Below are 288358 nucleotides of genomic sequence, written 5' to 3'. Positions count from 1 at the left end.
ATTACATGCTTTCTTCCATCAGAACTTGAAGTCTTTATTGGATACAAACAGGAGATCTTAGTTTAACACCCCTAAAGATCCTGACCATGGTCTCCTTAACCACCCCCAATTTTTTTTTTTTTTTTAAATACAATGAAACCAAATGATATTTAAAAAGAGAACGTTTATATTGTGCAATCAATTATAAACAAAGATGAAAGAAAAGTGCTAGGTGATATAAATGGTCCAAAAGAAATCTTGTGTGACCACTTCCCATGACAAGAAAAAACTGTGCTGTATACTCTTCACTAAATATTGCACACTGCACTCATTAGAAGTTACTGACCCCCTAAATTAAAAAGTAGGTTTCATGCCCTTTGTTTTACAAACTGATGAACTTGATCATCAACCAAGTAATGCGTACAGGAAGAGATAAGGAAGACTCATTTTTTTTTTTTTTTTTGGCTAACCTCCACAAAGGGAAAGGTCAAACAGCGCTTTTCTGGGTAACAATCCTCTAATGCAGTGGTCTCCAAACTGCGGCCTAGGGGCCAGATCTGGCCCTTGGGGCTCTTGGGGCACTATTCCTCCAACTGACACCAATGATGGACCATCATTCATTCCACTGACACCAATGATGGGGCACTATTCCTCCCACTGACACAAATGATGGGGCACCATTCCTCCCACTGACACCAATGATGGGGCACTATTCCTCCCACTGACACCAATGATAAGGCACTATTCTTCCCACAGAAACCAACAATGGGGCACAATTCCTCCCATGGGAGAAAACTATGACACAGGGTTTACTCCCACTGGCCACAGTCTGCCCCCCTAAAGCCTGAAGGACAGTAAAATGTCCCTTTGCTTAAAAAGTTTGAAGACCCCTGCTCTAATGCATCCAGAAATCTGCCTGCATACCATTCTGTCACTCTGTCTGGATCCAACCCACTCACCAGAAAAGAAGAAATGTACCTCTCATGGTATAGTATTAAAACAAACTTAGCTTTTATTAAAAAAGGAAGAACTTTACAATCCAGTTCACAAAATAGTATCGCCTTTTTAAGGTATAAAACACATTAGGAAAAGACACCAGTGTAAGCAAGAGCAAAGATGGCCTGAAAGCACAAAACCCCCTTCTTTGTGGGACTTTAAAGGTAACGGTGAAAAATCTCTTATAGGAGAAAGTTTTAAAAAAAGTGAAATTTATTTGAATTTAAATATAAATAGTGAAAACATCATCATATCATTAGTTATTGCATAGATTCATTGACTAGTTAACTACCATAAAGTAATAAAATACAATCAATGGTGCGTGTTATACAAAATACTGTTGGAGGGATATTTAGCAGAATCCAACGCGTTTCAAAGGTTGTCAAGTACAAAATTCTTCCTCAGGGAATCTGCATACACTCCTGAAAAGCATAATTTAGTATAAATTATAAGTCCCAAAGAAGGACATACAAATATACATACTACAATAGTATTTACATCAATTCAGATCAAGACAATATGCATCTGCGACCGTTTCGTCCCAGGATGTTTTTGGAAGTCTCCCATTTCCCACCAGTACATATCTCTCCCAAAATCACCCCCAAAAGAAACTCCCCCCCCTCCCCTCCCTCCACCCCCCCCTCCCACAACAAAGAAAGGAAGGCCCATAGGGCCCCCTGATGGAAAATCCAGTGTACCAGAGCCACATACCTGCAGAAACAGCACCCCATAAGATTGCCCTCCAGGGGATGAAACTAATCTCCCAGATCCAAAAGCTAGAGTCAGGTGTATTAAATTATGGATATTTCTTTAACCTGAATGCAGTGAGTATATCATGTGATCATTGTAAGAAACAAGATTGACATGTTCAGTTACTGATTAAGTAGGTGAGTCAAAAAGGTTCACCTGTTGCGATGATTTTCAATGGTGTAAGAGGAAAGTAGTGAGGATTCAAAGAGGTTGCCCTCCAATTGTATATCTTCCGATACTTTTTTATTGTTAATCTGTTGAGGTGAAAAAATAAAACCGTCTGAAAAAAACTAGATAAGGGAAAATAGAGGAAATGAGTCTGATTCCCTCTTGCTTTAATATATCTTACCTTGCCATCCAGTCGACAAAGCAAGGGATGCCATATCAGCCTCTATATGTATATTATCAAGGAACTTTGGTCATAATATCAGGGATTTGGGATGATCTATGGCCAATCAGGGCATGGATCCTATAGCTCCACTGCTGCCTAAAATATATCAAAAAATGGATTTATATAGCCCAACTGTTCTATTGAAAATGGTTATTTCTATGAAAATATAATTCATTATATACCGTTTAGTCTGTAGTTACTTGCAATGAAGTTACACTCTTTACCAAGATGACTGATGTGCATTTGCTTGGAGTGGACGGATAATTGGGTCAAAATACGTTCCCCCTATGAAACAGGGAAGGAAGGAAACAACCCCTCTATTGAAGGCTTCAGTCTCTAAGGGATAGGAATCCAACTAGTCCCCATAATATTTCCAATACTCACTGTTATTGCAGGTCTTAAGCATTTGGATGGACGGACCGTCCTGTCGTGACTCGGAGAGATAACTCTCCTTGCTGACTCTCGGCGTCCCCTTATAAGCAGACAAGTGACGTGTGTTCCCGCGAGAACTTACGCGGGATACATGTTTTCATCACTTCCGCCCTTGCTGTTATCGTGACATCATTTCCGCCTATGCTTTCCCGTGGGAAATCCCGCGAGGCTGGCGGTGACATCACTTCCGCCCTTACTTCTAAAGGGCGTAAATGTATTTCCGCCCAAGGTTCCCAATGGAGATACCAATACAGGGGGGCGGTACGATGGTTGTGACATTTCTTTGTAGGTTTAAAGAAAGAGACTTATTACAAGAGTGGTTAAATTATTTCTTACTTATAAATCCACATATTCAACTAGAATGTGGCGATTCGGTACATGTCATATTAGAAGTTTAGTAACTATGATATGTGGCGATTCAATACATACTATATTAACTGTTTAGAGGCTCTATGTCTATGACATGACTGATAGTCATTTGAATAGCCGAATAGGGGGAAAAAAGATAAACACTCCAGGCACAGGTGATGTGTGTACCCCTAAATAGATAGGGATTCAGAGGTGATATCACTGGGGCAAGATTGCATCCAGGTATCACCCTTCTGAAAACGCTCGATTCTCCAGGTGGTTGGGGGCTTGAAGCAATTTGGCCCCCATTGGAGATATCTTACCTGTGCCGGGCTTTCGACTGGGCAGGACCCCCAAGAGGGAAAAGACCCTGCATCTGGAGGGATGCACGGTCAGGGGTGCATGTAGTGCCGGAGGGCGAACCCTGGATAGTGGGGGAAGGGGGGAGGGAAGGAGGCAATGGGGGACGGGAGCAGGGAAAGGTGCACAGGGGGGGGGGGTGGCCCTCATAACACTCGAAGGGGCCTGCTGGAAAAGTCCACACCCAAGATTTCAATTCAACCGGGAGGAGATAGGTCGCAGGATGCATTTACATAATATTCTCAAAATAGTTTTACAATTACATGTGTATTCACTTGCAAACGTGAGATCATAATACAAATGTTCTTATTTGACCCATCATGAGATGTACTAGTAATACATTTCAAAATAGTTTAACATATACAAATTCTATCCATCAAAATTGGAGATGTAGATTTCCAGGGCCCAAGAAAAATTCCGGGACCAATATTGGGAAAAGGGGAAAAAAGGGAGGAAGACGAGGATGAAGATGGGGATATGGATAACCTCGTTATCCATACCTCGTATGGGGCATCGGCCCCTCACAATGTCTGGTAATTTGAAAGGGATAATAATCCGTCCATGGATTAACAGGGAAATCCCCCATATCCAATAGCGGTGAAGATAAAAGAATGGATAGTTCCATTCTAGCCTAAACCATTAATTTCAGAGAGGAAAGGGAGTTTATTAATCCGTCTTGCCCGACGAGAATCCCTCCAGAAAGGGTCTGTAACTTTTCGTTTCATTCAGGCCAGGGGGGGTGGTTGCCCCAAGTCTAGCAATCCAACGCATTTCGCGCTGGTGTAGCTGCTTGTTCCAATCACCCCCCCTGGCCGGAACGTGCACCCGTTCCAGGGCATAAAATGTCACCCTGGGGGTTCTGTATTTGTGGGTAATGGCCATGTGCCTGCCCAGGGGTAAATAAAGATCCCCAATGTTTAAGCTTTGCATGTGCTTGTTAATGCGTTTACCCAGTTCTTGTTTTGTTTTGCCGATGTAAAATGCGTTGCACTCACATCACATTAAATATACGACCACCTTGGTTTTGCAGTTCACTAAATGTTTTGGGTGAAATAGTTCACCATTGGGTAGTGTGGTCGTTTTGCACCTAACTATTACTTTGCACTGATCACATTTACCGCAGGGGAATGTGCCCCTTTCACGACAAGGGTCCTCTCTGTTGGAACCCCTGTACTCACTCTGTACTAGATTATCTTTCATGGAGGTCGCCCTCCGGTAGGTAATAGCTGGAGAGGGTGTCACTATATGTTTAAGGATAGGATCCTCTTTAAGTATTTCCCAATGTTTTTTGAGTATTTTGTAAATGCTTTCATGCTCAGTAGAGTAGTTTAAAATGACCCTGGGTGGGTTTTTAGATGGTAATTCTGCCTGTTTCTGGGTTTTAAAGAGTAAATCCTGTCTCTTGAGGATTTTTACTCTCTTGTAATTTTTTCTAAGGCAGGTTTTGGAATACCCTCTTTCTAAAAAGTCTGTTAGTTCGTTCGCTTTGGTTCTAAAGTCACTTTCTGAAGAACAGTTTCTTTTGATTCTTAGATATTGGGAGTAGGGGATGGACCTTTTAAGGGGTTCTGGATGGAAACTTCCTGCATGAAGCAGTGTATTCCCTGCTGTAGTTTTTCTAAAAAGAGTCGTTGAAAGTTGTCCGTCACTGGTTTTTGTGATGGTAATGTCCAAAAAATCCACTGAATTGAAATCATATTTCATGGTAAAAAATAGATTCATGTTATTCCGGTTGAGCCTTTGGAGGCAGTCCTCCAAAAGTTCCACCGGGCCGTCCCACACCAGTAAGATGTCGTCGATGTACCTCTGCCACATGAGAAAGTGGCAGGAGTACATCGACAAGTCTTCACTGGTGATTATTTTTTGCTCCCACTCCCCCAGGTACAAGTTAGTGTAGGATGGGGCACAACATGTCCCCATCGCTACTCCCTGTACCTGGAGGTAGTGGGAGCCTTGAAAGGAAAACACATTATGTTGGAGGATAAACTCCAAGATGTCCAGAATGAACTTATTATAATTTTGTTCATGTAAACCTCTTTGTTGAAGGATATTTTTTTAGCAAGTAAGCCTTTATCATGCGGTATTGAGTTGTATAGACATTCTGCGTCTATAGTTACGAGGAGGGCGTCTTTGGGTATAATGACATTCTCCAGAATTTGGAGCATAGTGTTTTTTGTATAAGACGATAAACTTATAACGTGGGGTCTCAAATGAGCATCCACTACACGGCTAGCTGTTTCCGTGATGCTTCCGTTCCCTGAAACAATGGTACGACCCGGTGGATTTCTAGAATCCTTATGGATTTTCGGCAAACAGTAAAATGTGGGGATACGGGGATGTGGTGTCAAGTATTCCCACATTTCTATAGTAATGGTTCCTGTCTCCCTAGCTCCATCAATGATGGCATAGTATTCTTCATTGAATTGGTGGACTGTTGCGACTGGTATTTTTTGGTAACAGGTTTTGTTTTTTAGAAGTTTATAACACATATCTTCATAATCTGAGTTATTCATTAACACAATGTTCCCACCCTTATCACTTGGTTTTATAGTGATATCATGATTTTTTTGAAGAGATTTTAAAGCTTTTCGTTGATTGGGGAGGAGTTTATCAGAAGTTGAGTCTATATTTAATTTTTTAATATCCTTGGTGACTTCTCTAACAAAGAGAGCTATTGTGGGGTTTTGGCCCAATTGAGGGAATTTAGGTGATTTTTTACGAAATTGTTTGATGGAAGTTTGATCCTTATTTTTTGTTTGTTTAGATTCCTCATCAGATGAGCTACTAAGATTCTCCCATATCTCTTGATCGTCATATCCACTCTCTTGTAAGAGTATATTTAAGTCGCGGAGTGCTCTATATTCTGCCGCTTTAAGTTTAGAATCAGGTTTCGGGGTTTTCTCTGTTTGTTTGAAAAACTTACTTTTAAAGAAAATATCTCTTGCGAAAAGATTGATGTCTTTAATGACACCGAATCTGTTCGTTTGCTGACTCGGGCAGAAGGAAAGACCCAACTTGAGTAATTCCTCCTCCTCTTTTGTCAATTTGTGGGATGAAAGGTTAATGATAGTTAATCCGTTTTCTCTGTTACTCTTACTGCAAAGGAATCCATGCTTACTTGTGTTTTCACTGTTTGCCGCGTGTTCGGCCGTCCGATTCTAAACTTAAAGCGGCAGAATATAGAGCACTCCGCGACTTAAATATACTCTTACAAGAGAGTGGATATGACGATCAAGACCCCCCCCCGTGTGCACCTTTCCCTGCTCCCGTCCCCCATTGCCTCCTTCCCTCCCCCCTTCCCCCACTATCCAGGGTTCGCCCTCCGGCACTACATGCACCCCTGACCGTGCATCCCTCCAGATGCAGGGTCTTTTCCCTCTTGGGGGTCCTACCCAGTCGAAAGCCCGGCACAGGTAAGATATCTCCAATGGGGGCCAAATTGCTTCAAGCCCCCAACCACCTGGAGAATCGAGCGTTTTCAGAAGGGTGATACCTGGATGCAATCTTGCCCCAGTGATATCACCTTTGAATCCCTATCTATTTAGGGGTACACGCTTCACCTGTGCCTGGGGCGTTTATCTTTTTTCTCCCTATTCGGCTATTCAAATGACTATCAGTCATGTCATAGACATAGAGTCTCTAAACAGTTAATATAGTATGTATTGAATTGCCACATATCATAGAGTTACTAAACTTCTAATATGACATGTACCGAATCGCCACATTCTAGTTGAATATGTGGATTTATAAGTAAGAAATAATTTAACCACTCTTGTTATAAGTCTCTTTCTTTAAACCTACAAAGAAATGTCACAACCATCGTACTGCCCCCCTGTATTGGTATGTCCATTGGGAACCTTGGGCGGAAATACATTTACGCCCTTCAGAAGTAAGGGCGGAAGTGATGTCACCGCCAGCCTCGCGGGATTTCCCACGGGAGAGCATAGGCGGAAATGATGTCACGATAACAGCAAGGGCGGAAATGATGAAAACACGTATCCCGCGTAAGTTCTCGCGGGAACACACGTCACTAGTCTGCTTATAAGTGGACGCAGAGAGTCAGCAAGGAGAGTTATCTCTCCGAGTCACAACAGGACGGTCCGTCCATCCAAATGCTTAAGACCTGCAATAACAATGAGTATTGGAAATATTATGGGGACTAGTTGGATTCCTATCCCTTAGAGACTGAAGCCTTCAATAGAGGGGTTGTTTCCTTCCTTCCCTGTTTCATAGGGGGAACGTATTTTGACCCAATTATCCGTCCACTCCAAGCAAATGCACATCAGTCATCTTGGTAAAGAGTGTAACTTCATTGCAAGTAACTACAGACTAAACGGTATATAATGAATTATATTTTCATAGAAATAACCATTTTCAATAGAACAGTTGGGCTATATAAATCCCTTTTTTGATATATTTTAGGCAGCAGTGGAGCTATAGGATCCATGCCCTGATTGGCCATAGATCATCCCAAATCCCTGATATTATGACCAAAGTTCCTTGATAATATACATATAGAGGCTGATATGGCATCCCTTGCTTTGTCGACTGGATGGCAAGGTAAGATATATTAAAGCAAGAGGGAATCAGACTCATTTCCTCTATTTTCCCTTATCTAGTTTTTTCAGACGGTTTTATTGTTTCACCTCAACAGATTAACAATAAAAAAGTCTCGGAAGATATACAATTGGAGGGCAACCTCTTTTAATCCTCACTACTTTCCTCTTACACCATTGAAAATCATTGCAAATCATTCTTTAACCTGCTTTCAGGTTAAAGAAATATCCATAATTTAATACACCTGACTCTGACTAGCTTTTGGATCTGGGAGATTAGTTTCATCCCCTGGAGGGCAATCTTATGGGGTGCTGTTTCTGCAGGTATGTGGCTCTGGTACACTGGATTTTCCATCAGGGGGCCCTATGGGCCTTCCTTTCTTTGTTGTGGGAGGGGGGATGGAGGGAGGGGAGGGGGGAGTTTCTTTTGGGGGTGATTTTGGGAGAGATATGTACTGGTGGGAAATCGGAGACTTCCAAAAACATCCTGGGACGAAACGGTCACAGATGCATATTGTCTTGATCTGAATTGATGTAAATACTATTGTAGTATGTATATTTGTATGTCCTTCTTTGGGACTTATAATTTATACTAAATTATGATTTTCAGGAGTGTATGCAGATTCCCTGAGGAAGAATTTTGTACTTGACAACCTTTGAAACGCGTTGGATTCTGCTAAATATCCCTCCAACAGTATTTTGTATAACACGCACCATTGATTGTATTTTTTTACTTTATGGTAGTTAACTAGTCAATGATTCTATGCAATAACTAATGATACAATTATGTTTCCACTATTTATATTTAAATTCAAATAAATTTCACTTTTTTTAAAACTTTCTCCTATAAGAGATTTTTCACCGTTAACTTTAAAGTCCCACAAAGAAGGGGGTTTTTTTCTTTTGAATTTATCACGGGATTATGGTAACACATTACCTTGAAGCTATCTACATACATTTGCAGAGCAAAGATGGCCTACTTCCTGAAATGTTTCATCACGTGATTAGTGACTTCCTTGTAGGAGTCTTTATTGAAGCCTTGGCCTGTTGATAAGTGACCTGGCCTCTCATAACCACCCTGCCGTGGTTGGTACAGCAAGCCCCCAGGAACCCTTCTCCCCTTTCCACCCCCTCTTTTCCCTTTCTTTAATGTATCATGACTGGTTCTGCCTCATTAGAGTCCCAGCCTACTAGGGTTGAGGCACTTGATATTACTGAACATTTGTATTTTTATTTTGGCAGTGTTCACTGATTATAGCTGTACCTTTTGTTATTGTGTTTGCTGCTTTGTAAAAATTCTATGAAAATTATTGATCCAAAATTCAGGTGGTTAAGAGACGCCTCCCAGCCTCTTGTGAACTGGGGGCTAAAAAGTAATGCACTACAGATTGCTTTTCATACTGTAGGTGTGACAAGAGCTGCTGCTAGTGTCATACAGTTTATTATTTTACCATGCCTAAAAGTCTGTAAATTATTGTTTGCATTAGGAATTTACAGTAATTTATTATGACATGTCAATAATAAGACTAGAATTCTGTGATATATCTAACTAATTTTAAAAATGTCCTCTCTCCAGTGATGTCATCCATAGGCTTACTATGGCCCCTCCTCTCCCCTGCATCTGCCACTGGATGACACAAGGAAGCTGAATCAAGTGACTAGACCGGAGTGGCCTGAAAATAGGTAACTGTACAGATCTTTTTTACATACTGTAAGTTAGTCAGCACAGGTAGTTAGGTATATACCAGACTTATACTTTAAGGCAAATATAAGTCTGTATAGAGGGGTTCAGGTAAATTTGAGTTCCCAGTGATCTGCTGATCTTTTAAAGGTAAGTATAAACTATAGATATGTAGCAATGTTTCCAGGCCTTGGGCCTGAGGTGGGTCTGCCATTAGCACCGGTAACACTTCCAACACATTTAAGTTGTGAACCTAGGTGTGAGAACTGAGACAATGACCATTTCAGCATCTTTGGTTTGTTTTGTTTATTGTATAATGGGGATGGGAGAAGGGAATGAGTGGGGTACTCCTCTGGCTCTTCTAGGCTTAACTGGGACTTTGTACAAAAAAAATGCCCGCTAGCGCTGTCTTGATGCCAGCTGAATGCCGACCAGCACTTCCTGACACTTGCAAATACCACTTGACTGAATTAGTGCTGGAACCTCGACATTAATTTGTTTGTTAACTCAGAAGATCCAGGACTGTAGAACTCTTGACTCCTGACACTCGATCTAGCTCAAAAAGCTCCCACCAACCCTTCACTGGCTGAGGTAGCTCCTTGTCACTGCTTGTGCTGCTGCATCTCTTAACTCTGCACACTGCACACTGTACACTGACTCTTCAGGGCCCAACCACGGGTGCCTCCTTTACACTTTGGGGTCCTCTGACTAGGTACCCCCTCTAACACTTCAGGGTCCTCTGACTAGGCACCCTCTTTACAGCTAGCTGACTCCTGGATCCCTGGTACTTTCTCTGGAGTGGTCCCCTCTACACTTGGCAGACCCCTAGGGGCAGTTCACAGTACTCACGACCTTGGCAGGCTTTCCTGGAACTGGACCCCTCTTCCTCCACTGGTCCTCGGCATACCGGATCCCCTCTGCAGCGCAACTCCCCACTCTCTGGATTCCCAGGCAGCCACCCGGAACACCCGATCCTTCTGACAGGAGGAGAGACAGCCATACTCTCCTTCCTGGGACTCTGCTTCCTGCCAAAGACGCTGCGTCATGCGTTCCCTCAGAACTTATACCCACTCCCAGAATCCTCTGCAGCAGAATCTGCCTTCTGGGGTAGATACAGGCCTGAGTGTGTCCCTGATTGGGTTTTCTCCACTGCCCAATGAGAACCCTCTCATGGAGCCAGTGGGGAGACTCCCCTCTCAGCAGACACACCTGGGAGACATGACAGCCAGCTGAAATCATGGCCCTGCTGTTAGGCAGCCAAGGCCCACTATACTTTTACCTAGCACCTACCTGTACGGTGCTACAGATAATTTATTTTTGATTACAATATTGACAGGGCTGAACCTTGCCATTAGGTCCTTAAAGCGGAGTTCCAACAAAAAGTGGAACTTCCGCTTATATGCTTCCTTCCCCCTCCGGTGCCACATTTGCCACCTTTCAGGGGGGAGAGGGGAACAGGTACCTGTTTTTGACAGGTACCCTTCCCCACTTCCAGGAGACAGCGCCGCGGCGCTGTCCCTTGGAAGTTCGGCCCTCCTCCTTCCTCTGCCACCTGACCAATTAGAAAGCATGGGCAGTAGGGAACCAGCTGTGAAGCCCAAAGGCTTCACTGCTGGGTTCCCTTACCCTGAATGGCGGCGGCAGCACCCGAGAGCCGATACGAAAATTGGCTTTGGGTGCTGACATCGCGGGAACCCTGGACAGGTAAGGTATAATATTTAAAAGTCAGCAGCTACAGTATTTGTAGCTGCTGACTTTTAATTTTTTTCCTGGGGGGCGGAACTCATTTTTAACAACCCACCTGTTAAGTCGTGACATTTGCAATAAGAGGCAGCCTCACTGGATGGGCAGTATGGCACAAAGGCATTTCTTAGTCCAAAAGTCAAGCCAGTGGAAGCAGAACTCCACCCAAAAATAACAAGGTTAAATGAATTTCCTATTAAAAATAAAATTAGAAAAACAGCTTGTACTGCAAAATTCACCTTCAAAACTTTTCTCCGCAGTCCTTTTTTCTCCTCTAGTTTTCGGCACTTTGATGGCCAACATCATTCAACCTACTGCCTCTAAGTCCAAGTTGATCTGGGCCTGCCTAGCTTGTGACTGGACAGTGAAAGTAGAAGCAGAACAGTGATCATCTCTTTGTCACTCTGCTCTCTCCTCCTACCACCATGCTTCTTGCCAGCACATTACCTAAATGGCTCCTTATACTGCTATTCCTCTCTTACTCCAGCCCTGCTATACAGAGACCGTGACTTCAAATTTAGGTACATACACTGCATGCATTTTAAAATAAATGTATTAATGTATTAATGATTACAGGGCTGCATTTATTGATGTCTTAGATCTCTGCCTAGAGCTTTAAAACTGAATTCCAGGCATATAATTAAATGTGTGTCAGTGTAGCTACATGTAAGACATACCTTCATCTGGAGTCTGTTATTTATGCTTGTAATAGGAGGAAAAAGCAGGGCTGGATATTGCCAGCAGCAAGTCATATCTTGTTATCAGTCACCTCTGCAGGCTGTCTAGGCATGGTCAACCAGTCATATCGCTGGCTTTGGAACCCCGGTGCCAAACCTGCTGCCCATGGATATTTTGGCACTTTGCAAGGCAGAGACCCCGCAGAGGGTTTGATTCCATTAACTGCTTTAGTAGTGGAAAAATTGCTGAAGAAAAGTATTTTGTATTGTTTTTTTTTAAATTGTTTTATTTAAATTTCTAAAGTAAAGTTACAACCGTATACACATTCAGCACTACAATGCATCAGCACAGGAGAACAATGCAGCTCCCATACAATAATTTCATCTAAAGAAGTGAATATAAATCACATATTCAAGCACTTAATGTTTTAAATATTACCACAAAAAAAAAAAAAAACATTCCCCTCTGGGTGATCTCTGTACATTGCAAGGATTTTAACAAACTTTGTTGCAGATTTCTACCTTTTGTTATTCTGAAGAAATCATTGTTTGTCCCTCTGTGCTGAGTGGGTCAAATGGGAGTGGTTTCATAATTATCTATTAACTGTGGCAGCTGCAGGGCTCTAATGAGGAAAGCTGTGGTTCAGAGCAGACCAAAGAACTGAGCGATCAGAGATCTTTGCTCAATTCTCAGTGTAGATAGAGTCGGAAAGGGACATCTGCACTGCAGCTCAGATCGATGCTGCAGCCTTCTAGGCGAGTATGAATGATTATTATTTTAAATTCCTGTACTTCTCTTTTAACTTATGAAGAACTAGAGATGCTGGTATGCCTGTCATGCATGAGTAATGACAGGGGAGTTTTCACCTTCCTTTTCCCCACCCACAGCACAGCCAAGTACACTCCCCAGAGCCAGATGCATGGATGCAAAGGGAAAATGTAATCTTACAGGGCGTGCCTACAGGACACCAAGCCGGGCAGACCCCTCTCTCAGCTGGTGCTGTGGGGAGGAAGTTACGGGAATTTTCTGAATGAAAGTTTTCCCTATATTCAAGAAAGTTCAGCACATTAAGGCTCGGTTCACATTTATGCGATGCGGGAAGGCTGCGAATTCGCAGCCTGTTCCCGCATCGCACACGCACCCCCGGCAGTTCACACTGCCATATGCGATACGCTGGGGGTGTCAATGTAATGTTAACGACACCCCCAGTTTGATCGCATATCGCAGTGCGATCGTGCAGTTCGCACAGGAGCGGATCGCACAAGTGTGAACCGCTGTGCGATCCGATCCTGATGCGGCTGCAAAAATGCCTCCTGTGCGTGTTTGCTCCGGGTGCGATGCGAATTTAGCCATACAAACTGTATGGCTAAACTCGCACCGCACAGCTGATCGCATGTAATGTCGGAGCAGTGCGCTCCGATATTACATGCGAACCCGGCACTCGCAGAAGTGTGAACCGGGGCTAAGAGAGAGCTGCCGAGAGTTCAGCTTTAAGCCATTGGCAACAAAAGTAAACCAGCAACAAAGCAGTGTAAGGAACTGTATTTTCTGGCTTACACAGTCAACAGCTGGCAGCTTGTGATATCTGTGTAAATAATAAGTCGCGCTAAATGACAAAAACACATGAATGTCCAAACATAAATTGAATCAAAAAAGTCCAAATTTTGAGTAGATATAATGATCAAAAAGTCTCTTGTATAATCAAACAGTGACGTAAAGTAATTGTGCTTCAGCCCAGTAAGGATCCAAGACACCCTTTGGAAATGCGCTTACCGGATAAATATAAATGTGAACAGTTAATTATTCAAAACCTTGATTGAAGATATCCCTGAAGTGCTCCCGGGAATGAATGGCACGGAGTCACATATGAAAAGAAAAAGGCGCCATAGCATAAAACCCCACAAACTAATAAAAACACCCTAGGTGCAATATCTTGAGACTGAAAAGTGTTCACCACCAAATTCAGTGACTGCTTGCCAGAGCTAATGACAACCAGATGGATAGGAGTCACCACTGAGAGAGACTGTGCTAAATAAGTGCCAAAAAGGCTAATAAGTGATAAGTTCCACCACCAAATTAGGAGACCCTTACCAGATGGAATAGGAAATAAGCAGTGTATTGCAATCCCTCAGGAAGATCAAATGGCCTCCACCGATACCACAAGTCTCATACCAGATATAAAATGACACGTTTGCAGATAGTCAAGGGTTAACCACTGGATAACTTTCCTACACCATAAACCAGGACAGGACTCTCAGGATGACAGGTCCGGACCAAATCGCCAATCCACCAAAAGGGCAGTGATGTCCCAAATAAAGAGAGAGGCGCCAATAGTGTAAAAACCTTATGACTTTAATCTTAAAAAAAGTAATAAATTCACATGAACAGGAAAAACGAATGCAGTAAAAGCCGCCGGACGGACAGCTGGGCACATCCGCACTGGAGGACGCTTCTGGAGATGACGTCAACACGCCAAGCTTGTGATATCTGTTCTTGTGCAGGGCTTTTCCTTTTAAAAGTTTGAAATGGGAGACAGGTTCCCCTGCCTACCGCTTGCCGACCAGCCACCCTAGTTGTACTGGGGCAGGTCGGCTCTCACCTGCGAAAAAGCGTACCTGTATGTCGCTTCACAGGACCGCTAGTGGGGGCACACGTGCACCCACTGGCCACAGGGGGAGCTAATCAGCGGGTCCGCTGGCTGCGTTTGCCACCGGGAACAACGATCGCTTCTTGTGGAGACAGAACGGTGGTCTGCCATTGTAAAAATGCAGACCGCTGTTTTGTCAGTTCTGTTCCACTTATTTAGGAACACAGGTCTCTGTGTTCATGCAGCCAACCCAACTCGACACAGTAAGAAAGCTCCCCCTGGGGACACATTTTACCCTTTGATCGCCCCCTGGTGTTAACCCCTTCCCTGCCAATGTCATTATTACAGTAACAGTGTATATTTTTAGCATTGATTACTGTAGTAATGTCACTGGTCCCGCCAAAAGTGTCAAAAATGTCAGGTGTCCGATCTGTCCGCCACAATGTCGCAGTCCCGCTAAAAATCGCAGATCGCCGCCATTACAAGTAAAAAATAAATAAATAAATAAAAAGGACATAAATCTTTCCCCTAGTTTGCAGGCGCAATAACTTTTGCGCAAACCAATCAATACATACACTTATTATGTATTCACTTATTGGGATTTTTTTTTAGCAAAAATATATAGAGGAATACAAATTGGCCTAAAATTATGAAAACATTTGATTTTTAATTTTATTTTTATTGGGAATGTTATATAGCAGAATATAAAAAATATTGTTTTTTTTTTTTTTTTTTCAGAATTGTTGCTCTTTTTTTGTTTAGAGCACAAAATATAAAAACCGCAGAGGTGATCAAATACCACCAAAAGAAAACTCTATTTGTGGGAAAAAAAGGACATCAATTTTATTTGGGTACAGCGTCGCATGACCACGCAATTGTAATTTAAAATATCGCAGTGCCGTATCGCAAAAATGGCCTGGTCATTAAGGGGGTAAATCCTTCCGGTCCAGAAATGGTTAACATATACCACTTCCCTTCACAATGTAGAAAAAAACCCAGTGATGTTTATGATACTCTTCAATGAGTCTTGAATATTCTACTTACATAAGCTCTTTTCTTGGTGGTTCTTACACTTTATGAAATGGGGAGAATGGCAAATGAAGGATCAACTTCATACGTTTTTCTATTGACTTGCTTTTCTATTTAGGCAACTGTATGCAACCAAGAAAGAAAAAAGAATACGTGATCTAACATAAATGCCAAAGCACCCATTCCCTACTGCGCCACGTAAAAATTAGATAAACAGTGTAATTAGAATTACAAAAAATTGTGTAAAAAAAAAACTACCAAATATATTGGTGATAAATGTGTAGCTTTAAACTTTATATACTTAAATGAAATGCATGTGAGAACGCTTAAACCAAATTATAAGTGAACAGCGACGCTCAAATATATAAAAAAAATACATCAGTGAAAATATTAATAAAATCTTATCACTACCTACTGTGAATAAATCCCAAATACATAAAATAAAATGTAAAGTGTAAAATCACCCTGTTTGAAATGATTAAACACACACATGTATATGTAGGTGTAAACTCACCAAAGTTAATTGCCTTACACTCTCGTGTTCGGCAATGAAGCTGTTTACCAACGGGGGGGGGGGGGGTTAATGGATCCAACTAAGTGATCTCCGCCTCTGCTGTTTCAAGTTTGATCAGTTCATATACATAGGGTCAAAGGAAAGCTCCTCTAGTGTATTATGTTCAACATCTGTATAAAATTTATTTAAAACCTTCACACATTGCACTTACATAAAATACTTTAAAAACAAGCATGGGACAAAACTCCTAGAGTGTTGCAGCTATACAGTCTAAACATCAAGGTGATATCTCACCACTCTCGGGACCTCGCTCTGCTCCTCCCTAACACATCCTACTGGGTACCGTACAGCCACGTTCCGACGCGTTTCATCATCACAATTTTGTTCAGGGATTGGGCGTACGGCACAGCAACCCTCCTTATATTGCTAACATCATGGATCTTAATTTGTTTCTGTACACTCTCACCCTATTATATTGGAGAACTAGAGACTACGGTCATGAGCACAGAGCAGCGCCAATTTGCATCTAATTTGTAATTTTTCACAGAGAGAAACGAAGTGGATTTATTAATAAATACTTTAACACCTAAGGGGTTAGATGTTTATTTGGATTTGAATTGTTTTATTAGTAATTATTAAGTCAGTGTTTAGATTTGCAAGACAAAACCAGAAAAATTTTGCAAGACAAAACCAGAAAAAATTCCAACTCAACTCACCAACCAGTTTGCTTACCAACCGAATTAAACTGTCTAACAGTATGCATTAAAAACAGGGTTTTAGTTAGAACACATTTGCAAATCTCATACAGAATATGCTAATGAAACCTAGGTAATCCCAGCATTAGCAGCACTCTCAAAATAAACATAAGAAATAAAGCTAGGTCCTTCAATGTTCGCATAAAGAACATCCACATAAACACCCGGTGCGTCTTAATTCCTTGCAGAAGGTAGGCAAAGGATACAGGTTCAGATGATCTATATGTTATCTTTTTTCTTCACAGATGATCTATATACCCATCCCCACACCTCGTGGAATACCGCTCCTCGTGAATATTACACTCACCAGAACTCTAATCAGATACGCTGTAAATAGAGTCTGCCTCTCTCCATCACAATCTCATGCCACAAGTTTTTAAGATGTCACCAAAAACATGATCTCAAGACCTTCAGGAAAAAGATGGACCTATTGCTAAAAACAATGACAGCGCCCAGCTTCAGTCACAGCCTGATAGTCGCACCCGGATCTCACCAACCAGCAAACTGGTATATATGGACTTTGTTGCACATTGGATATTGGTATACATGTGTGTTTAACCATTTCACACAGGGGGAATTTACACTTTTTATTTTATTGTATGTATTTGAGATATATTTATTCACAGGAGGTAGTGATAAGATTTTAAAGAATTTTTTCACTGATGTATTTGATGCCCCTGATGATGTCATATGATGACAAAACATGCAGGGAGGAGCCAATGACATACAACGCTGTTACACACTGGGACATGGAGGCCATCTTGTTGGCTTGAAACGTTGAACTGTTATATGTGGAGATGCTGGAAGCTTTTAACTTTCACCTAGATTTTTACTTATAATAAAACAGTCTGTGACATCCACACTATGAGAAGTGTCATGTTTATCTTCACATGACACCAAGATTATGGAGACTATGGAGAGGAGTATTGAGGAGGAACGATGAAAGGATTCTATTATCACCTGTACCTATTATACTATTTACATTTTCATAGACCTTTGTAGTGAGGGTAAGAGGCTGTGTGATTGGGTGTCGGTAGTCGTCCTTGCAATATTGATCGAAGATTTAATTTATGTTCTCTCCATGGATGTGGAATCTTTGAGAATTTATTAGCGCTGCACATTCTTTTACTTTTTATGATTAATCTTTTGCATAATTCATGATTTTGTGTCACCTGCTTTTGTATTTTAACATATAAGGTTTCATGTTAACACCGGGAGCAGCATATTATTATTTATATTTGTTTATATACAGTATTTAAACGCCGCTGTTCACTTATAATTTGGTGTTCTCACATGCAACTGTATGCAACTGATTTCTGTTGGCAAGTTGTGCAACAAACAAAAGGGCAGTTTGGAAGGTATTTGAGATCTACTAAAAAACAGGGACATATTTTTTCCCAAAGCTGGTTTAGTAACTTTAACCAAAATGCACACTTGCACATGAAAGCTATACCCTAACTGTATTTCATCAGTAGGTGGCAGTATTGTTACAGAAATGTATCTATTATACCTGTTTAGCAAGTTTCTATGCATATATTTTAATTAGTAAAACAAATACGGTTAATTTGAACCTACAAAATGTATGATTTAATTCAAACTATTAAATGGGGTCATGTGACTATGTCTTAATACAAGTATATCTCACTTTTATTTAATTACTTTAACTAGTGGAACATTCATGAGGAAAGCTTTGTGATGCATACTAAACCAGTGAAAATAATGACCTAAATTGTAGTGTGTATAATATTCATAAACAAGCATAATGAAGGCAGGGGATCAGTGGTGGCACTTTAAAGCACTGGCTCTAAACACCAAATCTACAGAAATAATCATCTAAATAATGTGTGGTTGGTATTTATAAAGCTATTTGTGTGGGAGGTATCTTCAAAGACTTCTACAAGTCCAGACCTCACTCATACCAGAAGTTTTAATAGGCAGGTTGGCAAAATGGGGCAAAGGAATATATTTTACGTGTAGACAGACAAAGAGTTGTTACTTCAGTTGGCAGACTCCAAAATATATACCTCAATACCAAATGACTCAGCAGCTCAATACAAACGTATCATTGACTCTCTTATTTAAAAATGCTCATTTGCATGGTTGCATTACATGCAATGAATTGAAGTTTTTGACCTCTGGCTTTTCCTACTGTCCTAAAAAATATACACTTTCAAAAATCCATAAGTATACCTTTGGGCTAGCAGGGCAACCAACTATTTCTAGGGTTGGGTAGAGTTTGCTCCAAGATATTTTGTGATTCGGCACTGAGTGAGTTTAACAGAGAATTGCGCGGTCCAAACGAAATTGACGTCCTTTTTTTCCCACAAATAGAGCTTTCTTTTGGTGGTATTTGAATACCTGTGCGATTTTTATTTTTTGCGCTATAAACAAAAAAAGAGCGCAAATTTTGAAAAAATACCAATATTTTTCACATTTTTTTATATGAAATTCTCAAAAAAAAAAATGTAAAAATAAAAGTTTTTTAACATTTTAGGCCAATTTGTTTTCTGCTACATATTTTTGGTAAAAAAAATCGCAATAAGCGTATTTTGATTGGTTTGCGCAAAAGTTATAGCATTTACTAAATACGGGAAAGATTTATGTAATTTTTATTGTTTTTTTTTTTACTAGTAATGGCGGCGATCTGCGATTTTTTGAGGGACTGCGACATTGCGGTGGACAGATCGGACCCCTAACTGACATTTTTTACACTTTTGGGGGTACCAGTGACATTACTACAGTAATCAGTGCTATACATATGCACTGTTACTGTAAAAATTACACTAGCAGGGAAGGGGTTAACAGTATGGGTGATCAAGGGGTTAAATGTGTCCCTAGGGGCGTGATTCTAACTGTCAGGGGGCGTGGCTTGTGAAGTCATCACAGAATCATGCGATCCTATATAGTAGGATCACATAGCCTCTGTGATCACTTCAGGGAGAATGACAGACGGCTGTGTTTACATCAGCCGTCTGTCCTTCTCTCTCAGCTGCGTGAGTTCGCGAGTGGCCGACGGCCATCGGAACCGCCTGTCACACGCGCTGGCTCCCCGGCTGACGAGTGGGGCAGGAGCGTGCCGGCGGTGGCGCGCGCTTGCCCTCTAGAGTCTCCAGAGCGAGTGACGTAGTACTACCTCTGTTCGCCCAGGAGCGGCTGTCTGCTGCAGTAAGTAGTTAAGTGGTTAATAAAGCTTGGTTTTGATGATATTACACTGAGGAGACCTTTGGTTTTTCTGGGTATACGAAAGATTTGAAGAGACGCTGTCAACCACTCAGTGATGTTGTACCATTAACCACTTGCCGACTACCCGCCGTGTAACTGGCGGCAGGTCGGCAGGTTCCTGCCAATCGCCGTACCTGTACGGCGGTTCGCAGAAGAGATCCTGGGGGGCGAGAGCGCGCCAGCAGGAAGCCAAGCCATGGGGCTGGCAGCTGCGATTGCCCCTGGGCACCCACGTTCGCTCCCCGAACTTCAGAACGGCAGTCTACTGTTGTAAACACAGCAGACCGTTGTTCTCTCCGGAATCAATGCAGAGCTCCTGTGTTCCTCCCATTTAGGAACACAGGTCTCTGTATTGATTTTACAAGCCCCTCCAACACACAGTTAGAAAACACCACCTAGATTTACACTTAACCCTTTGATCGCCCCTGGGTTAACCCCTTCCCTGCCATTGTCATTATTACAGTAACCATGCATATTTTTAGCACTGATTACTGTAGTAATGTCACTGGTCCCCCCAAAAGTATCAAAAATGTCAGTTAGGGGTCCGATCTGTCTCCCGCAATGTTGCAGTCTTGCTAAAAATCACAGGTCGCTGCCATTACTAGAAAAAAAAATGACATAAATCTTTCCTCTAGTTTGTAGACGCCCAATCCAATCAAAATACACTTATTGGGATTTTTTTTTTTACCAAAAATATGTAGCAGAATACAAATTGGCCTAAAATGATGAAAAATTTGATTGTTAAATTTTTTTTGGGAATGTTCTATAGCAGAATGTGAAAAATATTTGTTTTTTTTTTTGTTTTTTTCAGAATTGTCACTCTTTTTTTGTTTATAGCACAAAAAATAAAAATCGCACACATGGTCAAATACCCTCAAAATGTATTTGGGTACAGTGTCGCAGAACCGCGCAATTGTCTGTTAAAGTAACGCAGTGCCAAATCGCAAAAAATGGCCTGGTCATTAAGGGGGGGAAATCTTCCGGTCAAGAAGTGGTTAGGCTTATAGCCTTCTGCCTGTATGACTCATTTCTATCGGCAGTAGAGTCTACGATTTCTGGTAAGCGCTCCTGACTTCCCTTTATGGTGATGGTCACATTTGCAGTGATATTCTTCTATCTCTGGACACAGAACGCCCCTTGGTTTTGGGTATGGACTTTAATTTTGATTTCAACACTATTTAAACATAATTCAAGGACTTAGCACTTCTATTGTATGTATATATATATATATATATATATATATATATATATATATATATATATAATGGAAAATTGTTACCAATACTTACCGTAATTTTCCTTTCCTGGCTCTGCGTCATGCCATCATACTACGGGTCAACTCCGCCCCTCTGACCCCCATAGGACATCCCTGAAATAGCATAAAAGGCAGGCAGTACCTGGTGGAGGTGTTCTGTATGAGCTTGTGACGGACCAGGGAGGGTTTGTGCTGGCATGACGCAGAGCCAGGAAAGGAAAATTAGGGTAAGTATTGGTAACAATTTTCCATTTTCCTGGCTCTGCGTCATGCCATCATACTACGGGACTTTACTAGCCAAAACACAAGGTGGGAAGAATAAATTACAAACACCAGGTACTGCTGCAAGAAAAAAATTTTAATATCTTGATAAAGCAGAAGACAATACTGAAGCTCTCATCTGAGCATACTGGGATGACATCACATCCAGCTTATAGTGTTTTATGCAGGTATTAGATCTCCAACCTGCTGCTTTACAGACCATGTCTGCCGATACTTTGGACCAATCTGCCCAGGAGGATGACACCGCTCTTGTGGAATGTGTTCGGATCTCCTGAGGAGGGGGGAGGCCTTCCAGGGAGTAAGCTGTTTGGATTGCTTTAACTATCCCTGTCAAGAGGACTCTTGGAGGGGCCGGCGTACCCATCCTGGGACCCTTTGGGAATACAAAAAAAGAGCGTCTGTTTTCCGCAATGAGACCGTTCTGGGCAGCTATGTCTGTGGGAGAGACTTCATATCCAGATCATACCATCTAGGCTCCTCCAAGGCTGATTGAGAAGGTGAAAAGGCCGGGAGAACAGATTCCCAATTAAAATGAAATTCCGACGAGACTTTAGGAAGGGACTTCGGAGAAGGTCGTAACACCACGCTGTCCTGAAGGAAGGTGCAGAACGGCTCTTTGTAGGAGAAGGCCACAGTGTCTGAGACTCGTCTGGCTGAGACCAAAACTGTCAAAAAAAACGTCTTTAATGTCAGGTACCATAAAGGACTGTCTAAATCTGGGGGAAAAAAAGGGGCTTTTTAGCAACCCCGTTAATACTAACGGTAAATCCCACTTTGGAAAGAAAAGGACGAATAGGCGGGTATATCTTGATTGCTGCACGGAGGAATCCAACTACTAGAGACTCCTTTGACCATGAGGTATTGGTAAGGGCCGAAAGTGCTGAAATTTGTACTTTAAGCATGTTGAAGCTTAGTCCTGAGGTCGAGGCCGTACTGCAGAAAATCCGATATATTCGCCACTGAGGGGAAACGGAAAGAAAATCCCTGTTGGACTGAGAAAGCCTCGAACCCCGGCCACAATCTATAATAAGTGGCCTTAGTAGATTATTTCCTGGATGACAGAATGGTGGACATTACTGAGTCAGAGAGATTCAGGTTCTGGAGCTTGCTCCTTTCAAATTCCATGCAGTCAAGGCCAGATGGGCTGATTTGGGGGGAGTGTGGCCGTTGCAGATGAGAAGGTCCCTGACCTGAGGGAGCCTTATTGGAGGACACGCTGCCAGACGGCCAAGAAGGGGAAACCATGGCCTCCTCGGCCAGAATGGAGCTATCACAATAGCGGGTACTCCCTCCTCCATGATCTTCACCAATGATTTTCAGGATCAGAGTAAATTGGTGTTAATAGGTAGACCTGCTTGAAGCCCCACTTCTGATAGAGAGCATTCTGGGCCAGAGCTTACGGGCAAAATAAGTGGGGAAAAAACTTGACAGTTGAAATGTGTTGCCATTAAGTCTTTCTCGGGAACTCCCCATTCTGTGAAAATTCGACAAATATTTTGGATTTAGCATCCATCCTTTGTAGTTGACGAAGTTCCTGCTCAACTGGTCTGCTAGGGTATTCTGAGGGCCCGGGAGACACGATGCTGAACAGTCCAGCAAGTGGGCTTCAGCCAAGGAGAAGACCTCCGCAGTTACCTGGAGAAGTTGCAGACTTCTTGTCCCCCCTTGTTTCACAATGTACGATACTGCCGTCGTATTGTCCATGAGAAGTCTGACTCTCCTGCCTTGGATTACGGGCCGAAGCGTCTTCAGCGCCTCCCTGGCCGCTGTTAGTTCTAGGAGATTCGAGGAACATGGCAAACTCTGGTCCCACACTCCCTGCAATTTCAGTTGTAGGCAATGTGCCTCCCAACTCTGGAGACTGGCATCCGAAGTAATTGTGCTCCAGTCTCCAGGGCTGACGGGCCCGCCCAGGGAGAGGTTGCTCCTCTTGGTCTACCACAGAAGGTTGTTGGAAACTAAGCGAGGAACCTGGAACCTCTGGCTGAGAGAACTGCAGCGCCACTGGCTTAGAAGGCAGAACTGAAACCTTCTCCTGTGCCACTGTGCCCAAGGCACTGCTGGGATACAGGCCGTCAGGAGAGCTAAAAAAAAACTCATCCCCAGACGAACCGTGATTTCCTTTGAGGACCTAATCCCCTTTGTTTCCGCACAGACTCGATTGATCTCCTCTCTTCACAGGAAAATCTTGTATTGGACTGTACTGAAACCCCTGCCCAGGTAGGTTAGGCATTGGTACGAACAAGTTGGCTCTTCTGCACATTCACCATCCACCCAAATTCTGATAGGGTCTGTAACGGAGCTCCAATACCCAGCCTAGGTATCTCCGCTGTATAATCCTTGGAGCTGAGGAAGTACTAAAATATCCAAGGCAAAACCCCCCCCAGTAACTGGACAACACACAGCTCTGGAAGTCAAACTAGACTAAGTTTGTTTATTGAAAAGACAAGGGATCTACAATCTAGGAAAACCCCTCCCTCTTCGAGCCATCCCACACACACAGCTGAACATCCCATAATAACCTTACTCACAGGAACAATAGAACAATAGACTGCAGGTATTTAACAATAACAAACCCCCACCCATCTCCTGAGGGACACTGCTCCCTCACTCTTTCAACAAAAAAACACACTCTCAGTGTCCATTCCGCTACACTCCTCCCCCTTGACCACAAGCCGGCATACACAGTCTGATCCATAATGGATCGGCTTGGGGATGTCCGGGGAGTACTCACAGATCATTTTTCCAGTTCAGTTTGTCGCTATAACCCGTCAGCATTGCCATTCTGTTTTCCCGGGCGGTAGTGAATAGTAAAGTCATACGGTTGTAACGCCAAACTCCAGCGCAACAATCGGGCATTGTCCCCTGCCACTCGGTTTAGCCATACCAACGGGTTGTGATCTGTGAGTAGGGTGAACAGTTGTCCATACAAGTAGGGCTGAAGCTTCTTTAGGGCCCACACCATAGCCAGGCATTCTTTTTCTATGGCGGCGTAGCTCACTTCCCTGGGGAGAAGCTTCCTGCTCAAGTAAGCTACAGGGTGTTCTCCGCCATCTTCTCCGACCTGGCTCAATACCGCGCCCAATCCAAACATTGACGCATCTGTGTGAACAAGGAATCGTTTAGATGGATTGGGAGCCGCTAGTACAGGACTATTAACAAGGGCCTGTTTGAGCTGTTGGAATGCCTGTTCACACTCTGGGGCCCATACTACTTGGCGGGGTAGGTTCTTTCTAGTCAGGTCAGTGAGGGGTTTTGCCAGGGTGCTGTAGTTCGGGACGAATTTGCGGTAGTAGCCAGCCATCCCTAGGAGTGCTAAAACCTGGGTTTTGGTACGGGGGGTTGGCCACTTGGCCACTGCCTCAACTTTGGCGGGTTCAGGCATTTGTTTCCCACACCCCACCCGGTGTCCCAAGTACTGCACTTCCGCCATACCAATATGACATTTGCTTGGTTTGAGGGTTAGACCGGCCTCTCTGATCCGGTCTATCACCGCTCCTATGTGTCGCAGATGCTCCTCCCAAGTCTCACTAAAAATCGCGATATCATCCAAGTATGCACATGCATAATCTTGGAAGCCATCAAGCAGCTGATCCACCATCCGTTGGAACGTGGCTGGGGCGTTTTTCATCCCGAATGGCATGACCTTGAATTGGAACAACCCAAAGGGGGTGACAAAGGCCGACTTGGGAATGGCATCTGGGGCTAGGGGGATTTGCCAATATCCCTTACATAGATCGATGGTCGTGAGGTATCGACCTCTGGCTATTCGATCTAAGAGCTCGTCTATCCTGGGCATGGGGTAAGCATCTGATACTGTTTTGTCATAGAGTCTCCGGTAGTCAAAACAGAAGCGGGTAGTTCCATCCCTCTTTGGTACCAAGACCACCGGAGAAGCCCAAGGACTATCTGAGGGTTCTATGACTCCGAGACGGAGCATCTCTTGTATCTCCCGTCTCATGTGTTCTTTGACAGCCTCAGGTATTCTGTAGGGAGTCTGTCTGAGGGGTGGCTGTTCCAAAGTGTCTACTCGGTGCATCACTAGTGGAGTGTATCCAGGTACATTTGAGAATGTTGCTCCCTTAGTGGTTAGCAATTGCCGTGCCTGGATGCGTTCTTGGGGGTTTAACCTTACCCCCAGCTGAACCTCATCTAAGGTGCCAATCATATCATCCTCCCCCAGAAGGTCTGGTAAGGAAAGATTCTCAAACTCGTCGAAGGCGGGTGCACAGATTGCAGCCACATCCTCCGTTCTCTCATAGTAGGGTTTGAGCATGTTCACGTGGAGCATGCGTCTCCCCCCACTCCCAGAGCAAGGACCAATCACGTAAGTGGTGTCGCACCTCTTCTCCACTACTTGGTATGGGCCCTGCCAGGCGGCCTGTAGCTTGTCGTGGCGAACAGGTTTTAAAATCAAAACCTTTTGGCCAGTCTGAAAGCTACGTCCTCTGGCGCCTCTGTCATACCATTGGCGCTGGCGAGTCTGCGCCGCCTGGAGGTTAGTACGCACATTCTGAGTCAGTTCCTCGAAGCGGTCACAAAACTCCAACACATAGGGTATAACAGGGGTACCATCCTCACCTACTGCTCCTTCCCAGTGTTCCCGGATTAAATCAAGGGGTCCCCTTACTCTCCGTCCGAACAGTAGTTCAAAGGGGGAGAATCCTGTAGATTCCTGTGGCACCTCCCTGTAAGTAAATAGCAGGTGCGGCAGGAATCTCTCCCAGTCCCGACTCGTGGCTGTGAAAGTTCGGAGCATTTGTTTCAATGTACCATTGAACCTTTCACATAGACCATTTGTCTGGGGGTGGTAGGAAGAACTAATGATTGGCTTGATGCCACACAGTCTCCAAAGCTGTTGGGTGGCTTCCGCAGTGAACTGAGTGCCCCGATCCAAAACTATCTCCCTGGGAAAGCCCATCCGGGAGAAGACCCGCATCAGCGCCTCAGCCACTGTCTCCGCGTGTATATTTGTTAGAGCCACAGCCTCCGGATAGCGGGTTGTATAGTCCACTATTGTGAGGATGTTCCTTTTGCCGGACGGGCTGGGTTTGGCAAGGGGTCCTACAATATCTACCGCTACCTGTCCGAATGGCTCCTCTATGATGGGTAGGGGTTGTAATTTGGCCTTGTGGCGATCCCCCCGTTTCCCTACCCGTTGACAGGTGTCACACGTTTGACAGTACTGTCTCACATCTTTGGAGATGCCAGGCCAAAAGAAGGTGTGGGTAAGCCGGTATCTAGTGCGGCTGACCCCTAAGTGGCCCGACAGGGGGATATCATGGGCTATCTGCATTAATTCTCTCCTGTATTTCTGGGGGACCACTAATTGTCGGGTGGGGACTGGTAGGGACCCCGCTGCGACCCTCTCTGAGTCGCGGTACAATAACCCCTGGTGCCAGGAATATTTCTCTCCCTCTAATCCTGCCTGTGACTGGGCTACTTTATCCCTATAGACCTGTAACGTGGGGTCACTAAGGGTTTCCTGCCCAAATGCTGTGGGAGTATCCCAGGGAATGAGGTAACACTTTGGGGAAATAGTCTTACCGGGCCCTCAGAGGGCGTGCTGTTTTCCGTGGTGTGGGCCTGGGACCGGGTGGTAACCGGGTATGCCTCGTTGGTGACCTGGGCTGGTACAAAAGATGAAGTCAACTGGCCGAGATCATTCCCCAGCAGGACATCAGCGGGCAGTTCCTGGATCAACCCCACATGAATTAATCCGGATCCAGCACCCCAGTTCAGGTGTACTCTTGCCGTGGGTAGCCTGTGTATTGCTCCCCCTGCAACCTGTACGGCTACGGAACCCCCGGTGCGGTCGGCATCTGGAACCAGGTGACGTTTGACCAGTGTGAGGGTGGCGCCAGAATCTCGTAGACCTTTAGCAGTCTTTCCGTTCAGCTGTACTGACTGGCGATGGTGTTGCCTGTTGTCGGTAGCAGCCTGTACAGGGTCAGCCTCATGTAGGATACTCCAGTGTTCTTCCAATTCTTCAGCTCTGAGGTTGTCTGGGGCAGCCTCAGCTTGATAACAATGAGCGGCAGCCCGTGCTGGAGGAGGTGGCCCTGGTCGGATTCCACGCTGCTTGTTCCCGGTTCTTTGCGCAGTCTCTCTGATAGTGGCCAAATTTCTTGCACAAATGGCACTGCACTCCGTTGCGCCCGGGGTATCAATTTGCCGGAGGGTTAGGGATTAGTCCTGGTCGTTGTGGTGCTGGCAACCCTGGGTTATTGTTCAGTGGTCTGGGGTTTGGTCTGAAGCTACTCCGTGATTGCCTGCGGGCATCTTGATATTCATCGGCCTGCCTGGCCGCTTCAGGGAGAGTGGTAGGTTTGCGGTCCCTTACCCACTCCTGTACCTCTGGATTTAGTCCGTTATAGAATTGTTCCAGTAAAATCAGCTGGGTGATCGCTTCTGCTGTGGTTACCTGACTGGCTTGTAGCCAGGCTTGGGCTGCCCTCTGCATATGGCAAGCCCATTCGGTGTGGGAGTCCTTCTCCTGTTTCTTGGTTTCCCTGAAGCGTCTCCTGTATGCTTCTGGGGTGATGGCATATCTTGCCAAAATCACTTCCTTTACCCGGCTATAGCTTGAGATTTCCTCCTCTGGCACGGCTCTGTAGGCTTCTGCTGCACGGCCTGACAGTTTACCAGCTAGGATCCGTACCCAGTCTGTCAGTGGTACTTGGTACAGCCTGCATTGCCGTTCAAAATCTTGCAGGAAGCCATCAATCTCTTCCTCTGCTTCCACAAACTTTTTAAAGGCATCATGTGGTACCTTTAATCTTGTCTCTGGTGCCTGTGTAGTAGTTGGCCGACTCTCCAAGGCACGCTGCTCTGCCAGCCGCAGTTGGTTCTCCCGATCCTCTCTTGCTGTGATGAAGGCATCCACTTGGGCTAACGTTGCCTGTACCAGCTCTGTTGAGGGGTTTTCTCCATAAAACGCTAGCCTGCGTTTCACTTCTTTGTCAAATTCTGTATCTATGGCTTCTGTAGCCATACTGCGTGCCTGATCCTCCTCGGTCAGCTCTGCAATCAGCGTGGCTTTGGTTTTATTGCTGGCTATCTTCCCTCTCGCTTCCAGCAAATCCTTTAACGTGGCTCGTTTTAATCCAGCATAGTTCGTCTCCATTCACACTTCCATTCGTGTAACCGAATTTGTACAAACTGCTTCCTCCTGCTGCAAGGCTTGTATCCCACCGCTTGCCACCAAATGTAACGGAGCTCCAATACCCAGCCTAGGTATCTCCGCTGTATAATCCTTGGAGCTGAGGAAGTACTAAAATATCCAAGGCAAAACCCCCCCAGTAACTGGACAACACACAGCTCTGGAAGTCAAACTAGACTAAGTTTGTTTATTGAAAAGACAAGGGATCTACAATCTAGGAAAACCCCTCCCTCTTCGAGCCATCCCACACACACAGCTGAACATCCCATAATAACCTTACTCACAGGAACAATAGAATAGACTGCAGGTATTTAACAATAACAAACCCCCACCCATCTCCTGAGGGACACTGCTCCCTCACTCTTTCAACAAAAAAAACACACTCTCAGTGTCCATTCCGCTACAGGGTCTGCAAGACTTGATCCCGGTGGTCTATGAGAAAATCCCTGGAGTGAGCCAACACCAGGATATAGTCCAGATAATGCTTAGGATCCCAGGCCCCAGAAAGATGGGCATGACCTTAACTAGCACTGAACAGCGATCTAGGAGTAAGTAGACTGAATTCAATTCTACTAAAACTTGACAAGATGAAAGCTCTTGAGAGTCCTGCAGGCTAAGGCGTTAACTATCAGCAGTGCTCCTAAGTCGCTCTAAGCAGGATATCACTGAGGAAACGAATGCCCTAAGGATTGATAGTACCTCCAGAAGGGTTCTGGGGTGGGTGCCGTGACCAAAAACATACCCGGACCCAGAACGATGGACATAACCTTTGCTTGCAATGAACAGCAATCCAGGACTTAAGTAGACTGAATTTGAATCTACTAAAAATTGACAAGATTCTCAAAGATCTAGAGGGTCCTGCAGGCTAAAATGTTACTTAGCTTCAGCACCCCTACTTCGCTATCAGCAAGATATCACTTGAGGAAATAAATGCCATAAAGATTGATAGTACCCTCAAGAGGGTTCTGGGGAGAATGCCAACCAAAAAACATACCATGACCTAGGTCAAGTCATCGTCTGCTAGAAAACCTGAGAAGTGCTGGCGAACCCAGACTATAGGAATATGTAGACTAGCGTTTGCTAAGTCCAGAAAAGGGCACCAGCCTTCCTTCCTTACCACCAGAATAATGGTTTTCCAGGATTCTGTCATAAAGATAGGACCCTTCATAATACCTGCACGTGCTTAGTACTAAGATAAATCCAAAGGCCATCTGATATTTGCGACCCAAGAGAGGGAATGAATATTCATGCTCCACCTCTGCATCTGTCTTGAAAGAATGCACTGAGCCACAAATCACTCCTTAAAACTGTTGACAGATTGGTGGAGCATGGGAGCTATGGTGAGGAAGCAGGAAACTGCTGCCGGGATGAGAACATTAGCGATCATTGATCCTCAAACATTTAAAAAGGTCTTCCAGGGTATGGGAGGTAATGCAAACATTGTACACTGCTTTCTTTTTAAAACCTGCACCTGACCATAGCTCTAGAGCAGTGATGGCGAACCTCGGCACCCCAGAACCACACCTCCCACAATGCCCAACTACACTTCAGAGTGCATGAGCATCATGGGAAATGCAGCCCCAAAACATCCGGGGCGCCAAGGCTTCCGAAACCACAACCCCCCTGTTGCCTCTGCTTTGAGGAGGCATGCCTATGGCTGTTAGACTTTGCAAAGCCTCAGAATGCAGAACATGTAAGGGCCCACATGGACCTAGAGTGGTGAACTGTCCTCCACAGCACTTGGGCAGCTTGACTCAGAAACCTAGAGAAGCTAAGTGCACAATTATCAGTATTACTGCCCTCTTCTGGTTAAGAGGTATATGCGCTGCTGTACAGAACCCAGTGTTCCCCTGTGGTCCCCCATTCATCCACTAACCAGGTCTAAACCTGCTTAGCTTCTGAGATCAAGCACATACAGGGTGGTGTGGTGTGGCCATAGGCTATCTCCACTAAGGCAACTCTGATGCTGTAGTCCTGGGCCATCTCCAAGAACCAGGCAAACAAGCCTTTACCTTAACTGAGAAAACTTTACTCAAGCTTCCCAACCAGAGCCCTTTCTCCTCCACATGGAGAACCTTATCTGCTCTAAGCAATAAGGACTAATAGGATAGCCACAGGCTGCACATAAAGTGCCAGCTTATGCTGTTGTCCGTCGCCTACAAACAGAAGTAACCTTGTTTTTGTCTCTGCAGCAGGTAGCAACAGTATTGTAAAGCAGCGAAAGCTATATGCAAACACTTGGGAATGGTACCTGCATCCAGTGTTCACAGTAACTTTGTGGCTACAAATAGTGGACAGGAGAGCCTCTGACTACCCCATCAAGGCATAGACACATTCTCCTTCCTGGCAACGTATCCTCCCAGCACCTCATTGTGCGAAGCATAATGAGAGGAACATCCTTGGACTACCTCCTTAAGGTATTGCTGACATATCCCCCAAATTAGTGATAAGATGATGTGAAGCATTCGCCAAGTGACAGCATTCACAGCCGTGTCAATATTTCAGTCTGTGATCTCCTGGGGAATTAAAATCAAGGTTGCTGTATAATCCTTGGAGCTGAGGAAGTACTAAAATATCCAAGGCAAAACCCCCCCAGTAACTGGACAACACACAGCTCTGGAAGTCAAACTAGACTAAGTTTGTTTATTGAAAAGACAAGGGATCTACAATCTAGGAAAACCCCTCCCTCTTCGAGCCATCCCACACACACAGCTGAACATCCCATAATAACCTTACTCACAGGAACAATAGAATAGACTGCAGGTATTTAACAATAACAAACCCCCACCCATCTCCTGAGGGACACTGCTCCCTCACTCTTTCAACAAAAAAAACACACTCTCAGTGTCCATTCCGCTACAGGGTCTGCAAGACTTGATCCCGGTGGTCTATGAGAAAATCCCTGGAGTGAGCCAACACCAGGATATAGTCCAGATAATGCTTAGGATCCCAGGCCCCAGAAAGATGGGCATGACCTTAACTAGCACTGAACAGCGATCTAGGAGTAAGTAGACTGAATTCAATTCTACTAAAACTTGACAAGATGAAAGCTCTTGAGAGTCCTGCAGGCTAAGGCGTTAACTATCAGCAGTGCTCCTAAGTCGCTCTAAGCAGGATATCACTGAGGAAACGAATGCCCTAAGGATTGATAGTACCTCCAGAAGAGTTCTGGGGTGGGTGCCGTGACCAAAAACATACCCGGACCCAGAACGATGGACATAACCTTTGCTTGCAATGAACAGCAATCCAGGACTTAAGTAGACTGAATTTGAATCTACTAAAAATTGACAAGATTCTCAAAGATCTAGAGGGTCCTGCAGGCTAAAATGTTACTTAGCTTCAGCACCCCTACTTCGCTATCAGCAAGATATCACTTGAGGAAATAAATGCCATAAAGATTGATAGTACCCTCAAGAGGGTTCTGGGGAGAATGCCAACCAAAAAACATACCATGACCTAGGTCAAGTCATCGTCTGCTAGAAAACCTGAGAAGTGCTGGCGAACCCAGACTATAGGAATATGTAGACTAGCGTTTGCTAAGTCCAGAAAAGAGCACCAGCCTTCCTTCCTTACCACCAGAATAATGGTTTTCCAGGATTCTGTCATAAAGATAGGACCCTTCATAATACCTGCACGTGCTTAGTACTAAGATAAATCCAAAGGCCATCTGATATTTGCGACCCAAGAGAGGGAATGAATATTCATGCTCCACCTCTGCATCTGTCTTGAAAGAATGCACTGAGCCACAAATCACTCCTTAAAACTGTTGACAGATTGGTGGAGCATGGGAGCTATGGTGAGGAAGCAGGAAACTGCTGCCGGGATGAGAACATTAGCGATCATTGATCCTCAAACATTTAAAAAGGTCTTCCAGGGTATGGGAGGTAATGCAAACATTGTACACTGCTTTCTTTTTAAAACCTGCACCTGACCATAGCTCTAGAGCAGTGATGGCGAACCTCGGCACCCCAGAACCACACCTCCCACAATGCCCAACTACACTTCAGAGTGCATGAGCATCATGGGAAATGCAGCCCCAAAACATCCGGGGCGCCAAGGCTTCCGAAACCACAACCCCCCTGTTGCCTCTGCTTTGAGGAGGCATGCCTATGGCTGTTAGACTTTGCAAAGCCTCAGAATGCAGAACATGTAAGGGCCCACATGGACCTAGAGTGGTGAACTGTCCTCCACAGCACTTGGGCAGCTTGACTCAGAAACCTAGAGAAGCTAAGTGCACAATTATCAGTATTACTGCCCTCTTCTGGTTAAGAGGTATATGCGCTGCTGTACAGAACCCAGTGTTCCCCTGTGGTCCCCCATTCATCCACTAACCAGGTCTAAACCTGCTTAGCTTCTGAGATCAAGCACATACAGGGTGGTGTGGTGTGGCCATAGGCTATCTCCACTAAGGCAACTCTGATGCTGTAGTCCTGGGCCATCTCCAAGAACCAGGCAAACAAGCCTTTACCTTAACTGAGAAAACTTTACTCAAGCTTCCCAACCAGAGCCCTTTCTCCTCCACATGGAGAACCTTATCTGCTCTAAGCAATAAGGACTAATAGGATAGCCACAGGCTGCACATAAAGTGCCAGCTTATGCTGTTGTCCATCGCCTACAAACAGAAGTAACCTTGTTTTTGTCTCTGCAGCAGGTAGCAACAGTATTGTAAAGCAGCGAAAGCTATATGCAAACACTTGGGAATGGTACCTGCATCCAGTGTTCACAGTAACTTTGTGGCTACAAATAGTGGACAGGAGAGCCTCTGACTACCCCATCAAGGCATAGACACATTCTCCTTCCTGGCAACGTATCCTCCCAGCACCTCATTGTGCGAAGCATAATGAGAGGAACATCCTTGGACTACCTCCTTAAGGTATTGCTGACATATCCCCCAAATTAGTGATAAGATGATGTGAAGCATTCGCCAAGTGACAGCATTCACAGCCGTGTCAATATTTCAGTCTGTGATCTCCTGGGGAATTAAAATCAAGGTTGCTGTATAATCCTTGGAGCTGAGGAAGTACTAAAATATCCAAGGCAAAACCCCCCCAGTAACTGGACAACACACAGCTCTGGAAGTCAAACTAGACTAAGTTTGTTTATTGAAAAGACAAGGGATCTACAATCTAGGAAAACCCCTCCCTCTTCGAGCCATCCCACACACACAGCTGAACATCCCATAATAACCTTACTCACAGGAACAATAGAATAGACTGCAGGTATTTAACAATAACAAACCCCCACCCATCTCCTGAGGGACACTGCTCCCTCACTCTTTCAACAAAAAAAACACACTCTCAGTGTCCATTCCGCTACAGGGTCTGCAAGACTTGATCCCGGTGGTCTATGAGAAAATCCCTGGAGTGAGCCAACACCAGGATATAGTCCAGATAATGCTTAGGATCCCAGGCCCCAGAAAGATGGGCATGACCTTAACTAGCACTGAACAGCGATCTAGGAGTAAGTAGACTGAATTCAATTCTACTAAAACTTGACAAGATGAAAGCTCTTGAGAGTCCTGCAGGCTAAGGCGTTAACTATCAGCAGTGCTCCTAAGTCGCTCTAAGCAGGATATCACTGAGGAAACGAATGCCCTAAGGATTGATAGTACCTCCAGAAGGGTTCTGGGGTGGGTGCCGTGACCAAAAACATACCCGGACCCAGAACGATGGACATAACCTTTGCTTGCAATGAACAGCAATCCAGGACTTAAGTAGACTGAATTTGAATCTACTAAAAATTGACAAGATTCTCAAAGATCTAGAGGGTCCTGCAGGCTAAAATGTTACTTAGCTTCAGCACCCCTACTTCGCTATCAGCAAGATATCACTTGAGGAAATAAATGCCATAAAGATTGATAGTACCCTCAAGAGGGTTCTGGGGAGAATGCCAACCAAAAAACATACCATGACCTAGGTCAAGTCATCGTCTGCTAGAAAACCTGAGAAGTGCTGGCGAACCCAGACTATAGGAATATGTAGACTAGCGTTTGCTAAGTCCAGAAAAGGGCACCAGCCTTCCTTCCTTACCACCAGAATAATGGTTTTCCAGGATTCTGTCATAAAGATAGGACCCTTCATAATACCTGCACGTGCTTAGTACTAAGATAAATCCAAAGGCCATCTGATATTTGCGACCCAAGAGAGGGAATGAATATTCATGCTCCACCTCTGCATCTGTCTTGAAAGAATGCACTGAGCCACAAATCACTCCTTAAAACTGTTGACAGATTGGTGGAGCATGGGAGCTATGGTGAGGAAGCAGGAAACTGCTGCCGGGATGAGAACATTAGCGATCACTGATCCTCAAACATTTAAAAAGGTCTTCCAGGGTATGGGAGGTAATGCAAACATTGTACACTGCTTTCTTTTTAAAACCTGCACCTGACCATAGCTCTAGAGCAGTGATGGCGAACCTCGGCACCCCAGAACCACACCTCCCACAATGCCCAACTACACTTCAGAGTGCATGAGCATCATGGGAAATGCAGCCCCAAAACATCCGGGTCGCCAAGGCTTCCGAAACCACAACCCCCCTGTTGCCTCTGCTTTGAGGAGGCATGCCTATGGCTGTTAGACTTTGCAAAGCCTCAGAATGCAGAACATGTAAGGGCCCACATGGACCTAGAGTGGTGAACTGTCCTCCACAGCACTTGGGCAGCTTGACTCAGAAACCTAGAGAAGCTAAGTGCACAATTATCAGTATTACTGCCCTCTTCTGGTTAAGAGGCATATGTGCTGCTGTACAGAACCTAGTGTTCCCCTGTGGTCCCCCATTCATCCACTAACCAGGTCTAAACCTGCTTAGCTTCTGAGATCAAGCACATACAGGGTGGTGTGGTGTGGCCATAGGTTATCTCCACTAAGGCAACTCTGATGCTGTAGTCCTGGGCCATCTCCAAGAACCAGGCAAACAAGCCTTTACCTTACCTGAGAAAACTTTACTCAAGCTTCCCAACCAGAGCCCTTTCTCCTCCACATGGAGAACCTTATCTGCTCTAAGCAATAAGGACTAATAGGATAGCCACAGGCTGCACATAAAGTGCCAGCTTATGCTGTTGTCCGTCGCCTACAAACAGAAGTAACCTTGTTTTTGTCTCTGCAGCAGGTAGCAACAGTATTGTAAAGCAGCGAAAGCTATATGCAAACACTTGGGAATGGTACCTGCATCCAGTGTTCACAGTAACTTTGTGGCTACAAATAGTGGACAGGAGAGCCTCTGACTACCCCATCAAGGCATAGACACATTCTCCTTCCTGGCAACGTATCCTCCCAGCACCTCATTGTGCGAAGCATAATGAGAGGAACATCCTTGGACTACCTCCTTAAGGTATTGCTGACATATCCTCCAAATTAGTGATAAGATGATGTGAAGCATTCGCCAAGTGACAGCATTCACAGCCGTGTCAATATTTCAGTCTGTGATCTCCTGGGGAATTAAAATCAAGGTTGCAGGGTGCTTAGTTCACATTCATCCCCACTACACACTCCATCAGGTCCATTCGGAGTGACCAACTGACTAAAATGTATTCCGTCCTTGCCACCTATATTGCTCTCTTTTTTTTTTCCAAAAAAGATAAAGAAAAACAAAAACGCATTCCTTCCCAAAAAATCTTCAGTGCTTTGAGGCTGGCGGCAGCTTTAGACAAAAATACCCCAAGCTTCAACACAGGCAAAGTAGACCAGGATGTGCATGTACTCACAGTGAGAGCAGCAGAAACCCAGTTACACAGAGGAAAAGGAAGCCAGCTGCACCTGCAGACTGCCTCAACTGATTAAAAGCAACCTAGTGATCAGAGGAAGCCTGGGCTGGCACCCCTCCCCCCACACTGGAGCATGCAAAACCACCATCTCCAGTGAACTACAAGAGCCAGCAAGCATGTTTAAGGGGAGAAAAATACAGCAAAAAAAAAAAAAAATCAGCAGCCAGCTTCATCATTCATACTGTAACCAAAGCGAGGAAATAACCTCCGGAATTAAAAAGTGGAATACGGCATCTGTGGCAGTTTTTGCTGTCAAGTAATGGTATCAGTATGAAATGCAGCAATTTATACTGCAATGTAATTTACCCCCGGCACCAAGGGGAACCCACCATCGAGGGAGATTTACAGCCCATAAGAGGGGGTCTTCTTACCCAGGAGAGGCTGAACCTGGGAAGGCCACAAGGAAGGATAACATATTTTTTTTTTTTTTTTTCAAGGTGTCCGGAGCGAGGACGAAAAAAAAAAACACCTCCACCAGGTACTGCCTGCCTTTTATGCTATTTCAGGGATGTCCTATGGGGGTCAGAGGGGCGGAGTTGACCCGTAGTATGATGGCATGAAGCAGAGCCAGGAAATATATATTTGATATCACTTTGTGATATATATGAGTAACACACTCTATTTATTTTTGCACATATAGCACTTTACACTTAGTTTGATTTTTCACAGATATATATATTTATTATATGTCTACACATAGCACTTTATATGTTATAGCATTCTGACATTTTCCATGTTCATAGTACGGCACTTGTTCTTGATTTTCTAGTTGTTTAACAATATTGTTGTATTGTAGTGTCAGCAGTTGCTTCTGCAGACATTGGCGCAGTAATTTTATATACATTTAACAAATTATTTCTGCCAAAGGTTCCTGGCTACAAACCCTTTTTTTTTTGCAGCACATTGTTATTAGAACACCATCAATTATAAAGTATTTGACCAATGTTATGGATATATCACGTCAGTTTGGCACAAATGCATCACAATTCTAGCTAAAATGGACGTTAATAGCTTGTATACAGTGATTTCTCTCAAAAAAGGGAATCCAACCTGTCCACGTAGCCTTAGAGAAAGCTGTTCATTTAGCTCCTTCAATCTCTTTATGATTACTCTTTTATGGAATTGTGAGTAGGTTCAGTGTTGTGTGGCATGCAGTGAACATACACGGAGTCCAAGTTTGGCAGTAACTATTTTTTGTAGAAAACTTCAGCAAATACAATAGGCCCAGCGAGGAGCTCTTCCGTCCGGGGCCACTTACAACAGAGACAGCAGTAAACCAGTGATATGCAGATTGGAAGATGCCCACAGCATCTGCCATGAGAAGCGGAATGCGGCCTGGCCAGTCCACACCAAAAAGAAAAAGGCTTCCTGAGAGGTAGACATAGGCCCTGCACTGTCCCTTCTCCTCCGGAACCTTTCCCTATCTCTAAGTATTGTCCCTGTGAGATGGGGATCCTTTCCCTATGATAGCATAAAGCGCACCAAGCCTGGGAGCCAGAATCTTAAATAGACTCTGCCTAACCCAAGATAGCTTCCAAAGTCACATGGGGCACCAGCAGCCAATCAGATAGCTGCCTCCCTGTGATTAAGGAAACCAAATTCCCCTCGTCTTCTTCCCCTATCTGCATTGCTGCTGTAGTTAAGCACCACCTACAGTGCAGAGTACAAGCTGCACCTTCCCACAGGTTATCTTAACTCTTGATTACTTCAGATTCGAAAGTAATTTTTACAAACATTTGGGAAAACTATTTTGTTTCTGTTTCTTAGGCCAAATGTCTTACTTTATTATTAGTACATCGACAACCAGATCTTGTAGACAGGTAGCGCCACTGAACTTTCAACCAAAGTTGGAATGATTAACAAAATTGATACTTCTATTAGGTTCCGATCATAGAAATACAGAAAAGTGCATCAGAACAAAATAAGCTAATAGTCCAAAATCATTTTAATTGTTGGTATAAAAAAAAAAGTCAGATAAAAACTGCCAATGAGTTTTGGTGCAACACCACTTTCCCTTCATCAGGGCTACAAGAATGAGCAAAAAACATAGTTATAATGATGACAAATTATGAATTGATATGCACAGATGTATACACCACAAAATCTAGAACACTGACTAATAATAACAAACTTGTTAGTTAAGAACTGCAGTTCATGTAACAAATTTGTTGTTATTATGTAAAGTTCTGGATTTTGTGGTTTATACTAATATGCATATCTAGACAGTTTTTCATCATTTTAACATGATGTTTTTTGCATATTCTGGTTGCCCTAAAGAAGGAGGAGCGGTGCTGCTCCAAAACACATTCCTCTTTTGTATATGACCTTTTTTATTAACAATTAAAACAGTTTTGTATGCTTTGGTCTGACGCTCTTTTCTGCATTTCTTTGGTCTAAGCCACCACTGGGTGCCCATCAAGGGAAGCCTTGCTGTGTGGGAGCTACCTCACAGGAGCTATTGAGCTTGTTTGAAGTTTTCCTTCATGTGACTTCACATGCAAGTCTAATAGTTCCCAGGGACTCTTTCAGCATATTGTTCCTAGATTTCTGTTAAAGCGGTAGTAAATATAAAAATTTTGGCCTGAGGCAGTTTAAGTAATAATGTATTAGTATGCACTGTCTACTAGCACATTATGACAGACTTACCACTGTAGGCGCTTCCATCTTCACCCAGTCTTCCTTCCGGGTTTGTGGGCTTTGGCGGTAAGAATGGGCAAGCTGCGATGAAGTCACTCCCACATATGCGCACAGGAGTCACTGTTTACGGCACAGGGCACTGAAGGGATTGTACGGATATGCCGATCCTTCAGAGTGCATGCGCCCATGACATTACTGGCTGCATCTAAAGAAAAGATTTCCTAAACAGGGCATGTTTACAGATATTTACTGTACCTATAGGTAAATATAGTGAAAAAACTATCAGCGCAAGACTAAGTGAAATTCAAATGTCTATAAAATGTGCTAGAATAAATCAATATATAAATCCGGCTGCATACACAAATTGTGTCCACACCTCACAACAAAAACATAAAAATCAAAAAACGTGCTGCGCCAGAAGTGCACAAAAATAATTAGTGATTACATGAATCAACAAGTGTTATCAACAAAATATGGTGTCCATCATATGTGCTCTGATGAAACATAAATGTTCATATAAAGTGCTCCAAAGTAATGATTAGTATATCCAGGTGATGACAGGACAGCCTCAATCCCTTGTGAATCAAGCAGGAACCACCAGTGTGTGAACTCCCTCCACCAGTAAGATTGGCCTCTCACCTTGATACCAGACCCAAACGGGCCAGCATGAGCATATCAGGGGATAAACAGACTATCACAGGTAACCTCTCCAGCCTTCACCTCCGGGGGTCGCCAGGACATAAAATAAAGATAAAGCAAAGATCTAGTGCTCTCTGAATGTAAATAATGAGCTTTTATTGAGCATAAAGGGGTAACTCACATTTGTTGGGCACTCAGCCGTGCCTGCTATTATGGCATTCAGTGTTGGAGAGTAGCACCCGAGCGATCGGCGTCAGGCACGCAGGCTCCGCCTCCCTATACGCGTTACGCCTGGAGCGTGGGCTCCGTTTGGCTTCTTCGGTACCGAAGGCTGGAGAGGTTACCTGTGATAGTCTGTTTATCCCCTGATATGCTCATGCTGGCCCGTTTGGGTCTGGTATCAAGGTGAGAGGCCAATCTTACTGGTGGAGGGAGTTCACACACTGGTGGTTCCTGCTTGATTCACAAGGGATTGAGGCTGTCCTGTCATCACCTGGATATACTAATCATTACTTTGGAGCACTTTATATGAACATTTATGTTTCATCAGAGCACATATGATGGACACCATATTTTGTTGATAACACTTGTTGATTCATGTAATCACTAATTATTTTTGTGCACTTCTGGCGCAGCACGTTTTTTGATTTTTATGTACCTATAGGTAAGCCTTATTATAGGTAAAAATCAACCAAGGGAGTTTATTCCCAGTTTAAGGAGACATTATTACATTCTGAAAACGACATCAGTTTCCGTGACCTCAATATTCCAAACTCTCTACGTCTGATTGTACCAGTCTGGGAAATAGATTGTTCTACAAAACACAATACCTGATTACATGCAGGATAATGCCCATCATCCTTATCTGCTTTAGGGCATTCCATGTGCATAATGTTTACATGTAAAGCATTCTGATCCTATAGAATTGCTTCATTAAAATTGATGACAAAACTCCACGTCAGACCTTACTCCATGCAACAAGTCAAAAAATGTATCATTCTTTTCTACGTCTTTGAGCACAACCAGCCAGATGGTTAAAAAGCCATCTCTAATTGCTGGCTGATTGTCTCTAGTTATCAAATCTGGTAATAGAAAATAATCTCATAATGAGTTACCGTAAATTCTGAACCCTTTGTGATATGCTGGTCCATAAATTCCTACCAGTACCATCTCGTATGGCCATATGGCTTTCTAATCTGGGTTGCTTTAATATAACTGCCCCACTTGTAACCACCTTCTAACTGGGGTTTATTTTTTGCATCCTCATAAAAATAAAGAGACATCAGGTGGCCTGGTACTCTGAATTTGTGATATATAACCTCCACTGCCATTGCAGCCTGTATTATGTGGGGGAAATGATCACCAAATTTCAAAAGAAATTAGGACATCATAAATCTGCAATACACTAAGCATTGACCTTGGGAACTTTATATCAACCCGACACAAGGTATTTTGAATCACATTAACACTCATTACAGAGTCTAAAATGCATGATTCTGGACCATGTTCCACTGCTCCCTAGAGGAGAGACTGACATTGCCTGCTACTACGAATGGAATCTAAATGGATCTTTGAACTTTAGCACTTAGGGGCTTGAATAAACATCTCAGCTAAACTTGTTTTTGTGATGGATTCTAATCATGTTACCTACATACTGGTTTAAATGGTGGTGAAAATGGGTAGAGTGGACTCCACTACTCATTCCCTATTTGCTTTGTGTTTGTTTTCCACCTCAAATCAATTCTTTAAGGCCCATGAGTGGTATTCTACATATAGTGTATATTCTCCTTTAACTTTGAGGGCCGTGATTCCTAGTGCCATCTAGCCCTGATCATCACCCTTACCTAAAATATTGTATTTTGCTGTCTTCACAGTGTATTAATACTTAGAACAAACACCCGTGGAGGTTGGCCCATGCCCCAAAATATATGCAATAACAAAGTACAGAGAAAGTAGGGGTTTTATGGCCACTTGGGAGAAGGAAGACCAGGAAACAAACACTTAAAATTAAATCAATTTATTAGTATATATAAAATAATTTTGTGTATAAATGAGGGATACACAAAAAGGAAAAAAATCCCTCATATATTCATCAGTATATTAAAAGACAGCAGCACAGAAATATATCCCTAATAGGGAACAATACATGCTTCAAGCTGATGTTGGCGCAAGAAGTCTTTGATGATATTCGGTTTGAAGGTCCCAAAGATTCAACGCGTTTCGCATCAGGCTTCGTCAGGGCCAGAAAGACCGAGCAATAAAGACCATTCCAAGCCATGATATCCATTCATGACCTTAGGGGTAGCCTTAGTGTAGGTGGTCCTCCATAAGTCCTGCCTAGGTAGGACTTATGGAGGACCACCTACACTAAGGCTACCCCTCTTTAACCTGAACCATTCACTATCCTGCCTCTATACCCCTTTGGACTATATTGAAGTATATTCCTGCACCGTTTGGCATACCCTCTACCCCTTAATAAGGTGAACTCTAAATATGGGTTGGATGATTGTGTCCTAGGGCAACAAAATGGGCTATAAGGTGAATGAGCCCAATTACCGTGTCCCCTTGGCTTCTTGAGTCCGGGAAAAAAGGAGAAACCTCTATAGAGGTATACACTCTAGCAATTGCCATTACGAGACGGTGGGTCCATATCATCCATCTGAGGAAATATTATGGATATTGCTCTACATTCACAGCCGTCACCACAATCATATACTCTGTAATAGGGACTTGGTTTTCCTGCCTGCTATTAATATCTCCACACGCAGCGAGAAATATCGGTATTGCTCGGTCTCTCTGGCCCTGACGAAGCCTGATGTGAAACGCATTGGCTCATTGGGACCTTCAAACCGAATATCATCAAAGACTTCTTGCGCCAACATCAGCTTGAAGCATGTATTGTTCCCTATTAGGGATATATTTCTGTGCTGCTGTCTTTTAATATACTGGTGAATATATGAGGGATTTTTTCCTTTTTGTGTATCCCTCATTTATACACAAAATTCTTTTATATATACTAATAAATTGATTTAATTTTAAGTGTTTGTTTCCTGGTCTTCCTTCTCCCAAGTGGCCATAAAACCCCTACTTTCTCTGTACTTTGTTAGTGTATTAATTCTGTTTTTTTTTTTTTTTTTGTTTGGACTGTATTATTAATTTCCTTTTTTCCATTCTTGTTTTTCTTATTTTTTTTTATTTTTTTTTCTCTGGTTTTCTTTGTAACATTATATTGTCTGTTAGATCAAAATAAAATTGATACCATTTGAATGCCCCAATCTGTTATCCCACCCGAATGGCCAAAATGTTTGCAGGTACTGGTCGGGCTGAATACTGGCTCATCAAACACATTAAGAACTACCACAAAATGGAGTCTGTCCGCACACTGCTTCGGCATAGAGAGGCCTCTACGATTAAGCCACGACTGGGCAAAACATGTTGGAGGGGTTTTTCCATGGGTAGGAGATCAAGCTGAAGCCATTGTTTCTAAGAGGAGCTCACTATGCCTGAAGCAGTTTGCAGACAGGTGCCATTTTGTACTCATTGTATTTTTTGTGTCACTCTTGCCATCATGCTATTCTAGCTGTCCCTGACAGCACCCACACAGCAATCCTTGAGCTTTGGGTTGCCTGAAATACTTTTGCTAGATGTGTCAGGATCATGCATGTGTCAGGTGCCTGTAACCACGCATGTGCTAGGTGCCCTACCACCTTTGTCTCTTCTAGTAACCTTGACAACATAGCAGTGCCACAATATGGCATGGAAGCCACCTTCTCAAGGCAAACAGCGTACTTTTGCTCACTGGCTTTGCCTTTTCCTTTTGTTGGTATGTACTGTTTTAACGTTTGTACGTACATAACATTTATTGATATTTTTGTTAAAACCCGAAGTTTCAGCTCCCTCTATACATTTTCTATAGGATTAAGGTCTGGAGAATGGCTAAACCACTCAATGACCCTAATGTGAAAACATGATGCTTTGAGGCTGTTTCTCTGCTAAATATATAGGCCGACTTTGCCACATTGAAGGGCCAATTGACGTGGCCATGTATTGTAAAATCTTGGATGAGAAGCTTCTTCCCTCAGCCAGAACACTGAAGATGGGTCGTGAATGGGTCTACCAACATGACAATGACCCAAATCATACCACCAAGGCAACAAAGGAGTTGCCCAAGAAGAAGCACATTAGGTTATGGAGTGGTCTAGTCAGTTTTCAGACCTAGTCCTATAGAAAATTTATGGAGGGATCTGAAACTTCGAGTTGCCAAGAGACAGCCAAGAAAAAGATTAAGTGAGGATCGGTAAAGAGTGGACCTAAATCCCTCCTGAGATGTGTGCAAACTTGGTCACCGACTACAAGAAACGTGTTACCTCTGTGTATGCCAACAAGGGTTTCTCCACCAAGAACTAAGTACTAAGGTTTGGCTTGGAGATCAAATACTTATTTTACTCACTAAACTGCAACTTAATTTATAACATTTGTTTCATGTGTTTTTTCTGGATTATTGGTTGATAATATGTCTCATTTAAAATACACCTATGATAAAAATGATAGGCCCTTCATTTCTTTGTAAGTGGGCAAACTTACAAGATCTGCAGGGAATCAAATAACATTTTTCTCTGCTACATGTTGTAAAAGTAAATAAATTCCATAGATGTACTCCCTTCATTTTCCACATGAATGTAAATATACATTTTTATGTACATACAGTACATTACTTGTTTTGCACATAGACAGTAAATAACAAAGGATTTCCAGGGCATATGGGTTTCTAAAGGAAGAACAGTTATCTCTAAGTGTTTGTAAAGGCTGAAGGTTTTTTACCTAAATGCGTTCTATGCATGAAGGTAAAATACTTACCTGAGCCTTTCCTCCAGAGATGTGCAGGAGAGCCTCGGCTCTCCAGGGACTCTCCCTTCTCATTGGTTAAGACAGCAGCGGGAGCCATTGTCAATCACAGCCAGTGAGCCAAAGAGGAGAGAGAGATGGGGCGGGCAGAGCTGCAGAGCTGTGGCTTGGGAACAAGCCTTGTGGTGTGCCCCCATTGCATGCTGCCTGCTCTGGGGGCACTTAGCAGGAGGGAGGGATCAGAAGTGCCGGCGAGGGACCTGAGAACAGGAGGATTGGGGCTGTTCTGTGCAAAACCACTGCACAGAGCAGGTAAATATGACATGTTTATTTCTTATTATTTTATGTGACTTTCAATATCACTTTAAGCTAACTATCTCTCATTCAAACCTTGGATTCTGCCATCCAATAGGGATGAGTCACCTCTCTAACGCATTCATGTGTGGAAATGTCTGCATGACCTACTGAGCTCTGTAAACAATAGGCTTATCAAGGCAATTGTGTTAAGGAGACAGGGAAACCATGTAAAAAGCATCCTAAAGCTCCACCAGTTGGATGGATATTAGTACCTAATCACATTCAATATTTCAATGTTTATCTGGCAACATTAAAGAACTAAAATCCATTTAATTTCAAAAGGTTCACATTCAATAAAAAAAGATCTATTGGCAGGTGGTTTGCGACACCACAAACGTGCATCTCGAACTTTCAACTTTGATACAAGGGTATTCGTTAAAAATACAATATGTTGTCTCTAACAAATGGTAAGCACCGTTCAGAACTGTATCATAAATTTCCAACTTTAGAAATAAACAGAAAGGCCTACAAATCTAAAAACACATAAAAATGCATTACTTGAAAATACTATATATTCATGGGAAAAAAGGTCTACTTTGAGCATGAGGCCTCACTAAAGGAAAGTATATTGGAGTTCCTGTTGTGGAAAACAGGCAGAGAAGACCACAAATGTAGATGCACAAGAAAAAAAAAAAAACAATTATGTAAAAAGGTCAATTGTTGAACCAACAGTGTGCCTATAGCACTGGAAACTTTTATGGACTTTGACCTTCAAATGTTGAAAGCTTTAGGCCTAGTACACATGGGCCGAGTGTCGGCCGGCATCAGCCAGTTCAATAGAAACAGACATTCCACCCGTGTGTACTGCAGCCGGTCTAACGAAAGCCAGCCGTTCGGCTGGCTTCTGTCAAAGGCTCGTGACCGAAAAAAGTCTGCCAACTGGCTCCCAATTGTCACTCTCAGCCAATGGCTAAGAAAAGAACACAATAGCTCAGCAGGGGAGATCCAATGTTAGTACAGCAGCTCCGATCTGAGCTGTCAGGTTTTTTTCATTTAACCTGGTTGGTTGAACGAAAGAAAACTGGTGGTGTGTACCAAGCTTAAAAGATAGGCTAACAAATTTGGAAATACACAAGAAGAAATGTATTTACCGAACAACCTGTACATTATTCAACAGACAGCATGCTGCTAAACCTCAGAAAAATGATTGGTCCCAAGAGTGTTTGTTGCTTGTTTACCTTGTTAAAATTTCCTCCCCTCCAGGCTGAAGGAGACGTTTGGGGTTAAAGAAAAAAGAAACCATACATACTCACCTCTAGACTGATGCTACAGCATGGAGGTGAGTATGTGTGTTTTTGTTTTTGTTATTTTACCCCAAACTTCTTCTTTACATACACTAAGCCTTTCCATATAAATATTTATTGTGTACAGCTAATACTTTTTGCAAAAAAGAAAAAAAAAAATACAGGCATTTTATTATACTCAATAGCAGAATAATACTCGTTTTTACTTATTTTACTGCCATTTTACTAGAGTGATTTTTATTCTACATTTGTTTAAAACTGTGTGTGTACTTAGGGTGGTCTAAATATCAGTCACTGGTAAGTACAAAGCTTTTATATTTCAGCAAAGCTAATATTTTGTCCTAAAAATGGTAACACAGAGAAAGCACAGCTTGCTTTTCCTGCCCAAAATCAACAGGATAGTGGTATACAGTGCCTTGCGAAAGTATTCGGCCCCCTTGAACTTTGCGACCTTTTGCCACATTTCAGGCTTCAAACATAAAGATATAAAACAGTAATTTTTTTTGAAGAATCAACAACAAGTGGGACAAAATCATGAAGTGGAACGAAATTTATTGGATATTTCAAACTTTTTTAACAAATAAAAAACTGAAAAAGTGGGCGTGCAAAATTATTCAGCCCCCTTAAGTTAATACTTTGTAGCACCACCTTTTGCTGCGATTACAGCTGTAAGTCGCTTGGGGTATGTCTCTATCAGTTTTGCACATCGAGAGACTGAAATTTTTGCCCATTCCTCCTTGCAAAACAGCTCGAGCTCAGTGAGGTTGGACGGAGAGCGTTTGTGAACAGCAGTTTTCAGTTCTTTCCACAGATTCTCGATTGGATTCAGGTCTGGACTTTGACTTGGCCATTCTAACACCTGGATATGTTTATTTGTGAACCATTCCATTGTAGATTTTGCTTTATATTTTGGATCATTGTCTTGTTGGAAGACAAATCTCCATCCCAGTCTCAGGTCTTTTGCAGACTCCATCAGGTTTTCTTCCAGAATGGTCCTGTATTTGGCTCCATCCATCTTCCCATCAATTTTAACCATCTTCCCTGTCCCTGCTGAAGAAAAGCAGGCCCAAACCATGATGCTGCCACCACCATGTTTGACAGTGGGGATGGTGTGTTCAGGGTGATGAGCTGTGTTGCTTTTACGCCAAACATAACGTTTTGCATTGTTGCCAAAAAGTTTGATTTTGGTTTCATCTGACCAGAGCACCTTCTTCCACATGTTTGGTGTGTCTCCCAGGTGGCTTGTGGCAAACGGCACTTTTTATGGATATCTTTAAGAAAGGGCTTTCTTCTTGCCACTCTTCCATAAAGGCCAGATTTGTGCAGTATACGACTGATTGTTGTCCTATGGACAGAGTCTACCACTTCAGCTGTATATCTCTGCAGTTCATCCAGAGTGATCATGGGCCTCTTGGCTGCATCTCTGATCAGTCTTCTCCTTGTATGAGCTGAAAGTTTAGAGGGACGGCCAGGTCTTCGTAGATTTGCAGTGGTCTGATACTCCTTCCATTTCAATATTATCGCTTGCACAGTGCTCCTTGGGATGTTTAAAGCTTGGGAAATCTTTTTGTATCCAAATCCAGCTTTAAACTGCTCCACAACAGTATCTCGGACCTGCCTGGTGTGTTCCTTGTTCTTCATGATGCTCTCTGCGCTTTCAAACGACCTCTGAGACTATCACAGTGCAGGTGCATTTATACGGACACTTGATTACACATAGGTGGATTCTATTTATCATCATTAGTCATTTAGGTCAACATTGGGTCATTCAGAGATCCTCACTGAACTTCTGGAGAGAGTTTGCTGCACTGAAAGTAAAGGGGCTGAATAATTTTGCACGCCCAATTTTTCAGTTTTTTATTTGTTAACAAAGTTTGAAATATCCAATAAATTTCGTTCCACTTCATGATTTTGTCCCACTTGTTGATTCTTCACAAAAAATTACAGTTTTATATCTTTATGTTTGAAGCCTGAAATGTGGCAAAAGGGCGCAAAGTTCAAGGGGGCCGAATACTTTCGCAAGGCACTGTACTTGTTTTAATTTTCACTGCATATACACTGCTTTCTTTTCTGTGCGGCATAAATACTAGATATTAATTACCATCCTTTAACTTAAACAGGTTTACTTTCACCTAAACAAACGTCTTTTATTCCATCCCAGTAACACATAATACAGTAGAATATTTCCTTCAGAAGAATTAATTTCTAATCTAAAAGCCCCAAATACTTACCTGAATCCATGGTCTTGTGACACGCCAGGTCCTGAGCCTTCTCTCTTCCTAACTGCAGATTGAAAATGTCCTTCCTTCGATGCTCACATGACTGTCTGAATAATGTAAAAATGTCCACTGTATAGTGGTGGGGTCATTCTAGTCTTCAAAATACTGCAGCAGCATCATAATGTCATAGCAAGGGGACCAGTTAGCAGCAAGCGCAGACTGCAGCAATTACATAGTTCCCTACAGTCCGTATTTGCCCGGGACATTCCTGGAAATCAGACCAATGTCCTAGTCTGAGCCTGTCCTGGGCCAACTCCCAAAAATCAGGCGCTGTCACGGACATCTGGACTTTTGGACACCAGATGATTCTCCCTCTTACCTCCACTGATTAGTCAATACTAAGTAACAAGGGCGTGGCGCATCATTCTTACAAGCATGAGCACATGGAGAGGAAGCCGATGTCAGCGTGGGAGCTGCCATGCACTGATGAGCCCAAAGATGGTGAGCGGAGCTCGGCTGGTGTAGCCAGGACTGGGTAGGCCCTTCCCTGAGACTGCTCTGATAAGACTGCTCTGATAGACTGCACTGATGGGACTGCATTGATGGGCACTGATGAGACTGCACTGATGAGACTGCATTGATGAGTCTGCTCTGATGAGAGTGCACTCATGAGACTGCATTGATGTCACTGCACTGATGAGACTTCTCTGATGAGACTGCACTGATGGACACTGATGAGACTGCACTAATGGGTACTGATAGGCTGCACTGATTGGCACTGATAGACTGCACTAATGGCCACTGATGAGACTGCACTGATGGGCACTGATGAGGCTGCACTGATGGTAAAGGAGGGCTCTGATGGTAAAGGTGGCTCTGATGGTAAAGAGGGGCTCTGACGTTACAGGGGGACTTTAAAGGTAAAGGGTTTTTTTTTATCCAGCAGTCAATGGACTGTGAGAAATTGGGTTTAAAAGTGCACTGGCCAATTTCACACAGTCAGGACAGCGCTACATGTCAGCTAACAGCACTCTTTAACTTCTATCTTTTAGACTTTTAGATAGAAGTAAAAAAATGTTGTTAGCTGATAAAGATGGAATCTCCATTTTTAATGTAGCACTGTCCTGACTGTGAGAAATTAGGCAATTAGGCAATTTCTCACAGTCACTGCTTGCTGACACCATCACTAAGGCCCCTTTTACACATGGGAAGGTCTATGCATCCCTATGGACAGGCGGATGTAAACAGACTCTATTTAACCACACCCCCTTTAATCCACTCCCCATATTTAGCGTCATTTAAACCGCGCCCATTTCAGCAAAACAATGATCCCAAACACAAAGCCAAGAAAACTCTTAATTGGTTTCAAAGAAAGAAAATAAAGCTGCTAGAATGGCCCAGCCAACCACCTGACTTGAATCCAATAGAAAATCTATTGAAAGAACTAAAGATCATAGTTCATAGAAGATGCCCACAGAACCTTCAGGATTTGAAGAATGTTTGTGTGGAAGAATGGGCCAAAATCACACCTGAGCACAGCATGTGACTAGTTTCTCCATACAGGAGGTGTCTTGAAGCGGTTATTACCAACAAAGGATTTTGTACCAAGTATTACATAAATTTCAGTTAGCGTGTTCAATACTTTTTCCGTGTGTCATTCCATTTTATTACACTTAGCTTTGTTTCTGAGCTTACAGTATTTGTTTTAATTTCAATGTATGGCTTGCATTTTTTGTTACAGACATGTGGTAAAAATGTAATGTCAATAGAACCTTTAGAAATAAATTTAGCTAGAGAAATGGTAACGTGTTCAAGACTTATTTTACCTGCTGTATGTCTGAACCCAGGGTGTCAGAGGTGTCGGGTGGCTTGCAAGGTCAGGGCAACCCTTGGGGACAGTCATCTTTCAGCGGCTCTTAGGGGGGTGGTGGTACATGAGTATTTGTTATTACATTGCGTGTATTTTTTAAATATATACAGTATAAGATATGCCTTTGACCTGGTATCAACCTCTTGCAATCCCTGTACAGCAGAGTTTAGACTGGGAGAGAGTGCACAAAGAGCCATTTAGTTGAGCTCCAGAACCTAAGGCCTCATGCACACAGGACGTTTTTACAGCTGCTTTTAGGTGCATCAGACGGTTTTTTTTTTTGCAGCTTAAAAATGCCCCTCCGTGTTATTCTATAGCCTCATGCACACACAGGCATTTAGGAGCTGTAAGTGGCATAGGGGTTTTTAAGCTGAAAAAAACCCAGGGACAGTGCGTTCTGGAGCAGCAGCGTTAAGCTGTAAAAACGCCTGATGCTGCTAAAGGCTGCTAAACACGGCATACAGCGTTCAGCCACATCAGACATTTTTAAGCTGTAGTAGTTGGATTTGAGGTTGGAAAACAGAAGAGGGCAGAGAAAGGCTGCTAAATGTTAACGCTGCTAAACGTGGCTAAAATGCGCATTAACGCCAATACAAAACGCTTCTAAAAGCACGTTTTTACAGCTGCTTTTTTCTGGCTTCAGAACTGGTTTTGCAGCTCATTTTTTTAAACGCCCTGTGTGCATGAGGACTATGTGTTAACAAGCAGCGTACAGATACTGTATGTGGAGAGAGTAGAGGGATGCAATTTTTTAAAATTTCCAGTCACAGGGCGGATGCAGGAGCTAGATCTGTGTTACTACAGCAGGAAAAAAATCAGGTCTCCTGCCCTGCCAGACAGGACTGTGCTGTGTGTCAGAGCCGTGTAAATCTTGAAAATGGATGCACAGAAATACAATGGTGCCATAGTCGGAACATCAAAATAAATAAAACCAATTTTTTAAAACAAAAATTACGCTAATGACTACTGACTTGTATTGGTACAATTGGCCGTGGCCATTTATTAATATTACATAACATAACATTATATATACTTTAATGTTATGTTATGTAATATTAATAAATGGCCACGGCCGTATATAACATATATACGTATATAAGTATATAACATATATACTTTAGTTCAGCCATAAAGCTCGAACTAACAAAGTACACATACATTAACTTATATACTGAAAATTATGTAATTCGGCCAAAAGGCCAGAATTACCCAAAATTTTACAATATAATAATCCCACAATCCTAGCTCATATCTATGAGCAAGGCACCACCACCAAGCCTACGGCTCTTTCAATACAAGTCTGAAAATTTAAATTGCATATGTCATTAGCCACATCAGAAAGATGAACTAAATCAGATCTATAAAAACCCATTAAACCACCCTCTAAATCAGTATGGCGATAAGAGAAGCGACCCAAAGAAGGCATAAACTTTGACAGCGCCCTATTAACTCTCTTTCTGTTTTTTCCAAAAACAGTCTGAAAAGCCAACCCAAGCGGGGGGATGATTTCAGAAAAAACGAACAAACAATTCAGAAAAATAGACTTAAAAAATATTAAATCAGACTTAACACTAAGAATAATATCAATAGTTTTCCGGAAACCGATGTCATTGCCACCCAAGTGAATGACAATGACATCAGGGTTTGGCCAATGAATGCTAAGTTCCTGAAAAATGGATAAGATGTCACTCCAACGCATACTCTTCCTTCCATACCAAAAAATCTAGACCAAGGACAGGGAAATTACCAGGTTCACTCCATAAGTCCTAAGTTCTGCTCGTCTGTGGGCCCAAAATATGAAAGAGTGCCCAATAATCCAAATAATTTTAGGCGAACCTGAAATTAAATGTAAACAGTAGGTCTAATATAAGATCTAAAAGCATTAGAATGCCATCTGCCTATAGCTTTAATATAGGAATCTGAAAATCCACATTTAGCCGCAGTAGTAGCGGCACCTATCCTAAATGAATGGGACGATATAGGCAGATGGCTTAAATTTAGGAAAGACAAGCATTGTTTTAACACAGCACTAAATTGAAAGATAGTCAACGGGGAACCATTTTGATGTATAAAAATTTGAAGAAAAGGCAGGGGCCAAAGACCTATATATCTCTCAGCCAGAGCAACAGCGCAAACATTAACATCCAAATTATGCCCAATAGTAATCCAATAATCCCAGCCAAAAGTTTAACAAAATGCGAGTAAGAAAAACTAAATCCAAATAAGGCATCCAGAAATGCTAAAACATTAGTCTCAGAAAAAGAAAAAATTGGCAAATCCCTGCCTCGTAAAAATGAAGCCCATAAGCACCACGCTGATTGATAAGATTTCCAGGTAGCTGGTGCTACCGAATTCTTGATAGCAGCTGTGACATGAGTCATACCAAGGCCCAAAGATGAGGAGGGCCGGATAGGCCTGAAGCATCCGCTCCTAGCGCAAAACTGTGGAAACGATCTATCTGCAAACGAGACAGAGAGTCTGCAATGTAATTTCTGTGTCCTGGCACATAATTAGCCTTTAACCAAACATAGAGTCTTAAACATTTCAGCAATAGATATCTCAATAAAAAGATAACCGGAAGGGAACGCGAAGACAAACAGTTAACCGCAAACACTACCCCTTTGTTATCTGAATGTAACAATATCCTCTTATTAATAAAATGAGGGCCCCACAACTCTAAAGCTACAACAACTGGGAACAATTCCAAAAGAACAATGCACTTATTCAGTCCCTTATCAATCCAAAGTTGATGCCATACACCCGCTGACCAATGGCCATCCCAAAAAGCACCATAGACATGGGTGCCAGACGCATCAGTATACAAATTCAACGCGGTGGCCGAGAAAAAACAATCCTGCCACACAGAAGAACCATTAAAAGAATCTAAAAATTTAAGCCACACTACCAAATCAGCTTTAATTTCAGTAGATAAACAAACAGAACCTGAAACCGAAGGCACACCAGAAATGGCCCTGTACAACCTTTTTGTGAAAGCCCTGCCCATAGGCATAACTTTAGAGGCAAAATTCGAAAGGCCAAACAAAGATTGTACACATTTCAACTGAGCCTTCTTTTTAATGTAAAAGAACAGTCAACAAGAATTTCATATTAGGAATTTTGTCAGCTGGCAAGCGAAATTCCATAGCAACAGTGTCAATCTGTATGCCCAAAATTTCCAAACAGGTGGTTGGGTAAACAGTTTTCTCAATAGCTCATGACAAACAATCTTGAATTCTGTCAACAAAAATAAGCAATCCAGAGAACCAGGCTGCCCTACAAACAAAAAATCATCCAGATAGTGCAGTAAGTTATCATTACGCACTCTGTAGGCAACCACCCATTCTAAAAAACTGGAAAATAATTCAAAATAAGAACAAGAAATCGAACAGCCCATAGGCAGGCATTTGTCGAAGAAAAAGGCACCCTCAAAAAAGAAACCCAATGAATTAAACGCCTCAGGATGAATAGGCAGTAGCCTAAACACAGACTTTACATCAGCTTTAGCAAGTAGAGCAGCATCACCCACATTCCTGATTTTTTGTAATGCATCATCAAAAGTGGCATAAGAGACAGAACATAAAGAAGGATCAATGTCATCATTCAATGACAAACCTTCAGGATAGGAAAGATGATGAATCAACATAAATTCACCAGGTTCTGTCTTAGCAATGATGCCCAAAGGTGAAACTCTAAAATCATCAAAAGGACAACAAGAAAAAGGACCAGCTACCCTGCCACTCACAACCTCCTTTGCTATTTTAGCACGAACAACATCACAAACAACCAGTGCCACGGAATGAAGGCAATTTAAAACCAAATTGAAAACTGTGAAAAAGCATATCAGCCTTAACCTCATCTGGGTAAGCCAACAGCCAAGGAAGCATTCTTTCCAATCTCACCAGAGTTACCGCTTTTAAGAAAAAGTTGTTCCTTCGAATTTTGTGCAGTAAGAGCAACATTTTTCTTCAAACACTTGGTAGCAGGGTGAGTCCCAGCACAATGAGAACATTTGTGCTTAAATTAACAAGTTTGAGGCCATTTACATTGCCCATCATTAAAACCAAAACATACCCCCTTTCTATGCTGCCCCAAACTGGCAGGTTTTGGTAAATAAACAGACCTTTGTGGCAACAATAAATTTAGCCAGAGGCCTACACCCCATTTAAGGGATTTGTGAACGGAAAGCTTCTGACAAAAAGATTCATCATAAGCAAACCATCCCATCCCTGGAAAATTTTTGTAAGCTTCCAGTACAAAGTCCAAGTGCTGGAACAGCCCACTACACAATTCTGGGTGTCTTTCACCCAGGACACTGGAAAATATACAGAAGCCTTGCAACCAATTTTTAAATGAACAAGGGGGCAATCTACTTCTGTCGTTAACATTTTTAACTCCATCAAATCTAGAAAGTCTGTTTCCAGGCAAAAGAGAAAGCATATCAATATACTGCCCATTCCATATCTTCTCCTTAATGAAATCCCTTAAATGAAAACCTAAAGGCGATATAGCACAAGGTAGAGCTTCTTTCAAAGAAATTTCCGGTACAGAGCCAGAAGACACGGGCACATCAACAACAGGCATAGACAATGAATTACATAAATTAGTATTGAAATTAACATCAGCACAAGTAGAATCTGTAGCCCAAACATTACAGGCAGGAGGAATGACCCCAGACCCAGTAATATCAGACATACAACAATTAGCATTTTAAATAGCATTACCAAAACTATCAACAGTATGCATACTAACAGCATGAGGAAGTACAGTAGTACAAAAGGAAGATAGTAACCGACAAAATTCAATCAAATTAACATTTGACGGTTGCTCACCTCCATTTACTGCGTCATGAGTGACCACAGTAACGTCAGCAGAGACGGTTGAAGAAGCCGCTGCTGCAGCCGGCACCAAACCGGTTCTTCCAGGAACGCTGATCGACCGCCGAAAACTTCCCTCTGCTGAAAAGGAAAAAGTTATCCGGAGGGGCCACCGGAGGTCTGGCACTAGAAGTACCTTTATTAATCCTCCCCTTCTTAGCAGCGCCGGTCGGAAAAGAAGCAGGAGCCGGGCCGAATCTTCCGGGCCGCTTGGAGACCCTCAGTGATCTTCTTCCATCTTGACTGGAAAGCGCAGTCGACTGTAAATGACGATTCCGGAAGCCGTCACCGGGGTCAAGCTCCGATACCGCCGTGATAGGTTGACCTCGACGAGCGGAAGACACGTCAGCGGGAAGGTCGTCAGGAACCGGAACTCCATCAGCAGAAAGGGCCAAAGATGGCGGATGAGGCTGCAAAGAAACCGGGACTTCATGCGGCAATGAGAGGCACTTCAACATCCAAGCTTCACCATCAGCACCCCTGGCCCGCTCCATCAGCTTCCTCAGCAGCGACTCCATGCCAGGTAAGAAACAAAACTCCTTCTTCTGCTCCCGCTGATTGAAATTCCTAACAGATTTCACTTCTTTTTATAGTGAATGAAACGGACTCAAGGTGGCTTAATTTGTTATTTTCAGCCAATTAAAGGTAAGTGTACCTTAACTGACCAATCAATTTTGCTCCCTTAACTGACCAATCAACAAGCTTTGTTAATGACCAATCAAAAGAACAAACTTTTTTCTGTCCTGCCATGGCCCTATACATGCAGAGCGGTTACTATGACCCACTCTGCATTTTTAATCCTTTGGCTGGTAAAACAGCTCTCATATACTGTATGTATGTGTATTTAGCTGTTTGCCTGGAGCTCAGCCCTAAATTATTTTTATTTAGAAGACTGCATAAGAGTCTTTAAAAAAATAGAGTTTGGGATTTTTTTTCTTAACCTCCCTGGCGGTATGATTATGTCAGGAATTACATACCAAAAGCGGTACAATTGTTTTCATGGAAATTTGGCGTAATTGTATTATAGGCCTACAATTCTTAGTAATTACTGACTTAAACCTGACCAAAACAAGACTCTAGTAGACATCCCAGATGTGATAAATTATAATCGAATCAATAATATTATTTTATTATTTAATATATAATATATATAATAAAATTATATTATTGATTAGATTATAATTCATGCATTATATATTATATATAGATATATGTGTGTATATATATATATATATATATATATATATATATATATATATATATATATATATATATATATATAATATATAACGCATTAATTATAATTGAATCAATAATATAATTTTATATATATATATATATATGTGTGTGTGTGCATATATATATATACATATATATATATGCATATATATATATATATATACCGGTATATATATATATATATATGCGCATATATATATATATATATATATATATATATATATATATATATATATGCATATATATATATATATATATATATATATATATATATATATATATATATGCGCATATATATATATATATATATGCATATATATATATATATATATATATATATATATATATATATAATATAAAATGTGTTTTGTGCAACGTGTTTTTTTTTTTTTTTTTTGAATTTCCCTCCCTAGTTCCGCTCCCATGCAGCATTGCTGCTGCAGGGAACGGAACTAGGAAGTGATCAGACCGACGGAGGACGGAGGAGCGGCGGGACTCTCGGCTGGCGATCTCAGCAATGAGAGATCATCGCTGGATCGCCAGGATAAGGTAAGAGAACACCGCTGCGTGACTCGGGGTTACCGATCCTGCAATGAAAAATCAACCCCGAGTCACGCTCGGGATTACCGCCTAGGAGGTTAAGAGACTCTCAGTAGCTAACAGATCACATAGCTGCATACTTCCCAACTTTCAAACTTCAGAATGGAGGGACATTTGATGGAGCCAGAGACCTGCAGTAAGCATAGCGCACAAAACTGGAAAAAAAAACTGGGTGCACCCAAAATGTAAAGTGGGAGAGGCTTAAGGGGCATGGTTAACCCCTTAACGACCGTCAACCGCAGATTTACTGCGGCAGGCAGCCACTCCTGGGCAAACCGACGTTGTACTATGTCGCTCCCTCAGGACACTCTAGGGGGAGAACATGCGCCACCGGCAGCACGCTCCCGCCCCCGCTTGTCCGCTGGCGAGCCAGTGCGTGTGGCCGGCACCTCCGATGGCCGCCGGCCACTCGCGATCTCCCGCAGCTGAGAGAGAAGGACAGACGGCTGATGTAAACACAGCCGTCTGTCATTCTCCCTGAAGTGATCACAGAGGCTATGTGATCCTTCTATATAGGATTGCATGTCTCTGTGATGACTTCACAAGCCACGTCCCTGACAGTTAGAATCACGCCCCTAGGGGCACATTTAACCCCTTGATCACCCATACTGTTAACCCCTTCCCTGCCAGTGTCATTTTTACAGTAACTGTGCATATTTTTAGCACTGATTACTGTTGAAATGTCACTAGTATCCCCAAAACTGTCAAAAATGTCAGTTAGGGGTCTGTCTGTCCGTCGCAATGTCGCTGTCCCGCAAAAAAATTGCAGATCGCCGCCATTACTAGTAAAAAAACAATAAAAATGACATAAATCTTTCCCATAGTTAGTAAATGTAATAACTTTTGCGCAAACCAATCAAAATACACTTATTGCAATTTTTTTTACCAAAAATATGTAGCAGAAAACAAATTGGCCTAAAATGTTAAAAGATTTTGATTTTTACATTTTTTTTTGAGAATTTCATATAAAAGAATGTGAAAAATATTGTTATTTTTACAAAATTGTCGCTTTTTTTTTGTTTATAGCGCAAAAAATAAAAATCGCACAGGTGATCAAATACCACAAAAAAAAATCTCTATTTGTGGGAAAAAAATGACGTCAATTTCGTTTGGGTACAGTGTCCGAATGCCCCCGTCTTAAAGTGGTTAAAAAAAAACAGATATGTGCTGGGGGGGGGGGGGGGGGGCAGAGGACTTTGGCTAGAAAGTGCGGTGGAATGGTGGGAAGGTTCAAATATGTGCTGGAGGGGGCTCTGGGAGAGAAAAAGACTTGTGTTAGAAGGTGAAGTGAAGGGAAGTTCGGATATGTACTAGGGAGGTGCTTTGGGAGGGGAGTGGTTGACTTGTGCTAGAAGGTGGGGTGAGGAGGGGGTCAGATATGTGCTGGGGGTGCTTTGTCCTTTGGGAGGGGAGAGGACCTGTATTATAAGATGGAGTGCGGTTTCATATCCAACCCCCCATCCTTCTAGCACAAGTCCTCTCCTCTTCGAAAGCACCCCGCCAGCACATATCCTCTTTCCCCCCTGCCCCCCCCCCCCCCAGATCCCAGAGAGCACAAGACTGGAGAGAATACTTAAGTAGTGAAATGGCGCAGCCCAGATTCAAACAATATGGCACATTTAGCCCCATTCTCAGAACACTCCTCAACTTATTCTCATCTTGCTGCAGAGTCCTGTACAGTTAAAGCAGACAGGAGAGCAAGCGGTGCACTGTGATTGGAGCCTGAACCCAGCTTCTGGCTGACAATGAAGGATCAGTCAGAGTCTGGCCACAGATTTCACCTGAAAACATTCTGCCAGGACACTGCAACAATATCACCTCACTCATCAGTTCTCCTACATTAGAGCATCCTGGGCTTCTGATCGGGATCAGACCCCAACCCAACAGTACAAAGAGTGAGTGGCTAGTTCAAGGATAATTGCTTTGCTTTGAGCTTTAGCCAATCGCCATGAAGCAAAGTCAGAGGAGAATTTCTCACACAGCAGAGAATACCAGGCTCTGGGATTCTGCCTGCATCTGCTGGACAGCTTTCAGTTTGCGGGTAGGTCCTGGTGGTTCCGGGACTATTGGGAGGTATTTGACCCGCTTAAAACCTGCTACATGTAACAATGCCCCAATCATAATCAACCACATAAAAAAAGCAAAATGCTGTGGTCACTATATGAAGACAAAATATTACATACATAGTTTAAAAAAATAATGATAAAAGGTAAGCTAATGTAAGCAATATTGTAGACCGTGGCAAAAACTACTGCAACAGCAAGGCTGAAGATAATGAGGATTCAGAAAATTAAATATAAAAGGTTTAAAAAAAAAAAAAAATCATAGGGAAGCCTCTCTACGGCAGTAATTGTGTTGTGAGCTTTGAGCTTTGAGGGTGTTAATGAGTATGAGGGACAAGCAAGTGATTGAAATGAGAAGGCCCTGTTCTTCTCAGAAGACTTTTCAGCAATGTGTGTATGCAGCCACTAATGACCATGTGTTGCTGCAATGCTTTTGTATGTGAGGGTTGTGTTGTAGAACGGTTGAACCCCTCTGACTAGCTGTGAGACAGGGTGGGAATGATACAGGGAAGGCTGGGAGTGCTACAAGGCACCATGAAAGAAGCAGTTAAGTGCCATCCCAATGCTTTAATAATGTGCCAAATGCCACAAGGGCTTCCAGATAATTCTGGATCTTGTAAAGAAAATCTATCATAATAAACATGGACTCTGTCATTTCTGATCTCTACTAACCATTAACACCACGACTACTTGTGAGAGGAGATTCTAAAATTTCGAGCTGCCAACAGAACAGCAATAAAGAAAAAAGCTTCTAATGGGGACTTTCATTGAAACAAATGAGTGAATTTTTCCCACTTTGGAGAGATTTTTTTTCCCGTTGTGTCTACTCTAGAGGAGAGGAAGTAAAGTAAAATATGCCTAAAAAATACCCTGATGGGTTTCATTATTCCCACTTTCCAAAAATTTTAAAAGATATATGTAATTCAGAAATACCTATGGAATCTAAAATGTCAAACCTAATGAACTGATTCATCAGTTCTTGATGCAGTGATTCTCTGGCATAACTGAAGATAAAAATATCCTTCATATAAACAATTTTTGGAGGTGTTTCTACAAAAGATTCTTCATTTAAAAGTATGCAAGGCAAATATATTAACATTTACATTTTCTCTCAGATAGAGTTTCTATTTACTATTCTAGTTACTTAGGCTAAGTATGTGAAGAGACCCTAAAGCAAGACAGAATGATCCAGAGAGCACAATGAGCCACCACTCAAATGCTAATACCTACTGCCTCTGATGCTCCAGATGGACCAGTTATAAATGTTGCTTCTAGGGCTAGTCAACAAAGGCTCTTTCTTTGCAAATCTTGGTCTCAGTGAACTTTCTAAAGCATATAAACTTTTGACTTTTTTCTAATATCCAGGCCAGAATTCTTCAGACAGTACATTTTCAATGAGCCCACAACTCCAGCCATAAACATTTATTATTCGTGTTCCATTCATTTGTGCTCTCAACGCTGTTATCTGCACTCCACTTTGCATGACTTGCTAGAAGTTAGCAGTCTGTTAAAAATTCTTGTATATACATGTATAGCACTGCCCCCTAGAGGGTTGCTTGTAGTTGCATGTTCTCGTGTGCTGCCTTGACCCTGTGAACTTTCCAGCCCTCCTGACACTCTAGGTTCAGACATGTTGTTTATACCTTTAAATAACTTGCTTTAAATCTCTCAAATTTACTTAATCAAAAGAAGAGATTTAAAAAGGGTATTAGTTAGCCAAGTCCTGGATAAACAGCCAAGACTCGGTTGAAATAGCTCTTAAAGCAGTAAAAATGACAATTAGAAATGACAAGTAAACGATACCAATGTACACAATAACAGACAGCAAGTAAATGGATCTCTCAAGAAGGCTCTTGGTTAATGTACATAATACTACTGTTAAAGAAGAACACCAGGCCGGCCTATAATACCTTTATCCTAATGAGAGATGATGTAATATAGATAAAAGTAGTGTGTCTCCCTTAAGAGCAATAAAATAGCAGTGTACAGAATGCAAGGCCTTGCAATTATCTTCACCGGCAGTTGGAGCTCAAAGAAACAAAGAATTCCTAGGAATGGCACAGTGATAAGCAATCAATGCAGGGCAGCTTGTTCTGATTAATGGCAATCCTCTTAACAATCCAGGTATAAGATGTCTGCATGTGTTCAGAGTGATTTATTAGTGGCTGATAACTGGATTTTGGGCAGTGCCCTCTCAGCAATCCTGAGGACCTTTAATGACTTCTTTAAGAATGGTCAAAGTCAACTCTCTGTACTGCAAGCGGCCTGAGATGGCTGTAGTCTGCTGATTCAGTGAGTATGCTGGGGTACCCCTGGTGTAGCGAGCGATGTCTGTCCCATTTAGGCTGGAGTTGCAGAGGGCTGTGTGTCGTGTGGTAGGCCGCGATCCTCTCAAACAGCGGCAAACTGCTGCACACTCAATGAATTCCGGGAAGCAAGAGAGCGTGGGCCTGGTCAACAGATCCCTTTATAGTCTCACCCACAATTCTCCCCTGGAGCAGATGGCTTGCTGGGAGCTGAAGTTCAAGGATAGTTCTGCAGTTCAGTGATGTCTGTTCAGGAGACTACAGTTCCCACAATGCTCTCTTCTAGGCTCAGGAGTATGATGTATGTAATCCGAGCCTAGCACTAGGAGAATATGTAGACAGTCTGGAAAGGCAGAGGACAAGTATGCAGTGTCAAATAACTGTAGTCTGCTCAAAAGTACACATGAAATTAAAAAAAAAAACACAAACAGGATACTTCTTGTCTTTGGATGCTAGGCGTTGCTGCATTTAAAGTGGCTGTAAAGGCTAAAGTTTTTCCTACTGCATTTCTCTGCATTTTGAGCATTAGGGTTAAATACCTCTTACGTGCAGCTCTTTCTAAATACTTGCTTGAGCCCAATCCCGATCAACTCTGTGCCCAAGAGCAGCAGCACTGCTCTTTCTCTCTCCCTCCCCACTGGACTCAGTGAGAGCAGTGGGAGCCATTGGCGAGGGCCAAACCGCACTGTATGTGTCAATAGATGCACACAATGTGGCTCGGGTTTCAGCCCACACAAGTGCCCCCATGGAAAGCAGTTTGCTATGGAGGCACTCAGCAGGAGGATTTGAGGCTGCTTTATGCAAAACCACTGCACATGTAGGCAGGTGCAGTCTGCTGTGTACACTGCAGGTAGCGCAAAACTGCAGGGGCAATGCATAGGGAAAGGAAGTCTTGGGGTTTCCTATTTAAGACCCTGGCCCTGGGTTTGGCACCCTATATGTAAATGGGTAAAGTAGGGTAAGGTACACTGTCTGCAAAGGACAGTACGAGTGACGGAGAAAGGTTCCAGACCAGGAGGAAACGCGTAGGATCGCATCCATCTGGATACCTTCCTGATTGGGCATGAGGCAGCCAGGCTGCATTCTGTCCCCTCTCAATAGACACTGTTGGTTTAGCTGGAACCTGTTTCTTCACGTTATTGGAACTGGGAGTGTGACTGGCTAGGCAGCTGTCCCACCAGGTTTGTTGTGAACTGTTGCTACCGTATGTTACTACAAGTTTTCCACCAAACTGTGTGAATTATTGCCGTAGCACCATGCTGCATCCCACCTCCACACCCAGTAGGTAAGTATAACATGTTTGAAAAGGTTTTTTTTTTTCTTTTACTATAACAATCACTTTAAGAATTACATTTAATGATATATGTTAATTCTTAATTGGATAAGATTGAGTGACTTAAAGGGCTCATCCACACTGGGCTTACATAAACATGTTTTTTAAAAGCCTGTAAACGCACCTCTATGTTGCCCTTTGTGCCCATGCACAGCATAGGCGTTTACAGGCATATTAGAAGAGGAGCATTTACAAGCAGAAAAAAAACCACATTTAGCGCTTGGGGCGATCATTCATTTCAGTGGCCAGAATAACGGAAAATTTATATCAAATACTTACCGTAATTTTCCTTTCCTGATGGACTCCATGGCAGCATACGTATCGGGTTTGGCTCCGCCTCCAAACCTACCCATAGGACCTCACTCCCATAAATCTTTGCTCCTGTTCAGCACACGTGTTCTGTAACTATCCTCCACAGAAATCCGGGAGGGAACTCCTGCTGCCATGGAGTCCATCAGGAAAGGAAAATTACGGTAAGTATTTGATATAAATTTTCCGTTTTCCTGACAGACTCCATGGCAGCATACGTATCGGGAAATAACTCGCCGTACACACAGGGTGGGCAGGTGCTGAACAGAAAAAATTTTAATGCATTTTGTCAAACAGACAGGACTTGCAAACCAAAATTCACAGACGAAAGAGCCGCTGGCTCAACACAGTAATGGGACAGGAACGTGTTAATAGAGGACCACGACGCTGCTCTGCAGATGACTTCAGGAGCCACATGTCTGGATACTGCCCAGGAGGTAGAGATGCTCCGCGTCGAATGAGCTGTAACTACTGCTGGAGGGGTCAAGCCCTTAGCCCTATAAGCCCACTGGATGGTCTGGATGATCCAGGAGGAAATGGATCTCGTCGAGGCTCTTGAACCTTTGTTTTTTCCATAGAAGGTAACAAAAAGATGTTCTGATTTTCTGAAAGAGGAAGTGGCATCTAAATATTTCTTAATACATTTTCCAACATCCAGAGGATGAACCAAAGATTCTTCCTCTTCCTGTCTAAAGGTTGGTAACACTGTTTCTATGTTTTCATGGAAGACAGAAGTCCTTTTTGGTCTCGCATCCAGCATGGGAATGAGCACCACTCTGTCAGGAAAAAATGTTAAGAAAGGCTCTTGTGTCCCAAAGGACCCAATTTCCGACACTCTTTTTGCTGAGGTTACAGCTACCAGAAACACTGTTATCAGTGTAAGCTCTCTTATGGTTAAAGAATCAGACCTGTCTTGAATCTGACCCGCCAGGAAATCCAGAACTAGTGGCAGATCCCACTTGGGAAACCTGGGTTTTCTCTGAGGTCTGATTCTCACTGCCCCTTGGAAGAACTGACGAATTAGGGCGTGAGTGGCCCAGGAGATCCCTGTAAAAGCGGAAATAGCCGAGACCTGGACTCTGAGCGAACTCACTGATAGAGGCAAGTCCAGTCCTGATTGGAGAAAGCTCAACACATCCTGGATCTTAATTGAAGATTGAGGATCAGACCTTGTAGTCAGCTGTGCAGAAAATTTTTCCCAGATTCTCTGATAAACCCTGTTCGTTGAGCTTCTTCTAGCACTAAGCAATGTCGAGATTGCCGTTTCTGGACAGCCTAAAGCCTGTAACCTCCTCCTCTCAACATCCAGACCCTAAGATGTAGACGGTCTGGGCACGGATGGAGTACAGACCCCTGGGACAACAGATCCGGTCTGAAGGGTAGCGGGATTGGGTCTCGGACACTGAGTAGCGTCAGAAGGGGAAACCATGGCCTGTTCGGCCAGAAGGGAATCACCGCCACTACCTCCACTGGCTCCGACCTGAGTCTCCGAAGAAACTGTAACACAATCGGAATTGGTGGGAAGGCGTATGCCCTGTGGAATCTCCACTGATCCGAGAGTGCATCTATCCCTGATGCTTGTGGATCTCTGAATCTTGAATAGTACCTCGGCAGTTTGTGATTGCAGGGGGAGGCGAAGAGGTCTACCTCTGGAGAGAGCCCCAATGTTAGTATCCAGTCGAACGTTTCCTTGTGAAGGGACCACTCGTTGTTGTCCAGATCCACTCTGGACAAGAAGTCTGCTTTGACATTCTGGACTCCTGGAACATAAACCGCTGAAAGATTCGAGAGATTTCTCTGTGCCCAGGACATAATCGGCTCCACTTCCCTCAATAGGGACCAGCTGCGTGTTCCCCCTTGTTTCCTGATGTATGCCACTGCTGAGGTGTTGTCCAGACGCAGCATGACAGGTTGGTCTTTTGTCAGGTGAGAAAATGCCCGAAGAGCTTGGAATGCTGCTCGGAGTTCCAGTATGTTGGATACTAATCCTCGAGTGGAAAACTCCCACCTGCCCTGTGCCACCTCCGACAGACAGTGGGCACCCCAGCCTATGTTGCTGGCGTCCGAGGTAACCACTACCCACGGAGCTGGCTTCAGAGAGTGGCAGTTCAGCAGGTGGTCTCTGCACAACCACCAGGGGAGACTCGCTCTCATTGAAGGGGTTAAGAAGATGCGTTGATCCAGATGCCACGTATCCCATTGCTGAAGGAATCCCTTCTGAAAGGGTCATTGACGTGCCTGAAGATGAGAGGATGAGAGGGCAAAGCGAATCCTGTCTCGAAGTGTCCCTATTTTTTCCTCTGGAAGAGAGATAGTCGCCTTCTCTGTGTTGAACAGAGCGCCCAAGTAGATCAGGGACTGAGTTGGAATCAGGTGACTCTTCTCCTTGTTGAGTAACCAACCAAACTTCTGGAGAGTGGACACGACCTGCTCCAGATGGACTAATAGTTGGTCTCTGTCTTGGGACAACAGGAGGAGATCGTCCAAATAGTGGTGAAGACGGATACCTTTCAATCTCAGTAGGGCTACCACGGCCAATAAGATTTTTGAAAAGGTCCGTGGAGATGTTGAGAGCCCGAATGGGAGACAGATAAACTGAAGATGTAATCCTCCCACTTCGAACCGGAGAAACCTTTGAAAATCTTCGTCCACAGGGACATGAAAGTAGGCGTCTTTCAAGTCGATGGACACCATCCAATCTGCCGGCTGGACTGACTGCTGTATGGACAACAGGGTCTCCATTTTGAACCTTTCTTTTTTTATGAATTTGTTCAAGAAGGTCAAATCTATTACTGGTCTCCATGATCCGTTCTTCTTTTGGACCAGAAAGAGCGGAGAATATATTCCTTGGCCTCGCTCGGACTCTGGAACGGAGATGACAGCCCCTTGAGCAATGAGAGCTTCGACGTAAGAAAACAAAATCTGACGCCTTTCTTCTAGGCATGGTATGGCAGTAGGCAGGAACCTTGAGCCTGGCCTCTCCTTGAAGACCCACTTGTGGCCTGAGGACACCGTCCTGACGGCCCAGGGGTCCTGAATCGAAGCCGCCCAGACATGCCGGAAGGAGCGTAGACGCGCACCCACCCGACATGTCTGAGCGGGCCCACCTTCAAAAGGACTTAGTGGGCTCACGGTCCCCCGAGGAGACATTCTTTGTCGTCTTCCTAGAAGACTGTCTGGATCTCCAGTTCCGGTTGAACTCCCGACCAGGTCTATAAGAACGAGCTTCCCTGGCCCGGTCAGGAACAAAGTTTCTGGTAGGCTGTCCTTTCTTGACGTTGAACTGGCGCCGATCCTGGGGAAGAAACCCAGACTTACCGCCTGTAGCCCGGGTTATGGCCTCGTCAAGTTTATTCCCGAAAAGGGAGGACCCCTCAAAGGGAATACGGCACCAAACCTGCTTTGATGCCGGATCCGCAACCCAAGGGCGGAGCCAAAGAGCTCTCTTAGCTGTGACCGAGGACAGCATAACTCTTGCTAATAGACGGATCAGGTCTATGGAAGCCTCCCCAAGGAACGACGCGCCCAGCCTAAGCTCCTGGATTGGAGCGCTTCTGGCCACCTCCTCCGAAACCGATCTGACCGATTCGTCTACCACATCGGCCCAAGACTCCATGGCTTTGGATAGAGCGGCTAAAGCCAGGACTGGCTTACAGGCCATACCTGCTGTAAGGTAGATTCTTTTCAAATCAGAGTCCATCCTTCGGTCCAACGGGTCTTTAAATGAGACCGTATCCTCTAAGGGAAGGGTCACGTGCTTGACCAGTCTCATGACTGCTGCGTCAACTAGAGGAGGAGACTCAAGATGTTTCACATCATCCTCTTTGAAGGGGTAAAGTTTAGCCATCTTGGATACTAAGGAATTCTTTCGTTCCACCTTTCTCCACTCTTCCAAGATAATTTCACCCAACTCTCCCAGGAAGGGAAAATTAACACGCTCCTTATTGAGCTGTTTAAAGTACTTCTTCTGCTTGGGAGGGGGAACAGCTGACTCTTCCCAATTTAAGGTCTCTCTGACCGCTTTAACCAGGGAAGGCACCAAGGTATATTCAAAACCCAGGCAGGGATCCTCATCTTCAGAGTCGCTACCTGACAAGAGCATCGACTGATGGCTTGTGTGGGCCGACTCAAAATCTTCCTGTACCTGGAGTGCTACAGGGGAAGGGCTTGGGGAAGCCGTTGCAGTGTCTTGAGAACGACTGACACCCAACTCTGCCAAAGAGTCCTTTACCACTCTCTTGACCAAAGCCTCAATGCGTTGATCGGAAGTATCCCTTTCTCCCACAGCCTGGGAGAAACATCTGTCACAGAAAAGCTTCCTCTCCGGGACACTAGCGCCACAGCCCCTGCAACCTGCTTTGTCAGGTCTCCGTGCATGGCTGGCTGAAGTAGACGCTTTACGATGATGTGAGCCCGAACGGGACTTTCCAGTAGAGTGCCGGTGGCGAGAGCTTGAGCGCCTTTCACTTCTTTGAGAAGAGTGCCTAGTCTCTGAACGAGGAGGGCTGTGAACAAGAGAAAAAACAGAAAAAACAGACAGGAAGCTAGGAACACTTGAGTTCCTACCCCCACCCCCTATAACCCACAACCCCACCAAGAAGCCCCAAATACCTGTTAGGGGCGGGCTGACCACCGGAGGGCAAAGTAGCTTCCATTCTGATGCTGACCTACAAGAATGAGCCGGACAGCATGTCAGAAAAACCAGCAAAGCGGGGGGGGGGGGGGGGTTGCTCCCAAACTGGGGCCAGTACTCACCAGGAACCAAGGTTAGCAGGCAGAGCGGCAGCGCACAGCAAAACGACCACAAAACGAACAATTTTCGTATGTGTAACACCCAGTATCAGCAGTGTGTACAAACACAACACTGCTGACAGCTCTGGGGTTTAAATATGGCGCCTGGTGACGTCATCAGCGATCGCCACCGACGCCAGCTTACTGCGCATGCGCCGTGCTTACACTGCGCATGCGCGAGAACCAAGCCTCGTTCTTGAGGCGCCGCACATGCGCAGTAGCGCGCACCGGAGGCCGGTCAGGAAGTGAATCGCTGACCGGCCCCGGACCACTAGCCACCAGGGAAGGCAGGAGAAAACCAGGTAAGACATAAAGGCACGAGCAAGCAATAACATAAACAAAATAGCTGCCATGGAGGACTTTGTACTCACGGACCGCAGATCACCAGGGATGGATGCACACACCGGACTTATCTCATTCTTAGGGTACCGGCCACCCGCAGCAGCTGGGCTTTTTGGCCAAGGCTGCATACATCTTCGCCCCTACTCCATACCCCGCAGCAGCTGGGGCTTATTGGAGAGCTCCATACCCGACTGGTAGAGCCATCCATCACCCGGAATCCATCTTCAGGTAGGATATCAGGTAATCCTTTGGAGGACAAAAAAAGAACACGTGTGCTGAACAGGAGCAAAGATTTATGGGAGTGAGGTCCTATGGGTAGGTTTGGAGGCGGAGCCAAACCCGATACGTATGCTGCCATGGAGTCTGTCAGGAAAAATGAATTATCTGGCCAATGAAATATATTAATTCTTAAACACATGACGCATCTAAATGAGTGTGCAAAATGCAGCTGTATTGTAATTGTGTTTATTAAGCAGCTTTTCTCCTGCCAGGAGAAAAGGCGTTCAGGGGAGCTTGGCAAACTCTGGATGAAGGAGAAGAGATTCTAGGACTGATGCAGTTGAAAGGTCAGGGATCCAGCTGGATAGAACAAACTTTGTTGAAATAGTCAGCATGGGCGTCCACAGGTAGGGGCAAGAGGGGGCAAATGCCTCCCGCTGGAATCTCAACTTCCCCTTTCAAGTGGTTGTTAAGCCACTTTATACCATCCTGTCTGGTCTGTTTAATAATTATGTGTGTCTATGTTTTAAAAAAATAAGCGGTTCTTTACCAGTTTTCAGAGGGCCGAACACCGCTCACTTGACCCATCAGCTCTCTCCTGTCCCCGTCTGACAGCTGTCTGCAGCAGGTGGGGCTGAGGATTCCTTACTGATGTCAGTCAGGAGGGGAGGAGGAGGGGAGAGGAGGGGAGAGGCGGTGGGTCACGTGAGCGGTGAGTGGCACTTTGAAAACTTGTAAAGAATGGCTTATTTTTATAAAACACAGACACAGGGGCACACAGGATTATTAAACAGGATATGAAACTTTAAATGGAACTACAGCAGCAGGAGGAGAGGGGGCGGGCACTGACACAGGAGCAGACAGGCAGGGAGATGGGGGGGGGGAGAGGACAGAGAAGGACAGGAGGGCTGTGGATGATGGAGGCAGGTAATCTGACCACGGTGTCAGGGCTCAGTAGCCATGGTATACCGTGGTCAGTTTACAGAGGGGAGAACATAGGCAGGCAGGATGAGCCAGGTATTTTAGGTGATAAATGGGGCCAAATTACACAGCAAAGCACTGTGCTGTATAACATGCTTTTAACCCCTTGCCGACCGCCGCACAACTATATACTGCGTCGGTCAGCCCCTCCTGGGCAAAGTGACGTATCGGTATGTCACTTACCCACGCGCCGCCGGAGGCGCGCTCCCGCCCCCACTCGTTCCCTGACATCCCTGTGCGAGTGACCGGCGGCTCCGATGTCCGCCGGCCACTCGCGATCTCCTGCTGGAGAACTTTTGCACAAACCAATCAAAATATGCTTATTGTGATTTTTTCCACCAAAAATATGTAGCAGAAAACAAATTGGCCTAAAATGTAAAAAAATTTAGATTTTTACATTTTTTTTGGGGGGGGGGATTCATATAAAAAAAATTTGAAAAATATTGTTATTTTTTCTAAATTGTCGCTCTTTTTTTGTTTATAGCGCAAAAAGTAAAAATCGCACAGGTGATCAAATACCACCAAAAGAAAGCTCTGTTTGTGGGAAAAAAAGGACGTCAATTTCATTTGGGTCGCACGACCACGCAATTGTCCGCTAAAGTCACGCAGTGCCGAATTGCAAAATAGGCCCTGGTCTTTGAGCAGCCAAATCCTCCGGGGCTTAAGTGGTTAAAACCAAAAAAAAAAAGAAAAAAATTTCATTTTTTTTGAGCAAGAAAAAAAAATGGACCCTTTAAGGCCATTGGACGAAAGCGATGTTTGGATTCGCTCTGGTCCTCCAAAGCCATAGAATGGAGTGGGGGCCATCTTGCTCTCACTCAGCTTCCTGCACAGCACCTCAGAGGACCCGATCATTTTGCCCGCTACCGACGGCTCCGGTAAGCGTGGAAAACGACCAGGAAGCGGCAGGAGGAGTTCACCTTTCCCGCCACCCATAAAAGTGATCCTGCGACGAATCGCAGGGATCACTTTTATGTGAATGAGGACCCGCCCGCCCTGTAAAAAAATAGATAGCTGCCATAAACCCGGTATTTAACGTCAAAGTACCAATGTAAAACTGCAGCGGGCGGTCCGTAAGTGGTTAAAACGTCAACTTCGACTTATCCTTTTTTCCTCCGTTTGAGTTAGAGCCAAGTGTTTTTCTTTTTTTTTTTTTTTTTTTTTTTGTTTGCACCTCCCTTTAGTACCGAGGGAAAACTGTGGCGGGCGGTCCGGAAGTGGTTAACATGTGCGCTGTGGCCACTTTCATGTTTTCTGCAAACCGTTAAAACACAGTGAATCAACACAGTAACAATACAGTACAGTCAAATACCCTTTAAAGTGTGGCCACCCATCTCCTGCTGGACCAAAAGCATAAACCAGGGACTTGCGGTGAGGTCAGTGGCTGGGGAGGCACTGGCTAGTATCAGAGCCAGATACACACAGGTTACATATTCACAAGTTACGTATTCGATGATCATTATGTAGGCGATTGCAGTTCTACTAGTTCTACTCATTTAATAAAAATATTTACAAACGCTGTCTTTATAAGATGCTTTTCAGTGATCTTTTTTTTTTTTGATGCTGGAAACAATATTACTAGCAAAGATGACAAAAAAAATTGTAGAAAAAATAAAACGTCTCTTTATTTTCTGAAGCCAGAAATATAACAGTAATATTCAGTAATAAACAAGTAAACAATAAAGGGTTCAGGGTTATTTACTAAAAGGGGAAATGCAGAAAAATATAAAACAAACAGTAAAACAGTCCAACTAAATAAATAAATATATATATAAATATATATATATATATATATATATATATATATATATATATATACCGTATATATATAATGTTTGGGGGTTTTGAGTAATTTTCTAGCAAAAAAAATGATGATTTTTACATGTAGGAGAGAAATGTCAGATTTGGCCTGGGTGACAAGTGGTTAATTACCACAAGTAAGTAATGTACAAATAATTATTATATAATGCTTTTAAGGAAATGTACTATATTTTATAAAATTGTACTCAAGAAGGTGGCTTAATGGACAAATTACTGAAGTTTAGAGTTATAACTTCAAACCAGTAATTTCACAGTAAATGGATAAATAATACATTTTTATGTTATAACATATAGCATAATAATAAATTATTTTGCTTGATTAAAAAAGTACCTTTCCAGCAGCAGCAGCAGATTCTCCCTCTTAACTGTAAGAAAATAATGGGATTATGGGTAAACCTTATACCCATGAACCCATGTTTTTCCCTTGTAGTTAAGGGCTGGGCTGGAAGGGAGCATGTGTCTTATTAGACACATGCTCGCTTCTATGACACTGCAGTGAGAGGAGAGCCTCCACTGCAGCAATTTTATGGAACAGCTTGGACCAATGGTGCTTTACCATTGGTCCAAGGCTCCAAGCTGTCCATTGAGCTCAGTGCCTCTGACAAGAAGTCAGAGGCACTGTGAGCTCATCCTCTCAGTCTGCTGCAAATAGCATGTGTCAGCCTGTATTTAAACTGGCCCCGTATCTCCAGAACCATAGGTACTAGGAGCTCCAAATTTTGACCAGTGGTTGGGTAGAATTTCAGTTACATACCCCATTTGGGGTCTCTGTGACCCCATTTCGTCGCTACGATCCTCGAACTTGATCTTTATTTTTTGATCTTATTTTTTTTATGCTCCTGGCATGTTAATGGCTCTGCCTCAACTGACTGCATGTCCCTGGCACAAACAATAGCCCTCTGACTAGGAGATCTCCTCAAGTGACACTTATGAGGATAGCAAGTAATAAAACTTGATAGCTCACTTGTAGACCCTCAGTCAGGAGAGTCTAGATTTAAGTCTGAAAAATTAATTAGACCTCCTGCACACCGGTACTTCAAAAAGGATAGACCCTAAGTGTAAAATCGTCTGAAGGTTGGTTTTTCTGCCAGATTCGTTGGGACCCTTATGTTGGTGGGTGCGCAATGAAAGGTGCTGTCCCTTTAAGATGTGGAGCTAATAGGACAATTTCCTTTAAGATTCAGAGTTACTGGCATGGTTCCCTTTAAGATGTGAAGGTGTTGGCACTGTTTGCTTTAAAATATGAAGTTGTTGGCCGGGGTCACTTTAAGATAGTGGAATTGTAAGGGTAGTTTAGGTTACAAGGTAAGTTCAAGCTTAACCACTTTAGCCCCAGCCCTATTTCGGACACTTTTTGTTCACAAGTTAAAACCAGTATTTTTTCCTAGAAAACTACTTAGAACCCCCAAACATTATATATATTTTTTTAGCAAAGACTCTGGAGAATAAAATGTCGGTCATTGCAAAATTTTTTGTCACGCGGTATTTGCGCAGCGGTCTTTAAAACGCCATTTTTTTGGAAAAAATTTGAAAAATCACATTTCACTGCATTTAAAAAATACTAAACAGTAAAGTTAGCCCATTTTTTTTGTATATTGTGAAAGATGATGTCACGCCGAGTAAATAGATACCAAACATGTTACGGTTTAAAATTGCGCCCCCCCGTGGGATGGCGACAAACTACGGTCAATAGAGATCTCAATCTGCGACGCTTTAAATTTATTTAACGGTTACCAGTTTAGAGTTAGTGTGTAGCTCTTTTTTTTTAATTATTGCCCACGCTCTGGCGATCGCGGCGATACCTCACATGTGTGGTTTGAACAGTGATTTCATTTGCGGCTCGACTTGCGTATACGTTTTTTTTTGTGCGCGAGCTAACGGTGACGGGGACGGCTAAATTTTTTTTTTTTTTTTTTTCCTATTTATTTTTTCTTTTTTTTTAAACTTTATTACAGGTTTTTAAAAAAAAAAAAAATCTGATCACTTTTATTGCTGTCACAAGCAATGTAAACATCCCTGGTGACAGCAATATGTCGTGACAGGTACACTTTATGGAGGGATCGAGGGTCTAAAAGACCCTAGACCCCTCCACTACACTTCCCTGTATGCAAAACGCCGAAAACGGCATTTTTGCATACAGCCGTTTTTCAAATCTGCCGCCTTTTGCAGCACAGTAACCCGGAAGTGACGTCATGGACGCCGCCTCCGGGTTACGTCATCGGAGACCCGATCGATGCCGTTTCCGGCATTCATCGGGACTCCATCCAGCCGGCGGACGTGCCGGCTGGGTGCTCGAGGCTCCCGGTGGGACGGTAGCCCCGAGCAAAGCCGCGGAAGGCGGCGGGAGGGGGGGGGCGTCCCCTCCCGCCCCCCCGGGTAACGATCGAGCGGCTCCCGAGCCGCATCGATCGTTACCGACGGAAAGCCGACCGTCGGCTTCAAACAACGGTACCGGGATGATGCCTCTAGCTAGAGGCATCATCCCGGTATAACCACTCAAAGTCAGCCGACGTAGAGGTTACGTGACTGGTAGTAAAGTGGTTAATCAGTGAAAGCACTCACTCAACTCACTCACCACTTAAAGCGGTAGTATACCGCTTTTTTCCACTTTTAAATACAGGTAAGCCTTTAATAAGGCTTACCTGTAGATACAATTAATATCTCCTAAACCGGCACGGTTTAGGAGATATTTGCACTGCATGCAGCCGCTCACGCGAGCGGCGCATGTGCTCTGAAGGTCATGCGGACCTTCAGCTTTCCTTGCTTTCCTTCCCGCGCGAATGCGTCATCAAACGTCATCGCGGCTCTGGCCACTCACAGCGCCGGAGCCGCCGAACCCGGAAGAGACGCCGAGGGATCATGTCAGCTCCCACAGCGGTGTCCAGGGGTCCGTGTCGGGGCTTCCTTCTAAGGTAAGTAATTCATAATGAGCTAGTATGCGATGCATACTAGCTCATTATGCCTTTGTCTTGCAGGGTTTTTTTTAGGTTTCCAACCGCTTTAAGCCCCGGAAGATTTGGCTGCTAAAAGACCAGGCCTTATTTTGCGATTCGGCACTGCGTGAATGTAACGGACAATTGCGCGGTCGTGCGACACTGTACCCAAACAAAATTCACGTCCTTTTTTTCCCCACAAATAGAGCTTTCTTTTGGTGGTATTTGATCACCTGTGCGATTTTTATTTTTTTGCGCTATAAACAAAAAAAGAGCAACAATTTTGAAAAAATACCAAAAATTTACACATTTTTTTATATGAAATACTCAAAAAAAATGTAAAAATCAAAATTTTTTAACATTTTAGGCCAATTTGTTTTCTGCTACATATGTTTGGTAAAAAAAAATCGCAATAAGCGTATTTTGATTGGTTTGTACAAAAGTTATTGCGTTTACTAACTACGGGAAAGATTTATGTCATTTTTATTGTTTTTTTTTTTTTACTTGTAATGGCGGCGATCTGTGACTTTTTTTGCGGGACTGCGACATTGCGGCGGACAGATCGGACCCCTAACTGACATTTTTGACACTTTTGGGATTACCAGTGACATTACTACAGTAATCAGTGCTATAAATATGCACTGTTACTGTCAAAATGACACTGGCAGGGAAGGGGTTAACTTTATTGGTGATCAAGGGGTTAAGTGTGCCCCTAGGGGCGTGATTCTAACTGTGGGGGGGTGTGGCTTGTGATGTAACCACAGAGACATACGATCCTACATAGCAGAATCGTATAGTCTCTGCACTTACATCAGGGAGAATGACAGATGGCTGTGTTTACATCAGCCGCCTGCCTTTCTCCCTATCCTGCGGGAGATCGCGAGTGACCGGCGGACATCGGAGCCGCCGGTCACTCGTTTGGGGATGCCTGTGAACGAGCGGGGGTGGGAGCGTGCCTCCGGCGGTGCTCGCTTGCCCCCTACAGGCGGCTGATCGAGTGACTTACCCCTACGTCACTTTGCCCAGCAGCAGCTGCCTGGCGCAGTTTATCTGCGGTGGGCGGTCGTTATGTGGTTAAATAGCTTGGTCTGAAGTAGATGCAGCTACAGGGACAAATTCTGCCTAGCAGTGAGCAAAGGGTTGACTCAGTCCAGCAACCTACAGGCAGAGGCCATGATAACAATCAAGGAGTGGCAACTTGCAGCAATAAGGGGAAAAAATGTTTGCCTCTTCTATAGGTCAACGTTGAAGGATGTGTTGGCTTCGGCAAGCCTGACTGGCAAATAAAGTCTAATGGTGACTAGTAGCTTAAATGCGTGGGTCAGTGACCCTCTCACCCAATCTTTCTGCAAGAACTCAGTGAAGTAACAGTCCGGCAGGGGTGGGTACGACGGCTGCAACTCCTGCACTGCTGCAGCTGGACGATCTTCCATGAGCAGCGTTCTCCATGCACTGTTTGGCTTAACAGTTTCATTCTCAGCTTCCCCAGCTATACTGGACACTCTGGAACAACCAGGCCTGGTCCGGAACAGCATGGCTCAGGATAGCCTTTCACACCCTCCTTGCCTCTGCAAAGTCTCTCTCCAACTCCCCTTGTGTCCTCACTGACTTTTTCTTTTATATCTTGGCAATTGCCTATGTGCTATTGTGCTCTATAGTTCAACTTCAGCTTAACTGTGAGGAAAGTTCTGCTTTCAGCCTACAACTCCCAGAAGTCTCTGAACACCTGTATTTTGGCTATGGCCAGTAAAAGTACCTGGATAAATAAAGTTCTGCATTCTCAGCAACAATGCATAGTGTTACATAAGAAAAGATAGAAGTCCTTGCTGCTACTCTGTAAAACAAGTTGTAGATATACTTTTTGATTTATGATACATGATATACTTACTTTACAAAGAGTTCTAAATGAAAAGCTATTCATTTAGAAAAGATATTTGGTTTTAAAGGCTTTTTTTTTTTTCTTAAAATAACAACCATGTTATACCTACCTTCTCTGTGAAATGGAATTGCACAGAGCGGCCCTGAACTTCCTCTTCTAGGGTCCCCCACCAGTGATCTTGGCAACTCCACTTCGGTGTCTGTCACCACAGCAATCCACTTGCTATGGGGACAGGCATGCGGGCTCAGTCCCGAGCCAGGCTGTAAGCGTGGCTCAGCCTTGGCCCCAGCTTTTAGGCTCCGTTCACATGTCAGCGCATGGATCGCGGGCAGAACCGCCGCGGTTCCGCCCGCGATCCGGAGATTATTGCAAATCGCGGGACGCCTGTGCGTTGCCCGTTGATTTGCAATAGACCCCCAAACGCTGAGCGATGTTGCCGCGATTTCCGCCTGCCGAATCGCGGTAACATCGCGCAAAAAAAAATCGCGGGACGCATTACGCCCAAAAAAGTACAAGAGCTTCTTTGGAGCGTATTGCGTCCCGTGATTTTTTTTGCGCGATGTTACCGCGATTCGGCAGGCGGAAATCGCGGCAACATTGCTCAGCGTTTGGGGGGCTATTGCAAATCAACGGGCAACGCACAGGCGTCCCGCGATTTGCAATAATCTCCGGATCGCGGGCGGAACCGCGGCGGTTCTGCCCGCAATCCATACGCTGACATGTGAACGGAGCCTTAGCTGCCAGGTTCCTAGCAACTGATGATTCATCTCTAGCCCCATTCATCTGGCCAAGTCGAGAGATTACCCAGCAGACACCTGAAGGTAAAAAAAGGAGGCAGGGATACTGGCAACATCATTATCCAAGTATGGCCGTGTCCAAATATGACTATGGCAATAGCCATATTTGAACAACAATGTCACCAACATCCCAAATTTTGTTTGCTGCTGGCCAAGGAAACTAAGCAATTTGCTGAATGGAGATTGTAAAGTGTCAGCCTGCACTCAATAGCTAGCTCATGCAGTGATGAGTCATTTCTTTGGTATGGTCCTGTCTACACAACCAACATTGTCCTAGCTAACAAGGTCTGATCATGCACTGAGGATGAAGTGCCCATGGTGTGGACACTTCAGCCTTGGTGCCACTCCAAAAAGACACAGAAATAGAATCCAACTCAATTTTACGTTATGTAATTGCAGTACAGGGGATGTTTTTCCAGTCTTCAAAAGTTTAAGAAGACAGTGGCTCTTCTAAGCCCTGTCTCTTTGAAATACTATCACTGACTGTAGGAGAAGGTGACCAGATTTTTAAAATGAAATCCGGGGACTTTTTTTATGTAGCAGGATTTTCAGGCATTGGGCCTGATGTGGGTCTGCCATGTTTACCGGAAACGCCAGCAGCCCCTTTAAGCTGAATACCCAAGTGTGAGATTTGAGTCAAAGACCAGTCTGGCATCTTTGGTTTGTTTTGTTTATTATATATTGGGGATGGGAGATGGGAATGAGTGGGATACTCCTCTGGCTCAACTAGGTACAAATCGGACACTTTGAAGAAAAATTCCTTTCAGCGTTGTCTTGACGTCGGCTGGATGCCAACCAACGCTTGCTGGCGCTTGAAAAACACTGACTTGCTGAACTGTACTTGAACTTGACTTCTGACACTCTGGTTAGCTCAAAAGTCCCGAACACTGCTCCCTCCAGTCTTTGCTGACTGAGGTAGCCTCTGTATACTGCTTCCGCAACTGTCAACACTGCACACCGCACGCTGTACACTTTAACACTTCAGGGCCCAAGCGCTGGCGCCCCCTCTGTACATCAGGGTCCTCTCATTAGGCACCCCCTCTACTCTTCAGGGTCCTCTCACTAGGCACCCCCTCTACATTTCAGGGTTCTCTCATTAGGCACCCCCTCTACACTACAGGGTCCTCTAACTAGGCACCCCCTCTACACGTCAGGGTCCTCACACTGGCACCCTCTTTGCTCTACAGGGTCAACACTGGCACCCCTTTACACTTGCTCCTGCACCAGCTAGCTAGATCCTGGATCCCCACGACCTTCACCAGAGTGGTCCCCTCTCTCTAGGCAGACCCCCAGGGGGCAGTTTGCAGTACTCACAAACTGGGAATGCTTTCCTGAAACTGGACCCCTCTCAGCTCCGCTGATCCTCCGCACCGGATCCTCTCTGCAGCTCAGCTCAGCCTTCTGTCCCCTCTCACTAGGCCAGCCACCTGGGACACCTGATTCCTCTGATAGGAGGAGAGACAGCCATACTCTCCCTCCTGGGACTCTGCTTCCTGCCAAAGACGCTGCGTCATGTGCTCCCCTCAAACTTATACCCACTCTCAGAATGCTGTGCGGCAGAATCTGCCTTTCTGGGGTAGATACAAGCCTGAGTGTGCCATTGGCTGGGTTTCCTCCACTGCCCAATAAGAACCCTCTCATAGAGCACAGTGGGGAGACTTCCCAGTCTCAACAGCCACACCTGGGAGGCATGACAGCCCAGCTGAAAATCATGGCCCTGCTGTTAAGCAGACAAGACCCACTATACTTTACCTAGCACCTTGTAGGGTGCTACATCTAATTTCCTGGTAATAGCTGCAATCAGCGACCTATAGCGGGACTGCAATATTGCGGCGGACAAATCGGACACTAAGTGACACTTTTGACACTGTGGGAACACAGTGACAGTAATACAGTGATCAATGATAAAAATGTGCTGTCACTCTACTAATGACACTGGCTGGGAAGGGGTTAATATCTAGGCCAATCAAAGGGTTAAATGTGTGCCTAACAAGTGCTTTCTCACAGTGGGGGAGGTGCTTTTACAAAGGGAAGGCATAGATCCTGCTTTGCAGGAACACAAGATCAATGTCTTCCATACTGGCAGAACGGCTATCTGCCTTGTTTACATAGTCTTTCGTTCTGCCTGTGTACAAAAGGATTGGCAGGTACAGGCGCACATCGAGTCCGCCGGACCTGCTGATCGGCTCTAATACCCAGAAATGCAGGATCACGTATTTACAGTGGCAGAACTACCAGGGTTGCAGCAGTCGCACTTGCGACTTGGCCCCGGAGTTCCGCCACCGTGGGATGGGGGGGGGGGGGCTTCGGCCATCGCTTGCCTGCTGTCTATTCTACTTAGAGCCGAGAAAGTAGTACACTCCACGGCTAAGGGGAGGGTCGGGCTGAGCACTGTCACTACGGACCGCCCATCCTCTCCGCCCGTCCTCTCCGCCCGCCTATCTACCCCACCTATACTCTCCGCCCATAACTTTAGAGAGAGAAGGCATGTTGGGAGGGAAACTAAAAGGAGAAAACCAGCTGATAGCTGACAGCTAATAGAGTGCGGGGGAGCTTTCCGCTCTTCGAGGAGACCCCAGAGGTATCCCTGGGGCACATGAAGGAAGGAATCAACTGACAGTGAGCAAGCAAGTAATTACCAGTGCCTTTGGTCCTATCCTTCCCACCACCACTGCTTACTGATAGGGATGAGATCAGTGGTGATTGGGGGAGGGGGATAGGGATGAGATCAGTGACACAGGCTCTGCCACTGATATTATTCCTATACCCCTCCCCCAATCACCAATGATCCCATCCCTATCCCCCCACCACTGCCACTGGTCTTATCTCTACCAAACCACCACTGATCTCATCCCTATCCCCACCACCACCACTGCCACTGATCTCATCCCTATCCCCACCACCACCACTGCCACTGATCTCGTCCCTATTCCCCCTACAATCACCACCATTAATCTCATCCCTATCCCCCCACCACCACCGCCACTGATCTCGTCCCTAACCCCCCCCCACCACCATCACCCCAGCCACTGATCTCATCCCTATTCCACCCACCACCACTGCCACTGATCTCGTCCCTATCCGTGTCCCACCACCCCCACTGATCTCGTCCCTATCCCCTCCCCCACCACCGCCACTAATCTCGACCCTATCCTCCCCACCACCATCACCACCACTGATCTCATCCCTATACCCCCCCACCACCGCCACTGATCTCGTCCCTATCCCCCCCCACAACCACCACTACTGATCTCATCCCTATCCCCACCACTGCCACTGATCTCGTCCCTATCCCCCCCCCACCACCACCACCACCACTGATGTCGTCCCTATCCCCCCCACCACTGCCACTGATCTCAGCCCTCTCCCCCCTCATCACCACTGCCACTGATCTCGTCCCTATCCCCCCACCGCCACTGATCTCATCCCTATCCTCCCCCACCACCACCGTCACTGATATCATCCCTATCCTCCCCCACCACCACCGTCACTATTCTAATCCCTATCCCCCCCTCCACCACCGCCACTGATATCATCCCAATCTCCAGCACCCCCACAGCCACTGATCTCATCCCTATCTCCCCCACCACCACCGCCACTGGTCTAATCCCTATCCCCCCCACCACCACCACCACTAACTGATCTTGTCCCTATCCCCCCCACCACCACCGCCACTGATATCATCCCAATCTCCAGCACCCCCACAGCCACTGATCTCATCCCTATCTCCCCCACCACCACCACCACTGGTCTAATCCCTATCCCCCCCACCACCACCACCACTAACTGATCTTGTCCCTATCCCCCCCACCACCACCGCCACTGATCTTATTCCTATCCACCCACAACCACCACTGCCACTGATCTCATCTCTATCCCCCCCCACAACCACTGCCACAGATCTCATCGCTACCCCCCCCACCACCGCCACTGATCTCATACCTATCCCCCACCACCACCACTGCCACTGATCTCATCCCCTATCCCCCCCCCCAACCACCCCCACTGATCTTGTCCCTACCTCCCCTACCACCACCCCCACTGATGTCATCCCTATCCCCCCACCGCCACTGATGTCATCCCTATCCAACCACCACTGATATCATCCCTATCCCAACAACACCGCTGCCACTGATGTCTTTTCTAGCCCACCACTGCCACTGATGTCACCCCTATCCCACCACCACTGATGTCATCCCTATCCCCCCACCAACCACCACCACCACTGTCATCCCTATCCCACCACCACCACCGTCATCCCTATCCCACTGCCACTGATATCATCCCTATCCCACCACCACTGATGTTATCCCTATCCTACCACCAACCACTGCCACTGATGTCATCCCTATCCCAGCTGAACTTGCATGATATTTGAAGCTGCCGTTCCTGCACAGATGTCTATGGAAATGCCCCCCCCAAATCGCCAAAAGTAGAACAGAAACTACTTTTGGGAATCAATGCAGCATCAAACCGATTCGGACAGTGACTTTGCTGGCAATTGCCTCTGATTTTACATGTCAAATCGAACCAATGTGAACGTAGGCTAAGTGATCCTAGCATGAATCCACCTGAGCGAGCCCTCCCAAAGAACCTGTCACTGTACAGGGCCAAACATCTTCTTCCAGGGTATTCCCTGCCCCATAGCCACACAGTGGAAATGTATACACGCTGTGGGCTGAGGCATGATTTGGCTGCTTTTGATTGGCCCAGTACAGTGACAGCTTCCTGGGGGGCTTGCCTTGCTTAGGTAAGTTTGGACTAGGATCTGAGCAAGTCTGAGCTCGTCACTAGCTGGTGTCCTAAATGATCACACGTTCAGCACCATGGCAAATACAGATTGCCAAGGCTATTATTGCAGCTTTCTTGGCTGTAAATGAGTAGCCACCTCTTTCCTTTAGACCGGGTTCACACATGCTGCGGCCACGGCTTACAGCAGGGAAACCGGTGTGTCCCTGTTTACTGATTCAGGTGCGAATCAGGTCCGAATTTCTGCCTGAACTCGCACCCGATTCAAAGCCAAAGACACACAGGACCTTTTTTAAAAGTGGACCGTGGTCGCCCCGTAGCTGTGTGAGCCGGTTCCATTGAGATCCGGTCAAACTCTCCTGTCATGCGAATCGGATGTGTGGAAAACCACATCCAATTCGCATAAGTGTGAACCTAATGTTAATTCCAAACACATATGAATTACACAGGTTCTATGGCTGATGAAGGTGGTAATTAAACTCACAAATTGCCTCCCATGGCTTTTAAAATCATCTCTACACTGATGACACCCAAATCTATCTCTCCACCCCTCAGCTCACTCCATCAGTCTCCTCATGCATTACCAACTTACTTACAGACACAGGGCCGCTGATAGGGGGGGGGGGGCACCAGCCCTCTTGTAGGGGGCCCGAGCACACAGGGGGGCCCACACAGAGAGGGGGATTAGTGATGAACAACAAATACAGAAATCTTCCTCTAGCACCTGAATCTGATCTGTCCCTCTCCCTGCTATCAGCTTTTATCTGCTGAGGAAGAAACAGTTGTCCCTCACTAATCCCCCTCCCAGCACTGGCTCTAATGTTATCCCTGCTCAGGAGTTTATTTGTAACTTTGTTTCTCTCCCTCTGTCTCTCTGATCACGATGGAGCTCCAACTGCCCAGCCTGTATATCTTTTGCATCTCATCTTCATTTTTATTTATTAACATAGTTTTTTTTTTTTTAGATTTAGCAGGAATTATGTGAGTTATGTTATATTTGTGTCTACAAATAGTGATTTTGTTGTAATTTTAGCAAAATATATCTTTAATATTTTCTTGGGGGGGCCCTGCCAGGTAGTCTGTACGGGGCCCCGCGATTTCTAACAGCAGCCCTGAACAGACATATCAGCCTGGATGTCACATCACTTCCTCAAACTCAACCTATCCAAAACTGAGCTCATGATATTTCCTCCCCTACTCTCCTCTTCCCCCTGATTTCTCTGCCAAAATCAACGACTCAACTATTAACCCATCCCCCCATGCCAAGGTCCTAGGTGTAATCCTGGACTCTGAACTATCCTTTCGGCCACACATCCAGTCACTGTCCAAAGCTTTCCGCCTCAACCTCCGCAACATCTCCAAGATATGCCTCTTCCTAACCAACGACACTACAAAGTTTTTAATCCACTCCCTGGTCATCTCTCATCTCAATTACTGCATTTCCTTTCTCATTGGCCTACTTTTAAATAGGCCATGCCCCCTTCAGTCCATCATGAACGCTGCTGCCAGGCTCATCCACCTTACAAACCACTCGGTGTCTGTTACCCCTCTTTGCCAATCCCTCCATTGGCTGCCACTCAACCTACGAATTAAATTCAAGTTACTAACCATAACTTACAATGCCATCCATAACTTGGCACCAAGCTACATCACTAACCTGGTCTCAAAATACCAACCAACTCGTTCTCTTCGTTCCTCCCAGGACCTCCTGCTCTCTAGCTCCCTTGAAACCTCTTCCCATGCTCGCCTCCAGGACTTCTCCCGAGCCTCTCCCAGACATCTCAAGTCTCTCGCAAGTCACAGGAGACTCCCGCTTTCCGCCCTGGGCTCACGGACACCCGCAAGCTCAGGGCAATATCCCGGCTCTGTGTGTTCATGATGATGACTCGATGCAGAGTGTGTCAGCAGGCCTGCACAGAGAAATGCTGGAGCCGCTGTAGGTCCGGCTCACAGGCGGAGTGATATGATCACATGCACTCCGCCTGTAGGAGGAGCGGAAGCAGCGGCTGTGCTCTCTACTACAGCCGCATGCTTCCACTCCAGGAGGCATTTTGGCACGAGGGATCACCAGCAACTCGGAGACTGACCTAACATGAGAGCAGCACCAGAGAGCCAGCACCTGATCAGTGCCAGCACCAGTGATCAGACCAGTGACCAGGCCAGTACCAGCCTAGAGAGCCAGCACCTGACCAGTACCAGCACCAGTGATCAGTACCAGCACCAGAGAGCCAGCACCAGTGATCAGTACCAGCACCAGAGAGCCAGTACCAGCACCAGAGACCAGGCCAGTACCAGCACCAGTGACCAGTATCAGCACCAGTGACCAGGCCAGTACCAGCACCAGAGAGCCAGCACCTGACCAGTACCAGCACCAGTGACCAGGCCAGTACCAGCACCAGTGACCGGTACCAGCACCAGTGACCAGGCCAGTACCAGTGACCAGTACCAGTGACCAGTACCACTGACCAGGCCAGTACCAGCACCAGTGACCAGTACCAGCACCAGTGACCAGTACCAGTGACCAGGCCAGTACCAGCACCAGTGACCAGGCCAGTACCAGCACCAGTGACCAGGCCAGCACCAGAGGCCAGCACCAGTGACCAGTACCAGCACCAGTGACCAGTACCAGCACCAGTGACCAGGCCAGTACCAGCACCAATGACCAGTACCAGCACCAGTGACCAGTACCAGCATCAGTGTCCAGTACCAGCATCAATGTCCAGCACCAGCATCAGTGTCCAGCACCCGCACCAGTTACCAGACCAGTACAGTACCAGCACCAGTGAACAGTACCAGCATCAGTGACCAGTACCAGCACCAGTGACCAGCACCAGTGACCAGGTATACTGATTACATTTCATTTCATTATTCTCTGGTTGTGTTAAATTGGAAAGGGGGGGTGCGGCGCAGGCGTGCGTGGGGGGGGGGGGCGTTAGCGTGTGTGTGTGGGGGGTCGGGGGGCGCACCTCCCTGAAATGACTTTGACACCTCCCTGAAATGACTTTGCCACCTCCCTGAAATGAGTTTTGGCAGGTTGGGATGTCTGCTCTCCCATCCCCTGGAATCCTCTACCCTGTCCGACTATCTCCTACTTTGTCCACTTACGGACCACCATCCGCAGTTTTACGTCGGTACATTGACATTAAATACCGGGGTTATGGCAGCAGATAGCTGCCACAATCCCAGTATTTTCTTACAGGGCGGGCAGTCCTCTTTCACATAAAAGTGGTCCCAGGGGCGAGTTCCCTGTGGGATCACTTTTATGGGCGGTGGGAGAGGTGCCCCCTCCTGCTGCTTCCCGGTTGTTTTCCCCGCTTACCGGAGCGGTCGGTAGGGGGGAAAACAATCCGGTCTTTTCGGGTCCTAGGCAAGAAGTCAAGTGAGGGGAATATGGCCCCCACTCGACTCCATGGCCTTGGAGGACCGGAGCTATGTTATACGTCGCTTCCTCCCAACGGCCTTAAGATGCACATTTTTTTTTTCATGCTGAAAAAAAAATGAAATTTTTTTTTTTTTGCTTTTAATTTTAGATGTGAGATTTGAAGTCTTTTTGACCCCTGATCTCGCATTAAAGAGTACTTGTCCTGCTTATTTCTATTACAAGGAGTGTTTGCAATCCTTGTAATAGGAATAAAAGTTAAAAAAAAATAAAAAATTATTTGAAAGGGACAGTGTAAAAAAATAAAAATAAATAAAAGGTAAAATAAATAAGAAAAAATAAAGTTTTTAAGCACCCTGTCCCTCTGAGCTTGCGCGCAGAATGCATGCGCCAGTGGTGCCCACATTTGTAAATGGTGTTGAATGTTTGTCGCCATTCCACGAGTGTGCGCAATTTTGAAGCATGACATGTTGGGTATCTATTTACTTGCCGTAGCATTATCTTTCACATTATAAAAAAAAAGTGGGCTAACTTTTCTGTTTTCTTATTTTTTAATTCAAAAAAGTGTATTTTTTCCCAAAAAATTGTGTTTGTAAGACCGCTGCGCAAATATGGTGCGACACAAAGTATTACAACGATCTCCATTTTATTCTCTAGGGTCTCTGCTAAAATATATATATATATATATATAATGTTTGGGGGTTCTAAGTAATTTTCTAGCAAAAAATACTGATTTTAACTTGTAAACAACAAGTGTCAGAAATAGGCCTGGTCCTTAAGTGGTTAAAGTATATTGTAGTTGTACTGTCTATCCTCAAGTAATAAAGCGCTTCCTAACTTATATAAATCCTGTATAATAATTTCCCCACATCACGAGGCATAGCAATCACACAACGTCCATGCAATCTGTTGCAAGTGTCATTGTTAGATTAAGAACACCCCAGAACAGAACCCAAAGCGCAGTGCGACTGCCAGAATCTCATTGCATGGGTGTGAATACCCATGCAGTGCAATTCAGGTGTGGAAAAAAAGGGTCCTGCATCATTTAGGTGCAGATGCAATGCAATGCGATTTAAGCCATACAAAATGTATGGCTCAAATCGCACCGCACAGACATTGCATGTGATGTGCACAGGAATGCGATGCGATTCCTGTGCAAACCACATGTGGTGTTCCGCATGCACCAGTGTGAACCCAGGCTGAGTTCCCCTATAACTGAACAATCTGAAGTTAGAAGCTGATTGGTTACTATGCACAGCTGCTCCAGTTTTAGTAAATTCCCCCTATGTAGCTTGCTGCATGCTACCAGTGGATGAATAAAATTACTTCCAAAAACAAGGCTAAGGCCGCTTTCACATGGCTCTGTTCCGTTGACGGAGCCGTGCTGCTCAGTGGGGGATCGATCCGCCGATCCCCCGTTGAGCAGGCGGGTGACAGCTCCGTCTCCGCTCTGTGTGCAGAGATGGAAGTGTCAGATCCCCGCTCTCCTCTATGGGGGAATCGGATGAGAACGGACCGCCTGTCCATTCTCATCAGATCCGATCCGCCAGACGGATGGAAAATAGGCTTTCCATTCCTCCGGATTTGACGGACAGGATCGGATCAGATGTCAGCGGACATGTCTCCGCTGACATCAGATGCCCCATAGAGATGAATGTCAGTTTTTCAGGCGGATCTGAACGGTCCACAAGTGTGAAAGGGGCCTTAGGGTCCTTTTACTCAGGCTTTCCGCCCAGCGAACTCTGTTTTGCTCAGCGGGGATCGATCCGCCGATCCCCGCTGAGCAGGCAGATGAAAACTCCGTCTCCACTTACTTTGCAGAGACAGACCTGTCAGATCCCCACTCTCCTCTATGGGAGATCGGATGAAAAAGGACCACCTTTCTGTTTTTCTATCCAATCTGATCCTCCAGACGAATGGAAAATAGGGTTTCCATGTGTCCGGATTTCACGGACAGGATGGGATCAGATAGCAGCGGATGTCTCCGTTGACACCCGCTGCCCCATAGGGATGCATGGAGTGTCTAATCAGGTCCGCCCCGGGCCTATTGCTAAAAAAAAAAAAAAAAAAAAAAGGTCCGCAGCCGGCTGACATGCACACTGCGCATGCGCCGCCGCCGCTCGGGAAAGCCCGTAAACGTTCGGCTATTTCCGGGAATAGCCGAACATGTGCGGGCTTTCCCGAGCGGCGGCGGCACATTGCGCGGTGACGTGTTGGTGCCGGGCGGCGCCATTTTTAAATCCTAAGGCGCCTTTAGAAACAGGTAAGTGAGACTGCTCCACAGCCACACTACCTGCCATTATGCAGGGTACATACCCACAGCACTGCATCTCCTGTAGTATGCCTGCAGCCCCGCATTCTCTTGTACCATGCCCGCAGACCCGCATTCTCCTCTACCATGCCCGCAGCACTGCGTTCTCTTGCACCATGCCCGCAGACCCGCATTCTCCTCTACCATGCCCGCAGCACTGCATTCTCTTGCACCATGCCCGCAGCACTGCATTCTCTTGCACTATGCCCGCAGACCCGCATTCTCCTCTACCATGCCCGCAGACCAGCATTCTCCTCTAACATGCCCGCAGCACTGCATTCTCTTGCACCATGCCTGCAGACCCGCATTCTCCTCTACCATGCCCGCAGCACTGCATTCTCTTGCACCATGCCCACAGCCCTGCATTCTAATGCACCATGCCCGCAGCCCTGCATTCTCATGCACCATGCCCACAGCCCTGCATTCTCCTGCACCATGCCCGCAGCCCCGCATTCTCCTGCACCATGCCCGCAGCCCTGCATTCTCATGCACTATGCCCGCAGCCCCGCATTCTCCTGTACCATGCCCACAGCCCCGCATTCTCCTGTACCATGCCCGCAGCCACGCATTCTCCTGTACCATGCCGGCAGCCCCGCATTCTCCTGTACCATGCCCGCAGCCCCGCATTCTCCTGTACCATACCCACAGACCCGTATTCTCCTGTAGCATGCCCGCAGCCCCGCATTTTCCTGTACTATGCCCGCAGCCCTGCATTCTCCTGTACCATGCCCGCAGCCCTTCAGGGCACTGTGGCACTATAGACAGTAGAAAGCCTGGTGTGCTCATCTGCCCAGTGTTTACTGCTCTGTCCTGCTCCTGCTGTCACTCCATACACACTCACACCCCTCTGACTGCTTTCATAGTCCTATAGAATGTGGGGGCCTCTTGGAGGGCATGAATGTTTTTTTTTTTTGGGAGGGGGGGCAACATTTCATTCTCGGACCCAGGCAGCACAATGTCTTGGGCCAGCCCTGGGTCCGCCTGAAAAACTGACAGACGGACCGGATCAGAAAGCCCGTGTGAAAGGGGCCTCAGGTTAGTCCACTGAAGCGCTTGGCTGCTGTTTGCTAAATATCAATAATGCTGGCCATACACTAGCCGAAAAATCATTCGAAAATCTGTCATTTAGTCCGTTCGTTTGTTTTTCATCAAGTTAATTTGCACAAATAGAAAATCAGTTCAGAGCTGAAAAATTGAAGGAACAGTTTGGATAGATTGAAAGGTTAATGTGTTTCTCGCCCAAACTGTTTGCACTAGGCATATGTGACAAAACAAAGGAAAAACTGATTCATTTATGTCCATTGAACGATTTATCAATCAAAATTCGGTCATTACATGATGGCACGATCGTCTGCTCTCACAGCCGAGTGTTCGTTTTTGGAAAATGAGTTTGAACGATTTTTCATATAGTGTATGGCCAGCATAAGTGCTAGCATGTAGCTGAAGAAAATCTCATAAAAATGATCACAAGTCATTTCAGAAAAGCCAGCAGATGGCAGCAAACCAGAGCTTTGCGCAGCATGTTAATAAGGCACGGACATAAAAGCAAACAAGACACGCATCACTTCCGGCGAAGTGGGGGTCACATTCCTGTTTTGACTGTTTCTCCTCTCCCTCAACACATGCTCCAGACAGGTGATCAAACGCATCCTGGCACTGGTTAACACAAGCCAACCACACCTACCTCAAGTATTTGCACACAACAATATACTCCCATGGAGGAAGAGGACCTACTTTAAAAGAAAGCAATCCACTCACTATTGTTATTATCCCTGACGTTAGCTTTATTGTACATCGTAGCAAATAATTATAGGCGCCCTTGGTTGCCTGAGTTCCAGTATTCGCATGACTGAGCCAATCCTAAACAAATATTAATGCTGAATAATCATTGCTGTAACATAAAGAGTTGGCAGAACTGCACTTCCTGGCACCAGCATGGCAGCATACATATTGTCCTGGCTCTAAACCCCCCCCCCCCCCCCTCCATGTGTTTCTTAACCAGAGATGAACTTAGGAAGGCCTGCCATGGTATTTCACTGTGGCACTAAGCACTTTCCCCACCTTTTTTGTTTGTGTGTTGTTTTCTTTGTTGTAGTGTCACTTCACTTTCACCTCTTTTCCACATGATGAGTAGGGTGTGGGTCCTCGGGCCTACCTTGAAAGTCTTGGGAGGGGGCGGATATGGCCTTTTGGCTTAGTTTGCCTTCTCTCATGGGGTCTCCCTTCGGGGGAGCCCCACCTAGTACTTGGGGTGGGCTGTTTCGGTAGTCCTCCCAGAGAACGGGGTTTGCCTGGTTTTGGCCGGTCAGACCATGGAAGTACCTCAGTTCCTGTCAGGAGTCTTGCACCCCGGTGGATCAAGGTCAGGGTCCGTCCTCTTCGGAGGTGGATCATTTTGCACACCCTGTGCACTTTTTGTGTTCTTCACGTTTGCGTGTGTGCACTTTTTTATGCACCGGGTGTTAGTTTGAGTGTGTTCACACACCGCAGGCTTAAAAAAAAATATATGCACCGGGTGTTAGTTTGAGTGTGTTCACACACCGCAGGCTTAAAAAAAAATAAAAAAAGAGATGAAATTAGGCGTGTTTGAACATCCAAACCCATGTGTGCAGGCACACCAGGAAGTGGCGATGAGCTCAGGCGTGTTCGGATTGTGGTCCCACCTGAGCAATACCGTCAGGAAGCCGTCACTGCACACCGCCAATCATAGGCAGTGTGTATGTGCAGCTGGGGGCCGGGAAATGCCTCATTGCCTGTGATTGGCGGTGGGCAGTGATGGCTTCCTGGTGGGATTGCTCAGGTGGGTTGGGACTACAATCCCGAACACGCCTGAGCCCATCCCTACCAGGAAACCGTCACCTGAACAGGGCAATCATCATCTGCGGCCAGGGCATTTTTAGCCACATGCATACAAGAAGCATGTATACACGCAGCTGCGGGGACGAGAAACGGCTTGGCCACAGATGACTGTCCTTCCCAAGTGACAGCTTCCTGGTGGATTCAGATCTATGAACACACCAAAGCTCATCAGTTCTAAGTGTCAGTTTACACGATTGTTCTCCCTGTGAAGAGCAATCCGTTGTGAATCGCTTTTTAGAAGGTGTTTAACAGGCCAGGAGAAGGTGTTATATTGCCTCTACACCGCTTGTTTTAATTCTTGAAAGCCAGCACAACCACATTGTGACTACATGCATTGCATTTCTTTCCGGAAGATGAAATGGAATGTGTTGTTGTCTGGATATATATCAGCAGACAGTACTGTAACTCCTTTTAATAATTGGTCTCTTATGCCTCGTACACACGATCAGATAATTGGATGACTTATCGTTTGCATTTTGTTGCATACTAATATTGAATTCAACAATGCGTACCAAACGTATGATTTTTTTTTCCGTACAATTCTGGAAAAGCTTCCTGATTGCGTTGCTACGTATCGGATAGTAAAAAACAAAAACAATGGCAGCCAGGCTTTTTCCTGGGTTATTTTCGTGTTTCTGATCACGCTTGGTCTTTGTCTATCGATTTTTAGGGAATGCATACTGTTCTGATTAACCACTTTAGCCCCGGAGGATTTGGCTGCTCAATGACCAGGCCCTATTTTGTGATTCGGCACTGCATGAATTTAACGGACAATTGCGCGGTCGTGCGATGCTGTATCCAAACAAAATTGACGTCTTTTTTTACCCAGAAACAGAGCTTTCTTTTGGCAGTATTTCATCACCTGTGCGGTTTTTATTTTTTTGCGCTATAAACAAAAAAATGCGACAATTTTGAAAAAATAACAATATTTTTCACATTTTTTATATGAAATTCTCAAAAAAAATGTAAAAATCAAAATTTTTAAAAAAATTAGGCCAATTTGTTTTCTGCTACATAGTTTTGGTAAAAAAAATCGCAATGAGTGTATTTTGATTGGTTTGCGCGAAAGTTATTGCGTTTACTAACTACGGGAAAGATTTATGTCATTTTTATTGTTTTTTTTTTTTTACTAGTAATGGCGGCGATCTGCGATTTTTTTTGTGGGGCTGCGACATTGCGGCGGACAGATCAGACCCCTAACTGACATTTTTTACACTTTTGGGGGTACCAGTGACATTACTACAGTAATCAGTGCTATAAATATGCACTGTTACTGTAAAAATTACACTGGCAGGGAAGGGTTTAACTGTACTGGTGATCAAGGGTTTAAATGTGTCCCTAGGGGCGTGATTCTAACTGTCAGGGGGCGTGGCTTGTGAAGTAATCACAGAGACATGCGATCCTATTTAGCAGGATCACATAGCCTCTGTGATCACTTCAGGGAGAATGACAGACGGCTGTGGTTACATCAGCCGTCTGTCCTTCTCTGCTGCGGGAGATCGTGAGTGGCTGGTGGCCATCGGAGCCGCCGGTCAAACGCACTGGCTCCCCAGCTAACGAGCGGGGGCTGGAGCGTGCCACCGTCACCGCGCGCTCGCCCCTAGAGTCTCCTGAGCAAGCGACGTAGTACTACGTCACTTTGCCGCAGTAAATGTGCGGTGGGCGGGGCGGAAGTGGTTAAACTATTGTCGTTCGCTAGGCTATCATACGACCAAACTTTTCGTGCTTGTCCCTTTGGATTTTGGTTGACGAAATGTCGTGATCGGCTGTCAAAAGCTGTGTACTAACAATCAGATTATCGTGTGATCAATTAGAAAGTGATTTATCATGCGGTTATCTGATCGTGTGTACGAGGCATTGGCCATTGTACAGTCTGCTATGCTTATAGTAAATCCCTTGACCTTATACTTAGCAGTCATATTGTTAGGTATACCTATGTACCAGAGATGAGATCTGAACAAACTCCTCTCTAGCCAGACTCTAAACTTGCATTCCTTATTTTTTTTTACTCCAGTGAGATACAGGCCGGGTCAAAAAAAGAGGGCAAGTTCGGAGTTTGGCTAGAGTCTGGAGGACACCTGAGCTCGTTTTTACTACTGTATCTACCAGGTAGGACCCCTTCAAATCAACCCTTCTATATAGGCATACTTGCCAACTGTCCCGTTTTTTGCCGGGACAGTCCCCGCAAATAGGAGCCTGTCCCGGGTAATTTACTCTGCCGGGACTTTCCCCGACAAATGCGCTTTTTCGCCAAAGCACTTCCATGTCACGTGATCGAAGGGTCGCGTGACGTCATCGCTCGGGGGTCTGTATGAGCTCTCACTCACATCCTTTCCCCAGCCCTAGCCCTGTCACACGCGCCTGCCGTCTGGGAGCAGCTGCTGTTGGGAAAGGTACTGACTCTGTCTGATTTCTTTTAGACCGCATTCACACTAGTCCGACTTGGACCGCGACTTGTCAGCCTGACAAGTCGCGGTCAGTCACGCTCCCATTGTGCGGTACAGGAGCCGTTCTAATAGGAGGGACACAAGTCGCTCCGACTTAGAAAAAGGGTCCTGTACTACTTCGGGGCGACCTGGAGGCGACTTGGATAGACATTCATTTTATGAAGTCCGTGCAAGTCGCGCTGCACGCGACTTCACAGGTCGCCCCCTAAGTCGGAGAGACGTAGTGTGAACCGGCACTTAAACATACATTTAATGCTTCAATTAGTCAAAATAAGGGCTTTTATTCACATCTAAAATAAGAAAAGAGCTTTCTGTGTCTTTCTGTGTCTGTGATCCAGCAGCTGATAGATTCCACTGTGCTGAGAATCATTTAATTATAAAGGCCTACTCAATAAAGAGAGAATTGCAGGGAATTGTGATGAGAATTTTAAACTTTAGACAGAAGTAGTGCAGCTGAATGGGAGAATTATTCCAACTCTGCCTTAAAGTGGAGTTCCACCCTAAAATTATACTTACCTCCATCTTCTCGCTCCGGGTCACCTGAAAAACAAATGGATAATCGCAATTTTCTTTTTTTTTTACTTACCTCGTTTAGAAGAAAATATACTTACCTTACTTCCTCTTCCTCCCCTTGGCGGCCACAGCGATTCGTCACTTCCTGGCTTGCAATGATTCCTGAGAGCTGAACGTCATCGCTCCCAGGAATCAATGCGCCTGCACCGGCCACGACGTAAGTGCAGGCGCCGTCATACCTTGCAAAACAGCTTCTGGGCATGCCCAGAAGCTGTGCAGGGATGACGCTGCGGCACCGGAAGTGACGGCGGGGCCGGTGCAGTGCATCGTGGGACCGAAGAAGACGGAAGAGGACACAGAAGAGGATCGCGCTGGCTTCAAGCTGCCCACACCTGAGATGGCAGCCCAGGAGAATACATTTTCAAGGTAAGTATTTCTTCTAAAAGGTAAGTGCAACCCGGGACAGATCAGAGACAAGCCATTGTGGAATGCACTAGCCCTGACTGTCCCGGGGGTATTTTTATTAAAAAAAACGTTCACTGGGTGGAACTCCGCTTTAAGTTTGAAATTCCCATTTAAATTTCCTGTAATTCTCTCTTCATTGAGTAGACCCTATAATCTGATGATAAGTAGGCGGAGATTAATTATGCTGAGTGGGTGGAGCTTCTTGGAAGTGGGTGTGGTACCTTTTTAAATAAGTAATTGATAGCTGTGCTGCAAAGTTTCCCTAGAAATTTTTTTCAAATGTTGGCAACTATGTATAGGATCACAGGTCATTTCAAAAGCCCAACCCGTGTACAGTTAGAAACACTCCCCTAGGCTTACATTTAACCCCTTGATCACCCACTGTGTTAACCCCTTCCCTGACAGTGTCATTATTACAGTAACAGTGCATATTTTTAGCACTGATTGCTGCAGTAATGTCACTGGTCCACCCAAAAGTGTCAAAAATGTCAGTTAGGGGTCCGATCTGTCTGCCGCAATGACGCAGTCCCGCTAAAAATCGCAGATCGCCGTCTACTATAAAAAAAAAAAAAAAACAATAAAAATGACATAAATCTTTCCCGTAGGTAGTCGATGCGATAACTTTTGCACAAACCAATCAAAATACGCTTATTGCGATTTTTTTTTTTACCAGAAATATGTAGCAGAAAACAAATTGACCTATAATGTTAAAAAATTTGATTTTTAATTTTTTAATTTTTTTTTTTTGGGAATGTTATATAATAGAATGTGAAAAATATATATTTTTTTCAGAATTGTTGCTATTTTTGTTTATAGCGCAAAAAATAAAAATCGCAGAGGTGATCAAATAACACCAAAAGCTCTATTTCTGGGGAAAGGGGGACATCAATTTTATTTGGGTACAGCGTCGCAGGACCGCGCAATTGTCCGTTAAAATAACACAGTGCTGAATCGTAAAAAATGGCCTGGTCATTAAGGGGGCAAATCCTTCCGGTCCAGAACTGGTTAAAGAGGAGTTCCAGCTGTGGAAAAAAATAAAAAATAAAAGTCAATAGCTACAAATACTGTAGCTGCTGACTTTTAATACACTGAACAAAATTATAAACGCAACACTTTTGTTTTTGCCCCCATTTTTCATGAGCGGAACTCAAAGATCTAAGACTTTTTCTATGTACACAAAGGGCCTATTTCTCTCAAATATTGTTCACAAATCTGTCTAAATCTGTGTCAGTGAGCACTTCTCCTTTGCCGAGATAATCCATCCAGCTCACAGGTGTGACATATCAAGATGCTGATTAGACACCATGATTACTACACAGGTCTGGTCACAATAAGCGTCGGTTCACACTACGGCGATCCGACTTAGGGGGCGACATATCACTATTGATAAAAAAGGGGTGAATCCAGCCTCTCTAACCCTTGGAGACAACACTTTTTTACCCCTTTTTTATGGATAGTGTAGGACCCACTAACAATGGGGTACTTTGACGTAGTGGTGGGCTTGAGCACGATATGGCCATATGGTGGGACCAAATCCCCATTTTTATTTATGGATTGTCTCCATATTTGATAGTCATTTCTTTTGCATGTGTGCGCTATTCTTTTTTAATATATAGGCTGACCAAGTCGCCTGACAAGTCGTACCAGTGTGAATGGACGTTAAAAGGCCACTCTAAAATGTGCAGTTTTATCACACAGCACAATGCCACAGATGTTGCAAGTTTTGAGGGAGTGTGCAATTGGCATGCTGACTGCAGGAATGTCCACCAGAGCTGTTGACCGTGAATTGAATGTTAATTTCTCTATCATAAGCCGTCTCCAAAAGCGTTTCAGAGAATTTGGCAGTACATCCAACTGGCCTCACAACCGCATACCACGTGTAACCACACAAGCCCAGGACCTCCACATCCAGCATCTTCACCTCCAAGATGGTCTGAGACCAGCCAGCCGGACAGCTGCTGCAACAATTGGTTTGCATAACCAAAGAATTTCTGCACAAACTGTCAGAAACCGTCTCAGGGAAGCTCATCTGCATGCTCGTTGTCCTTCTTTCGGGTTTGGGGCACTCATGCGTGCACCCCCTGCCGACCCGTGCTGTGAATTGGCACAGCACCAGCTGGTTGATTCATATGCAGTTATTAATGTTACTGATTTTATCTTTTGTCCTTGGTGTCTCCCACTTGGGCCAGCTACAGTTTTGACTGTCCTTAACTTCTGGACTTTCTGATACTTTTTGCCCAAAACCGAAGGTAGATATTATGATCAATCTCCTTTTTCATTTAAAAATGTTATGATATAATGTTATCCCCCTGGGCGCTGTGATTGGGCGCGGGGCCTCCCTCTTTCTCTTGCTCCCCCAGCCATAGATATCTTCACCTGCATTTCCCTTCATCGTTCCCTAATGCGGTGCGTGTCGGTGGTTGTGCATGCAATCCTATGTGTATGCACGCATGGGCACGCACACGCATGATTAAATATTTATTTATATATTTTTTTTTTGTGTGCTGCTTGTTCTTAATCTCCACTCCCTTTGTATGTAGTTAGCAAGACCATTTTTGGATTTTGAATGTGATGGATATAATATTGTAACCTGTATAGATGGATATTGGAATTCATATCTGTATGATATTTTTTCCTAATTATATATTTTTACATCTTTAGTGGTGTTAATTAATTTGTCTTGGATCCTGAGGAAGCCCATAGTATTGGGCGAAACGCATAGATCCGGAATTACCAACATATGCTCCAACTACCACTTTTTTCCCAGTGAGGCACACCATATCAGAGAATGGATTGTTTTTGCACTATTAAATGTTAATGGTTTTATTTATGATATATTAATAAATTGTATTGATTTTAAGTATTGCCTATATGTGTATTTATGCCAGGCACCTTCCAAAAATCCCTCTTAGTGTTTCCATCCCTTTTGTCTTCCCAAGGGAAAGAAAGGGGGTGGGATCTCCCCTTGTTCTACTTTTTGTCTGAGGGATAGGGCCCTGGCATACAATTATCATTGTTGTCTAGCATAGTGTAAACAGAATCTCTCCCCATTTTTTAGTGTCATAGCTGCATAAATTCCAATAAATACACCATAGTTTGTAGATGCTACAGCTTTCGCACAAACCAATTTATATACAGTACACTTATTGGGATTTTTTTTACCAAAGACATGTAGCAGAATACATTTTTACCTAAATTTATGAAGGAATTTTTTTTTTTTTTTTTCATTGGATATGTTTTATAAAAGAAAGTAGAAAATATCGGGGGTGAGGGGGGGTGGTTCCAAAATATTCTGTCATTTTTTTCATTTATATTATAAAATACCCAGTGGTGATCAAATACCACCAAAAGAAAGCTCTATCTTTGTGAAAAAAAGAATTATATAAATTTCATTTGCGTACAGTATTGCATGTTTGTGCAATTGCCAGTTAAAATAGCACAATAATGATTAACAAAAAATACCCTAGTCATGAAGGGGGTAAGACCTTTAGAGGGTGAAGTGGCTAACAGTTTAGACTGGTGGTGGTGTACCAAGTATCATTCGAATGTCACAGCATACCTGAATATTGTTGACGACGACATGTGTACCTTTTGTGGTAAACATTTCTACGTTTTTGTGCTATTACTTGTAACATCCCAAGTCACGTTTTTTGAGTCAAAATCATCAGTGCTTTGAAATAATTTACAATAAGGCCTCATGCACACAGGGTGATTTTGCAGCTGCTTTTAGAAGCGTCAGACTTTTTTTTTTTGCAGCCTAAAAATGCCCCTCCATGTTATCTTATGGCCTCATGCACACGCAGACGTTTTGCAGCTGTAAGTGGCATAGGCGTTTTCAAGCTGAAACCCAGGGCCAATGCATTCTGAGGACCAGCGTTAGAGCTGAAAAAACATCTCATGCTGCTAAAGGCTGCATAACGTTGCTTATACAGTGTTAAGCCACGTTTTACGTTTTTGTTTTTTTTTTTTAATGTGAAAATCAATGGTTCACTATGGGAGCCTACTGATTTGAATGGAAGTTGCATCCAGGTTGGATCAGGGTGAACCGACTTGTGGTGCAACTTGCGCTCTGAGGATCTTGAGGGGAAACTTCACGTCAAAATAGGAAAAAAACTGGCGTGGGGGTCTCTGCCCAGGTTCCAAGCCAGGCCCTTCGGGTCTGGTATGGATTTCGAGGGGAGCCCCATGCAAAAAAAAATGGCGTGGGGCCCCCCCAAAATCCATACCAGACCCTTATCTGAGCATGCAGCCCAGCAGGTCAGGAAAGGGGACGAGCGAGTGGCCCCACCCCCCTCCTGGACCATACCAGGCCACACGCCCTCAACATGGGGGGTGGGTGCTTTGGGGCAGGGAGGGCTCTGCACCCCCCCACCCCAAAGCACCTTGTCCCCATGTTGATGAGGACAAGGGCCTCTTCCCGACAACCCTGGGTGGTGGTTGTGGGGGATCTGCGAGCAGGGGGCTTATCGGAATCTGGACACCCCTTGTAACAAGGGGGACCCCCCAGATCCCGGACCCCTCCCTATGTGAATGAGTATGGGGTACATTGTACCCCTACCTATTCACCCCAAAAAAGGCAGTGTAGTGTATATAATGACGGGACAGTTTTGAGAATTCCTTTATTAAAAATCTTCCTCCGATCTTCTCCCTCCGGCCTTCTCCCTCCGATCTTCTCCCTCCAATCTTCTCCCTGCCCTAAGACCCCCACAACCACCACCCAGGGTTGTTAGGAAGAGGCCCTTGTCCTCATCATCATGGGGACAAGGTGATTTTAGGTGGGGGGGGTGCAAAGCCCCCCCTGCTCCATAGCACCCACCCCCCCATGTTGAGGGCGTATGGCCTGGTATGGTCCAGGAGGGGGTGGGGCCGCTCACTCGTCCCCTTTCCTGACCTGCCAGGCTGCATGCTCAGATAAGGGTCTGCTATGGATTTTGGGTAGGGACCCCACGCCGTTTTTTTTCCCCCTCAAAATTTTTAGAGTGCAAGTCACACCACAAGTTGGATCATCCTGATCCGACTTGGATGCTACTTCTATTCAAATCAATGGGCTGAAAGCCGTATCAAAGACAAATCAAAGCCGTATCAATAGGCAACCATTGATTTTGAATAGAGGCAGAAAAAGCTGCTAAAAGCTAACGTGGCTAAACGTGCAATAACGCCAATGGAAAAAGCTACTAAAAGCACGTTTTTACAGCTGCTTTTTCCTGGCATTAGCAGTGGCTCTAAAGCTCGTTTTTTCTAACGCCCTGTGTGCACATAGGCATGCGCAGGGGGTGTGCCAGGTGTGCCTGGGCACACCCTAATCACTATGTGCATTGCAGATTCCCCCTACATCCCCCCTGTTGGAACCCCCCGCTCTGCAGTGCTGCTGGCTTCTCTCCTCTACCCCCGACTTCTGCGAAGGGATGTTTCAGGATGAAGAGCAGGGGAAGAGGCTACAAAATAGTTTTTATTTAGTAAATAGTAAATAGTTCCTAATTTACTATGCTTCAGTTTGTGAATGAACAAGAAGCCATTCAGCACAGAGAACTTCCCATTCATGTGTGTTTATGCTTCGGGGTGCACACCCTAATGCAATAGGCTGCGCACACCTATGTGTGTGCATGAAGCCTTAAAGCGGAGTTCTGGCCACGGGGGTGAAATTTAGATAAAAATACCCCCGAGACAGTCAGGGCTAGTACATTCCACAATGGATAGCCTCTGTACTGTTCCGGGTCGCACTTACCTTTTAGAAGAAATATTTACCTTGAAAATTTCTTCTCCAGCGCTGCCATCTCGGATGTTGGCAGCTGAAGCCAGCGCGTCCTCTTCTGCGTCCTCTTCTGTGTCCTCTTCTCCCAGAATGTGCCTCCACCGGCCCTGCTCGTCACTTCCGGTGTGGGCACGTCATCCCTCCACAGCTTCTGGGCATGCCCAGAAACTGTTTAGCAGGGAATAAGTGCCCGCACCAGAAGTGACGAGGGGGCCGGTGCAGGCGCATTGATTCTTGGGAGTGACGTTCAGCTCCCAGGAATCAATGCAAAGAGGAAGTGACGGCGCAGGCCGCGGCCGCAGAGGAAGGAAGTGGAAGAAAGGTGAATATATTTTTATTCAATAACAAGGTAAGTAAACAAAAAAAAAATCGTAACTATCCATTTCTTTTACAGGTGACCAAGAGCAAGCGGATGGCCCAAAATCGATTATGTCGATTTTGTGGCCGGAACTCCGCATTAAGCTTCAAACAGATTCATGCACTTTATGGTGCAAGCAATACAACTTGGCTATCCACGTTTATTGCAAGCCCAGGTCTACTTAGTACCTACGGATCTAGTCATTATCAACTGTGTCTGAACACTGCAAAACCTTGCAAAAGTAATCTTTCGACTTTGTTGCACAGGTAAAGTGATGATGAGCAGACCACTAAGACCCGGTTCACACTAGTGCGACTTGTCAGGCGACTTGGTCGCCTGACAAGTCGCGGTGGGTCGCCTGCCATAGATTAGCACAGGACCCGTTCTAATAGGAGCGACACAAGTCGATCCGACTAAGAAAAAGGGTCCTGTACTACTTTGGGGCGACCTGGAGGCGACCTGCATTGACTTCAATTATATGAAGTCCGTGCATGCCGCTCCGAGGTCGCAGTGCACACTGTGCACCGCGACTTCACAGGTCGCCCCAGCAAGTAGCGTCGCCCCTATGTGAACGGGTCTTACCTTCTAGTCCTTGTATTTAATTTTGTTCATGATTCTTGTGAATGTACAAAATTTTTGACATTTAGAACTAAGATACTAAATGCATGTCCTGAGAGACAAGATTTTATGGTGTAAGGGGCAGTTCACATGAGGCATGCACAGTGTGCGGTGTGTTTTTGGCGTGCAACGCTTTACGCTCATTTTACATGCATTTTTGGTCACACCTATAAATTAATACGTATTACTGTTCTGATTTGCTAGATTCCATTCCAGGAGTGAGAGCCCATGCTTTCACCGGCTTTGTGGATGCGTGAGTGCTACCATATGTGTGCCGCCTACAGAAACAACTTCCGGAGGCAGTCCTATTTGGTCACGTTTTTTGGCTTTTTGATTTTAAATATATGCGGTTCTATCAATCAATGTGCTTGTGTAGCTCAAGGTCTGTATAAACGAGAAGCTTTTTTATATGGTGGATTTTGTGAAAAAATGTATCTATATATATTTATACAACTGTTATACATTCAACTAATGGGAATATTCTCATTTTGTCGATCTAACTCTATAGTGCATTCATAGACCCCTGATGAAGAAAAAGACTCTATATTTTGAAACGCGTTGGGTCTTGGCTGTCGTTCTATATACAGTACCATATGTATGCTGATTATTTAGACCGATCGAACCGCATTATTATTTTAAATTTTGTGTCAATATTGATATTTTTTTGCTGTACTTATCTATCTTTATAATAAAGTATCTTTTTGATATTACTTTCTACTATTTTTCTGCACTTCAGCAACTTTTGCTCCTTAAAATCCCAATCAGAGGGAATCTCTCCTGTACTGTTGTTTACATATAGATGAGGGCAATACTCCCTCATCTATATGTAAACATATAATTTTTTCCATTGACCTCTAGTAAAACACGGGTTTGATGTAAGCACATCAAGAATGCAGCATACAGAATTTTGAAGCGCATCTAAAAACGTATGTAGAACGCACAAAAAAAAAACACCACACACACGTAAAATAGCCCTAAAATTTCATTTTAAATCATCTAAGGTTTTTTGTTTAGACAAAAAACAAAATGAGCACAAGGGGCATGGCCTAAAATTACTCTGATGTCTGCCTTGTGCTGCTAACTCCTGGATTCCTTAAAATCTTCATTCTCCACCCCACCCTCTCCTCCGTAATCTTCCAGTGCATTAGCAGGTGTTAATAGAACTGAGGGAGCTGTGACAGGCACTCATCAAGAGTGCCAAATTATGCCCGCTCAAGGCATTTCCACACTAACTTACTTCCTCAGGAGCAGCTGTGGCGAAGAACTCAATGGAGGGTTTATTGTGTTTTGGTAATGGAACTGTATTCATTGATTTCTCAGGTGAACACATGATCAACGCTATAGGCTTTGATCTTGTGTAGGAGCTGATCTTGAGGATCCTAAAATGTATGTGAACTCTGAAGCTGTTCCATCTATGGGCCTCAAAAAGGAGCCTGATGCAAAGAATATTTAGGAGGGGACAACAATTAAATATTACTTGCAGCACTCGTTTTCCCAGTTCAAATCCTGGTCAGGACACTATCTGAAGGTAGCTTTCATGTACCCTATGTGCTTCTGTGGCTTTCCTCTAGGTACTTTGGTCTCTTCCACACTCCAAAGACATGCTGGTAGGTTAACTTCCTCGTGCTCGCACTATAGCCGAAAAATATGGCTACAGCGCGGGCTTTAATTGCTGGGAAAACATCCATGTACATCCCCACTCGCTCCCCACTCGCGCACATCGGGGAAAATCTGTCCCTTGGACACAGCCAATCAAAGATCGTGGTAAATGGCCAATCACAGCGGCCATTTACCACGTGATCAGCGTGTCCAATGAGAGATGATCACAAATGTAAACATATGAGATCATCTCTCATTGACAGCTAATCTTCCTCACAAAGAGACCTAGTGCAAGGAGAGAGAGCTTCTGTGCTGCAGAGTGAGTGATTATAACCATTTACCTAGCAAATATAGTGCCCATCAGTGTCACAGTGCCAATCGGTGTCACAGTGCCTATCAGTGCCATAGTGCCATCAGTCATCGTTGTCACAGTATCACACTGTGATACTCACAGGTGCATGCTGTTTCACTCTGAGGGCATTACCACGTATCACCTATTTCCACCACGCCCTTTTCCCCTCATTTTTTTGCTTTCATTTTCCTCATGTTGTCCCTTCTTTCCCCTCCATCCCCTCCCCTCTCTCCTTCCCCCCTTTTTTCCCCTTCCTCCCCCCCCCCTCCTTCCCCCTCTTCTTTCCCACTTTTTCTTTCTCTCCCCCTCTTTTCCTTCTTCTTTCTTTCCCTTTTTTCCCCTTCCTCCCCTTTACTTCTCTTCCTTCCCCCATCCCTTTTTCCCTTTTTTTTCTTTTCTTTCTTTATTCCTCCCTTTCTTGGTCTTTACCATTTCTCTTTTCAGGTCTTTCCTTTCCTTCCCCGTTCCCCTTTCCTTTCCCCCCCCCCCTTTTTTTCTTTCTCTCCTTGTCTTTGTCTTTCTTACCCTCATATCTCTATTACCTTCTCATATTCATTTTTACTCTTATATTTCCTAATATTACGATTTCTTACTTAGATACTTTTCTCATACTTGCAACTTGTCCTACCGGGATCTTCGCGGGATAGGTCACGAAGGATTCTAACACAGTAACATCATCCAATAAACCTCAAATACGACGTCTACAGGGTCAATTTATTGCTGGCCTCATTATTCCCCTTCCCCCTTTTTTGGCTGTTTTGCCTTCCCCTGACTGGTGCGTTTCCACTTAACACCGCAGATCCTTTGAACTGCGTCAGAATTTGTCTATGCGATTGCTTCCATCCGGAAACTTGGCGATTGGTGTGTATATATACAATTCTTCCTACGTATACTTTGTATTCGCTTCTTTTAACAAACTTATACTTCGTCAAGATGTGTGGATAATAAATGCAATGTATATATTTTTGTATTACATTATGAAGTAAAATTAATTTGTCTTTCTCTACTTATACGTAAAATTGTATCCCAACTGACCTTTGGATAAAGGGTTTCACCCGAAAATGCGTCAGATCCAATCTTTGGAAACCTTCTCATATTCTCGCCTTGCATGTTTCAATAGTAACGCATTTTTACTGTATATATGTTTTTCATGTAATGTTTGTATTTTCTACATTTAATTTTGTACATTTTCTTTTTTGTTTTTACAATAAATCTATATATATATTTTTACATTTGTGCATATACCTTTATTATTCCGATGGATAGTTGCCATTAAAGTCCCGCCCCCAGGGGAATCCATTTTCTTCACAGTGTCATAAGTGCCATCAGTGTCACCGTGCCATCAATGTCTTCGTTTCATCAGTGCTATCAGTGCCCAAAGTGCCATCAGCCATCAGTGCCACCATGTCATAAGTGCCACTGTGCCTCAGTGTCATCGGTGTCACAGTACCTATAGTGTCACAGTGCCCATAGTGTCATCAGTGTCACATTGCTATCAGTATCACACAGTGCCGCATATCAGTACTGCCAGTGCCATCAGTGTTACAGTGCCATCAGTGTCACACAGTGCCGCATATCAGTGTTTCCAGTGCCATCAGTGTCACCGTTCCATAAGTGCTATCTGTGTCACATTGCCATTAGTGTCACACAGTGCTGCATATCAGTGCCACCTCATCAGTGCCCATCAGTGTAGAAAATTAGTGCTGCTTATCAGTGCCCATCAGCGCACACTTATTAGCACACATCTGTGCAGGCTCATCAGAGCAGGTAGGTATAGCCATGTATGTTATTTTTTATTTTATTTATTTTTTCTTTACAACCACTTTAACCTCCCTGGCGGTATGATTATGTCAGGAATTATGTACCAAAAGCGGTACAATTTTTTGCATGGAAATTTGGCGTTATGTATTGTAGGCCTACAATTCTTAGTAAATACTTACTTTAACCTGACCAAAACAAGACTCTAGTAGACATCCCAGATGTGATAAATTTGAAACACAAATACATGAATTATAATCTAATAAATAATTTTATTTTATTCAATAATGCAATGAAAAATAATGACATTTGTCAAACAAAGAAATTCAATACACATCCTGAGTGTGAAACAGTTTGAAGCATGGAACTAGACAAAGTCCGACGTTGCAATCAGGACAATAGTACCTTGTTTCCTTTTGGACTTTTTTTCCATTGCCATCTCTCTTGGAACAGCAAACGACGCACATCCTGGTAGGCGATAACTTTCTTGCGGTTGGCGGTACGAAGTCTTCAAAATGACGACCTGTCAGGCGTTCTGGATTGCCAACGTCAACAGCACGTCGTCCGGGTCTGTTTGCAGATACTGATGGTGTCGGGTGGTTGACAAAAATCTGCTCAGCCACCTTCCAGATAAAGTCAGAATGAACAAGAGGTATGTTAGTGTTTGCTTTATAAAGGATATAGGCGTTCCAAAGGCATTGTTCAAGGAGATGCCTGAAAATCTTTTTGTAATATTTCTTCTGTTGCTTCCGCATCGCCGGGTAAAATGCCATTGCCTGATCGGCTAGGTTGACACCTCCCATTGTGTGATTATAGTCGATCACGACTTGCGGCTTCAGCACATCTGTTCCATGTTTTGTGTGGACCATAGCAGTGGAGGTGCTGTGCACGGTGCTCATGAGACACACGTCCTTTTTGTCGCGCCACCGCATTGCCATCATTTTACCCTTTTGAAAGGCAACCATCTCTCCTTTTTTTATTTTTTTCCTGCCAAACATTGATGGCATGTCACGCTGGTTTGGCCTAACAGTACCATACCCATTATGGCGAGAGCGTTAGGAACCTCTTCCTTCTTTTGCATATACTGTATCCCCATGGTTACAACACAGTGGCCGCTATTGGGGACATCTCTAGCAGTAGTGGCAGGGCGGCGATGACCCACCCTTTTGGGTTGCTGGTGAGCGTACGTCACTTCCGCTTGACTTCCCCTCTTCCAGCGCAGAAGCGTTCACGTCATCTCCGGGGATAATCACATGACGCACTTCCGGTGCGCTGTGATTATCATGAAACACCTGCGCCGATTAGCGGCCGGTGTGTTGGGGGTATTTAGGCCTCTATACCACCATCGAATAGGATGGGACGGCGGGACACAGGAGGAGACACACACCAGAGTGAGTAGATCCATTTTTGGAATAGGCATTGCTTTATATACTACGTTCAGATAGCAAGTGAAAACCTTTATATGGTGACCCTTTCTAAACTAGATATATCTATCTTATTCTTCCCCTAGTGGCAAAAGTCTCTTTGAGGCTCACATGGGATATGGAATTGTCTTTCCCCCTCCCTGCTTCTTAAGATAGATGTACATCCCTTCAAATATCGCTACCTCATACCAACTATACCTAGGGCTGCAAGCGCTGTTCATATATATAACTTGTAAGTATATAAATGCATGACCTTATTTTGGGCATGATATAGTGAGATATCCTTTTCTTACATAAACCTATGTCCTATTTGATTTCCATTATAGATCATATATGAAAGTAAATGGGATATATCTGTCTCAAAATATTTGAAGTGTTTGCCTTCTAATATAAAAATAGAATACTTTGCTGAGCTGTGATTTTCCATCTGGACAGCTCATAAGGTAAATGCAAGTCTAAATCAATTTGAAACTCACTTTCTTGTTACATGATTTAAACCTGTACATACTCTTTACAGCCAGGCGTGAATTTCTTGCCTATTGGTGTTAGTGTTATCTGCTACCCTGCCGTTCCCTATTCAAGACTAAATTGGAACCATAGATAACTATGGGATAAACATCTAACTGGGATATTGTTCCCGGGGAGAGTAATCTTGAAAGGTTATACAATTTTTGCTATTTTATAATATAGGTGGGTTCCCCCTTTCTACCCCCCACTGGCCGTTGATCTGCCATGGATGATACAGTGTATTGCATCACAGGAGGTTGGTCAATGTATTTAACCCTTTCGGTCATCATATGAATTAATATAAAAATGTGAATATCTGATAATGTTTATTGGTTATTAATTATATATTTTGGCTATTCTGTTAAGAGAGTATTTCGACGTCTGAGGTCCAGAAGAAGCGCAATGCGAAACGCGTCGACCTTTCCAGACTAATATCACAATACGTACCTCTTGTAACGAATCATGCACATGTCTTTATATCCATTTCAAATCTGTATGGAGGTTTTTTTCTCCGTAAACAGTTTGATTTTAATATGTTGATTATGCATATATGCCTCTTTTTTTGTTTATTCTTTTATATATACTTTCAATAAAATACATACGTTTTTAATTAAATGACTTTGCCTGTCCGGTATGTGCCTTTAAAGTCCGCCAAATGCTTATTGTACAACTAATGTTGTATCAACTGTTTTTTCTTTTACCATACCTATCAGTTTTGTTTAGGAGCAAAACCTCATAAAGTTCCAGAGATGTGTAAAAATTGTCCATTGTCACGCAATATCCCTGGTTCAGCAATGGGTCCAGCAGTGAAAGGACAGATGGTGTGGCCATCCCATAGCCGCTGTACCTGGGATTGAACTTGGTACCTTTACCGGTGTAAATGACCGCATTCCAGATATATCCGGTGGATGATTCACAGAGCATATAAAATTTGATGCCAAACCGCGCTCTTTTGGATGCAATAAACTGTATCCAGCTCAGACGTCCCTTGTAGGCCATCAGACTTTCGTCCACACTGACATCCCTTTCTGGCACGTAGGTCCGCTGGAAGTTGGTGACAATCATTTGGCACACCTCCCAGATTTTTTTGAATTTGGGTGCAGGATGCGTGGCCTCATCAAACTCTTCGTTGTTGGCGAAGTGTAAATTCTTCATGATCAGTGAAAAACGATATTCGGACATCACTGTGCCAAACAATGGAGTGGCCAGCATCTTATTGGTGGTCCAATACCATTTCTGGAGCGGTTTCGCCACCACCCCCTGAAGGATGATGAGTCCCAGAAACTGCCAGATGTCCTCTTTAGTGACCGGTTCCCATTTTCTGGATTTGGAAAATCTGGCACGCAGCGTAGCGGATTGCTGCTCATGGTAGCGGTTGGATTCTGTGATGATTTTTAAAATTACCTCCTCAGTAAGAAATAATTTCAGGTACGCCAGAGGGTTGTCTTTCTCCACATCAACCTTCATCCCAGGAGATCCAGTGAATCGGAATCTCGGGGGCGCTGCCTGGTCCGCATCGCTGTTTAGAGGGCAACAAGTGCGTACATCGCTTAGGTCAGGTGCGGAATCATCGGCATTGTTACTTTCTGGATCAGTGTCGGTGTCAGAGTCAGATGAAAAATCTCCCCACGACTCACTGTCGCTCTGTTCTGCGAGCAGCTCCGTGTCACTGCCGCTGTAGCTGTCGCAGTCGCCCAGCTGATCCAAAAGCGCATTTATAGGACAGCGCTTTTTTGATGCCATTTTCAAACGGTTTTATTTGTCACAAATGACAATAGCAAGGGGCACTGAAAGGGCACTGTGTCTGATACTAAGGTGATACAGTGTAATCCTCTCAGATTACATTGTATCACCTCCTTTTTATGTGTTTGTGTTGGTGCAACTTTTGAATTTCCCTCCCAGTTCCGCTCCCATGCACCATTGCTGCTGCAAGGAACGGAACCAGGAAGTCATCAGAAAACAAAAAACAAATCCCCTGGACTGTTCATTGTCTGAGCCAAGTCTTAAATTGATAAGTGTTACAGACTGTTGCTATGGGTAACCCAGGGAAATCCACACTCAGCAGCTCCCTAGGGGCAGTGCTACATATATTTATGGACAGATTGTTCATAAGGAACTAATCAGATGGCACCCCAATACCTATTTGCTCATGTTTTACCATTAATTTTATGTAAAAATTAAACAAACATTCTGATTGCTCGCAATGGGCAAAATCTCTTTTCTCATTTTCTTTTTTACGAGCTATCCTGAACAGACCACAAAATATATAAAAGAAGAAAATACACTCATACAGCATAACAAAACAGAGACTCTTCACCAACAACACTGCTTTTTACTCCATTCTTTGTAATATTTCTATTGTAAACCTTAGGCTTCTTTTCATGAAGTATATTTAAAATACATTAGAGCTGTATGCTGAGCAAATTCACTTTTCATGATATAAGTAGGAACCTGCCTTGTGCCCTGCTTATCACTACACAAATGTTTATCTCTGCAGAAAATCTTTTTATATTTCCATATAAAAGGAATTAGCACACATAAAGCAATGAGCAAAGTGCAGTAACTCAAACCAACAAAACAAATCATAGTTAACTGATCTATTCTTAACTACATAAAACTACAATCTGATTGGTTGTTATACTACTGTTTGCAAGAATGCTGCATACCTATTGAAACTAATCACTCATTCACAAGGACACTTTTTTCGTTTGCCTAGGCCAGGTTTGGACTGTGGTACTTGGGGCCCATCAGAAAAAAAGTGAAGAAGATCCACAATTTGGGAAAATATGGAGTATTCTTAACTACATAAAACTACAATGTGATTGGTTGTTATTCTACTGTTTGCAAGAATGCTGCATAACTATTAAAACTAATCACTCATTCACAAGGACACTTTTTTCCTTTGCCTAGACCAGGCTTGGACTGTGGTACCTGGGGCCCACCAGAAAAAAAGTGAGGAGGATCCACAATTTGGGAAAATATGGAGTATTCTTAACTACATAAAACTACAATCTGATTGGTTGTTATTCTACTGTTTGCAAGAATGCTGTATACCTATTGAAACTAATCACTCATTCACAAGGACACTTTTTTCCTTTGCCTAGACCAGGCTTGGACTGTGGTACCTGGGGCCCACCAGAAAAAAAGTGAGGAGGATCCACAATTTGGGAAAATATGGAGTATTCTTAACTACATAAAACTACAATCTGATTGGTTGTTATTCTACTGTTTGCAAGAATGCTGTATACCTATTGAAACTAATCACTCATTCACAAGGACACTTTTTTCGTTTGCCTAGGCCAGGTTTGGACTGTGGTACTTAGGGCCCACCAGAAAAAAAGTGAGGAGGATCCACAATTTAGGAAAGTATAGAATTGTATGATGGGGTAAGGCAAGCAAAAATAGGCATTAACCACTTGCCGACTGCTCACAGTATATTTACTGCGGCAGTCAGCCCCTCACAGGCAGAGCGACGTAGGTCTACGTCGCTAGCCTGTGAGGCTCTGGGGAGCGAGCGCGCGCCGCCGGAGGCGCGCTCCCGCTCGGTCACGGACCCCCCCAGTCACTCGGCGATCGTCGGGGGAGAGGGAGAAAGAGAGGGGGCTAGTGTAAACAAGCCGCCTGTCATTCTCCCCGGTGTAGAAACGATGATCACACGGTTCTACTATGTAGGACCGTTGATCATTGTTCCTACACCTCAAGCCACAGCCAATCACAGTAAGAAACACGCCCCTAGGGACACACACAGCCCCTCCCTCTCAAATAAAGTTAACCCCTTCACTACCAGTGTATTTTTACAGTAACAGTGCATATGTATAGCACTGATTACTGTAGAAATGTTACTGGTAACCCCAAAAGTGTCAAAAATGTCAGTCAAGGGTCCGATCTGTCCGCCGCAATGTCGCAGTACCGCAAAAAAAATCGCAGATCGCCGCCATTACGCGTTACAAAAAAAACCAACAAAAATGATAGAAATCTTTCCCTTTGTTAGTAAACGCGATAACTTTTGCGCAAACCAATCAAAATACGTCTTTTGCGTTTTTTTTTACCAAACATATGTAGCATAAAACAAATTGGCCGAAAATGTTAAAAAATTTTGATTTTTACATTTTTTTGGGGGGGAATTTCATATAAAAAAATGTGAAAAATATTGTTATTTTTGCAAAATTGTCGCTCTTTTTTTGTTTATAGCGCATGATCAAAAAATCGCACAGGTGATCAAATACCACCAAAAGAAAGCTCTGTTTGTGGGAAAAAAAAGGACATCAAATTCGTTTAGGTACAGCGTCACACGACCGCGCAATGGTCCATTAAAGTCACGCAGTGCCAAATCGCAAAATACCCCCTGGTCAGGAAGGGGGTAAAATCTTCCGGGGCTTAAGTGGTTAACACCCGCAGTTTATTCTAAGTATGTTTTTGGATTCCAAAAGATGAATAGCCAACCCTACTTGCAATCGAATTATTATTCGTATGTAAAAGAGACTGAATATTTAAAAAGAGTAATACATGGTGCTTTGATAGACCAAAAATACTGTCAGAAACTGCTCACACCTAATAACTGAATTTCAGAAATGGGGTTATGTGGTGCGTGATGCATGACGTGGTGAAAAGTGGGTGTGGCTACAAAGCACTGCATATTTGTTGTGGTTTAGAAGGCATAGCTAAATAGAGTCTGAGCCTACTTACGATACTCATGGAACACATTTGATATTGTTCTGTACCCTAATTACAATACCGCAGGAGGTAGTTTTACTGACGCACATAAACACACTTCCATTATACAGTAGATGCTATTTTGTCTGAGCCTACCTTATAGAAGAGCTTCATTAAAGCACTTCATGGCTACATAAAAACCAGCAAGTACTGAGGCAATAAACACTTTGGTTAGTAGTATGTAATGTACACCCCAGCTTTCAGAATGCATCATTCAGGACTTTGTACCCATATACTGTAGAGTGCAGGGGTTAGGGGTATGAAACATGGTGCATCTTACATTATGTTATATTAATTAGTGACTGGTTAGTGGGAGAAAAAATGGGCATCATCATTGGTCATTGGGAGAAAAAATGCCACCATTGGTGGTCACTGGGGTCAAAATTGCACTGAACCTTTAGTCAGTGGGAGAAAAATGCCTTGAGCTATTGATCAGTACAAGAAAATAAAAATGTCCCACCATTGGCAGCCAATGGGAGCAAAAATTTCCCAGCATCACTGACTGGAAAAAATGTTGCAGCATCAGTGATTGTAAAAAATACTAAAGTGTCAAGGGAAGAAATTTCCTAATGTTGTCAATGAATGAAAATGACTTGCCGTTAGTTATTAGTGTATGTGATATACACAGAGAAATGTATGAAAATAAAACCCTCCACCATCAAACCTGAGATCAAACCCAATGCAGCACATGGAGGCAATTTATTGTACTCAAGAGACCTTGTTAAACCTTATTGTACCTCTAGTGTCTATAGTGTTGATTACATCCTGCCCATCGAAAATCTACAAGGGCCTCTTCTCGTGATGTAGAGCACGGGTAGGCAACCTTTAAGGGTAAGTTCACCTTTACATAAAATCTGTAAGGTGAACTTACACTGGACCCCCTCCCCATCCCTTCCAGTCCCGCTGTACTGGAGTCCTGCAATCCCGCATTGTCAGGCACTACGTCGCTTTACCTGTCTGGGGATTTCTCTCCTTCCTCCAGCGCTGACAGGATGGGCTGATTGGTCAGTGCCGTACATGTGAAGGGGCTGACCAATTAGACTGCCTCCTATCTGTACATGCTGAGAGGTACAGATAGGAGATTAAGACACAGGGATTTCAAATCCTTGGACCGGTGAAGCGGCAACCGGATGTCTGACACCAAGGGAGCACGGGACTCTGGTAAAGCGGGACCAGGGGGGATAGGGAGGGGGTCCAGTTTAAGTTCAACTTACAGATTTTCTGTAAAGGTGAACTTACACTTTAAAGAGGTGGAGATCTACCTGAACAATATGGGAGAAATAAAAGATTGCCGGGCCCAGTGTTACCTCCTCAAACCTTATTTAAGCCTCTACTTGCTGTATTATGGTGTCACAATGGCATGCATTACATAGCAATCATGGGTTTAAATCAGGTGTTGAGGAGGCAACATATTGCCTCCTCACCACCTGTCAAGCACACTCTGGTTGCTTTTCAGAGGAGCAGCAGTGCCTGCTGCAGTGAGTGCTTAGTTACATTCGGGAGCGGTACCCTTATTTCTCGTTCACATGTAAAGTTAGGGGGTTGAAAAACCCAGCGTTTGAGTTGAGGCAGCAGCCAAAAGTGTACGCATGCCGCAGAAGGAATTCAGCCCCTTGTTGCTTTTGGTGGGTGCTACCGCCTGCCAATTGCTCCCCATGCAAGTAAATGGGGCCACTCTTCAAGTGGCCCGCAACTGCATGCTTCTGCGGGGTCCAAGGGGTTAAAGCAGGCAGCGAGCAAGCAACACAACTTGATAAGGTCTAGGTGCACAAAACGCATTATCATAGTGACGGGTCAACCACCAGCTTGCGTTCCACTGCTCCACCATCCACAGCGACTTCCGTCCAGTCCTCTCATCCAGTGTGGCCCCTGTGACGTCATCGCTGGCCAACCTACCTGGATGCAGTGTCCCCACGGAGCGAACACTGCAGGTTCCTCTGTTCACCAACATCACCGGTGCCCCATGTGGCGGATGCAAACAGTAGCTAAAGATCATCCCACATGCCTCCTGAGTGGGTCTAGGCATGTGACACCCTCGCAGCTTATCCTGCTACAGCCAAGGACCCATCCTTTACATCTTGACATGTGGGCAAGTAGGCTGACACAGCCACTGTTTTGTCTATACATTTGTTTGTTGGTAAAACTGTTACCAGTTAGTTCTTTTATCCAATAATTTCATTGTTTTTATGGTTTCTAATTGTGACCCCAAGGTCCAATAAACTGTTTTATACATATTGTTTCCTGGTGTGTTCTGGTATTTCAAGACTTTTGCTCGATCAGAGGTACCACAAACCCTTGACACATACAGTACCGCCTTGTTCTAAGCGCTTCATAGAGATATACGGTGTTGGTTTTAAGGCAATACAACGCTGCCAGCTTTAACCCCTTGTTTGCTGTACTGCACAAAATTACAGGGCACTTGCAGAATGGCCTCATTCACTTGAATAGGTCATGCTTGGCAGGTGCTACACACACCAATCATGACAGGGCATATAACTCCCCTCTCCGCCGCAGCTAAAGGGGGTGTGTTTGGGGGGGGGGTGATAAAAACACATCTTAATTATGGGATTTTACCAACACCCCCCCCCTCCCCCAAACTGAAAATGTAAATGAACCCTCATTGTTCTGAGCCCCCTATAAGGCTGCTTATGCAGTTTACCTGCACCACGGGTGCAGCGCAGTGCATCTGCAAATTTCCTGAGTTAGCTGCACTTTGCCATAGACTTCTATTATATCCTGCAGGTGTGGTTCACTTTCTGAAAGTGCACCAAAACTTCTGCAGTTAGAAAGTGCAGGATATAATAGAAGTCTATGGCTAAGTGCAGCAAACCCGCAGGAAAGTTGCATGTACTGTACACTGCATTGTACATGCGGTGTTGGTTAACCCGCAGCGCATCAGTGTGAAAGTAGCCTTATACTATTATGCCCAGTCTGTTGCTTCACACTGACCTGAAGATCTCTTCTTTCCTGCTGCTGGTACCACTCTGGAGACCGCTAGCTGGGATAAGAGGTGGAGTGCAGTTGGTATCACTCCATATGGGACAAGAGCCAGCACTATAGAGGGGGCATGGGCTTATGCAGCTCTTGCTCCCTACTAAAGCTCCAACTTTACAAGCAGTCCCTCTGTATTACACTCTGTTTGATGCTTTGGAATGGCAGGTCAGCAAGCCCAGAATGGGATCTACCAGTCACCTGCCCAAGATCCATAGGTAGATCGCGATCTACCGGTTGCTGACCCCCGATGTAGACTAACTGATGTTTTTTTGCACAATTGTTTTCTAGGAGTCCTGTTCACACCACAAAGCTGGTGATTTATGGTGCTGTGCTGAAAAATGCAGACAAATTCTGCGATGACCTAAGACAGTGCTGCTTGATTGTCTGATCTGAAGGAGGACATGGCAAAGGTCCTCAGTCCTTTCCATGCTGCTCTGAGTTCCAGGATATGGGAAACAACTCTAACTGCTTCATACTGCCACCCTCCTTGTGCCACAAGAACTTCCAGATAGGTGTCCCAACACTGTCTGCTGGCATCAGTGGCAGGCATGGTCCAGCGTTTGGGACCCAAAAGGGGACAGCAATAGAGATTCTAGAGACCCTCCCATCACTAGAAATGCAATGGGCCCACTTCCCCATAGGGAGGCAGGATGGGAAACTTTAGGGAAAAGATGTTGAGAAGAGATTGTTGGACAAGGCTATCTGAACCCGACTGAAGTGCTGTGATCTTGCCTTCTACAAATGAGGCCATGCCCTTGGAGGTGTCAAATAGGGCCCTGAGATAGATGAGCTGTTTTTCTGCCATTTTCCTGAATCCAGTGTGCTTCTCTGTCAGTTTAGTAGGCAGCCAAACTTCTGGAGAGTTAAGATCAAGGTCTGCCCCTGGAGAAAAAGAGTGTCCCTGTCCCCTGCTAGAAGAAGAATATCATCCTAGTACTGAAAAGTTGTGCTTCCTGCAGGGGAACTAGAATTGTGACCCAACGTTCTTGGGGCTATCAAAAGCCCAAAGGGAAGGAAAGTGAATTGAAGGTGGACATAAGAAAATAATGGAAATCTGGGAGGGTGACAGTGTGAAGATATGCATCCTGAAGGTCTGTGGATAGCATCCAGTTGTACAGAAAGAGTAGTGGAGTATAACATTTCGATTTTGAATATTTAATGCAATGCATTCGTTGAGAATCTTCAAGTCTGTGACTGGCTTTTGCCCTCCAGATTGCTTTCTGAGGAGAAATTTAGGTTGAGTAGTAGCCCCTAAACTTTTCTGGTGGAGGGACAGGGCAGACTGCTTGTTGAAGAAGAAGCGTATTGAAGTACTGCTGGAGTATGTTTGTTTTTTTTCTAAGAGCTGGAATGTGAAAAAGCAATTAATGGGGGATTTCTTGAATGGCCAGTGATGTCCTTAAGTAACTGTGATCATGACCCAGGAGTGTGAACAATGCTCCACCCACACCTGCGCAAAAAGCCTTTGGCTTTGCCCTAACTGCACAGGTCTGAGTAGGAAAAAGGTAAAAAAGGAATCAATTTTTCCTGAAAGGATGAGGTCTGCTTAAGCTTTAAATGCTTTTTGAAAGGACATCTGGGAATCCTACTGAAGCACCCTCCTAGGTAGGTGCTAGTGAGAGAGTATAGTTTTTGGCTCTGTCTGCCTGTCAGAGGAGCAGCAGGGAAATCTATATTGCTTTCTGCCTACCAGAGAGCAGGATCTGCTAGTTAGGTCTGCTCAGTGTGTGATTCATTGGGTCCAATAGGGAGGCATATTGAACAGTGGGAGGAAACCTGACCAATGTTACACAGGCTTTGATACAGTCCCAGTGATTGGTAGAGACTGGCTGTCTCTGTGCATTATGGGATACTGTATAAAAGCCAGAGCCCCGGAGGGAGGGTGGTGGCGGCCTCCTCCTCTGTAGCAGTGGCATGTGGTCACAGGCAGTCGGCCTGGGGACCAGAGGAAAGGAACTGAACCCAGAGGTCCAGGAGAACTGACTGGAGGGGTAGAGACACTGGAGACCCTCAAAAAACAGTATCGTGAGTACAGGGGAATAGTGTCTAGGGGCCTGACCTGAGGGGGGCCATCCCCGGGGTAGGATAGTCAGAGGACGGGTGTCAGTCTGTGGAGTGAAAGGGGATACTAGGCAGGTATCCGAAGATAATCTATCCAACTAAGTCGTCTGAATAGAGACTTGACCTAAATTCATCTAGTGGCAAGGTGAATCTGCAGCCTGGCCACACCTTTAGACAGGAGTCCTCATCTGCTGTGAATAGTTCAATTTGGAGTATCCTACTCTTTCCTTCTCCCATCCCTATTTAAAATAAAACACCAAAAAAACAACTACATGTCCCTGGACTGATCATTGACTGAGCCAAAGAAGTAAAGTGTTCATGTGTGAATGCCAAAGTTGCTAATGGTAACCCAGGGGGACCCGAGAGTGTATTATCCAGCAGTCCTCAAGGGGGCAGTGCTACACTACCATGGATGATGTTTTAGACTTATTTGAAGGTGGCTGTTTGAGAAGATATCTTGATATTCTAGAATGATGATCCTGAGTAATGAGTCTTGAACTTCTGCCAATTACCTTGTGCTAGTCTCTCAATGTAAAGAGAGCAACCATGGAAAGGAATCTTGCACCAGCTATGCTTTGAACTGGAGTCTGAAAAAAGGGCCAAGGCCAGCAAAGTAAAAGCGACAGAAGATCTAGAGGTGTTTCTTATCAGCTGTAAGATTTTCTATGGGTCTGTGTCAGCCTTTCTGTCAAAGACATACCTAAAGGATACAGAATATTCTATTGGGAGAGTTACATTCCTGGCCAGATGCATTACAGAGGCATTCACAATGCATTACTGAGGCAATCCAATCAAAGAATGGATAAAGCTTAGAAAGTCTGTTGAAGTAGGGTGGCTTTTTTTCCACATTCTTCCATTCTTCCTGAGAGTTTCTTAAAAGTTAAAAATTGCATTAATGGAAAATCTTCTGAATGTTTATCTAGCTGTGCATAATACTACATAATGGTAGCTGGCTTACTGGGCAGACATCTAAGGTCCTTTCCATTGGATGGCTTCTTTGATAGCTGATATACACTAAATTACCAAAAGTTTTGGGATACCTGCCTTTACATGCCCATGAACTTTAATGGCATCTCAGTCTTAGGGTAGTCCATAGGGTTCAATATTGAGCCCCCCCTTTGCAGCTATAACAGCTTCAAATCTTCTGTGAAGGCTGTCCACAAGGTTTAGGAGTGTGTCTATGGGAATGTTTGACCATTCTTCCAGAAGCGCATTTGTGAGGTCAGGCATTGATGTGGCCTGGCCCACAGTCTCTCCTCTAATTCATCCCAAAAATGTTTTATTGGGTTGAGGTCAGGACTCTGTGCAGACCAGTCAAGTTCCTCCACTCCAAACTCTCTCATCCATGTCTTTATGGACCTTGCTTTGTGCACTGGTCCAAATCATTTGTTGGAGGGGGGAACTATGATGTAGGGTTGTTTTTCAGGGGGTTAGCTTGGCCCATAAGTTGCAGTGAATGGAACTCTTAAGGTGTCAGTATACCAAGACATTTTGGACAATTTCATGCTCCCAACTTTGTGGAATTAGTTTGGGGATGGTCCCTTCCTGTTCCAACATGACTATGCACCAGTGCACAAAGCAAGGTCCATAAAGATATGGATAAATGAGTTTGGGGTGGAGGAACTTGACTGGCCTGCACAGAGTCCTGACCTCAACCCAATAGAACACCTTTGGGATAAATAAGAGCAGAGACTAAAAACCAGGCCTTCTCATTCACATCAGTGCCTGACCTCATAAATGAGCATCTGGAAGAATGGTCAAACATTCCCAAAAACATACTCCTAAACCTTGTGGATAGCCTTCCCAGAAGAGTTGAAGCTGTTATAGCTACAAAAGGTGGGCCAACTCAATATTGAACCCTACTGACTAAGACTGGGGTGCCATTCATGTTTATGTGCATGTAAAGGCAGGCAACCAAATCATTTTGGTAATATAGTGTATATGGTTCTATTAGTCAAATATTGAATCAGTTAGGTCTCACTCTTCCAGTTCCTCCTCCCTCAAAGTGGCCTGAGACTGGGATGGTGGGATTCCTTGAGATGCTGAAGGCTGAAACAATATTTTTTGACTTGTGACAAGTAGTGTAGGAGGTGCTGCCAACTGAAGAAATTATGCTGCCAGGCAAGCCATGAATTCTTGCAATACTTGTTGCACGAGAGATGCAGTTTAGTTGCTTTCAACATTTTAAATCATGGCTTCTAGAGCGTTGGCAATCATGCCTGGACCTTTTCTTTAGGACTCGTGAGCAGGGCTGCAAGCAGACAGAATGTAGAGTTTAGAGGCATGTGCATGTACACAGCAAAATTACATGACAAGAAGGGCCGCAATCTGAAATAGTCACAAAACACACACAAGCACTAGAAAATGGACAGAGAGGCAGATGGTGCAGGGGTACAGGGAAGAAATTGGTGAAGGGAGGGACTTACAAAGTGGAAACACGGGGAGGAAAAAGGTACAGAGCAAATATAGTTACGAACAGAAAAGGCTGTAACTGCAAAACCACAGCATTAATAGTCAGATAGCAAAAAGTCCCAAAATATCCACAGTAGGGTCTTCCAGCCTTAATGCCACAAAAAAGTAACCTAAAGATTAAAGCCCCATGGGTCGTATGGCGGCCAACATCGGCCGGTTTAGTAAAAACTGGTTGACATTTGGCCCATGTGTAAGGAATTTGGTCTGATAGAAATCGACTAACTTCTGTCAGACAAGCACGCTGGAAAACCAGCAGCCGATCGGCTCCTGATCAGCACTCTCCGCCAATGGTGGAGAGCGCTGATTGGAGTGTTCTGGAGTGTCAGAACACAACAGCTCAGCAGGGGAGATCACTGTACTAACGTTGGCTCGCTAGCAGTGTTAATTTTGGCAGCAAATTTCAATTTAGTTTTAGTCTTAGTCTTAGGACTAAAATGGCATTTTAGTTTTAGTCCCATTTTAGTCTTTTGCAAGTGTTTTAGTTTTAGCCGTATTTAGTCGACTAAAACTCCAGTACATTTTAGTCGACTAAAACGTCCTACATTTTAGTCAACTATAACTCATTTTAGTCATCTATAATCGAATGGGTGTAGTTCAATTGTAATTTGTAATGCATTATTTAAGCATTTTTCTACAATTTCCAAACTCATTATATACTACTGCTGGTCCTGGAGTGAAAAATAGAATATGTTATTATTTATGGTATTAAGTTTTGAGCATGCACCAGTGTTAATTTTGGCAAAAAATTTCGATTTAGTTTTAGTTATAGTCTTTTGACTAAAATGCCATTTTAGTTTTAGTCATATTTTAGTCTTAAGACTAAAATGCCATTTTAGTTTGTCGTATTTTAGTCATCTGAATTGTTTTAGTTTTAGTCGTATTTTAGTCAACTAAAATTGTGTTAATTTAGTCGACGAAAACGTTTTAGTCGGTTTTAGTCGACGAAATTAACACTGCTCGCTAGTACAGTGGCTCCGACCGGACGACCATCAAGACAGTTCATTTGAAAATATCCGATGCGACAAGCAAGAACATTTTTCCTGCAAGATAACAGAATGAGCAATTTTTATGTAATTAGTATGGTATTTGTACGAAAAAAATCATGTCACCAAGACCAGGCATGCTTGGAAAAAAAAGAATGCAATGCAATACATTTCACCACTTCTGAAGTTGTATTCTGTCGGAAGAGAATTTTCGTAACTTTGGTAACCTATTGGTTTTCTAATCAATGATGTGAGAATCGTGCGAGAAATATAATCTAAAAAGAAATTAGTGCAAGAAAAGAAAATTCCCGGAAAGAAAAGAAGATTCCCAGCCACAAATTATTTTTCTGCAGCAACATGTGGTGAAATTGAAGGCTTGGTTGGTCGAATTTCGAAATCAGTGGTAGCACCATCAGATCACAAAACGCACTAAATTTCTGATTTTCCAAAGAAAATGCGTTCGAAATTGGACCCATATACGGCTTGCATAAGAGAAGCAGTTGGCAGAGTCATTTTAGGACAGAAGAGAGAATGAGTGTACTCATTCTAAGGGAAAGGTTTTTAGCCATCACTCGTTCTGTGGGTACTTTGTTTAGAGCCATGTTGACCCCAGGAAAGTCTTTTTACAGGCTGTCCTTTTTTAAAAACGTTTTCTCTGTTATATCTATTTGGCACCTTACCTATAATGATTAAAATGTCTGATCTCAGGGAGTTTCAAAGGACGGTTATAGAATTCATATGGGGCGATAAGAGGGCTAGGGTGAATAGACGCACTCTCTTTGCCCCGAGGCTGAGGGGGGGATTGGTGAAGTATTATTATGCCGCTCAACTCACCCACCTAATCCTCTTTCACTCCCGGGACCCTCACCCAATTTGGATGCAATTGAAATCAGCACATTTACCAAATGTCTCAATTCATCATTGTGGGTGCGGACCAAGGAAAGACCGGGGGTTCTCTGCCCCACCCTGTCTCTATTTTTGGGAATATGGGATAGATTGTCGAAAAGGCATGCCTTTTAGTCCCCCCACGCTCCATTGGTGCCCCTCTTGGGCAACCCATTGTTTCCTCCGGGCCTCTGTCCCTCAGCATTCGAGTGGTGGATGAATAAAGGTCTTCTCAGGTTGGCGGATCTGTGTGATCACAGGGGATTGCTCACTAGAGCCCAGTTACGGGAGAAATATTCTCTCCCAGTGAGAGAATACTATTGTTACGCCCAAATTTCCCAAATTTCTCATATATAACCTCCCTCAAGCGCAAATGTGACATTACCACCTCCACACCAATGGAGTACTTATGCCGCATGTTGGATAAACAAAAAAGCTTTATATCCACAATCTATAATATACTGCATGAAGATAACACTAAACTTCCTTATATGCTGCGCTGGGAGGAGGATTTGGGTGAGGAACTAGACCGCACAGAATGGAACTCTCTAACCCAGCTTAACTCTAAATCCATACTCAATACACCTTTAATAGAAGCTAACTACAAAGTGTTTTTGCGGTGGTACATGGTCCCGGTCAGGTTGGCTGCGGCGGTTCGGGATGCATCCCCCAACTGCTTCAGGGGATGCGGACAAGTGGGCTCTGCCTTGCACACCTGGTGGACTTGCACGAAAGTCAGATGGTTCTGGATCCGCACATACAATTTTATATATTCTCTAACACATATTAACCTAGTGAAATCTCCCCAACAGGCACTACTGGGTAAACCAGTTGAGGGGATACCAAACCACACTAAACGCTTTATAGCCTTTATATTTACGGCCGTTAAAATTGCAATAGCCTGCTCGTGGCGGACTCCAGTGGTGCTGATTGGGCTGCTGAAGGCTAAGCTGACCTGGATCATGATAAATGAGAGGATGGTGGCGATGCTTAATGACAAAATGCACCTCTTTGAAAAAACTTGGGACCAGTGGCGGCTGGTGGTCAAAATTTTTGGGGGGGCGCAAAAAGAAAAATGTAATAGGTATTGCTTTGCGTCAAAAAACGCAGTAAAACATTGCGTGACTTTGAAGTCATGGTACAGGCATGACACAGGTGATGGTATAGGCATGACATAGGTTATGGTACAGGCATGGCACAGGTGATGGTACAGGAGATGGTATAGGCATGGCACAGATATGGTATAGGCATGGCACAGATATGGTATAGTGAAATGAAAAAAATCCGCGCTTAGGATCATTTTTAACCTAAAATATGGTTGTTAATACTGGCTGCAGCCCACCTATACACTATATTCCTAGGAATATAGTAGGAGTAGAAAATGCAAGAAAAGGTTTGTGGCGCTGCTGAATAAATATTTATTCAGCATCATTGAAAGATATACGGAACAGCAGGTATATTCTGGCAGCGCCGCAAACCTTTTCTTGCATTTTCTACAGATATGGTATAGGCATGGCACAGATATGGTATAGGCATGTCACAGGTCATGGTACAGGAGATGGTATATGCCCCCTTTCAATGCAGAGACCAGCATACATGCCCCCTTTCAATGCAGTGACCAGCGTACATGCCCCCTTTCAATGCAGAGACCAGCGTACATGCCCCCTTCAATGTACTGACCAGCGTGCGTGCCCCCTTTAATGCAGAGATCAGCGTGCGTGCCCCCTTCAATGCAATGAACACTGTGCTGTGCCCCCTTCAATGCAACTGTGCTGTGCCCCCTTCAATGCAATGAACAATGTGCTGTGCCCCCTTCAATGCAATAAACACTGTGCTGTGCCCCCTTCAATGCAATAAACACTGTTCTGTGCCCCCTTCAATGCAATGAACAATGTGCTGTGCCCCCACAATGCAGAGTTCAGCGTGCATGCCCCCTTCAATGCAACTGTGCTGTGCCCCCTTCAATGCAATGAACACTGCTCCGTGCCCCCATCAATGCAGAGTTCAGCGTGCGAGCCCCTTTCAATGCAGAGCGCCACAGCAATGTCCCCAATCACCGCAGAGCGCCACAGCATTGTCCCCAATCACTGCAGAGTGCCACAGCATTGTGCCCAATCATTGCAGAGCGCCACAGCATTGTCCCCAATCATTGCAGAGTGTCACAGCATTGTCCCCAATCATTGCAGAGCGCCACAGCATTGTCCCCAATCATTGCAGAGCGCCACAGCATTGTCCCCAATCATTGCAGAGCGCCATAGAATTGTCCCCAATGATTGCACAGCATTGTCCCCAATCACTGCAGAGCGCCACAGCATTGTCCCCAATCACTGCAGAGCGCCACAGCATTGTCCCCAATCACTGCAGAGCGCCACAGCATTGTCCCCAATGATTGCAGAGCGCCACAGCATTGTCCCCAATTATTGTAGAGTGCCACAGCATTGTCCCCAATGATTGCAGAGCACCACAGCATTGCCCCCAATAATTGCAGAGCGCCACAGCATTGTCCCCAATGATTGCAGAGCGCCACAGCATTGTCCCCAATGATTGCAGAGCGCCACAGCATTGTCCCCAATGATTGCAGAGCGCCACAGCATTGTACCCCAATGATTGCAGAGTGCCACAGCATTGTACCCCAATGATTGCAGAGTGCCACAGCAATGTCCCCAATGATTGCAGAGTGCCACAGCATTGTCCCCCAATCAATGCAGAGACCAGCGTGCGTGCTCCCTTCAATCCAATGCACTTACCTGGCGGCGGCTCGGCTCCCGGCGGCGGCTTCTCCCCTCCTCGATACTTCGTCCTCTTCTGCGGCAGCGGGAAGGTGAGCGGCTTCTCCCTCTCAGACTCTCCTCTTCTCTGCGGCGGGTGGCGGGAACCGGCGGGAAGGTGAGCAGCGCCGGCTTCTCCTCTCCTTGAGACTCCTCTCTGCGGCGGAGGGAAGGTGACCGGGCGGTGACGGTGAGTGACTGATGCACGCACCGGCACCTCCCCCATTGCGACGTCAGCAGGAAGTCCTGGATGATGATTGGTCCAGGCTGGAGACTGGACCAATCACAGCCAGGATATCACGAAAGTGGGGGCGTCCTAGCGCTATGACCTGCGACCAGGTTACGCCCCCAGAAGGCAGCCAATCGGCGCCTCTTCTGGGTTGTAAACCCCCCCCCCCTAGCCACCACATAGGCCGGCGAACGCGATTTTTTTCTTTTTTAAACTTTATTTTTCTTTTTGTAATTTTTTCCCCTTTTTTTAGGGGGGGCGGCGCCCTGGCGCCCCCTATGCACAGGCCGCCACTGCTTGGGACCCCTGGGTACGATATCTAGCTGGTCCCCCTTAAACAGAGGGGGGAGCAGCTGTCCACTGGGACCACATGACTTGTGTGTGAACCCCGATTCCGGGGATATGGGCCTGGACACCGACCCTTTTCCACCGCTACTACTCCCTTTTACTATCCATTTCCTACTGCTCTTTCCCCCTTTTCCATTCTCTCTCGATCCCCCTATACCTCTCTTTTTTTTTCTTTTTTTCTTTTTTTTTTTCTCTTGTCTGTTATAATGCTTGTCACAAGGATTCTAGTGTCAATGGACCATGGTTGGTCCAAGGTTGTCATTGACCATGGCCTCTACCAGGTATCCTGTGGTATGGCTGCTGGTAGACGCCTCCCTGGTCCATTGTGCAATAATGGGGTTGGGGTCGGGGAGCCGCCTTCCCTCCTGGGCGCAGTAGGTTCCTATGGGGGCGCCGGGGGGGGGGGGAGAGGCGGGCCCGGACCGACCAAAGTTGAATGGGAGGGCATGGGGGACTATGCTTATGTTAATATTTGAGCCAGTGTTCCACTGTTTACACTTTCATATCTACTGTTTTGAGTGTACCGTTTTTATTACTTTATTTATTGGCCGTGGCCTGACTGTATTTTTGCACTATTGTGACCTTTTCTTGAAAACTCAATAAAAATATTGAAATCTAAAAACTTTTTTTCTTTTATCTTCATCATCACTAGTCCTGTGGGTACTTTGTTTAGAGCCATGTTGACCCCAGGAAAGTCTTTTTACAGGCTGTCCTTTTTTTAAAACTTTTTTCTTTTATCTACCAAAAGAGTTGCTTTAATTGTAAATTGCATTTGTCACCTGTCTGGCTGTACATGGTGTAAAATGTATTTAAATAACAAAATTGACTTACAGAATTACAGATCTTTGGCAGGTAAAAAGTAAATATATGTGTATTTAGCAGTTTGCCTGTAGTTTCGTTTTAAGTCGCCTTTCACTTTTTTTCATAGGCTTCACTTTTATGAACAAAGCAGTTTTTCGTTTTTCAGATGTGACAGTTTGACAAGTGTTCATTTTTTTTTTTTTTTAATCTTTGCAGCTGAACTTTCTGGCACCATACATTTATTTATAGGCTTTTCACTTTTTAAGTTACATGAGGAAAAAGGCTGACAATATGAAAAAATAAATAATTTTGGCCCCATGAATAGATTTTATAGCTAATAAAATGCATAAATAAAGAAAACTTTTTTATTTTTTGTTTTAATAGATCGGACAGAAATAGATGGAGGCTAAACACAGAGACAAGTTATATTTACAAACGGCTTCTTCTCTCTGACCACAGTGACCGTCTGTGACCTAGCCATATCTGTGGGAACACAGCTGTCTAGTGACACCAGAATCACAAGCCACAGGGTTCGGTTAGGATAAGCGATGATGCAGCTCATTGCTCTGCACTTCCTCAGCAGTTAGAGGGGCTTTTCTGAATGATAGACTTCATTCTGTGAGAGAAGCTAAAGCAACAACATTGGTGGCCAAAAAAAAAAATGCATGGTAATGCATGCCTGTGCACGCCAATGTCCCTTTCTTTGCTCACTCATGCTGTGTTTGAATGACAGCTTCATACAGCCATAGAGATGAGTGGAACCTGTTATTCATGCAGATTATGGGGTGTCATAAAAGAAATTAGAGCAGAGGGAGGGGAGAGGTGGCTGTAATTTGTACCTTTGAAGTGCAGCTATCTTTTAAAAACATATCTCAATGATTTTATTTAATGCTTCTCTCCTGGCTGCCTATAATAATAATATTAATAATAGTAATAATAATAATAATAGTAATAGTAATAATAATAATAATAGTAATAATAGTAATAGTAATAATAATAATAATATTAATAATAATAGTAATAATAGTAATAGTAATAATAATAGTAATAATAATAGTAATAATAATAATAAGAAGAAGAATATTAATAATAATAATAATAGTAATAATAATAATAGTAATAGTAATAATAATAATAATATTAATAATAATAATAACAATAGTAATAATAATAATAATACTAAACAAAATGTTTGACCTCTTTGTGCTCCAGTGCTGTCCTCTAGTACTGCTCCTCTTCTGGGTTGAATGACATCTAGAGTCATGCACCGCACTTCCTGTAAGCTCAAGCTCTTGTATAATAACACTCGCAATAGAATGCTGCATAGACTGGCACTCATGCTTAACCACTTTACCACCGCCCACAGTAATATTACTGCGGCAGAGTGGCTCGTTATCGTCTGACGACGTAGTACTACGTCGTCAGACACTCCCCCTTCTGGGCGGCGCTTGCGCGCCGCCGTAGGCTCGCTCCCGCTGTTTTCAGTCACAGCGGGAGTCGGGCCAGGGGAGGAGCAGCGGCGTTCGCCGCCGCTCTTCCCCCGATCGTCGGGGGATCTAGTGTGGAGATCCGCCCACCTGTGTAAAGACAAGCGGGCGGATCTCCATAGTGACAGAGAGTGACAGATCGGACTGTTCAGCATAGCTGGACATCCGATCTGTCCATGACTCACTCAGTCCCCTCCCCCCCCACACGTCAGTAAGCACCAGGCATACATTAACCCCTCCCTCTCCAATAAAATGAACCCCTTCCCTGCCAGTGTCATTTTTACAGTAACAGTGCATATATATAGCACTGATTACTGCAGTAATGTCACTGGTACCCCCAAAAGTGTCAAAAATGTCAGTCAAGGGTCCGTTCTGTCCGCCGCAATGTCGCAGTCCCGCAAAAGAAATCGCAGATCGCCGCCATTACGCGTTAAAAAAAAAAAACACCAAAAATGACAGAAATCTTTCCCTTTGTTAGTGAACGCAATAACTTTTGCGCAAATCAATCAAAATACGCTTATTGTGATTTTTTTTTACCAAACATAGGTAGCAGAAAACAAATTGGCCAAAAATTTTTAAAAAAATTGGTTTTTACATTTTTTGGGGGGGGGATTTCATATAAAAAAATGTTAAAAATATTGTTATTTTTTCAAAATAAACGCTCTTTTTTTGTTTATAGCGCAAAAAGTAAAAATCGCACAGGTGATCAAATACCACCAAAAGAAAGCTCTGTTTGTGGGAAAAAAAGGATGTAAATTTCGTTTGGGTACGGCGTCGCACGACCGCGCAATTGTCAGTTAAAGTCGCACAGCGCCGATTCGCAAAAAGTGGCCTGGACGGAAGACAGCAAAATCCTCCGGTGGTAAAGTGGTTAATAACATAAGCATGGGTCTGTGCATGAGAAAGAACTACCAATGCTGTAGAGCAAGGGTGTCAAACTCTATTTCATTGAGTGTTATGGTTGCCCTCTAATAGTTGTATGTATCTGTATCTGTAAGACTAGATGTCGAGAGCACCCCACCCCCTTTACATCACGGCGCACCCTTCTTAGCTTGTGCTGCTGCCCGGAAGAAGCTGGGGGCGGAGCTGGGAAGCAGAAAATGCAGGGTCTGGAGGAGGATCAGAGGAGGTCTGGAGTCAGCTGCCAGAGTCTGTTGAATGCTGAGACCATTTCCATCATCGGAGACGAGGGGGTGCTGCAGCTGCACAAAGATTGCACAATGTCAAGGTCTTACCTTGCCCTCCTGTTGGCAGCCATCTTGGACATGTGCAGACTGTTACCTCTTATAGACTCTGATTGCATCATCACTTGCCTGCTGCCTGGGCATCACACAGTGATGATGCTCCACACCTGACTATATCTATCACCTGGTGGGTTGCAGTCCTTGCCCTTGTGTTTGTGTTCCAAGGTGTATCTCTGCTAGCAGTCTTTTGTTCTCCGTGTTGCTCCATGTATGACCTGGCTTGGCTGACAACTCTCCTGGCTCTCGACCTGGCATGGGCAGATGACTCAGCTTCAGCAGATGACTCAGCATTGGCAGACTACCCGCTTCTGGACTTGACCCCGGCTTGCATGACTACCCGCTTCTGGACTTTACCCCGGCTTGTTCCTGCTCACTCTTGCTGTGTGTTTATTGTTGTTTGCTCCAATAAACTGCTTTATTTTACCTGCATCCCCGCATGGTCTGGTTTCTTGGCACCCTGGCATGCAGAATCTATAGAAGTTCTGTCCTCATCTCTGCTGCCATCTGTTGAGACAAGGTGGAGGTGGAGATGAGGGGGTGCTGCAGGAGAGGACCACTTGAAATAGCCTGGTGGGCCAGATTCGGCCCATTCACTTTGTGTTTGATACATGTGCTTTAAAGGATGAAGAAGGACCCCAGCTATTCATGTGACTGTGTTGAAGACACGTGGATTTTAGATACGCATGCTAGTAAAAAAAAAAAAAAAAAGATTTGTGGGTCAAGAAAAAAAAAATGGATTTGTGCTTTAGTTACTCATATCATCATTAAATTGTCATCAGTTTACGCAGCACTTTACATATATATTGCACATTCACATCAGTCCCTATCCGTAAGAAGCTTACAATCCAAGGTCCCTAATTCACATTTATACATACATGTACTAAGGCCAATTTACCTACTAGCATGTCTTTGGACTGTGTGGGGAAAATAGAGTACCCAGAGGAAACACACGCAGGCACAGGGAGAACATGCAAACTCCAGGCAGGTAGTGCCTAGGTTGGTATTCAAACGGACAACCCTAATGCTGCTAGGCTGATGTGCTAACCACTTAGCTACTATGCTATGCGCAGGTATACTAATTCAAATGACAGGGCACAGACTCTGTGAGCTTTTTGACCCGCCAAAAGTTGCTGTGCAATTGTGCACATTGATGACATCTGTCAGCATGCAGAGAATGATTTTTGATTTTCGAAAGTGATCTTGTTTAACCACTTCAGCCCCGGAAGGTTTTACCCCCTTAATGACCAGGCCATTTTTTGCGATTCGGCACTGCGATACTTTAACAAAAAATTGCGCGGTCGTGCAACGATGTACCCAAATACAATTGATGTCCTTTTTCCCACAAATAGAGCTTTCTTTTGGTGGTATTTGATCACCTCTGAGGTTTTTAGATTTTGCGCTATAAACAAAAAAAGTGTCAATTTTGAAAAAAGCACAATATTTTTTACTTTCTGCTATAAAGCATTCCCAATAAAAAGAAATTTAAAAATCTAATTTTTTTTATCAGTTTAGGCCAATTTGTATTCTGCTACATATTTTTGGTAAAATAATCCCAAAAAGCGTATTTTAATTGGTTTGCGCAAAAGGTATAGCGTTTACAAACTACGCTTTGGACTTTTTATTTGTTTTTATTAGTAATGGCGGTGATCAGCGATTTATAGCTGGACTGCGACATTGCGCCAGACTGATCAGACCACTAACTGACATTTTTGACGCTTTTTGGGGACCAGTGACATTAATACAGTAATCAGTGCTACATAATATGCACTGTTACTGTATAAATGACACTGGCAGTGAAATGGTTAACACTGGGGGTGATCAAAGTGGTTAATATATGCCTAAATGGGATTACTGTCTGTGGGGGGGAAGGGCTCTGTGACAGGCACAGACAGATCGGAGTTTCGGCTTAGTTGAAACTCCTGATCTCTCTCTGCGTGGCCTGTGTGACAGAAGATCCGCCTGCTTTGTTTACATAAGCAGGTGGGTCTTCTTTCAGTTTCTGTGATGATTGCGGGAGGCTGGCGACGATCGCCGCCGCTCCTCCTACTGCCTGACTCCCGCTGTGTCTAATCACAGCGGGAGTGCGGTCTCCGTGACGCGCTCACGCCGCCGAGACCGTGTGCATGAAATTACGTAATTAGATATGACTTTGCACATCCGAGCCACCCTGCCGCAGTATATCTGGGTGGTCGGCAACTGGTTAAAGCTGAAATTTGGCTAATAAAAAATCCCTAATACTTTAGTGACATCACTTACTTGCAATGAAGTATGCCCCATGTTGTGCAGACAGCTGGATCCTGGAGAATGATTTACTGCAGGTATTCCTCTTCCTGTCTCTGAACTTTTGAAAATGCAATGGTTAACAGCTTTGGGTCTTCAGGCAGAACAGCAGTACATATTCTGACAGGGACACACCTTGGGAGAGTCTGATTAGTCACATGATTCTCTCCGCCATTCACAGATCATGTTACAAACAGTATAATCAATGAAAGAACTTTCCTCAATGGAGGAGAAGGGAGGAGGGCTGTGTTCCGTCAGATTATCTGTACTGCTGTTCTGCCTGAAGACCTGAAGCTATTTACTACTGCAGCGCTGAAAGTTCTGAGACAGTAAGAGGACAGGCATCCCTGCAGCGAAGATTTCTCCAGGATCCAGCTGTCTGCACAATGTGGAACATACTTCTTAAAGTGGAGTTCCGGCCTATTTTGCAACTTTAGTGATTCCTGGAGTGCTCGCTATGCTGATCAACAATTGGGCATTCTAAATTTTTTTGGGGGTCCCTTAACTTATTTTCAGGGCATTTTTGATTGTACTTCCTCCTTCTCCCCCCTGTGTGGCCACGGCCACCGACATCACTTCCGCCTTTGCATTGCATCCTGGGAGCCGTTTGTCATCACTCCCAGGAGGCTGGAATCAGGAAGAACTCCCAGAACACTCCCTGGAATCAGGAAGAAGGACACAGCAGATTACACTGCGGCTTCAGATGCCCACATCCAAGATGGCCGCGCCCAGACAGCGTTTTTAAAAGTAAGATATTGACTAAAATCCAATACTGTACACCCTGTAAGTATGAGAATAGCGGTTCTGTAAAGGGCGATGGATTAGTATTATAGGGGTATTTTTAGTTAAAAAAGGTATTTGAGGCTGGAACTACGCTTTAAAAGGTGATGTAACTAAAGCAGTAGGAGTTGTTTTTCTTTTTGTTTTTTTTTTAGCTAAACCTTAGCAGTAAGATTTTATTTCTAGCTTTTCTCGAGGTAACAACCATTAGTGCAATGCAGCAGCTGCTGGAAGAGTTTTTTTTCAAATCTTCATATCTGATGAAAAACGATTCCATCCATGGCTAGGTAACTAGCTGACTACTGAAAAGCATACCCGTAGCTCTACATTTTCTAAGAACCATGCATGAATTTGTATCGATTTATTGGAAGCCATGAAAGGGTTGAGAATTTGTGGCAGGTAGAATGATAATTTGTTCACCAAATGTAAACAGTAAGAGCTTTCTTTGATGTAGCGTCAAAAATTTAGTCTTGATTCCTAACACCCACCCGGAATCCTTTGACACCTGTGGCAGAAAAAGTGTATTGAGCATTTCCTTTGATGTGTGGTAAGTTGAAATGAATTTGGGTTGCACCATCTGTCTGTGGTAAGATGTGGTAAGACTGCACACCCGTCTTTTCTGAATGCCTTCACTGAGGAGGCTCCTCCAACCCTACATACCTAAATATCCAAATCTGAAACATCTGGCTGTTTGGCATCCAAGTCATGCAGACATTAACAGAAATAGTGACAGTATATGTACACCTTCGTGTAACATTTACTCATTCAATGACCAAAAGGATGATACCGCTTGGTCGTTGGAGTCTTCTGTTTAAGATATAGGACCGTTATTCAAGAACTAATCTAAAGTTCACTTGTAAATGGGTACAACATTTCCCCACACAGATTGTAGAGGAGATCAGTTAAAAATGTGACGGATACTACTACAGCCTACACTATACATAGGTATGAGCACTAGGGATTGACCGATTATCGGCAAAGCCGCTATATCGAGGGCCGATATGCACTTTCCCCGATATATCGGAATCGGCCACCAAAGTTACCGATATTGCCGATATTTCGGGAAAGTGCATGTACCGAAGTGATGCCTGCAGCTAGATGTATCACCCCGCTTCCGACGTCCATAGCCGACGGTCGGCTGTCTTGTTGTGACAGCGGATGCAGCTGAGAAGCCGCTCGGCTGTCATTACAAGGAGCGGGAAGGGACTTCCCCCCCTCCCGCCGCCTTCCGCGGCTCGCCTGGGTCTCCTGTCCCACCGGAAGACCCGGGCAACCAGCCTGCACGGCCGCCGAAGACCCGATAAAAGCCGCATTTTGCTCTGATCTGGTCTCCATGTAAAAACCCAGAAGTGATGTCATGACATCACTTCTGGGTACTCGGCGCCAAATTAAAAAAAAAATGACAGCATTCAAAACAGCAGAGCTTGGCATTTTCAATGCTTTTAAGTGCAGAGGAGGGGTTTGGAGGGTCTTTTAGACCCCCAGGTCCCTCCACAAGAGTACCTGTCAAGTTATAAAAAAAAAAAAATGTTTAAATGTACACAAATAACGGCCAATATCGGCCGATACCGATATTCAATGGCCAAAATATCGGTATCGGCAGCAAAAAAACAATATCAGTCAAACTCTAATGAACACACTCAGGGCTGCTGTTGGAAATCACGGGGCCCTACACTATACATAGGTATGAGCACACTCAGGGCTGCTGTTGGAAATCATGGGGCCCTGTACAGCCTACCTGGCAGCCCCCCCCCCCCCCCAAAAAAAATATATCAAGGCAATATTTTCACAAAAATACACTACAACCATTATTAGTGGACACAAACATGGAAGGGAAGCCTGCAGCGCTGTGGGGAAGGGGGGCACACGAGGAGGGGGGGGATCAGAAGCAGGCAGAACAGGGGGGGATCGGTGTCGGAGAAGTAATTACAGGAACAATTGCCTGTGTCTGTGTCTCTCCCTGCAAGAGCTGGCAAGAGGGGGGAGAAACTTGCTTTCAGCTGTTGCAGCGAGCCGCACAGGGCTTCCTTCTGTAATTGCCCGACCGCACCGATTCCCTGTGCTGTTGGGGCCCCCCTGTGTGCCCAGGCCCCCTACAGGAGAACTTGTGGTCCCCACCTATCAGCGGCCCTGAGCACACTAGCAATACACATATATGTAAACTACTGTACACCTTAGTGTGTGGAATAAGAACGAGAGGAGATATGCATCAAATGCTTGTGCTGATCAATCTGTTTTGCCCTGATAAAAAGCCTAGGTTAATGGGAAAGCTATGCATTTCTCATGCCCTATATCAGCATTGTAGTTTAGGAGTGATGGCATGGAATTTTCATGGCACACATTAATGGCTCTCTCATATAAACTAATTAGTTCTATTAAATCATCTGAAATGTTTTTATTTCCACTACGCTAAATAGCCATTTCCACAGAAGGTTATTACAAGGATATTACACATTTAGTTCAATAAAAAAAAAAGTCACATCTAGGGAGTGAAGGAACTATCTACCAATTTATTGAATGAAAGGAGATACAATTTAGATCGAAATGAAAAGCAACTTTTAATGTTGCTTTAAGGAGAGTTTTTAATTGCATTTATCAATCATATTTAAAAATTGTATTTAATAGCTTTTTTAACAGCAATACTTTAGGTTGAGAGTCACGCTAAGACATCCCTCTGATATAACTCATCGGTCTTCTCTGTAATGTCCCTCATGCCCCCTATTAATGCCCACTCCTCAGTGCCTCGCCCAGTGAATATATCAGTAGCTTAAAGCTGAATTCCAGGTACAGTATATATATTTTTACATAGCAACTTGGACCAATGTAAGTATGCCTATACCATACTTGAGAGATGCCCCTGGCAGATAGAAATCACTAAAGTAGGCACCGCTGCTACCGTAATCATTAAGCAGAAATTAATATCACCTGTGATGTATTTCAGTTATCCTGCAAAACTGGCCTGTTAGGCCCCTTTCACACAGGCAAACCGTTCAGATCCGCCTGTCCGTGTTTTTGGCGGATCTGAACGGTCCCCCCATGCATCCCTATGGGGCATCGGATGTCAGCGGAGACATGTCCGCTGACATCTGATCCGATCCGTCAAATCTGGACGGATGGAAACCCTATTTTCCATCCGTCCACCGGATCGGATGGGATCGGATGAAAACAGACCGACAGTCCGTTCCCATCTGATTTCCCCCATAGAGATGCATGGGGAACTGACAGCTGTGTCTCCGCACACAGAGCGGAGACACAGCTATCATCCTCCTGCTCAGCGGGGGATCGGCGGATCGATCCCCGCTGAGAAAAACGGACTCCGTCCTATGGAAGGAGTGCGTGAAAGGGGCCTTAGGCTGGCCATACACTATACAATTATCTTGTACAATTTTTCTTTAGGTTTACCAAAACCATAAAATAGGAGGCCAAACCTAAACACTTTTAATTTGTATGCAATCAGTCAGGCCCTTGCACTACATAGTTTAACCGGTTGCCGACTGCGCACAGTATATTTACTGCGGCAGTCAGCCTCGGCCAGGCAGAGTGACGTAGACCTACGTCACTCGCCTGTCACTGGGATTGGAGCCAATAGCGGGAGAGCGTGCGCCCGCTGAGGCGCGCACCCGCCTCGGCTCGTTCAGGGAGGAGTGCGGGCGTGTGACATCGGGTCCTCCGGTCACTCGCCGATCGTCGTTACAGCGGGAGAAAGGCAGAGCGGCTTATGTAAACAAGCCGCCTGTCATTCTCCCCTGTGTAAAAATGGAGATCAGACGGTTCTACTATGTAGAACCGTTGATCTTTGTTTTTACACCAATAGCCATGTCCCACTACAGTTAGAATCACGCCCCTAGGACACACTTAACCCCTCCCTGTCCAATACAGTTAACCCCTTCCCTGCCAGTGTCATTTTTGCAGTAACAGTTCATATATATATATATATATATATTATTATTATTATTATTATACAGGATTTATATAGCGCCAACAGTTTGCGCAGCGCTTTACAATGTGAAGGAAGACAATACAGTTACAATACAGTTCAAAACAGGAGGAACTAGAGGGCCCTGCTATATATAGCAATGATTACTGCAGTAATGTCACTGGTAACCCCAAAAGTGTCAAAAATGTCAGTCATGGGTCCGATCTGTCTGCCGCAATGTCGCAGTACCGCAAAAAAATCGCAGATCGCCGCCATTACTCGTTAAAAAAAAAAACACCAAAAATGACAAAAATCTTTCCCTTAGTTAGTAAACGCAATAACTTTTGCGCAAACCAATCAAAATACGCTTTTTGCAATTTTTTTTACCAAACATATGTAGCATAAAACAATTTGGCCGAAAATGTTAAAAAATTTAGATTTTTACATTTTTTTGGGGGGAAATTTCATATAAAAAAAAGTGAAAAATATTGTTATTTTTGCAAAAATTACGCTCTTTTTTTGTTTATAGCACATGATCAAAAAATCGCACAGGTGATCAAATACCACCAAAAGAAAGCTCTGTTTGTGGGAAAAAAAGGAAGTGAAATTCGTTTAGGTACAGCGTCGCACGACCGCGCAATTGTCCATTAAAGTCACGCAGTAAAAAATCGCAAAAAAACCCCTGGTCAGGAAGGGGGTAAAATCTTCCGGGGCTTAAGTGGTTAAGGTAAATCTTAAGGAAATTGAACAAGAAAATTGTATAATGTATGGCCAGCCTTAAAGGGTCTGAGGACATAAGTTGAGAACCACTGCTCTAGATCCTGTGCCGAGCGGTTGCCCTTCTGAATTGCTCGGCACAGGCACCTTTCAGAAAACACTTTCTGCATTTTCTCAAAGGACACAAAGCGTTCCTTGATTGGATGAGGTAGGTGGTGACATCAAAAAGTTTTTCTGGTAGAGTAGGGGAAGGCTAGAACTTCTTCAGCACTTTCATTGTTGTGGATATCCCTGCTGCAGATTTTCTTTTGCTTCCTTGGTGGTGAAACAGTTATCACCAGCATATCTCTTCAAAGTAGCCCAAAAAAGAAGTAAACACTTGACAGAGTTTCTAATACATCTCCATCTATCTGCAAAAAAATTTTTTAAAAACGTTTTGAATGAACATACACTTTTAACCGAAAATGTCAGCTTTCAGTTCTGTTGCACTTTTTGACAATTGTAACAATGTACCTAAATTAAATTTTTAGCATTTTTTGAGACAGATAGAGATTTTATTTTGGAGGTATTTAATCACAACTGGGCTTTTAATATTTTGCTAAACAAACCAAAAAGAAAAAAAAACTGTCCTTAATTTTTGTTATAAATTTTTGCAAATAAGTAATTTTTCTTCTTCACTAAGGTTCACTGATGAGGCGGCAATGATGAGGCAGCACTGATGGGCACAGATAAGCTGCACTGATGGGCAGTGATGAGGCAGAACTGGTGGACACTGATGAGGCGGCACTGATAGACGGCACTGATGAGCACTGATAGGTGGCACCAATGAGCAGAGATGGGGGACTTGAGTCACATAACTTGACTTAAGTCAGACTTAAGTCACCAGTTTGAGGACTTGAGACTTGCTTGACTAAAATTAATAAAAGACTTGACTTTGACTTGGTATTCATGACTTGAGATTTGACTTTGACTTGAGACATATGACTCAAAATGACTTTACTTTTTTGTTATTAAATATTTGCATTTTCTCAAGATGTGTTAAAGCAAAATGAATGTGCCTGTTATGTTTCTGACACCACAGTCACTTAAAATACCTCAGTGTGTTCTGATTTTTAGGACACTGGCTGTTTAACAATGGAAATACTTAACATGTTTTTAGTGACTGTGGTGTTGAAACATGACCGGACGAAGGATTTGGAGCTGTTTGGGCATTCAAAGTGTTTCTTTAATATGCCAAGAAAAAAGCACTAAGCAATTTTGTTAATGTTGAAAATAAAACAAAATCTTTCCTGACCACTGACTTTTAACTGATTTAAAGGGAAAAATTGGGGTAGGTCAGTATTTTGACTTGATTTGTGACTTGACCAAAATAAATGACTTGACTTGACTTGCTTGACTTCTAGCAGGGACTCAACTTGACTTGCTTGCTTTTCGTCACAGTAACTTGGGACTTGCTTGAGACTTGAAGGTTAAGACTTGAGACTTGCTTGTGACTTGCACATGTGTGACTTACTCCCATATCTGCCAATGAGCACTGATAGGTTGCACTGATGGGCACTGCTAGGAAGCAGCGATGGGCACTGATAAGCTGCACTGATAGTCTCTAATGGGGCTGCACTGATAATCAGGACACTGATGATCAGTGCTCTGATTATCAGTGTAAATGTGCCCTCTCAAAATTGCTGGTTACGGCTGTGAGAGGCAAGTCCTGTTTACATGTGATCATCTGTGATTGGACACAGCTGATTACATGATAAAGGGCACTGTGATTGGCCCTTTACCGTGATCTGTGATCAGTTGTGTCCTAAGGACATAGCGGTCACAGAGTGCGCCCAATGCGCATGAGGTGGTTAACCCTTTTAAAAATGCTGTCAGGTCGCTGGGGAGATTCACCCTCTTAATTGATCCCGACGACCGCTGTATCCACTACAGAAAGTGATGGGAAAGCCTGAATTCTTGACACAGAAACTAAGACTGAGGGGAAATCTTCTAATGGCGGCACTTGTTCCGGTAACAGTGAAACAGGGGATTTCTGTCAAAAGCCAGCCATTCATCAATATACAAATTAAAAATTCAAACATTGATTGTGGTCTCCTCTGCTTGACAGAAGTTGATTGCTTAATTGACTTCTGTTGAAGGGACATGTTGGAAAACTTTCCATCAGGTGCTGCTGTCAGAATGCAAATGTCTCTGTGTCAGGGGAAGGGGGTGGGAGAGGATTCCTTCATCTAACTCATTTGTGTAAATGCAGGAAGCTGTTCATTTTTTTTTTTTTTTTTTTCAGCCAGTTGTGTATGTCCAGCTTGTAAGGAAGAAGGGGCATGGTGACAGGGTGGTCGTCACATCCTCCATGTTTCCCTCCTGGTTGGGTGCCAAGCAAGGGTCACATGAGAGGCCTACTGTAGCGGAATGGACACTGAGAGTGTGGTTTGTGTTGAAAGAGTGACCATAATATTACTGAACAGACTCTCTGAGGAAAAATATAAAGATATATTGCCGATTGCCAGAATATGGCAGAAGTGTTTCATAGACCCCTGCTAGTGGGGTGGGGTTTGTTATTGTGAATACCTGCATTCTATTGTCCTATTGTTCCTGTCTGCCTTGAAAGCATATTATGGGATGTGTTTTTGTGTGGATTGACTCGAAGAGGGAGGGGTTTTGGCAGAGTGTAGATCTCTTGTGTTTTCAATAAACAACCCATTCTAGTTTTGACTCCCAGCCTATGTGTCGTCTAGGTCTTGGGAGGGAATGATGGTATAACGCTACCTGGATTGTTCCATGCTGTACCGGCCTATTTGGATTATTACCTGTTTTCCTGTCTATCAGCGGAGACCCTGTAGATTAAACTACTTCTCCGCTACACCTACCCTGGGGTGGGTTCTTCTGGGCTACACTGGGTACTTTGTACAAGGACACTGCCATATACATGGGGTACTTTTACCTGAGTCACGCTCATGACCTGGACAGATGACTATGTATGAGTGGATGCAGCTGCTAATTAGCTTATTCTCACAGTCGCAAGTCCCTTTGCCAAGACACAATGGTGGTGGTGGTGGGGGGGTTGGGGGATTCCTCCATCCACCTTGTTTGTGTGGATGAAGTAATCTGTTCATTTTATTTTTCATTCAGTCCACTGGCTGAAAAAAAAAAAAAAAAATACCAGTCTATGGCCAACTTTAGTATTTCAGATACTTCCAAGACTGTAAATCCAGCTTTATGTTAATATTTTATGAGCATTAGGTGGTCAGATCCGCCAATGATCTGATGTCTGTGTAGAACCTTTAGCTGAGGCCCACCTTGGGGAAAAGTGATCAAAAAAGCTAGAAAATACTTGCCCAAACACTAAAACATTTTTCGATGCTAAGCCAATCAGCAGCATACCCTTACTCTGCTCCATATGCTGAACCTGAACAGTCGCACAGTAAACCCAATAACATTTAAGGGGATTTTCTCCCTCAAATACATTATTCCTCCTCTCCACCCCTCCTCTGGTCCTCTGCACACAGAGAGCTTTTTTTTCTTGATTTACCTTTTTTTTCATAAATTATCCAGCCCCACCCTCTGTTGCACATCATTCCCCTAGGGCAGTGATGGCGAACCTTGGCACCCCAGATGTTTTGGAGCTACGTTTCCCATGATGCTTCTGCACTCTGCAGTGTAGTTGAGCATCATGGGAAATGTAGTTCCAAAATATCCAGGGTGCCAAGGTTCGCCATCACTGCCCTAGGTGAATGATGTGCATTCTCCTCCCTTTGCCTTATGGCATATGCATATCATATATCCCAGAAGGCAAAGCCTTTTTTTCCAGTAAAGGAGGAGGGGGAGGGCACATCATCTGGAGGTACGCCAGCTGAACCCAGAACAGCCAGCAGTCTCTTGATGAAGTCACACCACAACATGGCAGCCTGGGACTGAGCACTGCCAGCAAAAAAGAGGGTCTCAGCTGGACAATGCTGAATCTGCTGGTTGGGTTAGTGTAACGCTCCTGCGTTTTTATAGTAAGCTGGATTTGCAGCTGCAGAATCTCCACTCAGTAGTCATGTAGAGATGTGTTGAATTACCAGATCCAACTCTCCAGACTCATCACTGTGGACCCGCCTGCTTCAGCATACAGATATACACACACTCAATAAGATGTTCCTGGAGTGATAGGATGTATATGACAGTATAGAGGTGATGTGCTGAAGGGACAGGGGTGAGCAGTGATAGCAATGATAAGCACTTGATAGTAATGTTCAGGAGAGTAATAGACGGTAATAGGTAGGATGCAGATAGGTTAGTAATCATGTATGGTAATAGGTGGTAAAGACAGCAGATGATATACAGGAGAGACTAACCCAGTGCAAGGATAGATGGTAGTAGACTCAAGAGCTAGCAATCTATGTAACAGTGCAGATGATAGAGTTAGTAATGCATAGATAGTAACAGTCCTTAATGTGCAGAAGTAGATAGTGTAAGGTTGTTATGGAGGAATCCCCTGTGGGGTACTTATCACTAGTAAGGTTAGTAAGTAGAGGGGTCCGGTAGTGAGGGAGTGATCCGGTAGCGAGATACGGGATCAGTAGCGAGGTTCCGGTCTGTTCCAGGTAAAGAGAATAGCTGGAGGCTCCGGCAGCATAAGACAAGGCTTGTAAGCATGCGGTTTGAACGAACAACCTGAGAGAGAAAGCCGGCGATTGAAATAGTCGCTCAGAGCGGCGCTCAGTGATGATGTCATACGGCTTAAAGGTATATGCGTTCCACCTAACTAAAACGGTGGGACGCAATATGAAAAGGAAAATGGGCAATAAGGGTACCAAAGGTACCAGAATCTTACAGTTAGTATCTGAAATGTGCAAAACTCACCATCAGGTAAGTAGGAGTTTAACCGGTTGCCCACCGCCGCACGACTATATACTGCGGCGGTCAGCCCCGGCCAGGCAGAGTGACGTATCGGTACGTCACTCGCCTGTCACTGACTTGCGAGCCTATCGCGGGCGGGCGCGCGCCCGCCGCGGCTCGTTCACAGGCAAGTCAGTGCGTGTGACCGGCGGACTCGATGTCCGCCAGTCACACTGCGATCGCTCCTGTGAAGGGAGAAAGACAGAGCAGCTTGTGTAAACAAGCTGCCTGTCAGTTCTCCCTGTGTAAAAGTGAAGATCTGTCCGTTCTACTATGTAGAACGGTTGATCTTTGCTTTTACACCAATAGGAATGTCCCTACACAGTTAGAATCACGCCCCTAGGACACACTTAACCCCTCCCTGTCCAATAAAGTTAACCCCTTCCCTGCCAGTGTCATTTTTGCAGTAACAGTGCATATGTATAGCACTGATTACTGCAGTAATGTCACTGGTAACCCCAAAAGTGTCAAAAATGTCAGTCAAGGGTCCGATCTGTCCGCCGCAATGTCGCAGTACTGAAAAAAAATCGCAGATCGCCGCCATTACGCGTTAAAAAAAAAAACACCAAAAATTACAAAAATCTTTCCCTTTGTTAGTAAACGCGATAACTTTTGCGCAAACCAATCAAAATACGCTTTTTGCGATTTTTTTTACCAAACATAGGTAGCATAAAACAAATTGGCCGAAAAATGTTAAAAAATTTTGATTTTTACTTTTTTTTTTGGGGAATTTCATATAAAAAAATGTGAAAAATATTGTTATTTTTGCAAAATTTACGCTCTTTTTTTGTTTATAGCGCGTGATCAAAAAATCGCACAGGTGATCAAATACCACCAAAAGAAAGCTCTGTTTGTGGGAAAAAAAGGACGTCAAATTCGTTTAGGTACAGCGTCGCACGACCGCGCAATTGTCCGTTAAAATCACGCAGTAAAAAAGCGCAAAAAAACCCCTGGTCCTTTAGCAGCCAAATCCTCCGGGGCTTAAGTGGTTAAATAAAATGGGGGAGTGAAAATCCACTGTAAGAGGCTTGCTGTAAAATGGAGAAACCAGAGGTGGGTCAAATCATTTTTTTTTTTACTCCAATCAGCTGTGGGCATGTCATTCCCTGCCCCGCAGCAGGCATATGAAAAGGGGCGGTATGCTGGAGAGGTCAGTACCTATATATGAACAGATGCCCATATTTAGCCTATGTCATCCCACCCTGTTGTTTACGCGTGCTGCAAGGTGGGGACAGACCTGGCCTGCAGCTGATTGGGGTAAAAAAAAAGCGTCTATATAACGCGGATGGACGAATCTCCTACTGCAGCTATTATATTCTGACAGCTGGCTCTGGCAGCTGTCAGTATACCTGAACAGCAGCTGCATCTGACTAAACAATTTTCAATTGAAGGATGTTGGGCCAGACGGATGACAGGATGACCCACTGAGCAAATGACTGAAATTCACTCAGTGTATGGCCAGCTTAGCTACTATGCTTTACCTTTTTGTTATCTTTCATTACATATTTAATATATATATAATATAATTACAAGTGGAGAAATACAAGTTTGCATAAAAAAAGGTTAAAAAAATAAAGATGTGACATGACATTTATGGTAGGAAACCTTAGTAGTATCAATGCAAATTTACAAATATGTCTGCTGTCAGAAACATAGATTTGGGCCAGGGTAGACAAAAACACTTTGAACTAAAATCACCTCTATATTTTATGATGGCCAAATATGGGTTGATTTTTTTTTTCTATCTAGCTAGAGCGGCACAGTGGTGAAGCGGTTATCACTTTTGCCTAGCAGCAAAAGGGTCGCTGGTTTGAATCCCAACCAAGACACTACCTGCCTGGAGTTTGCATGTTCTCCCTGTGCCTGCATGGGTTTCCTCCAGGTACTCCGGTTTCCTCCCACACTCCAAAGACATGCTGATAGGTTAATTGGCTCCTGTCTAAAATTGGCCCTAGTATGTGTATGAATGTGAGTCAGGGACCTTAGATTGTAAACTCCCTGAAAGCAGGGACTGATGTGAATGTACCGTATAAGCCGAGGCACCTCATTTTACCACAAAAAAGTGGGAAAACGTATTGACTCGAGTATAAGCCTAGGGTGGTAAATGCAGCAGCTACTAGACCCAACTGGACCACCACGAGACACAAAACAGGGGCTGTGGGCATGGTACAGGAGATGCAGGGCTGTAGGTATGGTACAGCAGATGGTACAGGAGATGGCACAGAAGATGCTACAGGCATGGCACAGGTGATGGTACAGGCATGGCACAGGAGATGGTTCGGGCATGGCACAGGTGATGGTACAGGCATGGTACAGGAGATGATATAGGCATGTACAGGCATGGCACAGGTGATGGTACGGCACGGGCATGGCACAGGTGATGGTACAGGAGATGGTACAGGCATGGCACAAAATGTCCTGTACCTTGCCCGCAGCACTGCATGAGGAAATGCAGGGGCTGCGAAAGAGTCTCACTTACCTGTCAGTGAGGCGCCTTACATTTAAAAATGGCACCGCCCGGCACCAACGCGTCACCGCGCATGCCCCGCTGATGCTTGGGAAAGCCCGTACATGTTCAGCTATTCCCGGGCAGATGGAGCATGCACGGTGACGTGTTGGCGCCGGACGGCCCCATTTTTAAAAGGTAAGTGAGACCGTGACTCGAGTTTAAGCGAAGGGGGGCTTTTTCAGCATAAAAAAACATGCTGAAAAAGTCGGCTTATACTCGAGTATATACGGTATATGTAAAGCTCTGCGTAAATTGAAGGGGCTATATAAGTACCTGAAATAAATAAACAAATAAAATAAATTAAAACGATAGAACATGAATCAGATAGCCGTTACGTCACATTGATTTAGACTAATGCCTCGTACACAAGCAACGATTATTGGGCGTGAATTATCGGCCGATTTTCGGCTTGTTAGTATGATGCTTCCGACAACCGACTCCGACTTTTCGGCCGAAAAAAATCTGGTGTGCAGACTATAAAATTTTTGTTGGCCGTCAACACAACGGCCGATTTTTCGTCAGTCAGTACAGATTTCGGCCGACAAAAATCTGATGAGCAAGTCTGGGCATGCTCAGAGAAGAAAAAACACAAAGAAAGCAAACCAACACATGACATCACTTCTGAAGTAGATTTTTGTTGGCCGAGAAAATTAGTGTGCAGTCTAGGCACATTCCAACCAACAAAACACCACTCTGGACAAAAGTCGGCCGATCGGTCGGCCGATAATCGCTGCGTGTGTACGAGGCATCAGTTTCACTGAGTTTCACTCTGATTCAATCAAACTAAGTTGATCGGTCAAGGTGGAATTTTATGAATAGTTTTGCATGAGTCTGTAGCACTCAGAACTCTTCTTGTTCTTGAATAAGTTCGTATTTTGGTTATGGTGGCTATATTAGCTTTGATAAATGATCGATTTATTTTCTGATCGATCTCTTCCAATAGGAATCAATGACCTAAAATCAACAACTATCCCATCAAAATGCCACACGCAGGGAAGTCGATCATGATCAATAGTTAATATACGATTATAATTTAATGGATTGCATTTCTGTTTCCATCATGTAATCTCATAATCTGATCCTATCATTTTCATGAACAAAGTATCTCAGTGTTGCCTACTGATGCAAAACTTTACATAATTTTCTGCCTTGGCCAATCGACTCAGGAAGGAAAGTTTTAACTTTTATGTTGGCCTTACATGCTTCAGTTCTTTTATTTGATTGATGTGCATCAAAACTATCAAATCTGAAAACAATTAAAAAGGCAAAACTTCCCTTCTGATTGATTTATACTCAGAAGGGAAGAGATACGATCAATAATTTATCTTAACTAGTGATTGAAATCCACTTCCCGCGTGCGTCATTTTGGTCGAATAGGTTGTCGACTATAGATTGATTATTTCTATCAGAAGAGAACGATTTGAACTTGAATTGATCATTTACCGACGCTTGTATGGGCACCATTAAGCTTGGTTCACATCTATGCAGTTTGTTTTTGATTCATTTCTTCAGTGCTTTTTGCTGTGCATTTTGCGTTTTTGGCACTTTTTTTGCATGTTTTTTTATGCATTTTGCATTTTTAAATGCTTTTTTTGGTCAATTTGTTGTCGGGTGGATTCAAAAAACGCAAATCATGGTAAAAATGTGGCAAAATCGCAGTGAAAACGCACTACATCCTTTCCTGAAGATTCTTCATTGAAGTATATTGAACCAAAACACACCGTTTTGCTTTAAAAAAAAGTCCCTGTCCCTTTCCAAAAATGCAGCGGCTGAAAAAAGCATAGATGTGAACATTTCCCATAGGAAACTGTGGTGCGTTTCTGCAAAAAGAAGTGAAAAAAACTCATAGGTGTGAACTGAGCTCCATTCACACCAATGAGTTTTTTCATGCTTTTTGCAGAAACGTAGGACATTTTTTTTAACATGGGTTCCTATGGAACACGTTTGCATCAGTGCATTTTTGTGCCTCTGCGTTTTTGGAAAGGATCTTTTTATAATGCAAAATCGTGCTTTTTATGCATTTTTGGTTCAATAGACTTAAATGGAGAAGCTGCAGAAAAGCACGTAGTGCGTTTTTACAGTTTTTTTTGCCGCAATTTGCGTATTGCATTTTTTAATCTGCCCAACAACAAATTGGACAAAAAAAACCCATAAAAAATGCAAATCACTGTGAAAAACTCTGCAAAAAGCACAGCAGAAACGCTCAAAAGCAAACTGCATAGGTGTGAATGGAGTTTTAGATTGTCTGCTGATTTAATCGTTTTGATTGGATTGCACATCGGTCTAATTTAAAAAAAAAAAAAGTGTATAATATATTATTATTGTTTTATTTTTTTTATATTTATATATCGCCAACAGTTTGCGCAGAACTTTACAATAAAAAGTGAGAAAGTACAGTAACCATGCAATAAAATACAAGAGCGTTAAAGTGATTTTAACCACTTGCCGTCTGCTCACGTTGAGCCTACTGCGGCAAAGTGGTTCGTTATCGTCTGGTGCCGTAGACCTACGTCGCCAGACACTACCCTTTCTCGGTGGCGCGCGAGCACCGCCGGAGGCTCGCTCCCACTGTATTCAGTCACAGCGGGAGTCGGGCCAGGGGAGGAGCAGCGGCGATCGCTGCTGCTCTTCCCCGATCGTCAGGGAATCGAGTGTGGAGATCCGCCCGCCTGTGTAAACACAAGCGGGCGGATCTCCTCAGTGACAGGCAGGGTCAGATTGCAGGGTTCAGCATAGTTGAACCCTCGATCTGTGCCTGTGTCACATAGTCACCTCCCCCCCCCCCACACGTTAGTAAGCACCAGGCATACATTAACCCCTCCCTCTCCAATAAAATTAACCCCTTCCCTGCCAGTGTCATTTTTACAGTAACAGTGCATATATATAGCACTGATTACTGCAGTAATGTCACTGGTAACCCCAAAAGTGTCAAAAATGTCAGTCAAGGGTCCGATCTGTCCGCCGCAATGTCGCAGTCCCGCAAAAAAAAAATCACAGATCGCCGCCATTACGCGTTAAAAAAAAAAACACCAAAAATGACAGAAATCTTTCCCTTTGTTAGTAAACGCGATAACTTTAGCGCAAACCAATCAAAATGCGCTTATTGTGATTTTTTTTACCAAACATAGGTAGCATAAAACAAATTGGCCAAAAATTTAAAAAAAATTAGATTTTTACATTTTTTGGGGGGGAATTTCATATAAAAAATTTTTAAAATATTGTTATTTTTTCAAAATAAACGCTCTTTTTTTGTTTATAGCGCAAAAAGTAAAAATCGCACAGGTGATCAAATACCACCAAAAGAAAGCTCTGTTTGTGGGAAAAAAAGGACGTAAATTTTGTTTGGGTACAGCGTCGCATGACCGTGCAATTGTCAGTTCCGTTTTTTGTGGCATGCTAGTCTGATGTGGAAAGTGAAGAGGTTATTTTCATACGAATTTTCCTGCACAACAGAATTCTACTTCAGAAGTGATGTCATGTGTTGGATTGCTTTGTATGTGTTCTTTCGTTTCTGAGCATGCCTGTTCTTGCTCTTAAGATTTTTTTCAGTCGAAATCTGTACTAATGAGACGAAAATCGGACTTTGTATTACGGACAACAAAAATTATATAGCCTGCACATCAGGATTTTGTCAGCCGAAAAGTCGGAGTCGGCTGTCGAAAGCACCATACTAAAGGCCTGTACACACGATAAGAAATTCGGAAGGGAAAATTCGTCCGACGACCGATCTGCCGATTTTCGGACTGTTAGTATGGTGCTTTCGACAGCCGACTCCGACTTTTCGGCTGACAAAATCCTGATGTGCAGGCTATATAATTTTTGTTGTCCGTAATACAACGTCCGATTTTCGTCTGATTAGTACAGATTTCGACAGGGAAAAATCTTATGAGCAAGACTAGGCATGCTCAGAGACGAAAGAACACATACAAAGCAATCCAACACATGACATCACTTCTGAAGTAGAATTCTTATCTTACGGGAAAATTCGTATGAAAATAACCTCTTCACTTTCCACATCAGACTAGCATGCCACAAAAAAACGGATGACAGATCGTTCCATAATCTGATCGTGTGTACGGGGCTTAACAATCCGAAAATCGGCAGATCGGTCGTCGTACGAATTTTCCCTACAGATTTTCTTATCGTGTGTACGGGCCTTAAGAGGGCCCTGCTCAGAAGAGCTCACAATCTAATAGTTGTATGGCCGACCATTAACCACTTGCCGACCGCCGCACGACTATCTACGTGGGCGGTCAGCCCCTCACAGGCAAAGTGACGTAGGTCTACGTCGCTCGCCTGTGAGGGTTTAGGGAGCGAGCGCGCGCCGCCGGAGGCGCGCTCCCGCTCCCGCGTGGTCACGGACCCCCCCGCGCGCGTGACCGGCGGACCCGATCGCCGCCGGCCACTCTGCGATCGGCGGGGGAGAGGGAGATAGTCAGGCAGCTTGTGTAAACAAGCTGCCTGTCATTCTCCTCTCTGTATGAGAGCTGATCACATGGATCTACTATGTAGATCCATTGATCACTCTGCATACAGTTGAAGCCACAGCCAATCACAGTTAGAATCACGCCCCTAGGGACACACACAGCCCCTCCCTCTCAAATAAAGTTAACCCCTTCACTACCAGTGCATTTTTACAGTAACAGTGCATATGTATAGCACTGATTACTGTAGAAATGTCACTGGTAACCCCAAAAGTGTCAAAAATGTCAGTCAAGGGTCCGATCTGTCCGCCGCAATGTCGCAGTACCGCAAAAAAAATCGCAGATCGCCGCCATTACGCGTTAAAAAAAAAAACAACAAAAATGACAAAAATCTTTCCCTTAGTTAGTAAACGCAATAACTTTTGCGCAAACCAATCAAAATACGCTTTTTGCGATTTTTTTTACCAAACATAGGTAGCATAAAACAAATTGGCCGAAAATATTAAAAAATTTTGATTTTTACATTTTTTTTTGGGGGAATTTCATATAAAAAAAAGGGAAAAATATTGCTATTTTTGCAAAATTTACGCTCTTTTTTTGTTTATAGCGCGTGATCAAAAAATCGCACAGGTGATCAAATACCACCAAAAGAAAGCTCTGTTTGTGGGAAAAAAAGGACGCCAAATTCGTTTCGGTACAGCGTCGCACGACCGCGCAATTGTCCGTTAAAGTCACGCAGTGCCGAATCGCAAAATGCCCTCTGGTCGTTTAGCAGCCAAATCCTCCGGGGCTTAAGTGGTTAATCAGATTATGAGTTTACATGATGGAAACAGAGATGCGATTGATAACTTATGATTTTAGGTTCCGATCACATCCTGAAATCTACTTCCCTGTGTGTGATCACCATAGATTAATTATTCTTTTTGGAAGAGATTAATCAGAAAAGAAATGGATCATTAATGGGTGCATGTATGGCTATCATTACATGTTATAAGCAATTTTTTTTTTTTTTTTTCAGTGTGTTAATGTATTTTTCCAAATGATGGTTAGTTCTAATTTCCCACATATCATTATCAGAGGACATACAAACTTTAGTGTAGCTTATTTCTACCAAAACATTATATGATGGCAGATTTTTATAAAGGAAGGATTATATAATGGCATAAAATGTTTTAAGCCTGGCGACATAATAAAATGCAGATTGATCTAATGGCAGGCAGGGAGCTTGTAGAAGAAAGGGTTAACAGCGCAGGCACCCTTAGGATGTAATTAGAGGGACCTTGTTATAAAGAGGAGGAGGAGGGGGGCAGAGGCCAAGAAAAAGGAAACAAAAGGGAAGAGAAAAAAAGGAAGGAAAAGGGGGGGGACAAAAAGGGAAGGGAGGAGGGAGAAGGTGGCTTGAATAAGGAGAGGGATTGGAGGGAGGTCCTCTATTGTATTAATCTTGTTTATCCTTCTTCAGGGTTAACCCCCCATCCCCATGAGCATTCCATGCAAACAAGAAGGTATGTGAGGGGAGGGGGATGAGCAGATTCAGGAGAAGATGGATGAAGAGGAGGAGGAGGAGGGGGGGGGGGATATAAAGGATTAGGGGGAGTGCAGGAAAAAAAGCCTCCCCTTCTCACTCCTGTTAGCAGTCTCCAGAGGAGACATGGGGAGTCTGACTTGTCAGGTTTGGATACAGGAGATGTAGCATCATCATCATCATCATCCTCTTCTTCATGGTACCAGCACATCTTTCTCATCTGCCGTACATCTCTGACATATTAGGAGACCCCCCCTCCTATAGTCCTACTTATTTCCAGGAAAACAACCAGTTCATGCCGGCTGCATATTGGAAACAATATTACTGGAGTGTATTATAAATTGGTAATCTTCTACTAACCACTGATGACTTGATTTTATCATACATTTCTATCCAATCTCTCTGCCTGTCTACCTTATGATGGCCATACATGCATTCAATAAATGATCAACTTCTTTTCCAATCAATCACACCCGATAGGGATAATCAATCAATAGTCTACAACCTAATCGATTGATATGACCCACGCGAGGAAGTGGATTTCGAACAATAGAAGGTATCATTGTAAATTATCAACTGTATCTTTGTTTTTTGTTTTTCAACATGCAATCTCATAAACGAATTGATCAAAATGGTTGTAAACTCGATTGTTTTTTTTTTTCTTTTTCACCCTGAGAGAGAAACACATAATGAGTACTAGCTCATTATGCAATACTTACCTTAGAACGAGCCCCCTCCGTTCCGCCCGCTCACCTCTTTGACGGGCGACATGTTCAGTCGCCCGTCTTCCGGGATGGTGGCATCCGGCCATCTGATTGGCCGGAGCCACGGTGACGTCACTCCCGCGCGCGGCAGCCGACGGTCACGGCACGGGGCTCTGAAGGAACGCCACCAGCGGCCGTTCCTTCAGAGCGCATGCGCCAGTGATGTCACTGGCTGCATGTAAGGTAAATATCTCCTAAACGGTACATGTTTAGGAGATATTTACAGTACCTATAGGTAAACCTTATCATAGGCTTACCTATAGGTACAAGTGTCAGAGGAGGGTTTACTTCCTCTTTAAATTCACAAACACAGCACCTCGGTGCTGCTTATCGGTACAATGCAATCAATCGTTTTCTGTCCCAGGCAATCGACTTGGTTTGATCATATCCAATGTCAATCAATCAGAAGGTAAACTGCGCCTATTCGGTTGCCTGCTGATTTGATCGTTTTCATCAAATCACACATGGGTCAGATAATAAAATAGAAGCGTGTGCAGCCACCATTAAAGAGGAATGCCGCCGTTAGGCCTCATGCACACTGGACGTTATCAAAAGCCAGTAGAAAGTTGTAATTGTAGGAGTTTTTCAGCTTTTTTGCAGTAGCGTTTTTTCTGCGTTTTTTAGCTTTTTTCAGCTGTAGAATTTTTTAGCTTTTTTTTTTGCAAAACTATACTACACAAAAGCTTATGGCTCAAAAACGTTGATAAACGCAGAATAGCCATGTTTTTTGGCGTTTTTAAGCTTTTTATCAGAGGTAGAGCGTTTTTACAGCTGAAAAACGCCTCTTAAAACCCACTAGTTCTGGGTTTTTATTCCAGCCACAAAACGCCCCTGCCAAAAATTGCTGAAAACATGTGCATTGACACTTAGGATAACATGCTAGGGAGTTTACTGGCTGTAGAAAAAAACATCTGACGCCAAAAACAGCAGCTGTAAAAACATCCAGTGTGCATGAGGCCTCACTATCAAAAATGAAATTGTATATTTCAAATTCTTGTCTCTAGTCCATATTTACTAATCCAGGGAGTCAAGCTTTGTCTTGCTTGCAGGCAAAGTTCTCCCTACACTGCACTTTTCTGGTGCAGCCATCCTGAACTGAGACCTGACACATGCGCAGACATGCCACAGTGGGCCTTTGCCAGGTCTATGGGACTTGGCAGAGCCCTGCCACATGTTGGCATGCGCTGGTATACCGCAGGCCCTGCCATTGAACGTCAGTGCATGTGCAAGATCCCACAAACATCATATCTCCCAGGAGGCAGTTCACTGGATCTTGCGCATGCGCAGAAACGCAATGGGGCTCCCAGACAGATCTGCAGCATATATGCACATATGAGGACACATCACCCTCATCTAGGTGAGGATAAGGACACTAATTTAATGTAAAAAGTCTATTTTTTTATGTCTAAAGCTGGATACACACTATACAACTTTTGTTGTTAGATTTCCTTCAGATTTACCTTTTCTATGTAGTGCAAGGGCCTGCCAGATTGCATACAAATTGAAAGTGTTTAGGTCTGACCTTATATTATATGGTTTTGGTAAATCTAAAGGAAACAATCTATAGAAAATTGTATAGTGTGTATCCAGTTTAAGAGGCAGAAGGGAGGAGGCAGAAGAGAGAATCTTAAGAAAAGGGGAAAAAATCCACTTGAAAATGACTATACACTATATAATCTGATTGTAAAATTCCCTATATAATGACCATACATCTTTAGATTTTATTATATGATCTATGTGCACATTGGGCAAAACAATCAAATTAGTAAACAATTAAATAGGCATAACTACATCTGATCAATGTATTCATTTTATATATTTATTACATTTATTTATATAGCACTGACAATTTACACAGTGTTTTACATATTGTACATTCATATCAGTCCTCAAGGAGCTAACAAAGGTCCCTATCATACATCATACACACACATACGGGAACCAATTAACTAACCAGCGTGAAACCCACGCAAGCACATAGAGTTCTTGCAAACTCCGGGCAGATGGTGTCCTGGTTTGGATTTGAACCAAAGATTTACACTTGATTTAGATTGGATTTGATCAAACCAAGTCGATCGGTAAAGGTTTGCGTTGCATCGACCAATCTGCAGCACTGGGATGCTTTGTTCATGAATCAGATTATATTTCGATTAATTGGTTTATGATATTGCATGGTGGAAACAGAGATGTGATTGATAAGTGACGATCGGATCTTCCACCTACCAAATATATCGAACAACTGGGTTGTTGGCTATAGATTTTTTTTTTTTTTTTATAACTGAATGAAATCAAACATTTATCAGAGTGTCTATGACCACCATTAGATCTACCATCAACTATGCAGTGTAAGGGCCTGCCTGTTTTCAAACAAATTGAATGGATTTAGACGTGTATTCTTATAACATAGTTTTGCTAATCTAAAGAGATTGTAATATCAGATTGTATAGAGTATGGACAAATTTAGGCCATATTTATTATGCCACTTCTGGATATCTTAAAGTGGTTGTAAACCTCAGACATGAAGTTTGAACAAAGCATGTCCTTCTATAGCAGTGATGGCGAACCTTGGCACCCCAGATGTTTTGGAACTACATTTCCCATTAAGATTCCCATGATGATTGCCATGATACATTTCCCATGCACTCTGCAGTGTAGTTGAGCATCATGGGAAATGTAGTTCCAAAACATCTGGGGTGCAAAGGTTCACCATCACTGCTCTATAGTGTGTTCCAATTTCAATTTAAAGTACTAAATAGCGATCGACCTTTGGGGCCGATTCCGATATATCGGGGAAAGTGCATATCGGCCTCCGATATATCGGCATTACCGATAATCGGTCGATCCCCAGTACTAAGCATCATTTCTGTCTGCTGTTTCATTCCTCTGTTATCAGCATGAATCACTTCTGACAAGTTTTCCTGACACCAAGAGAAAAAAAGATGGCAGGAAGCAGGGCCGGGACAAGGGGTGGGCAGGAGGGTCGGTCGCCCTGGACGCAATGGTTTATTGCAGGGATGGGCGGGGCGCCTTGACCCTAAACCTAAGGGAAGGGGGGCGCAGTTTGGCATCCTTGCCCTGGGCACTGGATGACCTTGTCCCGGCACTGGCAGGGAGAGTGCTCCAGCTGATTGACAGCCTCAGCTCTGTTCCTGTGTGCTGTGTGAAAGTAGGGTGTGTCCACTCCCTCCAATCAGCTCTCAGAGCTCTTCTCACTGAGCTCTGCAGTGTGCAATTTCGGCTGCCCATTCTCTTTTTTTTGACAGCTTTATAAATTCTGCACTTTGAACGGATGTAGGGAAGAGAAGGCTGCAGATAAACGGGTACAACTTGCACAAGTATTTGTTTCATCTCTATGTATCACCTGAGGCCATTCACATCACTGGGTATATGGAAGGGTTTACAACCAATTTAAGTGACAGATATATAAATATTTTCTTCATGTGACGAGATGTATACAGTATTTTCTAACATTTCTTTAATATATTTTTTTTTTAATGATGAAGCAATAAATGCAGTCCTGCCCACTCTAACGTCTTGCCTTCCTTTGTCCAGGTGAGGATGCCTCTGTGTATGTCCAGTCCACCTAGTCATCTTCCTGCAGTGTATGAGCACATCAACATGCCAATAATAACGTTTTTAGCATTATACAACAACTTTATTTGCACATTTTTTTTATTTCACATGACAGGAGCAGAATTACTTATCTTTGGCCCTATAGACTTTTAAATGGGAGCCGGGGTTGCCAACCATTAGTACATTTACTGACAGTTTGTAAAAGTCAATGACTTTCGCAACTGTCCGTAAATATCAGGGGCTGATAATTTGTCATGCTGTGTTGACTTTTGTAAGTGTAAGAGCCGGTTCACACTGAGGCGATCCGACTTCGGGGTGGCAACCTGTGAAGTCGCGTGCAACGCTGTGCACCACGACTTCGGCGCGACTTGCAGGGACTTCACATAATGGAAGTCTATGCAAGTCGCTCCGAGGTCGCCACAAAGTAGTACAGGACCCTTTTTCTAAGTCGGAGCGACTTGTGTTGCTCCTATTAGAACGGGTCCTGTACTACTCAATGGACCGCGACCGACCGTGACTTGTCAGGCTGACAAGTGGCCTGACAAGTCGCGCTAGTCTGAATGGGCTCTAAGCCATGCAAATTACTTGTTAGGGGTATTATAAATGTTTGGATGTTGTGTTTATACTTTTTACATATTGATTGCCTTAGTTTTAATAACAGTCGGTTCACACTGATCCGACTTGAAGTCGCCCCGACTTCGGGCGACTAATGAAGTTGCCCGTGCACCGCAACTTTGGCGCGGCTTGCAACAACTTCACATAATGGAAGTCAATGCAAGTCGCTCCGACTTTGCAAAAAAAAGGTGCAGGAACCTTTTTCTAAGTTGGATCGACTTGAGTCGCTCCTATTAGAACGGTTCCATTGCACAGCATGGACTGCTACTTGTCAGGCGACCAAGTCGCCTGACAAGTCGGATCAGTGTGAACCGGCACTAAGAGTTCTGTCATTTTTCTGGTTGTCAGTAAAAAAAACATGCTCCGTCAGTAAATTTTCCATGTTTTGTCAGTAAAAATGGCAGCGGGAGGTTTACAACCCTGAAAAAGGCACGCAAATGAAAGTTTTTCAGGCACTCCCATCAGGGTTGTTAACCTCCCGCTGCCATTTTTTACTGACAAAACATGGTAAATTTACTGACGGAGAATGTTTTTCCCATGAAAGCCTATAGGGCCAAAACCTGCAATTCTGCTTCAAATAAACTCATGCACTTTTGCAAGTTTCATGCAAAATGGGACAAATAACACAATGCTCTGGTGTGAACAGGCCCATTGAGAATAATGGGATTCTTCATCTTGAGTGTTGTCATGCTTTGGTAATTGCTTGACAAAACATTCTGGTGGGAATGGGGAATAACTTAATGACATTTAGTTTGCTAATATGCTGTAAATCATAGTTTTTTTTTTTTTTTTAGCTAACTGCTTTCACTTTTTTTTATCCTTGATGGCATCTTTAAAGCCGCTAATCTCCTGCATCCAGTTTATTACTGCATCCTGTCTATGTGGTGATGGCTGTATGATATTTCTCAAAAATGGTTTCCTGATGGTGAGAACAGTGGCCCAAGCATATGTAATGTGTTTTAAGGGCTCTTTCACACAGTATGTCCGTCGGACGGACTCCGTTTTTCTCAGCGGGGGATCGATCCGCCGATCCCCCGCTGAGCAGGAGGATGACAGCTGTGTCTCCGCGCTGTGTGCGGAGACACAGCTGTCAGTTCCCCATACATCTCTATGGGGAAATCGGATGGGAACGGACCGTCGGTCCGTTCTCATCCGATCCCATCCGATCCGATCCGCTGTTTCCATCCGTCCAGATTTGCCGAATCGAATCGGATGTCAGCGGACATGTCTCTGCTGACATCCAATGCCCCATAGAGATGCATGGGGGGACCGTTCAGATCCACCAAAAAAACAAACAGGCGGATCTGAACGGTCCGCCTGTGTGAAAGGGTCCTAAAAGGCCGCTTGTTGTCTCCTTCAGAAGAATATATGACAAGGTGACAACCTCAGGAACAATTGGGAGACAAGGACACCCTATAACAAGAAGTGCCTGAACAAGCACCCTTAGGCCTCATTCACATACAGGCGTTTTGGAATCATGGTCAGAATTCAGGCAACTCTGCCTAAGTGCCGGTTCACACTGGTTCGATGCGGGAACCCTGCGAATCCACTGCGGGTTCCCGCATCGCACCCAACTCGCAGGCAGTTTACACTGCCATATGCAAACTGCTTTGAGTGTCAATACAAAGTTAATGACACCCCCACATTAGTTTGCATATCGCAGTGCGAATTGTCAATTCGCACTGGAATCAGATCGCATAGGTGTGAACACCCATGCAATCCGATTCTGGTGCAGACCAAAAAAAGGGTCCTGCACGACTTTGGTCCGAATGTGATGCGAATTCAGCCTGCATCGCACAGACATCGCATGTGGTTTGCAGAGCAGTGCGGTGCAAATCACATGCGATGTCTGACATCGCTATAGTGTGAACCGGCACTAAGATTCCAAATCGCGGCAAAACCCACATGGCGCTTTTGAGTGCCATTCATCCTGAATGGCACTCCAAACACAGCGCAAGCGTGAGAATTGCGGCAAAACGCGTGTATAAAACTGTGCCTGGTTAAGAGCCAAAATCTGGTCACTGAACTTTTTGGGTGTGACAAACACGCTTAGGGAATGGGCTGCCCTATGTGCCTTTTAAATTGTTAGCAGGAAGCCACGTTCCCGCTTTGGTGTCCAAACTATGGCCCACCAGCTGTTCAGGAACTACAATTCCCATCATGCCTAGTTATGTCTGTGAATGTCAGAGTTTTACAAAGCCTCATGGGAATTGTAGTTTCTGAACAGCTGGAGGGCCATTGTTTGGACACCCCTGCGTGACGGCTGAGGGATGTGTGAACATGGCCTTATGGCAGGATGACCAGATATTATTTTCATGAAAGTTACTGATTTAAAAAGGATTTTTGAAATGTCATTCACACGTTAATAATGAACTTTACGTCTGCTTTAGGATACAAAATCCTTGTGCTGAAAAAAAGAAATGGAAGGCATCCTTTTTTCAGTGCAATGCGTGTAAACGCAGGTAAGCACACGGCAATGTGTTTAACGCACAGGGCACTTAACACATAAGACATGACAGCTTAGGTTCTGTTCACACCTAAATGGCGGAAAAACACGGAATGCGTTTGCGATGCCATTATTTCTTCATGGCACCCCATGGGGACAATTTTGTCGAGCGACAAATCGCGATACAAACGTAGCAAAAAATCGCAATGCGAAACGCTCCTGGCTCTGTGCCAAGATTTGGTACATGAGCTTCTTTGGAGCAGAGGGAGGCCCAGTCAAATGAAGGGTGCCGTTCCAAAAGCGCTACTCTAAAAAAAACACAAAAACGCTCAAAAAAACCTGCTTCGGCAGCTGTCGTTGCGCTACGTTTAGGTGTGAATGGAGCCTTAAAGTTTTCTTTACAAATAAAGCTTATTGAAGGAAAAAAAAAGTTGTAGGCCTTGTTCAGGTGGGCAGCAGCCCTTGCCACCCTTCTGAAAAGAGATCCGCGGTGGGAATCAATATGCTGCCTACTCGTTGCCTGGTTTAATCCTAAAAAGTGTCGATCCACTGCATCGCAGTTTCGTGCATTGCACATGGTTGCAGGAAGCCCCCATTCGCTTGAATGAGTTGCGTTCAGTGGCGATACTGGCAGCCGAACTCAAAGGGGGGTGTTTATTGTTTGTGCCGGCATGTGTACAGCCCCGAGTGGCTGCATGTCCTTCTATCAAGTTGCACAATTGGGGGATGGTAAAAGCAACTCACTACCTAACAGCCGTGTGAATGAGTCCTTCCAGTGCAAGTTAAAACGCACAGCAATGCAGTGCGCCAACAAACGTGCAGTTTTGTGCGCTCAACACACATATTGAGGGGTGAATGGACCCTTAGGGCTTATTCATAGCAGTGGCTGCACTAAAACACAACTGCTGATGTGCTTGTACCATGACAGCCGCGCTGATTGCGGCTCACTGCAAGGTATACCTTGTTTTTTAATAATTTTCATTTGATTATTACTAATAGAACTTTATTATTAATATTACTCTACGGAATTTATATAGCGCCATCAGTTTGCGTAGTGCTTTAGAATATATTATAAAGTGATTTTTTTTTATTAAGTCCTATTGTGGTGGTGGATTGCATTGCACTGTGCTGAAAAAGGTACTGCATGCCGTACTTTTCCCGGCGCACACCGCCGGAACGTGCCGTTACCATGGGGCCCTAAACTGCCCCAATACTGCCCTAGTATGTCTATATACTACCCTTGCCCACCCCTATACTGCCCTAGCCTGTCTATATACTACCCTAGCTTGCCTTAGCCTGTCTATATATTACCCTAGCCTGCCCCTATACTGCCCTAGTATGTCTATATACTACATTAGCCCACCCCTATACTGCCCGAGCCTGTCTATATACTACCCTAGCCTGCCCCAATACTGCCCTAGTATGTCTATATACTACCCTAGCCCACCCCTATACTGCCCCAGCCTGTCTATATACTACCCTAGCCTGCCCCAATACTGCCCTAGCCTGTCTATATACTACCCTAGCCTGCCTCTATACTGCCCTAGCCTGTCTATATACTACCCTAGCCCGCCCCTATACTGCCCTAGCCTTTCTATATACTACCCTAGCCTGCCTCTATACTGCCCTAGCCTGTCAATATACTACCCTAGCCCATCCCTATACTACCCTAGCCTGTCTATATACTACCCTAGCCCATCCCTATACTACCCTAGCCAGCCCCTATACTGTACTAGCCTGTCTATATATTACCCTAGCCAGCCCCTATACTGCCCTAGCCTGTCTATATACTACCCTAGCCTGCCTCTATACTGCCCTAGCCTGTCAATATACTACCCTAGCCCATCCCTATACTACCCTAGCCTGTCTATATACTAACCTAGCCTGCCTCTATACTGCCCTAGCCTGTCTATATACTACCCTAGCCTGTCTATATACTACCCTAGCCTGCCTCTATACTGCCCTAGTATATCTATATACTACCCTAGCCTGCCCCTATACTGCCCTAGCCTGTGTATATACTACCCTAGCCTGCTCCTATACTGCCCTAGCCTGTGTATATACTACCCTAGCCTGCTCCTATACTGCCCTAGCCTGTCTATATACTACCCTAGCCTGCCTCTATACTGCCCTAGCCTGTGTATATACTACCCTAGCCTGCTCCTATACTGCCCTAGCCTGTCTATATACTACCCTAGTCTGCCTTTATACTGCCCTAGCCTGTCCATATACTCCCCTACATGCCCCAATACTGCCACAGCCTGTCTATATACTACCCTAGCCTGCCTCTATACTGCCCTAGCCTGTCTATATGTTACCCTAGCCTACCCCTATACTGCCCTAGCCTGCCTATATACTACCATAGCCCACCCCTATACTGCCCTAGCCTGCCCTTATACTGCCCTAGCCTGTCCATATACTCCCCTACATGCCCCAATACTGCCCTAGCCTGTCTATATATTACCCCAGCCTGTCTATATATTACCCTAGCCTGTCTATATATTACCCTAGCCTGTCTATATATTACCCCAGCCTGTCTATATATTACCCCAGCCTGTCTATATATTACCCTAGCCTGTCTATATACTACCCTAGCCCACCCCTATACTGCCCTAGCCTGTCTATATACTACCCTACATGCCCCAATACTGCCCTAACCTGTCTATATATTACCCTAGCCTACCCTTATACTGCCCTAGCCTGTCTATATACTGCCCTAGCCTGTCTATATACTATCCTAGCCCATCCCTATACTGCCCTATCCCAGTGGCATATCATCCATGGGTGCAGCATGTTCTCTGCACACAGGCCCTAAGAGATGGGGGGAGGGGTGCCCACTGTGCTGACACACACTGTACCCATGGATGCCCTGGGGCAACAAGATGGGTAAGCAGTAACATGGTGGTATGTCATATAATTTTGTATATAGACAAGGTGCTGTTGCATGTAAATCTGACTTCCTGATAAATGTAATATTAGTTTTAATTATCATGATATAAAATAATGAAGTAGTGCCCTTTGTTGGGTATGATTTTCTTTTTTTTTTGGGGGGGGGGGCAGCATTTTATTCTTGGACCCAGGCAGCACAATGTCTTGAGCCAGCCCTGCTAAGTAAATCCATGCTCCTCACAAAGGTGACACTATTGGCCCTCAGGAATGTTGTGCTCTTTTTATTTTGCGGTACTGTTTCCTCCCCAAAGCCCACACAGAGCTAGGAGAAGAGAACTGAGGGGGTTAAGGCTTGCAGCCACACTCTAACTTCCAGGCTTTCATGGGTTAAGAGAGTCTGCCATCACTTTGATTGGCAGCCCAGCGACGCGCAACCAATGAAGGAAAAGCAATCGGATCCCACGTGGGGCAGAGCGGAACGGGATTGGTTGGAGGTAGCTGGGGCAGCCTGCAGGAGCCCGGACCCACGTGGAGCTGGCGGCCGCTGATTGAGCCGGAGGGAGGGGCTGCACCGAGCACCGGGAGACTGGGCCCGACTGGACACCGGCTCCTCCTACCTCGGGGCCCGGTGAGAAGGGGCGATCCGGGGGGAGGGTGGGAAATGGCAGGACGGGATAGACGGGGAGAGAGAGAGGCCTGTGTGGAGAGGAGGGGAGGGAGAATCCCCCGTATGTGTGTGCTGTATACAGCCAGGAGAGAGGGTGACCACAGGAGGACGGTGTGTATGTGCTGGAGGGGGACATGAGGCCGACCATTGTCTGCAGGTGATTCTAAACCATCTCCATCCTGTGTTGTTGTGTATTGATATACAAGGAAAGCTGCTGGGGGCCATTGTAGGAGGTAGGTCACTTCCCCCTCCCCCACAGGGACCATCCTGTCACATCTCAGGGACCCTTAGTCGTGCTTTCTAAGTCCTATGTCCCCCTATAACTTAAATGTTTAGATGGAGTGGGCAGTATTAGAACCTGGGGTTTGGCCCATTCACACTTGCTGCATGCTGGAACATTTTATGTGTGGGCTGGGCTTCCTTGTGGGGGTGGGGCTTTGGCTGGATATAAGACAGTACCGGCGCATAGACTGGCCCTTATGCTAAATGGCGGTTTGAGCACCAGGGATGGTCCTTGTGCGCTGCAGGGCCTTGCGTTGTTACAAAGCACGTCCCCCCATCAGAGTGACCATTCTATATGCTAAAGGACATATTTTTTATTTTTTTGCCTACAGGATGGTCCCTGTTGTGCGCTGGCGGTGCCTTAGGTTGTTATAATGCACAGCACCACCTGAACACAAGAGACTGTCCTTTATGCTATAAAGAGAACTGGCGGGATGGTCCCTGTTGTGCGCTGGCGGTGTCTTGCATGGTTAAAAAGTGCAGCACCCCCCCATCAGAGTGACCAGTCTATATGCTAATGGGCATTTTTTTTACCTATGGGATGGTCCCTGTTGTGCGCTGGTGGTGCCTTATGTTGTTATGCACAGCACCACCTTAACACAAGAGACCATCCTTTATGCTATAAAGAGAACTGTTGGCATGCGGGATGGTCCCTGGTGTGCGCTGCAGGGCCTTGCGTTGTTACAAAGTGCAGCGCCCCCCCCCCCCCCCCCATATCTGAGTTACTAGTCTATATGCTAATGGGCACGTTTTTTGTTACATACAGGATGGTCCCTGTTGTGTGCGCTGCAGGGCCTTGCATTACAAAGTGCAGCACCCCCCCCCCCCCATATCTGAGTAACCAGTCTATATGCCAATGGGCACTTTTTTTTTTTTTTTACATACAGGATGGTCCCTGTTGTGTGCTGGCGGTGCCTTATGTTGTTATAATACACAGCACAAGCACACAACAGTGACTGTCCTGAATGCTACAAAGAACACTGTCGGCATGCGGGATGGTCCCTGTTGTGCGCTGCAGGGCCTTGCGTTGTTACAAAGTGCACCACCTCCCATCTGAGTGACCAGTCTATATGCTTATGGTGGTGCTTTATGTTATAATACACAGCACCAGCATACAACAGGGACCATCCTGTATGCTACAAAGAATACTGCCAACATGCGGGATGGTCCCAGTTGTGCACTGCAGGGCCTTGCGTTGTTACAACGTGCACCACCTCCCATCTGAGTGACCAGTCTATATGCTAAAGGACATGTTTTTTTACCTATGGGATGGTCCCTGGTGTGCGCTGGTGGTGCCTTATGTTGTTATAATGCACAGCACCACCACCAGATCACAAGAGACCATCCTGTATGCTACAAAGAACACTGTCGGCTTACAGGATGGTCCCTGGTGTGCGCTGCAGGGCCTTGTTACAAAGAGCAGCACCCCCTCATCTGAGTAACCAGTCTATATGGGAATTTTTTTTTTTTACCTACAGGATGGTCCCTGTTGTGTGCGCTGGTGGTGCCTTATGTTCTAATGCACAGCACCACCCTAAGAACACAGCAGAGACCATCCTGTATGCTATAAAGAACACTGTCGGCATATGAAATGGTCCCTGTTTGCTGCAGGTCCTTGTGTTGTTACAAAGTGCAGCGCCCCCCATCTGCTCATCTGGGTGACCATTCTATATGCTAAAGGACATTTTTTACCTGTGGGATGGCCCCTGTTGTGCACTGTGGAGGTGCCTTATATTGTTATAATGCACAGCACCAGCACACAACAGAGACCATCCTATATGCCGCAAAGAACACCATGGGCATGCGTGATGGTCCCTGGTGTGTGGCGGCAGTGGGGACGGTGCCTTTTGCACTGTTAAGGGGAGTACACACTTTAAAAAAAAATTCAGCCGAACAATCGTCCGGTTTTCTTTGTTGTTTTACAGCAAGATGGAACCGAGGAAGGAAAAAATGTACAAAAATTCTCGTACGACAAAGGCTTTTTTTTGTATTGTTTTTGATCATGCGCAATCTTTGTTTGTTTTCTGATTTTTATTGTACGAAAATGCTACACATTAAACTTAAATCATTCGTTCTGTTCCCATACAAGAAACATTTTGGAGTTTGTCCCTTCAGAATTTTTTGTTGAGAAGGTCAGAAGTTGTGTACACGCTATGAGAAAATCTTCCGATCGTTCTCTGATGAAAATGTTTGCCTTACTTTCTTACAATGTGTCCAAGCCCTTTCACACTGACGGACCAATCAGGTTCACCCGTCAGTTTTTCAGACAGACCCGATCGGACCATACATAGCTTTTTATGGAGCAGCGGATCTGTCTAAAACCAGATGGATGGGGATCTGTCCCCCCATCTGTCCATTGGATTGGATGGAAATGGCAGGTGGTCTGTTTCCAACAGACCACCTGATCTAGAACAGCTGGCTGTGTCTGCTCTGCATAATGGGGCGGACATGGATCTGAAATCTGCCTGATCAGAGGAGAGATCCCCCACTGAGGAGGCGGATCTGCTTGGCAGAGTCTGCCCTGTCTAAAAAGGGCCTTGCACTGTTTACTACTTTGATTCTTTTTGTGAAATGTCAAACTGACATTTCATGGATTTCAGGTGAGCTGTGGTGTAAAAGTGCAGCATGTCTTCATTTATCTGCCGCCCACCTTAAGGCATTGTTGAGCACATGGGACAGAAAAACACCAGTCAATGCATGTAGTGTGAACAGGAGCTTTGGGCCCTGTCACATGGGCAGCTTTCGTTCTGATCAGCAGGTGATCTGTCCGCTGATCCCCCTAATAAACTGAGCAAAGCAGGGTGGATGACAGGTTTGTGCCTGCTCAGTTTACATATAGCAGACACGGACAGAGTACACTCTGCTCTATGGGCCGCTGGGAGTAAATGGACTCCGCTGTCCGTTTACACCCAGCTGCCTCCGATCCGCCTAAGCGGAAGAGGATGCTTGAAGTAGGCAGGTACACCAGTCCATTTAAACCCACCGGTCCAAAGAAATGCATGGAGCTTCTGTTCTGTTCGGCCTGAAAGACCAACAGGCAGACCTGCTTGGATCACCTGTGTGAAAAGGTCCTGAGACCTGTGTGATTTGTCATACGATTCGACAGTTCAAAATCGCATGACAAGTTTCCGCCCCCCCCCCCCCCCCCCCCCAGTGCTGGCAATGGAACTATTCAAATCAGTGTGACTCTGAAAAAGGTTCCTGCACTACTTTTGTGATTATTTGCAACTTGCATTGACTTCTGTTAATGCTGCGCACCTTTTGTGAAATGAAGTCCCAAGCAAAAATGAAATTGGAGGTCCGAATCCCACTGATCTGTGGCTTGCGCAATTTCAAAGCCGCATTGGTGAGGACAAGGGCTTACTGCCCATTTAGGCCTCGTTCACATAGGGAGGGTTACATAGTTTGTGAGGTCGAAAAAAAAAAATCAGTCCATCCAGTTCAACCTATGATGTGTGTGTGTTTGCTGTTAACCGTACATTGTATACCCCTGTATGTTGTGGTCTTTAAAGCGGAGTTCCAGCCATTTACTCACCTGTCCAACGGTCCAGCGATGCGGCCGCTGGAAGCCTCGATCCTCTCCCTCGGCGCCGGCATCACTGCTGTGGGCACCCGGCTGTTACAGTTTGCGGCTTCACAGCCGGGTACCCACTGCGCATGCGCGAGTCGCGCTGCGCGCCGTGATTGGCCGGCAATCTTCTGGGACCTCTGACGTGTCCCAGAAGATTGCAGGGAGGGAGGGGGAGAGGAGAACTTCCGCTCAGGGCGCCGCGGCGCTCCGAGCGGAAGTAGGAGCGGGTACCTGTCAAAACTAGGTACCCGCTCCCCCCCCCCAAAAAAATGACATGCCAAATGTGGCATGTCGGGGGGTCAGGACTCCCTAAAGCGGAAGTTCCACTTTTGGGTGGAACTCCGCTTTAAGGTGCCCATCTAATAGTTTTTTGAAACTATCGATGCTCCCTGCTGATACGACTGCTTGTGGAAGAGAATTCTACATCCTTACCGCTCTTACAGTGAAGAACCCCTTATGTGATTTAAGGTTAAACCGCCTTCCCTCTAGTTTTAGTGAGTGGCCACGTGTCTTATTGTATTCCCTTTCTCTGAATAGTTTGTTCCTTATGCTAGGGTTGCTAGTACAGTATTTGTACAATACCATAAACGCATACAAGGCAGGGTTTACCCACACAGGTGTTCCATGCATCCTCATGCAGGCAGACTTATTGATGTCTATTGGGATACAGCGGCTGCATCTCAATATGATGTTGGTGTGGTTGTAGGCCGCTGAACTCTGTCTGTGGTCAGGGACCCAAATGATTTCCTACTGAGACACAACGGCTGTGTCCCAATAGACATCAGTAGGACTGCCTGCACAAATAAACAGGCATTATGGTATTGTACACACTGTGTGAACAAGACCTTACATCGGTTCTGCCTGCTGACCCCCTTTAGCCCCCATGCAACCACAGTTGCAGTGTGGTGTACAACCTATCCACTGCATTTGCAGCTTAAGGGGGAGTGGCTGGGTGGTGGTAAAAACGCTGTAAAGTTGTTTTTTTTTTTTTTGTACTGACACCCCCCCTCATGCAAGTGTAAAGGAGCCCCCTAAGCATGGGGAAATTTCTAATGGAGGCTAGTAGGAGCACACAATGGGGATTAATCCTTTACCACTCTACAAAAATAAAGGAAAACGTTTTGACTGGACATACTCTTTCAATATTTTCTATATTTACTTTTGTAACACTTCACTCTTACCGCAAGTCTGTGTTGTGTGCCATGGGTTTCCTCCGGATCTGTCAGCACCTCTCCTCCCTGATCTCCTCTGGCAAGGCTTCAAACTCGGGATAGGCTGTGGTGTTTCTGTGGCTGCCTTCAAGGCATAGGCACCCCCCCCCCAGCCTTCCTCCACACCTCTCTGTATACCTACACACCCTGCTCCTCCTTGCATCCCTCTTCTGCTGGCTTTCTGTGCCTGAAATTTAACAAGGTGTCTGCTTTGTGCGTTTGGCTTGTGGAATATCGCCGATAAAGGACTGTTTTGAAGCACTTTGGCTTTCTTCAGAGCCCAATAATGCTTGCTCCTATGTAAACAAGCCAGTTAAGTGACCGTGGTTCCTCATTCACTTCCTTTGTAATACTGTAGACATTAATATGCTATTTTCTCTTTGCAACATGTGCAACTACTTATTCATAGTCTGGTCCACGGAAGTTTATTGTCTAAAAGGGATGTATTAGTCATCATAGATGTTGCCATGGGTAGATTTCCTAATTGGCAAGCATGTTGTTTTGGTCATGTGATCTGTGCGTGCCCTATTAAGATGATCAGTTAATCACCCCTCAGCTGGGTCTTCCTATTCACAGACAGGACTGACTTCCCAAACGCGCTTATGCCTGCTTCACACCTATGCTTTATTTTTTTTGGTGCTTTTGCAGAAGCGCACTATAGTCCATTTGAAATGGTTTCCTATCGGACGCATTCACATTTATGCTTTTTTTTTTTTTTTTTTTTCTGCCACTGTGTTTTTTGGAATGGGTCAGGCACACAAAACTGTGCTTTTTGGTTTAGTAGACTTCAATGGAGACACTGCAGAAAAGCATGTAGTATGTTTTTAATGCATTTTTGCTTTTTTTTTTTTTAATGAGTCCGACAACAAATTGGGCAAAAAATGCTTCAAAAACGCGTGTGCCAAAATGCATTGCAAAAAGCACTGCAGAAACCGATCAAAAGCAAACTGCATATGAGTGAACTAGGCCTTAATGTGGTCTGCAGGAGAGAAGTTTTTTTACCTTTTTAAAAGTATAACTAAAGGCAAAACTTTTTTCTTTTAGTTTTCGATAGAATTAAAAGGGATTAAAATACTTGTCGGTTTTTATTGGCGTCTGTGTCCCCATTAAGGAGATTCACCCTCTCTATTTGTCCTGTTTACCATTATCATTGAAAGTAAAAGAAAATGCCAAGTTTTGGGTTGTCCCCATAAAAGTAAGAGGGGAAATCTTCCAATGGAGACAGTAGTTCTGGTGACCTTAATTTTCAGGGATTTCCTCTCACTTCCTGTTGTGCTATTGGACAGGAAGTGACTTGAAATCTCTGCAATGGGACACAATGATGAAAAATCTGACCGCAGTTCTCACCCTCCCTTGCTCTATCCAAACTGGGAAAAAAATGTTTTGCCTATAGTTCTACTTTAATGCATAGAATGCAATAAGGTAAAAAACCTTGGGGCTTTTTAACCACTTTACCACTGGAGGATTTTCCTGCTGTACGTCCAGGCCACTTTTTGCGATTCGGCACTGTGCGACTTTAACTGACAATTGCGCGGTCATGCAACGCCGTACCCAAACAAAATTTACGTCCTTTTTTTTCCCCACAAACAGAGCTTTTTTTTTTTTTTGGTGGTATTTGATCACCTCTGCGCTTTTCATTTTTTGTGATAATAAAAAAAAAAAGCGACAATTTTGAAAAAATAACAATATTTTTCTACTTTATTAAATTAAATATTAAATTTTTGTCATATATTTAGGCCTAAATGTATTTAGCTACATGTCTTGGACAAAATAATTCTCAATGAGTGTATTTTTAACTGCTTTAAGACCGGAAGATTTTACCCCATTCCTGACCAGGCCATATTTTGCTATTCGGCACTGCGTTATTTTAACGGACAATTGCGCGGTCGTGCGATGCCATTCCCAAATTCGATTTGTCCTTTTTTTCCCACAAACAGAGCTTTCTTTTGGTGGTATTTGATCACCTGTGCGATTTTTACTTTTTGCGCTATAAACAAAAAAAAAAGCGACAATTTTGAAAAAATAACAATATTTTTCAAATTTTTTTTATATGAAACCCCCCCCCCCCCCCAAAAATGTGAAAATCAAATTTTTTTTAACATTTTAGGCCAATTTGTTTTCTGCTACATATGTTTGGTAAAAAAAAAATCGCAAAAAGCGTATTTTCATTGGTTTGCGCAAAAGTTATCGCAGCTACTAACTGCGGGAAATTTGTCATTTTATTATTTTTTTTTTTAACTAGTAATGGCGGTGATCTGCAATTTTTTTTTTTGCGGGACTGCGACATTGCGGCGGACAGATCGGACCCTTGACTGCCATTTTTGACACTTTTGGGGGTACCAGTGACATTACTACAGTAATCAGTGCTATAACTATGCACTGTTACTGTAAAAATGACACTGGCAGGGAAAGGGTTAACTTTTATTGGTGATCAAGGGGTTAATGTATGCCTGGTGCTTACTAACGTGTGTGGGGGGGGAGGTGACTGTGTGACACAGGCACAGATCGCAGGTTCAGCTATGCTGAACCCTGCAATATGACCCTGTCTGTCACATAGGAGATCCGCCCACTTTGTTTACACAAGCGGCTGCATCTCCATACGATCCCCTGACTCCCGCTGTGACTGAATATAGCGGGAGCGAGCCTCCGGCGGCGCGCATGCGCCGCCCACAGGGGGATGAGTCCAGCGACGTAGGTCTATGTCGCTGGACGGTATCGAGCCACTTTGCCACAGTACCAGCTCAGTGAGCTGTCGGCAAGTGGTTAAAATAGTTATTGAATTTTTGACTTGGACTGTTGTGGAGGTCTTTCTTTCTTTGCTGGCCTAAATTGTACTTTGCCTTAAAAGGAAAACCTATGCAGCCACTGAATTTAAAGGGGTTGTAAACCCTTTCATATACGCAGTGAAGTGACTGCCCCCATCGGATACAGATATGAAACCGATCCTCCTATATAAGTTGTTCTTGTTTTATTTGCACTTTTCTTCCCTCTACATCTGTTCAAAGTCCAGAAAGCTTGTCTGAGCTGAAGGGGTGCAGAGCTGAAATTACACTTTGTAAAACTCAATGAAGAGAGCTGATTGGAGGGAAGGAACAGAGCTGAGTAGGTCAATCAGCTTGAGCTCCCTCCCTTGTCACCTTTTTTCTGGTGGTGTCAGGAAAATTGACAGAAGTGATTCACGCTGAAAACAGAGGAACAAAGCAGCAGACAGAAATGACATTTAGTGCACTGGATAGAGACAAGTACATAAGGGATATGATTTGTTCATATTTCATGTTTGAGGTTTACAACCACTTTCAGGACTTTTAGAATGGAAAGTATTTGAATGTTGTTATTGGGTTTAGCTATTATTTTTATTTTGTTTTTAGAAAAGGTTAGTTTAGTCAAATTGAGCTATGTTTAAGACCTTGAGTGAAGTTCTATCTCTTGCTTTCCTACAGTCTTTATAGAATGGAATATACCTTGTTTAGCATTGCTCAAATTCTTTGTGGAAAATCCTTGTCCACTAGTTATTCCATTTACAAAATAGATTTAGCTGGCATGTTTCATCTTGAAGTTTGTAGCTAGAGGAAATTGTAGCTAGATTGTCTGTCTGATTTAGTTCCTTGGAAAAAAGTTGACTATTTTTTGTAATATATGGGGGGAAAAAAGCTTGCATGAATGAGTGCAGTGAGTTTGTGCTTCTCCCTTACCCAGCAAACATGACAAGCCTGGGGAAGGTTAAAATTGAGCCTAGGGTATGATTTTATTGAAATAGTTCCATTAGTCCAGCTTGACCAAAGAAAGTATGCATATACCTGAGCAATCACTGTGGTAGTTGTTGCTACTACAGGGGTCATGATCCTCCACACCCTGTGCCAAGTGGGTTCCCTTCTGCATAGTAACCACAGTGGGGGGGTCACTCGATTGGCACTGCCCCATTCACAGAAGATATTATTTCTTCTTTTTTTTTTTTTTTTTTTTTTTTTAAAGAAGTATTAAACCCAAAAGTAAACATTTATTATATTGCAGCTTACCAATTCCTTTGTGATAGCTGTATTAGCTTTCTTTTGTAGGTTTTCTTTCTTCTGTTTTCATCTGGTGATCCGGCCAGCAAGGCTGTTGTTTTTCAAAACCACAAACTCTCCAGCAGAATATCAGTTTACATGGATGAGACAAACCACTTGACACTGGCAGGTGGATAAAAATGATCAGCTTTTATTTATTCATGCAAAACCTTTATCCCAAAAGGGGGAGAAAAAACTGATTATAAAGTGTGTGCTGGAGTTTGGCCTCAATTTTGTTAGTGTTAAATTAGCAGATTTATATACACTAATGCCCCATACACACGTGCAGATTATCTGCAGACTTTTGTCTGCAGACTTACCTTTTCTATGTAGTGCAAGGGACTGCCAGATTGCATACAAATTGAAAGTGTTTAGGTTTGACCTCATATTATATGGTTTTGGTAAGTCTGCAGACAAAAGTCTTCAGATAATCTGCACGTGTGTATGGGGCATCACACTACCCTTCTCCACGAGACTGACAATGCTACCATCTGCTGTGACCCCTGTCCTTATTCCTCCAGTTGTCTCTGGCCAGATCACTAGGAAAAAGATAAAGAAAACTAATGCAGCCACCACATCTATAGATTGGTAAGCTGCAATTGAATACATGTTTAGCTTTAATGAATACAAGACATTATCTTATTGGATGTGGTGGAGATTGTGCTGTCTTACACACACACAATGATGAAATGCCTTGTATTCTTTGAATTATAATAATGTAAGGTCTGTGAATGGTGGCAGTGCCAGGTGCCCTGTGGTTATAATGCAGAAGGGTAACCGCTCTGCACAAGGCTCAGAAGGCTCTGCTATCAGTATAATAGTGACGACCCTTCCATTGATCTCCAATTTCCAGAGATTGCTCAGGTATGATATATAATTATACTTAGAAATGGTCCAAGCTAGATTAATGAAACTGCAGTAAAATCCATACCTAAACTTTAGCTTTAAGTCATGATGTGTTTAATTACACCTTTCTATTTGAAAACTCTCTTCCATAGCTTTTTGTTTTCTTAATGTATTGTAGCATGCATGCAATTTATTATTTTCCTTACATTAAATACTAGATTTTTTTTTTTTTTTAACTGTGGTATTTTGGTATTGACCTACACCACACAAATATTCTGCTTGTCCTTCTCACAGCAAGTTGACAGTTGCCTCTACTAAAAAAAAAAAAAAAAAAAAAAAAAAGAGAACGCGAGACTTGGCTTTGGCTGTCTAGCAACACGCCAGACTAGAAGCTCATACATTCAATGCTGCCAGGTTGCATTGCTTTTCTACAGAATAGAGAACAGGGGAGGATTTTTTTTCCTTCCAGACTCTACAGCTTCTAGTGGGAGATTAATTGCTGCTCTCTGGATTCCACAGAAAGGCAGTGCGTCCTGTCAGGCGGAACTATGTGTTTGGAACTTCTTTGCTCTCAGACTCTTTCTCCCTAAATAGTAGCTTCCCATACACCATGCAGGCTAGAAGCATTAGTTGCTCAGCTTTAGTCATTGGTTCTACTAGTAAGGGAAGAAACTGTGGGATGCTCACTTCCCTTCTAGTTCTTTTACTTCACTTCCCAGGTTGTCTCATCTAGCCTAAGTGTTGTAAGAGCTGTGTGGCTCTGTAAGGAAGGGAGAAATGATGGGATATAAAGAAATACACAGCAGCAAAGTAGATTACATGATGAAATTGTTGCTCGAGAGCCAAAGCTGAAGCAAGAATCTGGTGCACATATGAAAGATTAGATTAATGTGTATGGACGGTTATAGGCTCAGGAACATGATGCACCTGAAGAAAACCATGAACACAAGGAAAATGTAAAATAATTTGAAAGAAAAAGCAGAACTAAAAATTGGTCCATAGAGGAAAAAAAATCTATTCAGTCGCAAGGATTGCATGAGGACTCGAGGACATACAATGCGATTATAGAAGTGTTTTGACCTCAGGCAACGCAGGGGGTTCTTTACAGTAAGGGCTACAAGAGTGTAGAATTCTCTGCCACAAAGGGTAGTAACTGCGGGAAGTATGGCTACTTTTAAAAGACTCTTGGACGTACATCTCAAGGATCAGAACATTAAGGGCTCTTTCACACGGTCCGCCTCCGTAGGCGGATCCGTGCTGCTCAGCGGGGATCGATCTGCGATCCCCACTGAGCCGGCGGATGACAGCTCCGTCTCTGCTTGCAGTGTGGAGAGGGAGGTGTCACAGCCCCCGCTGCTCTCTATGGGGAATCGGATGAGAGCGGACCGTCTGTCCACTCCGATCCCCAGGACGGATGGAAAATAGGGTTTCCATCCGTCCAGATTTCACGGACAGGATCGGATGCGGATGGCAGCGGGTGTCAGCGGACATGTCACCGCTCACATCCGCTGCTCCGTAGGGCTGAATGGGGCATCCGATCAGATCCGCCTAAAAAAACTGACAGGCGGATCTGATCGGACTGCCCGTGTGAAAGAGCCCTAAGGGGTATTAGAGATGATTACGGGCCACGCGCGCCTACACAGGTTGAACTGGATGGCACTATTGTCTTCAACCTCAACTACTATGTAACTATGTAACTAAGCTGGTTTGAACAAATACTGTACATGAAGTTAAAAAAAAAAAAAAAAAGGTTCAGGTGCTCTTTAAATAGTTAAAAGAACTTTTGATATCTGATTGTTTTATAGATTTTCTATGGCATTAGCCAAAAGTCTTATACCAGAGTGAACGATTGGCTGTTTTAAAGACTGTTCATGTCTTTTTTTTTTTTTTTTTTTTTTTCCCAGGACAGGTCCATTATAGAGCTTGAGACAAGTTACCCTACCTCTTTTGAAGATGTTTCCACAAAACAGACCCCCGGTAAGTGCATGTGTCATATGATGGCACTTTAGTCTCTGTATGCAAATTACATTACCTGTGGTTGATGGCTAACCAAGAGCAACTGTTTGCCCTGGAGTATTTATAATCCCCCCTAAGTTATTTTGAAGATAGTGTTTTAGCCCTTGTGAAGCAGTCATTTTTGAGACCTATTCTATTTGATGGATGTCAGATCCCCTCAATGGAAGCTGCAGCAGTGTTCGGTCTGCTAAGGGTCATGTATGTTCCTTTCAGGTGACCACTTGGCACTCTGCCATAGCCTTCTATATTGATCGGGTCTGACCATCTATGTGGATGACCTAATTAGTTACAGAGACACTTGCAGCTAAGGAGTATGAGTCAGGAAAATGTCTCAAGGCAGGGTGGGAAATCCTGTGGTTTGAAAGCTGATGTCTGAGTATCTTATTTCCTAAGGTCTTTCACACATGTCAGGAGGGGGTGGTAAAAACATAAAAACTCAAACCTAACATACAGCAGAAGTGGGCTGTTCACATTATGCAATGCTTTATGACCAAAGCAAATTAAATGCAGCTTAAGTTGTCAGGTGGTACTGCTTGTCAAACATGCTCATTCTAATAAATGGGTCCATGCTGCAAATGCTTGGCCTCTGGTTGCAGCACATTGGTTCCATTTTAAAATTCTTGTTCAGCAAGGTAAACAAAGCAAAAAAAAAGGGCATCCAGTAAGTGGCATGGTTGCTTCCTGAATGCCTGGAAGTTGCTGCTTAGTTGCTGTCTGAAAAGCGATCAGTTGTGGGTCTTTTTTTTTAGAGATGGCTGCAGTGTGCACTTATCCCTAAAGTAAAAATAAAAAGCTTTCTGAGATTGTCTTGAATATTTGAGTTGACAAAACCATATGACTTGGACATGCAGCAGATTGTAAGGATTTCTATGGTCACAGCAGTTTCATTGTATAACATCAACATTGTATTACCAATACAAACCATAGTTGACAATCTAGTATAAGGTGACATGAAAAATTTCCCTTCATGTCGTCAATGCTGTCTGTCTGCTGGTTTGCTCTTTACACAACATCCTGGATTCCCTGCATAGTTTACAGCTTCTCATTTGGTATTTATTTTTCAATTTCTAAGGACTATCTATCCCATGGTACCTTGCTGCCTGCAAGCAGTGATTCCTGTACTGGCTTGAAATTTCCTCCTCTCAGCATCTCTGTAGGTCAGAAGACAGGCTCTGAAATGTGTGACATGGCAGTGCATATTCACAGGGCATAGTGACTATCATGCAACCTCATTCCAAGAAACATGTTGAGAACCGTTGATTCGCCTGCACCATACACTAGCTACAAATTTAGAAATAACATTGTCTCACTCTAAGGCCTAATGTGTCTGTGGGTACCCAAAAAGTCCATTTTATTTATATGCTTCTTAAGCTGGATACGCACTATCCAACTTTTGTGGTTAGATTTCCTTCAGATTTACCTTTTCTATGTAGTGCAAGGGCCTGCCTGATTGCATACAAATTGAAAGTGTTTAGGTTTGACCTCATATTATCTGGTTTTGTTAAATCTAAAGGAAAAAGTCTTCAGAAAATCTTAGTGTGTATGGCCCATTAGGATCAGTGTATTTTGGATGTGGTACCATAATTTGAGCCCAGTCATAGTGAATGTGTCACAGAATTCAGTGAAGTAAAAGTGTAGGATTCTTCACAATGTTGGCTTACGAACTTCAAGATCATTCAGAATAATTGTAGTTGAATTATTCTAGTGTACTCCAATGTGGAATTGATTATATGATTTTACATTTTGACCACAAATACACTTTTTATTTAATAACCTGTTTTGGCTCTGTGCCATGATAATATTGTTCGATGATTGCAATTGCCTAATAGGATATAAAGTAGAGGGTTTAAAAGCACTGCCCTAGAATCCATCTCATTGTGTGACTCAGGTGGTTGTGGAAAAGTTTGTGTCCCTGTAGGCATGGATGCAGCAGGGTTACTGTGAGCTCACCTACAAGAAAGGGCTCTCTTTTCCTAAAACTTTTGTGGTATAGACAGATGAGACTGGTTAAGGGGATGAAACTTGTGTGGATGTTACTATAGGATTTCTTCACTAAAGGAGTACAGGCTGTTCACGAAGCAGTGTGAATATTCACTTTAAAAAAAATGAATTTTTACACGGCTTGGTGAATGAGTTGAACCTTTACTAGCTTCGGTCATCCAATAATGTACAAGCAATAATCCGTGTTTTTTTTTTTGCGCATGATTGGATATTCTTTGAGTAAATTTTTACTCCGCTTCTCATTCATATTGAACATGCTATAGTCTCTCAAATCATCCCATTGAAGGAAGTTGCCTGGAGTCTATTCTTCATAGTTATGTGACAACACCTCTAAAAGTATTGGTAAAGTTGAAGCAGCTTATCAAGGCCCCAACCCCTGTGTCTCCCGAGAAAGTAAGAGCAAAGATGTACCAGGCTTTTTAGTGACTGGATTGGCATTTTAGTCCTATATGTTAAAGAATAACTGTATTTTTAAAGAGGAGTTCCAGCTGTGGAAAAAAAAAAATGAAGTCAGCAGCTACCCACACTGTAGCTGCTGAATTTTAATATATAGTCACCTGTCCAGGGAGCCCGTGATGTTGGCACCCCAGCCGATTTTTGGATCGGCTGCTGCCATTCACTGTATGGAAAACCGGCAATGAAGCATTTCGGCTTCACAGCCGGCTTCCTACTGCGCTTGCGTGAAGTGGCACTGGATGGGGGGGAGGAAGCAAATGAGCAGAAGTTTCACTTTTGGGTAAAACTCCGCTTTAAAGGAGAATCATGGGGTATACGAAAAAATAAAACCATACTCCCCTCCATATGTAGCATCTGTGTTAACACTGCAGCTGACTAAAGCCAGCCATACATGGAACGAAATGTGGCCTGTGCACCAGAGACTGGCAAAATTTCAATCCATGTATGGCTTAGCTGGTTGTCCACACCTCCGTTTATTGATTTTGTTTACAACCAGCCTGTTAAATGTCTCCCTGATTGATCAGTGCCGTCAACTATTGTTGGCAACACCGATCATTGCAACACACTAGCACAGCAGGATTCCCCCCATCCACATGAAATGTGTGGATGGGGAATCGGCTCATTTGTTTTGATTTAACATGTTGGTTGAACGAAAAAAAAAAAAAAAATGGAATTGTTTTAGCTGCTGAAGACCAAGACGCCTGCCTTTACTCGCACCATTAACTTTAATGGCATCATAGTCTGTAGGGTTCAATATTGAGTTGGCCCACCCTTTGCAGCTATAATACCTTCAACTCTTCTGGGAAGGCTGTCCACAAGGTATAGGAGTGTGTCTATGGGCATGTTTGACCATTATTCCAGAAATGCGTTTGTGAGGTCAGGCACTAATTTTGAAAAAAAGATCTGGCTCGCAGTCTCTGCTTGAATTCATCCCAAAGGTGTTGAGGTCAGGCCAGTCAAGTTCCTCCACCCCAGACTCACTCATCCATGTCTTTATGGACCTTGCTTTGTGCAATGGCACACAGTCGTGTTGGAACAGGAAGAGCCAGCCCTAGACTGTTCCCACAAAGTTGGGAGCATGAAATTGTCCCAAATGTCTTGGTATGTGGATGCCTTAAGAATTCCCTTCACCTGAAAAACAACCCAAAACCATAACCCCCACCACCAAATGATTTGGACCAGTGCACAAAAGCAAGGTCCATAAGGTCATGGATGAGCAAGTTTGGGGTGGAGGAACTTGTCCGGCCTGCACAGAGTCCTAAACTCAGCCCGATAGAACACCTTTGGGATGTATTAAAGTGGGAGACTGCAAGCCTGGCCTTCTCGTCCCAACATCAGTGCCTGACCTCAGAAATAAGGTTCTGGAAGAATGAATAAATATTCCTATACACTGCTAAACCTTGTAGACAGACTTCCCAGGAAAACTTGAAGCCTTTATAGCTGCAAAGGGGGGGCAACTCAATATTGAACCCTACGGACTAAGACTGGGATGCCATTAACCACTTCCGGACCCCCGCTGCCGTTATACGTTGGTACTTTAACGTTAAATACCGGGGTAGCAGACAGCTGCCATAACACGGGTATTTTTTTACTGGGCGGGCGTTCCGCTTTAACATAAAAGTGGTCTCAGCGGCGGATTCGCCGTGGGATCACTTTTATGGGCAGCTGGAGAGGTGCCTACGGGAGCTGTCTGTAGCGGGGAAAACTATCTGGTTTGGCATCGAGTGAGGGAAAGCTGGCCCCCACCCGACTCTGACCTTGGATATGAGCAACGTCATGTTTCGCTTCCTCCCAACGGCCTTAAAGGGCCCAATTTCTTTCATCGTGAGAGAAATTTTTTTTTTTTTTGCACTTTAGTGTAGATTTGACATCTGAGGCCTTTTTGACCCCATATCTCACATTAACCACGTACTGCCCACCCACTGTCAAATGACAGCTGTTGTTCTGGAATGCTGTCCTATGACGGCGCCCCAGAACGACCTCTCTCGCGCGCCTGCTGGGGCGCGCAGTGCGGCGATCGTGGCTGCACCATGTTGAAAGCCAATGACCTGGCTTTCAGTGTGTGGCGAGGAGAGCCGATCAGCGGCTCCTCCTCACAGGGGAGACTAGGACAGGTAATCAGGGCACTGATCATCAGTGCCCTGATTATGGAAACATGAAAAACAGTGCCAATTAGTGTCCACCCTCAGTGCCCATAGTGCTGCCAGTTAGTGCCGCATATTCATACCTCATCAGTGCTGCCTCATCAGCGCACATTGGTGAAGGAGAAATTATTTATTTTCATAATTTACTCACAGAAAATAAGAATATTTTTTTTTTTTTTCAAAATCTTCTCTTTTTTTTTTTTTTTTTTTTCTTTTTGGTAAGAAATAAAAAAAAACAGCAGTGATTTAAATACCACCAAAAGAAAGCTCTATTTCTATGAAAAAAATGATACATTTATATGGGTACAGTGTAGCATGATCATGCAATTGTCATTCAAAGTGTGACAGCGCTGAAAGCTGAAAATTGGCCTGGGCAGGAAGGGGGTGAAAGTGCACTGTATTGAAGTGGTTGAAGAGTATCTGTCCTGCTTATTTCTATTACAAGGGATGTTTACATTCCTTTAAAATAGGAATAAAAGTTATCAATTTTTTTTTTTTTTTTTTAAAGGGACAGTGTAAAAATAAAAAGTAAAATAAAATTTAAAGCGCCCCATCCCTCCAATCTCGCGTGCAGAAGCGAAGGCATACGCAAGTCGTGCCCACATATAAGGCTTGGTCAGGAGGGGGGGGGGGTTTACCTTCTGTGGCTGAAGTGGTTAGGACCTCAGATCTCTCCTACAGGCTGGAAAGCCTAGGATCCAAAAAGATCCAGCCGAGATCACGGTAGTAAGTGTTTACAATGTTGCGCCCGGACCTTCGTGAGTCGGAGACTGCCGGGACCATCTGGTCCTCTGTATGCTCTACGGTGAACTTTCGCCAGCGGCAGAGTCCTTCTCCGGCTTGCTGATCGTACGAGCGAGCCGGTAGAAGCAGCGGAGGGCAGCAACACATCATGTTACTGGACCAGGGTGCCCCCAAATAAGGCAAGTATAAGCATCTTCCCTAAAGGGTAGTTAGTATAGGTGTTAGATGAGGGATGGGATCAGTTGTAAGCTTAGTTTGATATAGGCTGCAATTCTACATTAAGGCATACGTAAAGCCAAAACTTTTTTTTTTTTTTTTTTTTTTTTTTTTTTTTTTTTTTTTTTTGAAGCTTTGGATAAAGTAATAAATGGTTAGTCTTGTTTATTTTAGCTGTGTCTTCTCTGGATAGATGCACCCATGTTTTGTCCTGATGACCACTGTCACCTTTCCAGAACGCGATGGAAAACCCAAAATATGTTGTCACCAAAGCAGGTTTTTCCAATGGGAAAACCTGTTTTGGTGACAACTAATAGGAGATATGAAGAGCTCTCCTCTCACTTCCAGCTTTCTCTCTGGGATAGGAAGTGATAGGAAGGAGGAAACAAACCTAGGTGCATTTAGTATTTTATTTTGTTGTTTTTTTGTTTTGCAAAAAAAGGTGGAGTTATGCTGGCCAAACACTACGAAAAATCGTCTGAAATTCGGTCATTTGGACAGTGCCTTTGTTTTTCAGCCAGTTAATGAGCACAAATCGGTAATCGGTTGTGATGTTTTTGGGCTGAAAAAACGAAGGATAAGTTTGGAAATTTTCTGCGGAATGTACGGTGTGAAAAGGTTTAGGTGTTTCTCATCCAAACTGTTTTCACTAGGTATATGTGAGAAAGCAAACAAAAAACGGATGTCCGTTGAACAATTTAATCGGTCATTAAATGATGGCACAACCATTTGCTCTCACGGTTCGTTAATTTTTCGAAAAGGAGTTTAAATGATTTTTTATATATAGTGTATGGCCAGCATTAGTCTTTAAAACTTTTTTCCCCAGCAGAATATTCTTACCTTTTTCTTTCAAGATTATGAGGAGAGGCCTATCAGTCTCAATACCTCTACATTTTCTTCTAATGGCGCTTTTCCACTGCATGGAACCGAACGGTTCAGCTCGCTTTTGTGCTTTTCCACTGCTGGTACCGCATGGCACGGTACGGCGGCGCTTTTCCACTGCATGGAACCGAATGGTACGGCTCTCTAAAACAGTACCACCTCGATTGTGGTTCCAAGAGGTACCATACCGGTACCATATCCCACAATCCTTTGCATGCAGTCACTACTAGCCACTGATTGGTCAGAGAATCGTTGTTATCCCACCCACATAACTTTAGTACTACTTTAGTGGAAAAGCAAACCGTATCGAACCGTACAATGCGGTACCAGCAGTGGAAAAGCAAACCGGGCCGAGTAGAGCCGAGCCGGTACTTGCAGTGGAAAAGTGCCTTAAGTCTTGTGCACACAGGTTTATCTTGTAATAGGACAGTACATTTTTTTTTTCTACCCAACTACCCAGGCTCACCACCCTTCAGGTACACCTCCATTGTCGGATGTGGGCCTCTCAGAGAGAGACTTGTACACCCTACAACAGTCTAGACATATGTACAGCATCTAAGACAACATTGAGGACTAAGCAGTTTTTATGAAGTTCCTCCCCCAACTTCATATCAAAAGTACTTTACAGGCATTTGGAGGCGGGATTATCTAACTATATCTTCCACACCTTGTCAACTTTTTTTAGACAACCTCTACTCAAGTATGTAGCTTTATAGAGCGGAGTCACCTTGTTCACCAGGCCCTTCCAATATAAGAGACAAGTCACTTTTTTTTCCAATATAGGATAAGGGCCTTACGGGCATAAAATATCAGCAAACTTGGTAATGTACGGAGGGCCCTGGTTAGCACCAGATTTTCTACCAATCCCAACAGACAAGTGGCCACAGTTCTAGGGACCTGTTTAGTCATTATCTCCTCAATACAGCCCAGCACAGCCGTCCAGGTACAGCAAGCTTTTACAAAACATTTGCAAAGCCTCCAGGCAGCTTCCTGCAAATATCTTGGAGCCTTTTTAAAAGTAGCCTTCAGCTGCAGTCTGTGGCTGTTAAACCGGGACCATAATGAGAGTGTTGGCTGACACTTCAACCAAGCTGCTAGTAGGCTTTTAGAAAACTTCAGTGCTACTTGAAACGTGATAAAAACCTACTTGAAAGCCAACTCATTCCCATTTTGATCAGTGTTTAACACAACTTCAACTAGAGCTGAAGGTTGCTCTTAAGGCTACATGCACACAGGTCATTTTCCTGTGCATTGTAAAAAGACGCTGCGTATTTCCAGTGTCCCAGATGTCCTTTAGCGATGTACAGCTACTCATAGGTGAAAGTGATTGTACACAGCTATGTGTCAATATTTATGTAAATTAGTGCACAGTTGCGCTTGTCGGCAGGTTGCCAACTTTGTTCAGTCAGTTTACCTAGCTGTTGAGGTTGGAAGGGAATGGGCATATAGTGGTGTCATCTTTCCTTGTGTGTTCTCAGGTTTTCCTCTGGGGTCCAGCTTCTCCTCTGTGTGATGTAAAAAGGAAAGAGGCCCAGATCCGGGGGGGGGGGGGGGATTGGGGGAACCTAGAACAAGAATGGGAACCTAGTACAGGCTCAGGATTCACATAAGGAGACTCAAATTGGGTCTAGGAAGCTTGTTAGAATGCCAAAACATCGGAATACTCCCAGGTCAAAGAACGCCTTTGTTTGAGCTACTGCCAGTTTGGACTTTTCCCAAAGATGCTACACCTGTACAGGTAACCTGGGGCAGCCGCCACAGTTAAGTTTAGTTAGAGAAAATATTTTGTCACAGGTTCAGTAACATTGTTCTCTCTGCTCCAAACCTGGTCTGATGTTACTCAAAGGGTGCACTGTTGGGGCCTGGCATCGCTCTAAGGAACCTGGTTCTGAACTAGCACATTGGGGTCTGTTAAATATCACTACAGCAAAAGGTTAACTTGCAAAGAAGTTGCTATGAGTAAGCAGAAGGAAGAACAGCAACAAGTTGTTGGCAAGGTACCTGAACAGGAGATAGGTTCTCCAGTAGTGAAGGGCATTGGTACATGGCTCCCACCCTAGCTGTCTCCGTTGGTCAACCGGAGCGGATTAGCGTTTCAGAAACCTAAGACTGGTATGGAACCAGAAGGGTTAAGTCTATCATGTATGAGGTCCGCGCCGGGACCCCATTCTGTTACTGGGAGTAAGGTAACAGAGTTATACTGATGGGTGAAGTGAGCATAGGCTCTGCGTGTTCCTCCTAATGCAACATACACACCTGTTCCGAGTTTGTAGGACATGGGACAACATATTCTGGAGGAACTCTGCATATAACATTACACACAAATGGCTCATCTGAGTTGGGGGGACTGCCTTCATGTTAGTCTCACATGACTGCTGCCCTCACCTGGTACAGGGGCACACCTTCGGGCAAGGTATTACCGCTGTGCTGGGACAAGTGACCTGGTTAATCGCCTGGCATAGCCCCAAAGAACACACCCCCAGGGTACGCCTCCTATGTCACCCACATTTGGCACAACATATGGAAGAGGTATCATCTGCCTACTATAACACACACCCTACCCTTACACACTACTTAACGCAAAAAGCTGAGTACAGGACTCTACCCATTCATGTCAATAGGCGGCTGTACACAGCTCAAGAAATTTGGGATACTGGAAATGCGCAGTGTCTTTATGCTGCATGGAGACTTGTGTCCCTGTGCATTTAACCTAAAGGTTCAACCAAGCTTCCTGAAGCTGGCTAAAAACTAGTTGCTGAAGTGTGTTAACACTAACAATGAGTTGATCTTATTACCTCCCTTTTGCCCTAGTTTAATATTATTAGATCCTGTTCATCTGTGGCAAGAAATTACCTGTAGATATTTACTGGGCCAGATGCACACTTCTCGGGTTATCTTCTCGGGAGCAGACTTGGACCCTCCCAGTGGTCATGTTGTAGAGAACAGGATGGGAGGGCCTTTAACCACTTGCCGACTGCAATACATATATATTCATAGCAGTTTGCATTTTGCAAGTAGTTTAATGCGAACAGCTATAACCTCAGTATCTTTTTTTTTTTTTTTTTTTCCAGCTGGCGGCTAGCTCTCATGAAAACGATCCGAGCGGCTCAGCCACTGGATCGCTATCCGAAGCATCGGAAGGGGATGTCCCTCCCGGCGGTGTCTCAGGCATACCGTTTCCATTGGCTCGCCCGAGAAGCAATCTGATGGTGCCGCTGGCTGGTCACAGAGGCAGTGAGAGACTAGATAGTCTCTGAATGCCTGTATGGTCTTGAAGGCTGGGAGCAACACCATGATGTCACTTGCAGTCCAGTGTGGAAATATTTTATTTATATATATATATATATATATATATATATATATATATATATATATATATATATATATATATATATATATATGTATGTATGTGCCTTTAAAAAAAAAAAAGGTAAAGAGGAGATTTGGGATCTGTTTGACCCCAGATCGCTTCATAAGAGGACCCGTCATCCTTATTTTTATTACCAGAGATGTTAAGGTGATCAAAAAAAAGGGATTATATATAAAAAAATTTTTTATTAAAATTATTTTTTCCAAAAAAACTGCATTTGAAAAATTGCTACGCAAATACCGTGTGACAAATTGCAGCAATCGTCTTTTTATTCCCTAGAGTCTCTGCTTAGATAAACCAAGTTAGGGGAAAGCCACCAGTACTTGGCTGCATACTCTGCTCAGGTCAGTGACTAACTGTATTGAAGCCAGAGAGTCAGCATGACAAGTCAACTAGCATTTTCAGAAGGAGCAATAGAATCTATAAAGGAGATTTTTTTAAATAAAAGCAATTAAAGCAGTTTTGTGTGCGCCTTTACTTTATACTAGTTTTACAGAAACAAAAGCACAGATTTGCATAAAACCTAGGCCAACTGTGCTTTAAAAGTTATCAAAGACTTGGGACAGTGTAAACATTCAGCCTGTCTGCAATGATCTACAGTACAGTCAATGTGGTTACCGGTTTGATTCAAAATCTTCAAATTCCAAGAGCCATAAACTGATTTTTATCCAACTCCAGACTCACAATCCTTAAGAAGCAGGCACAGGCCTATATTTACACTATATTGTCAAAAGCATTGGCACACACACACACTTTTTTTTTTTTTAAGCAAAGACTCTGGAGAATAAAATGGCAGCCAGTGCATTATTTTTTTTCACGCAATATTTGCGCAGCGGTCTTTTAAACGCAATGTTTTTGGAAAAAATACATTTCACTGCATTTAAAAAAAAAACTAAACAGTAAAGTTAACCCAATTTTTTTCTAGAACATGAAAGAATGTTACGTTGAGTAAATACCCAACATGTCATGCTTCAAAATTGCGCACACTCGTGGAATGGCAACAAACATTGGTACCTAAAAGTCTCCATAGGCGAGGCTTTAAAAAAATTATACAGGTTACCAGTTTGTTATAGTGGAGGTCTAGAGCTCAAATGTTTGCTCCTGCTCGGAGATACCACACGTGTGTGGTTTAAACACCGTTTACATTTTGCAATTTGGCACTGCGTTACTTTAACGGACAATTGCGCAGTCATGCAACACTGTACCCAAACAAAATTTACGTCCTTTTTTTTTTCCCCCACAAATGGAGCTTTCTTTTGGTGGTATTTGATCACCTATGCAACTTTTTTTTTTATTGCACTATAAACAAAAGAGCGACAATTGGGGGGGGAAACAAAACAATATTGTGCATTCTTCACATATAGGACATTCCCCCCCCCCCCCCAAAAAAAAATTAAAAGATCCATAATTTTTAACATTTCAGGCCAATTTGTTTTCTGCTACATATTTTTGGTAAAAAAAAATTGCAATAAGTGTATTTTGAATGGTTTGCACAAAAGGTACCGCATCTGCTAACTACGGGAAGGATTTGTGATTTTTATTTTTTTTTTTTTTTTTTTTTTTTTTTTTTTCAGGACTGCGACATTGCAGCAGACAATGCGGACCCTTAACCGGTTGCCGACCGCCGCACGACTATATACTGCGGCGGTCAGCCCCGGCCAGGCAGAGTGACGTAGGGGTACGTCACTCGCCTGTCACTGACTTGTGAGCCAATTGCGGGCAGGCGCGCGCCCGCCCCGGCTCGTTCACTGACAAGTCAGTGCGTGTGACCGGCGGACCCGATCGTCCGCCGGTCACTCACGATTTCTCCGGTGAAGGGAGAAAGTCAGGCGGCTAATGTAAACAAGCCGCCTGTCATTCTTCCTGGTGTAAAAATGAAGATCAGACGGTTCTACTATGTAGGACCGTTGATCTTGGTTTTTACACCAATAGCCATGTCCGTTTTACAGTTAGAATCACGCCCCTAGGACACACTTAACCCCTCCCTCTCCAATACAGTTAACCCCTTCCCTGCCAGTGTCATTTTTGCAGTAACAGTGCATATGTATAGCACTGATTACTGCAGTAATGTCACTGGTAACCTCAAAAGTGTCAAAAATGTCAGTCAAGGGTCCGATCTGTCCGCCGCAATGTCGCAGTACCGCAAAAAAAAATTGCAGATCGCCGCCATTACTCGTTAAAAAAAAAAAAACACCAAAAATGACAAAAATCTTTCCCTTTTGTTAGTAAACGCGATAACTTTTGCGCAAACCAATCAAAATACGCTTTTTGCGATTTTTTTTTTTTTTTTTTTTTTTTTTTTTTTTTTTTTTTTTTTTTTTTTTTTACCAAACATATGTAGCATAAAACAAATTGCCCGAAAATGTTAAAAAATTTTGATTTACATTTTTTTGGGGGGGGAATTTCATATAAAAAAATTTGAAAAATATTGTTATTTTTGCAAAATTGACGCTCTTTTTTTGTTTATAGCGCATGATCAAAAAATCGCACAGGTGTTCAAATACCACGAAACAAAGGACGTCAAATTCGTTTAGGTACAGCGTCGCACGACCGTGCAATGGTCCGTTAAAGTCACGCAGTAAAAAAATCGCAAAATACCCCCTGGTCTTTTAGCAGCCAAATCCTCGGGCTTAAGTGGTTAACTGACATTTTTGACACTTTTGGGGGTACCAGTGACATTACTACAGTAATCAGTGCTAAAAATATGCACTGTTACTGTAATAATGCCATTGGCAGTGAAGGGGTTAACCCTGTGGGTGATCAAAGGGGTTAATGTAGGTCTATATGCTTACTGTGTGTGGGTTCTGTGACAGGCACACAGATCGCAATTTCCGCTTAGCTGAAACTGCTGTTCTGCCCCTACCGGTCTTACAGAAGATCCACCTGCTTTATTTACATAAGCAGGGTGGGTCTTCTCTCTGTTTCCAGGACGATCATGGAAGGAAGGTGGCAGTCACCGCCTCTCCTCACGCGGCCCGCCTACCGCTGTCTAAACACATGCACTCCAGTCACGTACTACGTGACTGGACGCAGGGGAGCCGCTCTGCCGCAGTAATATTACTGTGGGCTGTCGGCAAGCGGTTAATGATTCCAGATCTCTCCATAAGGACCTGTCATGCACTATTCCTATTACAAGGGATGTTTACATTTCTTGTAATAGGAATAAAAGTTATCAAAAAAAGAAATAAATAAATGTAAAGTGACGCAGAAGTGAACAAATACATCATACCCACATATGTAAACGACGTTCAATCCACACATGTAAGATATTGCTGCGAATGTTGGAACGCGAGCGACAATGCTAGCCCAAGAACTCCTCTGACTTTAAACAGGTTACCTGTAAGAAATTTTTAAAGCGCTGCCTATCAGGATTTTTAAGTACAGAAGTTTGGCGCCATTCCACAAGTGTGTGCAATTTTAAAGCATGACAGGTTTGGTATCTATTTACTCGGCGTAACATCTTCCACATTATACAGAAAAATTGGATTTGAAAAATTGCTGCGCAAATACCGTGTGACATAAAAAAGTTGCAATTGCTGCCATTTTATTCTTAGGATCTCTGCTAAAAAAAGTATATAATGTTTGGTGGTGTGTGGTGAACATTTCTCCCAGCCCAGCTGACATGGCAACTGCGCATGCGGCGTTCTGAAGATTGCCGGGCTCAGGAAAGCCTATACATGCTTCGGCATATTCGGCCATACAGCGCATGCGCAGTTCCAGTGACATAATGGTGGCCATTTTTTAATGTATTTTCAGTCCTCTCTGTGATGGTGCGGGCCTGCCGAGCAATAGGACTGTACCTCTCCAGCCTCTGTTCAGTGATCACCTGTCCATTCTGTCATCTACCATCCATTGCACAGCCTCTGATCACCTGTCCTGTGTTGCTCTCCTGTACCATGTCTGCACAGCCCCTGACGTCTCCTGTACCATGTCCGCACAGCCCCTGACCAGCTGTTCTGTGTTGCCAGAACATATCTGTCTTATCGATTTATAATGCACTCTTCAAATGTGCTTTAAAATGCATGGTTTTATCTTTTATGAACAGGAAAATGACGTTATGCTTTTGGGCTGGTATAATAATGCTATGGGGCTGGTATGAAATTATTTCCAGGGCTGAATTTTATTCCCAGTCCAGCCCTGCGTAAGTCGGGTCCCTTCTTTTCGGCTAACTAGCAGGAAAAGGGCTCGAGATCAACCCGTAACTTTGCGGAGATGCCCCAAGAGACCCTGGAGTGGCAAGTCCAAAGCGGGCACTTCAGGTTGCACAGACAAGTTTTCAACAGCCTGAAGGGGTGCCCTCACCCGCGTCTGGGGTGGGGGGGATGTCTTCGCTTCTTTCCGGATTTGTGGACCTTGCTCATTCAGGACAAATGGGTCCACAAACTGATTTGGGTCGGTTATAAGATCGAGTTTCAGTCCTTGCTTCCGGCAAGGTTCTTTCCTTCGAACTTACACCTGCCTCCAGAGCGGCTACAGGGCCTCTACGGAGCAGTGCAGGACCTGTTAGCACAAGGAGTTATTGTGCCGGTTCCAGAGTCGGAAACGTTTGAGGTTTTTATTCAAATCGCTCTACAGTTCCCAGGAAAGAAGGCAAGGTTCATCCGATCTTGGATCTCAAGGCTCTGAACCACTTTGTGTGGGTTCAGAAATTTTGTTTCGGATGGAGTCTATCTGCACAGTAGTAGCTTTCCTTCACCAAGGAGATCTGCTGGCATCGATCTCAAGTATGCTTACCTTCATATTTCAATATGTCGGGCATCAGTGTTCTCTCCGTTCTGCCGTGGCGTTACCCTTTGGTCTCGCCTCAGCTTCTCGGGTATTCAGAGGTTTGGCCCCAGTGTTGGCCTTGTTACCGCAGAAGGGGTTACCTGGACTATCTGCTTCTGCGTGCAGAGTCTTCCTTGGCTCTAGAAGTCGACTTGCATGTTAGGGTGCAAACTCTCTATTTTCAGAAATTGGCACTACCTCTGTCCACAAAGCTGGACTACTTGGGTCTGATGCAGTGTCAGCCCGGGTGTTTCTTCCTCAGACAAAACTTCTGAAGCTACAGGATGCCTGTTGTCCAACCATAGATCATCACCCAGGGCTTGCATGCAAGTGCTGGGTCTGATGGTCTCCACCTATTGAGGCGGTTCCGTTTGCGCAGTTCCACACCAGATCCTTGCAAAGGGAGATTCTGATCAAATGGAACAAGGATCCGTTGTCATTGGACAATCTGATCCTATTGAGTCAGCGTTTTTGAGAGTCTCTCCTATGGTGGCTCCGTTCCCTGGTCCTACGTCTGAGAAAATCCTTTCTTCCCCTGCATTGGACTGTAATCACCACGGATGCCAGTCTGTCCGGATCAGGAGGTGTTTTGGGAGTGTATTCGGGAGGGGTCCAGGTTGCCGATCAACATCCTGGAAATTCGGGCAATCAGACTTGGTTTCAATGGACTGGTCGTCTCCAGGGACGCCCTGTGCGGATACAATCTGACATGCCACAGCCGTAGCATTGTCCATCATCAAGGGTGCACAAAGAGTGCCCTAGCGGCCCAGTAAGTGTCTGGCATCTTGAGGAGGGCAGAATGATATGTTCTTGCCCTCTCTGCTGTGCACATTCCAGGGGTAGAGAATTGGCATGCGGACTATCTCAGTCGGCAGACGTTGGATTCGGGAAAATAGTCTCTTCACCCGGAGGTTTTTCATCAACGGTCTTTGGTGGGGCACCCCCAATGTGGATCTGCTGGCTTCCCGTCTCAACAGGAAGGTGCAGAGATTTGTGTCAAGGTCTCTGGATCCTCTGGCTGACACTCTGGTGGCCCCTTGGAGTCAGTATCCTCATTTGATTTATGCCTTTCTTCCAATATGTCTGTCGAGACTGCTATGCAGAATCAAGGTAGAAGGAATTCGTCATCCTGGTGGCACCAGACTGGCCTCGCCAGTCTTGGTACGCAGGCCTGGTAAGGCTGGTAGCAGACGTCCCTTGGAAACTTCCTCTCAGGGAAGATTTTCTGTTTCGGACCAATCTTCCATCCTGCTTTACGGTCGCTGGCTTTAACGGCCTGGCTATTTAAAGCCAGGTGCTGAAGGACAGAGGACTGTTGGAGTCGGTGATTCCTACGCTGTTGAAATCTAGGAAATCTACCTCCAGGAAGGTTTATCATTGAATTTGGAAGGCATACATTACTTGGTGTGAGTCGCGGGGGGTTTCTCCCCACAACTTTTCTGTGTCTCGCCTGTTGGGAGTTTCTATCATTAGGTGTAGATCAACATTTGGCTCTGGGCACCATCAAGGGCCAGATTTCCGCCTTGGTTATTTTTTTGCCAAAGGCCGCTGGCGGCAAAGTCCTTGGTTCACACTTTTGTGCAGGGAGTTCGCCATCTGGCTCCTCTGGTGCAATCCTTGGTACCCCCGTGGGATCTCAATTTGGTACTGTTGGTGCTTCAAAAGCCTCCTTTTGAAAATATTCGAGAACTTCCCCTGCTCACTTTGTCGCAGAAGGTGGCTTTCTTTGTAGCTATTACTTCCGCATGTTGCTTGTCGGAGTTGGCTGCAGTGTCCTGTTGGTCATCTTACTTGGTGATTTATAGGGACAATGTGGTGTTGCGACCCTGTCGGGCGTTCCTTCCTAAGATTGTCTCGGGGTTTCATTTAAATGAAGACATTGTGTTACTGTCCCTATGTCCTAAGCCGAAAAATCCTAAGGAAATTGCCTTCCATTCCTTGGATGTGGTAAAGGCAATTCGGTGTGCCTGGCAGTGACTGAACTGATTCGAAAATCCTATTCTTTGTTTGTTCTTATGGATGGGCCTTGTAAGGGGCAGGCTGCATCTGCTGCGACCATTTCCTGTTGGATCAGGCAGACAGTGGTGCAAGCCTACTCCATTAAGATTCAGGTTCCTCCTTTCCCTGTTAAAGCACATTCTTGGAGGGTGCTTGGTGCCTCCTGGGCCTGCCATCAGGCGTTCGTGGGCCAGGTGTGCAAGGTGGCTACGTGGTCATCTGTACACACATTCACAACATTTTATAGGGTGGATGTACTTGCATCTTCGAATGCGGCGTTTGGTCGCAAAGTTTTGCAGGCTGCGATTGCAGATGCTTCCGCTTCTCGAGGGTGAAAATTTTTTCCTGGTGGTGAGCTCCAGTTGTTCCTAGTTGAGCTCCTGTTGGTTTAGACTTGTTGGGAATTCTGTGTTTGCTGTGTTTTTTTTTCCCCACCCCCTCATGTTGCACTGCTTTGGGACATCCCAATGGTCTGAAGACTTGAAGCTGTGTCCGTCAGTGAACGAAAGAACTGGATTTTTGTCTTACTGTAAAATCCTTTTCTCTGAGGTTCACTGAAGGACACAGCACCCGCCCCTCTTTGGGGTTGAGTTATGTTCTGACACTGCTTGTTACAAACTGAAGTCCTATGGCAGCAATGATGGTATACCCTCTGGGACTGCCTCAGGGGGCGTAACAAAAAAGGTTTCCGCCTAGTCCTACTCTGAGAGCATAAAGCCAATGGTCTGAAGACTTAAACTGTGTCTGTCCATGAACCTCAGAGAAAAATAGTTGGTGTTTTTGTTCATAGCGCAGAGGTGATCAAATACCACCAAAAGAAAGCTAGATTTGTGGGGAAAAAAGGACATTAACTTTATTTGGGTACAAAGTCGCACGGCAGCCCTATTGCCAGTTAAAGTAACGCAGTGCCGAATCGCAAAAAATGGCTTGGTCATTAAGGGGGAAAATCTTCAGGTCCAGAAAAGGTTAAATGAGGCATGTGCGGAATCAAAAAGTCAATATTAAAAAAAAAAAAAAAAAAAAAAAAAAAAAAAAAAATGCTCTTATAGTAAATGCATAGCATATTTTAATGATGCATGCATACATACATTTTATATCCATATTCATTACCTGTGGCAAAGCAATGTGTACCGAGACTACTTTAAAGACAGGGTATTATGGTAAAATCTGAATAAATAAGGCATATTGAACCCTGTAGTTAAAAAAAAAAAAAAAAAAAAAAAAAAAAAGTGCATCAAATAAACCCTACGCATTTCATGGATTTGCGCCACTTTAGGGGCAGATGCATCCTATTTCTGCAATGAGACACAATAAAGTAGTCTGTTATATGCCAAAACACTGGAAAAGGGTAGTAACCAAAGGGAGGAGAGTGCCTGCATGTGAAGTGGTGAACTTGCAACAGGAAGGCTGCTCATGGAGTTTGTCACGGGAGCTGTGGCACAGGGACCCAAAGGCACAGACTGGTAGCATAGCTGAAAACTCCAAGGGAAAAAGTGACCAAGAGTGATCTGTGTGGGCTCCAATTCTGTAACTAAAAAAAAAAAAAAAATTGTATGAGGTAATATAGAACTAAGTATAACAAAGTTGAAAGTGAATGTAATCCATTGCCAGAAAAAGGCAAAGAATGCAAAAGGAGTATTAAGAAAAAGTGTATCCAAAGGCCACAGTGTAAAAAAATTTAGAGAAACTTTGGCAAATACGTGCTCAAACTTAAAGCTAAAAATAAAAAATTCCCAGGTGATTACCTTGACATAGGGCCATGGTCCAAAATGGATATGTGCAATGTGCACAGTGCAGGATGCCAGATGGAACTGGCTAGTATATGCTCCCAGCATGGCCGCCCCCCCCCCCAACGTAACACTGGTGTGATGGAGGGGGAGGGGCGTCCTCACCAGATTGGCAATGGCCGCTCCAGGGGGCTGCAATAACCACTCCCTGTTGTCAGCCAAGATGGTAAATAAAATATCAGTGTGGATAAGCCACAGGGGCGTCATGTGCACGACGTGTGGCTGTTGCGCCAATGCGGGCTAGGGCAGACCTGCCCAGTCCCCAACACCGAGGGTGGGTAGGAGGGGAGAGGGAGGGCGCCCATGCGCATCACCGCTCCTGAAAAACAGACAAGACAGGCCAGCTGATGCAGATTACCTAGAGCTGCGCAGGTTTGCCACAAGGAGTAAAAGTACTGAGCATGATGTATAGTTTGAATGTAAGTTTGATATGACCCCTGGATCCTAGTAATGGATGCCTAGACCAAAATGAGGTCCACCATGGACTGCAGGGAAATATTAGTATTGTATGGTTATCGACTACATAATGTCCAGCTAACCTACCTCCATCCCTATTAACATTTAAAGGAGGGATTTTTTTTGGGACTTTAAATAAATGGATGGAGATGTATTTTCTATACGTTTCATTTAACGTCCAAAAAAAAAAAAAAACCCCTCTTATAATTCAGAAAAACCTGGAATTAGCAGGTACGAATGTTTCAAAGAAAACAATGAGTAATGCACTCCACTGCAATGGCCTGTATGTACCCTCACCATGAAAGACTCCATTGCTGAACAAAAAGCAATAATACACACCATGTTTGGAGGTCAAATGGCACTGCAAATCACCCCAAAAATACCATACCAACAGTGAAGTTTGGAGGTGGGAACATCATGGTGTGGGGCTGTTTCTCAGCATATGGTACTGACAAACCTCATGTCTTCGAAGGAAGGATGAATGGAAAAATTTACCAAGTCCTTCTTGATTTAAATCTGCTGCCATCTACCAGGATGATGAAACGAGGATGGACATTTCAGCAAGTCCATCTCAAACAAAGCCAAGGAAACTCTCAATTGATTTCAAAGAGAGAAAATAAAGTTGATAGAATGGCCCAGCTTATCACCCAAGTTAAATCCAATAGAAAATATACAGGTATGGAAGGAAATCAGAGTTCATACCAGAAACCCACGAAACCTTCAAGATTTGAAGAATGTTTGTGTGGAAGAATGGCTCAAAAACACACCTAAGCAATGCATGTGACCAGTTTCTCCATACAGGAGGGGTCTTGAAGCTGTCATTACCAACAAAGGATTTTGTACAAAGTATTAAATACATTTCAGTTAGCGTGTTCAATACTTTTTCCCTGTGTCATTCTATTTTATTACACATAGCTTAAATTCTGAACGTATTTGTTTTGGCTTCTTTGTATGTATGGATTGCATGGGTTGTTACCGACGTGGAGAAAATGTCATGTCAATGGCACCTTTTAGAAATATATTTACCTAGAACAAATTGTGACATTTTTCAATACTTATTTTATCCACTGTATATACAAATTTATTTGGAACCATAGTTACCAAAAAAGGTGGACTTTGTTGGCACAACGCAAGGCAGCCTAATTTAAAAAAAATCAATATTTTATTTGTCCAGAAGTTAAAACTTGGAAAAAAAAAAAGTGCAACCCCCTCTATTCACAATATGTGTTATACCAACAAATACCCTACCCAGAGATGGAGATTCAAAACGGGCATTACATCTAGAACAATGGGGTTTATTTGCTAAAAGCAAATCCATTTTGCACTACAAGTGCACTTAGAAATGCAGTTGCTGTAGATCTGAGGGGAACGTGCAAGGAAAATAAAAACAGCATTTTTGCTTGCACATGATTGGATGATAGAAATCTACAGAGCTTCCCCTCATTTAAGTGTTTTCCCCCCAGATGTTAAGCGACTGCACTTGTAGTGCACAGCGGATTTGCCTTTAGTAAATCAACCCTAGTGTGCCTTCATACACGTGGATCACATGTAGGTAGGTAATTAGTGTGATATCAGCATAAATCCTCTAGATTAATGTCCAAAATTACTCCATTCTGAAAAGTCAACGCGTTTCGCAAAGATAAATAATGAATGCAGGTCATCTAGCTGGTTGTTGGACAGGTCAACATTTTCTAGAAATGTTACTATTAATCGAGAAGCAGATTGGCTTTACTTAGTGTTACTAAACCCAGGACCCTGCATTCACTATATTTGGTTTCCCAAAGTACACAGAGCATGTAAATGAAAATGCAATCGTTTGTTACTATAAACTGCTAAATACCCTTTTCTTATCAGCAGTTAGAACCGTCTTGTGACCACTTGTATCAGGAGGAGTTTTCATTCAGTTTGGACTGTTTTATAAGGCTGCAAGACCCCTGACCCTTTGTCTGGACAGTGCTGATTTGGCCCTGTGTTAATCGCATGTACCCTCCAAAGAAAAAAATCTAAAATTCTCTAGCAATACACACCAAACTGAGCATGTGCAGCTTGTCCTCTAGCCTCTGTTCTAGCAGATGTTTTGGAGAGTGGAAGGAGGAACAGAGAAGACCAGATCAAACAGCCATATACACAATGTGAAAGGTTAATCCCTTAGGTTCCACAGTGAGAATCAAGCATGCTTTACTGCATATAAACACTAATCTTACTGTTGTGGGTTAAGTAACACTTTTAAAGTAGAACTAAATGCGGATCTTCATTAATTTTATTTTTTTTTATTGTTTAATATCGGTGTCCCCCTTGAGAGATTAGGAATTGCTGGTTGTCAGCGCAACTAGTGTCCCAGTTGGATGATTCCCCCTCTGTTCCTGTTCTGGTGACAACCCAAAATTTGGCGTGTTTTTTTTTTTTTTTTTTCTTTTACTTTCACTCTTGGTGATGACAGTAAACAGGACAGTGTGAATCTCCCCTAAAGAACTAAAAAAAAAAATTGCCTTTTATACTTTAAGCAGAAGGGGTTTGTCTTGAGAATTGGGAATAGTTTTTACTGACATCTGGCAGTGTGGTAGCTGAGTGGTTAGCATTGTACAGCTGAGGTTCTATTTGTTTCCTAATGATTGGCATTGTCTGTCTGTTATCTCAAGATCTTGTTTATGGTTTCGTCTCAAAACAGAGTAGAAAATATTGTAAATGGGTCTATGTATGCTGTAAGGTACAAAGTAGTATGTCAGCACTTTGTGAATATAAATACATGTCAAAGTTCCCACTGACAGTTATATTCTCCCTTCAACTACTTCCTGCCCGCAGTACATCATATGATGTCCTGGGGTTTGAGTAGGGATATCTGAATGATGCTTGCAACTGATGTATCTTTTTTCAGCTGGCGAGTCCCTGCACTGTAAGAACAATCATATCGGCTGTTCAGCCGCTTGATTGTTTTTACAGGCGGTGGGAGGGGACGCAACTGCCCTCTGGTGCTTCTACCCGCTTGCCAGTGCGATCGGCAAGCCGGAAAGGGATTTGCCATAGAGAATACAGAGGACCAGATGGTCCCCGGCAATCTCTGACTATGAGGCCTGGGCATGACATTGTGACGTGACGTCCCGTCCGGCCAGGCAGTTGTAAAAACTGTTGTGTTCTCGGCTGGAAAGCAGATTATTATTTTTATTTTTTTTTTAGGTCAGGCTTTCCAGCCTGGAGGAGAGCTGTGGGGTCTTATTGACCCCAGCTCTCTCCATAAAGAGGACCTGTCATGCCCTATTCCTATTACAAGGGATGTTTACATTCCTTGTAATAGGAACAAAAGTGATCAAAATTTTCAAGGGACAAAAGTGATCAAAATTTTCAAGGGAAAGTGTAAAACCTAAACAATAAAAACTTTTTTTTTTAAACTGCCCCCTGCAGAAGTGAGCGCGTAATAGGTAGCGCCCACCTATGTAAATGGCTTTTAATCCACACGTGAGGTATTGCCGCAAACATTAGAACGAGAGCAACAATTATAGTCCAAGACCTCCTCTGTAACTCTAATAAACGGGTAACCTGTCGAATTTTTAAAAAGCATTACCTATGGAGGTTTTTAAAGGGGTTGTAAACCTTCTCTGGTACTGTAAATATCTCCTAAACTTGCACTGTTTTAGGAGATATTTACTTTTAATGCAGCAGATAACGTCATCGGCGCATGCGCTCTGAAGGAACGGCCACCCGTGCCCTTCCTTCAGAGCCCTGTGCCGTGAACGGCACCTCCCACGCGCGAATGATGAAAGCGTGCCTCCGGCCCATCAGATGGCCAGAGGACGCAAACTAGGAAGCAGGACGGCCGAACATGTCGGCCGTCTGTCGCTGTGCAGGCGGCATTGCGGGGGCTCCGTTCTAAGGTAAGTATTTCATAATGAGCTAGTATGCGATGCATACTAGCTCATTATGCCTTTTTGTCTTGCATGTTTTTGTTTTTTTTTTTGTTCAGAGGTGACTTCCTCTTTAAGAAGTACAGAAGTTTTGCGCCATTCCACGAGTGTGCGCAATTTTAAAGCGTGGCATGTTGGGCATCTATTTAGTCTGCAACATCTTTCAGATTATACAAAACAATTGAGCTAACTTTAGTGTTTTTATGTATGTATATATATATGTATATGTGTGTGTGTGTGTGTGTGTGTGTATGTGTGTATATATATATATATATATATATATATATATATATATATATATATATATATATATATAAATCCCCCCCCCCCCCCCCCCAAAGTAAAATCTTTTGCAAAATGACTGCGCAAATAACGTGTGACATAAAAGTTGCAACAACTGCCATTTTATTCCCTAGGGTCTTTGCTTGCTAAAACAAAAACCACTAATAAATAATAAAACACAATGTTTGGGGGTTGAGTAATTTTCTAGCAAAAAAAATATTTTTACATGTATGAGTGGAGTGCCAGAATTAGCCCGGTATGGAAGTGGTTAAGGGAATTTATAGTGTGTTGTATACAATTTCTGTTTAGAACAAAGAAAAAAAATGTAAATATGGAAGCTTGCCTGTGGATGTATATTATTTTTCGGCGTGGGAACTGAGCCCTTGGCTTTTTTGTGTGTGTATATAGAACATTGCACTGATCCCAACGTTGCATGTAAAGTTTGCATGCACTATGCCAATTTAGTCAATGTTAGGACTGTTTCACATGGGCTTAAGAGCTGTGTGTATGACGAGCTTTGAAAAGCATTTTCAGAGCTTTCAGCAAGCTTTGTTGAAGCTTTTAAAGTGCCATGCAGCTCCAGTTTGTAAATGTTGAACACAGAACCTAATGGGAATGTTGATTGCCACTTTTAAACAAGCTAGAAGCACACTTTAGCACATCTTGAAGCATGCTGAAAGCCTGCTAGCAGCTTGCTTAACCACTTTACCACCGGAGGATTTTGCTGTCTTCCGTCCAGGCCACTTTTTGCGATTCGGCGCTGTGCGACTTCAACTGACAATTGCGCGGTCGTGCGACGCCGTACCCAAACGAAATTTACGTCCTTTTTTTCCCACAAACAGAGCTTTCTTTTGGTGGTATTTGATCACCTGTGCGATTTTTACTTTTTGCGCTATAAACAAAAAAGAGCGTTTATTTTGAAAAAATAACAATATTTTTAACATTTTTTTATATGAAATTCCCCCCAAAAAAGATGTAAAAACCAATTTTTTTAAAAAATTTTGGCCAATTTGTTTTATGCTACATATGTTTGGTAAAAAAAAATCGCAATAAGCGTATTTTGATTGGTTTGCGCAAAAGTTATTGCGTTTACTAACAAAGGGAAAGATTTCTGTCATTTTTGGTGTTTTTTTTTTTTAACGCGTAATGGCGGCGATCTGCGTTTTTTTTTTTTTTTTTTTTTTTTTTTTTTTTTTTTTTTTTTGCGGGACTGCGACATTGCGGCGCACAGATCGGACCCTTGACTGACATTTTTGACACTTTTGGGGGTACCAGTGACATTACTGCAGTAATCAGTGCTATAAATATGCACTGTTACTGTAAAAATGACACAGGGAAGGGGTTAATTTTATTGGAGAGGGAGGGGTTAATGTATGCCTGGTGCTTACTGACGTGTAGGGGGGGAGGTGACTGTGTGAGTCATGGACAGATCGGATGTCCAGCTATGCTGAACACTCCGATCTGTCACTCCCTGTCACTATGGAGATCCGCCCGCTGTGTTTACACACAGCGGGTGGATCTCCAGACTCGATCCCCGACGATTGGGTAAGAGCAGCGGCGATCGCCGCTGCTCCTCCCCTGGCCCGACTCCCGCTGTGAATGAAAACAGCGGGAGCGAGCCTCCGGCGGCGCGCAAGCGCCGCCCAGAAGGGGGAGTGTCCAACGACGTTAATACTACGTCGCTGGACGATAACGAACCACTCTGCCGCAGTAGTATTACTGTGAGCGGTTCTAGAGTGGTTAAAGCGGAGTTCCAGCCTTTTCACTCACCTGTCCAACGGTCCAGCGATGCGGCCGCCCGAAGCCTTGATCCTCTTCCCTCCGGTCTCGGCGGCGCCGGCATCACTGCTGTGGGCACCCGGCTGTGACAGTTTGCGGCTTCACTGCCGGGTACCCACTGCGCATGCGCGAGTCGCGCTGCGCGTCTTGATTGGCCGGCAATCTTCTGGGACCTCTGACATGTCCCAGAAGATTGCAGGGAGGGCGGGGGAGAGGAGAACTTCCGTTCAGGGCGCTCCGAGCGGAAGTGGGAGCGGGTACCTGTCAAAACTAGGTACCTGTCAAAACTAGGTACCCGCTCCTCCCCAAAAAAAAGGACAAGCCAAATGTGGCATGTCAGGGGGTTAGAATACCTAAAGCGGAAGTTCCACTTTTGGGTGGAACTCCGCTTTAAAGTGGCAATCAGCACTCCTATTAGGTTCTGTGTTCAACATTTATAATAGCCCTTTAAAATCCTTAATAAAGCTCTGCAAATGCTTTGTCAAAGCTTGCAGTTCACACTGCTCTTACGCAAGCTGAAGCCCATAATGAAACAGGCCTATACTGTACATCTTTATTCTCAGATTCTCAAAATAGACTAAATGGAGCCTGCAACACATGATTTTGGATAATTTTTATGCATACAACAGCCTTTTAAAATTTCCCTTTTTTTTTTTTACACTTGGATCTATTGAGAACCTAAACAGGTGCAAATGAATATGTATCTAGTTTGTAGTGGGGTGTGGAGTCAAAAATGCTTACAAATGTTTTTTTTTTCTAGTGAACATTTGGTAGAACTTGGCAAAAGGGAATGTCAGATCATAGGGAACTTGCAGTATAAAAACTTGCTCGGTGTCAAATCTTCATGGCTCAATAACAAAAATCTGTCCCCACACATTCCTCCTAACCCTCAGTGTGGCATGAGGTCCTGCATGACTCTTTGAGTTGTATGTGCTTTGCATTATGTGGAGGTATTACCTATGCTCCAACTTCAAGAATTAGTAGCTTATGCCATATGGCAAGTGTGGCCAGAGATCCTCCCTGGGGTCTTATTGTGCCTTCTTTTGCACAGTTCTCAGTTTTACAGCCTGAAATGCTTGAAGTTTATTTTGTGCCCAATGAAATTGTGTGGTGTTTGCAAACTTTAGTGAATCTATCACCTGAATGTTGTAAAACAGGAGCAATGATATTGGTAAACCCTGAATATAAACTGATATTTGTAATTCAGGCTGTGTGACGTTTGCCAAGAAACGAATGTGAAAATGCAATAAAATGTTATTGTGATTACTTCTTTTACAAGTGTTCAAACTGTGACTATGGTGTATTGACTGCTTGGCATTAACCACAGTGTGCTGTGAAATTGCCCATGTGTACAAGTCCCAGATGCGTACGATGTTTGAGTAAGTGTTGAACACAGCAGATAACCCTGGGGTATCGTGATCAGGAAAAAACTTCGAGTGCTTTCCCAATTCTTCTCTGGCATTATATCATGGTTTTTAGACTATTTTTTTTTTTTTTTTTTTTTTTTTTTTTTGCTTCTTAGAAACCGATCATTTTAATGGTTGTCATTACCTAATGAAAGGCCTATTTTTAGCATGAGCTTCAAGGAGCCTGAACCTAATCCTTTAGCGCCGAAATGGTCAGTTTCCTAAGAAAATAAAATAGTTTGGTAGAAGTGCTAGTTTTGGTTTGAACTCCCATTTGATGCCTTATCTGTTGAGGTCTCTGGAAATTAGTATCCAGCCAGTTGTTCCCACCTCCCATCAGTATCGACTTCCCTGGTGTTTTTTTTAATTTTTTTTTTTTTTTTTTTTATATATAATAATTTTTTTATTAGGTTTTCAGAAAAAACAAAATGCAAAGTATACAGTGAGTATCATAAAAAAGTAAAAAGGAGTTATTGTAGATTCCACCTCCGATGTACATTCTCAAAGTAATCTCACTCAGTGTACATTACATATATACAGATCAGATATGTGATAGAAACCAAAAGCCCCCCGGGATCCCCCACCCACCCCCACACCTTTTTGTCTTCAGGGGCTTGGGCGACCAGGCGGTAGCAGACCGAGGCACACCAAGAACCTCTATCAAGTATGCACACCCGATATGGTCAAACAAGTGCAATACATGTATGGTGGTTGGATGTGGCTTAAGTAGAATATCATAATCGAGGGGGGGAAAGGAAAGCCAACTACAGGAAAAGGGAATATAGGGAAATTATTAATTTAACAATTAGTCCTGAGTATGTCTGTTGGGCAATCAGATGGTAAATCTATACACGTTTGGGAGAGTGTGTGGAGTTCTTTGTGAGTTAGTATTTATTTCAAGGGAATAATACATTAAGCCTGACCAGGTGTCCCTATATTTATCTTGTTGGTCTTTGATCATATGTATCCACCTCTCCGCCTCCATGGTAGCATCAACCTCCCTTTTCCAATCCAACATGAGAAATACTGATTGTTTCCAGTTTTTTGGAATCAGGGATTTAGATGCATTTAGTAAGTATAGAGTGACACTCCTCTTGTATACTCTAGATGAGGTAGGGGCACCATGGAAAAGGAAATGTAAGGGAGAAAGCTTTATGGGACAAAGGGTCGTTTTCTGGATCCATGGGAGGGATTGCTGCCCAAAAGGTCCTAATCAAGGGATCACCATATGTGAAGAAGAGTGCCCTGTTGGTTACACCCCCTCCAGCGGCGATCGTCTGCTGCCAGAAACATCTGTGCTGGCGGGATGGGGCTCTATACCATCTAGAGAGAAATTTAGATGTTTCTAGAGTGCCGGAGCAAACAGAGGAAGTGTGATCTGTCTCTCTCTCCCAATCTCGAATATAGTAGGGGACTGATTAAGTTTGTGAGTTAATCATAAGTTTGAACATTTGGGACAATAAGGTTTTAGATTGGCAGGAGTTCAAGGCATAAGGACTCGAAGGTGGAAAGTGGTCGTAGCGGGGGTTGTAATTTTACTAAGTAAGTCTGTTAGTTGGCGACGTCTCTAGGATGCAAATGGCATAGTGCCGTATGAAGCCTATATTGCAGAAAGAGGGGATAATGTGCCCTCCAGGTGCATATTTGTTACATGCAACTTTCTCGTCAAACCCCCAGGAGCCAAAAAATCCTGTCTCCTCTCTGAGGGGGAACCAGGGATAGCCCCCAAGAGGCGCTAACCTAGAGGTTTGGGGAGTGTATTGGCCTGAGGCATTTAATCTGTCCCATAGAAACAAGGATGCTCGAGTCATTGGGGATGCCCAGTCTGAAAGACCGCTATAGGCTGATGGAATCCAAGGGGTGCCTGCAAGATTCCTACCCACCATCATTTTTCTCCAAATTTATTGGAAGAATCGTGACACCAATTCAGTATGCAAACCAGTGCCATGGCCTTATGGTAAAAGCCTATGTTGGGGAGTCCAACATCACCGTCCAACTTATGTCTACAGAGGAGGACATAGGCCAGGGATCCTCAAACTACGGCCCTCCAGCTGTTGAAGAACTACACATCCCATGAGGCATTGTAAAACTCTGACATGCACAGACATGACCAGGCATGATGGGAATTGTAGTTCCTGAACAACTGGAGGGCCATAGTTTGAAGACCCCTGACATAGGCTATTCTAGGGTGTTTGTCTTTCCATACAAAGGTCAGGAATGCTCTACAAATAAAGCATCTGGGGTAATGTTTTTGGTACAGTATATAGAATATAGACTCTGGGCAAGACTGTCATGTTGGGGACATTTATCCTCCCGAACCATGTCAGAGGGTGTCCTCTCCCAGGTATGTAAATCTTTAATTATTACCTTCAAAAGTGTACCATAGTTAAGGTCATAGAGAAGTTTCTGGTCAGGGGTAATGTGTGTGCCCAAGAAAGGTAGGGAGTCTGTTCACCAAACTAAGGGGAAGAAGACTGCAGGGACGACGCCAAGGAAAGAGGATTTTGAATAGGCAGAAGCTCTGATTTCCCCAAAATTATTTTAAAGTTGGAAGACAGGCCAAATTTACGTACCTCGGACATTAACACTGGCAAAGAGACTTGGGGGTTCGAGAGGTAGAACAGGAGGTCATTTGCGTAGACAGAGAGCTTATGCTCCGTGGAGCCAATATGGATCCCAGAAATATCAGCATGTCCCCGTATTGCCCTTAAAAAGGATACTAAGACCAGGGCAAACAGTAACTGGGACAGAGGGCATCCCTGCCTAGTGCAATTACATATGCAAAAATAGTCGGAAAGTGTACCATTGACTTTAACCCTAGCCCTAGGTTCGGAATAAAGGGCCAAGACCCATCCCAGCATACGATCACCTAGCCCCAATGCCCATAGTACTTTCGACATATAGGTCCAATTCACCCTGTCAAAGCCCTTTTTCAGCATCCATTAACGGAACTACAGTGGGTGTCTGATTTGGCCGTGTTGCGCCCAGTGGAGAACACGTAGGGCCCGAATAGTATTGTCTCTGGCTTCAAGACCCACTATAAAACCGGTCTGGTCTGGGTGAACTATTTTCGTGATATGGTCTTGGAGGAGCAAGGCCAAAATTTTTGCCAATAGCTTGGTGTCAGAATTTAACACCGAAATGGGTCTATAGTTTGCACAGCACTGTGGGTCTTTCCCTGGTTTCGGCAAGACTGTTACATGTGCTAGTAGCAGGGTTCGTATGGTCATTAAATTCCTGGAAAAAGTAATGGGATTTTGAAATGGCACTTTCCAGTCCTGGGAAAGTTTTGGAAAATGACTGAACCCCACTAAGTTTTGGAAAAGTCATGGAATTGAGAAAGGCGCCACTGTGGAGCAGATGCTTAATAATCCATCCAGGGCTAAAACAGTGAGAGCGGCTGAGCAGGCAGCCCAGCAAGAAGATCTCCGAAGATGCGGGCACAGCACCTCTTCCACCTGCCAGCGCCTGGAGCCCCTGAACTCCCTCAACCTCCTCTCCACTCCAGTCCCAGGCCCAAAGGACAGGCTAACCGGGGGACCAGAGAATAAGGGCGGGAAGCGCCGGTAGCCAGGGACCGCTCCACCACTCAGATCAGCTGAAAGGACCAGACCAGAGCACCTCCATGACCAAGAGAACGGCTCCTGCCTGCTATGGTCATCCTGCTGAAAGGTACTGTAAAGGGACTGGGGGTCCTCTTGGTTTCACTGCCTCTAACAGCATCCCCAGCCCTCCTCTGCTCTTAAACACACTGCTGCAGCCCCAGCACTCCTCCAGATCAACACTTTTTTTTTTTTTTTTCCCCTCTTACTCTCAATAAACGAGCAACTCCATCCTCTCTTCCATCTCCGGTCTCACTCTGGGGTAAGCAAGGCAGGTAGCTCCCACATTCCTCTTTACCTGCACCACTGTACCATGCTCCGAAACCGGTTACCGCCCCCCTGCGTCGTCACGTTCATGCGGCCCTCCAGTGACTATGCGTGTCATCTCTCGGCTACTGTTGACCAGTCTCAGGGAAAAACCGTGGACCCAGAAGGACGCCTACCTCCAATGCAGATAGACGCTTACACCATGTAAAATGTGTCAATAAAATGATTAAGCATCTGCTCCACAGTGGCGCCTTTCTGTCTTTTCTGCTTGTTCATGGGACTGTGGCTTCGGCCTACAAAGAGTAAGCGCCGCATATTTGTGCAATCTGTGCCATCCACCAGTCCGGCTGCACCTTCATGACTGCCTGAACTGAAGCTTTCTCCCCAAGCAGGAGCGCCCATTAATCTTCTTTCTCCAGTATATTGGTCAAATTACAATAGTTACATTTATGGGGGTAACGCAGTTTCAGCTAACATTGGTGTGTAGCAGTGCCAGGGAAATGCAGCTTTCAAAATGTATGGCTTCATGATAAAAAGCATGAGAGAGCAATATTGCACACATAATTAACAATGATGGAAGGATGGTTACAGAGGACACTGAAAAAGCAACCGTGCTGAATGCTTTTTTTCTCGTCAGTCTATACACAGGAAACGGAGGGGTACACTGACCATGACTGTATGGTTAGTAGTAATACACAGGACTTGCCACTATGGCTAACAGAGGGTGAAATCAGGGAAAGGCTGGATAAACTCAACACAAACAAATCACCAGGCCCGGATGGCGTACATCCGAGAGTACTCAAGGAACTCAGTAAGGTTATATCCAGACCACTGTTCCTGATCTTTGCTGACAGTATTAGGACAGGAGATGTACCAGGGGATTGGAAGAAAGCTAACGTGATTCCGATATTCAAAAAGGGCCAGAGGCATATTCCGGGAAATTATAGGCCTGTCAGTTTGACATCAATAGTATGTAAACTTCTGGAGGGGATAAGGGACTATATCGTAGAGTTTGCTAAAGACCACAACATCATCAGCAGTAATCAGCACGGGTTTACAAATGGGCGTTCTTGTCAAACCAATCTATTAACATTCTACGAGGAGGTGAGCTGTGAGCTAGATAGGGGGAGACCAGTGGATGTGGTGTACTTGGATTTCGCTAAGGCGTTTGATACAGTTCCCCACAAGCGCTTAATTTATAAAATAAGGTCTGCAGGTATCAACAGCAGGGTTTGCTCTTGGATACGGTATTGGCTTAAAGGGCGTGTCCAAAGAGTGGTAATAAACAGCGCATACTCAGACTGGTCTGAGGTAGTAAGCGGGGTGCCCCAGGGCTCAGTCCTGGGACCAACCTTGTTCAATTTATTCATAAACAACATTGAGGTCGGGATCAGTAGTTCGATATCAGTTTTTGCAGATGACACAAAATTGGCCAGAGCAATAACTGCACAGCATGAAGCAGATATCCTACAGAATGACCTGGACAAAATTACAGAGTGGGCAACGACATGGCAAATGAGGTTTAACGTGGAGAAGTGTAAGGTTTTGCACTTGGGGACTAAAAACATAAAAACACAATACACGTTAGGAGGGGAACCCTTGGGGGAATCAAAAATGGAGAAGGATCTGGGAGTCTTGGTTGATGATGGATTAGGCAACAGCATGCAATGTCAAGCGGCAGCTGCCAAAGCCAGCAGAATATTAGCATGCATAAAGAAAGGGATGTATTCCAGAGATAAGACTATAATCCTTCCACTTTATAAAACTCTGGTCCGACCGCATCTGGAGTATTCTGTCCAGTTCTGGTCGCCAGTCCTCAGGAGGGATGTGTTGGAGCTGGAGAGAGTCCAGAGAAGGGCAACTAAACTAATTAGGGGATTGGAGGACCTTGACTATGAAGAGCGTCTACAATCGCTCGATTTATTCTCCCTGGAGAAGACGTCTGAGGGGGGACATGATAGCAATTTATAAATATCTTAATGGGGATCCCAGCTTAGAAAAAAAGCTGTTCATTCGAAGGGATTGCATGAGGACTCGAGGGCATACAATGCGATTTAGAGGAGAAGCGTTTTAACCTCAGGCAACGTGGGGGGTTCTTTACTGTTAGGGCTACAAGATTGTGGAATTCTCTACCACAAGAGGTGGTTTCTGCGGGTAGTATGGTGGCTTTCAAAAGACTCTTAGACTTGCATCTCAAGGATCAGAACATTCAGGGGTATGAGAGATGATTACAGCCACACACACCTACACAGGTTGAACTGGATGGACTATTGTCTTTATTCAACCTCACCTACTATGTAACTATGTAAGGTGGATGGAGAAAGATCAGGACCCGGGACGTGCTAAATGTACACTGTGTAGTAAAACTTTGACATTTCGAACATGGGAGAGGCAGCGCTGTCTAGGCACGCTAAAGGTGCAAAGCACCAGTCTGCAGTTGCATGCTCGACAGCTTCCAATCCGATCGCTGGCTTTTTGCGCCTGAAGTGACACCAGCTCCCAGCTTACTTAAAGTCATGGAATTTTATTGGTAAAAATATATATGAACCCTGTAGTAGAGCTTCGGTGGGTAAAGGGTTTGAGCTAGTAATGGCATTACAGTAGTTACAAAAGGGAGTGGACAGTATGGGAAGTAATTTTTGTAGTAGGTATTCGTGAAGCAGTCTGGTCCCGGGCTTTTGCCCAGCGGTAGACTAGCCAAAACTTTGTCCAGTTCCATCCATTTCTTCCAAAATCTGGGTAGGTAGGGCTGGTAAGTCAGAATTTTTAAGGTAGCTTCGAATACTATTGGTTAGAGATGGTTCCTCTTCCCCCGAAGAGGGAAGGGGGATGTTGTATAGGGATGCGTAAAATGTATGGAACACAGCTGCTATAGAGTTGGTATCTACTATTTGTTTGTCATTGACGGTCATGCTATGGGCATGATGTGAGTCTTGCGGTTTCTTTAATTGTCTAGCGAGCAACCTGCCATATTTGTTCCCCTGTTCATAGAAGCATAGTACCGGAGTTTGTCCCTGTTCCTGCCACCGGGAGAGATCAAATTCACAGTATCTCCCAGATGTTGGGCGTACGCAGGGTCAGAATTCCTCTTATGTTTAATATCAAGGGCTTGGATTTTATCCAGAAGGTCTGTGATCTTTGTTTCCGTTTTTGATACGGAAACCTTGGGCAATCAATTCCCTCCCCCCTCCTAATGACGGCCTTATGGGTTTCCCATACCACTTGATTGGACACCTCCTCGGGGGTGTTGGTTAAGGATTGGGCCTCATAAACAGACTTATCGTCCATAAAGGATTCATTAAGCCTCCATGTCCGCTCCAATTATGGTGCAGTAAACCCCCCCCCCCCAGGCAAATCTATAAAAGCCAAACAGATTAAGCGCATTTTTTTTTTTTTTTTTTTTTGCAGCCTCAAACCAATTTAGTTTGCCATTGTGTGCATAGCATAACAGTAACAATCGGAGCAAAAAAAAAGTGGTGTAGTCCCCGATATAGCACCATACCATAAAGTGAGAGGAGCCTCAAACAAGATGGGGTAAAAGGCCATATCCAAGGGCGGTTATCAGGTAGTCCCTGCCATCATGCCAGCGGGCAACTCAAGTCATTTGCGGTCGAGTTGACATAAGGAGAGAGGGGGAGATGCCGAGCTTTGGTTGCGTCGACCACGGTGGTTCTTGCAATGAGACCTGAGCGGGGCCCTGGTGCCATCTCTCAGGGTGTTGTGGAAGGGGGAGAGAACTGTTGAATCTCCAATCAGAAAAATCAGTTGTTGGATGGTCCAGCGTTTCCACAAAGTGATGTAGGTCATCTTTGGTGCATAGGATAGCAGTCTTCCCATTGTGAGTAGCTGTCAGGCGGAAAGGAAAATCCCAGTTGTAGTTGACATCCACTGGTGTGCAGGGCCTCAAGAAGTGGGCATACAGCCCGTCATTGCAGAAGAGTGTGCCGCGATAAATAGGGAGAACTGAGCCCCATCAAAGTCAATTTTGGGTTATCTATGCAGTGCATCAGAGTATTTGTGGAGTTTACAGAGAACAACCCCTGTGTCTTGAGGGATGGGTCATAGGGCACTGTGAACCCTATCCACCTCAATTATGTCAGGTGTTGCTTCACAGGAGTTGGCAGAAAAGGCCCTGTTCTGTAGGAAGCCGATCAGGAGCACGTGTGGTCTCTGGGAGACCACGGATGCGAATGTTCTGTCGCTCTCTGTATTCAATGATCAAGCTGATCTAATGGGGTATTCAAAACCTCTTCATGTTGTTTAGTATTGTGGCAATGGATTCCAAAATATCATAAGATCCATTCTCTAATGCTTCCCCTCTGTGCCCCAGAGCCACTGTATCTGCCCTCAGCCCTTCTGCTGCCTGTTTGCAGGACTGTTCCAACTGCAGCTGTCAGTTGTTGAATGTCTGTTTTAGTGGGGAGGGCTCTATGTTCCCTAATGTCCCATTCTGCTTCTGCAGCATCTAGCTCTGAAGGAGGAGAGGACTGTCCCGCTGAGAATATAGAAGCTGAGGGGCTGGAATACTGGATCTGTGGTATTGTAGATGGTCCTGGGGAGCTGCCGTTGGGTGCAAGAAAGGATGGCTGTGAAGGATGGCCAGGCGCCATCTTGGCCACGGGTCTGGAGCTGGCCACGTGCTGACCAAAAGCGGCTTGGAGCCCGTTCACAGGATGCCTGCTACCACCTGGTGGTTGTGAGGCGGTGCAGCGTTTGAAGGCATGGATCGGCTGTCGAGGCGAGTATAAAACTGCTGCTAGAGGTGAGGAGTCTTCACAGCATGTCGGCCAGGCCACGCCCCCAATTCCTCCCTGGTGGGTTTTTTATGTGTTATTTATAGAAGAAAATCATTGTGAATGCTATAGCAGGAGTCATTAATTGTCAGGAACTTGGAATGAATGTATCTGGTGGAATCTCCAAAACTAGACTTGTGCCTAGTACACGATGAGATTATCAGACGAATGATCGGCTTTTTTTTTTTTTTTTTTGTCTCATGGAAAATTAAGCGTTAAGTAAAGTTCCGAAAATTTGCGTACGACAGAATATAAATTCGGTGATCTCCTGTGTTGTGTGTTTGCATTTTCAAAATGACAACTGTACAGATTAACAGCTCCCGGACTGCCCTGTGCACATTTACTGTGGCAGGGTGGCCCTTTCATCATGAAATCCCCTACCTGTACGTCCTCTTTTTTTTTTTTTTTTTCAGGGTCTGGGGTGCCCATGTTTCTGCCAAGCAGGAGCACGGGTCTCTGTCTTGCCCCAGTCAAAGCATCCCCCACACAGTTTGCAAGCACTCCCAGGGAACACATTTAACCCTTTGATCGCCACTGATGTCAACCCCTTCCCTGTCAGTGCCATAAGTACAGTGATGGTGCAATTTTTTTTTTTTTTTTTTATGCACTAATCACTGTATTGGTGTCACTGGTCCCCAAAACGTCTTGTCTGCCTCAATGTCGCAGTCCCGCTAAAATAATTTTTCTTTCTTTATAAATCTCTCCTATAGTTTGTAGATGCTATAACATTTGCGCAAACCAATCAAACGCTTATTGGGATTTTTTTTTTTTTTTTTATATAGCAGAAAGTAAAAATGTTTTTGGTTATAGTGCAAAAAATAAAAACTGCAGAGGTGATCAAATACCACCAAAAGAAAACTGTTTGTGGAGGGAAAAAAAGGATTTATATTAAATAGTTTAAATAGTTTTGCACGACTGCGCAATTGTTGGATAAAATAACGCAGTGCTGCATCAAAAAATGAGCAGAAGTGATTAAACTAAAATTGTACGATCTGGTATCCTACGAGAAATTTTCGTACTTGTCTCATCGGATAATTTTGCATGAGTTGTCGTGATCAGCTCTCACAAGCTCTGTACTTATCAGATTATGATTGCTTCAAAAGTAGTACTGTATTTTCTGGCTTATAAGACTACTTTTGAACCTCAAAAAAATCCCCCAAAAATGGGGGGTCGTCTTATACGCCGAGTATAATATCTCCAAGGTAACCGAAGTATAAGTATTACCGGTAGATGTAATCTCTCAAGACTCTGGCTGTGTGGGAATCCTGTACCAGTATACCGTATGTACTGTAGCTTCGGCTACATACAGTGTACCGCGCTGAGCCAATCAGGGAGAGCGATGTATTCTATTATTGAATGCAAAGCCTGCTCGGATTGGTGGAGTAACATCAGCCCACCTCTCTGACTCTGCCAATCTGAGCAGGCTTTGCATTCAATAATAGAATACATCGCTCACTGTGATTGGCTCAGCGTGGTATACTGTATGTAGCCGAAGCTACGGTACATACGGTATACTGATACAGGATTCCCACACAGCCACCGTCTTGAGATTACATCTACTGGTAATACTTAGGGTACCTTTTGAGATATTATGAGAGATTACATGTATTACAATACTTGGGGTACCTTGGAGATCTATGAGAAATCTGATGTTTTTCAATGGTGTTGCCTTGCTTCGGAAGGGGGATAGTTTTATATGGCGAATATAGCCCAAAACCTATGTTTTAACTTGAACATTAGGGGGGTTGTCTTATACGCCCAGTCGTCTTATACGCCGGAAAATACGGTATTTTTGCGTATGATTTTCTGATTTTAAGTTTGCATTGACCCTTTTGGCTGCTGATGCATGGAGGTTGCCATGCAGTAGAAATTGCACTAGGAGATTCATCACCTGCTGTATCTTTGCTTTCCCAAAGACTGATGTTGGAGCTACTAATCTAGTTGGTCACATAGCAGTCACCAGAGAAGCCTAGATACAGCTGAAGACAACATCTTGAGGCATAGTTTGTAGTATGGCATTGTCTGCATTAAAACTGAAATGCATTTCCTAAGGCCTGGTTCGCACCTAATGCATATTTTAGTACATTTTCAGTTTTGCAGAAACACACTACGGTCCATTTAACAGGGTTTCCTATGGGCCATGTTCACATCTGTGCATTTTGTGGAAAGGGCCTGGGACTTTTTTTTTTTGTTTTGGACTTTAATGGATCAAAAACGTGTATTGAAAAACACAAAATGCATCTGGAATATGCAAACTGCAACCTGCATAGGTGTGAACCTGGCCTTAATTGACACACTTTCAGACCCAGGTAATTTCTTTAGAACTAGCTATTTAGCTTTGAGGTCTTTCACATGGATGACCGGATAGAAAACAGAAGGGCATCAATTTAAATTTGGGTCCATTCAGGCTTTTTAAACTGAATGCGGTAATGCCTCGTTTCCACTGAGTGGAACGGTTCGGGTCGGTACAGTTTGGAAGGGTTAGAATGGTCTGGCCTATTCAGGTGAGCGTTTCCGCTTCAAGTCGGACTGCCAGGGGCCATGTGGGGTTTACACCAAACCTGGTGTTTTTGCGCTTTCATTTGATGTGAGCATTGAAGTTTTCCTGTCCACCAATCAGTGGAATGTATAGTGTGACGCCAGTAGCTCTGCCCTAACCGTACCGTACCATTTCCTATGGCCCTACATCTGAAGGAGGACCAGAAATGGTGCGGTTTGGTTCGGTTGTATGCGGGCCACTTTCATAATGGAAACGCTCAAATAGCATACCGCACCGATCCACTCAGTGGAAACGAGGCATAAGTATGCATTCAGGTCCGATTTTGTGGAACTGGCTGTATAAGACGTACAGGTGTTTGCATACAACCATCCATACAGATTACACAGGTCAGTTTTTTTCCTGAATGGAATAGACACAGGTGGATTTTCAGCAGGGCCTTTTGCTGCCCTGAAATCCCAAGTGGTTTGTAAGCCCTGCCTAGTTCTGTAGTCCTAAAGGGCGAATGTTTCCCCGTTCTCATCTCCATAAGATTAGTGGGAAGTGTTTTTATAGAAGAATACTATCTGTAGATGTGAAAAAGGAGGGTGTTGGTTTGTATGTGTGTCTAGACTGCAGGCGTGTGTGTGTATATCCTGCTTCAACATACTTGGCATTTCCAGTAGCCATGCTAGCAGTGAGGCATCCCCAGCAAACAAGAGCTCACTAGGCACTTTTCAGTGTATGCATAAAGCCATTCGTGGGCAGTCTGCAGTGTATGTTCATTAACCCTCATCAGTGATCACAGCCCACAGAATAAATACCTATCTCCAGCTTGTATGGCTCCTTATCTCCCCCTCTCAAACCAGCCACACTGCCCCCCTTGCAGAGACACTTATTCAGCATTGTCCTTCAAATGCCCACCCACCTTTAGGCCACTTCATAGCTACCCACTTACCCAAGCATTACTGTCGTCTGCAATGTTGCATGTAAAGTACTGTCACTGTCCTAGATTGTTGGTTGCAGTAAAGTCTGGAATTGGTTGATTAACAACCAGGGCATATATTCACTGGGATACAGCATTCAATACAAAGATGTATTCCTCAGAATAGATGGGTTGCCAGGAAACCTAGGAAGCACTGTAATAGAAAAGGGAAGAGCAGATTGTGTACTGCAGAAAATCCTCTTGGATCAGAGCTATTTATGCCTAGAGAAGAGTCTTGATTGAAGATTCTAGCACCATTCTCTCTCTAGGGCAAGGTGATGACCATCCAGCCTTTCACAGAGTACATATTGGCCACCTATCAGCCTATTTTAAATGCATCTTGATTGCTCCTTCTGCTTTTAACTTTTAGTGAAATTATTCTAGTAATCCTAAAGGAAATCTATACTGGTAAAATATAGAGCAGCTCCATTATTGACCTTTTTCTGCGCCTATTATTAACCTTGCAGCCTCCTGGTTTTAATAATTTCTGATAATTTCCTGCAGGCTTCGATTCATTTTGCTGCAGGTGAGTGCAGTAACTCATTGTAACCATTCAATACATCTTGTACTGGGCAGACTTTAGCAAAGGGAGTGTTTACAGGTTGCCAATGGTTACTGCACTTAGTAGGCTCAGAAGGTTACATGTGCGCTTTTTTTGATCAATTTTTTTTTTTTTTTTTTGTGTCAAAATGCCTAAGACGCAAAGAAAAGATCGAAATAGTAGAGGATTGGGGTGTCTAAACTTTTTGGCAAGCATGCTGTTGGTTGCGAAGACACCACCTAACTGCAGACAGGATGTGGCCTGCAGGCTATAGTTTAGATACCCCTGTTTAGCACATGAAATGAATATTTATATAGTGAAAGCATTTTTTTTATGACCAGGGTTTTTAAATAATGACTCAATTTTTTATCTTTACCTGGAACAGCTCCTTTATCTGGTCTCCACAATAGACACCTCAAGGAGACACATTGTTAACGACAGCCAGAAGGTAATTTTAGGATTGTAAGTGTGTGAAATAATCTGTAAATTGACTTTTGTCTACAGAATGCCCCAAACATTTAATATAATGTGTGTGGTAAGTTAGCTGATTTGTACAACTGAAGGCTCTTGTTTGACATTCTAAACCAATCCCAGATCCAGTTACTATGTGATGCACAAGCCTTGTAAAGTTAAAAAAAAACAAAACAATCTTCTATGTTTGAGTAGATTTGGATGTCTAAATCTCCCTTTACTCTGAAGCCCAATCCATGTTTGGATCATGCTTTAACTCCATGCTTGCTGACCAAATGCACCACAATCGCATGCATTGTGGGGCATTGTCACTACATGTCGGGTAAGCTTTGCCATAGGCTTGAAGTGAAGCATTGCGGCCACGAAATGTAAATAGTCGTACGCTGCCTATTGTGGATGACAAAAATGCACGTCTAAATTAAGCCTTTGTCTCACACGCTCTCCCTCCCAGACAATGCAGCTCAGTTGGGGGGAGGGGTTCAGCAACAGCATGCACCTGCAAAATTTTTTCATCTTACTGTAAAGCTAGGTAGACACTATTTTCGAACGAAAAAACAGTCTACTCTGGTCAGAGCTGCTGTGTACTATCCATGTGAGGTTATAGTACAGCGATCTCCCCTGCTGAGCTGTTGTGTTCTGACAGGTAGACGGCAATCCCCCACCACCACCACTCTGATCAGCGCACTCTGCCATTGACTGAGCGCGCTGATTGGGAGTTGGTCAGATGTTTGTTTCCCAGCATGCACGTCCGACAGAAGTCAGGCAGAGTGTCGGCTTTTTTTTTTTTTTTTTTTTATATAAATTTTATAAACCAGCAAACGTCTCCCAACATTCTGCCCGTGTGTACGGGCTTAATGCAAGCAGACGTAGGATACATGAGAATATACTCTGCTGTGAATTCAAGCGCTAATGACAACATCCGCTCACCTCTTCCCCTCAGCCAATCGGAGGAAACCAGCCAATCAGCAGAAGGGAAGTCATACTGTTTGCAGGACATAGTGCTGAATACTCTGTTCCTAAGCCTTCTACGTTAGGCCATGCTTACAGCTGTCGAATCACTTCGTAATGAATATGGTTCATTTGGGCCAGACAGACTATTTAAAAGCGATGGGAAACCTGGAATTCTGCTTTAAGTGAAAACCTCCATGTTTATATACTGTAGGGGGTCTGCAAGTGGTTAAAGTAAAAATGAAAAGTTTGAAATTCTGACTCATCTGTTTAGCAGCATGGAAGCACACCTGTTTACATATATTAAGATCTATATAGGCTGTACCCGTGGAGCAGTTTCAAACTGCCCTATGTTTATACTGGAGAATCACTCCATTTACATATGTGGCCATACTGGTGGCATTGTAGTTTCTGCATAGGAGTTTTGGAAATAAGGTACACAATCTATAATTTATTTGGCTGTAGAAATCCTCTATTCCAACGTGTCCATTTTTTTTTTTTTCATTTTTTTTATTTTGGATATTTCAGCTCTACTAATGCTTTAAAGGAAAACTATAGTCTCATCAATTTTTTTTCTATAATTGTAAGAGAGATCAGCGTGAATAAAATCTTATTTTTGATTTTTAAAACTTTTTCTATACACTCGTGTGAGGTCCATGTTTTTCCTGCACATGTGCTCGTGTGTCTGCATGCAAGTAGTCCCATTTGTCATTTGGGATGCAGCGGCTGCATGGATTCAGCCACTGCTCCCCAGTTTGACATTGATGTGGGTGCATGTCCCTGAACACACACTGGTAAGTTCACCTTTTGAACCATGTTATCTATTCCACCAGTATTCAGGGTGTAACTTGATGCAAATTACCCTCTGATGGGTGCTCAGGAAATACCTGTAATGTCTGTATTTGCATTTCTCTGTAATTGCCAGGCTAGAGATTCCCACTTCCAAAGCTATAACTCTGCAGTGTGGTTTATACCCTTGAATGTTCCAGAAAGGATACGGGCGTCATGTTGTACCATTCCGTAGTTGACAAAACAACAAAAATGTATTTCTATATTATGCGATGGGTTCCTTTTCACACAAGTGGACCAATCGGGTCCGCCTGTCAGTTTTTTGTCAAACCTGATCGGACCAGCCATTGCCCTCTGTGGAGCAGCGAATATAACGGACATCTGTCCATTTACACCCGTCGACATCCTATCCACCTAAAACGGATGGGGGGATCAGATTGGATGACAGTCAGAAGTACATGGACAGGCGGTCCGTTTACATCCGACCGCCCATAGGCTGTGTCGGGGTGGCATGAGCGGACAAGGACCTGTCATCCACCAGCTCATCAGGGATCAGCAAGCTGATCCGCTGGCATAGTCTGCATTTAGGCCCCTTTCACACAGGGTGGGCTGCAAGAGTCCACCTACTCAGCTGGGAATCTGTCCACTAATCTCTGCTGAGCAGGCAGATGGCTGGTCCATGTCTGTTCTGCTTATGCAGAGTGGACACAGACACAACCTGCTCTCCTCTATGGGCAGTAAAATGTAACTGAACCTCCTGTTTACACCTGACTGCTATCCAATGCGTCAGACGGATGGGAAAAGGATCCCCATCCGTAGTTTTTTTTTTTTTGTAGATTGGATGTCGGCGGGTGTCGAGGAAAATAGAAGGTCCGCCTTTTCAGGCGGATCTAATCGGTCCACCAGTTTAACGGGCCATAGACTCACTTTCAGCTTTCTTGACCTTTCGGAATAAGTGTCCATTTACAGATCTGAAACAGCAACTTACAGTGCTGTTCAGAGAAGTCGTGTTTTTTTGTTTGTGCGCTAAAGGTTACTGCTCTAACCTTTTTTTTTTTTAGCAGTGGTGGAGCAAACTTTCAAGGTCAACTGGACATTTTCTAAGTATTCAATATGATGCATTCCAGACCATCCAGATGTGTCATTAGTATAGCATGGAGAAATTAAATAGTAGGTTCAGGTAACCAGACCCCTATTTTGTTTTGACAGAGAGCGCAGGCCTAATTTGGTGTCTGCACTGGGTTACATGGTTCTTTTTATGATGGAGAATGCTCTTGCGTTGATGATGAATTCTGATGCATGGCTTTTCACAGACACACTTGCAGGCATCCGTGGCAGCTGGAGCAGCATCTGGCCCTCCGCAGAGCCTTAAACTAACGTACCCAGAGACTTTGGATCGTATTAAGGAAGAATTTCAGTTTCTGCAGAGTCAGTATCACAGGTAAGACTTTTTCATTTTCCTTTTTAATGCTTTGTTTTGAAGAAGAATTTTAGGCCTCATGCACACTGGACGTTTTTACAGCTGCTGTTTTTAGATATCGAATGTTTTTTTTTTTTTTTCTGCAGGCAGTAAACTCTCCAGCATGTTATCCTATGTGTACATGTCCACATAGGCTGTTAGCAGTTTTTGGCAGGGCGTTTTCTGGCTGGCACAAAACCCAGAACCTAGTGAGTTTAAAGAGTTTTCAGCTGTAAAAACGCTCTAACTCTGATAAAAGCTTACAAAAAGCTATAAAACGCAGCTGTTCAGTGTTACCAAAGTTTTTGAGCCATAAGCTTTTGTCTGAGTATAGTTTTGCTAAAAAAAAAAGCTACAGCTGAAAAAAGCTAAACACTGAAAAACGCTATTGCAAAAAAGCGGAAAAGCTACAGCTTTCTACTGGCATTTTGATAACGTCCAGTGTGCATGAGGCCTTATAGTGACTTGGGTTCTGTTGAAGAATTCTTGGATTCTACAAAGTCAGTAGCACAATCAGGGGATAGTACACAAGGGTTAGATTTTGTTGTGGTATTTTCTGCAGTCTGTGACACTAGAACAGGAAATGGTTGTCACTAGGACAGGAAGCTGCTAACCACAAAATAAACCTCACACAGCAGCGATACAGTCCCCAGTTTATAATTAAACAGTGGGTGTTGCTGTTGGAGAGATTTCCCCTAACATCCTGTCCTTCGACACCCCGCCTCGGAACAATAGTGTGGGGGAATATCCCAAATAAGGGCACACATTATAATCAAAAACTACCCCAGATTTAAAAACATATATTTCTCTTACGTCCTCCGACAGTCGCCGCCTCTTCATATTCGTCACATATGGGGTATTAGACTTTGCTCCGAAGGAGTAGCTAGGCAACAGAATATGTTAACAATAAAGCTTTAACATATCCCACCCTCAAGGGGTGGTCCCCTCAGTCAATACCCTCCTACTTCCTGCAACCATATCTCAGTTTTTAATGTCTAGCTTGTCAGGAGTGGCTGGCTCTCTCTGTGCTGGGACTTTTTGTCCCAGACTCTTTCTTCTTTTTAATATTTTGTTTGAGTTTTTTTCTCTACCTTTACTTAGCTGTTATTTTGGTCAGCATTAGTTAGTTCTTCGGACGAAGAGGATCATGCGGACTGGGTCTCGGGCTGATCCCCCTGATCGCAGGTCGTGGGTCAGTGGCTTCCCAGTCTGCCATCGAGCGTTCAGCCAGGTAACGCTCCTGGCACAGTGAACGACCCATCCCTGTTCGGTGCAGGGATGATTGGTGAGGTGGCTACCTCACCGGACGCTGTGCGGTTTCTTAACCGCCATTGTGTGCGTCTTGAATTGCGACTCTCCCTGCCTCATGTGCAGCGGCTTGTTCGCCTGTGCGGGTTCCCCACGCCATGTGAGGTAAGTGTATCTATGTGGGGACCTGTCTGTCTGGGGGGGGTCTCAGTCTGGGACTGTGTAACCTGCCTTTATTCACACTGCTTGTCTCCCTATCTCTCGGCTGCATGCTGTGGGCTGCAAGGGGGGGGGGGGGAGCTGTGTGACACTGTGTGTGTCAGGCTGGGCAGTGTGGGAAGCTGTGTGCTGTGGGGCATGTTTTTATGGCATGTTGGGGCATATACAGCGATCGCTGCGGCGATCTAACATGTATCCATATAATGGGATAAGCTTGTGTGTGTTTTTATGCACTATGGAGCGGCGATTTCGGCGCCAAACGACGCCATTTTACCGGCGCCCGCTCCGGCCGCATGGTTTACATGCACGGCGGCCATTTTCTTGTAGCCTCCATAGGCTTACATAGAGCGCCCTGGCAGCATCACTTCCTCTTTCCTGGAACACCGATCGAGGCAGCAGCAGCAGCGGGGTCTCCTCAGGTTTTATCCTTCTATTCCTGTTTGCCATTGCCTGTATTCAGTCTGTATATTCCCTGTGGGGGTCTCATTGTGCCTGAGTGTGGTGCGGTGGGCTGCGCTTGCCGCGCTTGCTAAAAGGGGGCAGTTAACCCTTGGTTGTCTGGCATACAGGGGCAATGGATTCTCAGGAGGGCAAGTTTCCCACAGTATTGGTGGAAAGCCAGGGGACCGCTGTTTCCCCCCCCAGGGGGGGATTTAGCCACTATTGTGGCTGGCCTTGCTGCCCAGGTGCAAATGCTGGTGGCTGCTCAATCTGCTAAACGGCCCAGAGTTGCTCTGTCCTCTGATTCTGAGGGTGAAGGTGATGGGGCTGTTCTGGCAGGGACCCCCTTATCGGGGTCCCGCTCCTCTCTTGATCTAGTGGGGTCTGAGGTGGAGGCTGAAGTTGAGGGGGTCGATAATTCTCCCCCTGGCTCGCCTGAAGAGCTTGCAATCATGGATGAGTTGATTGCTTCCATTAAGCAAACGCTGCGTTTGCAGGACGAAGTGTGTCCTCCCGCTGCCTTGGCGGCTTATGGGACGCAGAGAAAACGCAGGACGCCGCAGGTTTTTCCCTGCAATGCTGATTTTCAGCGCGCTGTTAAGGATCAATGGCGCGATCTGCGCAAACCTTTTGCGGTACCAAGTAAATTCAAGCTGCGTTATCCTTTCTCGCCTGCCACTGATGAACGGTGTGTGTGCCTCCACCAGTGGATCATGCAATTGCGGTTTTGAACAAAGCCACTGCGATTCCTGCAGAGGGTTCCCCTGTTTTCCGTGATGCCACGGATAGGAGACTGGAGTCTCTTGCCCGTCATACTTATTCTGTTACGGGTTCTATGCTTAAGGCTCTGTTTGCTTCTCTCATGGCGGCCCAGGCGATCGCAAGTTGGACGCAGATGCTTAGGCGCGTCCTAGTGGCCGATTCGGCCTCGCCGGCGACCCTGGATATGGTGGATCAGATCCACCAGGGTGTCATGTATCTGTGTGATGCGGACCTGGACCTGATTCCGTTGGCTGCACGTGTGCACAGCGTGGCGGTGTTGTCTCGCCGCCTGGTTTGGTTGAAATGTTGGTCGGTGGACCAATCTTCACGTAAAACCTTAGCCATTCTGCCTTATGATGGGTCTCGCCTTTTTGGGGAGTCCCTGGATGTGTTGATTAAGGGGATCACCGGGGGTAAGAGCACTCTCTTGCCCCATTTCCCCAAGGCTAAGGGGGCTTCTGGGAAGAAGCATGCGAATTTTCGGCCCCCTCAGGGGTCCTTTCGTGCCTTTCGGCCGCACTTCAAGGGCAAACCGTTCAAAGGCCAAGGTTCTCAGAAGAAGCCCTGGTCTGGGAAACAGAAGTCCGGCCAATCCGGACCTGCGGCCCATAACAGTTCGGCCTGAAGGGGCGCCCTCACCCAGTTTTGGGGTGGGGGGACGCTTGCTCGGTTTTCTTCAGCCCTGGTTGGCCCGTGTGCGGGACAGATGGGTTCTGGAAATCGTTCGATCTGGTTACAAGATCGAGTTTCTCTCTCGGCCGGAGAGCAGATTTTTTCCCTCAAATCTACAACTGTCTCCAGAGCGCCTGCGGGATCTGCACCTGGCGGTGCGGGACCTGAGGGCTCAGGGTGTGGTGGTTCCGGTGCCTCATCGGGACAGATTTCGGGGGTTTTATTCCAATCTGTTCACCGTGCCCAGGAAGGAGGGCAAGGTTCGTCCGATTCTGGACTTGAAAGCTCTGAACCGCTCTGTGCGGGTTCGCAAGTTCCGCATGGAGTCCCTGCGCTCGGTGGTGGCTGCCCTGGTTCCGGGGGAATTCATGGCCTCCATCGATTTGAAGGATGCGTACCTTCACATCCCCATATTCGAGGGGCATCAGAGATACCTTCGATTTGCCATTGCGGAGGATCACTACCAGTTCGTGGCGTTGCCCTTTGGGCTCGCCTCGGCTCCGCGGGTCTTCACCAAGGTGCTTGCACCGGTTCTGGCATTCTTGAGGGCCCAGGGCATTTCTGTCCTGGGGTATCTGGACGACATTCTGATTCGGTCTGCGACCAGTCAGGGTCTGGAGAAGGACCTGTCTGTCACAATGCAAACTCTGCAGGAGTTCGGTTGGACGATAAATGTTCCAAAGTCGACACTGAGTCCGTCGGTTCGTCTTCCCTATCTGGGAATGATACTGGACTCGGTGCAGGCGAAGGTCTTCCTGCCGGAAGACAAGCTCAGGACTCTTCAGGAGGAAGTCAGGTCCCTCAGGGACGTTCCACACTCGTCTCTGCGGACGTGTATGAGATGTCTGGGATTGATGGTCTCGGCCTTCGAGGCGATTCCTTTCGCTCAGTTTCACACGCGGGGTCTCCAGGCGGAGATCCTGTCCAAGTGGGACGGGCGACCTCAATCTCTGGATCTTCAGATCTCGTTGAGTCATCGCACCAGGGTAAACCTTCTGTGGTGGCTCCAGTCCCCGTTGGTGTCCGGGGGCAAGTCGTTTCGTCCGATCTCGTGGACGATAATCACTACGGATGCCAGCCTGTCGGGCTGGGGTGGTGTTCTGGGCGTTCTGTCCGCCCAGGGGACCTGGTCGGAGGGGGAGTCTTCCCTCCCGATCAACATTCTGGAATTGCGTGCGATAAGGCTCTGTCTTCATCGCTGGACGGACCGGCTGCAGGGCTGCCCGGTTCGGGTGCAGACGGACAATGCCACGGCGGTGGCATACATCAACCACCAAGGGGGCACCAGGAGTGCCCGAGCGGCTCGAGAAGTGGCCGACATTCTGTATTGGGCCGAGACTCATGTCCCGGCGATAACGGCGGTTCACATTCCGGGAGTGGAGAACTGGCAGGCGGACTATCTGAGTCGCCAGACCCTGGATCAGGGGGAATGGTCTCTCCATCCGGCTGTCTTCCAGATGTTGTGCGCGAAGTGGGGTCTTCCAGATGTGGACCTGTTCGCGTCTCGCCTCAACTACAAGGTGAAGAGGTTCGTGGCAAGGACGCGCGACCCTCGGGCAGACGCGTCGGACGCGTTAGTGGCCCCGTGGCATCAGTACAGGCTGATGTACGCTTTTCCACCGATTCAGTTGCTGTCCAGGTTCCTTCGCAGGTTACACTCGGAACGCAGCACGGTGATTCTTGTGGCACCGGACTGGCCTCGCCGGTCCTGGTACGCAGACCTCGTGAATCTGGCGGTCGACGCCCCCTGGCGTCTGCCTCTTCGAGACGATCTACTGTCTCAAGGACCGATTTACCATCCTGCTTTACAGTCGCTGGCTTTGACGGCCTGGCTGTTGAGACCGAGGTCCTGAAGGAGAAGGGTCTCTCTCCAGAGGTCGTTCATACCTTGATCAACGCGAGGAAGTCTTCCTCGGGAAAGGTTTATTACCGTACTTGGAAGGCCTATTTTGCCTGGTGTGAGTCCAGGGGGTTTTCACCCCGCACGTACTCGGTTTCCCGTGTGCTGTCTTTCCTTCAGACGGGTGTCGATCAGCGTTTGGCGCTGGCCACGATAAAGGGTCAGGTGTCTGCGCTGGCCGTTCTGTTTCAACGTCCCGTGGCTTCCAACTCCTTGGTTGGCACTTTTATTCAGGGTGTGAGGCATCTGGTTCCTCCTAGGAGGGATCCTTTGCCCCCCTGGGACTTGAATCTAGTTCTTTCTGTGTTACAACGTGCTCCTTTTGAACAGATCAGGGAGATCTCGTTGTCTCTGTTGTCCAAAAAGGTCGCCTTTTTGGTGGCGATCACTTCGGCTCGCAGAGTGTCGGAACTGGCGGCTTTGTCCTGCAAGTCTCCGTACCTGGTTGTTCATTTGGATAAGGTGGTCTTGCGACCTAATCCTTCTTTTCTGCCGAAACTAGTTTCGGAATTCCATCTTAACGAGGATATTGTTTTGCCTTCGTTGTGCACGAAGCCTACACATCCAAAGGAGGTGAGATTGCACTCTCTGGATGTTGTTCGGGCGATTAGGGTTTACCTTAAATCGACTGAGTCTTTTCGTAAGACGGACTCCTTGTTTGTTCTTCCAGAGGGTCCTCGGAAGGGCATGGCGGCTTCGGCCTCTACCATCGCCAAATGGATCAGGCAGACCATTGAACAGGCCTATGCCTTGCAGGGGAAGGTTCCCCCTGTGCCTGTGAAGGCGCACTCTACTAGATCACTGAGTACGTCTTGGGCCTGCCGTCATGGGGCTTCTGTAGCCCAGGTGTGTAAGGCGGCGACCTGGTCGACCGTGCACACTTTCACAAAATTCTACAAAGTAGATGTTCAGGCATCGGCGGATGCTTCCTTTGGCCGCAAGGTTCTTAGTGCGGCTGTTCCATAGGGTCCCTTGTTGGGGACTCCTGGCTGTTGGGATATCTTTGTATTCCCTGGTTTTTTTGTCTTTTCCTGGGTTGTTGCTCCTGTTGAGCACTTATTTTTGCTGTTGCCCAGCTGGTTTCCTTCCTTTGGTAAGGTTCCTTTCTTTGATGTGGAGACTGCGTTGCCTTTCGGCGCGGATGCGTTTCCCACCCCTCATGTTTGCACTGCTTTGGGACGTCCCCATATGTGACGAATATGAAGAGGCGGCGACTGTCGGAGGACGTAAGAGAAAACGGAATTTTTGTAAAATCTTACCTGTAAAATTCCTTTCTCTGAGTCCTCCGACAGTCGCCGCCCCCGCCCCTCTTTTGGGGTTGAATGTATACTCTACTGCTATTCCACTAAAACTGAGATATGGTTGCAGTAAGTAGGAGGGTATTGACTGAGGGGACCACCCCTTGAGGGTGGGATATGTTAAAGCTTTATTGTTAACATATTCTGTTGCCTAGCTACTCCTTCGGAGCAAAGTCTAATACCCCATATGTGACGAATATGAAGAGGCGGCGACTGTCGGAGGACTCAGAGAAAGGAATTTTACAGGTAAGATTTTACAAAAATTCCGTTTTTTTTTCAATTTTTTTTTTTTTTTATGGAGTTAAACCAATAGAGGAAACTAATAAAAACACTGACGTCTCCCTCCATAGCCTCTTAAATATGCTAGACTGAGCCAGAACACACTGTTGCGTGCTTGGCTCTGGCGACAGCAGCCTGGCCAGTAAAAATATCTTGCAGGGCTCCCCTTATCTGCCAACCACATACACTTGAGTGAGTCCTTGCTCCTGCAGTACAAAGATGTCCCACTTAAGTCTATGGGGTGTTGGTGTGCAAAATAGTGAGACCCCACTGGAGGCTGTCACCATCATATCCCCCCCCCCCCCTTATTACCAGGCCATTCTTTGTCATACCGCACTGTTACTTTAACTGACAATTGCAGGAAAGAGAAATAAAATTTCTCTTTCGTTCATTGACAGACACAGCTTCAGATCTTCATAAACCTTGGGTTATACTGCAGGAGGTCACTAGGCAGAAAAAAAGTTTGGCTACATCCATGGGCAGTCCCGGGGGGTATACTCACTTGGCTATAGGCACTTTTTTTTCTTTCTAGTCGGTAGTAAGGACCTAGTTACTTGCTGGCATCTTTGATCTTGGCAATTTTTAGATAGAATTTTTTTTTTCTCCTGGATTTTTCCTGTGAGATCTACAATCAACTGCCGGACTGGGCGATGGACTGGATAATCTGGATCCAGTGGTCACCCCAGTCTGGCCAGCGAGCGCATGCAGACCTCAGCTTCGTGCTAGATCTGCCACGACATGGCCCCACTGGACGGGGGCTGGCCTGCGAGTTAAACACCTTTTGCGAGGTCGCATATGACTGGTTTGCGGTGTTCCTCCTTGCCGACAGCCCCCAATTTTGATAGAGAGAGGTTCTGTCTGGTGCCTGCCTGACTCCTGGTATGGTGAGCAGCTGTTCCCCCTTCCTGGAGGGTTTTGGGGTGGACGTGGGCTCCTCCTTGGGACGGTTGGACCCCTGGTTTCCCCTACTTCCCGTCAGGCACCCCCCAACCCCCTCCACATATGTTGGGGCTGTTTGGGTGGTCTGGTCCACCTCTTGGGATGGGGGCAGGGTGCTATTCTGGCGGTAGGAGGGGGGGGGGTTTGAACCCACTGCGACCGGACGATCGACTGTGCTGGGGGAAGGGGAGGGGTTCTACCTAGTGGGGGCTCCTGCCATGGCCCCCCCCCCCCCCGCCTGGATCTATCCTTGAGGCCTGGGTCCCTGTAAGCCTTGTGGTGCTGCTATTTTGTTGTAGCCTCGGCGGCTATGTTTGTGTCGTCCAGCGGTCATTTCGCAGTGGTTTGCCTTTGAAAAGAACGGCGGCCATGACAGTCGAGCCCTGTGCGTGGTGATTTCGGAGGTGGGAGCCCTTCCTCATCCCCTGGTGCTAACTCCTCTATCTTTTCACTTCCTGATCGCCGCACGTAGAGTGCAGATTATCCTGGTGGCTGCAGGTGCCTGTTTCTGCTGGGTGGGGAGTCTGGTGGGGTTCTCTCCCTCTCTGCTGAGGATTGCTTGTGCCTGACGACCAGGTAGTGCTACCAGTGCGGTGGGGGTTGTCCCTTGCAGTGTTTTACACTTTTTGTGGGATCCCCCTGGTGACTCATGGAGTCTTTGGAGCACATCTCCCCACCTGATCCCCTCTCTTAGGCTGCAGGGCCCTCCAGGTACCAACCATCCATTAATGCACTGACAGCAGTCCTGGAGTCCTTTGTGCCCTTCGGGTGACTGGCTAGCCAAAATCGCCTTCCCCTGCCTCATCTGTCTCCTCAGATCTTGAATCTGATTCGGCCGCCGTGCACGTCACCCTGCTGGGTCTGCAACCACGCGCTCAGAATCCTCTGATAGTGAGGATCATTCCTCCACATTTACAACCACGCATCAAAATGATGATGCTTGGGGATCTGGATGCTGGAAGAGTCCATACTACCTATCAATGTCTTGGAGCTCTGAGCGATCAGACTGTGTCTGGACCATTGGACAGATCGTCTTCAGGGTTGTTCAGTGCTCGTTCAGTGCTCATTCAGTCTGACAATGTCACTGCCGTGCCTTAAAGCGGAGTTCTGGCCTGAAAATTTTTTTTTTTAGATAAAAATACCCCCGGGACAGTCAGGGCTAGTGCATTGCAGCAATGATAGCCTCTGAACTGTCCCAGGTTTCACTTACCTTTTTAGAAGAAATACTTGCCTTGAAATTTTCTTGTCCAGCGCTGCCATCTCAGGTGTGGGCAGCTGAAGCCAGGGCGTCTTCTTTGGTGTCCTCTTCGGTCCCAGAATGCGCCTGCACCGGCCCCGCTCGTCACTTCCGGTGCAGGCGCGTCATCCTTGCACAGCTTCTGGGCATGCCCAGAAGCTGTTTAGCAGGGAATGCCCAGAAGCTGTTTAGCAGGGAATGACACGCCTGCACTGGAAGTGACCAGAGGGGCCGGTGCTGGCGCATTCTGGGACCGAAGAGGACGCCCTGGCTTCAGCTGCCCACACCCTGAGAAGGCAGCGCTGGACAAGAAAATTTCAAGGTAAATCTATTTTTTTTTTCAAAAACAAGGAAAGTAAATGGAAAAACAAAATGGGGATTATCCAATTCTTAGGTGATTTTCAGCAAGCGGATGGCCAAAGTTGTTGTTTTTAAGGGCGGAACTCCGCTTTAATTCAATCAGAAAGGGGGCACAAGAAGTGTCCTGGCGGCTCTGAAGGTAGCTGAAATTCTAGGGTAGGCAGAATGGTTTGTTCCAGCACTCTCCACCGTACATATTCCCGGGGTGGAAAACTGGCAGGCGGATTACCTCAGTCGGCAGGCGTTGGACCAATGGGAGTGATCCCTTTATCCGGATGTGTTTCATCAGTTGTGTGTCCGGTGGGGCACCCCAGAAATGGATCTGTTGGCATCTCGGCTCAACAGAAAGGTGCAGAGGTTTGTGGCTAGTTCAAGGGATCCTTTGGCGGATGCCACAGACTCTCTGGCGGCCCAGTGGGGGTCAGTATCATCTGATTCACGCCTTCCCTCCTCAAGCTTCTGCCAAGACTTCTAGGCAGGATCAAGCAGAAGGGATTCCGGTCATCTTTGGCTCTGGACTGGCCTCGCTGGGCTTGGTACGCTGATCTGGTGCAGCTGGTCGCCGGTGTGCCTTGGAAGCTTCATCTCAGGGAGGATCTGCTGTCCCAAGAACCAATCTTCCATCCTGCTTTACAGTCGCTTGCTTTGACGGCTTGGCTGTTGGAACGCCAGGTGCTGAAGGATAGAGGTTTTCTGAGTCGGTGATTCCTACACTGTTAAAAGCTACGAAATCTACTTTTAGGAGGATCTACCAGTGTACGTGAAAGATGTACATTGTGTGGTGTGAGTCTCTTGGGGTCGATCTTCGCTGCTGCTCGGGGGTTGAACAGAAAGTGGCATTGAGTACCATCAAGGGGCAGGTGCTTTAGTGGTCGACCTTTGGCAACACACTCCCTGGTGCGTACCTTTCTTCAGGTTGTCAGACATTTGGTTCCTCTAGTACGGGCTCCATTGCCGTCTTGGGACCTCTATTTGGTGCGTTCGGTCCTCTAAAAGCCTCCCTTTTAGACTCTTCGGGAGATTCCCCTGTTTACGCCGTCCAGGAAGGTGGCCTTTTTTTTTTTTTTTTTTACTATCAACTCTGCGCGCAGGGTGTCCGAACTGGCGACGTTATCCTGTCGTTGTCCTTACCTGGTGATTCACAGAGATCAGGTGGTTCTTTGCCTCTGTCTGTCATTCCTTCTAAAGGTTGTCTTTGATTTCATTTAAATGAAGACATTGTGTTGCCTTCCCTGTGTCCGAGGCTTAAACATCCAAAGGAAATTGCCTTGCATGCCTTGAATGTGGTCCAGGCAATTAGGTTTTACCTGGCAGCTACAGAGTCTTTCAGGATGTCACACTTTCCTGTCAAGGCGCACTCTACTCGGGTGATCAGTGCTTCCTGGGCCTTCCCTCATCAGGCGTCAGTGACGCAGGTTTGCAAGGCGGCCACATAGTCGTTGGTGCACACTTTCACAAAGTTCTATAAAGTGGATGTGTTGGCATCTGTGGATGCTTCTTTTGGCCGCAAGGTTTTGCAGGCTGCTGTTTAGAGAACCTGATCCTCTTTTGAGGGTGTATTTGTTTTTTAAGGTGGGCTCCAGTTGTTTTTGTTTGACCTCCTGTTGCCTGGTTGGCTCATGTTTATCAATGCTTTGGGACATCCCAACAGTTATGAAGATCTGAAGCTCTATCCGTCAATGAACATCAGACAAATGGATTTTAGAGTAAGTCAAAAATCCAAAATGTTCTCCCCCCCCCCCCCCCCCCCAGTTAGTAGTTTCTTTTGGTGGTATTTGATTACCTCTGCATTTTGTTTTATTTTTTTTTTATTTTTGCACTAAACATTTTTTACTTTCGGCTATAAAACCTATCCAATGAAAAAATTGGAAGTTTTTTTTCCATAAATTTAGGCCAATATGTATTCTGCTACATATTTTAAGTAAATTAGAATCCCAATAAGCGTATTTTGATTGGTTTACACAAATGTGATAGCATTGGGATCATTTTTTATTTATTTTTTTCATTCTGCTACTGGTGGCGATCAGCGACTTATAGCAGGACTTTGATATTGTGGTGGACATTCTGGTGCTGACACTTTGCGAACCCGTGTCACTAATACTAGTGATCAGTGCTAAAAAAAAATGCACAGCCACTGTACTAATGACACTGGCTGGCAGGGAAGGGGTTCACATCAGGGGTGATCAAAAGGGTGAATGTGTGCCTAACCACTGTTTGTGTACTGTTGTATGTGTTTTTACTAAGGTAAGAGATGGAATTTGCAGGGAAACAAATTTCATCCCTTCCCTTCTGTCAGAACGGTAATCTTGGTTACATAGGCAGATCGCTGTTCTGTCTCTGCCTGATGGACGGGTGCTGGCGGACATAGTCTGTGGTACCCGCCGGTCGTGTCTCACTGTTTGTAAAGCGGCGGCGCGCATGCACGCCCCCCGCCCGTAAGAGTTGGATTGTGTATGTATGTATAGAGATAGATAGATAGATATATATAATTATACACACACTCTATATCACAAAAATGAGTACACCCCTCACATTTATGCAAATATTTTATTATCTTTTCATGTGACAACACTGAAGAAATGACACTTTGCTACAATGTAAAGTAGTGAGTGTACAGCTTGTATAACAGTGTAAACTTGCTGTCCCCTAAAAATAACTCAACACCCTATTTAATGTCTAAATCGCTGGCAACAAAGGTGAGTACACCTCTAAGTAACAATGTCCAAATTGGACCCAAAGTATCAATATTTTGTGGGGCCACCATTATTTTCCAGCACTGCTTTAACCCTTTTGGTCATGGAGTTCACCAGAGCTTCACAGGTTGCCACTGGAGTCCTCTTCCACTCCTTGATGACGACATCACAGAGCTGCTGGATGTTAGAGACCTTGCGCTCTTCCACCTTCCGTTTGAGGAAGCCCCACAGATGATCAAAAGGGTTTAGATCTGGAGCCATGCTTGGCCAGTCCATCACCTTTACCCTCAGCTTCTTTAAGCAAGGCAGTGTTCTTCTTGGAGGTGTGTTTTGGGGTCGTTATCACGTTGGAATGTTGCTCTGCGGCCCAGTCTCCAAGGGGAGGGGATCATGCTATGCTTCAGTATGTCACGGTACATGTTGGCATTGATGGTTCCCTTAATTAACTGTAGCTCCCCAGTGCCAGCAGCACTCATGCAGCCCCAGACCATGACACTCCCACCACAATGCTTGACTGTAGGCAAGAAACACTTGTCTTTTGTACTCCTCATCTGGTTGCTGCCACACACGCTTGACACCATCTGACCCAAATGAGTTTATCTTGGTCTCATCAAAGAAACAAGGGAGAAGGAACCCCCCTAATGGGACTTTAATGGTCTTTATCCTAATAGTTAATGGTAACCCAATAAATTGAATGTAGTACAAAAAGTAAAATTGGTTGTATATTTATTATTACAGAAAGTACAAAAAAGTGTAAAACCTACAAATAGGGGTGGCTAGCCCTAAAAAGATTCCATCATATGCTGTCACCCTGTAAACAGACAATTGCATATATTGTATATGAACAATTTACTCATAATACAAAATTGCTGCACACCTGCCACGTTTCTGGATTATGATTCCTTCTTTAGGGGTGTATGAATAGTATAGTTAAAGACAACATTTATGATGAAAAGAGTCAACAAAATAGCCAGCGTGCCATAAAATCAACATATTGATACGTCCATCCCAGAATATAGAGGGCAGCAGTGGCCAGCAGAGCACATGGAGATGTCAGCTATGGAGCCCAACAAGACCTGGCAGAGCGCGGCCGCGACAACAGCGCAACAAGAGCAAATGGGCCTCCCTTGGATTGCTGGTTGTGGGCTTATACCCTGCTGCTGCCAAGGGTCTTGCTACTAGTGAGCATTTGCTCTTGTTGCACTGTTGTCGCTGCCACGTTCTGCCAGGTCTTGTTGGGCTCCATATCTGTGACATCCGCATGCGCTCTGCTGGCCACTGCTCCCCTCTATATTCTGGGATGGACGTATACATATGTTTTTATGGCACGCTTGCTATTTTTTTGACTCTTTTCATCATAAATGTTGTCTTTATACTATTCATACACCCCTGAAGAAGGAATCCTAATCTAGAAACGCGGTGGATGTGCAGCCATTTTGTATCATGAGTAAATTGTTCATATACAATATATGCAATTGTCTGTTTACATAGTAACTGCATATGATGGAATCTTTTTAGGGCTAGCCACCCCTAATTGTATGTTTTACACTTTTTGTACTTTCTTTAATAATAAATATACAACCAATTTTACTTTTTGTACTACATTCAATTTATTGGGTAACCATTAGGATAAAGACCATTAAAGTTCCATCAGAGGGGCCCCTTGTACCTTTTTTTCTTTGTTGGTTCAGGGATGTGGGTCTTATCCGATGCCTCCTCCATTCACTAGCCACTTCTGCTTAGGTTGGTCTCATCAGACCACAGCACATGGTTCCAGTAATCCATGTCCTTAGTCTGCTTTAGAAGAGGCTTCCTTCTGTGACGACAGCCATGCAGACTAATTTGATGCAGTGTGCGGCAGACAGGCTGACCCCCCCCCCCCCCCACCCCTTCAACCTCTGCAGCAATGCTGGCAGCACTCATTGGTCTATTTCCCAAAGACAACCTCTGGATATGACGCTGAGCACTTGAACTCCACTTCTTTGGTTGACAATGGTGAGGCCTGTGCTGAGTGGAACCTGTCCTGTTAAACCGCTGTATGGTCTTGGCTACCGTGCTGCAGCTCAGTTTCAGGGTCTTGGCAATCTTCTTATAGCCTAAGCCAGGCATCACTAAATGGCGGCCCGCGGTCTGAGTCCGGCCCCAATCACTCTCCCACCCAGACCACAGCGGTCGCGCCATTTAGGAGCCTGTTCTTATTCTCCCAGATGTCACGCTTTCTTTTTCACAGAGCCGACAGCAGGAGGTGGGACAGTTCTGGAGGGAGGGCGGAAGCTGTCTAAGGTAAACAAGCCAGTGATTGGTTGCTAAGATAAGGGTGGTCCAAGCAACCAATCACTAGCTTGCAGCTTCCGTCCTCCATTCAGAGCTACTGTGCCTCCCATCCTCCCGTGTGTGTAAGGTAGGGATAAGTGTTATGTTGGAAGGGAGAGAGGCACTGAGTGGCAAGTTTGGAGTAGGAGAAAGCAGGGAGTGTGGCAGAACAAGGTTTTCTTATGATGTGAAAATAGTTACATATTTACACACTCCACCTTGATCACCCTGAGTGGGGAGTGTTGTAGGAGCCTGTGACCACTGTGAAGGAGGTAGTAAGCAGTGATCACTGCTTCTGATTGATGGGAGATCGCTGCCTAAACCCTACATCTGGTGCCTGCTATGTCTGCTGTGTGTGTGATTGAAGGCTGCAGGAGGCATTTAAAAGGATCCAAATGCTAATTGTCTGCTTGCTATAGTGATTTTTCTCCTATCTCAATCTTAAGTGCAGTCATTGTTTGCTGCCCCTTATTTTATGCTAAAGGGCATACTGATGGGCACAGCAAAATATCCCATCAGTATGCCCCTTAACATAAAATAAGGGGCATGCTGATGGGCACATATTATGTTAGTGGGCTCAAAGGTGATGGGCACGTGTTAAGGGGGCACTCTGATGGGGACACCTGATAGAAGGGCATACCCTGACAGTGGCAACTGTTTTATGAGGGGACCCAATGTAATGAATGACTCTGGTAGGGGCACCTGATATAAGGGGGAACGCTATTGGGGACATTTACAGAGTATTACCAGAGTGTTGAGAAAACGGAAAGCAAAGCGCCATAGCGCGTGGCTGTGCCAAAAAAGAAAATAGAAGCGTACAGTCTTTCATGGCACAGATTTGAGATTCAGACCTCTGCCTGAAGAACATTTTATTGACTGGACCGCCTTGAATTTTAATTCCCTACCCCTGGCCTGGGCCATCTTTATGTAGAACAATTCTTTTTTTCAGATCCTCAGTTCTTTGGCATGAGGTGCCATATTGAACTTCAGTGATCAGTATGTGAGAGTGAGAACACCAAACTTAACACACCTGCCCCCCATTCACATGTGAGACCTTGTAACACTAACGAGTCACATGACACCAAGGAGGGAAAATGGCTAATTGGGCCCTATTTGGACATTGTCACTTGGGGATGTACTCCCTTTTGTTTCCATCGGTTTAGACCTTAATGGCTGTGTGTTGAGTTATTTTGTGGGGACAGCAAGTTTTCACTGTTATACAAGCTGTACACTCACTACTTTGTAGCAAAGTGTAATTTCGTCAGTGTTGTCACATGAAAAGATAGAATAAAATTTTTAGTGTGTGTGTTCCGGTAGCAGTAAAACTGCTTTTTTGCTATAAAATTACTTCAAACCCCCAAATATATATATAATAGCATTTTTTTTTTTTTAATACTTTAATAAATTAAAAAAAAAATTACCCCAATTTTTTTGTATAATGTGAAAGATGTTACGCTGAGTAAATGGATACCTATCATGTCCCGCTTTAAAATACTGACTGCCCGTGGAATGGTGGCAAATGCTGCTTAAAATTCTCCATAGGCGTTGCATTAAAAGCCTTTTACAGGTTACCAGTTTAGAGTTACTCAGGGCTGGTGCTAGAATTATTGCTCTCGCTCTGACAGTCGCGACAATACCTCACGTGTGCTGCAGTCACCGTTTGCGTTCACATTTGCACATACACATAGGGGGGACTGGGGGTGCTTTTTTTTTTTTTTTTTCTCGATTAATTGGTTGCTGTCACAAGGGATGGAAAACAGAGACCTGTTGTTTGTTGTTCTTGTCTCTGTGACCCCGGAAATCAGAAGCAACGAGTATATCGTCGCTTCCGCCACCCGCAAAAGTAATTGCGGGGCTATTTAGCCACTCAAACATCATCTGCTACAAAGGCAATCGCTGGATGCAAATTTTCATACTGCGATGATGTCTGTAGGTGCAGGCATCCTCTCTGTATACAGTGGGTACGATAAGTATTCAGACCCCCTTAAATTTTTCACTCTGTTATATTGCAGCCATTTGCTAAAATCATTTAGGTTCATTCTTCTTCCTCATGAATGTACACATAGCACCCCATACTGACAGAAAAACACAGAATTGTTGACATTGTTGCAGATTTATTAAAAAAGAAAAACTGAAATATCACATGGTCCTAAGTATTCAGACCCTTTGCTCAGTATTTAGTAGAAGCCCCCTTTTGATCTAATACAGCCAGGAGTCTTTTTGGGAAAGATGCAACAAGTCTTTCACACCTGGATTTGGGGATCCTCTGCCATTCCTCCTTGCAGATCCTCTCCATTTCTGTCAGGTTGGATGGTAAACGTTGGTGGACAGCCATTTTTAGGTCTCTCCAGAGATGCTCAATTGGGTTTAAGTCAGGGCTCTGGCTGGGCCATTCAAGAACAGTCACGGAGTTGTTGTGAAGCCACTCCTTCGTTATTTTAGCTGTGTGCTTAGGGTCATTGTCTTGTTGGAAGGTAAACCTTCGGCCCAGTCTGAGGTCCAGAGCACTCTGGAGAAGGTTTTTGTCCAGGATATCCCTGTACTTGGCCGCATTCATCTTTCCCTCGATTGCAACCAGTCGTCCTGTCCCTGCAGCTGAAAAACACCCCCACAGCATGATGCTGCCACCACCATGCTTCACTGTTGGGACTGTATGGACAGGTGATGAGCAGTGCCTGGTTTTCTCCACACATACCGCTTAGAATTAAGGCCAAAAAGTTCTATTTTGGTCTCATCAGACCAGAGAATCTTATTTCTCACCATCTTGGAGTCCTTCAGGTGTTTTTTTAGCAAACTCCATGCGGGCTTTCATGTGTCTTACACTGAGGAGAGGCTTCCGTCGGGCCACTCTGCCATAAAGCCCTGACTGGTGGAGGGCTGCAGTGATGGTTGACTTATTACAACTTTCTCCCATCTCCTGACTGCATCTCTGGAGCTCAGCCACAGTGATCTTTGGGTTCTTCTTTACCTCTCTCACCAAGGCTCTTCTCCCCCGATAGCTTAGTTTGGCCGGACGGCCAGCTCTAGGAAGGGTTCTGGTCGTCCCAAACGTCTTCCATTTGAGGATTATGGAGGTCACTGTGCTCTTAGGAACCTTAAGTGCAGCAGAAATCTTTTTGTAACCTTGGCAAGATCTGTGCCTTGCCACAATTGTCTCTGAGCTCTTCAGGCAGTTCCTTTTGACCTCATGATTCTCATTTGCTCTGACATGCATTGTGATCTGGAAGGTCTTATATAGACAGGTGTGTGGCTTTCCTAATCAAGTCCAATCAGTATAATCAAACACAGCTGGACTCAAATGAAGGTGTAGAACCATCTCAAGGATGATCAGAAGAAATGGAAAGCACCTGAGTTAAATATGAGTTAAATATTTCTTTTTTAACAAATCTGCAACAATGTCAACAATTCTGTGTTTTTCCGTCAATATGGGGAGCTGTGTGTACATTCATGAGGAAGAAGAATGAACTTAAATGATTTTAGCAAATGGCTGCAATATAACAGAGTGAAAAATTTAAGGGGGTCTGAATACTTTTCGTACCCACTGTAACTACTGCAACCCGAGGACGTCCAGAAGGGGAGGGGAGGGCAGGAGTGGGGAGAGGGGGGCTTCACACAGACCATGGAAATGACAGGAAGGAAGAGGCAGACGCTGCAGAGACCAGGATGATGGAAAGTCAGTTTACTGACCGGAACAGGTAGGAATAATCGGGTATTATACTATATAGAAAAATATTGCAAAAAATGATTAGCACAAAGATATGAAGGATCGACCGAAACAAGGAAGGATTGGTCAAAGGGGTTGCTCCATCACAGGAAGGGTCAAAGTTGGGAAGGATCGGTCGGTTGTTTGCTCAACCTTTTGTGAAAGCAATAAAGTTGATTAAAAAAAAACAAATCAAAATAAAAAAAAGTTACTGTTTTAATACATCACATGTTTCAGATGTTTTACCTTGAGCCAAGTATATTTTGCCACATAGCCTTGATAAATGTATGTTTTATGTGCAGTTTAAAATTGGAGTGTGAAAAACTTGCAACAGAGAAAACTGAGATTCAGCGACATTATGTCATGGTGAGTTGACCTAAAATGCAAATAAAGTGGAGAGATGCTAATGATTATGTTTGATCCAGTGAATGCATGCATGGATCCCACAATTTCAAATCTGGGTGAAATGAGCAGCAGAAGTGTGCCGGACCAACCGCTTTCCACTTGTTTTTAGAGCATGTTGGCAAATTAAGCATGAATTAGCTGCTGTTTGAAACACTTACTTTTGTTTTCTTATTTTGATAAGATGCATTCACTGCATTGTGGATAACGTGAGAGTATTCATTGAATTGTAAGCCATAGGGCAGTGTAGAACATGAAGCAAGCCCTTTGATTGGATAAGCATTGGGCCAGTTGATATCTGTTATGATAAATAGGTTGGAGTTAAAGTGATTGTAAAGTCGGGTTTTTTTTTTATTGCATTCTGTGCATGAAGATAAAAAATCTTGTGTGCAGCAACCCCCTAAAATTTACCCAAGCCCCATCTCTACCAGCGATGTCCACGAGTGCCTTGGCCATCTAAGATTGGCTGAGACACAGCAGTGGCGCCATTGGCTCCCGCTACTGTCCAAACTTTGTTAGCCTATCAGGAGAGAGGGGGGGCAGGGCAAAACCATGGCTCCGTGTCTGAATGGATACACGGAGCTGCAGCTTGGCTCAGGTGCCCCCATAGCAAGCTGCTTGCTTTTTGGGGCACTCGACAGGAGGGAAGGGCCAGGCGCTCCAGCCAGGGACCTTTTTGAAGAGGCGGATCTGGGCTGCTCTGTGCGAAACCACTGCACAGAGCAGGTACAGTGCATCTGGAAAGTATTCACAGCGTTTCACTTTTTGCACATTTTTTGTTTTGTTACAGCCCTATTCTAAAATTGATTCAATTTATTTTCCTCAAAATTTTACAAACCATACCCCATAATGACAACGTGAAAAAAGTTAGTTTAAAATCTTTGCAAATTTTTTAAAGAAAAAAAATCAAATGTACATAAGTATTCACAGCCATTGCATAATACTTTGTTGAATCACCTTGGGCACCAATTACAGCCTCAAGACTTTTTGAGTATGATGCTACAAGCTTGGCACACCTATTTTTGGACAGTTTTTCCCATTCTTCTTTGCAGGACTTCTCAATCTCCTTCAGGTTGGATGGGGAGCGTCGGACAGCTGTTTTCAGATCTCTCCAAAGATGTTCAATTGGGTTCAAGTGTGGGCTCTGCCTGGGCCACTCAAGGAAATTCAGAGTTGTCCACTCCTTTGTTATCTGGGCTGTGTGCTTAGGATCGTTGTCCTGTTGGAAGATGAACCTTCACCCTAGTCTGAGGTCCAGAGCGCTCTGGAGCAGGTTTTCATCAAGCATGTCTCTGTACATTGCTGCATTCATCTTTCCCTCGATCTTGGCTAGTCTCCCAGTTTCTGCTGCTGAAGAACATCCCCACAGCATGAGGCTGCCACCACCATGCTTCACTGTAGGGATCGTATTAGCCAGGTGATGAGCGGGGACTGGTTTCCTTCAGAAATGACTTGCCATTCAGGCAAAAGAGTTCAATCTTTGTTTCATCAGACCAGAGAATTTTTTTCTTGTGGTCTGGGAGTCCTTCAGATGCAAACTTCAGGTGGGCTGTCCTGTGCCTTGTACAGTATAGTGGCTTCCGTCTGGCCACTCTACCAAACCGGTCTGATTAGTGGAGTGCTGCAGAGATGGTCGTTGTTCTGGAAGGTTCTCTCTCCACAGGGAAACGCGGGAGCTCTGTCAGAGTGACCTTAGGTTAGGGTTCTTGGTCACCTCCCGTACTAAGGCCCTTCTCCCCTGATCGCTCAGTTTGATTGGGCGGCCTGGTCTAGGAAGTGTCCTGGTGGTTCCAAACTACGTCCATTTACATATGATGGGGGCCACTGTGCTTATTGGGACCTTCATTGCTCCAGAAATGTTTATGTACCCTTCTGCAGATCTCTGCCTTGATACAATCCTGTCTGGGAGGTCTACAGACAATTCTCTGTGGACTTCATGGCTTGGTTTGTGCTCTGGCATGCACTGTTAACTGTGAAACCTTATATAGACAGGTATGTGCCTTTCCAAATCATGTCCAGTCAACTGAATTTACCACAGGGGGACTACAATCCATTTGTAGAAACCTCTCAAGGATGATCAGTGGAAACAGGATGCGCCTGAGCTCGATTTTGAATGTCATGGCAAAGGCTGTGAATACTTATGAACGTGTGTTTATTATTTTTTCCTTTAATACATTTTCAATGATTTCAAACAAACTTCTTCTTTTACGTTATTATGGGGTATTGTTTGTAGAATTTTTATGAAAATAATGTATTTAATCCATATTTGAAAAAGGTCGTAACATTACAAAATGTGAAAAAGTGAAGCGCTGTGAATACTTTCAGGATGCACTGTAAGTATAACATGTTTATTAGAAAAACAAAAATGCTTTACAATCTAATGTGCAGGAATGATCAGATTAATATATTATAGTGGAGCTGATGTATTTGGTCCCATCAAAAAGTAGAGCTATTTGGTGTTTTTCCCTTTTTTAAAGGATAAGCTCTTCTTTTTAAAAAATAATAAATGCCCATTTTTTTTTTTTTCTGGTAAAAAAAATGTACATTTATTTTCTATGGAGCCTGCAGAGCATTGCACTTGCGATCAAAAGATCATGGTTGCAATGCAGGGCTGCTGGAGAATCTCAAGATGGCTGCCTACATGTGCCTTTTACGTGCAGGCAGCTACTTGGGAGCAGGAAGAATTAATATAATACGAAGGCACTCGCCAGTGCCCTTGCGGTTCATTGAGAGCTACAAACCATCAGCTGCAATGGCTGATGGTAGTTGTAGTTCTTTCATTCACTGGAAACCTTTTTGTCAAAAAGGTAACAGCGCGTAGGGGGAGAAGATCTCCCGTTCGCTCACTGTCAGAGCAGGGGAGATGGGCAGAATTAGTGACAGGAGCTGGTACATGTTACAAGTTCCACCCTAAATATTGATGGAATGTGTTCCAAAAAATAAACTTCTCCTTTTAACATGTTAATTAGAAGACTGAAACAACTTACGCCCTTTTCACACTTGTGGGGACTGATCGGGTCAGCCTGTTTTCCAGGCGCACCCGATCAGATCCTTGATTATGGAGCTTACATCCAATCTGATCCGCTAAAAGCAGACAAATGGAGATCTGTTCCCCTTCTGTCTAGTGTATCGGATGGCAGTTGGGTGTAAACGGACAGGCGGTTCATTTACCATCCAACCATCTATAGAGAATGGGCTGTTCCAGAAGGTGGGCTTCTCTTAATGTTTTGTATTTGTCATTAGTACACAAGTATTGATAAATTTGACTGTTTTATATAGGGATTACCTATTCTGTGGGGAAATTGACTTTTTTTTTTTTTTTGCAGTATTATGAAATGTCCTATGGTCTGAATATTGAAATGCACAAACAGGTAACCTTTTTTTCATTCTCCATGTGTACTTCGTACCCACATTTTACCCACTGGTCTTCCTTCAAGCTCTTCCTCCTCCTCTCACTGTGCCAGCAGCTTACTCCTTCCTCATGCTGTGCATATAAAAGTAGCAGTAAATTGCACAGTAATGAGTGGGCATGTCCTCCCTCTCTTAGGCGGTAAAAATCTATCACAGCCCTTTAAGGTGGCTTTACTCTGCCACAGTCACTTATTGCTGTTATCCAGAGGGATGGAGAATGTTAGTGCCATTAGAAGCTGAGGAAAGTGCCAACATTCTGTCATTTTTGTTACTTTGTGCTAAGCCCTGGTATCCTTTCCTATTTTTGTTCGTCTTGTAACGAGACTACCCTGCTTTGCAGACATGAGATGCTCCATCCTAAGAGATACCATTCATTTGCCTTAGAGAAAATGTATTGTGTGATAAGGCAGATGGTTTATATTTGTTTAACTTTAGTAAAGCTGACTATACAGCTGCAATTCTGGCTGGTTGAGAAGTCTGATTTTTGAGGTTTAGCCATACGGTGCATATCATTAAATTTAACAGATTCAGCTGTTCTGTGACAGTCATGAGGGCGGTAGATATTGCTTTCAAAGGGCTGCATTTCCTAATTTAGCCATTTAGTAATTGATCTGTTTTACACAATCTTGTGTATATGCATTTTAAACTATATCGGGAATGTGTAACTGTAGCTGATATTAGTATTTATAGAAGATATTCTTTTTTTTTTTTTTTTTTTTTTTTTTTTTTTTTTTTACTACCCACTCTGCATCCACCAGGGGTGAGGTCATGACTTGATTGGATCCAAAGATAAAAAAAAAATTGCTTATTGACAATCCGTTAGGCATATTAATGAATTTAAAGCGCTGTTCCAGCCTCCCCCTCCAAAAATAAAGTCAGCAGCTAGACATACTGTAGCTGCTGAATTTTAACATTCGGACACTTGCCTGTCCTGGAGTCCAGCGATTGTCGCACTGCAGCCAATGTTTCCCTCGGCTGTCGGGTGCTGCCATTGCCGGTAAGGGAACCCGGCAGTGAAGCCTTGCAGCTTCACAGGTGGGTCCCTGCTGCGCATTCAGATTGGCTGAGCTGCAGGGGACGGAGGAGGGGGCCAAATGTCCGAGGGACAGCGCCGTGGCATCGTCTTCCCGGAAGTGGGGAAGGGTACCTGTCAAAAACAGGTACCCGTACCCACCCACCCCCCGAAAGGTGACAAATGTGGCACCGAAGGAGTGGAGGAAGCAAATGAGCGGAAGTTCCACTTTTGGGTGGAACTCTGCTTTAACTGGGCTGTATCCTAGCTCTGTTCTGCAATTTTTAAATGGATACTGTTCATAGTATGAAGTATGATTTGGGAGAGGAAAAAGGCTAGTTTTAAAGCCCCACCCTGGAAATCTGAAATTTGTCCCTTGCAGTGGAACGGTGCCTGTACTGCAAGGGTAAACTGCTTGTTTAGGGGGCGCCATGCTCCTAGACTGGAGCCTGCAGCATCATCTTCCCCATGCCCCATTGTTCTAAGGTCCTCACATGATCTAAACAAATGCAGGGTCCGTACTCCACAGGTCAGTCCACCGCTGGAGGATCGCTTGCATGTTGGTGCAGGCCCATTGCAAGGGAAATTTTTTAGATTTCCAGGAGTTGGGCTTTAAGAGCAAGACTTGACCATTTTCTTGCTAAATACTAGATACCCCCTCGTGTCACAGCAAATCGGAAAAATTGGTTTGAAAATTCTCGTACGACAGACTTTTTTTTTTTTTGGTTTCTGATCATGTGCAGTCTCTTTTCTGATTTTTCCTGTACAAAAATTATACTTAAACAGTACACATTAAACGAAAATCGTTTTTTTCGGTACGAGTAAACTTTTGGAGTTTGCCCCTTTGAGAATTTTCGTACTAAAATTCAGAATCGGCTGTGGAAAGTTGTGTGCACACTATATGAAAAGCGTACAAAAATTCTTTGGAGGAAAAGGTTTGCCTGATTTTTTTTTAGTATGTACTAGCCTTAAGGGTTTCCATGTACCATCTTATGTGCAGTACTTTTGTACTTTCTTGTACTTTAATGAGCTTGGTCAGAGCTCTTTCTGCTGGGATGTTATGCTTTTACATGAATGCTTGTTCTATTATTGCTGCTTATACAGTATATAGCACCGTACAGCCTTAACTACAATACTGAAATGTCTGCCTAGCAATTTTAGGTGGTCTTTCATGTTTCAGCCCGAACTAAACCTCTTTTTGTGAATGTTGTCCTCCTAGACTGAAATTGCCAAACGTTTGAACGTCATCTGTGCTCAGTTGGTGCCTTTTCTATCTCAAGAGGTAAGTCTTAAGATTGTTACCTGTACAGTATATTTTCTTTTGCCTATGTATCCCTAATTCTCCTTTTTTTTTTTTTTTTTAATTTTTTTTTTTTTTTTTTTATCCTCCTGTTACACATTTGCACTTTTCTTCCCATTTTTTAAGCAGCACCAGCAGCAAGTGGTCCAGGCTGTGGAGAGAGCAAAGCAAGTCACAATGGCAGAGCTGAATGCAGCCATTGGGGTATGTTTTATGATGTAGTGCTTTCTGTCTTCATATATAATCAGAGCAGTTGACATTGATGACGAAGCTTTAGCACTTTCTGTAGATCTTGTAACTGTAGCAGAACTTAAGATTATGTTCCTAATAGCAGAATAAAGTCTCTTTTCTTATTGCTTGATGACTTGGTTTAAATAATAAAGAAAAAAGGGGGGATGGGGAGGGAGAGGTTGTGACCTAGTTTTGTGTCCGCACATCCTATTTCAAACCTTCTTTTTTTTTTTTTTTTGCCATTTATTTTGGAGGTGGGGGATGGAAAACACATGTGGATGAGCTTTGTTTTACAGTTGCTCATCCCCTCCCCCTGTGATGCTTTCTGGCAAGAAATATCTCCCCTGTTGCACGCAGTTATAATTGTTATTCTAATGCCTCCTCACTGCCTGTGAAAGGGCCTCCTGAATAAAGGTTTGCTGCGGACTGCTCTTCAGAGGGCAAAGTGCATGTCAACGAGCCCCAAAGGTAGAAATGGTGATCTACAACCCCAATTCCAAAAAGTTTGGATGCTGTGTAAAATCTACATAAAAAGAGAATACAATGATTTGCAAATCTCAAACCCTTTTTTATACACAATAGAAAAAAAAAACATATTAAATGTTTAAACTGAGAAAATGTACAATTTTAAGAACTGTGTTCAGACAGTGGACTGGGATTTCTGGAAGTATTCCTGAGCCGAAGCAGTGATCTGCATCAAATAATCATGCCTGTTCTCAATGCAGTGCCATCTAAGGGCATGAAGGTCATCCAATGTGTTTCAGCCTTGTGCACAGAGCTTTCTCCAGATTCTCTGAATCATTTGATATGTACTGTAGATGATGATGATGATGATATATTTAAAGTCTTTGCAATTATTGCAAGTCTTTTGTATTTTTTGTAGAGGGAGCATTATTTTGAAACTGTTTTGACAATTTTTAGAGGCCGCTTTCACAGATTAGTGAACCTCTGCTCACCTTTTACTTCTGAGACACTGATTTGGGCCTGTTTCACACAAGCTTCAGTTTGTATAAAAGCAGTGTGAGCAGCAAGCTCACAGCGCTTTCTGTTTTACAGTAAGCTTCAAGTAGCTTTCCCTAAGCCTTTAAAGTTCCCTTCATCTCCTGTTTGGAAATGTTATACACAGATCCTAATGGGAGTGCTAAATTGTCACTTTAAGCTAGCAGGCTTTCAGCAAGTTAGTGCTGAAGCCTTCTATAGCTTGTTTAAAGTGGCAGTCGGCAATCCCATTAGGATCTGTGTTCAAACTGGAGCTGAATTATACTTTAAAAGCTTCAACAAAGCTTGCTAAAAGCTCTGCAAATGCTTTTATAAAAGCTTGCTGTTCACACTGCTGTTATACAAGCTGAAGCCCATGTGAAACGATCCTAAAGATGCTCTTCTATCCAATCATGTTACTGACCTGTTGCTAACTAAGTTGCAAAATGTGCTTTTGCTCTCCCTTGTTAGTATCACTTCCTTTCCAGCTTTTTGTTGCCCTGTCCCAACTTTAAGATGTGTTGCTGGCATCAATTTCAAAATAACCCCAGTTTCCATTGCCCTCGTGGGATTTCAACTCGGGGCTGTCGGTTTTCAGTAACCGCCGTTGGAAAATATTTACGAGATTCCTCTGCTTAAATTGTCCGTGAAGGTAGCCGCCTTGGTGGTTTTTCTTCTGCACTGAGGGTGTTGTAGCTGGCAGTTGTCTTGTTCACCTTACCTGATGGTTCACAGAGATGGAGTGGTGCTTCGTCTATGCAAGTTTCCTTCCAAAGTTCGTCTCTGGTTTCCATTTAAAATAAAGCATTGTGTTGCTTTCCTTGTGTTCTAAGCCTAAGCATCTTAAAAAGATTGCCTTATCTTTTTGGATGTGGTTCAGGCAATCAGGGTGTACCTTGCAGTGACTAAGTCGTTCCAAAAAATTGGATTCCCATTTTGTCCTTACCGATGGTTCCCTTGAGGGGCTGGCCGCATCTGCTGTGACCATTTCCTATGGATCAGGCAGATGGTGGGGCAGGCCTATTGTATTCAAGGTCAGGATCCACTGTTTTCCTGTAAAGGCGCATTCTACGTGCCTCTTGGGCCTTCCGTCATCTGGCGTCAGTGGTTCAAGTTTGCAGGCGGCCACCTGGTCGTCCGAGCACACTTTCACAAAACTTTATAGAGTAGAAAAGTTGGCATCTGATGCCGCCTTTGGCCGCAAGGTTTTGCAGGCTGCTGTTGGAGAGGATTAATCCTCTTTGAGGGTGTACATTTTTTCCAGGTGAGCTCAAGTTGTTTTCTTGTTCATTTCCTGTTTTACCTGGTTGGCTACGTTTTAGCCTTTGGGAAGTATGTTTATTGCTGTGTTCTTCCCACCCCTCATTATCGATCCAAGGGTCAAAGAAGATATGGAGCTGTGTCAGTCAATGTACGAAAGGGAACTGGATTTTTGTCTTGGCGTAAAATCCTTTTCTCTGATGTTTATGGACGGACACCGCACCCGCCCCTCTAATTAATTGGGGTTTATGGTCTGCTGACACTGCTGGTTACAGAACTGAAGAGCTAGAGCAGAAAGTGGGAGTATACCCATTTGGCTGCCCTATGGGCGTAGTAAAACTCTTAACTCTTTTCTGCCTAGTTTCCTGCTCCTAAGGAGAGCAGCATATAACCCAAAGGTCACAGAAGATATCTCGGAGCTGTGTCCGTCAATGAACATCAGAGAAAAGGATTTTACGGTAAGACAAAAATCAATTTTTTTTTTTTTTAAATGGTAAATTTTTTCAGTTCAAACATTTTGATATGTTTTTTTTTTATTTTCTATTGTGAACAAAATATGGGTTTATGATATTGGCAAATCATTGCATTTTGTTATGTTGATTTTTACAAAGCGTCCCAACTTTGGAAGTTGGTTTGTATTTGAGCACACTTAAATCATTGTATAACTGGCTTTTGAGATTCACCATTCATTATATGTAAATGGGTAAATTTTTGTGACCCTTTGATTTCTTGTCCAGTAAAATCTTTTTTTTTTTTTTTTTTTTTTCCTCTTTCATCCTTTGTTTTCTTTGCCCTCTTTCCTATATTGTTCATAAACTTCTATTACTCTTCCTACTCCTGAACCTGAAACCAGCATCAGCTACAGGCTCAGCATCTTTCTCATCATGCTCCTCCCATTCCTCTTACACCTCACCCATCTAGTTTGCAACCTCCTGGCCTAGCTGCTGCCACTAGTGCCTCCAGTTTGCTGGCGCTTTCGGGTGTCCTTGGTCTGCAGAGTCAGCTGGCAGCAAAAGAGAGTCTTGCCGACTCAGACCACAGAGGTATGTGCAGGATTTAGTTTAACTATTTTCTTGAGAAATTAGACTGATCTTTAAAGAGAATCATTCATGATTGTGCTAATGCTAAAACTGGAATATTAGGTCTTGTATTATAATTGAGCATGCTGCTTATGATTTTTGTATTTGTTTTTCTCGTACTGGTTTTAAACTTTGGGGTCACCTGACGTTTGTGTGTGTGTGCGCGCACATATACAGTGTGTGTATGTTGTGGTGGTGGATGATCATAAACTTTTTTTTTTTTTTTTTTGCAAATAACATTTTAATTTGATGAGAGGACTCTGAGCACTATGGGTTAGCTAAAGGGAGCATGGGATTTTATCTCCATTCCATTTGGTGTACGCTGTGTACGCCGGTTTCCAGTGGCAAGAATTGGTGGATTCTTACAGCTTAAATGACTAGTGCATGCTGTTAGCGGTGGCCGCTCAAACTATGTAAAGTAATGACAGGCTGACAGGGGCTGCTGGTGGCATGTAGCTGCACACCAAGCAGGTACCTGTGGTTATGGACAGATGTCCAAGCCCGGACACAGCTGGCTGCATCCCAGGCTCAGACACCCGCCCCCTAACCGCAGGTAACACAGTGGCAGTTGCTGTCAGCCTGTTATTTGTTTTTATAGGCTGAGCGACCACCGCTATTCGGATGCACCTGTCATTCAAGCCGCAAGAACTTGCTAATTCTTGCCGCTGCAATCCGGTGTATGCAGCTAAACCGTGTGAAGGAGGCCTAAAAAAGCTGGACACTCTAGGCAGTAGGCCTTAATGTACATTCATGTTCAGAAAAAAAACCTGCAAGAAGGGCCTGTGACGTATAATTATGCAAACAGACTGCTGTGCTAAATTTAGGTTACAAGCGAGACAAGTATGTTAGACGTTTACTGCCGGTTTGCAGCTTTTGAGTATTGTTGGTAAATTAACCCTATTGTTTGTGATGGCTTATATTTGGTGAGGAAGAATGAAGGGATCAATGACCGGGAAACGCAAACTGAACTGGTGTGGGTAGAGTGGGTCAGATGTCTGCTGAAGACTTGTGAAGATTTCGATATGTGAGAACTAGGATGATTTTGCGGTGGGGAAAGCGGGATGATAAATTTAATAATCTTGACTAAAATTAACCAGCTGTTTTCCTTTTCATTGCTCACTTGTTTCCATGGAGACAGACAGAGACCCAGGACCAGTGAGTATAACATGTTATATTGGTATGCTTGGATGGGTGGGATTGAATACAGTTTTAATTTTGACATGCTACTTTCAAATTGTGCCTAAAGTCTAAGGTGAAGATATGATTTTTAAAAGTTGCTTTTTTTTAATATACTCTGAGTTTTTCAGCATGCCAAGTGCTTGGCTATTCACAGCTACAAATTCTGTTTGTGAAGAATAGAATATTTGGAATAGCAGCTCTTTAAATGTTGGATCTTTAAAGCGGTCTTTTGGCACATATTTAGGTGATCATCGCATTACTTCCTGGCAGTCTGTATGATTTTGGGTCCTGTGACTGAATTTTTTTCTTATTGCCATAGTGTTTTGGGTCCTGTACTGTTAATGGACTGCCATTGTGTTTGTCTACCCTTTAGAAACGATATATGTGCCAGTTTGTTTATATATTTTTACTTTCTACTTCAGAGCTGTGTTACTCTGCCAAATGGGGAACGTGTACGGACCTTGTCAGATTATCTAAACAGCAACAAGAAGCGTAAAACCGAAGAGAAAGACTTTGGAACAGACTATGTGAGTGGCTCGCACTCATTTTGTAATAGTTGACTCCTATTTTACGGTTTTATTTTACACTTTTCAGTCTGTCTTTATAGTAAGGATTGGTATGCATGCTCTATGGTCAATTTAGACATTAGCCAGTTAACCTACTGTGATGTTTTGGCATTCTAATAGTAAAGCAGTACCATAGCAGAAACCCACTTAAACAAGCTCAGTACAGGGAGAACTCTGCCTAGGATCTTTTTAAAAGTGCTCAATTCTGACAATACTATTGTAACTTTCAGGGAAGTGATGCTGACCGAAGTGAGGACAATCTTGTGGTGGATGAAGTAAGTAAATTTGGAGTTCTCATCTTTCAGGCAAAATTTTATTTGGTGGTTATTGAGGATAAAAAAGGCAAATGGCTATGAGGTACAGTGAGTGTGATATGTTTCTCCAGGATCCTGCTTCACCGCATAGTGTCCATTCCTACTCCTCACGGGAGAATGGTGTAGATAAAACAAACCTACCAAGGAAGGATCCTCCTCCCGCTAGCCCAAACTCCATGACCTCATCTAGCAGTGTGTCTCCTTCCAGGAGCAAGGACCTTCCAACGGTAATAGCATTGTAATATAACACTTTAACCCAAACCCAAGGCTTGGTGGCAAGTGTTTAAATAGCATAAGCATATTTTGTTTCAACACCCTGCCTCAAAAGACTCCTACATACAGAAAACGTTAATGCTGACGTTCAAGCATTTTTAGATTCAGTGTAATGTTATTCCTATTTCAGCAGGTGGAAAAGGCAGGAACCCCAGGTTTAAAATCCAGTACTCCAAACTCCCAAAGTGACATGAGCACCCCAGGTCCCAGTGGTGCTAGCGCATCTCAGTTCCGGCCTCTTTCCAGCAAATCTGCTATTGATCCTCTTGGTATGTTAAATTTTTCAGGGGTGGAGGGAAGCATGAAATATTTGTGGTCTTTGCTTATATTGGTTTCTGCAAGCTGTTACACTGGCTTTCCATTTCTGTGTCTACAGCTCTGGGACTGCGTGCACCTCTGGGAGCACAGGGGGGCTATCCTGCAGCGTTTAGCATTGCTCACCCTTCTGCCAGTGCGGAGGGAGCTGGAGCCTATGCAGGCCTTCACCTCATGTCACCACAGATTAATGGAGCAGCAGCTGCTGGAACCTATGGAAGAACCTCTTTAGTGAGTACCAATTTTCAGCCAGTTTTGCAGATTTACTGAAAGGAGAATCTGACACAAAGAAAAGAAAGCTTGACAGGCAGAAGCACGTTCATTGTCTGTCTCTGCCCTTCCCCAGCAGCACATAATCACTTGCCACTCTGTTCAGCTGCCTGAAGTGAAGAAAATATCCAGTAATTCTCTATATAGATGAGCATGCAACTCCCCTTTCTCTTGTCAGTGCTGGTGCTTTGTGATAGGCCTCATGTTACTTGGGATGGGAAACCAATCCACAAGCCCTGTGTAAGTTCTGACTACAGCAACTGGGAGCTTACACAGGGCTTCTTATTTGCTCCTGGAAATTGAAAGGAGTGGCAGGTAAGTGAAGGAATGTAGAGTAAGTGCTGTTTTGCCCCACCTGGGCAAAGCAAAGGTTTGCATGAAGCATTTTTTTCCACAAATGGTTAAGCTTGTTTTATTACAGCACAATAGACTTGTCATTAGAAAGTTAATGCTGTCCCTTGACACACGTTTAAGCTGAAATTGATACTTGCTATGAATATAATTAGGAGAAACAGGAGAATTTTACTTGTTCTCCATTACCGATTTCCTTTAGGTCGGCTATGATCCACATGCACACATGCGGAGTCTGGGAGCTGCTATTCCAGGGGCTTCATCTGGAAAACCGTGAGTTTTGTCCTTTTTGTTCTCTAGTATATTTTTGTGATATCTAGTCTAGCAGAATCTTGGTTAAAAAAATAGCGTTTGCTCTCCATGACACTGCATCTTCCTTTGCACTTTACTATTTAACCCCTCACAAGTAAAAAGTGATTTCTGTAAGGCTGTTGGACAGAAGGCAAAATATTTCAAAAGGATTAAGCCTAAGCCAGGTGGTTATGTTATGTTTCATTTAGATCTACTGATAAGTCTACTGATAGATCTACTGATACTGCTGATACTGATTATATACACCCTGTAGTCCCTTTTTTTTATGGTTGACAGGTAAATGTAAGTAGCTACATGGCAAATCAGAATTCTTGCTGCAACTAATTACATTAGGCATGCAGATTTGGTCAAGTGGTTCTCTTCAAAAGTTAAACTAGAAAAATGGCTGATCTAAGTGATGAAATTTGCTGATCTTCTGGGATTTTCGCACACTACAGGATCTACAATTTAAAGAAAACCATGTAAAAAAACATCCATTGGTCATTTTGTAGATGAAAGCATCTTGTAAACGAGAGAGAGATTAGTATAGAATAATCAAATATGGTCAAGCTGATAATTGGGCCACATCTGTAGAAATAACTGCTCTTTTGCTGCAGTGGTGTGCAGAAAGACATCAGTGAATGCACAAAACTTTAAACATTGAAGTAGAATTGCATCACCAGAATGTCATTTAGGGCTCCAGTTTTAAGTGTGAGCATGGGATTTCAAAAATTGGATTATGAAGATTGGAAAACTGCATCGTCTGACAAATCTTGATTTATGATGGAACATGTAGGTGGTTGGTGTGGGAATTTGATGTTAACCAAACAAATATAAGGGTGTGGCATGAACCAGAATCCTTTAGTTACACCTGTCATCGGTGAAGTATGGTGACTGACATTGTTGGCCTTTTTTTTAGGAATGCTAGTTGACTGTCTTCAATAATTGTGTCATTGACTTGAAGCAAGCATTCTGTGTAGAAGTGTCGGAATTCATTTTCTTTGTACTTGTCAGGCCAGTGACATTTTTGAAGCACTGCTCATGTTTGCACTTTCTGGGTGTATTTGCTTGTGCGTTTTTTTAAAGCCCACAACTTATTCAGTGCTATTTTCTCCTATTGGCATCTAAAACCGGTAAAGCCCATATTATATATGTTCACCATATTGTCAAAAATATTGGGATGCCTGCCGTTACACACACATGAACATTAATGGCATCCCAGTCTTAGTCCATAGGGTTCAATATGGTGTTGGGCCACCCTTTGCAGCTAGAACAGCCTCAACCCCTCTAGGAAGGCTGTCCACAAGGATTAGGAGTGTTTCTATAGGAATATTTGACCATTCTTGCAGAAGCGCCTTTGTGTGGTCAATCACTGATGTTGGACGAGAAGGCCTTGCTCACAGTCTCCATTCTTTCATCCCAAAGGTGTTCTGTCGGGTTGAGGTCAGGATTCTGTGCAAGCCAGTCAAGTTCCTCCTCTCCACACTCACTGATCCATGTCTTTATTGACCTTGCTTTGTGCACTGGTGCCCAGGCATGTTGGAACAGGAAGGGGCAATTCCCAAACTGTTCCCACAAAGTTGGGAGCATGAAATTGTCCAAAATGTCTTGGTATGCTGACGCCTTAAGAGTTCCCTTCACTGGCCAACACAACCCTACGGACTAAGACTGGAATGCCATTAAAGTTCATGTGCATGTAAAGGCAGGCGCCACAATACTTTTGACAATGGAGTATACCGTACATAAGATGCAACTCGTAAGTGTGAACAGGGGCCTTTAAAGAGGTACAGAAACAAAAGCCTGCATCATTCTCTGATGTGTACTTTAAGGAATGCTACAGATCCTGGCCAGAAAAGAATCCAGGATTTCAGAAAACAAAGGGTGATCTAAATTCATACTAGATTGGTGTACATAATTGGCTTGTAATTTACAGGTCTTTCTACTAAATGTTGGGAAACATTCAATATGTGGCTAATATCGGATACACTGACTTTTCTTTTTTTTTTGTACTTCCTTGCAGTACTTTAAATAACCCCTATTACATAAGAAAAAAAAAAAAAATAATCCATATAATAGTCTCATCTATGGATTGATAAGAATAGTGTCCATTTCATGCACCAAATCAAGGTTTTTTTTTTTTTTTTCTATTTTGAATAAAATGGTGTCAGATTTTTTTACATGTGTCTTCATTTGAGAGATTTTTTGCTCAATTTCCAGTTTTGGTGTTAAAGGATGCGAGGGCAAATCTGTAATAGTAGAGAAGGCATACATTAAAGGTTCTGTGCTATCCCCACTTGCTAAATGAACTATCAGTGAGGTGAGCTTGCTTATGTGTCCAAAGTAGGCTTTTTTATAGATAGATACCTCTATCTATGTTACCCAGCTTACATTGTGAATTGTATTGGCGCTTTCCTTTCTTATGAGGACCTACCTAAACTAATTGTTTTGTATACAATCAGACAGCCTGTTACACTGTGTTGGTAGACCTAACCGAGGCTGCACATTTAGGTTGTACCGCATTCAGTGAGCTTATGTTAAATGGAAACGGCAGATTTTTACCTTTTTTTAAGTTGCTGTGTTTTAACCTTTAACATGTAAAAATCATTTAGGTAACCTGTAAGAATCCATCTCCCTTTGGTTAGCTGGAGCAGTGCGTTTTTTTTTTTTTTTTTTTTTTTTATATGAAAGTTCAACAATGTAGGTAACAGGTGTGAGACATCAAATTGAGTAATGCCCCGTACACACGTACCGATTGTCGGCCGTAAATATTCGGCCGACGACCGATCGGCAGATTGTAGGCTTGTTAGTATGATGCTTCTGACAGCCAACAGCGCATTTTCGGCCGAACAGAATCTGTTGAAGCATTAAAATTTTTGTTGGCCAACACCAGAACGGCCGATTGTTCGCCAGTCAGTACAGAATTCGGCCGACAGACAGCAGATTTGCAAGACTGGGCATGCTCAAAAAAGAAAAAAGACAAGGAAAGTTAATCATCACATGACATCACTTCTGCAGTCGGCTGTTGTTGGCCGACAAAATTCGTGTGCAGTCTTTTGCAGTTTTCAACAGACACGACAGCCCTGGACAAAAGACGGCCGATCGTTCGGCCTACGATCGGTACATGTGTACGAGGCATTAGGCTCCATTCAGACTTGTGTGACTTGTCCTGTGACTTGGGGATTGCAAAGCTGCATGACAAATCTTACCCCATGATTTCCAAAGAGTACTTTTCATATCTGTATGACTTCAAGTCATCCCGGCACTACTTTGGTCTGACTTTGATGCAACTTGAGGTCCATAGACCTCAAGATTACACAGGCATTGCTTCAAGTCGTGCAACTTTCAGATCGCACAAGTGTGAAAGGGCCCTTAACAATAATAAAGATAGAATATTTCCCCTTGGCAATGAAAACCTTGTGTAATTTGTTTTCCACAGTCTTGGTATGGTGTATGGTGAGGCATCCTTTAAGTGTATAGAGAACATAGGTTGCTGTTGCTTTATAAGCTCATTTAGCAGTTGCTCTCACTACAGGTTCAGTTTAAAATAGAAGTTCACTTTTTCAGAAAAAATAACAAATGCACATATTTTCGCTGGAATTAAAAATATGCATCTATCCATTTTTTTTTTCCTGCAAGAGCCTGAAAAGTATTGCACATGTGATCAGTGGGGCAGGGGTACAATGTCAGGCTTCTGCACACACACCCTGCAGCTTTCTGCCTGTGCCTTCATACTGGCCATTATGTTGAAAGCTCCAGGGCTTGTGAATGAACTATGAAAGCGCTCATCAGCACCTTTGCAGTCCATTCAGAACTACAAGCCATCAGCCGTGGTGGCTGACAGTAATTGTAGTTCATTCACAGAAAACTATGAATGATGCCGTTTTTAAATTGTGACAGCAGGTGTGAGAAGAAGATTCCCACTCACTGTCACATTGAGGAGGGGGATCAGGGAACTGGTGCAGGAGCTGGAACATGTTGCATGTTCCACCCTTAATATGAGTGTAACATGCTCCAAAAGGTGAACTTCATCTTTTATAAGGTCTGATGATGTGCCTTTTTAAGGTTTGCAGTAATAATATTGTGACAAACTGAAATGACTCTTGCTGTTAATTTGTGACACGTATTCCTCATGACTGTACATAGTCTAACCGTAGTTTGTATTTTTGCTTTCTGTACTTTGGATTCGTTTTTTGGACGAAAGAGAAATGATAGTTATGGGAAGCCTAAATTTTGAAATTTTATTTTAGTAGGTGTATTATCTTGTTAAGGTGTATTGTCATAAGAGATGTGGAAAAACAGTTCTGTGCCATGCACAGGATCCTCCTGGTAAATAGGAAGAGCAACAAGAGCTGTCCACGCTCTGATATTACAGATCAATAATGCTTTTAAGCAACCACAGGCTGGCTCTTACATTTGCTCTGCCATTGAACTAAATGACCCAGAAGCCACAGACACTTAAAAAGAATTTATCAAAGAGGTTGGCTTATAGCCGCTTCCAGTTCTCCTTGTTTCTTTCCAGCATCCTTCATTCATTTTTTTTTCTTGTTGATACTCTTTAAACAAGGCACACATTATTCCCCTTGAGCAATATTTGATTTCCCTTGGTCAAATTAAGTAAATTACCGAAGATCTCATGACCTGACCTTTTTATCCTATCTATTATACAATTACATATAGGGGTCAAACACTTGGGTACTTGCTATGCACCTGAGGTCTTAGTGACTTGTGCTTTCTCCCAGGTATAGCCAATGAACCCATACCTGGGAGAAAGCACAGGTCACTAAGACCTCAGGTGCATAGCAAGTACAATAGTTACAAGAGAAATTTTATGTAATGGACACAGATTTCCACTCTTATCCTTGGTTCTTCCTTGGTTCTTGCATGGAAATGTGAGCAAGGTGTCTGAGTGCTGACACCTGTATCCACCAAAAAAAGGACTGTGAATAGCTCCTCTGGGAACGCCAAGTTCAGAAATGCTTTGATTGTGCGAAAAATCCTAGTTATTTAGGTATAACTGAGTTTAAGTATGGAATGTAGAATATTACAGGAAAGTATGATGGCACATTACGATTGCTTGGCTTATATAGTATTAAACACATTTAAATATGTCCAAAATTATCTCCCCACCCCCAAATCCTCAGGATATCTATCTTAAAAAAAAAAAAAAAATCAAAGACAACATATTTTAAGGGTGTCATGTAGTTAGACTGCTTTAGAGGTAGAGAAATTGTGTAGGAGTTTGTGGTATGCTAACCAATTAAATGGCAAGGCAGACATTTCCTAATAATCGGTTACTAAAATATTAAAAAAAGGATTTGTTCACAGTAGAGAAATACACAGTTGCTGCATTATCTCTACCAACCACATTCTGCATGATGAGCACATGAAAAGCTTTTGTTTCCTGATCAGTGGATGGAAACTATGAAGTGGAGTCAATATAACCAATGTAGGCTGTGAGGTCAATTAAACTCCACCCTGTCTTTACTGTGGACTTTTTCGAAGCAGTAGTAGCAAACTGTGTTTGAATAATGGAAAGCCATAATGTTGCATGAAATAAATATATTTTACTGGTCCGCAAACTAGATAAATTATTTCCCTATTCTTCTCTTGCACAGGGCCTACTCATTCCACGTCAGTGCAGATGGACAGATGCAACCTGTTCCCTTTCCCCCAGATGCTCTCATAGGGTCTGGCATCCCCCGCCATGCCCGGCAGCTTCACACGTTAAATCACGGAGAAGTGGTCTGTGCCGTGACCATAAGCAACTCTACCCGACATGTCTACACTGGAGGAAAAGGATGTGTAAAGGTTTGGGATGTAGGGCAGCCTGGTACTAAAACTCCTGTGGCACAGCTTGATTGCTTGGTAAGACTTGCTAATACACTTCAAAATGAATATGTATATGTATTGTAGAAATTCTTAAAAAAAAAAAAAATAAAAAAAAAAATAAATATATATATATATATATATATATATATATATATATATATATATATATATATATAATGAAAGGAAAGGAACACTTTTTAATCAGAGTACAGCATCAAGTCAGTTAACCTCCTGGGATATTCATCTGGTCAGGGGTAAGTAGCAGAAGGGGTTTGTTAACCAGTTTCAGCTGCTTTGGTGTTAATGAAATTAACAGGTGCACCAAGACCACCCCCAACAACAACAAGACCACCCCCAAAACCGCAATGGTTTTACAGGTGGAGGCCACTGAGAATTTTTTTCCTACTTTTCTGACTGTTTTCTCTAGTTTTGCATTTGGCTAGGGTCAGTGTCACTACTGATAGCATGAGGCGATACCTGGACCCTGTAGAGGTTGCACAGGCAGTCCAACTCCTCCAGGATGGCACATCAATATGTGCCATTGCCAGGGGTCTCCCAGCACAGTCTCAAGAGTATGGAGGAGATTCTAGGAGGCTGGCAGTTACTCTAGGAGAGCTAAACAGGGCCTCCTAAAGGTCCCTTAACCCATTAGCAGGACCGGTATCTGTTCCTTTGTGCACGGAGGAACAGAATGAGCACTGCCAGAGCCCTACAAAATACAGCAGGCCACTTGCATGAATGTCTCTAAACCAAACAATCAGCAACAACTTCATGAGGGTAGCCTGAGGGCCCGACGTCCTCTAGTGGGCCCTGTGCTCCCTGCCCAGCCCCGTGGGGCTTGCTTGGCATCTGCCATTGAACTCCAAAATTGACAGGTCTGCTACTGGCGCCCTGATGAGATGAGAGCAGGTTCACCATGAGCACATGTGACAGACGTAAAAGGGTCTGGAGAAGCCGTGGAGAACATTATGCGGCCTGTAACATCATTCAGCATGACCGGTTTGGTGGTGGGTCATATCCCTATAGGGACGCACAGACCTCTACAGGCTAGACAATGGCACCATGGCTGCCATTAGGAATCAGCATGAAATTCTTGGGCCCATTAGAAAACCCTACGCTGGTGCAGTGGGTCCTGAGTTCCTCCTGGTGCACGACAATGCCTGGTCCTATGTGGCGACAGTATGCAGCCACTTCCTGGAGAATGAAGGAATTGATACCATTGACTGACCCCCTATGCTTGCCTGACCTAAATCTAGTAGAACACCTCTGAGATGTTATGTTCCGGTCCATTCAACGCCACTAGGTTGCACCTCAGTCTATTCAGGAGCTCACTGATGCCCTGGTCCAGATCTGGGAGGAAATACTCCAGGACACCATCCGTCTCATTAAGAGCATTCCCCAATGTTGCCAGGCATGCATACAAGCACATGGGGGCCATTCAAACTACTGAGTACCCTTTTGAGTTGCTTTAATTAAATTTCAGCTAAATGGACTAGCCCGCTGCATCACTTTTTCACTTTGGTTTTTGGGGGTGTCTTTGAGTTCGGCTCTCTGTAGGTTGATAATTTTTCATTTTCATCAAATGATGTGGCATCCTTTCATTCCTAACACATTACCCACTCCATATCAGTATAGATATCCAGCATGATAATTTTTCCCCATTGAGATCTGATGTGTTTTCAATGTGTTCCTTTAATTTTTTTGAGCAGTGTATTGGTTGCTGCTACATCCTAAACCATGAGAAGTTGACAGGATATATATATATATATATATATATATATATATATATATAATCCAATTTTCTCGCTCGTTCTTTGGCGGACACAGCTCGTCATCTTCATTACTATATAGACGTGCCAAAGCAGTGTCAAACATGAGGGGTGGGAACAGTAAGAAAAAAACTTCCCCCAAGGCTAGACACATAACCAGCCAGGTAACATGGAGCTCAACTATCAACAGAAGCACACTGAAAAAAAAAAAAAAAAAAAAAAAAAAAAAAAAAAAAACACACACAACCCTAAAGAAGACAAGTCCTCTAAAGAGCAGCCTGAAAAACCTTGATGGGGAAGGAAGCATCTGCCAACACATCGACCTTACATAACTTTGTGAACATGTGCACAAACCACAAACGACCAGGTGCCCGCCTGGCAAACCTGCATCACTAAGTGCCCAAGTAGAGTGCCCCTTAACAGGAAAAGGAGAACCTGACCCTGACCCTTTAATGGCATAAGCCTACCGTCTGTCTGATCCATCTGGAAATGGCCGCAGCAGAAGCAGATAGCCCTTTGCGAGGTCCATCCGTGAGAACAAATCGTGAGTCTGACTTTCTAAAAAAAAGACTGTAGCTGCCAGGTACACCCTTATTGCCCCAACCACAGCAAGGGAATGCAAAGCAATTTCCTTAGGATGTTTAGGCATGGGACACAGGGAAGGCAACACAATGTCTTCATTCAAATATAAATTAGAGACGACCTTCAGAAGGAACGACGGACATGGGCGAAGAACCGCCTTATCCTTGTGAACTACCAGGTAAGGGGAACATCAAGACAGCGCCGTCAGCTCTGACACCCTGCACGCAGAAGTGATAGCCACCAAAAAAAACACCTTCTGGGATAACGTAAGCAGGGGAACCTCCCGAATATTTTCAAACAGAGCCTTCCGGAGAACCGACAACACCAAATTGAGGTCCCACGGCAACAAACGTTGAAAGAAAACTGCCAGGGCCAAGACCTGGCCCTTGATGTACCCCGGGGGCCAAGACCTGGCCCTTGATGTACCCCGGGGGCCAAGACCTGACTAGGCAGAAAAAAAACATATTTCCTATTGCAGAGAGTGGGAGTATACCCCCTGGGACTGCTCCATAGGTGTAGTCAAGTTGTCTGCCTAATGCCCTACTCCTGTTGGGGGCAGTATAACCCATATAGTCATGAAGATGAGGAGTTGTGTCAGTCAATGAACGAAAGTGAAAAGTTGTTTGCCCCGGGGTCCAAGCAACACCTCTGTGGCTACCTCCTCCATTTAGCTAATCCACTTCTACAGCCCTATTTTACATCAATACATTACTAGCATATAGTAGCTTTAAATGGATTTACTGATGAAGAATTTTGGTCATGCACACACTATATAGAATGTATTACTATATACAGTTGTGTTCAAAATTATTCAACCCCCCCAATGCTGTAAAGGGTTTAGGGAATTTAGTGTACATTTGTAATTGTATTCAGAATGAAATCCTACAAGGACTTTTTAAAGAACCATATGCAATTAAAATTACATCAATTGGTTTTGTAATACAGTAGTAAATGTTTTTTTTTTTTGTGAATTCTTCATTGACACAATTATTCAACCTCTTAATGACTACCACTCTGAAGAACAGAGGTTCATTAAAGTGTTTTCAATCAGGTATTGAAAACACCTGTGGATGTCAGGGAGCAGCAATAAAGCCTAATAAGCACCAATTAGGCAGCTTTAAAATGACTGTGATACTCAGCTCCTTCTAGACATTTACTGGTGTGGTTACAAACATGGTGAAGTCAAGAGAATGGTCCAGGAAGACAAGAGAAGAGGCGATTACTATTCACAGGAAGGGCAATGGCTATAGGAAGCATCATTCGCAAATTCAAGGCAAAGGACACTGTTGAAACGCTACCTGGTCGTGGCAGAAAGAAGATGCTGAGTGGAGAAAAGTCCCCGTGTGACTGCTGAGGAACTGAGAAAAGATTTGTCAGATGTGGGTACTGAAGTTTCTGCTCAGACAACACGGCGCACACTGCGTAATGAAGGCCTCCATGCCAGAACTCCCAGGCGCACCCCTTGCTGTCTCCAAAGAATAAGAAGAGTCGACTGCAGTATGCCAAAAGTCATGTGGACAAACCACAGAAGTTTTGGGATAGTGTTCTGTGGACTGATGAAACAAAATTAGAACAGTTTGGGCCCATGGATCAACGCAATGTTTGGAGGAGGAAGAACAAGGCCTATGAAGAAAAGAACACCGTGCCTACTGTGAAGCATGGCGGGGGGTCAATCATGCTTTGGGACTGTTTTGCTTCTGCAGGTACAGGGAAGCCTCAGCGTGTGCAAGGTACCATGAATTCTCTTCAGTACCAGGAGATATTGGATGACAATGTGATGCAGTCCGTCACGAACCTGAGGCTTGGGAGAAGTTGGACCTTTCAACAGGACAATGATCCCAAGCATACTTCCAAGTCCACTAGAGCATGGTTGCAGATTAAAGGCTGGAACATTTTGGAGTGGCCATCACAGTCACCAGACTTAAATCCGATTGAGAACCTCTGGTGGGACTTAAAGAAAGCAGTTGCAGTGCACAAGCCTAAAGCCCCGTACACACGTACCGATCGTCGGCCGAACGATCGCCGTCTTTTGTCTAGGGCTGTCGTGTCTGTTGAAAACTGCAAAAGACTGCACACGAATTTTGTCGGCCAACAACAGCCAACTGCAGAAGTGATGTCATGTGATGGTTAACTTTCCTGGTCTTTTTTCTTTTCTGAGCATGCCCAGTCTTGCAAATCTGCTGTCTTGTCGGCCGAATTCTGTACTGACTGGCGAACAATCGGCCGTTCTGGTGTTGGCCAACAAAAATTTTAATGCTTGCACGACAGATTCTTTTCGGCCGAAAGTGCGCTGTCGGAAGCATCATACTAACAAGCCTACAATGGGCCGATCAGTCGTCGGCCGAATCTTTACGGCCGTTAATCGGTACGTGTGTACGGGGCTTAAGAATGTGACTGAACTGGAGGCTTTTGCCCATGACGAATGGGCGAAGATACCCGTAGATCGCTGCAAGACACGTGTCAAGCTATCCTTCACGTTTAAAAGCGGTTATAACTGTAAGAGGATGTTGTACTAAGTACTAAGATTGAATGTCACTTGGGGGTTGAATAAAACTGATAATGATGTGAGCACAGAAAAGACATTTGTGGTTCTTTCATTATAAATGTTATGTTATATTTGTCTGACCTACACGTGCCGCTTTGATTTAATTGTAAGCAGGATGACTGAATGATCAAAATCAATGTCAAACTGGCCAAAACAATCAATTTCAGTGGGGGTTGAATAATTTTGAACACAACTGTATATATATACACATACATACACACATATATAATATATACACACATTATATATATATATATATATATATATATATTTTGGCTTGCCATAAAATCCATTTCTCTGATGTTCATTGACGGACACAGCACCCACCCCTCTATGGAGTTGGGTTTTGTCTTCTGACACTGCTTGTAACAAAACTGAATACCTATAGCAGAGAGTGGAGTATACCCCGGGGACTGCCTCATAGGTGTAGTCAAGTTTTTTTGGGGTTTTTTTTGTCTGCCTAGTGTCCTCCTGTAGGGGGGCAGTATAACCCATATAATCATGAAGATGAGGTGCGGTGTCCATCAATAAACATCAGAGAAATTAATTTTACGGTAAGTCATAAATCCCATTTTTTGGGCCACCTTTCCCTCCCTGCATAGCTCCAAGACATTAGTGAACGAGAAATCATTGGACAGTGCAATTACTGTTATGTCCAGTGCAATTACTGTTATGACAAAAAGATGCTTTTCCTTGATTCCAGGTGTTAAATTGCAGAAAGTATGGTGTTGGTGTTTTTTTTGTACATGTACGTCTCAACATGACTGCTTTGCCCATATTTTATTTTGGGAGTTCTTTCAGTCAAGGTATATGCACCGACTTGCAAAACAGCTGACAGTCCACATTTCACAAGGCTTAACTTTTAAATAGGGAAATGTCTGAGACTGTGAATTCTAGACGTCTAGTACACTGCCTGATCGGCTGCTGTATTTCTCTGCTGAAAAAACAGTGCCTGTTGTACCAAACTGGCCCCTTTTAGGAAGCTTGGTTCTGTATCCCCATTTCCTCCTTCTGTCAGACCCAGGGAACCAAAAAAAGTCTCAGCTGCTTGGGATAGTGTGTATGTTGTGCTGGAGATTAATAAACTTTTTTTGCATATCATTCCAGAACCGTGACAATTATATTCGCTCTTGTAAGCTCCTTCCGGATGGCCGCAGTTTGATTGTTGGGGGAGAAGCCAGCACCTTGTCAATATGGGATCTGGCATCGCCTACTCCAAGGATAAAGGCAGAATTAACATCTTCTGCTCCTGCTTGTTATGCTCTTGCTATCAGTCCAGATGCCAAGGTCTGCTTCTCTTGCTGCTCTGATGGGAACATTGTTGTTTGGGACCTACAAAACCAGACCCTTGTCAGGTAAGCTTTGACAACACATTTTGCATGAGGTATTCATTTTTCTTGACTTTACATGATTTTAAATCCCTGGTGCCCAGCATGCAGCCCTTTGGTATATGATGTGTGGCCCTCGGACCTCAGCAATCTGTATTGGGAGAATTGATTATGGTAATGGCATTGATCTCCACTAGCCTCATGTAACATGTTTCCAGTTTCATGTTGTCTTCTGTACCATATCTCCAGCCAAAAATGTATCATGTCCCCACACTGACCCTCATTACCTCCATTAGTGCTGCAGTTTGGCTGTCCTCTCAAGCATTACATATATTGAACATTGTGTGGCCCTTTGGTAATGCCAGGCTCCCTTTAGCTCATAAGTTCACAGCAACGGTTTTAAATGATACTGTATTGTAGCCATAGATGAGCTCAAACCTTTGATAACATTTGCTACATGCTTTGGAAAAGTCTCTTATCCAAAAAGTGAGCAGCCAGTTATTTCAAACTTCATATCCCCCCCCTCCCTTTTCTACAGTGTACATAATGTATATACAGTTATAACCTTTCACATGCACATATACAGTTGGCTTACCCCCTTTCCCCTTCCCAAAATCCTCCTATTGCAGCTCTATATGTAAAAATCCCTTAAATGCCTTCAAATGTGCAGCGCTTTACAACATGAGGGCGGAAAGTACAATTACTATACAATTCAATACATAAGGAATCCGAGGGCCCTGCTCTTCAGAGCTTACAATCTCTAAGCGGGAGGGTCAAATGATACACAAGGTAACAACTGTGGGAGATGAGCTGATTGAGAAAATAAAAGTACAGATGTTTGGATATATACAACTTGTGTAAATGCCTCCCCCATAGTAGTCACATTAGACACTGCCTTCCACCCCATGATTTCTTGCTCTAGTGTATATCATTAGGTGATTATCTCTATACCCCATAGTGGTCAGGCATAGCGGAATCCTTAAATATTCCCTTGCCCTTAGACTTATTTGCAAATAAATGAGCAACTCCACCATAGTTTTCAAAACCTTGACTCTGATTCATTAGTGTTTTGTAAAATAAGATCATTCTTGTCTCTGACTGCAAAAGTAGCAGTACCAATGGTAATTCATATCTGAAAGGTTTGCATTAAATTGTTTTAGATCCATAACTTTCTGGGTGAATTTTGTGGAATACTCCTCGTTCATATTAGACCAAAGACCTGCTATTGTACTGCCATTACAAGATTCATTGTTTATTTTTAGTAGTTTAAAAAAACTTGTCATAAATCTGGGCAGCTTAGACCAAGCATGTAAATAAAAAAAAAATGCATAAGCAGATGTTACCTTCTGTGAAGCCATTCGTAAACTAGGAGGTGTACCTTCAAAGTTCTCTGGAGATCTTTAAAGTTGGCCTTAAAATGGTTTCAAAGGTTCAAAGTCTTTTTAACCTTCATGCATACTATGTATGAAGGTAAAAAACCTGTGTACAGTGGCCCCTGTCTGTGTACAGCAGCCCCTCAGCCCCCTAATATTCATTTGAGCTCCCTCTTGGTCCAGCGATGTGCATGAGAGCTGAGCTGCTCCCGGGTCTCTCATTCCTCATTGGCAGAGAGAGCAGCAGGAGCCAGCGGCTCCTAATACGGTCAATCACAGCCACTGAGCCAATGAGGAGAGAGCGGGGCCGCGGCTCTTTCTTATGAATGCTAGACTTGAGAGCAAGCACGCTCCAGTGCCCCCAGAGCAGTCAGCTCTTGTTATTGGGGGCACTGGCTAAAGTGAAGGCGCCAGGAGCGCTGACGGGGGACCTTAAAGAGGAACAGGGCTGCTCTGTGCAAAACCATTACACAGAGCAGGTAAGGATGTGTGGTGTGTTTTTTTTTTTTTTTTTTTTTTCTTCTGCCTTTTTAATGTAACTTTAACCTCCACAGCTACTGAGCCTTCAAGGCGGTTATCTTTCATCAGAACTGTTGTTCCTTCCCCTTTATAAGTCAATGTAATGTAAAAGCAGCTTGAAGGTCAAAGGCAGGTCCGAAGGAGGTCAAATGCAATTGTCAATGATTCTGAAAGATCTCCGAAGCATGTCTGGCTTTTGTTAACAGAAAACTGCTCTTGCTCTGCCTAGCTATAGCTGAGCATAAAGCTGCAGCTATGTAAAGAGAAAAAAATATCTATCCATATTGAAGTTCTTCCAATTCACAGAATAGTAATATGGAGGCAAAGTTTTGTATACAGGAACAGCAGCAGGTGTATGTTTTATCAGTTATTACAAACCATTATTGTATTTACTGTCATGTGGTCTATTAAACATACTTATGTCAATGATTTCCTGTTTTTTATTCTTTTTATTTCTAAAGACAATTTCAAGGACACACAGATGGTGCCAGCTGTATAGACATTTCTCATGATGGCACCAAACTATGGACTGGTGGTTTGGATAATACAGTTCGTTGCTGGGACTTGAGAGAAGGAAGGCAACTACAGCAACATGACTTTAACTCTCAGGTAGTGATTAAAATCCATGAAATCTTGCCACTTATTTCTGAAACCTCATATGAAAGCAGGGGTTTCTGATTTCCAGACCTTAGCCTGGTTTTAGGGTAGTTGTCACCACTAAGGTTCCGTTCACATCTAGGGCCTTACGTTGTTACAAATTGCAGCACCCCCCCATCTGCTCTAAGCCTCAGCTCCAAAAACGCCCAACAAGGTAAATCCTATTCATTTCAATGGCCCCTGTTCACATCTTAGCGTTCTGGCGCCATACAAAATGCCCATCGCTCAAAGTACATGATTTTTTTTTTTTTTGGCAGAGAACTTTTATTTTCTCATTGGTCACTTGACAACTTGAAAGCGCTGCAAAAACACCTGTAAAAATAGCAACGCCTAGATGTGAATTTAGCCTTAAGCTGAACAGGTTGAGCTGCAGGGGGCTCAGAATTAGTAGCTCACTGCTAGAAGTCAGTAAAGTGGGAGGTGATGGTTGCTTCCATAGGTAGCTCCAGGGACTGGTATTTTGCTTGGTGACCGACTTGCTGTAAAACTTTTTCGTATGGGATATATATCTTGAAAAATTAACTTTTTTTTTTCTCTCCTCCCCATACACTTGCAGATCTTCTCTTTGGGCTACTGCCCCACAGGGGAATGGTTGGCAGTTGGCATGGAGAGCAGTAATGTTGAGGTCCTTCACGTTTCCAAACCTGACAAGTACCAGCTGCATCTGCATGAGAGTTGTGTCCTGTCCTTGCAGTTTGCTTCCTGTGGTAAGTTCTCTGGGGAAGCCAACTGTGAAGCTATTATTGTAGGCTGTTAAACTAAAATTATTAAAAACTAGCCTCTAAGTGAACAGAAGGTGATGCAAAAAGTAAAAGGGAAAATGCAAAACGTTTTTTTTTTTTTGTTTACAGGTTAAAATCAGCATTTTTTTTTTTTTTTTTTTTTTTTGCTGGAAAATTTACTTGGAACACCCAAACTTCACTTAACCACTTCTGGACCAGAATGATTTGCCCCCTTAATGACAGGCCATTTTTTGCGATTCGGCACTGCGTTACTTTAACAGACAATTGTGCGGTCGTGTGACGCTGTACCTAAATAAAATTTGTGTCCTTTTTTTTCCCCCACAAATAGAGCTTTCTTTTGGTGGTATTTGATCACCTCTGCAAATTTTGTTATTTTTTGCGCTATAAACAAAGAGCAACAATTCTGGAAAAAAAAAAAAAATATATATATATATATATATATATATATATATATATATATTTATTTTTCACTTTCTGCTATATAACATTCCCCAAAAAAATTCTAATTTTTTCATCCTTTTAGGCCAATTTGTATTCTGCTACATATTTTTAGTAAAAAAATCCTAATAAGCATATTTTGATTGGTTTGTGCAAAAGTTATGTCTACAAATTGGGGAAAGATTTGTAATTTTTATTTATTTATTAGTAATGGCAGCGATTTGCGATTTTTAGTGGGACTGCAACATTGCAGCGGACAGATCGGACCCCTAAATAAAATTTTTTACGCTTTTGGGGGACCGGTGACATTACCACAGTAATCAGTGCTTAAAATATGCACAGTTACTGTATTGACACTGGCAGGGAGGGAGTTTACCCAGGGGTGGTAAAAGGGATGTGTGAGCCTAGGGGAGTTTTTTCTAACTGTATGGGGGAGGGACTTGTGAAATGAACATAGAGACCTGTGATCCTAAATAGGAGGTTCACAGGTGCTCTGTGATCATTTCAGAGAGAACGGTCTGCTGTGATTACAACAGCTGACCATCCTTCTCTCTCAGCGGGGAGTGATCGCGGGCGGCAATCGCGGCCGCCAGCCCAATGGATCGGCATCCCCATACGTCTGTTCGGGCAGCCGAGCCAGCCTGCCGCAGTCAACAAGTGGTTAACATATTTTTTTTTTTTTAGCAGAGCATAAAATGGCAGTCGTTGCAATATTTTATGTCAATGTGTGTTTTGCACAGTGGTCTTTCAACTGCAAATTTTTTTGGAAATCAAAAATGTGAAAGCTGTTGCGCCGAGTAAATAGATGCCTAACATGTCGCGCTTTAAGATTGCACACGCTCACAACCTACAGCATTTGATCTCCTTAGGTGACGCTTTAAAAATTTTACAGTTACCTTTTTAGAGTTACAGAGGAGGTCTTGTGCTAGAATTCTTGCTCTCGCTCAAACTATAGCGGAGAAACCTCACATGTGTGATTTGAACAATGTTTACATTTGCGGGGGCAACTTGCGTGTGCTTTTCCTTCCCCAAGATTGGTGTTTTCGAATACTTTGGATTTTTTAAAACTGGCGCCGTTGTCTGACGAGTAGACCGGAAGTGACGTTACTTCTGGGGTTACTACATTCCATTTTTGTGCAGGTCTCCAGGCAGCCGGCGGATGTGCTAGCTGGTCGTTCGGGTCCCCCCCCCCCCCCGGTGAGACAGGAGACCCGGGGGGGGGGGGATCCCTTCCCCTCCCCGCCCCCCGCTTGTAATAATAGCTGAGCAGCTACTTAGCCACATCGGTTGTTATTACAAGAAAGCCGGTTGTTATTACAAGAAAGCCAACTGTTCGCTCTAAAAAACAGTACAACCGCTTGAGCAAAATGACATGCAGCAGTGGTTCTCAACTCCAGTCCTTAGGACCCACTAATAACTCCAGTCCTTAGGACCCACTAACAACTCCAGTCCTTAGGACCCACTTAACAGGCCAGGTTTAAAGTATTACTTTGGGGAGTACTGCAATATACTGAGCAGCAAATTAGATCTCCTGTGATGTATTTCAGTTATCTTACAAACCTGGCCTGTTAGTGGGTCCTGAGGACCAGAGTTGAGAACCACTGCCATACAGGTACGTAATTTTGTGGCAAGTGGTTAAAGCTGTACCTGCTGCTGCTGTTTTATTTTGAAGCATAACAGCAAATTCTTCAATGTCTATAGTTGTATAAAAAGAAAAATGTTGCTGGGTTAATGCTACATTTTATTGTTGCATGAAAAAGTCATGGTTGCCTTATGCTATAAACCCATCCCTACCTTTTTGAAATCCTAGCGAATCTATCCTTCAAATAGTGGTTTATTGATGTAAACCTTTTCTGCAAATTGTTTACTGGTGTGTTGGCCTTTAAAGGCCAGCATTATATAAAATGCAAACGTATTCTAAAGATAATGAAATGCAATGACTCCAATGTAGGGACATTTAAATAGAATGCGATCGGCAATAATGGCAAATAATAATGTTTACAATATTTAGAGAAGGTCCACACCCTTTGTTAAAATTTGCATAGCCACTTTATATTGATGTAACAATGATGCACAATGTATTGACATGTTAAAGCAGTATGCATATTCGCTCTACTTTGTTACAATGACTGGTTAAGTTTTTTATTGCCACTAGTCCATTTTTCCTTTCTTCATCAGTGCCCTACTCTGCTCCCTAATATTGACCTGCTGAGGTCCAGACCTTTCCTTTTTAGGCATAAGCTCAGAATGACCAGCACTTGTGTAGCTTGAGAATATAATACTTAACATGTGAAACTTGTCACACTGCGACCTGCTCCATGCCCTCTCCAGCTATTTTTGAAAAAAAAAAATGTGCTCAGCTTCTGATGGTTTAGGATGCAGCAGCAAATAATACTGCTCAAAAAAATTTAAGGAACACTTGGAAAACACATTAGATCTCAATGGGGAAAAATAGATCATGTTGGATATCTATACTAATATGGACTGGATAATGTTTTAGGAACCAAAGGATGCCACATCGTTTGATAGAAATGAAAATTTTTAACCTACAGAGGGCTGAATTCAAAGATACCCTGAAAATCAAAGTGAAAAAATGATGCAGCAGGCTAGTCCATTTTGCTGAAATTTCATTGCAGTAACTCAAAATGGTACTCAGTAGTTTTTATGACCCCACGTGCTTGTATGCATGTGGGACAACATCGGTGCATGCTCTTAATGAGACGGATGGTGTCCTGGGGTATTTCCTCCCAGATCTGGACCAGGGCAATACTGAGCTCCTTAACAGACTGAGGTGCATCCTGACATAATGTCCCAGAGGTGTTCTATTGGATTTAGGTCAGGCAAACATGGGGGCCATTCAATGGTATCAATTCCTTCAATGAGAACTGTCTGCATATAGACATATGCCGGTTTTCGGTAATTCGATATATCGCGGTATTGCATAGCCACAGTATTGTTATTGTGGCATTTTTAAAATACTGAGTTTCTCTGCTCCTGGGTCTGACTTGTGAATTGATACATTTCAGTGAGCTGGATGACTCATTCACTCACACAGCTCTCCCAGTAACTATAAACAAAAATGATTACATTTGTATCTTTTCCTTCCCTCTGCCAGGGAGAAAGGAAGTTTAACCTCTTAAAGACTGGACCTTTCTCTGACACTTGTTGCTTGCAAGTTAAAATCAGTTTTTTTTTTGCTAGAAAAGTACTTAGAACCCCAAACATTTTATATATATTTTTTAGCAGACCCTACAGAAAAAAAAATGGCGATTGTTGTAATATTTTATGTCACACTGTATTTGCGCAGCAGTCTTTCAAACGCAATTAATAGACTTTAATGAATAAAAAAAAAAAAAAAACGTAACAGTAAAGTTATCCCAATTTTTTTTTTTTGTTACACAGAGAATCGCGATCTTTATTCCAAGCTAAAAAATCGTGATTCTCATTTTGGCCAGAATCGTGCAGCTCTAATATTATATAATATATATATATATATATATATATATATACACACACACACACACACACACACACACACACACACACACACACACCAGCCCACCAGCCCACATTACATTATTATATAGCCATCAAGAAGTGTCTGGCCTACCTGGTGATGACTGGTCCTGGCGCTCTGATCCGATGGCCTGGTCTTTAAAGGGGCAAATCCTTGCGATCCAGAAGTGGTTAAACCTGCAGGAGGACAGGTGTTTTTATCTATTAATGACTTTACTATTGCTTTAGGCCTGGTTCACATGTATGCGGGTTGGCGGTTCACATGTATGCGGGTTGGCGGCCCACATTTGCACAGGCATAGCAGCCCATTGATTTGAACGGGCTGCTATGCCCTCATTTTCCGCAGAAAAAAGGTGCATGCAGCATTTTTTTAAAATTCAGTGGCCTTGAAATCCATCCTGCTTTTGCACCATGCGACTAACCTTCCTGCTCTGGCAAGCTTTCTGCATTTTTTGTATACATGGGCACGGCATTTAAAAACAGTTTGCGTGTACAGCAACGGCAGGTAAGTCGCATGGTGCAAAAGAAGGATGGATTTCATGGCCACTGCATTTTTTTAAATTCTGCATGCACCTTTTTTCAGCTGAAAACGCAGGCATAGCAGCTCAAGCCCATTCACATCAATGGGCTGCTATGCCTGTGCAAATGTGGGCCGCCAACCCGCATACATGTGAACCGCCAACCCGCATACATGTGAACCGCCAACCCGCATACATGTGAACCACCAACCCGCATACATGTGAACCAGGCCTAAAGCGATAGTAAAGTAATTTATAAACAACACCTCCTTCAGGTTTAACCACTTCTTGACCACAAGGATTTGCCCTCTTAATGACCAGGCCGTCGGATCGGAGCCGAGCGCCAGGACCAGTTATCACCAGTTAGGCCAGACACTGCTTGATGACCTATTTTAGGCCTGGTTCACAGAGTCTGTACTGACTGACTATATAATAATGTGCGTAAGTGAACCAAAGCCCCTAAATTCAGCAATGAAATTGAAGTGAGGTGGAAATTTAATAATTTAAATGTAATAATAGAATACCGTGATAATACCGTATACCGTGGCAAAACCTTAATCAATTAATCGCAGCATGAAAATCTGATACCGTCACAAGCCTATCTGCATACTTCCGCCACATCAGGCTGGGCATTGTTGTGCACCAGGAGGAACCTAGGACCCACTGCACCAACTTAGGGTCGGACAATGGGTCCAAGGATTTCATCCCGATATCTAATGGCAGTCAGGGTGCCGTTGTCTATGCCTCCCCAGACCATCACTGATTAACAAAACTGGTCATGCTGAAGGATGTTACAGGCAGCATGACGTTTTCCATGGCTACTCCAGACCATTTCACGTCTGTAACGTGCTCAAAGTGAACCTGCTCTCTTCTGGGAAAAGCAAAGGGGTGAAAGTGGCAGATCTGCCAATTCTGGTGTTCAATGGCAAATGCAAATCGAGCTCCACGGTGTCTGGCAGTGAGCATAGGGCCCACTAGAGGATGTCGGGCCCTCAAGCCACCCTCATGAAGTCTGTGTTTGATTGTTTGGTCAGAGATATTCACACCAGTGGCCTGCTGGAGTTCATTTTGTAGGGCTCTGGCAGTGCTCACCCTGTTCCTCCTTGCACAAAGGAGCAGATACCAGTCCTGCTGATGGGTTAAGGACCTTCTACAGCCCCATCCAGCTCTCCTAGAGTAACTGTCTGTCTCCTGAAATTTCCTATGTGCTCTTGAGACTGCTAGGAGACACAGCAAACCACCTGGCAATGGCACGTATTGATGTGCCATCCTGGAGGAGTTAGACTTCCTGTGCAACCTCTATAGGGTCCAGGTATCGCCTCATGCTACCAGTAGTGACACCGAACGTAGCCAAATGCAAAACTAGTGAAAAATGGTGAGAAAAGATGGAGGGAAAAAAATGGCAGTGGCCTCCACCTGTAAAACCATTCCTGTTTTTGAAAGACCTCTCACATTGTGCCCATCTAGTGCACCTGTTGTTGAATTCATTAACCCCCAAAGCAGCTGTATCTGATTAACAACCCCCTCTGCTATATAACTGACCCAGGTCAGTATCCCAGGATTTTAATTGATGCTATACTCTGATCAAAAGTGTTCCTTTAGGGCTCTTTCACACGGTCCGCCTCCGCAGGCGGATCCGTGTTGCTCAGCGGGGATCGATCCGCGATCCCCGCTGAGCCGGGCGGATGACAGCTCCGTCTCCGCTTGCAGAGCGGAGAGGGAGGTGTCTCAGCACCCGCTGCCCTCTATGGGGGATTGGATGAGAGCGGACCGCTTGTCCGCTCTCATCAGATCCACTCCGCTCCGATTACTGAACGGATGGAAAAATAGGGTTTCCATCCGTCCAGATTTCAGCACAGGATCGGATGCGGAGGGCAGCGGGTGTCAGCGGAGGTCACCTCCGCTGACACCCGCTGCCCCATAGAGCTGCATGGAGGATCCGATCAGATCCGCCTAAAAAACTGACAGGCGGATATGATCGGACCGCCCGTGTGAAAGAGCCCTTAATTTTTTGAGCAGTGTTTATCCTGTCTTGGAGAACTACATCCTGTCTTTATGTAAGCTCCATCTTACACATGGTTTTCCATTTAGAATGGCAGTGAGCAAGGAAAGTGGGCTGCATGGTCAAAGTGACCAACACAGTTTAGGGTTGATTCAAATTTAAATGTCGAGTTGCTAGTTAATTATTGTAGCATGACTGTGCTTTGCAAATCAAGGAAGTTCAGACACCATCAGCAAATAACTTCTAAGGTCTTTTTTTTTTTTACAATGTTTGATGCATCTCAAGATATAACATTGGTAATCTGTTTTCAGGTAAATGGTTTGTAAGCACGGGAAAGGACAATCTGTTAAATGCATGGCGGACTCCATACGGTGCCAGCATTTTCCAGGTGAGAGAATTGCATAGGACCAATTTCACATTTTTATTTACATTGATCTTTATTCTGTTTTGCTCCATTAAAGTACGTTTATTTTCTATTTGATTTTAAGTGGTTGTAAACCTTAGTGATGAAATCTGAACAAAGCACACATCTGTAGTGTTTACTTGTCTATCTTCTAAGTTCTAACTGGTCAATTCATTAACATTTTCCGCATGTGATATTGTGGTCACGTGACTCATGTGCATAAATCGCATGCGTTATTTACTGCAAAATGAAAAATGTTCTGGTAAATATCATTTAAAAATCATGCGGTAAGCTCTTAAGTCCAATTCACAAAAGGAACCGAGTAAAACAAAATGTGATATTTACCACCAGGGTTTTGCTGGTTATATCGGGGACCCCTACACTGTAATTTGACAAATAGCTGGTTGCTAAGGAGCAGCCTGGGAAGCCAACTGCTGCGTCCTTAACGGATGACTCACCTGCTGACAGCTGAATGTAAAAAAAAAAAAAGACAAAAATTATGAAAAGGAAAAAAACAGCGTAGGGTTCCCCTAATGCTTACCAGGCTCTTTGGGTAAAGGGGCTGATCGGAAATTTAACAAGGGGGGGCCTCCAGATCCCACCCTGCCTGTGTGAATGAGTGTGGTACACAGTACCCCTACCCATTCACCAAAAAAAGTGTCAAAAAGTAATAACACGGTTTTTGACCATTCCTTGATGTAAAAAAACTAAAAAAAAACTGCACCGCCGACACTGAAAACAGAAACAAATGGTGCATACTGGGCTGCTGACATCGCAAAGGGGCAGTGTCACTAGGTACCATTGCCAGATGGCCCCACCGTTGCCTATATATGAATTTTTATATGGCAAGCCAGGCATTTGGAGGTTTGCCTTATTGGACAGCGGAGATTTTTTCTCTCTCCTTTTTTTCAGGTGGATTTACATTGCGGGACACTGTTCTTTCTTTAAAACAAAAAAAAAAGGGTTTCTTTTTGACACTTTTTGTGAAAAAGTAGAGGTACCCCATACTGATTCACATGTGGAGGGGGCTGGGATCTGGGGGGCCCAAAGAAGCACCCACCCCCCCATGTTAAGGGCATGTGGCCTAGTATGGTTTAGGAAGAGGGGGGGAACCCTCGCTCGTTTCCGGGGGAAACTCGCTGACAACTGATCAGTCATCCCTCGTTAAGGATGCAGCGGCCGACTTCCCGGCCCGCTGCTTGGCAATACAGCTCAATGCAATAAATTACCGCTATATCGAACAAATACCACATTCGGTATGTAACGCTGAATTCTTAGTGAATTGCACTTTCAAAACGTATTTACCGCAAGTGTTATTTTACTGCATTTTTTTGGGCGTTATTTTACTCTTAGTAAATTGACACCTAAGTGTCCATGGTGCTTCCTTTTTCTGTTATCAGCACTAGTCACTTCTGAGAAGTTTTTCTGATACATGAGATACATTTTTGATCGGGAGGGAGCTCAGCACACAGCTTGTCTATTCAGAACACAGCTCTGCATGTTCCTTTTGTTCCTGTGCCATGTGTGAAGGGGGGTATGCCCCTTTCCTCCTATCAGCTCTCACACACTGGTATAAGAGCTGTAACTACAGCTCTCCACCCCCTTCTCTGTTCCTGACCACTGAAGGATTTTATCACAATTTTGCACTTTGAAGGGATGTAGAGTAGACTGCAGATGATAAGCAAGTAAAACGTATACAGGATTTTTTAAATTTCTATCACCTGAGGCTATTCACTTCACTGGGTATATGTAGCGGTTTACAAACACTTCAATATATATATATATATATATGTAGCATTAGATCCATATGCTGGTGTAACGAAGGACTTTTATGGATGTTTGTATAGATTGGAAACAATTCCAAAGTTACCACATAGCCTTTGAACTTATCTACTGCTTTCTGAGATCTTGAGGATGCTTACATTTCAAAATTAACCCAGCAAAGGACACTTTTCTTACACTTAAAGTGGAACTAAACCCTCCCCCCTTTACCAGCCAAGGAAGCTCCCTTCTTAGCCTTTGTTTGATGTGCAGTTTCCATGGTGGTGCATATGTGATCAGTTATGAAACAGTTTGGTTGAGAGCATAATTAACTGTGGCAGTTATTCATGGTATTCCTTGAATGTAACGGTTTTTGGAAACTGTTAAATCAGTGGCTTTAGTTCCACTTTTAAGGCTAGGTTCACATCCTTGCGGGTGGTTCCTGCACCTGTTCCCGCAGCTGCAACCCCCCGCATTGAAAAATACAGGAGATGCGTTGCCAGTGCCGTATTCTTAAAGGCATGTCACACACACTGTAAATCGCTGCGATTCCAGAAAAGGTTCAGGGACCTTTTCCTTGTGTTTCAGAAGGCATGGCAGCCCAGCGCTTCATAAATGTGAACCTAGCCTAATGAAACTCAGACATAGTGATAATTTGGCAATTGGGGGTCCCAGGCAAATGTTCTATTTACACTTGGTCTTCTGATAATAAAAAGGGCAGTATTTGTTTAATGCATTTTATCAATTGGATAAAGAAGTCAAAATCATTTGATTCACACTTTTTTTTGCAACCTTTCTTACAGTCGAAAGAGTCTTCATCTGTTTTGAGCTGTGACGTATCCACTGATGACCAGTTCATTGTCACAGGTTCGGGTGACAAGAAAGCCACAGTATATGAGGTCATCTACTGAGGACCTCTTTCTTCAGTATCAGTCCCCCTCCTACTGCACGGACCCATGAGGGGGGGTGATCATCTGTTTGGGTTAGTTCTGTTTTTAGGTGTACATTTTAACAGTATCAGCCAGCGTGTATTTAATAATAAAACTGGAGAAAACTGTTTGTTGTCTCTTTCTTGTTACAAGAGAAACAAATGCCATGTTGGCAGATATAAATTTAAGTCATGACTGGGTGGGTGGTAAGACTTTAGTGAATAACAAGATGTAAGTACTTTTTTTTGTGAAAGTAAATATCCCTTTTCTCACAAATAAACTTGTCTAATTAAAGCTCCCTTGGGAATGTTCTGGTTTTCCACTTGAATTACTTCTAAAAGGTGATCTGAACGTTGTTTAATTCATAATAAAGACAGACTTGTTACATACACACCCTTTTATACCTCCATATTGTTAAGGAAGAAAGTACTTGATAGTTAAAGAGGTTGTAAACCCTCTCTTATAACTTGTACCTATAGGTAAGTCTTTAGGAGATATTTACAGTACCTAATAGGTAAGCCTTATTAAACTTGCACCGTTTAGGAGATATTTACTTTTAATGTAGCCGATGACGTCATCCGTGCATGCGCTCTGAAGGAACGGCCACCCGTGCTGTTCCTCCCTTCAGAACCCTGTGCCGTGAACGGCGGGGCATGCGCGGGAGTATGGTTATTGCGGCTCCGGCCAATCAGATGGAAGCATGTCGGCCGTGTCTCTGCTGAGCGTTCTATACTAGCTCATTATGCCTTTGTCTTACAGGTTTTTTTTTTGTTTTTTTTTTTTAGGGGTTTACAACCTCTTTTAATAGTCAAGGTTATTGATGGGGAAAATATGTAAAAACCTTAGAGTTAAAAGCAGTATCAAACCCAAAACAGTGCTGCCGCTGGTGAATGTATTCTGTTGGCAGAATACAATTGTTCCATGAGAGGGATTCCCCCATCCACACACCCAGTGGTTGAATGAAAGAGAAAATGAATTCTGTATGGATGAGACCAATCATTTACCACTCAAAGGGGTGCTTATAATCTGCTTTTATGTATTCAAGCAAAACCTTTATTCTAAAAGAGAATAAAAAACTCTATAAAGTGTGAGCAGGAGTTTGCCTTCAATTTGTCAGTGTATCTCATTCTGCTACTACATCTAAAATGCCTCTCCTTCTAAACTGACCCTTGTGCTCATTTATCCAAAGTTGAGGCACTCTTAATACAGAAGGTGTACTGGCCAGATCCACAGGTAGAAGTGGGGGACAAAAAAGCCAAAAAAAATGCAGCCACCACATTTGATTGGGCAAGCTTGATATTAAAGTTTTTTGATTTTGGGTTCAATATTGCTTTAAAGCCCTGCTCTGGTAAAATAAAAAACACTCTACAGCTACATTGCAAGGGTAAATGCTAGTTTACGTTTAGGGGATTGGAAAAGCACTTCCCAATACTCCACTCCTCTGGCAGACAGTGTTACCACATGCTCTGGCAGTAGATGTGTTTTATCTGCGGCCTCAGATCCAGAACAGGGCTATGCACTGTGGGGCTACCACCAGCACAATATTCTTTAGGCAGATAAGACAAAAGTTAAAATACTCAGAGCCAAAATGTTTTGAATTGTCTAGAGCAGCCCTCAAAAATTCCACTCGCCTACTAGCATTTTGCGAGTGGAATTATGAGGATGGCGAGCTGTGCCTGCCGCCGCCGCCATTAACAGCAGCCGGCGATTTACTTTCACTTTCTTTTTTTAGAAAAGGATGGGCTCTAGGAGCAGAGCACTGCGTCCTGAGCCCACCCATTGTGTGACAATAGCGAATGAGTATTCGCTATTGTCACAGGGATCCTCCTCCTGATGCTCCTACTGGCCAATCAGGAGGCAGGTGTTTCCTGATTGGCCAAAAGGCGAACGATTGTAACTGGCCGAGGAGGAGGACTCGAGACACGGAGGACGCACAGGATTGATGAGAAGCCGCCTGCTGCAGGTAAGTGCACGCTGTGATGATCGCTCTGCAATTAAGGGGACATGCTGTGTGATTATCGCTCTGCAATTAAGGGGACATGCTGTGATGATCGCTCTGCAATTAAGGAGACATGCTGTGATGATCGCTCTGCAATTAAGGGGACATGCTGTGGGCACCCTGCAATGAAAGGGGGTCATGCTGTGGGCGCTCTGCAATGAAAGGGGACATGCTGTGATGATCGCTCTGCAATGAAAGGGGACATGCTGTGGGCACTCTGCAATGTAAGGGGACATGCTGTGGGCGCTCTGCAATTTAAGGGGTCATGCTGTGAGCGCTCTGCAATTTAAGGGGACATGCTGCGATTGCTCTGCAATGAAAGGGGACATGCTGTGATCGCTCTGCAATGAAAGGGGACATGCTGTGATCGCTCTGCAATGAAAGTGGACATGCTGTGGGCGCTCTGCAATGTAGAGGGCGTGTTTAGGGGCGGAGCAGGGTGGGGTTTGGGTGGGACAACAAGTGGCGAGTAACTCTTAAGGCCTGGCTAGTAGCTCATGACTTGAAATTTTGAGCCCTGGTCTAGAGAAGAGATAAAACCCCTTCTATTGTTTATTGCTATCTGTATCCGATTCAACCCTTTTATTTGTTCTAGTGGCCCTTGTCAAGTGATATGAAATGCAAAATTTTAGATGTCACTGGAGTCGGCAATAGCTGACAAGTTACCTTAGGGAAGAAGAACTTTGGCCAGGCTACGGACAATCAAATATCTTTATACCCTGAACAAGCCTCAGGAAGCTGTATGTGTACCCTACCAAATTGAAGACCTGAAGCCGGCCTGTGATGCTTCCTTTGCTACTGGACTCTGCATTCGGGCTCACACTTTGTATGTTTTTGCATTTTGCAGTTAGCAGTGGAGAGCTCTACAGGTTCAGGGCAGCAGGGCTCAGCAAATTCCAGTAGTTCCATTTTCTGAAGAACCTTTCCATGGAGGAGATGGTTTGCCCTCCTGTAATGGGCGAAGCAGGAACATTTGTGGGTTTTCCCCTGGGAATTGCCTTGGTTTGGTAAGTGTGGGGTTTATCCCCCACCCTCACAGCCAAGCCCGGGGGGCAGTCTCCTGCCTTTGGCACAGGGGGGTGGGTGGTAACAGTACATTAGCCAGGAAGCAGTGAGTCAGAGAGACTTCAATACTTTTTGTCGTGGCCATAGTCCTCTGTGTGCATAGTCTTGCCCTCTCTAGGAGGTTCTCAGTCTTGTGCCTAACTCCAGCCACCATCTTGAGTACACGGCTCTTCTAAAAAGAAGCATGCTACAGATCGAAGTCCTCCCCGATCCAGATTTTTTTTTACCAGGTCCCTGCATCACCTTGGCTGGAACAGCTGCATGCCTTCTGCTCTGCAACAACAGTCTCTGCACTGATTAAGGTTGTGAGTACACCACAGGGGAGCCCCTCACCACCATGGCCGAAGTCACAAGGAAAATGGGATGAGGGGCAGGTCTGTACACAGCATGAATATTGGCAATAAGGTTATGCGGGGAGCCTCTCAAAACTCTGCATCTGGGTCTCTGGACCTCAGTTTCCCCACCTTAAAATCACCAATTATCTCCTTGGGTACTCCCAATTCTTCCTCATTAACTAGAGAGGAATATATTCACTGTACCGTGCAGAACACTGGCAACTGATTCATACATCACAGGTTATAGCGGCCTACTTTAAGGTCATTGGACCCTGGCATGCTTTTGAGCACATCCCTTGGGGTTCCTCCCCCATACAACTACCTCACTCTGTTAGAACCTGTTCTTCTTCCTGGAAAAATCAACTTTATTTTATTTTCCTTAAGAATTTTTCCTTCACCACTCACTCTCTACAGAATAATGGGCCATACACACTATAAGATTTTCTGAAGAGTTTTTCCTTTTAGACTTTCCAAAACCATATAATATGAGGTCAAACCTAAACACTTTCAATTTGTATGCAATCTGGCAGGCACTTGCACTACAAAGAAAAGGTAAATCTGAAGGAAATCTACCAACAAAAGTTGGATAGTGTGTATCCAGCTTAAGTGTATCTGGATTGGTGCAACCTAGGGGTGCTCACCATGACACTTGGTGTAACATGTTGAATTGGCTATATACAATGCCTTGCAAAAGTATGACTTGTTGTTACCTATTTTGTTACATTACAGCCTTAAGTTCAATGTTTTGTTAATCTGAATTTTATGTGATGGATCAGAACACAATAGTCTAAGTTGGTAAAGTGAAATGAGAAAAATATATATAAAACTATTTTTTTTTGGTGCAACCAATTACCTTCACAAGTCACATAATTAGTGAAATGATGTCCACCTGTGTGCAATCTAGGTGTCCCATGATCTGTCATTACATATACACACTTTTTTTTTTTTTTTTGAAAGGCCCCAGAGGCTGCAACACCTAAGCAAGAGGCACCACTAACCAAACACTGCCATGAAGACCGAGGAACTCTCCAAACAAAAAAAAGGGACAATGTTGTTAAGTACAAGTCAGGGTTAGGTTATAAAAAAAAAAAATATCCAAATCTTTGATGATCCCCAGGAGCACCATCAAATCTATCATGACCAAATAGAAAGAACATGGTAAAACAGCGAACCTCCCAACAGACAGTCCCCCACTGAAACTCACAGACTGGGCAAGGAGGGCATTAATCAGAGAGGCAGCACAGAGACCTAAGGTAACCCTGGAGGAGCTGCAGAGTTCAACAGCAGAGACTGGAGTATCTCTACATAGGACGACAATAATCCGTACGCTCCATAAAGTTGGGCTTTATGGCAGAGTGGCCAGAAGAAAGCCATTACTTTCAGCAAAAAACAAAATGGCATGTTTTGAGTTTGCGAAAAGGCATGTGGCAGACTCCAAAAATGTATGGAGGAAGGTGCTCTGGTCTGATGACTAAAATTTTAATTTCTCTATCGCTCATTGACAGACGTAGTCTTCTTGATTCTCAAGAGCTGGGTTATGTTGTCTCCGCAGGAGTAGGACTAGGCAGAAAGACAAAACGTTCTGGCTCCACCTTAGGGGCAGTCCCTGAGGGTATATCCTCCCTCTCTCTGCTACAGGGAATCAGTTTTTTTCTGTCTAGTCAGGAGTAAGGACCTAAGTTCCTTGCTGGGATCTTTTGGTCCTGGCAAGACTTTTTTCTTTAAGAAAAAGACATTTTTTAGGTAGTTTTTCTCCAGTGTTTTTCCTGTGAGATCTTCAAGCAAAAATGCCGGACTGGGCGACACCTGTGGTCACCCCAGCCGGCCTACGAGCGCGCGCAGACCATGGCATTGCGCTTGGTCGGCCGCGACACATTCAAGTAAGTATGCGGGGCCGGGCGACGGGCTGGATGTTGAGATCCAGTGGTCACCCCGGTTTCTGCCTACGAGCGCGTGCAGACCAGAGCTCCGCGCTGGGTCGGCCGCGACGGAGTCCCAGTGGAGGGACTGACCTTGCGAGTTAAAAGTCTCGCTTGGACGCCAGGAACCAGAGAGTCGAGGCGTCCGGAGTGGTCCACAAACCCCCACCCCGGTGGAGAGGGTATTGTGAAGAGAGGGTGCCTGTCGGTTCGGTATGGTGAGTAAACGTTCCCTTTTTTTCTTTCCTCGTTATGAGGCAGTATGAATTATGGGCCCCTCCATATATGGTCAGTATATATCTGATACTTACAAGTCCCCCTTGTAATACAGCATGTGTTTGTGGGAAGTGGACTTGGTTTGAGAGCTAACACTCTACCCAGCAGACTGTAACATTACAGCAGACATAGGAGGTATAATCCTACCTTATTTGTAGTGTATCTCCTGTAGATCCTTATATCGCCTCTTAGCAGAGATGCAGGTGGATGTGCTGGGAAAACGATTTCGGCGGTCCGCCGCCATTTTGCCGTAGACCAAGTGCATGTATGTCCTCAGGTCACGCCGGCCGCCATGTTTTTGGAGTCTTATGTCTCTTCTATGGGGGCGGTCATGTTTCGTGAGCCCAGCTACCTCGTGGAGAGCTGGGAACGCCGGAAGGCGTACACAGGGGGCGGAGCCACGTCCTTCTACCCGGGAAAAAAGCAACAGCTCCTTCCAGTCTGTGTAAGACAGACGCTGACTGCAGTTGGTTGGAAACTTCACTGCATCGGTTGGTGAGCCTTGGGGGTCCCTCTCTCTCTGTGGGATCGAGAAGCAGGTACTCTGAGGGGCGCTATTGCGCTAGGGGGAGACACACAAAAAAAAAAAAAAAAAAAAAGTTTTTTTGTTTTGCTGGCAAAGGTGTCCTGAATTAACATGGACCCTGCCACTCATGTATCTCCTCCGGATCCCCTCGAGGGGTCTGCAGGATCCTCCAGCACCCCACTGACAATTGAATCATTGTCAGCTATTATGGAAACTTTTGTGTCCCAGGTGGAAGTGGCTTGTCAGGGACAGGGCGCAAGAAAGCGACCCCCGCCTAACCCCTTATTATCTGAAACCTCGGATTCAGACTCTGAGCCTATTTCTGCAGTTGCAGATACTTCATCTGGGATTGGTGTCTCGGGTCCTGTCTCTTCAGACAGCGAGGAGGATGTTTCGGCATCCGCCATAGCCCGAGAGGAAGCGTTGGTAAACGCACTCATTGTATCTGTTCAAGAAACCTTAAGGTTACAGGGTATTCCATCGGAAATAGCTGAAACTGAAATCCCTTTTGGGACTAAAAAACGCATCAAAGTGGCGAAGGTTTTTCCATTGCCCAAATGTTTTGGCAATCCAATCGAAGAAGAATGGCGTCTGCCAAAACGCACTTTTACTATTTCTAAACGCATTGACAGGCGTTATCCATTTGAGGAAACCCTCATTAAGAAATGGACAGAACCACCTGTGGTGGATTCACCAATTGCTAGATTGAATAAAGCCATGGTTATTCCTCTAGAAGACGCTCCGTCTTTTAAAGATCCAGTGGATCGCAAGATAGAAGCTATGTCTCGCACCATGTTTTCCTTGATTGGATCAGCTTTCAGACCTATAATAGCTATTGGTCTGGTTTCGCAGGCTGTAACTGAATGGACCAAGTGGTTACGCCGGGACTTAGAAGAGGTCCCTCAGGCGGTATCAGATTTGTTGGAACAAATGATACAAGGGTTACAGTTTGTGTGTGATGCGGCGTTAGACGCCACTCCATTATTGGCGCGAGCATCAGTCTCAGCAGTGGTTCTCAGGCGTACACTGTGGCTAAAAGGTTGGTTAGCCGACCAAGGTTCCAAAAAAGCATTGGCTAATATCCCCTTTCTCTAGCGCTCATTGACAGACGTAGTCCTCGGTGATACACCACCTTCGGGTTATGTTGCCTCCACAGGAGCAGGACTAGACAGGAAATTAAAAAGCTCTGGCCACACCCTAGGGGCAGTCCCAGAGGGTATATCCTCTCTCTGCCTCAGCAAATCAGTTATTTTCTGTCTAGTTAGGAGTAAGGACCTAGATACCTTGCTGGGATCTTAGGTCCTGGCAAGATTTTTTTCTTAAAGGATTTTTTAGACAGCTTTTTTTCCTCCAGTGTTCCTGTGAGATCTTCAAGCAAGAAAGCTGAACTGGGCGACGGGCTGGATGTTGAGATCCGGTGGTCACCCCAGTTCAGCCTACGAGCGCGTGCAGGCCATAGCTCCGCGCTGGGTCGACCGCGACAAAGTCCCATTAAAGGACTAACCCCGCGAGTTAAACGTCTCGCTGAAACGCCAAAGACCATGAGTCACGGCGTCCATATCGGTCGACAGCCCTCCCGCCCCGGTGGAGAGGGGTACTGTCAGGAGTTGGTGCCCGCCTGGTTCCGGTATGGTGAGTAGTATGTTCCCCCTTTTCCCCTGACGGGTCTTGTGGTGAACGCGGGCCCCTCTCTGTATGGTAAGATAGAGTCCCTCTCTATCCTATAAATGACACAGATCCTCCTACTTTGAGTGTGATTTTATGTGCAAAAAGCCAGGAGGCTTGGTTTGGGAGCTAACAATCTAATTGTATACATGTTAAAAAGATTATAATCTGTGGCATTCTGGGAATCTTACGGTGATAAGAATAAGCTACCTACCAGTCAGAAGCCACGGACATGTAGACTGCCTTCCTAATCAGATCTACAGCTATTAGCAGGCCTCCCGAATGGCCATGCGGTCCGCCAGGGCCGGTACCGCCAACCACGCCAAATCCCCATGCAGAGAGAGTGTTGTGTGCCCTGCAGCACACCGCTATTCAGTACAGGCCGCCGCCATTTTTTTTGCTGGATCGCACGAGCCGCCATTTTGGCGTAGCCTCGTGTCTCCAGCATGGGGGCGGCCATGTTTGAGGTGATCCAAACACCTCATGGAGCTAGGGGAGGCGCCGGAAGGCGTGCAGAGGGGCGGAGCCGCCTCCTTTCTTCCTGGGCAGCCAGCCAAAAGACTTCCTGTTTGTCAAGACAGCGCTGTAACCTGTTGCAGTTAAACTCTGAGCATCAAGTGGTGAGCCTGGGGGTCTATCTCTCTCTCTCTCTCTCGATCGATAGGGATCCCTAGCAGGTAACACTAAGGGGCTTTTTGTGGCGCTGGGGGTCTGAAAAAAAAAAAAAAAAAAAAGGTTTTTTATTTTTGAATTATATTATCCAGGAAGTGACTGGAATTATCATGGACCCTGCCACACATATTCCCCCACCTGTTTCCCTCGAGGGGGCCACGGGACCCGCCGGTGCACAGAGTGTAGAGTCATTTACAGCAATTTTGGAGTCTATGGTGGCTCGGGTGGAGGCGGCCTGTCAGGGACGGGGGTCAAGGAAGCGACCCCCGCCTACCCCTATACTATCTGACACCTCTGACTCTGATTCAGAGATGGTCACTGCAGTTGCAGGTTCCTCTGCAAAGGCTGTTATCCCAGGTAAAGCCCCCTCAGACAGTGAGGAGGACGCTTCTTCTCCTGCTATAATTCAGGAAGAAGCATTGGTGGACGCACTAGTTGTGGCAGTGCAGGAAACCTTAAAACTTGAGGCTTTACCGGCAGAGGCAACTGAAACAGAGATTCCTTTTGGTACTAATAAGCCCATCAAAACGGTGAAGGTTTTTCCTGTACCCAAATGTTTCGGTAATCAGATTAAAGGAGAATGGGAGCATTCTAAACGTACCTTTACTATTTCCAAGCCTATTGCTAGACGCTATCCGTTTGAGGAATCCATCATTAAGAAATGGACGGTACCACCAGTGGTGGATCCACCTATTTCCAGGCTGAATAAAGCCACGGTTATCCCAGTGGAGGACACTTCGTCCTTTAAGGATCCGGTGGATCGAAAGATGGAAGCAGAGTCCCGCACCATCTTCTCTCTGATAGGGTCAGCATTTAGACCAGTAATTGTTATTGGTCTAGTTTCCCAGACACTTACGGAATGGGCGAAAATGGTACGCCAAGACCTTAGGGGAAAAGATATTCCCCAGGAGACATCTGATTTGATGGAACAGATTATACAAGGGCTACAGTTTATCTGTGACGCAGCCTTGGACACTACTCCCTTATTAGGGCATGCATCTATGTCAGCGGTGATCCTCAGACGTGTGCTGTGGTTAAAATGCTGGTCAGCTGACCTAGGTTCCAAAAAGACCTTGACAAATCTCCCTTTTCAGGGGAATCGTCTATTTGGGGCCAACCTAGATGAAATCATCAAGGATGCCACTGGGGGCAAGAGCACTTTTTTGCCACAGGCTGCTAAAGCTAAGGGACCTCGCAACAAGCGAGGACCTTTCTTTACCGTCCATAAAGGGCGCCCGGCTGGTACTAGCGGGAAAGGCAAGACTCCTCCAGGAGGGTTCAAGAAGGGCTGGTCGGACAAGCAGAGGACCAACCCAGCCAAACCCGAAGCAAAGGAGTACACAGCCTGAAGGTGCGCCCCCACCCGGTTTCAGGGTGGGGGGACGTTTTCACCGGTATTCAGGACATTAGATCGAGCTTCAACCACTACTACCGGTGCGATTCTTCCCTTCCAACATTTAAGTACTACAGGAAGCGGTAGTTACCGTTCCCTGAATAGATCTTTCCTTTACCTTTTCCTAAGATTAGTCCCTATACCTCACAGGAATCGGATCTGGTTGACCAGATAGGCCAAGTAGCCTCTAGTCGGGTGACTTCGGTCCCTGAGGTTCAACCAGAAAAGATCACCCTTCCTGATAACAATCAGGTATCTGATAAATGTGTTGGAACAGAAAACGACCAGACTTTCTCGGATGGTCGGGGCCAGATACCTCTAGGGACGCCTGGTTCAGATTCTATCAGCGCCAGTGGTCCTAGAAATTCTAGGCTGGCCTCCTCAAGCCGGCCTGGCCGACTTGGACATGCTAGTCGCAGACGTTCCGTGGGAACTTCGTCTCAGGGAGTGTCTGTGGTCTCAAGGACCAATTTACCATCATGCTTTACAGTCGCTGGGTTTAATGGCCTGGCCATTGAGACCCAAGTACTGAAGGACAGAGGTTTGTCTACTTCAGTCATTCCTACCCTTATTAAAGCAAGGAAAGCGACTTCCAGCAAGGTCTATTATCACACATGGAAGACTTATATTGCGTGGTGCGAATCTTTAGGATTTCCTCCACGTACCTATTCGGTGACTCGAATATTGGCCTTTTTGCAACAAGGGGTTGAGCAGAAGCTAGCCTTGAGCACCATCAAGGGTCAAGTTTCAGCATTAGCAATCTTCTTTCAGAAACCTTTAGCTACCAAGTCCTTGGTGCGGAATTTCATCCAGGGGGTGCGGCACCTGGCTCCTCCAGTCCGCGCGCCCTTGCCGCCCTGGGATCTTAATTTGGTTTTGTCGGTTCTACAGAAACCTCCCTTTGAAAACATCAGGGAGATTCCCTTGCTTACTTTATCCCAGAAGGTGGCCTTCTTGGTGGCTATTACTTCTGCTCGCAGGGTGTCAGAACTGGCTGCATTATCATGCCAGTCCCCATACCTAGTGATTCATAGGGATAAGGTAGTACTTCATCCTAAGCCATCTTTTCTTCCTAAGGTGGTTTCAGATTTTCATCTGAATGAAGATATTGTACTACCTTCCTTGTGTCCTCAGCCCAAGCATCATCGGGAACATGCGTTGCATTCCTTAGATGTGGTTCGGGCAATCAGGGTATACCTGAAAGCTACGGAATCATTCCGTAAGACGGATTCACTTTTTGTGATCACGGATGGCCCCAGAAAGGGTTTGCCTGCATCTGCCGCGACCATTGCCAAATGGATTAGACAAACGGTGGTACAGGCTTATTCTATTAAGGGTCAGAGTCCTCCGTTCCCTGTTAGGGCGCACTCCACTCGAGCGCTCAGTACTTCCTGGGCCTTTCGCCATCAGGCGTCAGTGGTCCAGGTATGTAAGGCGGCCACCTGGTCATCGGTACATACCTTTACAAAATTCTATAAAATTGATGTGACGGCATCGGCGGATGCCTCATTTGGCCGCAAGGTCTTGCAGGCCGCAATTTGAGGAGACCGGTGGTCTACCTCGAGGGTTTTTTTTCTGTTTGAAAAAAAAAAAAAAAAAATTTTTCTCTTTTTTGTTGAGTCTCATCATTAAGGATGAGCATTGTAAACTTCTAGTTGGCACCGGTTGGGCCTTCTAGATTGGGATTTGATTTCCATTTTCCCACCCCTCATTTGTGATACTGCTCTGGGACGTCCCGAATGTGGTGTATCACCGAGGACTACGTCTGTCAATGAGCGCTAGAGAAAAATGGATTTTTGTAAAATCTTACCGTAAAATCCTTTTCTCTTAGCTCATTGACAGACGTAGTCCCCGCCCCTCTGTTTTTGAGTTGGGTTGGGTTAAAATCTCTAAAGACTGCTTTTTCACATAACTGATTTGCTGAGGCAGAGAGAGAGAGGATATACCCTCTGGGACTGCCCCTAGGGTGTGGCCAGAGCTTTTTAATTTCCTGTCTAGTCCTGCTCCTGTGGAGGCAACATAACCCGAAGGTGGTGTATCACCGAGGACTACGTCTGTCAATGAGCTAAGAGAAAAGGATTTTACGGTAAGATTTTACAAAAATCCATTTTTTTAGGAGAGCGTCTATTTGGAGCCAACTTAGATGAGATCATTAAGGATCTCACGGGTGGAAAGAGCACCTTTTTACCGCAAAATTTTAAAGGTAAAGGAACTCGTCAAAGACGAGGGCCTTCTTTTTCTGCTCACAAGAGGTTTTTTCGTCCCGCGGGTGAAAAAACTAAGTCCTCCAAAGCTCCTGCAGGAGGCGTCAGGGGTCGTTGGTCGGGCAAGCAAAAGCCCGCCCCCTCCAGACCTGAAGATAAACCGTCCAAAGCCTGAAGGTGCGCCCCCACCCATAACTGGGGTGGGGGGGGACGTCTTCGCCGGTTCCCGGATCCATGGCTTTCCAGAATCCCGGACAAATGGGTTTGCGAAGTCATAAGGTCAGGGTAAAAGATCGAGTTTCGATCTCTCCCACCGGCGCGATTCTTCCCTTCCAATATCCGACTATCCCCGGATCGTTTAGAAGATCTGCGGAGAGCAGTCACAGATTTACTACAACAAGGAGTGGTAGTCCACGTTCCTTGGACAGAACGGTTTCAAGGGTTTTATTCAAACCTATTTACAATACCCAGGAAAGAGGGCAAAGTGCGTCCAATTCTGGACTTAAGAGCACTCAATTCTTTTGTCAACATAAGAAGATTCAGAATGGAGTCCATTCGCACAGTAGCAGCCTTCCTGCATCCAGGGGATGTCCTAGCGTCCATAGACATCAAGGACGCATATCTTCACATTCCCATTTTCGCAGGACATCAGCGGTTTCTACGCTTTTCCGTAGAAGAGAACCACTATCAGTTTGTGGCGTTACCTTTCGGTCTCGCCACGGCTCCGCGGGTCTTCACGAAGGTGTTGGCCCCAATGTTGGCACTTCTGCGCCAAAGAGGCATATCGATCCTTGGTTACCTAGACGATCTTCTGCTTCATGCAGAGTCTCCTCAGACCTTGCTACAAAACATAGAAATTACTATGATTTCTTTACAGGAATTCGGGTGGCTGGTGAACCAGCAAAAGTCATTTCTGGTTCCCACCCAGAGGCTCGAATATCTGGGTCTAATTCTAGACACAGTCAGGACAAGAGTTTTTCTTCCGGTAGGGAAACTCGGAAAGATTCAATCAGCAGTCCAGTTGTTACTATCCAACAGCTGGTCTTCTCTTCGAACTTGCATGAGGGTTCAGGGGTTGATGGTGGCTTCCTTCGAAGCAGTCCCATTTGCCCAGTCCCATACCCGAATTCTTCAGCAAGAGATTCTTCTCAGATGGAATCGGAATCCGGAATCCCTGGACAATCAGATCCGATTGAGCAAACAGACCAGAAAGTCTCTGGTCTGGTGGCTTCGGTCTCCGATGCTCAGCCAGGGAAAGTCATTTCTGCCAATATATTGGACGATAGTGACCACGGATGCCAGTCTATCCGGATGGGGAGGAATTCTCGGTCAGTTATCTGTCCAGGGACTTTGGTCCCCGGAAGAATCCAGGTTACCGATAAATGTATTGGAACTGAGAGCGATCAGACTTTGTCTGATTCACTGGACCGGGCAGCTCCAGGGCAGCCCGGTTCGGATCCAGTCGGACAATGCCACGGCCGTGGCTTATGTCAATCACCAGGGGGGCACCAAGAGTGTCCGAGCGGCCAAAGAAGTGGCTTGCATTCTTCGCTGGGCGGAACGATTTGTTCCAGCAATCTCTGCGGTGTTCATTCCGGGGGTGGAGAATTGGCAGGCAGATTATCTCAGCCGTCAGACTCTGGATCAGGGGGAATGGTTCCTCCATCCAGAAGTTTTCCACCAGTTGTGCCTACGGTGGGGCACCCCGGATGTGGATCTGTTGGCATCACGATTCAACAGGAAAGTTCAGAGATTCGTGGCTCGCTCCCGCGATCCTCTAGCAGAAACCGCAGACGCACTGATCGCCCCGTGGGGGCAATACCAGCTAATGTATGCCTTCCCTCCTCTCGCGTTACTGCCAAGACTTCTTCGCAGGATAGAGGAGGAAGGAATTCCAGTAATTCTGGTAGCTCCGGACTGGCCTCGTCGAGCTTGGTACGCCGACGTGGTCAGACTGGTGGCGGACGTCCCGTGGAGACTTCCTCTCAGGGAGGACCTACTGTCTCAGGGACCGATCTTCCATCCTGCTTTACGATCGCTGGCTTTAACGGCCTGGCTATTGAGACCCAGGTGCTGAAGGACAAGGGATTGTCAGCTTCAGTTATTCCTACTCTAGTTGAAGCAAGGAAAGCGACTTCCAGAAAGATTTATCATCGCACATGGAAGTCCTACATTGCATGGTGTGAACCTTTGGGGTTCCGTCCTCGGTCTTATTCGATTAGTCGAATATTAGCTTTTCTGCAACAAGAGGTTGAGCAGAAACTGGCCTTGAGTACTATCAAGGGTCAGGTCTCAGCATTAGCTATCTTCTTTCAGAAGCCTTTGGCTACTCATTCCTTGGTGCGGAATTTCATCCAGGGGGTGCGACATCTGGCTCCGCCAGTGCACGCGCCGTTACCCCCCTGGGATCTTAATTTAGTGTTGTCGGTTCTTCAGAAACCTCCCTTTGAAGATATTAGGGAGATTCCTCTACCTACGTTGTCCCAGAAGGTGGCCTTCTTGGTGGCTATTACTTCTGCACGCAGGGTGTCAGAACTGGCCGCATTATCTTGTCGTTCACCATATCTGGTGGTTCATAGAGATAAGGTGGTTCTTCGTCCGAATCCATCCTTCCTACCAAAAGTGGTTTCAGAATTTCATCTGAATGAAGAAATTGTGTTACCTTCCCTGTGTCCTAAGCCCAGTCATCCTCGGGAGTTTGCTTTACACTCCTTGGAGGTGGTCCGGGCGATCAGGGTATACTTGAAAACGACAGACTCGTTTCGCAAGACGGATTCACTTTTTGTGATCCCGGATGGACCCAAAAAGGGGTTGCCTGCATCTGCCGCGACCATTTCCAGATGGATCAGACAGACGGTAGTACAGGCTTATTCTATTAAGGGTCGGGAGCCCCCGTTCCCTGTTAAGGCGCACTCCACTCGGGCGCTTAGTGCGTCATGGGCCTTTCGCCATCAGGCGTCAGTGGTCCAGGTGTGCAAGGCGGCTACCTGGTCGTCGGTGCATACCTTTACAAAACATTATAAAGTTGATGTAATGGCATCGTCTGATGCCTCGTTTGGCCGCAAGGTTTTGCAGGCCGCAATTTGAGGAGACCAGTGGTCTACCTCGAGGGTTTTTTTCCGTTGGAAATTTTTCTTTAGTCTCATTCTTTGTTTATAATGAGCCTTTAAAACTTCTAGTTTGGCACCGGTTGGGCCTTCTAGATTGGATTTGATTTTGTCAATCCCACCCCTCATTTGTGGCACTGCTTCTGGATGTCCCAGCTCTTGAGAATCAAGAAGACTACGTCTGTCAATGAGCGATAGAGAAAAATGGATTTTTGTAAGATCTTACCGTAAAATCCTTTTCTCTTAAGCTCATTGACAGACGTAGTACCCGCCCCTCTATCATTGAGTTGGGTTGGGTTAAATTCTCTGTTACTGCTTTAGAACAGAACTGATTCCCTGTAGCAGAGAGAGGGAGGATATACCCTCAGGGACTGCCCCTAAGGTGGAGCCAGAACGTTTTGTCTTTCTGCCTAGTCCTACTCCTGCGGAGACAACATAACCCAGCTCTTGAGAATCAAGAAGACTACGTCTGTCAATGAGCTTAAGAGGAAAGGATTTTACGGTAAGATCTTACAAAAATCCATTTTTTTGGCCATCAAAGAAACGCTATGTCTGTCGTAAACCCATCACATCACCCAAAGAACACCATCCCCACAGTGAAGCATGGTGGTGGCAGCATCATGCTGTGGGGATGTTTTTTTTTTAGCAGCCGGGACTGGGTTGAGGGAAAGATGGATGGTGTTAAATACAGGGATATTCTTGAGCAAAACCTGTACCACTCTGTGCGTGATTTGAGGCTAGGGCGGAGGTTCACCTTCCAGCAGGACAATGACCCCAAACACTAAAGCAACATTTGAGTGGTTTAAGGGGAAACATGTAAATGTGTAGGAATGGCCTAGTCAAAGCCCAGACCTCAATCCAATAGAAAAATCTGTGGTCAGACTAAAGGCCCGTACACACGATAAGAAAATCTGTAGGGAAAATTCGTCCGACGACAGATCTGTCGAGTTTCGGATGGTTAGTATGGTACTTTTGACAGCCAACTCCGTTTTTTCGGCTGACAAAATCCTGATGTGCAGGCTATAAAATTTTTGTCATCCGTCAAATCAACGTCCGATTTTCATCTCATTAGTACAGATTTAGACGGAAAAAAATCTTAAGAGCAAGATTAGGCATGCTCAGAGACGAAAGAACACATACAAAGCAATCCAACACATGACATCACTTCTGAAGTAGAATTCTGTTGTACGGGAAAATTCGTATGAAAATAACCTCTTCACTTTCCACATCAGACTAGCATGCCGCAAAAAACGGACGACAGATCGTTCAATAATCTGATCGTGTGTACGGGGCTTTAAAGATTGCTGTTCACAAGCGCAAACCATCCAACTTGAAGGAGCTGGAGCAGTTTTGCAAGCTCATAGAGACTTATTCAAAGCGACTTGGAGCTGTGATTGCTGCAAAAGGTGGCTCTACAAAGTATTGACTTTAGGGGACTTTTGCTGTTATTTTGTTCTATTTGTTGTTTGCTTCACAAAAAAAAAAAAATCTTCAAAGTTGTTGGCATGTTCTGTATATTAAATGATGCATAATCCATGTTAATTCCAGGTTGTAAAGGCAACAAAACACAAAAAATGCCAATGGGGGTGAATACTTTTGCAAGGCACTGTAGGTCCAGTGCTATGGTCCATCACAATGAGTTCTCAGCCAGTCTCTGAAGACCCCTTCAGAGGTATGCCCTCCATGATCGACAAAGCCTGGAACTTATATACAGCCCAGCATTGTAAACAAATAAGACCGGATCACCCTATATAATGGACCATAACTGTGTAAAGGGGGCAATGTTTAGAAATCATTTACTTTACAGTGTAAAATTTTCAAACTCATCCTCTCGGAGCTCCGTTTCTCATGGATGATCAGGTGATAAATCACACCGATAGTTGCACACTTTAACCACTTAAGCCCCGGAAGATTTTACCCCCTTCCTGACCAGGGCCTATTTTGCGATTCGGCACTGTGTGACTTTAACGGACAATTGCGCGGTCGTGCGACGCTGTACCTAAACTAATTTGACGTCCTTTTTTTCCCACAAACAGAGCTTTCTTTTGGTGGTATTTGATCACCTGTGTGATTTTTACTTTTTGCGCTATAAACAAAAAAAAAAACGTCAATTTTGCAAAAATAACAATATTTTTCACATTTTTTTTATATGAAAAAAAAGTAAAAAATCTACATTTTTTAACATTTTAGGCCAATTTATTTTATGCTACATATGTTTGGTAAAAAAAAAATCGCAAAAAGCGTATTTTGATTGGTTTTCGCAAAAGTTATTGCGTTTACTAACTAAGGGAAAGATTTTTGTCATTTTTGTTGGTTTTTTGTTAACGTGTAATGGCGGCGATCTGCATTTTTTTTTTTTATGCGGTACTGCGACATTGCGACGGACAGATCGGACCCTTGACTGACATTTTTTACACTTTTGGGGTTACCAGTGACATTACTACAGTAATCAGTGCTATACATATGCACTGTTACTGTAAAATGACACTGGCAGTGAAGGGGTTAACTTTTTTTGAGAGGGAGGGGTTATGTGTGTCCCTAGGGGCGTGATTCTAACTGTGATTGGCTGTGGCTTGAGGTGTAGGAACTGTGATCAACGGTCCTACATAGTAGAACTGTTTGATTACCATTCATACACAGGGGAGAATGACAGGCGGCTTGTTTACATCAGCCGCCTGCCTTTCTCCTGCTCTAACGGACGATCGCGAGTGACCGGCGGACATCGGGTCCGCCGGGCACACACGAGGGAGGGTCCGTGACAGTGCGGGAGCGCACCCGCTCCCTAGACCCTAACAGGCTAGCGACGTAGCCCTATGTCGCTTTGCCTGTGAGGGGCTGACTGCCGACGTAAATAGTCGTGCGGCGGTCGGCAAGCGGTTAACGCCACTGCTGCCTAATAAGGTACTCGGGTGATTCCTCCCTCCCTTTCACCAAAAGAATTTGTTGTAGGACGGGTCTACACTTGGGTTACTGTGTTCTCCTACTAGACACGCTTGCTCTACATCCCTACTTCCCACACTATACTCCACGAGTACCCAACAGGGGAGTACATATACTTGTAGATATCACACTCCTGCATTACCTCCCTCACACTTCTGCTTCTCCTAACCTCTGGGGCTATATCCCAAAAACTCTGGGCCTTCATCATTTAACTACACCCATCACCCTGCACCTTTTGACACCATTTAGTTCCCATTAATTTCCCCAAAACCAGACTGCCCTTCTGCGCCCTATGGACTGCATGCTCTTACTGTAACAAACCCCTCTCTCCCCCCCCCCCCCCTTTTACTAACTAATTTCATCTACTCACCATTACCATACTTTGGCTTCATGAGTCCGAAGTCTTCTGCTGCCCTCTCTCATGGTGACATTCTCTGGACTCGCTCCCCCAGACCCCGTGGACATAAGGGGGTGTGGGAATCCTCCTATCCCCATGTAGCAGTTTTCAGATACTTCACCCACCTCCCTCTGTCACTCTCCTCATTTGAGGCACACTGCATTTGTCTTTTCTCTCCAGTTTCTCTAAGGATAGCTGTTATCTACTGGCCCCCTGGACCGGTATCAGCCTTTCTTGATGACTTTTCGGCCTGGCTACCCTACTTTCTCTCTTCTGAAACCCCCACCATCATTTTCGGTGACTTCAAAATCCCTGTTAAT

General features: G+C 44.3%; 2 protein-coding genes across 5 annotated transcripts; one reads left to right on the top strand and one right to left on the bottom strand.

Annotated features, from left to right (window-relative positions):
• Window positions 1-27724: 27724 nt before the first annotated feature.
• LOC309546926 (uncharacterized protein) lies at window positions 27725-28684 on the bottom strand (the record flags this gene model as incomplete). Its single annotated transcript, XM_082246648.1, has 1 exon — window positions 27725-28684. The coding sequence occupies one exon, from the start codon at window positions 28682-28684 to the stop codon at window positions 27725-27727; it is 960 nt and encodes a 319-aa protein (XP_082102774.1).
• A 129981-nt stretch (window positions 28685-158665) lies between these two features.
• Window positions 158666-269668, top strand: LOC309563033 (transducin-like enhancer protein 1). 4 transcript variants are annotated; one of them, XM_082267325.1, is made up of 22 exons: window positions 158666-158803; window positions 170703-170775; window positions 210051-210113; window positions 213187-213314; window positions 231699-231762; window positions 235125-235169; window positions 237441-237503; window positions 237651-237725; window positions 240844-241033; window positions 242208-242224; window positions 242671-242775; window positions 243045-243089; window positions 243200-243355; window positions 243535-243670; window positions 243778-243947; window positions 244540-244610; window positions 250244-250493; window positions 256461-256708; window positions 259035-259182; window positions 259787-259937; window positions 266759-266835; window positions 269415-269668. In XM_082267325.1, exons 2-22 carry the CDS (start codon window positions 170752-170754, stop codon window positions 269520-269522), a joined length of 2334 nt encoding a protein of 777 aa, XP_082123451.1. In that variant the 5' UTR covers window positions 158666-158803; window positions 170703-170751; the 3' UTR covers window positions 269523-269668. The 4 variants fall into 4 exon arrangements, with proteins under 4 accessions (XP_082123451.1, XP_082123450.1, XP_082123453.1 ...); XM_082267324.1 differs by having other exon boundaries at window positions 243532-243670; XM_082267327.1 differs by lacking the exon at window positions 210051-210113.
• Window positions 269669-288358: the final 18690 nt, after the last annotated feature.

Source organism: Pelophylax lessonae (assembly GCF_965119305.1).
Source record: "Pelophylax lessonae genome assembly, chromosome: 1".
In the NCBI taxonomy this organism is placed as follows: Eukaryota; Metazoa; Chordata; class Amphibia; order Anura; family Ranidae; genus Pelophylax; species Pelophylax lessonae.
Note: the sequence above shows the minus strand (reverse complement) of the source record. Positions and strands in the feature narration are given on the sequence as shown.

What these genes read in the sequence shown, in the direction of transcription:
- LOC309563033 (XM_082267324.1), top strand. Translation starts at nt 170,752, where the DNA reads ATGTTTCCACAAAACAGACCCCCG. An exon ending in AGCTGAATGCAGCCATTGGG is followed by an intron (nt 237,726 to 240,843) that starts GTATGTTTTATG and finishes ACCTGAAACCAG; the next exon opens with CATCAGCTACAGGCTCAGCA. An exon ending in ATCTGCTATTGATCCTCTTG is followed by an intron (nt 243,671 to 243,777) that starts GTATGTTAAATT and finishes CTGTGTCTACAG; the next exon opens with CTCTGGGACTGCGTGCACCT.